Here is a 266,002-nt window from a genome sequence, read left to right on the forward strand (position 1 = left end):
GGTTAGTTACTGTTGGCTTCGTCATCATCCATGGCGATTGAAAGTCTTTTAAAAATCCCTGGATCAATGCTTTCACATGTATTTGCTTTTTAAAATTTCACATGCACATTAAACATGTCCTATGACAGTGAAGTTTATTATTCTAAACACATCACAAGGTATTTGATTAATCATAACCGAGAGATCTTTTTGATCAACCACGTTGTCCTAATTTTATTGTGAGAACAAAAAAAAGATCACTGATTGCCGTGGATATCGAACAGTTGCAGATTTATGGAATCATTTTATAATTTATAACACGCATTCCTGGCTTCGGTTAGATAGATTTTCACACAATACTTGTACATGTTGTATATAAAGGACAAAAAAGAGAGCACAAGGCTAGCACAAGCAGCATTCGCATTTTCTGATCCGCCAATAAAAATCTTTGGAAAATAAAGTCCAGTGCAGACACGGAACACCAGCTGATTTTTAATTCCCAATCTGCATGGCTGTGATACATGTACACATGTGCCAATGAGTAATACAAGAAGCACGGCACTTTTTCGCACATAGAAAGCAAGCAGCATATTGTTCTAAATGTCAGGGTCAATCTCTCCTACCTTTTTATCAAACGAAACTGTTACCTTCAGTTTGTAAATTTTCTCAAGTATATGAAACAGAAAAACAAAATTTTCACTAGGAACATCAGAACAGAAAAGCGCTGTAAACCACCATCACACCTGCAACCACTCACAGGAAATGTCCCTGATACTGCACGACCACATAAATGCGGGAAACATGTGCACAAGTGCGTTGGTCGGGTCATGTTAGGACCAGATCAGTGATACGTACGTCACAGGTTAAAAGGCTCTCATGTACAAATATACCTCCATCAATCGAACAATGGCCACACAATTACATGTATATCCACTCACACGTATTTTGAAGTTTCCGGTTCAAAAACCTCCCACCAAAATGCTTCAAATGGCATTGAAAGTAAAAGAAGTCTATATAAGGTTCAGAGTCATCACTGCCAAGTGCATTTCTTTTCTCAAGGGGACCAGTTGTATGCACATAGCATAAACTAACGCTACTTGAAACTGCAATCCTGGCTTTCAACCTAATACTGAAGCTAACCTGATTGCTAACGCAGGCCCAATTGTAGTCCCCTTCAGGCAGTCCAATCGCTGACACTGCAGCAGCCATGTGACCGCAAAAGGAAAGGTCGTGTTACCACAAAAAGGGGAGCCCAAATAAAAAAAAGACTACATGTATGTGGAGCACTCACGTTGTAAACAAGACTAAGCGGTACAAAACTTTTGCCATACAAAGAAACCACAATAAAGTTGTTTATGTGTATTTTAATATACATGTACCTATATTTAGGATAACTCCATTTCCTGCAGGTTCATGTTGTCGAGATTTTAATGTATAAGAACATGTACATGTACTTCAACAAGTGACATCAGATTGGCCAACTGTATTGTGATCTGTCAACCTTTCCCTTTTTTCGAATGAAACACTTACTGACTTAGGCCTAGATTTGAAATGCTTTTGTGCATACAGAAAACATCCTTCTGGCTTTTTTGTTCAATTCCTCATCCACACTTCCTTCCGCTGAATCACTAAGGAAATTCACATTGTTTTAATTTGAAAGTAATTTTGAAAATGAAGTTTGAATGAAGACTACAGCATATCTCTTGGTATCAAAAACTAAACTGGTTCTCTGACTCCTTGGGTTTATGGAGCACATTCAGTGCTTTGGTTACCAGCCAATAATAAGAGGCCGATCATCTGTAAAATGGAGTGTCAGTACGCCTATTGCTGGTATATTACACAATCTGCTCTCACTTCGTCATCAATCCCGACATGAAGCAATTTTCATTCATATTGTTTAATTTGACAAAAATACTCTTAACTCAAACTGTAAGCACTACCACTTCTGCACGAAGTCATTTAGGCCGACATCTTGGTTTGACCATTTTCATCCTGGCTGCTGCTGTGCCCTGGAAACACCCATTGGGTAGGATGTACGATATGGGCTGTGCTGTGTAGACAGATTGTGGGACTTAAAACCCCCCCCTCCCCCGCCACTGAAAATGGTAGAACCAAGACACAGAGCAAGCGCGGCCATTGGTTGGCTCGACGCTAGCCCCACAAGTAGGGCTGTAGTGGCTCTCTTTTACAATCTGTCCCTTATCTGTCACCACCACAGCCCTACTTCAAGGCATGTCTTAAATGCATGAAATCCAAACTGCAGGATTGTCACATCTAAACTGCTGCCAAAGTTTTGGGAGATTCGTACATGTAGCATCTTATTGCTCAGTCCGTGTATTACATGTCTTGACATGGAGCAGCCGTCGAAACGATGAGGGGTCAAGTGACGTAATGTTCAATGACCTTATTTTAAAGATGGTGACTGAGAGAGCGAGCCTGTTAGATTGATTAGATAAAGGCAGAAAGACTGGAAAATACCTGAATAACGTGAATGAAATCATTCAATAAATGGTTTTCAGAAAGCGGAAAGGTCAAGGATCATGTCCGCGTGCAAAAGAAATTGCGCCCACAATTATAAGTGGGTGCGCCGAAAATGTTCAGTATGCTGACACGAAATTGCGTATACGGATGTGTGGCTAAGGATGGATTGGGAGTGAGAGTCCATGCCACACTAGTGGGGCTAGTTAAGCCTAGGCTAGTATGACGAACTACATGTACCTTACCCCTAAATGCTGGTGAGCTTGGACTTCTCTCCGGTGAAGTTCTATCATGCCTATGATCTGGTGACCGTCTGTGTTTGACTTTATGGCTATCGCTGGTAGAAGTGGCCCATGGCTGAGTCGGTGATGACGCCAATGCTGGACTGGAGCGTCGCCCATTGCTACACCGTGTTGGACTGCTCTGTCTTACTTGTAGTGTAACCGGTAACGTTGCCCGCATTGGCTGAGGTCCCGCTCTTGGGGACGCATTTCGTCTCGGCCTCTGTGGTGGCTGTGAGGACATAATGGCGGAAGAACTTCCACCAAAGATATCCTATTGTTCTCACTTACGCCTGTACCTTGCTCGTTTTAAAAAAGATCGGAAAAAGAGAGAGGTGAAATTGGGCTGATTTAAAAGACAGCTGCGGACAATCTCCTGACTTGACACCTTCCGCCATGATCGCCGAGCTCCGTTAGTTTAGTATCGACTAGTAGTCTTCGGTTTCAAACTTGAGTATCGATATACTTCTTCATACCTTGTTCGCAGGTTTCAGACGGATGCCCGAAACTGCTGTTGGAGAACTAAAAAATAAATTGTTCTTTAGGACGAGGTTGATTTTCCCGGCAATTTTCAATTTAATTTAAGTAAAATGCAAAAGAGCCAAACATTACAGTATTCCAATTTAATTTAAACGCTTCAGGCCCACAATCGGGGATTGGTTTCCTACACGAAGCAGGCCTGAGACGGGACGAAGTTGAGTATTGGAAAACGGCCCAAGACTGGTACTTGGATATCGACAGGACGTACGCGGCGCCCGCCAACTTAACTTGCGCACGCGCTATGGTTTCATCTTAGACATAAATTATGAGGCGCCCTTTATGACCTTATTAGTACGAAAAAAATCAAATGAAAATAATATATGATGAAAGTGAAATAAATTTAAAACGAAACAAATGTGTGAAGGACGAAACAAAAATACGAAAGCAATCTGAGGACAAAAGTATATTTAAAGGACATCATTGTGATTTAGGTCGGACAAAAACTAATAAATATACGACAAAACTCATATATAAACGACGGGACTAATAAATAGAGTCCCTGTTAGGGCAAAGCAATATTTGTAAGACGAAACGAAAAAAATAAAGTAGACGTGCTTATTGTCCAAGGACAATGCAAGCGACTTTTTTGCGTTTACATATTTCAAAAGATTATTTTTGATTCGTTTACGACTACAATTGGACTTTGATTTGAACGATGCTTCTCTAGTTGGCAACAACATGTAACTATTCTCTTTTGTATATTATCAGCTCATCAGCTCTAAATGTCACTTTATTTTTGTTGTATGATATATTATTGATTATTATAGTCATATGCAAAGTTTCAAAACAATGCGACATTTCCTTCAGGAGATATAGGGCTAGAGTGCACCAGTAATATCACATGAATCGTCTCCTGCTGAGGTCATCATCACATCGGATCAGTTTTTGTGTAAAGCCCTCTCCTAAGATGTTTGCAAGGTTTGAACCCAATGACATTTACTTCACGAGATATAGTGCTTTGTAGAGTGCACCTTTAATGTCACGTGACATGATTGTCTGTTGATGTCATCATTGCATGACGTTAATTTTCATCTCTAACACTTCCTTTCCTAAATACTTACCAAGACTCACAACCGGACATGCACTTCAGGAGATATAACGCTTTAAAGGATTCACGTTTAATATCACGTGACTCGCCTACTAATGACATTGTCATCACATGAGGTCTATTTTCGTTTATAAACCTTCCTTTCCTAACTTTCTGCAAGGTTTCTACCCAACTAGACATGTGCAATACAAAATACAATACAAAATATTATTGTTATCATGGAAAGAGCGTTTATTTACTGAATATGATTGTCATTGCGTACGAAACACTGCCGCATTCAGTGGCAACGGACATACTGTCTCCTTTTTAAGGAAAAACAAGACAGCGTATTTAAGTTTTGTAATTGGTTTCTCTATTTTAAATAGATTTTCTTCGTTTTTAGCCATCTTTACTGCAACCGGCCCTCGAGGTGATGATAAAAACCCTTTATAGTAAAAGAAACTTTGGATGATGAATCAGATAGAAACGCATTCTTTTTACTTGACCGAAAACGAGTAGAAGTTTAAATTGAAACACGTCATAAATAACTTAAAAGGTGACAAAGTTGTTAGAGAAAAAACCTACTGTCTGAGGTTGGGTATTTTAACTAACGCTACACAAATTGAGCGGGACACAAACTTAGAAGGCAGACACGCTGGGGCCCGGAGTGAAGCACGCACAAACTTTATGGAATACCCCTGAAAGTCGTATAAAGGTGTTTTCTCGAGGGGAATGGGCCCGGGTTTGATAGACTTCACCGCCAAAGCTCGTCTCAACTGATACCCCAAAACGAAAGAGGAAGCATCGTGGTGTCGCCCAGCTACTACAGAGTGGACTGGTTTGACTTTTTATAAAACTCGATCCCCGGCGTCTCTTTCAAAGTGCACTCAGCGTCTAATAGAGTGACTTTAGCGATCACGAACCCCAACCTCAAGTTACGGCTAAAAAAAGAAGTGTTTTAACTGTTGAACTAACTCCAAGTCAATTTTTACCTAACGTCATTTACGAAGGCAAGTATGACTTAAACCCAGTGAAACTTGCGTTTTTTCATTGTAGTCAGTTAAACAACAACGCCAACGTCTACTACGGACGGTCTTCAGACGTCTTACACGTGGTAAATACCCTGATGCTCAATACCCGATGTGTCTAGAACCATGGTAGAACGCCTAAAACGCTTGAAGACAGGCACATTAACGAGTTGACTTTTTCTGTCGGAAACGAGCGAGGAGAACTCGGAAACAACAAGCACTGAAAATTTGATTGAATTAGAGGTTTTTATAGTTTTAAGTCTCCTTAAGATACTGTAGCGAAAGTGCGACTTGTCTCAAAAGAATAGTCACTTTAGGGGAGTCCCCAAGTGAGTAATGTCACAGGGAGGGTCATGTGGACAGGGCGTGCAGCGTTGTGATTGGTTGCATACTGTCCAGCAGTGCCGACGAAGGAGTGCACGAGCGCTGTAGACGCGTTATGCATATCAAGGTAAGCAGTCTCTGTACTTATTGAGTGCTAATTGTGTATGGTTGACTCAGGATACCTCCACGTGGTATGTGTGTGTATGGTTGACTAGGAGACCGCCATAGTTGCTCTTGGGTTGTGTCATATTAACGGTTAGACTTTTAGAGGCTAATCACCAGCTTATCACTAGCGGCAAGTGCATATTCGGCCCAGTAGCGTTCTCCGTTGGTGCATGTGGGTGCGGGGAGTAAGCGAATTTTGGGGGCTCCGCGTTGGAGTGTGGAATAGAGGTTTACTAGTAAGCTACGTTCTTCGTAGGGGCGACCTAGCCTAGTCAACCACACATGTAGTTAGGATAAGTGGTCCGTTCTTCGTTGGTGCGTGGATCGATATCTTTCGCTCGTGAAGTAGAGGCTTCACAGGTGCTTGCGTCAACCAAAAGTTGGTGAGCGTACCGAGGTGAGCGTACAGTGGTGAACTGGGACCAACCGCAGCTATCTTGCGGCTATGTTCTGTGTGGTTGACTAGAGACACCAGCAGCTGTAGTTAAATCACACAGCCACTCAAGTAAACACATGCATTCGAATAGGCTCTACTGCCTGTAGTACATTGTATAAGTATCGTAGTAAAGCATACAGCTAAGCGGTCAGCCCTTTGCGTAAGTCAACCACACATTGGGAAATAGTCAACATTGCTCTTGTACTAGTCAACCATGCGGCAGGTTTAATAAATCATCCAAGGGTTCCACTTGAGTCCACATTCATTGTCATTTTAGTGCCTTGGTTGTTTGTACAATTAACCAGAACTGCCTTGTGTTTCGAAACTATGTGTCCAGTCGCATTCTTTTTGGTGCCTTATTTAGCAGGTTCAGCAATCAATTCATTCGGCGGTACATTTCTATCCAAACGGGCCTGTATCCCTTTGCCTTGAGGCTGCTTTAATTGTTGGTCTCTTGTCCGGGGAAGAAGCGAGGTTCGGAAGATCTCGCCACAAATGGTGTTAGGAGTGGGTTTGGAATTGATTGAGAAATCTAAGAACCACTAATAAGTAGAGATTCACAGAGTAGTTGGCATTGTTTAGGTTGGTTTTTGTTGGACTCCGTAATCATGAGTCAGCAGCGGGGGGCAGTTGCCTCACCAGCTGGTAATAAGGTACAGGCACTCGGAGAAGAATCGGGTCGCCTGAGAATGGAGCATCAGCTGCTGCAGCTTGATAAGTCTGCAAAAGAGGCTGAATTAGAGAGGTTTTGGTGCAGGGTTGACCCTGAGTTTTGAGTCCCGAGTGATATGAGTCATTTATTATGAGGGCGAAGGTGCCCAGTTTGGACATGTCGCCAGAGCTAGTTTGTAAGGGTAAGTTGGAAGTTGACAGCTAAAGAAAGCACACCCTTCCGGAGACCCACACTCGACACTTCAGTAGAGCTGAAAACCTCACTGACTAGGAAGTCTAGTATGGCAGACGAAGAAAATTTGTGTGTTGGTACGGTACAGTCACCACCAACGAATCCTTTTGTAGAAAGACAAGAGGCTCTGACCCCGGAGAAGTTGCAGGCAAAGCTAATGAGCATTGCTACCCGAATAGGTAGTAGTGAGCAACTGGGAAAAGATTAAGTCATCCCGTTGGTAGATCCCTGGCCACTAAAGAGAGTGCTGAAGGTAGTTAATGAGGGTGGGATGTAGAAGCGGTTGGGGAGGAAGCAGAACCGTCCCAACATCATGCCAACTAATGAATAGATACAGTGGAAAGGTCTTTTGGACAGAGTGCCACTGGCATTTTGAATTTGGTAAGAAGGCTAACGGTTGGGATGATGATGACTCCGCTACTTACCTTGCCGCAAGCTTGCAGGGAAATGCCCTCAGAGTGTTGGGTGGAGAAACTGGAGGTGGAAAAGAGTACAGTTATGCGGAAATGGTACAACTGTTGAAGCAGCGACGTAGCGAAGGCATTTTCTATGGGGGGTGTGCCAGGGTGAATTTGCCGACTGGTCGATGTACATCAATAATTCATGACGTCAATTTCAGTGTCATTTGCCGAGTGACCCTTTATTTGCCGACTGAAAAGAATTATGGGGGTGCAACACCCTCCCCAACCCCCCCCCCGCTTGCTACGCCGCTGTGTTGAAGAGGAGGTTTAATTCCGGCTTACAAGCCGAGAATTACTTAGTTGAATTAAGACACCGTCAGCAGGGCAGTGGCGTAACTACGGGGGGCACGTGCCCCCCACAGAGGCCCGTGCCCCCCGGGTGCCCCCATTTGAAATTTTGAAATGGACATTTACGTCCATTTATGTAGGTAGGCGTTTAGACAGGCACCTCGTTCAATTATTTTCAGTGCCCACTGAAAACAATTGTGTACCCCAGGTGCCCCCCTCAGCTGCAGCACCCTAGTTATGCCACTGCGGCAGGGGCCAAAGGAGTAATTGCAAGAGTTTGGGGGCAAGCCGTGCGCGAGCTTACAGTGAAAGCCTGCCCTGAGTTACAGGAGGACGCACGAGATCAACTTGCCAAGAATCATTTCCGCAACGCCGTAATGAGTCAGACGGTATGTGAGGGGATTCACAGGGCACGGCCAAAGAACATGGACTGGGCCATAATTGCCGCATTGGAGACAGAGAATTATGAGAAAGTCCGAGAGAATTTCTCATAACACCCGCTTCACGCCTTAACTGGAAAGGCAAGAGAGTTTGTTTGGCGTGAAGAGTGCCAATTGAACTTAGGACTAGGCTTCAGTCTGTCCCAGTTTTGCCTTATCCAATTGCGGAGGGCGACTGTATTCTGGACACAGATGCCAGTGGAGACGGCACAGGTGGGGTTTTGTCCCGAATTCAAGGTGGAGAGGAAAAAGTCTTGGCTTACGCCAGCCGTGAGTTCAGCAGGGCAGAGTGCAATTATTGCGTAACGCCACAAGTATTGTTGGCAGTGATAGCGTACTTCAAGAACTTCAGGCAGTATTTATACGGCCGAAAAGTGACACTGAGGACAGACCACGCCGCACTTCGGTGGTTGCTGAACTGCAAGAACCCCGAGGGTCAACTGGCGAGGTGGATTCAGATTATCTCCGAGTACAGTGTAGAGATTAAGCACAGGCCAGGAAAGAAACACAGCAATGCTGACGGACTGTCTCTACGGCCATGTAAACAGTATGGTCGAAATCAGGCTGATCCAGAGAGTAATCAGGTCAGTGTGGAGTCTGTAACCAGGTCGAAACCGAGAAGCAAATGGTTAGGGGCGTAGTAGCCCAGCCGAAATTGACTAGTGAGGTCTGGAGAGAGGCATAGTTGACCAACTAATCCGTGAACTGGCTCATTCGAGCAAAGGAGAGTGGCGAGAGTAGATCCCCTAGGCAGCAGGTGTCCCATGCTCAAGCTGCGACTAAGACAATGTGGTCTTTGTGGGACAGTTGGTCGTGCAAAATAGCCTTCTATATCGGAGATGGGAGTCAAATGACCGGAAGACGATAAGATGGCGATTGGTCATGCCGGAGAAACACTGTGAAGAAGTCATGTCAGAGCTGCATGGGGGGCAGCTAAGTGGCCACCTCGGAGTCAGAAGACTGAGGCCAAGGTGAGGCTGAGATATTATTGGCCAGGTATTGTGACTGATATCAGGTCATTTGTTCGTTGTTGTGATGTGTGCGATAGGCGTATTAGTCGCCAGCCAAAAAGGGAAGAGCACCCCTACAGCAATTCAGAGTCGGTGTTCTCATGGAGAGAGTTGCACTGGACTTGCTCGGGCCACGGCCCAAGAGCGACAGTGGAAACCATTGGATATTTGTTGTCGGTGACTAGTGTACAAAATGAATGGAGGCCTACCAGCTTCCAGATGCCACCGCCACAACAGTAGCGCTAAAATTGGTGAATGAGTTCATTTGTAAGTTTAGGGTTCCTCAGGAGCTGCTTTCGGACAGAGGAAATAACTTAGAGTCTGCAGTTTTCAGTGAGGTGTGTATGTTGTTTGGCATCAGAAAAACCCGTGCAACCGCCTACAATCTGAAATCTGAGTTAGTAGAGCGTTTTAATAAGACGCTGGTCAAACTTGTGTCAGTGTTGACTGACCCTCATATACTGCAACGGGACACGGGTGAGTTCCTCCTGTAATCTTATCCACTATTCCAGACCAGGACACAGCACCAAGTCTGAGATAAGCCACGAGCAGGTAGAAATGCATCATCGTTTGGACCTGCGTGGGACTCTGGAAGGACTCTCTCAGTGATGAAGATGGTGAGAGCATGAAGCTTTGAAGCATGATTCGAGCAAGGATCTTTCCAGCTATATCGAGTAGTGAGATTCCACGGCTATTACCGCATTCTGATCGATCTCCCTTCTTCTTGTAGATCGTGACCGCAGTCGCGTGTTTCCAGGAGACTGGAATGGTGCCTCGTTCCCAGCACAAATTGAACAGATCATGGAGTTTTACAAGAAGTTAGTTGCCACCATACTCGAAGATCTCACTGGGGATATTATCCTGACCCGGAAATTTTCAATTCTTGAGGAGCCCTATGGCTTTCTTCAATTCCTGGATGGAGGGGCGGTTGTCTATTTCTCGAACAGGAGGCAGGTTGGGGAGTTCATCGAGAGCAGATTGGTCGGTGGGATTCACACGATTGAGCAGGTCCCGAAAATTATCAGCCCACCTTGCAAGGATTTGTTGTTTGTCCTTCAAGAGGGTCCCGCCATCCACTGATCTGACAGGTATTACCGCTCGTCTTCTTGGCCCATAGATGCCTTTGATCTCATTGTAGAACACAAACATGTTGGTGTCATCAGCGAATCGCTGAATTTCCTGTGCTTTTCGGAGCCACCAGTCGTCCTTGATCTCTCGAAGCCTTTTCTGAGTGATCGACCGGGCCTCTCCAAATTTCCGGAGCAGGGTTCTCGAAGCTGGGCGGCTGACGTGGGCTTGAAAAGCAGGTCTTTTGGCACCAAGAAGAGGAACAATCTCTGTCAAGCGCTCGTTGAACCAATCAGGATTTCTTCTCGTAGAGTATCAGAGCACTTCTTGAGATGCAGTCATCCTAGCTCTCTTCGGAAGAGTTCAATGTTGGAGCATAGGCACTGATGATGGTCATGTGCTGGTTATGGGGGAGTGGAATTCTGAGTGACATCAGACGAGAGCTGATGCCAACAGGTGACTCAGAGATGTTTGAAAGAGTTTCGTTACGGATAGTTTGTCCAACACCGTGTATTCGCTGCTCCTCAGGGGCCAGGCCCTTCCAGAAGAAGGTGTATCCGGCCTGGGATTAAGTGATGGATCCTTCATCAGCAAGTTTCACTCAGGGCACAGATATCAATGCGATAACGTTTGAGTTCAGAGGCGATCAGAGCAGTTCTGCGAGGAGGTCTATCGGTTCCCATTGAGTCCATCACAGTTTGAATATTCCAACATGCAAGTGTCAGATTTTTACAATTGTTTTACGACCGCAAGGGGGGATAGACCGCAAGCTGCAGTAGCATGGCCGGCCAGATGAGCCAGGTTTTGTTTGGAGCTCATTTTCTCGCTCCGTCTCAATTCAGGGTAGGCAGTGCGATCCCCGAAAAAGGCTGCCTGGTCGCAACAGGAGGACACGAACCTCAGCACTTGTCTCGAGTATGCCAAGGAACACTGCTGCCGCCTAACGTGCAGCTGTCCTACTAAGAACTTCCATCCACATCCGATACTGTTCCCGTCGCAGGACAGCCCATCGCCACAGGACTTTGGAAAGTCGAGGAGATGAAAGAAGGAGGAAGACAGGCTTGCACAAGGAGTTTTTGGTCCCGATGATAGTGAAGGCGCGCAATCCTCACTCGCACCGCTTCACAGTCGCCGGTGATCCCCATGGCAAGCAGAGGAGCAGGACGATGAAGGCCGACGAATGCTGCACCACTGATGATTGACTCCTTGTGGGATGGAGGCTGAACACAAGCAGCATAGTTACAGCTTCCGATAGCGGCTTGGATGTTTAACAGCCGGCCTGACAGCCTTGTAAGGCATCAAACACTAATTAACTCATAGCTGGGGCAGTGGTTGGCTAGGTGCCAGGGCGTGTCCGCACACTGGCGGGCCTGCACACCATGCCTCTGGGGCCCACTGCAGCTCCGAGATCCCTTGCAGTTTAGCCTGGGGTCGCAAGATGCCCAGTTACCGTGTGCTGCCACGAGGAGGCACTGCAAGAGTCTTGATGGTGGAGAGGCTATGTACTGGCAGAGGGAGACTTACGCACTCGGCTCCCCTTTTCGCCCCGGACGCGGGTAGCCAGAAGCAGCAGCTGACGGTTGAAAGCGGAATGTGCAATACTATCTACAACTACACTACTGCACTAGACACATCACACACCCTGTAGGAAACCACACCAGCACACGTAATGTGAGCACTGTTGTCATAACAGACTTTAGCAAAGCTTTTGACTCTCTTGATAATATCATACTCTTCAACAAACTCATTAACCTTGAAGCTTGCCCATTGGTCATCACATGGATGGCCAGCTTCCTGAGAGGAAGAGAGCAGTGTGTCCATTATCGCGGTGAAACCAGTAACTGGAAATTGCTTAGCGGTGGTGTCCCACAGGGAACGCGCATTGGCCACCTCGGTTTCCTTACACTAGTTAATGACTCACTTGAAAATTGCCACTCACCATCCTCAAGTATGTGGATAACTTGACGATGGTGGGGAAAAGTAACAATAAGACTCCATCGGATATGAAAATGCCCCACAACAATTTGGCTGACTGAGCCGTCAACAATCATATGAGACTGAATGTCTATAAATGTGCACCCATGCAGATTACATTTGCTAAAGAAGCCCCAACTGAGCAACCTTAAACAATCAATGGCTCTCCTCTGCTGTCAGTCATTGCAGTTAAGATTTTGGGACTCGAAATAACTAAAGACTTAAGATGGAACACCCATGTTAAATCCATTCTGAAAAAAGGCAAACCGAAAGATTAACAATGAAAGCATTTTAATATACCATTGCAGGACATGGTTGCATTTTATTGAAGTATTCAAGCCCCACTTGGCATTCAGGGCTAAAAAATTAGCATCGAGCAGGCAGTACACAGACTATATATGAACTTGTACTTCTTGCCTGCAACCTCAACACTGTTGCTGAAAAAAGGAGCAGATGTCCATGGAGGTCTTTGAAACCCTTATCGCATCTGTTGGCTACCACGAAGTAGGAAAGCGATGCATCACCCACATCTTAGAAACTCTGACAAGTTCTCCTTGCTTTTCTGTAGAACAAGGCGATACCAAAAAGTCACATAATTTGTATGACTAAGAAGTGGGATGAAAGTCATTGATATGGTGTAATCTAGGTCTGAACTACAACATCATATTTGTCACACAAATATAACTGTTTTATTTGTACTTGCCTCTTTTATTCGATGATATTCCACCGATACTCCTTTTTACCAGTTTTCCCCTCCCTCTCTTCTAATATTTCAAACCCCCAATTCTGTCCATTTGTTTTACTTCCCGGGTTTTCATAATCATCAATATGTAAATTCTAAATGCTTTATATGTTAATGACTTATCAGTTTATGTATTGTTCTTTGTTTACTTTGCACTTTGTCAAAGCTTTAACTTTACGCTACATTTTCAACACCCTGTAAATCTCTTCAATCTCAATATGTGTATGTGTGTCTTTTGTAACTATTCCGCAATTCCCCCGCTTGCGGTGAAGGAATGAAATGATAAACCAATAATAATGTCAGTGTATTTTTCTTGTTTGGTACGTTTCATAGTTTGCTGCAAAAGGTATACGCGAATTTTCGTACTCTCTTCATTTTTTTTCGAAAGCAAATTTATATCAGATTAAAAAGTGTCTAACAAGCTACAACCTGATGCACATGTTTCTATCTGAAGATATAATTTTGTTTTTGAAAAGCAGGGTTTGTGGTTCACTTTTTCAACTAGAATGAGCCTACCTTTCTTCAAAAAAGGCTACGGTGTGTACTTCAGTGGAATATACGGTAAAATTATTAAAAAACAAAAAACTTTTTGGTGAACGTTATCTCATTAGGTACTAGTGAACTGATTAAAAGCATAATATCAAGGGGAATTTTTTTTAAATGTCTGGGTCCTTAACCACTGTGAAATGGTTGTATTTCTGCGCGCGAATTAATACTTCGTGATCCCACGGGATTTATACAATAAGACGGACCATAATCAGGAGACATCGTAGAATTAGATATTATAGATTCCAGTTCGGGGTACTTCTTTCACAAAAATCCCAAAATTGCCGGTCTATTTTGGATGGAGGCAGGCGGCTACTAACCCCCGTGATTTTGAAATGAAAGTGATCTTCTGGCAATAATCTTGAATTTCCAGCGACAAAAACAGAGACCAACCTCTTCACGAGAGTCATCAGGTGGCGCTATCCGATTTTGCACTGTTTTCTGTGGGCACGTTTTAAAATGAATCCTGTAAAGACAGGATGGCGGCACCCATGGCAAAAGACCAAAAGGGCTTTAGTGCTTTTTTATTTACGGGAGCAGAAAATAAGCAGTTTAGTCTTTGGAGGTTGTCGAAACAGTAACGATTATAGCCAAAGATCAGAGGTGTGTATACCGTGTCTCTTTGTCCTATAATAACTGGAAAAGGGCCAGAAATTCCCCATTTATTCTTCCAAAAAAGCTCCCCCAAACGCCGGGAAAGTTAGAAGGGTCCAATCAACAATTCCGTCCGCTAGTAGTAGGAACCCCGCTTTCACCCCGCTTTCACCTTCACCTTTCACTATCACCTTCTTTCCGCCACCCGCCACTCGCGCCGGGGATTCCCACTTCACTGACCTTGACCTTTTGACCCCGGGCGCACTTTTCCTGTAAACAACGCGTGACGTGCACCGACCGCAAAAACAATCACTCTCAAACAAAATAGGGGATTTCCCCTCGCTTGCCCGTTATAAAAACAAAAAAATAAATAAACACTACATAAAAAGAAATGGTAGATCACACTTAAAACGTGATTTGCTATTTTTGCAAAGACACGAGAAATTCGATTGACTTGATAGATTCGTACGATTGCTTTCGTTGTTTAAATTCCAACCGTTTATGCAAATGTACCGATTGTAAAGAATGCCACGATTGTCACGAATGTAACTACTGCACAAGATGTAATGACTGCTGCATCTGCGACGATTGCAGTAGATGTATAAATTGCGTGGCTTGTTTTAATTCATACGACTGCCAAAATTCAAATGCTTTGGACAGTTGCGAGGACTGTCCAAAGCTGCGTAAATTGTGTCGAGTTGGAAGGAATGGATCACCTGGTGCTCGTACACGGTAAACATAAAAAACTGAGGCGCGCGCGAGAGAACGAGCCACTGTCCGATTCAGCGACTAAACTCGACACGGATTTATACAAAATTGGACTAATTATTGAATACGACGTTGACGTCGAACATTTAATTAAAGTAGAAATCCCACCCGAATAAAAATGAAAAAAATTACGCCAAACACGGGGAAATCAGAACCATTTCAACCCAAGTATATATCGTTTCAGACGACCACGAGCGTCTCAATACCGACACTGGCGATCCCAATGTTACCTACGGTCCCTTTGAGCCGAGTAAATTAATCATTTCAAAACCCGTGGTTAAAGAAGGGGCTCAAGTGAGCCAATGCACTTTGCCCATTTTTTACCATCACAACGGCCAAAATAAACGCCTGTTGATTATTACGATAGAACCCATTTACGGTATAAACCTGCTTACAAATACGGCACTCGAGATAAAACGCCCGAAAACGTCTTGGCCGTCAAATTTGCTATCAAATACAACAACCTACGACAAACATACTCGATCACATAAATTTGGCTGTTTATAAATTTATCGAATCTCAAGGGTCTAATCTCCCGTCTAACACCGTAAACGCCTACAAAGCTAGTCGAGATATCGATGACCTTAATAAAATAAAGTACGTAGTTAAACCACCTTATACGGCTAAAAAACAAATGTACGTTAAAAAAGATCCATATGCCTCCCTATTTGATCACCGAAAGCGCTCTATTGAGGCGTCAAATATCGATAAATTTATCAATAAGAGATGCGATGCACAATCATTTATTTGTGCAAAAGACGTATACTACGGTACCCACGGTTCACTGTCGTGCGGCGCCAGCGTTCGGTATGGAGTGACAGCGGAAATGTTGAAAATTAAAAACGACAGACTAATTTCGAGTAAGTCGGCGTTGCAAGCGTTTAACATATCTAGATCTGAATCTGAACCTCCCGTGGAATTAGAAGTCGATTAAATTTGAAGGATTAACTGATTAAATAATTGTTTTCCTACTATTAATTAAAAAATGACAGACGCAGAGATTTATCACCTAACCGGCTCATTACCTAAATGGCCAACCCCACCACCACAACCCCAAAACACGTGCGAGCATCAAATACTTGAAATGGACGAAAGGTATGTCTGTAAACTTTGCGGTCTAATTTTTGGGTGGGTTTCCTCATACACACCTGTAGACATGGGAGATAGATATTACAAGCATCACGTTTGGAAAAAACCGCTGCCACCAAAATCGAGAAAAACTTTAAAAGAGTTAAACGTTCAATTGGAAAACGGCGATGCAGGTGAAATAGAATATAAGTTAAACCGAGTTCTAAACGGCAAGATCTCTAGAGGTAAACCGTTGAAGGCTTTAATCGCGGTATGTTATCAAGAGACAACCGGAGAGGACGATTTAAAAGTAAAAGATCGATTTCAAGTTTTGGATAAGCACTGGGAAAACGCCCTCGACAAATTAAACCTCGCCAAACAAGATTTTTCAAAACGTTTATGATAAAATGGAGACTCACACGTTTTTACTTAACCGAAGCGAGCAGACGGTTAAATTGAAAGATGTCATTAAAAACACCAAAGGCGACAAGGTTGTCCGAGTAAAGAATATTCAGTTTGAAGCTGGATTTTTTAACGTAACAGACGCGACTGAAATTGAGTGGGATACATATTTGGACGGTAGGCCCGCGGGGGTACTTGGCGAACGACCGCCTGGAATACCTTCAGAGGAAAGAACGGACGTATCTCCCAATTCAGAATTAATAAAAACAGCTAAAAACAGATTGATCCAAGCAAATAAAAAAGGCAATTTAGCCGAAGAAATCAGAATCATCGCTGATGAAAATGAGCAGCTAAACCAAGAAATCGCAACTTTGGAAGAGCAGTTAAACCAAAGACAACCATCAGAAACGCGAGCTCATCTAGCTTATGATATCGACGATAAAAAAGTCAAATCAGCTTCACTACTCGGGGGGCAAAGACAAGCCTTGGATGAAATTTACGAAGGGAATCCCCCAACTCAACCTACAACAAACTCCCCCGTACAACCCACGAGACCTAGAAGAGAGTTAACTAAAAGACTTTTTTGACGGGGCTAACGGAACCTATATACGACAGACTTCATTCTCGAAGCGCATCTCAACCATTACCCGAAGGTCAAAGAGGAAGCATCGTGGTATCTCCCGGTTATTATAACATAGACTGGTTTCACTTTTTGTTAAACTTAATCTCGGGTGTTTCTTTTAAGGTTCACTCAGAATCTAAAAGGGTGACTTTGGACATTACGGACCCCAATCTCAAGGTACGACTAAATAAAGAAGTGTCTAAGCTATTGAACTTACCCAAAATAAAACTTTTACCCAACGTTATTTATGAAGGCAAGTACGATTTAAACCCCTTGAAATTCGCGTTTATTCATTGCAAACAATTAAATACATTTAACAATTTTTATAACGGTCAATTTTAGACTTGCTATACGTGATTGCGACCGAGCCTTGCACCTCAACACCCGTGACGTGTAAAACGCCTAAAAATTTAATCGACAGGAACATAGACGATATACCCGGATTTAAGTAAACACCCTGATTTGACTTTAAACTCAAGCGAACTAGCGGAAACCAAAATTTACAGGCTCAGAAAGATCGAAGAAATTAAATCTCACATTCAAAGAGAACGCGACGTGCGCGAAGCTAGCTATAAAAAGATCAAACGACTTTTAACCGCACTCGGTTACGTAGAGTACGGCGTAGAAGCACTGGGCGCGACCTCGGCAGCCGTTGGCATTCCCGCCATTTTGGGCGTTGTTACCAGACCCGTCGGACTTGTGATGGAAGGCATCGCTATCGGTGCGTTTGGCGCTTACGCGATATTAAAATACGCTAACCGTAGACTCACCCACAAAACTAAAAAACACGACCAAATTTGAATGTTGGCAGACGCTAAATTAAACACCATCGAAGAATACGTATCTCACGCGATTGAAGACGGTGATATATCCCAGGAGGAATTTGTACTTATTTTATCCGAGCTGAAAAAGTTTAACAAAATGAAAGAAAAGATTAGGTCTAACACGAGCACCAAATTGGAAGAAACCAAAGAAACCTCTAAAGAAGAATTTGAACGCCACGTAAACGAAAGAGCAGAAGCGCTAGCCAACGAACGGGTGGCGATTTTTAAAAAAGATCTTATGAAAAAACTTGGCGAGTAAGTTTTACAAAGTCAGTTAAATACGAAGACCTACCGCCCGCTTATCAAGCGACCCAACCGACGGCACCTCCTTTAAAATAAAAATAAAGACTTATAAAAAAAATGGGAGCCAACTTTAGTAGCCTAACAATTTTAGTCAACGAAGACAACTGGTTTTCAGCCGAGTTTCCAAATTTAATGCACGCGTATAAATTACCAAAAGTCACCACGTACGAAGCCGTCAATCGCTGGGTGACCGAGCCGATATCGTTTTATCAAAATCAATTTAATTTTCCGGTCTATTGCGCGACGACGGCCTGCGGTGTGGGTTTTGATCTGCTGTCCGACCCCAATCAATACGTGTCGGCTTTATTTAATTTTCACGTATATTACACCGTACGAAAAATATTTTACGACTGCATGATGCCCATTCCTAGTGACGTATTTGACGCGTTACACAATAATTACGATCGTCGGAAGTTTACAGACACGTGCCTTTTATACGGAGTAGACCCAGACAGATCGTATAAACAAACTCGCGATACATTGTCAAACGGATTAGGTACCGCTTATTATTACGACAACGGTTACGTACCTGTCCCGGGTAAAAATATGATGCGCACGATTTACACGTGACCAACGGTAAATATGCGGGATCTACTTACATGGGCTTTGGATGGGCTAAACCACCTAAAGGCTCCGGTCACGCGAGTACCTACACGGTCACCTGGATTTCACAGTCGAACGCGGTCACTTTGGCCTGGTGGGATTTTGTTCCTAAAAAGTCTCGGTTGACAGACATGGGAATCACCAAGGTAAACGGGTCTATCCGCGCTTACGTCTACGCGTTACTCGGGGACACAAGCACAAACCAAGACCAGTGTTTTAGCCACTGGCACGGGATTAGACGCACAAAGGCAATTTATTACGATCGTGGAAACTTTAATCAACTAAGAACCAAATCCATCGACCAATTTCAAGATTCGTTGCAGTATGCGAAAATGACTTTAAACGTTGTAGTCGCCCCGGGGTTATACCTGGTTCCTCAGACATGGACTTACGCATCGGTACTTTTGAGGGTTATAACAATAATTTACAAATGGCGACTGAGGATATGAAGACTGGTTACTTTCCGAGTTTAAATTTGGGAGCGAGCAACCCAGAACTGTTACCAGCGAGCGAAGCGAGTAAGCCTTTAGATGCACAACGAAGAAAAAATGTCCTTAACCGTTGGAGTCGTTGCCGTGGGTTTAATTGGTTTTATGTTGTTTAAAGTTTTGACTTAAACGGTTTGATTTCAGGCAAAAAAAACCTCGACTCAAATTTGAGGTGAGGTTTAATTTTTTGGCCTATTTTAAATCCGTTTACATCTTTTGCACGTACATCAAAATCAAAACACCCACGCCTACAAACAAAGTCCACACGTGATCCGCCACCCATCTCACAGCTTTATTCGCCAAGTTAAAAATCCAACTTAAAACGCTACCGATGATTCCAGGCAAAGCGCCTAAAGCTTTCAACCCGAGTTTCTTCAATACATTGGACAAATTCCACAATTGGAGGAGCTGGCGTTGGTTTTGGTGCTGGTGTCGGTTCAGGTTCAGGCGTTCCGGCAGCTCTGACGCTAGCTACGATACTACCAATGATGGTACTTACGGCTAAACTAATCAATTTGAGGCAAAATAAATTGCAGCTTCAAATAATTTATCACCGCGGGACATTGGCGGCTCTTGTCACTAAGTGGGTCAGTAGTGTTCACTTGCGGTTGCTGGCACGGTGATTTAATGCCTCGAATTAGCGTGACCTTAAAATGGTAGTAGCACTGGAGAGAGTTACTCCCAGTCACTTTTGCTTGAGCAGCCGTGGCGTTTGGTTGGAAAAGAGAAAATCTGTCTGTTTTGCAAAAGCAATTTTGTTAGTTATGCCCCGCGCCAATTCCAAGCGGCAGGCTCCTTCTGGGCTAACGAGTGGAGCGAAGTGTGCTCGGGGGCGGCCTAGCAAGTCTTCCCGTCAAAATGCGTCGGTGGTCGCGGCCCTTGCAGGGTCTAGTGCACCGCAGCTTGCATCGCCCGGTCCGGATACCACTATTATACCGTTGGCTACGGTGGAATGATTCCAGACAGTGCGAGTGTTGAGGCTACCCATGCAACGCCAGCGCCCGCTACCATCAGTCGGCCTGGAGGGAGCTCGGCGCAAACTTTTGAGCCGGGTAAGTCCCCTGTTGCTACTCCTTATGAATTAGCCCCACAACCTTCCACTTTCAGGTGTCAGTAACTTCAGTTCCAATCACATTGTCAATTACCTCCTCTTCCGATTCGAATATGCCATTAACTAGCGTCTGTGACGATCTCGGGGCCGCGATTCCTCAACATCTAAAAGACAAAATTTGGAAGGGGGGAGTACGTAGAATTCGGAACCTTGTTGAAGTCGTCGCGCGGCACGGGCTTGGATAATTCCTTCGACGAGACACTTTTTACAATCGGGTCCAATGAGTCCCCACTTTGGCAGATTTGTCCCCATAAGCAGGCTAGCTACGATAATACCAACGATGGTACTTACGGCTAAACTAAAAGCCGTTAAAATGCTTACGATTGTGACGCCTTGCTCTCTAAATATCGTTCGAATTTTATCACCTAGGGTGTCATCCAACTGTAAAGCGTAATTAATTAAATCTTTAATTTGCGATATTTGGCTTTTGAGTTGACCGTTTAATATGTCTCTTTGAGCTTGTAGTCCTTGGAGTTGATCTTGCAAGTCACGCAAACGACCTGAATCTTCAGAAGTCTCGAGACGACTTATTTCTTCTTCAATTTCTGTAATTTTAGCTTCGTTTAATCGTATCTGTCCTCTAATTTTACGCAATTGTTTGTCTAATCCTAAAAGCTCTCTATAATTTAAACCCTTGGTTTGCGCCGTTTGATTTTCGGTACGCGAGGCCACAATGTCGCTAACTTGGTCTGATTTTTGGGGAAGCATTTCGATGTTTTCAGTTTCAATGGCGTTTAATTTTGATTGTGCTTGTTTAGTTTTTTCTGGTAACCCCAAAAAACCGAGTTCTTCGCGAATAAATTTTGATCCGCTTTTAAATCCATATTTTTTAGCGCGTTTTGATATGGTATATAGCGATACAAATTTTCTCGGGTTACGTTCGTCTGTAAGTAATATCTTCCTGGGTCCCAGTACATTTTTATAATATAGACCTTCTTTTGAGTTTATTAAATTTTTCTGGCTTTTTGTGATATATTCAAAATTTTCGAAAGCGGGCTTTGGTATATTCGATCGACCTTTATCTTTGTAAAAATTGTAAAAAATCGTTTACTCTGGGATTACCGATAAACATCGTTCGACCTTCTTCTAAAATTTCGTCCGTCGTTGCATCTTCTATAAATGACGTTTCTTGTCGATCTGGAAATAAGTTATCGTTGACGAAATCTTGGTCGTTTATTTCTTGATCTTGATCTTCCAAGAGATGTATTTCCTCCGGTTCAAATCCTCCTTTAGCCATTTTACTTCAACTTTAAAATAAAGAAACTTTAAGTGGTGGGCAGGCTTGCGGGCAATATACCTTGCGCCACAAGCCAACCCTGGGTAGCCAATGCACCGCTGGACAGCGTGGTCAATTTTAACGCGTCTTCGATAGATAATTTATTTAAATCGGGTGGTTTAATTTTAAATAGCTTACTCGATAGCATGGCGTAACCTATGGAGATCGCTGAAATTACAGCACCGTGGTAAACCGTATTTGCGATTCCATTTACGTCGATTGATTTAGCGTTACTCATCTTTAATCTAAGGAGTTTTTGAATTTATTCCAATTTAATCCATAACCAAAAATTCAGGTCGTTCGCTTTTTGGTTGAACAGTCGGCTTTGGTTGAGTCGGTTCAACTTTCATAGCCGTCGACTTATTTTTCCAGATTTAATAGACCGCAAGCGCACCAATGGCCAGTCCACCAAATATTAAATTTCTGTTCTCTATGACCGTTTGATAAATTTCCGAAGCCTCGAAAACCCAGCTATCAATACACTCTTCAAGCCTGTTGTCGCAGAGTTCCTCCAACAAATCAATTAAAAACATGTCGAATAGCGACTCTTTTGATTCCATTAGGCATATGTGTTGGGTTTGTCAGGGGTGACCGATTTCACACCCCCCACATCTACGTTGTACGAAATCCCTAAAAATGACGTTAATACAGCTCGCCACGTGAGCAAACATGAGAACCATCATCTCCGCGTATATATCAGCGTCGGCTGCAGCGGGTGGGTCCTGAGGTGCAGGAGCGGGTGCGGGTGCCGGGCTTGGTGGAGCGGGTGCCGGGCTGGGTGGAGCGGGTGCCGGGCTGGGTGGAGCGGATGTCGGGCTTGCCGGCAAAAACACGTGGTCGTCTGCGTACGAAATACAAATCTGTTTTATTTACGTTTTACAATTCATCGCTCACGTTACAGTAACAAAGACGACTAAACACACATAAATACCGTCGTCTGACATGGTCAAATCAATAACTCCGTCTTCGACCAGATCGACGTGTTCAACACCTGCGTGTTACAAGAAAAGAAAAAAAAAACATAAGAAACTGGAAGAAACGTATTCCAAATTGAATTTTAGGACCGTCGTACGAGAGCGTTGTATCGATAACGAACGTTCCTTACCCATTTCCCATTGAGCAGGTCCCCACATGGGGTCTTCGTCAGCCACGCGGCCGTCCAACTGCCGCCACTCCTCGTCGGCGTTAAACTCGGAGCCGAAAAACTGTTGGGCCATGGCGTATAAGATAGATGGTGCTGAGAAAGCAGACGAGAGGTGATGCTGTTGATGAAGCTGGCGGTGCTGTTGAAGCTGATGGCGCTGGTGGTGCTGATGGTGCTGATGGTACTGGTGGTGCTGATGGTGCTGACGGTGGCGTTGAAGCAAGATGAATTTGGAGGCCCAGCTCTGCCCCTTTTTATCCATTTTTCTCTTCTTTGTTCGTAGCAAGGAAATTTCCCGCCAACTTACGATCGAATTTGGTCGAAGGTCGCGTCAATTTCGGGAATCATTGTCTTAAGGCACTCCCACTCCGTCACGGTAAGATTCATCCCTCGACCGGGAACCAATGGAAAGCCCTTCTTTTTGACTTGGTGATAATTCCTTATTTTTACGTAAGGCAACTCACGAAACTTTTCAATTACAACATGGCGTCCCTCCGTCAATTTAAATCTGGCGCTAGACGGTAAATCCGTCTCCATTGACTCGAATACTTTCGGAGTCTTTAGTGGCGCGGTCATTCTTTGTTCAAGCAACGCTCTCTTCCTCGATCCCTCTTCCAAAGGCACTTGAGCCATTTGGGCCTGTTCCATTTCTCGAGGAAATTCAGAGACCGTATTAAGGCTGCTGGCCATATCCCAACTATGCGTGGGTCTACACGACGGCAATGCGTTGCATTGGGAGGACCAAGGGGCTTGTGTTTGATGACCGGCCATCTTTCGCGATTGAACGTCTTCCAGAAAATATCACTTTCTCGTTGTTCCACTCGCTTTTATCTCATTTTCCTGAATGAGATATTGCGCAACAGCCCGTAATATCTCGTGACGTCATTTCTTAAGAGGATGACTCATCATTTTTTAACAAAAGGATTATCGTTTTATTGATATGACGTAGCATGACGTCATTTTCTAAACATAAATCACATAGATTTGGTTTGACTCCCTTAAAACTTTACTCCGGGTATAAAAAATCGTAGGCTCCAATCGAAATATTACATCGTTGACACTCCATGAGAAGTCTTTCGATCGTGGCTTCTTTATAATAACGCAATTCCAATGCACCAAGGCGTAAAAACATTGCCCCCACAAATTAAATGTGTTTTCTTCTTTATGCCTAAATAAATCGGCGCTAGAAAGGCCGAGAGACATCAAAAGTTCTTCCCACGGTTTCGTTCCCTCCTGTTCTTTGACGAAATTACCAGCCAATTCAGCGAGCTGTCGCTCCGTTACTTCGGAGGCCGGGTAGGCCGACAGTTTGGGATTTCGCTCTCCATATTTATCTCTCGATCTGCTACCTTTCGAATCAAATATTCATTTGAACTACGGCGTTAAAATCATTGCCTTAAACGTTTTCTCTCAACCCCGAATTTTATTTTTCGTATTTACCCCACCGACGGGTCGTTACATGTCTCCCCGCGACTCATTAACTTCTTCCCCTTCCCTCATTTTTGGTCATGCCACCCCTTTCATTACGCTTATCCTAATAAACCGACCGTTTTTATTCTAGAATTATAAAATCCGCGAAACAAACAGCCATGGCGACGATTGTAAGAGAAGTGTGTATCATTCGCTTTCATTATCGGCGTGTATCCAATAAAAAAAATACACAAACAGGCTTTTAGCCCCGGCGCCACGAGCCGTCTATTGTCCGAGACCAAACACCCGCGGTCCATTGTATAGGGATTAATGACTCTTATCCTTTAATTCACTTTTGAAGCCTAACGGTCGGCCCACGGTCTATTGTGTAATGTTACTTACGTCTGGACCTCCAGCCGTTCCATGGGTCTATTGTGTTGGGAACATTTTAAGATTTTGGGTCAACGTGTACCATAAAAAGTGTACTATGATTATTATACTATAAACAGTGTACTATAAAAAGTGTACTATAAAAAGTGTACTATAAAAAGTGTACTATAAAAAGTGTACCAAACAGGCCCCCCCCCACTACTCGAGCGCATTTTTCACGTCAGCTTTGGTTGCAACTGTTTTATTTTCGCTCGGAAAGGTGAATACGCCAAATTCATTTTTTCAGGTTTTTCCAATCTAAACTGCACTTTTAAGGCCGTTTGCAATTTGTAAAAACCCACGTCTTTTAACTCGTCCAAAGCTTTCTTCTCTAAAAAAGTCTTGTAAAAATCAAAAAAGTGCGCGAGGTCGTATTGAAAGAAACGGGGTATCAATTCCCAATTGCGGTAGTTACCCTGAGAGCGCCTTACGTTTCTAATGTCGACTTCCGCAATTTCCTCGGGCTGAGCGTAAGCTTTAATCGCTTCAATAAAGTCGTCCTGTTTAACATATCTGTCTTTGTGTGCAAAAGGAATATTATATTTTTGAACCGTTTTCAACAACTGGCGATATGACTGGCGCGGGAGGTACCTAAATTGTTTTTGGTCTGCCCGTATGGCTTCAATGAGCTCTGGTTTAGTGTGAAATTTACGCTTGGGTGCCGGCAATGGGATATTGTATCGCTTGACAAAATCTTCTAAAAACGCCTTCTTAAATCGATTAAAGGTCGATAGTAGAGGTCTGTATTGCGGGTTGCTCATGTTTCTATTTATATATAGGTTTTGAAATTTTTTCTCATTTTTTCTATCGACTTGACATGTTTTTATATATTGTTATTTTTATATATAGGCCATTTATTTAAGGCGGTTGTAAACATAGCGTATTTTGCTTTGAACAGAGCCGCGCTTCAGGTCGGGCAAGTCGAGACTTGTAGCGAGGGGAAATCCCCTTTTTTGTTTGAGAGTGATTGTTTGTGCGGTCGGTGCACGTCACGAGTTGTTTACAGGAAAAGTGCGCCGGAGTCAAAAGGTCAAGGTCAGTGAAGTGGGAATCCCCAGCGCGAGTGGCGGGTGGCGGAGAGAAGGTGAAAGCGGGGTGAAAGGGGGTGAAAGGGGAGGTGGGCCAGAACTCTCTATTTCCTACTACTCTGCTCGTTCTCTTTGTGGTAGTTTTCCTCCTCTGTGCCCCACAGTTTTACAGAAGATGTTTGATTTTTCCCTTTGTTTACTGAATAAGATTATCATTGCGCATGTGGCAGAGCTAGAAATTTGTTATAGTTTTTGTAAGCGTCTTTTCATAGGAGTAGTTCCCATCTAAAAATACAGTTTTTGTTTAGAGTTTCCCTGGATTTTTTGTTAGTGTATCCCCGTTTATTTACTTTGGCCCAAATTGCTTCTACCCACATAACTTGGCCCCATGCTCTGGCTACATTTAGTTTTGAAGAGCAGACCAGCAGAGACACAATCATTATTCCTTTGTTCCTCCTAACTGGAGTCGGTGTTTCTGCTTGAGTCAGGTTTCTGCCTGCTTCTAAGAGTCAGTTATCGAAAGCCAGCTCTCCTCATTTGGTCCATTTTATACACACTGTGTTTGGTCTTGGTTTTGGTTTCGGTTTTTAGTCATTAAATTTTTTAGTCCTTTGGTTTAAAGTCTTTTAAGTCCTTTGGGTTTGTTCGCATTTTTCCAGTACTTTTTATTAATAAATTATTTTCTGTCCCTTTTTAAGTCAAACATTGGTGTCTGGGTCCTTATTAATTCAGTTTCCTGCGACTTTTCCTTCAAAGATCCTTGGTTAAGTTAGAGTTTTTGTTGTTTTGTGAGTTCCCGATAGTGTGTCAGTTTCCCCGTTACACGCACAAAACACTGCTGCATTCAGGGGCAACGGACAACCTGTGTTAGTGATCCTTCTTCAAAAAAACAAGAAAAGCGTATTCAATTTTTGGAATTGGTTTCTTGTATTTGGGATAATTTTTTTTTCATTTTGAGCCATTTTTACTGCGAAACCAGCCCTCGAGGCGATGAAGGATGCATTCCACCAAATCGTTGTATTTCTGCGTGAGAGCTCATTAATATTTTGTGATTCCAAGGGATTTTTAAAATAAGACAGGCCATAATTAGGAGGCATCGTAGAAATATTTCTAGAAATCCGAATTTAGGACCGATATTTTCAAGTCTCGGGTATTTCTTTGACAAAAAGCCCCAAACTGCGGACGTATGTTGGATAGAGGCGGCCGGCTACATTCAGAAATAAGCCCTTAGTTTACCACTATTTTGGGGGTATCTTCGTTTAAAGGCCAAGAAAAAAATTTTTTCACGGCTAACCCCAATGACATTGAAACGAAAAGTGATCTTCTGGCCATAATTTTGAATTTCCAGTGAAAAAACCGAGGCCAACCTCTTCACGAGAGTCAACAGGCGGCGCTATTTCAATGTGATTTTGCACTGTTTTCTGTGGGGGCGTATATATTGGGTGTATTGCAACCACAAGTGCCTTCGGGTGTCGGTCACCTCGCCCCATTTCCACTTCGCCCCATTATTTATCGTTCATTCTGTTCTTCAGTAACAGAGCTAGAGCCTAACTATGCAATAAGTAAATAATAATAATAATCATTTGGTAAGCGTTCTACTAAGAACACAGCGCTTTACAAACGAAAGTATCCTGGGACGCGGTTAGGAATTTTTTTACACGGTCTCTGGACCGGCCTCGCAACACAACACCCCCAACCAAAATAACACCTCAGAGACAGCCGAAAGAGGCCTCTGACAAGTTCCAGACAGCTGTCACTGATAAAAAACATTCCACTGTCTGCCCCAGGCACCATTTTGTAAACAATCCATTAGATTGTACGCAAGGGGCCACTTAGCACACAGTTTTATGGGAGTTGGCTGGAGGCTGGCTGGAGGCCGGCTGGATTGTTTAAAAGTTTTTTCTGGCTAGGGGAGGCCCTGGCTGTAAAGTGACTAAACCAGGTTTTTCAGCATGTACAGGGGTAGGATATGATAAATAGTCGTTGCATTTGGCCAAAAAAAAATTACACGTTAATTAGCTCAAATGGACTCGCCAAAAGAGGCCACTCATTCTTCAACATACAAAAATATAATGAAGTTGAAACAGAAAGTACACCAAATGTGTTAGAATGCCCTCAGTCCGGGAACAAGAACGTTTTGAGGAGGCGTTTGAAGACAGGGGTTGACGCCACTTCCCTGATGTCACACGGCAGCTGGTTCCCTAGTTTTGGAGCAACAACAAAGTAAGAATTATCTCCAGCTTTTCTGGTGGAGCGTGGACATCTAGCCGAGTGACATCTGACGAAGACCGGAGTGTACGACCTTCTTCCGGGCGACCAGTATTGTACAGGTTGAGATGTTCAGATAAATAGCGGCGTGTCTCTTCCATGAACAGACTTGTAAACGTAAAGAAGGATTTTGAACTTGATTCTTTCTTGTATTGTCAGCCAATGAAAAGATCGGAGTAACTGAACTGAGCCTTTTTCTCTGCCACATGCAAACACAAGACGCACCGCTTTATTTTGCAGGCGCTGCAGACGCTGGAGATCAACTTCCTGGGCACCATACAACAACGGGTTGGTGTAGTCAATGCGAGAAAGAACGAAAGTCCGTACAGTGTGAAGAAAAGACTCCTGAGTCAGAAATCGGCAATACGCCACAGATTACGGATATTAAAGTTTACACTCTTGCAAATGGAATTAATATGACTGGTCGTGTACAGTAGCAGGGAGGGGAGATTTAAAGAGCGGCAGGGATTTTCACTCACCCACCTGCGCAGCAGGGACTTCCACCAAACCCTTTGACCCGACTTCCCAAACCAGCAATCGCGGAGCTCTGAACACACAAAAGCGGGACTTTTCCCCGGGACTTTCCACCACCGGTAAAATAGCTCTTGTCTGGAAGCATCGGGGAAAACTAACAAAAATTCTCGACATTTCCTGAAAATCAAATGACTTTAACTTTAGTCACTAAATTTGAATATACTAAATTAGTCGCCGCTCACGCGGCGTGGTTAATCGTCAACGGCTACGAATCGCAACGAGATTTAATTGCGCAGGCAAAGCTGGACGTGCAAAACCAAAGGCACCACGTTTGTTTAGTGAGAAAGACTAAGACTGGCAAAAAAGTTTACAAGCCGAGTGAAATATTTATTCCTGATGATTTATGCGCCGCTTAAAAATGAATAATAAAAAGAAACTTTAGAAAAGGAAATGATAAACCATAAAACAAACGTGAATTGTTATTTTTGCAAAGACACGAGAAATTCAATTGACCTGATAGATTGGTACGATTGTCTGCGCTGTTTAAATTCTGGTTGTTTATTTGAATGCACCTATTGTAAAGAGTTCCACGATTGTCACAAATGCAACGACTGCACCAGATGTAATAATTGCTCTACTTGCGACGAGTGGGGCAGGTGTATTAATTGCTTAAGTTGTTTAAATTCATACGACTGTCAAAATTAAGTGCCTTGGACAGTTGCGAAGACTGTTACGGGTGCAGTAATTGTATAGAGGGTTTTGGTTGCACCGCTTGCACCTGCTGCGTAAATTGTATCGAGTTGGAAGGAATGGATCACGTGGTGCTCGTAAATGGCAGCATAAAAAGCTGCGACACGCGCGAGAAAACGATTCACTGCCCGATTCCGCGACAAAACTCGACGCTGATTTATTTGAAATTGGATTAATAACTGAATACAACGTTGACGTTGAAAATTTAATTAAAGTAGAAATCCCACCCGAGTTAATAGACGCAGCCGAATAAAAAATAAAAAAATTCCGACCAAACCGGAAAATCATAACCATGTCAACTCAAGTATATATCGTTTCAGATGACCACTGACGACTTTTGATCAACAACGTATCCCAACGTCACTTATGGTCCCTTTGATCCGAGTAATTTAATCATTTTAAAACCCGTGATTAAACACGACCAACATTGCAGCTCGCCTATTTTTTATCATCACAACGGTCAAAATAAACGCCTGTTGATTATGACGATAGAACCCTGTTACGGCATAAACCCGCTTTATAAATACGGCACTCGAGATAAAACACCGGAAAATTTAGCAGGGCGTCAAATCTGCTATCAAATACAACAAACTACCGCGGGCATACTCGATGAAATAAATGTAGCTGTTTACCTGTCTATCGCATTGTGAGCTGACACTAGGTCTAATCTCCCGTCTAATACCATAAACGCTTATAAAGCTAATCGCGATATTGATGACCTTAATAAAATATAATACGTAGCTAAACTGCCTTAAACGGACAAGCACCGGATGTTTGTTAAAATAGATCCCTATGCCTCTTTATTTGATCATCGAAAGCGACCCATTGATTCGTCAAATATCGAGAGATTTATTGATAAGAGATGTAACGCACAATCATTTATTTGCCCAAAAGATGTCCTTTACGGAACTCACGGTTCGCTTTCTTGCGACGCCAGTGTTTGTTATAAAGTATCGGCGGCTATGTTGAAAATTAGGAACGACGGACTAATTTCAAATAAGTCGGCATTGCAGGCGTTTAGCAGATTTGGACGTTAGGAATCTAAACCTGAATCTGAATCTGGATCTGAATCTCCCGTGAAATTAAAGGTGGATAAAATTTGAATAATTACCTTATGAATTAATTTTACCTCAGTTATTCCCAGGAATAGCTGAGGTTTTTTACGTCACTTCATAAAAACAGCTGATAATAAAAACCATGACAGACCAAGAGATTTATGAATTAACTGGTATAAAAGGTACTAGAACGCCGCCACCAAAAAACTGCCCGCACGACACCAAAATAATAAGAGATTATAAATTCGCATGCCGCGATTGCGGATTAGTGTTGGCTTAGATTTATTGAAATGAAGTGGAAAACGTGGGCGGTAAATATAACCAACGTTTTGTTTATAAAAAAACCAAAATCAAAGTAGGGTAAGACGTTAAAAGAATTAAACGTTCAATTGACGCGTGATCAAGCGGGCATCATAGAATATAAATTAAACCGAGTTTTAGCGGGTAAGATTTCTCGGGGCAGAACGCTGCGAGCCTTATTCGCCGTGTGTTATCAAAACGTGACGAAAGATCCCGCGAAAGCCGTAAAGATCTATTTCAAGACTCGGATAAACACTGGGAAAACGCCGTTGAAAAGATTTTTAAAACCCGTTTATATTAAAATGGAGACTCATACTTTTTATTTGTGCCAAAATCCACAGACGTTTAAATTAAAAAACGTAATCGATAATTCTAATGGTGATAAGGTAATCTTAGTTAAAAACGTGCTATTTGAAAGAGGCTGTACGTTGGAATCCGGTAACTCGCATATATTTATTGTCCTCAATTAGACACAAACTACAATTTTTACAACGGAAAATAGTTTGATCTGTTACAAGTAATTTCAACAAATCAATATTTCCGTAGCGACTTTGAAACGCCTAAAAAATTGCAGCGAAGAAATATAGGCGAGTTCACTTTTTACGTGAGATCGGAAACTGGCGGGTTCTTACAAAATGAAAACGGCGGATTAATTATCGAGTTAAATATATTAGCCACAAAAATATAAAATTTATATTTTAAGAAGATGGCAACAAACGACGAGTCAAATATTTATCCAGATTTTACTGGGTATCAAAACGCGACAAAAATTTACCGTCTTCAAAAGATCGAAGAAATTAAATTGTAGTCAGTTACTCACCGCACTCGGTTACGTAGAGTACGGCGTAGAAGCGATAGGCGCCACCTCAGCAGCTATAGGAATTCCTGCAATCTTGGGAGCCATTACCGGCCCTATCGGTTTTCGTGATGGAAGGCATTGCTATCGGGGCATTCGGTGCTTACGCGATGTTAAAATACGCCAGCCGTCGACTGGCCCACAAAACCAAAAAAACACGATCAAATCCGCGTGCTTGCCGACGCCAAGCTAAACACGATCGACGGTACGTATCACACGCGATTGAAGACGGCGACATATCCCAAGAAGAATTCGTACTGATTTTATCAGTAGAGGTTTAACGAAATGAAAGAAAAATATTAGGTCAAGTACGTCTACAAAATTGAAAGAAAGTAAAACGGCGAGTAAAGGAGAATTCGAACGGCAAGTCAATAAAAGAACGGGAGCGCTAGCCAATGAAAGAGCGGCAGTTTTTTTAAAAAAAACTTTATTAAAAAACTTTGCGAATAACTTTGCAAATAATAAGAAAAACCACCCGCTTACCAAGACGTGAAACCAACGGCGCCTCCTTTTTAAAAAGCTCTAATTTAAAAAATGGGCGCCAACTTTAGTCATTTATTGATCGTCGTCAATAAGGATAACTGGTTTTCGGCCGAGTTTCCCAATTAAGCGCACACTTATAAATTACCGAGAGTCACCATGGACGATGCGGTCAATCGCTGGACAACTGAACCGATATCGTTTTATCAAAATCAATTTTATTTCGCTGTGTATTGCGCGACGACGGCTTGCGGGATGGGTTTTTAATTTGTTGTCCGATTCTAATCCATATGTCTCGGCTTTATTTAATTTTCACGTGTATTTCACTGTGATAAAAATATTTTACGACTGCGTGATGCCCATTCCGAGAGAGGACATCTTCAAAGCATTGCACAATAATTACGATCATCGGGAATCTACAGGCAAGTGTTTATTATACGGAGTCGATCCGAATAAATCGTATAAACAGACGCGGGACAAGGTATCAAACGGATTAGGAACTGCCTATTATTACGACGACGGTTATATTCAAGTGTCCTGTAAAAATTATGACCAGCACGATTTACACGTAACAAACGGCAATTACGCGGAATCTACTTTCATGGGTTTTGGCTGGGCAGATCAGCCCAAAGGCTCCGGCCACGCGAGTACTTATACGGCCAATGGATTTCACCATCGGCGCCGTCACCCTGGCTTGGTGGGATTTTATTCCTGTGACTTGGGCGTCACAAAAGTAAATGAATCGATCCGAGCTTACGTATACGCAATACTGGGCGCATGAGCTTAGACAAAGACCAGCGTTTTAGCCCCCGGCACCGGATTAGACGAGCAATGACAATTCATTACCATAGTGGAGAATCTAATAAATTCAGCCCCCGATCTCAAACAATCGATTGACCAATTTCAAGATTCATTGCAATACTCGAAACGCCTCTAAATTTCGTAGTTGCACCGGGGTTATATTTAGTACCTTCTGACATGGACTTGAAGTTGATGGATATAATAATCATTTACAAATTGCGATTGCAGATATGATGACAGGCTATGTACCGAGCTTAAATTCCGGTGGAGTCGCCAATTTTGGCGATGAAATACCAGAAAAGAACCAACAATTTTACCGAATCTAAATGTAAAGCCAATTTTACCAGAAAAGAAACCGTTAGACACGCACTACGAAGAAAAGTTATCTTTGACCGTAGGAGCCATTGCTGTTGATGGTCTTGATTCTATGTTGTATAATATATTAACTTAGAAAAATAAAAGCCAAAAAAATACCCCCCCTTCTCAAATTTGAGAAGGGGGAAATTTTTTTGCTTATTATAAACCGTTTACATCTTCTACACGTACGTCAAAAGTAAAACACCCACGCCTACAAACAGAGTCCACACGTGTTCCGCTTAGACTATAAAAGCCCAGCTACAAAAATTTAAATAAATATTAACTACTTACAAATCAGTTGACTCGTAACTCATATTACACTTACGCATTAAATTACATCTCCGGCAGGCCAGGGCACAGCTCCACCTTACGTGCCCAAATTCCGTGTGCAACCGTTCGATCGGTGCTTGATCGTCTCTTTCTTCGAGATATTGTAATTTAACTTTGCAATCTAGATAGTAACAATATTCGTGTTCGCAGACTAATTCTTCTAAAAATTCCCTATTAATAAAATTTTCTGGGTTGAATAAATTATATTTTTATCGTGTTGTTTTGCAGGCGATTCTCTGTTTTTTATGAGGACAAACACGCGTACCACCGCAATCAATGCATTAGTATTTCTGTCTCCCATGTTGCATATCCGAACGCCTACGCATTGAACACACCGATATCAAAGTCTAATTTTTTCTGTATCTCTGTCGTGACATTTATTACATTGCAAATTTATCTCGCCGTTTAATTTAATTCGAAAATTGGAAATTTCTTTTAATTTCTTACACAGGGTAAATATTTTACTATCCATCTCAAATCTTGTCAATTTTTAAAAATAATTTTTAAGTTTTATTCACGTCAAAAAACACGAAACCGGCGGTCGCGTATTTACGACCAATTTACTGAATTTAATATTTCTTAAATGCCGTTTCAATCGATCACGTTCTTCATTTTGCACCACGTCATTTTCATCCAGCATTTGATCAATCGATGACTTATCTTTACAATAAAAAATGGCAATCCACGCCGTATTACTCCTGAAGTCTTTTAAAACGGCATTTTATTTTTGCGTTAAAAGCCAGCATGAATGGTTAAAATGCCAACCGCTGAGGGCCATTCGACTAAGCGCACACGTATTACTATACCTAGATTTTTTCCTATATTTAATAATCTGATCCGAGGCACAATCGTCGATAATAAATAAAGTATTTATTCCACCAAAAAATTTCTGATTCAAATCTATTGCCTCTTTTAATTCTAACTTTTCACGGTTCAGGTCGCATAAATAAACTTTTTCATCGGCATAGATCTACAACTGGTCCAAAATAAGTCTCATTCTTAAATAACGTCGGGCAAATAATTATAATTGCCTCGTATATAAATTTATATTCGGTTTCTAACAAGTCCAAAATCCACTTTGTTTTGCCACTCCCGGTATTGCCTACGATTAGCGCGCAGTGAAGGTTTTTAAACATGTTCCCATTCATTTCAAATTAAACCCCGATTTCATGCCTAATCCGTAGACTCTTGAAATTCCCGTCTTCCAACGTCAACTGCAAATCCATTACAAAAAGACGTACATCATTAACGCACCTGCCGTTTCTGCCACGCGTTCCATCTGATCGATATATCGCCACCGCCACCAAGAGGTCTACCTGACCCGTGAGCCGAATTATCGTTGGAACTCCGGAAATCTAACCAAAGCCCGTATTTATCTTTCAAATATTCGGCCATGTCGACGCCAGTCAAATTTAGGTCTTCTACAACTGCGTGAGCCGATTCAGTTTCCGAGTCACCGAAATACTTAGAAATCTTGTTCCAATCTTGATATTCAAATAGCCCTTGCGAATACACTTGATTTGGTTTGCCCTTTATCGTTACGACTGTTTTAGTTATATGTGGATTGTAAAATTTCTGGGGATTTGAAACCGCAAGATCTTTAAACAATATTAAAACGTCTTTCAAACTCTTAATCGTCTGATCGATATTGATATTCTATAATGTATCTGACTTATTTACCGACTGTTTTTTCTACGAGTGCATCCTGTCAAATAAATAATATACTAGACCTCTATGTTTTTGTTGGTACTCGTTGCCAAATCGCGATTGGTAACGACTTCATATTCTAAAGTCAAATCCGGAATTTAATATTCCGCGGCCATATCTGTCGAATTGACCACTTTATCATGCGATTTAAATGTTAAGTGATACGTCGGAGGCTCTTTAAAACCGGACGGATCTAACGAAATCGCGTATCTGTTTCCAAAAGCGACAACCATTTTTGAGTTATTACTTTTGTCACGCCTTTTGCCTTTTTCAAATTTCCGATCTGTTAAAATCGAATACATTTTCGGGCGTATGCAAATGGCTTCTGAAATTGGTTGGCCGCCAAATTCATCTTTCATCTTGATTTGTTTATGATCTTGGGGATAGTTACTAAAGTCGAACAATTTACGCTTTTTGCGTATAAAGTAAGCTTATTTTATCGTCGAAATCAACTTTTAACGTGTTGTAATAAGAATCGTACATTAAGGTCTTGGACAAGTCGATTATGCTCACTCCATAATAGATTGGGACGGTCGATTTATAGTTTGGTTTAAAAGTTAGCTTCTGATATTTTTTGGCATCTTGTGTCTCTCTCCATAAATGCCCATCCATTCGATAGCGCACGTTTTCCATCGTCTTGCCAAAAACCGAATTATTCATCAATTTAAAGAAATCCTTCTCGAAATCGGACTTGTCCAATTTACGCAACTCGTTGTTTTTATCGATGTAACTCTTCATCCACGGCGCCTGTTTAAAAGACATGACTCGGTGGGACTGTCTTAATTCTAGACCGAATTCTGAATATTTCTGCAACGTTCGATAATGAACCTCATATTTGGTGTTTAAAGTCGATACGAGTTTATCTAACGAGGTAAATTGCTCGCCGTGGGATATCAAGTCTTTTTGGTATTCTGACAGCCACTCATTTGGAATCGATATATTTCCGGTGCCAGTGGGAAATCGTAATGTAAATCGTGAAAATGTCTCGGGTAATCTAACGTCACCTCGAGTATATATCCTTTTGACGCTCTTGGATAAATTTTTGAGATGTACTCGGGGGTAAATTTGGTCACGTCTTGAATCCACCTGAAATGTTTAAACGGCAACGGCTGACTCATGGCCCAGCCTTATAAATTGTTTGCGTCTAAATACATAATAAGAGATGTCGGTTTCTTTAGGTCATAATCTTTTAATTCGGAATTATTTGCTTGGCATAGCGCTTTGCTCCTACGCTAGAAATACCGCCGCATTTTGTTCGTTCAAAAAATAAATGCTTGTCGATGTTTGTCAATAGTTCCAAGTCGATGCCGGAGTGCTTTAGCAATGCATCCCAAGATAATCCAGGCGACGTATAGTAATGCGCCGGGTCGAGGCCGTAATTCTTTTTGCAAACTTCCGGAAATTTTCAAATACGCCCGCTAGTAATAGCACGTCCGTCTCGACAAATAGATCGTGGTAATCGCCGAGATGTTGGCAGTTGAACGTTTGCCATACATTTTTAGCCCGATCATATTCTTCCTCCGTAATGGACGTCTGCTTCAACGAGCTGTAAAAAGCGGATTGAGGTGGCAGTTGTAATTCTTCAAATTTACCAAACAAGTCTATGTATTCGTACGGGTAAATCCCCTTTTCTAAAAGTAAATCGGTGTTATTTGGGAATCTTTCGCGGAGCAAATTACAATCATCTCGAGAACAATTTTTAACTAGCCAATCTGAGATGATCAAAGCTAAACGAAAGATAATTATCGGTATTTTAGCGATGACTTTAATATTTACCGCTGTTAAACGCTTGGGCTCCCTGCATAATTAGATGCGCGTCGTATTTCTCTAAATTGTGCAGAATCACTGGAATGAACGTTTGATTTGGGACGACTCTTAACTTTGAATTACAACTGGCGTGCGCGGGGCCTCGATCTTTACCCGTTACATGACAGTGATCGCGAACTTTTCGAAATTTAATAATAGGCTTTTTGCACGTCATACAGAGCAGTTCCCTAAAACCAGATTCATTGACTGAACTAAAGACGGCCTTTTAGTCCTTTGTTTTCGGCTCATTCGGGTCTTGACACTGGCACAGAGATTCTTTAGTCTACCGATAAGCTTTTTGCAAATCCAGCATCTATGGCAATTATCGTAAATCTTTTGCAATTTGTCAGGCCAAATAATCGGCTTAGGATTTGCAAATGTTTTGTTGATCTTCCCGACTTCTCTGGAAAGCGACTTCACAAATTTAACTGCTGCATCTTGGCCTCTGTAAGTCCGCGACCAGTGCAAATTTCGTCGCATCTGACAACTGCGTAAGAATAGCCGCATGGCTAATGGTTTTGCATTTTGACTGTGTTTAATTCTTTTGGCGGTAAGTGTTCTAAAACAGACTCAAAATCTGCGTAGATTATAAAAGGGGCATCCTGCTTACTTTTATAATTCTCAAACTTGAGAATATTTTCCCTTTAGCAGGCGTTTCGACTTTGCACGCCGCCGCGTCAATTCCTTGGCAATCCTCTTGATGCCTGTTGAGTCGTTCTTCAGTTTGAAAGTGAGACAGGCATTTGAAACACCAATAAGATTTACCGTTATGATTATTAACCTCACCCATAAATCGTGAAGAGTTTTTAATTCAACAATAATGACTTATTTCTTCTTGAGTAAAATAAAGTAAATTAATGGGCTTTTTTCGCGCTTAGTCTTATAAAGCACGTAAGTGCCTTCTTTCTCGGTATAGCCAAATACATTTATGACTAAATTATTTTGTGATTCGATTCGTGGAAGTTGTGAAATTAGCGTTGGAAAATTTACGTTTGTGAAATTTAAGCCGTTGGCTGTCGTGTAAGACGAGATGCGCTAGTTATTTATTTTGTAATTTGGATTCATTTCTAACTGATGTTTGACATTGTCCGAATATAATTTGGAAGCTGCTCGCAACGCCCAGCGAATGCATTCTTGATCTTCTTTAGTTTGGACATTGATAATTGCTTTCTTATCTACCAAATATTTTGGTGGTGGAATATAAGTCGCTCCAACCGGATTATATTTCACCACGTTGATATAAAAGGCGTGTACTTTATCAAACACCCAGCCAGAACCACGCTGCTCGTGAGCTTACACGTGTTGCGCAATCTGCTGATTCAACGCTTCTTTAATTCCTTTTTTTAAAGAAAATACCGCATTATTTTTCCTCGTAAATGTGAAAACGCCGAGTTTAATTTCAGCTCCGGGTTTTTCCATTTTAAACTGAATCTTGATGGCCGTTTGTAATTTGTAACAGCCGATTTCCTTAAACTCGGCAAGTGCTTTGTCTTCAATAAACTTTCTTTAAAAATTAAAAAAAAATGAATCAGACCGTCTTCATAGAAATTCGGTATCAATTCCCAATTTCTATGTTTTTGTATTGGGCTATCTTTAAAAGCTGGTGATATGATTTTCTCGTGAGATTTCCAAATTGCCATTGACTCTCTTGACTCGCCTTTACGAGTTCTGGTTTTGTGTGACTTTTTTTTAGCGGGTGCCGATAATGAGACGTTGTATCGTTTAGCAAAGTCCGCTAGAAACGATGTTTTCAATCGCCTAAAGTCTGATAATACTGGGCGGCGCTGTGATTTTGGCGGAGTCTTCATACCTTTTATATATAGGTTTTTAAAATTAATCTCATTTTCCCCGACGCTTCCGGATAAGAGCTATTTTTTTCCGGCGGTGGAAAATCCCGCGGAAAAGTCCCGCTTTTGTGTGTTCGGAGCTCCGCGATTGCTGGTTGGGGAAGTCGGGTCACGGGGTTTGGGGAAGTCCCTGCTGCGCGGGTGGGTGAGTGAAAATCCCTGCCGCTGTTTAACTCTCCCCTTCCGACTACTTGGACAGCGATGAATCAAACAAAACACCAAGGTTTCTAACAGTAGAGGATGGATCAATGGCTGTCCCCAATTTTAAGCTGAAGAGTAGGTAGGGAGTTCAGGTTCCTGGTGGAAGCAATAATACAGAATTTAGTCTTATCCTGATTCATCTGTAACTTATTTTGCATCATCCACGCATTGATCTTCATAATGCACACGGAGAGGTTAGTGAGGGCTCTATCACAGTCACCTGGAACCTTAGGGTCAAATTCTACATAAAGTTGGGTGTCATCTGCATAAACATAAAAATTTATATTGTGGCCTCTGATTATATACCAACTGGGTGAGTGTACATAATGAAACATTGTGGGCCGATGACAGCGCCTCTTGGCACTGAAAATGTTAAGACATGTTCAACTGACTGAGCATGCCTAACAAACACTCTCGTACGCTGATTATCGAGGTATGATGTAAACCATGCCTTGACTGTTCCTAAAATTCCAAACAATCTTTCAAGCCTGTCAACAAGGATTTGATGGGCAACTGTATCAAAGGCTGCAGACATGTCGAGTAAAACCAAAAAGACAGCGTTGTTACGGTCAAGACACTGGAGAATGTCACTTTTTTACCTTGAGCAAGGCCGTCTCTGTACTGTGATGTGTTTTGTAAGCAGATTGGAATTTCTCCCCAATAACGTTATTATTGACGTGTGCATTCACCTGACCTGCTACAGCCTTCTAAACTATCTTCGCGATACATTTGATATTAGTGATCGGGCGATAACTCTGAAAAACATTGGGATCAAGGGTGTCTGGGAAAACCCCAGATACTAACGAAGCATTGACAATTTTCGAAATGATGGGCAACAGATTAGGTAGATTTTCTTTGATAAGCCATAATGGAATTGTGTCAAGTGCTGTCTGAGGTCCTTTCCTTGGTGCATTTTTTTCTGCCTAAACGTCGCCCCTTCCGTCGCCCGTCGCGTTGTGCTGGCGTGCGTCGCGTGCCCTGAGTCGCAGGCGTTTTTTTTTTTGGGGGGGGGTTGTTTCATCCGTTCATCAAATTGAATTAGTTTTGTCATATTTTATCGGAAAATGAAAACGAGCAAAAAGAAAATTTGCGTATGTAGGTGCTCTCACATAATAAGTGTAAGCCTATAATTCGTCACTTTTTAATTTTTCTTGCTGATCCTTGTTCGAATGTCCGTCCAATTTCTTTTTAAGACCGTTGATGAAGTTTCCATTTGTGGTAGGTTTGTAACCTTATAAATATTTCTTTGTGGTCCATGCCAGCCGTTTCCAAGTAGTTCTCCCACTCCTGCAGACAATTTGTCTGCAATTGTACGACCGCAAGTTTGACCACGGTTTTAGGTAGTTACCATCCAGTCTGCACTATATTATTACCCTCAGAATATTCAGTCTTCACTCTTCCTTCAGTTTAGTCTTCCTCGTTAACTTCATCAGCACCACACTTTCAATGATATTAGTCCGCTGGCGTGTTTCTTAATAAAACACTGTAGATCCTACTACCATTGTGACGGTGTCTTTTCTTTCTCTCTGTTTGGCCTCACGCTTAATTTCTCATCAAATCTGCATGTTACATTTTTGCAAGCACGAAATAATGATTTATGTATTGTATCTTAGAATGAATTGACAATAATTATTAGAAATATCAGAATTAGATCAGGAAAAGCTAAAACATTGTTGTGGCTGACGTTAAAGTTATATATTTCCTGAAGACAATGCTGATAAGTCGCAAAGCTCTTTCTGTTTACATTTGATTTAAACAAAGAAAAAGAGTTTTCTTCAACAACTCACTCTTAATAAAAACACAAAGTTAGAAAGAATCCGTGAAAAATAACAATACAATCAGGGCCTGGTACCTATGACACGTACTGTGCAAGCACGGGCCGGGGGAAGGAAATGAAAGAAAACAGTAAAGGCGCCCTCTATAAACACCATGAAGCAAAGGGCGACAGTACACGACGCGTCGCAACGTGCATCGTGTCGTGCTTCATGCGACGCGATGCACGACACGACGTACGACGCGCGAGAACGCGACGCGATAGGCGACGGAAGGGGCGACGTTTAGGCAGAAAAAATGCAACAAGGAAAGGACTTAAGACAGCACGATGCGACGGGCGACGGCACGACGCGACGCACGACGCGACGTGTCGTGTGTGTACAAAAGTAATGGCAAGAAGGCGACGGTGCGACCCGACAGCACGACGCAAGGGAGCCGTCGTGCCGTCGCGTCGTGTAGTTACGTCGCCTGGAGGGAAGCTAGGGAGAGAGAGAAATGTGTGTCGTAAATAGTACACCACAGTTTCGTTGTCGCTGTGGTAAAAACACGAGCGCAAAGCGCTGGTTCCCACCGCGCCGCACACGTCGATTCATGCCGCGGCGACCGTTCATATACGTGATCCATCACGCATCGAAAAAAGTCGATGTTTGCAAGATTTCTTCACATTCATTCTCAGTATTTTATTATGTGTGTATTTTCTTTGTTCATCAGTTTAGGTTGTTTTGCTCGTACTTGAAGCGAGCATGTTTCCACAAAATTTCCTGCGCGCCAAGCTTTAACCCATTTGCGGCCCGGGTACAGCTGTCTGGACCTGGATGCCTAGACAATCATTACCAGAACGATGTGACCAGAATTGTGTGTGTCGCTTGGAAAATGAGAAATAACCCCGATACTAGTTCAACTATATGTATTAATTCACAATTATAGACTGGATCTGAATCATGTAGTCGGCAAAGCCTCCATCAGGAAACATCACACCAACTTAAGGAGTTGTGAAGAAGGTCCAGTTTGAGAGGCAGGAGGAAACTGAAGTACCCAGAGAAAACCTGCGAATGCGAGTATGGACTGGCAACCAAATGCACTTAACCCTGGGCCAAGCCGGGACTCGAACCCGGGCCTCATCGCTGCAAAGCATGGAAAAAAGTACTACGCTAACCCGCCCCCCTGGACAACGCAGTCGACAATAATTTAATGCTGTAGAGTTTTCTACAATAACTACATGTCGTTTGTGGAACTTCTCCGCTCTCGGCTATTTTTTAGGAGGCTTGTAACACACTCAAAACGGACGGTAAAGTGGGAAATGGGGCGAAGTGGGGATGGGGCGACGCGGAAATGGGGCGAAGTGACTGTAAACCGGAGGGCGAAGCACGGACGTCATATAAAAAATCTGGACTCGCAATGCAGCCCACGTCAAGCGTTGAAGCTACAGGAAGAAGAGCGGCGGCCATCTTACCAAGCCAAACAAGCGCGAAACTCAAAGGCCCAAAATATTGCATAATTGAAGCGTAAAGTGTAGGCTACGTGTTGTTCGTCACTCGTTAGCTGTTGTTTTGTTACAGGCCTAAGCTGCTCTTTGGAATATACAATATCCGAAATACTAAAATTCTCCCAGGCCAGGGTTGTTTCGAATGGGGTCACGAATTTCTTCAAAGATTTACGGAAAGAAAAGGAAAAGGAGGAAAATCATGCCGCAGTGTGCGGCATTTGGAAGCACCAACTCCTCGGGAAAAGGACTGTCCGTTACATTTCAACGGTGATGTATAGTGTTAGGCTTAAATCATGGTTCCAGCCATTTTATGGGGAATTGCGTAAAAGACTTAAATCTAACTGGCGTTGACATGGGCGATTATTTTAATGACAAGTACGGCCTTCGGCTAGATTTCAGAAGCTCAGACGACAAATCGGCACATGGGTCAGGTAGGCCGCTTGGTGGAGGTGGTGACATCTCAGTTCAAATGGAACGTGAAGCAGAAACTGCAGGCCTTTGACAATGTACGTGTTTTTGGTAACGATCGCGCAATTGGCGGTAGAAGACGTTAATTTAAAAGTTTGGTTTATTAAAAGTTTGTTTTATTAAAAGTTTGGTTCATTAAATCGGGTTTAAAATAAATGAATATGTACAAATCACCCCACTGCGCCCTAATTGTGGGCAAAACGGGCTCGGGTAAAACCAAATGGATCTTGGATCTTTTGGAACGGGAATATAAATTTGCATTTGAAGCGATCGTAATAATTTGCCTGACGTTGTTTAAAAATAAAACGTATTTAGAGCGACTATGGATTTATACCGACGAGAATATTCACTTGTGCGATTTAGATCGAGAAAAACTCGAAATTAACGAGGCTATTGACCCGTATCAAAACATTTTTGACGGGATGAACACTTCGTTTATCGTAGACGATTGTGCAGCCGATCAATATGTTAAGTATCGCAAAAAAAGTTGTTGGTTGTTGACTCAAAAATAAAAATCGATGCTCAAAGATTTCCACGAAAACACCGCCTGGATACAATAGATAAAAATTCCTTCGATCAATGTTTAGACGAAAACGACGTTGTACCAGATGAAGAACGAAATCAGTTGAAACGGCATTTGCGAGTACAGTAAACTGGTGTTGTTGACAGAGCCTCCAATTTGTTATAAATTATTTGTTTAACAAATTTTAAACTAGTTATTGAGTTAGCTAATTAACATTGTTATAATTAAATATCAACAACGCTACAATTCATTCAAGTAGTTGTCGAGCTAGTTATTGCAATTAACTTGACGCATTACTCGTTTGAGTACTTCCATGCTAAGCTAGTGTTTAACAAATTTAAAAATCATATAATAAAATGGATGACATTAAAAGTATACTCGCAGATTCAAGAGTCAAAACAGAATCAGTCGAACTCAAGCCCAACGTCAAAGACAGACTCTGTTCAGTAGTAGGCTCTGGCGAAAGAAAATATATTTAGGCCGAGAATATTCTGTAAAAGACATTGAATCTTTAACCCCGGCAGAACCAGAAAAATTGTTTACTCTTTACGAAGTAAAAGTTGGCAGAGAAATTGTTAAAACGTTTGGTAACTCACTTTTGAGCTTGTACGCACGACTTTTAGGTATCACTACACCGATAGGATTTCTGGGATTTAACGTCGATTTAAAATCTGAAGAAAACCTAACGCAGGATTTAAACGACGATCCAATCATATCACAAACCATGGGCATTTCTTTAGCGAGCTTTGTTACAAGTACGGGGTTTATTTATCACCCTTGGTAGCAACCTTAATTACTACTAAACATTTAGTTATCAACAAAAATACGTCTATTATAAAAGAAGACGTCAACAAACGAGGAACAAGTAACACCACCACCGCCAGCCAACAGCCCGGTGAAGGTGGTGACCAGAGTTTAAAATCCCAAATGAGTCGAGCAGGGCAAACGCCTGGCAGAACATAACAAGAAGATGAAACAGCAACTTGCTAAAATGAAACTAAGCAAAAAATCGGAAAACAAAATTTACCAATCTATCGCCGAAAACAGAAACTTGATTCTGGGCGGTTTAGTGATCGGAGGAATCGCTTTTGCGTTGTTTTTGAAAAAGAAAACGGCGCCGGTAAAAAAACCAACCCAAAACAAGTTCAAACGATACCAAATCCGGCGAAAGAAGTTTTAGACATGGAATAAGTTTTAAAAGGAGGTAATTTAAAATTGGTATATAATGAGAATGAGCTACTCAAAAGCGATAGACATAAATGGAATTGCAAATACCATTTATCATGGTGCAGTAGTTTCAGTGATTTCCATGGCATACGCCATGCTTAGTATAAAACTATTAAAAATCAAAGCGCCCGATTTGGATCGACTGTCGGTAGAAGACGCAGCCAAACTGACTGCAATTGCCAGCGGCGCATTGGCCACAGAGGGCTAGCTAGTGGCGCAAGGTATCATACCCGCAAGTTTACCCAGCGCTGAAAAATCAGTTTATTATAAATGGCAGAAGGTGGATTTGACCCAGAGGAAATTCCTCTATCAGATAAAAATAAAGACCCAAATCAAGATTATTTAGAATGGGACGATACCTTTGACACAACGCAACAAGAAACGGCATTAGCAGAAGAACAAAAAGAACTAGAGAGAAGTGTTTGTAAACAAGTACAAACACAGAGCTGGTTCGGGACTATTTTACCAACAAGATAAGTATTGTTGATCAAAGCTCTCAAACTAACCCAAATGCTGGCTTGAAAACGTGTACAAAGTCAAGGGGCTCAAATAGAGTAAATCACATGACGACGTCATCATGACGTCGTTTATTTACAATAATTTCTGTATCAAGATCTTTGTTGGCTGTCACTTTGAAAACGATCAAATATCCGAAAGGGTTCAGAATTGTGCCTTGGAAACGTGTACAAAGTCAACGGGCAAAAAAACTTGTTTGCAGAAACACTCCTCCTTTAAGTTGAAGTCACGTGATATGCACTTAAACTGAACAATTTTTATGATATATTACTTCATATTCGGACTCTTAGGCATATTACAAATAAAATAACAGAGCGTAAAGTACCCGATTTCTCTTTCGTTCTGATAGTAATCTTGCGCCAAAGTTAAAGACTACTTGTTCACTTGTGTTAAGTAGAGAAACATGTACAAAATGTATGGGCAAATATAAAATATTCAAAAATGAATATAAAATAAGGTGATGATGTCATCATGACGTCATCCCTTTGCAATAAATCTTGCATCGGCATCTTTGTTGGCTATCACTTTGGGAACGATCAAAGACTGCAAAGTTACCAAAATTGTCGCTCAAAAACGTGAACAAAGTCAATGGGCTATAAACTTGTTTGCAGAAACACTGCTTCTGTAAGTTCATGTCACGTGATTTGCGCTTAAACTGAACAATTTTTATGAAATATTACTTCATATTCGGACTCTTAGGCATATTTCAAATAAAATAACAGAGCGTAAAGTACCCGATTTCCCTTTTGTTCTTATAGTATTCTTGCGCTGAAGTTAAAGACTACTTGTTCACTTGTGTTAAGTAGAAAAACGTGTACAAAACCTATGGGGAAAAATTAAATATTCAGAAATGAATATAAAATAAGGTGATGATGTCATCATGACGCCATCCCTTTGCAATAAATCTTGCATCGGGGTCTTTGTTGGCTATCACTTTGGGAACGATCAAAGACTGCAAAGTTACCAAAATTGTCGCTCAAAAACGTGTACAAAGTCAATGGGCTAGAAACACGTGTGCAGGAAAACTGCTCCTTTAATTTCATGTCACGTGATTTTTGTCTAAACTGGGAAAAACTTATGAAATATTATTTAATATTTGGACACTTGGGTATATTTGCGATCGAACGGAAGGGAAAATTTAGTCTGATTTCTTCTTCGTTCTGGTAGTAATTCTGGGTCGAAGTTGAGGACTGCTCACGCATTATGCGGGACAATGTGTGTACAAACCTTATGTTGTGCAACAACGCCATACATGGTTCAATATGCGACAGTTTGTTGAAAATTGAAAGCCCAGGCAGGTGTGACCGTAATTCTGCAATAGCGCCCTCATAGCCTGATATAGGACAGTCCGAAAACTGTGTGCAATCTGTGTACAAAGTCTATGGGGGAAAATTAATTCTTCAAAAATCAATAATAAATAAACTACTTAAGTTATCACTGTGAATTTCTTCTAGGACCGTCCTTGGATGATCACACAATTATCCTCCAAGTTTGAAATTGTTCTGATTTTCTTAGGTGCCAAAGTGTAGAGATAGAAAAACTTGGCTGAAGAAGAAGAAAAAAAACAAAAAGGAAAGAAAAAAAACACAGAACGATTACAATACTTGGTTCGGCTGAACTGCCGAACCAGCTAAAAAAAAGGAAAGAAAAAAAAAACAAAACGATTACAATACCTGGTTCGGCTGAACTGCCGAACCAGCTAAAAAAAACAGAACGATTACAATACCTGGTTCGGCTGAACTGCCGAACCAGCTAAAAAAAAAAAAAGGAAAGAAAAAAAAACCAGAACGATTACAATACTGGTTCTGCTGAACTGCCGAACCAGCTAAAAAAAAGGAAAGGAAAAAAACAGAACGATTACAATACCTGGTTCGGCGGAACTGCCGAACCAGCTAAAAAAAAGGAAAGAAAAAAAACCCAGAACGATTACAATACCTGGTTCGGCTGAATTGCCGAACCAGCTAAAAAAAAGGAAAGAAAAAAAAAACCCAGAACGATTACAATACCTGGCTCGGCTGAACTGCCGAACCAGCTAAAAAAAAGGAAAGAAAAAAAGAACCAGAACGACTACAATACCTGGTTCGGCTGAACTGCTGAACCAGCTAAAAATCCATGGCAGAAGTAATGGTAGAACTATTAAATAAGCATGGTGTTTCAGAAGAGCTGCCACCTAACGAGGACAATGATCTTGTAGAAGGCATTTTACCGTTTCAAGTTGATCCAGAAGAGGAAAAAGAAACATATGAAACTATAGATATTGAAAAAAGATGCAATGAATTAATTAAAGATATAGACCCCCTGCGCCAAACAGAACTTGAAAGACAAGTCAAACTAATGGAACTAAGAAGGTTGTTAGTTGAAAGTAAACTGGACGAGTTTTATGACGCTATTGAAAAAGAAACTGGCTATAGGCCAACAACTATAGAATCCCAAATATTTCAACTAGACGGAAAAAATCGCCTATATGTCGTATTTAAAAAAAGAAAGGGTTTTCTTGACTCAACATAATGTAGACACAAGTAGACAAAAAACAAACACAGATTTTGTAAGACGCGTTTCAGGTTTCCAAGACTACGTTATTGGTAAAACAAAACAAGAAGCGACCGAATTGGCTCGTAGAGCTGATGAGCTTCAGCCAGAAAGCACAGAACTTACAGATTGGGGGGCCCTTTTGGGGTTTGGGAATTCCACTGTTGGTTGGGAACCCCTTTTTGGGGAGGGGGTTTGGAGGTTAAAGGTTATGTGGTGGTGGTGGTAGTGGTTTGGGAATTCCACTTTTTGGGTTTGGGAATTCGATTGTTGGTTGGGGAGCCCTTTTTGGGAGGGGGTTTGGAGGTTAAAGGTCGTGTGGTGGTGGTAGTGGTTTGGGAATTCCACTTTTGGTTGGGTGGACTTTTTGGGTTTGGGAATTCCACTTTTGGTTGGGGAGCCCTTTTGGGTTTGGGAATTCCACTTTTGGTTGGGTAGCCCTTTTTGGGGAGGGGGTTCGGAGGTTAAAATCTACAAAAAAGTGGGTCAGGAAAATTAAGCGCCAAAGAAAGTATTGCCTCGGGTTGAAAACTTTCGGAAGGAAAGAATTTTTGTCTGGCGTAAACCTTCTTACATGTCATACGCCAAAGGTTAACATGGTTGAGGGGTCCAAACTAACGCAATGACAAGTCGCATATATATTAGGCCTATGTACCTTTCATAAGCAAGTCATGTATTTCTCTGACATTCTTGTTAGAAATACAACACAAGGGGTAGGCCTAGTATTTGTAAATGAGTATGGAGAATATATTCTTTTATTTTGTTGTAGGCCTACTTACAAAACTAGGGCCAAGGTGATTTAAAAAATTACGCGATAAAACAATACAAGTGTATGAAATAATAACACATCTAATGCAATAATTTAATTTAGCAAAACGGGAACATATTAAGGCATATAACATTAAGCACATATTATAAGTTGAAATATATTTGTAACTTTCCACAGAACGTGAGTTGGATGGGGAGAGGTGTGAACAGGACTTTGAACAAAAGCAAATTCACTACATGTAAGACCTAGTTCAGGATAGACAAAAAAGTTCAATATGATGAGGATCCTCTAGAACAAACTGCAATGCTTACATGTACCTTATGGATTAAAAATTTGATTGTACATGTATATGATAATTGGGGCTCAAATGAATCAAGTACATTTTTGTACTGCATACAGGTTTGCCAAGGACAAAGAGCTGTGCTGCAAATGGACTGTAGCACTGTGATGGCAGTCATTCAGGCCAACACCTGGTGTACCTGTTGTATGCAGTGTTCACTTTATGGAGATTGATTTTGACAGGTCGGGGCAAACAGTGCGCCTGAGGTATAATGCTGTGCCTAGCATTTTTCCAGGCTTCCCAAACCATCTGAAGAAGGTCAGTATTTCTTTTTAGTCTGAAACTGCCAATAATTAGTCACAATTTACAAAGTTGCCTTTAGATGTGTACTGAACACATATCTCAGATACAAGAGGCACATTAAAGTACCTTAGGCCGAAGAAAGAAAATTTGTGGAGATGAAGTGTGACAAGTGGAGATGTGGGTTCAATTCCCACCCTATTTCTTTAAAAAGCAGGTAGTTCAAGGAAGAGCACCACATAACCACACTTCTGAACAGCAAGACAAATGATAGATATTATTCAGTAAAGGAGTAAAATATCGAAAATCACATCAATGTACACGTACCTAGACTGTGTATGTTAAATAGGTCAGTGTGGTTGAATTTCAGATAAAACCTTTTTTACAATTGTGTGTAAATGTTTATTTCACCCAGGTTAATTAAGCAAGAAAATGTTAACTGCTCTTCTTTCAGGTCATTACTATTATACAGAGACATGTATATTTATAAATTAAAAGGACTGTTGTTGCTCGTTTTATTCCTCTTTCCCACTTAAGAGTTCTTATTTCCCTCCCCTTCCCCTTTTAGTTTTCACTCTAGGAACCCAAGCCCCTAAGAAAACCACCAGCACAAAGATTACCCCTGGCTGCTCGCAGTTGAACACAGAATTGTGATGCTAAAACCAACTCCAGTTCTTCTGCAGTCGCACCTTGTACAGCAAGTGATCATCCTTATGCCCTCACGTCCAGCCCAATGACACTCAAAAGGAAGATTACCCATCTGCAGTCAGCTTTGGAGTCTTGTCATAAAAAACTAAAATGCAGCCAACAACAGAGCCGACGCCTGAGGAAAAAGGTTGAATCACTGACATCAGTTGTTGCGGAGTTGAAGGACAAAGGGATGGTGTCTGAAAACTGCGGGCAAATTCTTGATGGCACACTGTCTGGGATACCAAAAGCTGTCATTAGTAGACAGTTAAAGTATCACTGCACAGGTATACATGCCCGAAAGGAGTACATTCCCTTGCTGAAATCATTTGCTCCGACCCTTCACTTTCATTCTGCAAAAGCATATAAGTATGTTCGAGATACCTTTGAACTTGCCTTACCAAGTTCTTCCAGGTTAAGAAAGTGGTACAGTGCAACTGACGGGTCTCCTGGATTTAAGGAAATTGTATTCAAGGCTTTGGGGACCAGATTTCAGGCAGAAAAGGAGGAAGGGAAAGAAACCCTCTGTGCACTAATGCTTGATGAAATGTCACTCATGAAATCGGTGGAAATGTGTGGAGAAAAAATCCTGGGGTATGGGGACACTGGCAATGGAGTAGAAAAAGACAGTCTTCCAATAGCAACTAATGCCTTAGTGTTCATGTTGGTGGCCATTAATGGAAGCTGGAAGGTCCTTGTTGCTCATTTCATGATAAATAGTTTGACAGGCAAAGACCAAGTAAATTTTGTAACTCAATGCTTTATGAAATGACAGGAAATTGGAGTGTCTGTTATTTCCCTGACCTATGATGGACCTTCAGCACATATTACCATGCTGAATGAGGTACATGTAGGTGCAAGCATTTGTCCAGACAACATGGACTCATCATTTACCCATCCTGCAAATCCTGGCCAGAAGGTGTGGGTGATGCTGGATGCTTGCCACATGTTGAAATTGGCAAGGAACTGCATAGGGACCTTGAAAGTGCTGAAGGATGGAGAGAATCCACCAATTGAATGGAAGTACATTCAAAGACTGTATGGTATACAGAACAAGGAGGGGCTGGGAAACAAACTTCGTCGAAAGCATATAGGATGGCAAAAAAAGTGATGAAGGTGGACACAGCTGCACAGACTTTGAGTGCAAGTGTGGCAGATGCGATAAAGAACTGCCGTGAGAGCCTGAAATTGCCAGAGTTTCAAGGAAGTGAGGGAACATGTAACTTCATTGAGATATTGGATCTCTTTTTGATATCCTGAACTCCAGAAACTCACTAGTAAGGAAATACAAGCTACCACTCATATCTGCTCATGAAAGGCTGTTTCTGCCATTCTTAAATTCTACCTACAACTATCTTGCTATGGTTACAAATAGTGATAAGAAGGTTATGACTTCAACGCGCCACAGAACATCATTCACTGGCTTTATGGCATGCATCATGAGTGGGAAAAATCTCTACACAATGTATGTTCAGGCAGCAAATTCGCCACTGAAGTACCTACTGACATACAAGCTAAGTCAGGACCACATTGAATTGTTCTTTGGTGCAATCCGCCTGTCATGTGGCTCTAATAACAACCCAACTGTCCAACAGTTTACATCGGCATACAAACGTCTCCTGATGCGGCATAATGTGAAAGTGAACAAGGGAAACTGTTCAGCTCAGGATGCCACAAGGATTCTTGCAGCAGCATCCTTCAAGAATGTAGTGAAGCAGGCTGTTCCCGAAGAAAGTCACGACATGCTAGTTGCAAGAAGGTATAACCTGGAGCTGCAATCACTAGTGACTGATGATATTGACTATGCTGATATTCCCAATGTTGCTTCCCTATCTGCTTTTGCCAAATCCTGTGTTGGATACATCGCTGGCTACGTTGTCAAGATGGTGAAGCGGACCCTGAAATGTAGAGAATGTTTAGATGCATTAACCATTGACAGCACAGTGAGGATCCATCCCCCTCATATTCCCTCATCAAAACAAAAAAACAGAGGTGGTCTCATCCTCCCCACAAGCAGTGTAGTGAAGATATGTGAGGCAACTGAGCGCTACATCAAAAGGCTTCTGATCGTCACTGAGGGAAAAATGCCCAGACAAACTAGAATAAAGAATGCCATCTCTTGTTCTGTGCTATCTGAAGTGGGTACCACCACATTTGAAAGTCTCTATGAACAAATGCTAGACGTAGAGCCAGATAACAACCACTTTTTCAGGCTAATATGCCACATATCACAATGTTACTGCAAAATCAGACTCCATCATGCCACCAGGATGCAGAATGATGACATAAGAAACAATCCAATAAGGAAAAAGCTGACCAAACTCATATTATTCTCAAGTCAGTAATCTTACCTCAACACCTCCACAGAAGTAATCAGGGCTAGATGTCTCTGAGAAAATCACTAGTCACAATAAGAGACGACACTGGCTTCGACCTTTTTCTGTAAGTAGTCACTATTCTTGTTTGCCTGAATATGATGATTAAAAGATTAAAATGTGCACAATACAAATACACATTACAAATACACAAAACAGTTGATTTCATCTAGAATATCTGTAGGAATGCCAGTTTAAATATGCTTTTAAATTTGAATACGAGTCTAAAAAAAGAGAGAGGTTATCCAGACTCATTATATTTCCCACACAGCACTTGCCGTGAACCTTTACCTGGATGTCCTATTACAGTCCATCAATGAGAGCATCAACACAATACATGTACAACTTTCTGTATGTAGCTTGTTGCCTATAGGGTCAAATACATGTATTTTGCCATTCTTCACTGACTAATTCTGGTAGTCATCGGGAAGCCTATTATCTTGGGATTTCTTAGCTTTAGGACCCAAAGTTCTCTTCTGTATTTTAAACACAAATGACTTATTGAACTTGAGTAATTGTTCTTGTATCCTTAAATCCCTTGCTTGGACAAATTTTGACAGGACGAAATAATACAATTCCCTCACTCGCTTCTGGAAAACTTCAACACCTGCCAGGTTGGTCTGCCACATCATGCCATTCCTATAGTCTGGTCATCAGATCCAGCAACTGCAAGTTTCAATTCAAGAGTTGTCACATGTCAGTAACCTAGACCCTACGAATCGCCTTTTTTAACACAGGGTTCCTGCACCTAAAGGACAGTTAAACTCCACAACTTTTTTACAACCAAATTATGAAAATCCATGACCCAATAACATAATGTTTGGACTATTCAGACTTTTAAAGTTGTGAATAAAATGCACATACATGTATTTCTAATGATAGAAATCATACACAGTGTTATAAAAATTCCATGACTTTTCCAGGCCGCAAGAACTCTGTCAACATTGGGTCTTGAACAGCCTCTCAGAGGCGGTTTAGACTCAAACAAGTTACACAGACTAGGTCAATGCTAGATGATACTTGTCAATTGTGCCCAAATTCATGGGGCTACTAACCACAGAATTCTGCACTTACGATCTCCATTCTGCGCTAACTCCGCTAGCAGAAAACTTCTGCACTAAGCCTTTAAGCACAGAATCCTTCGTTGCCAGGATGTACGCATGCACACATGCCAGAATTCCATGCTAACCCATGAAATACGTTCGCCGTAAGCACAGAATTTTCTGTTATGGTAAGTGCCGATTTTTCACTTTTGGTAAGCAGCACCGTGAAATTGGGCCCCATTCTTGTGCATATCTTCGTTTGCCATGATTCATGCCATTTTACCTAGTTTAACCGATGTCTTCTTCAGATCCTGCATAAACACCTCTACTTGGGCATTGGGCCATCCCTATTGAAAATTAGTCCCGCACATGGGGCTGCACATGGCTCTCTTTTGAAATTTGTCTTTACTTGTCGCTGGTGACAGATAAGAGTAGACATGTCAAAAGAGAGCCACGTACGACTCCAAGTATGTACATGATGTGTGAGGATATAGTTGGAGATGAAAACCCCGACCATGCTGACCCCTTTTCACAAATATAATTTTAAAGAGGAAATCACCATCATCAAATTTAAGTGAGTTGTTTGTAAAACTATAAAAGTGAAATTTGTTTTCTTTGTATATGTACGGCGTCCTAAAACGTTATCGTTCCCATTGCCCTCTTCATGTCTTTGCTCATGTTGCTTGAATTTCATAACATTCATCATGATTCACGAAGTGCTCTTTCATCGATTTCTCTGAGAAAATCTGTTGGAAAGTCTGGTCATGTTATCGTGTTGAATTCCCGTTTAACTAAGCGACAATTTATCATATTCATGGCAAGCGCCAAGCGCAAAGCATGGAGATCGATGGCGGCGGCGACGCACGACGCTTTATCACTAATCAGTAGTGAAATTCATACTCAAATCGGCACTTTTCTCGCAGATCAAACCATGGAGGAAGGAAACAGACACGAGTATCATATACACGTACCTGGTTTTACCTCAACCCTGAGGTATCTAGTGTCCCGAAATTAAGTTTACAGGCCAAAAAAAATCTGAAATTTCGGCGTTGGTTTGTTTACAAACTTTCGGCTCGTTAAAATGGCCGCCAAGCCACTTTCGGTTGCTTCAGCCAATTAGCTGAGTCTAGATTTTTTTATTATGACGTCCGTGGGGCGACAAAGTGGCCGTGGGCCCATTGGGGGAGGTTGTGGGGGGGATGGGGCGAAGTAATAAGGGGCGAAGTGGTTAGGGGCGACGCGAAAATGGGGCGAAGTGACTGTGAAGCAAAGATCATATAGCGCCGAAGGCGCAAGGTGGATAACTCTGCCCAAAGGATGTAATTACCATAGGCGCCATTTGAGCAAGTGATACGCCTGCGCAGTTTACGGTTGTGCTTAGGCGCAGGCTCACCAGGTGCACATGCCTGCCGCGGCGCCTGCGTCTTTGCACTACTGTGCATTGCGCAGGCGTATCATTGCTTTAATGGCGCCCATGCAATAGACCGTATTCACAGCGTCCCCAATTTTAGTCGTATTCCTGAACGTACAGTATAAATTTTAAACCGACGCTGTGAATTATACCCAGCAAGAAATGAGACCGAGGGGTACCCCCCAACATGTCCAATCCCTATACACATTCCAGACTATAGTTACTTAACACATCCCCCCAAGATGTCTGAAAGGAATTCCCCAGATTCCTGCGAGACAATGACCAACAAAAAGCAGGGGGGGTTCTCTCCGTCTCATACCTTGCTGCATATGGGTCGGAATGAAATCGTAGAATATAGTCTGGTTCTTCGAATTTAACATTTCCCAATAAATACACTACGTTGGGGAATATGACTGAAATTGGGGACGCCGTTAATACGGTCAATTACAACGTTTTACGTATTCACTGTGAAGTTCGCCATCTTACGCCGCTCGCGGCGCTATATACGAGTTTTGCTGTAAAGCGTTGACTTTGAAATGTTTCGTCAGACGTACGTGTCAGGGCGCGCGCATTAGACAAATCAGGGTAGTCTCAGCCTCAGATCTGAAGCCCGAGTCCGAGTACTACTAGTAGTAGGCCTACTCGTCAACGTTTCCAGAAGACATGGATCAGGCAGGACAGCCGAAACCTCGAATAAATGGATCGATGTTGTCCAAATACCAAGGAAACGAAGTGTGTTTACTTGGACGTGTTAAAGAAGTAAGCTGTATTTTTAGTCAAACATTTGAACTTGGCCATGTTGGTTACTACTATACTAGAGTAAACAGTGCCCTATGAATACTCCCCAGTCGTATGGGCCCCGTCCCAATTCATTGGGATTTCTTTCGAAAAATTTCTCCGGGATATCTGGGGGCATAGGCCTAACTAAAAACCCGTATCATTTTATGAGCTGAAATTGCACCGGTGTGAAATATCTTGGTGTTGTTCTAAATTACCTGGGATGATGATGTTCATTAGGCCTATGTTACCAAGAAAGTATAGGCCTGTGCCGGGTACCCGCCCGTCGATTTCAAAATCTGGTTCCATTTTTCCGGGCCAAGTACCCGTAAAAAAGTAGATAAATTAGGAACAAACATTCGTGCATAAAATGTCTGTGAAATTTCTTACTGAAGGACAGACTTCATGGAAAACCATCGTGCCGATGAAAACCCGATCCCGCGGTCATACATGAAACTTGAATTCGGAGATCGGCAGCTAATTTTGTTACCCACTCCGCCCATTGTACCGTAAGTCGTTTTCCTAGTTCCGGAATTTCCTAGTTCACAAGAGCGAAAAAACCACTAAAATTTACGAGCGATAGGTCACTCGATACGTGTGATTTTAAATATTTCTTTAAATTAAATAGTCATATAAACCCTTGCATCTAATGTCTGCTTAATCAAAATGACTTTTATAGAGTTTCCGTTTTTGTTAATTTACCGAAAACTGCAAGCTTTTCCCCCACTCTCGGATCACGCGGCGTTACCACGCAAAGTTGTTGCGAACTCAACTACACGGGCGCAGCAGAAATGTATGTGACGTAATGGGTTCCTCGACTGTGTGGCGCGGGGAGGGTAATGTTGATAGCTCACTGTACAGTTGAAAAGTCGAGTCAAACCTTACGCGATTTCTACCTTTTTAATTCATTGGAATTCTTATTTTTCATCTAATTTTTTCAAAATTAAAAGATTCTCTATTAGAAAAGCAACTTTTTATAATGGTTTTGGCTGAAAATGGATTTTTTGTATGGTTACTTTTTATTTGTGAAGACATTTTTGTCTCGATCCTAAACCGATCTAGAACTAGGAAAGGTGTCAATGTCACTTTCGTCGATCGATCCTGTGAGACCAAATATAAAAGCTTAGATTTTGAAAAAAAAAATTGAAGTATATCCAAAACACAAAGTTGACTTCTGACCATATTTCACTCGAATTTGAGGATTTTTTAGCTGCAGTCTTACTGAATAATTTTCGCGATCCGGAACTAGGAAAATGACTGTACCAAACCTATATGAACAAGAGACTGAAGGAGTTTTGTCTTATGAGGGGGAAGCGCTGTTGATGTACACTTGCATGACTGTATTTGTAACTATCAAACCCTGTCGGCCTAAATGACTTTTGTGCGGAATAAGTCATGCTTACTGTTTGAATTAAGAGTATTTTTGTCAAATAAAACAATGTGAATGAAAATTACTTTATGTCGGGATTGATGACGAAGCAAGCGCGGACTGTGTAATATTCCAGCGGTACTGGGACTCCACACGGAGTGCGGTAAGTAGTGATCACGCACAAATTGTGCGGTTGATCGGCCTCTCTTTCAAATAATAATCAAAGCACTAAATGTGCACTACAAACCCAAAGAGTCAGAGAACCAGTTTAGTTAAGTTTTATACCAAGAAATATGCTGTTTCAAAATTATTTTTAAATTAAAGCAACTTGAATTTCCTCAGTGATTCAGCGGAACTGTGGATGAGGAATTGACCAAAAAAGCAGGAATGATGTTTGCTGTATGTACCAAAGCATTTCAAATCCAAGTATTTTTTCATTCGAAAAAAGGAAATGTTGACAGGTGACAGGTTGACAGGTGACTGTTGTCAGGCCAATCAAATGTCACTTGTTGAAGTACTTATACATTAAAATCCCGACAACTGAACCTCAGGGGAATGGAGTTATCCAGAAAAAGTATTTATTAAACTAAACCACTTCATTGTGGTACGTACCTTCGTGTGGCAAAACTTTCGTATCGCTTAGTCATTTCAACAACATGAAGTGCTGCTATTTTTTTCACTTGGGCTTCCCTATGTGTGGTCATATGACCTTTCTTTTTACGGTCACATGGCCGCTGCAGTGTCAGCTATTGGACTGCCTGAAGGGGACTACAATTGGGCCCGCGTTGCAATCAGGTTAGTTTCAGCGTCTTGAAAGCCAGGATTACACAGTTGCAGCTACATGTACGTTGATTTATGCAATGTGCTGGTCCTCGTCAGAAAAGAAATGAACTTGTGGTGACTCCTAACCCTATATAGTCTTCTGATACTTTCAACGCCGTTTGAAGCATTTTGGTGGCGGTTTTTTGAATCAGAAACTTCAAAATAAGTGGATGTAATGGTGTGGGCATTGTTCGAGTTACGGTGATATTTTTGTACATAAAACTTTAAGCCTTTTAACCAGTGATGTACATAGCACTGATCTGGTCCGCACGTGACACGACCAGCGCTCACCATTTGTGCACGCCACATGCGTTCCGCGTGTACGTGGTCATGCAGCATCCGGGACATTTACTTTGAGCGTTTGCAGGTGCGTATATCATGTAGGTGGTTTGCAGCTCTGTTCTCTTTTCTGACGTTCCCCGTGAAATTTGTTTTTCTGTTTCATACACCCACAAAAAATTTGCAAACTGAAGGTAACAATTTCGTTTGATAAAAAGGTAGGAGAGATTAACTCCGACGTTTAGAATAATGTTCTGCTTGCTTCCTATGTACCAAAGAGAACCATGTTTCGGGCACATGATCCACCAGGTCGCGCGCAATGCCATTTATTATTAGGCAATCTCTTTTCCGGGTACCCGGGTACCCGATGTTAACAAAAAACGGGTACCCGGTTCTAAAAATACCCGCAAATGCACATCCCTGGCTCAGTGTTGTTGTTGTTGTTGTTGTTGTAGAGTTAATGGCATGTATGGCATACGCTAGTGCCCTTTATGCCATTAGCAAAAGGTCGCTTAGCCATGTGGTAGTACAGCTAGAAATTCAAATAGCTAAAGGCACTTGATCAGACAGTAAAGAGTGGATATTATAAGAGCCGGAAAGGAAAAGAAAAGGACATCAAAAATTGCTACAACAGAACGGCATTAACATGTGAGCACGAGAAGAGGTAACGCCAATGATCCTGCGAACATGCAGTGTCGCTGGTGCCCTGCAAGGTCGGACCGTGTACCGTGCATTTTAAGGGCCCGGGCCCCGCCGGGTTCTTCGCAGGTCCGCAACACCTTCAGGTGATGAAAGGCGACACTGTGTCCAGCCAACCATTGGCGCCCCCCTCTCCCGCACATGCGCAATAATCTCAAAATCAAGAAGGAATAAACACTCTAAAGGGAGAAGTTAGATATTGACATTACAATTATGGATGTATTTTAGGACTGAATGGGAGAAATGTTTTTGCCCTAATAATTGTGTGAGATTCATTTGAGCGTCAGTTAAACCTAGTGTTTTCTGGAGGGTCTGTCTCCGTGCATTGAACTTATTACACTCAAGCAGGAAATGTTTGACATCATCGATAGTTCCGCAAGAATCGCCAAAATTATTGGAAGTTTTTCCGATGTTGTAGAGGAAAGTATTAAATCCTTTGCAGATGCCCAGGCGAAGTCTGTGTAGCTTAATTTCTTGTGTACGTCCTTTGCCCCATTTTGTAAAGGTAAAGGAAGGGTCAAGCTGTAGGTGCTTAGAAGGGTCAATATTTGGGACGGACTTTTTCCAATTATATATGAGATCCTTTTTAAGACAGTGTTTGGTTTCGGTGTCAGAGAAAGGGATGTGATGGTCAACATTTGGTTTTTTGGTTCCTAGTTTAGCTAATTTGTCAGCTTTTTCATTGCCAGGAATATCACAATGGCCCGGAATCCATTCGAATACAACAACGTTTCCTTGGTGCTGAATATTAATGAGGGTATGTCGAATGTCACAGACGATCTTATTTTGGGGCAGGGGGTTAGCAATAGCTTGGATGGCACTTAAACAGTCACTGAATATACAAGAATGAAGTGGGTTGACGGTTTCTATCCATTCCACGGCTAAGAGGATGGCGAAAAGTTCAGCAGTGAAAATAGAGATACCGTTGTTAAGTCTGACATTTTTGGAGTAGTTAAGTTGGGGAATATGCAAACTGCAGCCAACTGTGTTGAGGTCAGGATTAAAAGATCCATCAGTATAGATCTGAAGTGATTTGTGCCAAACCGTATTAATAACATCTTTGCTGATACTTCCTCGCATGTTTGGGTCGTCCTTGTATAAGATCCGGGAAAAGATTTCTGTAGATATGTTAGGATTGTAATAGTGCCAATATGGAAAGGTGTTAGTCAAAGGGAAGGTAACAATATCATATTTAGTAGTTCTGGCTTCAAAAGGAGTTTTGTGAGGCGTTTGACTCCATTTCTCATTGAAGTAATTTTTTTGCCAGTTATCTTGATCAATATACTGATTTGGGTGGTTTTTGTGAGCCTTTATTTTGAAGCTGTAAATGTCACTCAAGAATTGATGATGGAGGTTCAGTGGAGGGTCGCCACATTCTAATTGAAGCTTGAAGAGAGGAGTACCTTGGAGAGTCCCTGTACAGATTGATTTTAAGAGCTTGATATTGTATGCTGTCTAATTTTTGTTTCATGGTAGTGGAAGCGGAGTCGAAAGCTTCACATCCATATTCAAGAATTGGTTTGATTAAAGCTGAGTATAACTGATAAAGTGTCTTGCAGTCAGTGCCCCACGTGGTTCCGCTAATACAGCGCAGGAGGTTAAGTTTTCTTTTGCATTTCATGACAATATTATCTATATGTAGTTTCCACGTAAGTTTGCTGTCAAAGGTAACGCCCAGGAATTTGGCTGATTGTAAAAATTGGATCGAGCGGTTTTGGATAGAGAGGGAGACGTTAGTTTTCTGTTTGTTGGTGAAAAGAACTGCAACGGTTTTAGGGTAGGATAATTTGAAACCCCATTTTTCACACCAAGTGAGAATGTTATTAAGACTATTTTGGATTATTTTCTCAAGGAAAGAGATGTTCCTGTTAGACTTTCATATGGCTATGTCGTCTGCATATTGGGAAACTTTGATGTTGGGAAGGTGCTGGGAGAGATCGTTCACTGCAATGTTAAAAAGCAAAGGACTGATGACACTGCCTTGGGGAACACCATTTTCCTGGGTTCTTTCAGTAGAGAGAATATTGTTGGCCTTGACCTGGATTTTTCTATCACAGAGAAAATTATCAATCCAGCGGGTTATTCGCCCATATATGCCCATGGCTTGGAGTTTAATTATGATCCCTTTACGCCATAGCATATCGTAGGCCTTCTCAAGGTCAAGAAAGACTGTTAGAGTACTTTCTTTGTTAGCACGGGCTTTGTTGACGGACGACTCAAGGTTGAGAATGTGATCTTTTGTGCTACGTCCTTTACGGAAGCCGCTCTGTTTCTGGCTGAAGAGGTCATGTGCTTCTATATACCACAATAAGTGGGAGTTAACCATGCGTTCCATTAGCTTGCATAGGGTGGAGGTGAGAGCTATTGGGCGGTAAGATGAAGGGTTGGCTGGATCTTTCCCTTGTTTGAGGATAGGAATGAGAATAGTGTCTTTCCACTGCTTAGGGCATTGGGAGGTGTACCAGATCATGTTGAAGATGATGAGTAAGTATTCCCTGATTTTAGTGGGCAAATGTTTGATAACCGCATTGCTGATTTCATCTTTCCCCGGTGTTGTACATTTGGAAGCTTCAATGGCATAATTCAATTCGTCAATGTTGAACGGTTCATTAAGGACTCCATCATTGTTGTCTTGAAACTTGAAAGTGCGTTCTGCCTCTTTTTTGGTGTTGATGAAAGAGGGGTTGTAGTTTTCATTGCTACTGATTTTAGCAAAATTATCAACAAGGGTCTCAACTTTATCTTTATCAGTGACAACGTTTTTACCATCATAATTAATGACCGGAATGTTGGTCTTTTTGTGAGAAGGGTCAATACGTTTAACTTTGTTCCAAATAAGTTTAGTATTAGTTCCTGGCTTAACGTCGTTGCAAAATTGTTCCCAGTCTTTTCTTTTTGCAACTTTGATGGTTTTTTTAGCGATAGCACAGGCTCTTTTGTAGTTTATTAGATCAGATGGGAGACTAGTTTTTCTCAGTTTTTTTAAAGCCTCCTTTTTGTTTTGTATAACTTTCTGACATTCGTCATTCCACCAAGTGGTAGGGGGTTTGTTTATGCAACTGGGTTTGGTTTTAGGTATAGAACTAGCCATTGCGCAATCAAGTTCATGAATTAAGTTGTCGTATGTGGCGTCGATACTGACTGTGCTGTCTGGCTTACCGATTAGACAGTTGCATTCCTTTGCGAATTTGCCCCAATCAGCTTTTTTAAGTGACCACCGAGGTGTAAAGTGGTCAGTGCTTTTATAAATGCGATGATTAATTTCAATAGTGATTGGACAGTGATCGCTCCCCATCATGTTATTTAGAATGGTCCATTTGCATTTGGAGGCTATGCAAGGGGAGGCAAGGGTAATATCTATACATGAAAGGGAACTGCGTGATGAGTTAACTCTGGTACCTTCTCCAGTGTTAAGACAGACCAAGTTGTTGTTAGAGATAATATCATCAATAATTTGTCCATTATGATCAAGTTTAGAGCTACCCCATAGTGGGTTGTGACCATTAAAGTCGCCACAGATTATGCAAGGCTTGTCAGTGTTTCCAATGATTTGGTTAAGTGAGTTGAAGTCTAGTGTGGAGCAAGGGTTGTAAGCATTGATGATGTTAATTTTATTTTTACAGTCATTGTAAATTTCACCTATTTGGAGCTCCAGAGGGATATTGGAACCCGTTTTGTATTTGAAAGCAATTCCATGTTTTACAATAAAAGCACATCCACCACCACTTTTTTTGTTCGAGTTGTTTCGGTCATGGCGGTATACATCGTAGCCACTTAATCTGAAATTTTTATTCTCTTTCAACCAAGTTTCTTGGACGCAAATAATGTCTGGTTTCTTGATCGTAGGCCAGGAGTAAATTATTTCTTTTAGTTCCTTTTGGTGAGCCAGAAGGGATTGTGCATTCCATTGTAAGATAAGTAAACCTGTCATCAAAGTGTAAATATTCATGATGTTGCGTTTCTGTTAGTTTTGGGGGGTTGGCTTGCGTTTGACTGGTCAGATGAGTGTGTTCCTGTTTTTGTTTGATGAGATTTCGACGCATCTGTTTTCTTCGGGCTGGATGGAGTCTGTGGAGTTGATCTGCGTCTGCCAGGTTTTTCTTTGTGTTTTTTGAGTTCTTCAGGTTTCGGAACGAAGATGGTCGATAAGAGATTTAGTTGCAGCTACTCTCTCATCTTTGTTCTTAAAGGTACATGTACATGTATCCATTATTTGCATTACTCCGGTGAGTAGGATATTGGCTGCGCTACAAAGGCGCTGATGCGTGGATTCAGTTTGTGTTGCAGTTGCCTGTTCAGTTTGAGTGGTGGTATCCTTTCTTTGTTTCGAGGGGAGGGTAGTTTTGGGTTGAATAGGTCTGCTGATCTTAGTTTTTGTTCTATTTGGGTTGTCACGACGTGTGGATTTTACCTCAGGGGTCGCCATTGGTTGTGTTGCAGGAGTAGATTGGGTGGATGATGTGTTTGGGTTTATTGAGATGTCTGTTTTGATAGCCTTTGCTGCGTCTGCATATGATATATTGTATGAAACTTTGATGTTCTGGATGCGTCTTTCTTGTTTCATAGTATTGCACCCTGCATATGCTGATGAATGTTGCTCCCCACATCTGCAGCATTTAACTTCATCCTTCTGTGTGCAGTGTTCGTATGAGTGAGAGCCACCACAACGAACACACCTAGTAGCGCTACGACAGTTATTAGCCACATGACCAAGTCGTTGGCAGTTAAAGCAACAGATGACGGGTGGGATGAAAGGCTGGACTCTGAAGTTTTCATATCCTATTTGGAAGGTTTCAGGGAGGGTGGGAGTGTTAAAAGTTAGGCAGACAGACAGACTTTTCTCCAATTTACCATCTTTTCTGCGCATTAGACGCTTGACTTCTAGGATACCTTGTTTCTTGCAATCTTCTAGAATTTCTTTGTCATCAAGTTCAGTGGGGATTCCAGTTATGACACCTTTACTCTGGGTTTCTGATTTTGCAAATTCAGTAGTTATAGTCCATTGATCAAGTTGCGACATGGCTTTGAGTTTTTTGGCCTGGGCTGACGTATGACATCTTACAGTAATGCCCCCTTGATTGTTTTTGGTGACGCTTTTCACAAAGTTGCGATCTAGGATGTTCAAGGCTTTAGCAATTTTAATCGGGCTAACCTTAGCAAGTTTGATATCAGGGGAATTAATGATGACCAGTGTGGGTTGACTCTTGATGTTTGAGTTCTGAATGAGACGGCGTTTAGGTTGGGAGTTTTGTGGAGGGTCACTATCTGAGTCTGTGTAGACGTCACTGTATGTTATGTGCTGTCGTTTACGGCTTTTTGGTTGAGACTGTGTTTCATTTTGGGCTTGACTCATTAATCTATCTAGGGTTGATCGTGATCTGTCATCGTTCTCTTGAAGATTGCCATAAGGCCTTTGATTAGATTGTGATAATTGATCCCATGAGGTGTCTGATTCCATCTCTTCTTCCATCTTGGGGTGGAATCGGCCTAAAGCGGCCTAGAAAGGGGGAAAGCTTAAAGTTTAAAACCTCCTGATAATGAGATATTGCTTACCAGTTGAAGTAGCAACACAAGAATCTTGAAAAATAATCAAGTATGCCAAAACGAAGGCAGTCACTGGCTGGCAGAGATTCAAATTTTCGCGCGCTCTCGAACATCCAATCCTACGTCCGATCACGGCAAAATCTTCGCGGGTCTCCTGGCTCAGTGCACGACTGACCTCTTTTAAATAGGGGCCAGATTTGCATGCAGCGGTGTTGTGTGGCTCATGGCTGCGGTGGTGGAGTGCTTTTGTCCCCGGTGGTAATCTGCTCGCTCTCAATGCCCCAAACCCTGGTATATGGTTTCAAAACAATGCTGGATTATCACCACTTTTGAGAGTGAAAAATGCTGGTAATGCCCAGCAGCCTGGTCTTTTGTTCGGAGTACGGTCTTTTGTTATAGAGCCCTGTTTCCTTTGTCCGAGTTCGGAGACCCCAGCCACACATATAAACCACATGGCTCCGATTTCGGAGTCCCCGGCTGGTAGTGGTTAACTCCAGTTAAGTTGAAAGGTTGACACAGTCATCATTGTTCCAGATATCAGCCATGACTTCCCTCATTACATCAAGCATTGGAAATTAATTTTGGAGGTTCACTGTTATGAATCGCCCGCAATGAAACAAGGTGACAAATTAGATTGAGATATTTTAATTTCAGAAGAGGAAACAGTTTGTTCAGCAGTGTTTTAGAAGCGCATATCTAGATAATTAGGTCAATGAATGACAGAATAGTTTCGCTGGTTCAGCCGGTTTCACCAGGATGTTATCAGTGTGGAAAATAAAATTTGTATCCACTGGGAGTACATGTAATTATGGGTGCCCAAAGTGGATATAGGGAGCAACCCAGAACAACTGGCATTCCATCCAAGGGAAATAAATATGGTACCCTTGTTGTGGTTTAAGCCTGATATGAACACTTACCTAACAACTCAATTTATTGGCTCAGACCAGACTGACGCGTAATGAACACGGGTGGCCTTGAGTGCTGGTGGGTTGTTACAAGGAACACATGTTTTATTTGGTACTGGGAGGAGTTGCATAATGTTGGCATCAATGGAGCTTCATTTCGTCATTACACTTCTGTCATCACTCTTTTTCCATCGCTCTTTCTTCATTTATCATGAGAGATCGATTGATTGATGTAGGGGAACGATTGATCGATATAGAACAACGATCGATGTGTTGCTTCCAAGTTTTTGCCTCTTTGGCGTTCCATACTGGAGACAGGGGATGTAGTAGCTGACAGGTGAGACTTTCTGCTTTGTGGATGCAAGTTGTTGATACTAGAACTTGATAGAAAGGGAAAAATGTTCACGCAGAAGAGAAATGTGACCGACGCTGCAGTATCGAATTCAAGAATCCATGTAGCATACAGAGGCTCATTGGGAGAATCAAAGAATTTAGAATTCTGAAAGGAGATTTTCCTTACTGTGCAGTGACATTTTAGACCATCTTTTGTATGTCTGTGCACTGGTCAGCTTAGGGCATTCTTATTTCTGCATTATGAATGTTTTCCAATCCAGTACTTCAATCCATTTGCCTCAACATGTCCAAGTGTGATCATGGTCTCCCCCTCAGGTTATGCAGGTTTCCATTTCATTACAATTTTGGATTTTTGTTTTTGGTACACAAATCATTGATGATGGAGATGGCATACATGCATTTCTGAGTAAATGGCACAACCAATGACACAACAGCACCTGCCCCTTTTATTTTTCAAAATAATCTTCTACAATGACAATTTTTTCAGGCATCACTTTGACAAAAAAACCAATAGTAAGCTTTAGAGCCCTCAAAGTCAAGTCATGGTCGTGTAATCCTTTTCAAATTTGCAATATGTACATATTAATTAAAATACATACACATGAACGTCATTTTTTATTGAATGTGACTGACTCTTGATGTATTTTGAGATAAATATTGAAATAATTTGTTTTATTTATTTATGTCATACACTTTCTATTAGAAATATTACTAAGTGTTCTATTATTTTAGCTTACTCCAATCGACCACCATTTAGTGCACAACTGTTACACATTTTCTGTCTTACATGTATGAACGCTGTCCAAATGCATCCTAATATCGGTAGTAAATAGGTTAGCCTGGTTTTGAGTGATAATTCTGCACCAACAAGTAAATGTGAATTGAACATGGTCTGAGTTTATCATAACAAGAACAGTACAGTGTTTATTGTAAATACAGGTACCGGTACAGTGTATATAATAATGTCGGGGTAAGGGTAAGACCTGTAATTCATACGTGTACATGTAAAACCGGAGACAGTCTCCTTTACTCAACAATGTGCAACTTGACTGTGTATTAACACATACAAGGAGATTCTACTGGACAACTCGCAAAAGGAAAACACCATAAAATGGACAGGGGTGTTCAAGAAAATGAAAGTAACTTGTAGAACAAAATGGTTGGAAATCCATTATACATATTGACTTCTTTCGACTCCTGACTATTAGGTATTTATCCCCATATTAAGAGAATGGTACAATGATGTCTTCTCTTGTAATGAACAAGTGAACATTACTTTTTGTTTCATCTGAAAGAAATTTCAAGCATGATCCAAAATTAGGTAACATTTAGGGAAAAAATTAAAATTCCTTCAACACCCTTAAAAGTTGTTTTATTTCAGTAAGAAAGGATCATATTTTTCTAATCTAAAAGAAATTTCTAACAATATGATTAATTAATGAATATCATGTATTAAAAGTGATACCAACGATTATGAAATGTGAGGGACGGACAGAAATGTCATTTAAAAATGCAAGTTTTGAAATTCAGGAAGGGCTGGAATCCTGCAATTGTTGTCCATATTAAGAGTACACATACATGTACTATGCTTTCTTGCAAATATGGGGTTAAATTAACTGCCCCGTGGCAGTTAACAGGAGGGTCACTTCAGGGCAAGATTCCTAATATTGTCCGTCCCTCATGAGTTACAATCATCTTTTTTTCTGAAGGCACACCATGAATAAGGGGATTTAAAACATATATATCCTATCTATTGATGATTATCAATCACTACTTGAATACAAACTTATTAGCATCTTGGCTTTTATTGTACATGTATGAAGTTATACTTCTTAATTCACGATAATTAAAATGATAATTCTCAGGCCAGTAGCAATATTCTACATATGCCAACTTTGCAGGGTTTAACCACTTCGGACCGGGGCATTTTTCAACGTTGAGGATGCTGGGCCGGCATGACTATCATTTTTTCCGTTTTCAAAATCCTTCAACAATTCATCATTCCATTTAACAGTCGTTTATAGCCGCACGGAGTAATCTTCAGGCACTACTCTAAGTTGACAGGTGACCTTCATTGACACCCGAATATTTCAGCCAGGCCTGCAGCCTTGTAAACAGAGCCCAGATTGTGAGGTGTTATACAGCTGTCTTTTGTTCACGAACTTGGCTCAGTGCACTGCCGACCTCTTTTCAATAGGGGCCAGATTAGCATGCAGTGGTGCTGTGTGGCTCATCGCTGCGGTGGTGGAGAGCTTTTGTCCCGGTGGTAATCCGCTTGCTCTAAATACCCCAAACCCAGGTGTACGGTTTCAAAATAACGCTGGATTATCACCACTTTTGAGAGCGAAAAATGCCGGTCATGCCCAGCAGCCTGGTCTTTTGTTCGGAGTACGGTCTTTTGTTACAGGGCCTTGTTTCCTTTGTCCGAGTTCGGAGACCCCGGCCACACATATAAACCATACGGCTCCGATCCCGGAGTCCCCGGCTGGTAGTGGTTAATGATGCTGATAAACCAAACATTATGTGTAAGTTGAGTGGAAGGTGCACCTTTCTCCTTCTATCTGTCTATCCCAATTATATCTGGAGATCATCTACATGTACAGTACACACTTGACAAAACAGCAGTAATTTGTTCATAAACAGTGTACAGCGTGGCACTATACTCTTCATCCCATTTTCCAAGACCGCTTTTTGTCCAGCAGCAACTGATATTTTCTGTGCAGTTCACAATTAATACATTCTAAGCTACATGGTATTTATAAAACGTATATCTTTTAATTAAAGCATAAGAATGATACCAGGTCTACTGGGGGGTATTTTGAAGTACTTTGGTGTCAAAGGGATTCTAAGTGGAACAGAGTACATGTACATGTAAATTATATGTACAACATGAATGAGGCAGAACCAACCACTCTCCATTATCAAAATTGTATGTTCTTGCATGGTGGTAATATTGTATGTCAACTACATGTACTTAATAGTCTCATTTACAGAGAAGTGTGATGTACTGTACTCTGACAGTAAAACCCAGTCAATAAAAATGGATAAAAAAGCAATGACCAGTGCACAATAGCAGTCCAAGTATAGGCAAAATCACCTTGTAGAAATCAGGAACCGGAAAAATCTTCAGAAACAAAGAGCAAAACATTGGGAAGCATGTACCAAATCTTTAATCTGTAAACTTTTGGAGTGATGGATACATGATTCAATTCATGTCACAATACACATTTGCATTACTGTGTGAATATCCAAGACATTTGAACATAACCTGGAACTAATTTGAGCCCCATCATAACAAGGGAGTGGTAGATGCCATTGGTGGCACTGTGAAAAGTTCAGTATTCAGAAATGTTATGGCCAAAAAAGTTGTCTCAACATCAGCTTCTGAATTTGCCTCATATGCAGATTTGATACTCCAAAAAACACAAGTACTGTATCTTGACAAAAATAAAGTTGTTAAACTGTCAGAATCTCTGACATCAGAAACTGCAGTACCTGGAATTCTGCAAGTTCACCAAGTTGTACGTACACTGTAAGTGCATTGGTTGTCAAAAATGGCAGCTGTTGTTCTACAGAAATTCATCTTTGACTCTGCCTATAAAGATGATGAAAGTACTTGTATGCAGTCTTTGGAATACAACATGACATGTCACTACTACGATTGTTACTAGGACAGGGTCCCATTATTGTAAGATGGAAAGTTCATTAATCAAGCTTTGCTGATGGTTAACTGTAATGTCCGTCCCTCACACTGGCAATGTCCGTCCCTCACATTTATTTTGAAGGCGCAAAATTCTAATTAAATTAAATCAATTTATAACTCACTGGCTGATTTTCATCAATTAGGATTTAGTCATTTCATTTAGGGTAAAATACTTCATAAAGTTTTGTTTTTCAAAAAGAGTCACATTTCCGTCCATCCCTCACACAGAAATGTGTCCATCCTTCACACTTACAGTAATTCAACCCAAGTCTAAGCTTTTCAGTAAGTGTCAATGATTTAAATCTTGTCAGTTGAAGACTTTCAACATTAATGTTTGGATTTATATCAACTAAAGTTGAGAATGACTCCAAGTTTCAATAACAAATACAAATCTGTGGTCTTACATGTACATGTAGGTAAAGGTAGTCATTTTTATTGATGTCCATTCCTCACTCCCTAAAAATTTCTTTAACAAAAACAACAAAACAAATAAACTGAAAATGATATGTAGCCAACTTGTACTGGTGTCAGGGCTAAACGTGTGTTTTTTAATGAGAATAAGTATTCAAGAAATCTTTGGCAGAGCAATTAATGCATTGATGTCCGTCCCTCACATGAGGGATGGATTTGGATCACACTCTTTCCTAAATGTGCAGTTGAATCAACATACATCTACATGTACATTTTTATTGCTATCTTCGAGGATGATAAAATATTCAGGAAAATAAACCTTAATCTGATCAGAAATGTACCTTATCTGCCTCACCCAGAAATTACCAATCATAACAAATACATGTACCGGTACATGTACATGTAGTGTGGAATCACCCTTAAAAGGGGCAGCGCCTAATGGTGTTGGTTACTTCAGCACTGTCTTACAGTTTCCTTTAAGTGTTCACAGACGAGATGCTACTCGATCAACTAAAGCCCCAAGCTCCTTTAGTTCTTTTTTTTCTGACCAGTGGTAAATGTGATATACTTGTGCCAGGGAATGTTGTGTTTTCCCGCTCTTTAACTTCCTTGGAAATGATGTGTTTGACAAGTACATGTACACTGTATGTGCAATTCTTCAAGAAACTTTCACTTGAAGGGGATGGGCCGTGCTGGGAAGATTTCTTGTAAAACGTGCATTAACACATAAAACAAACAAGAAAACACATCTGAGTAATTTCAAAATGTGCAAAAATATGTTGAAAATTATAGTTTTCACGACCCTATTTCACTCCCTTTTGGGAGCAAAAGCTTAACAACAGCCGTCGGGTACTGAAAGTTGTGTGAAGAAATTCCCAAGAATTGTGACGTCATACATGCATGTAGGATGGAGTCCTTTATACGGTGACTGTTTACTGTTACGCAACGATGCATAGACATACATATGTACATGTACATTCTGTAGAAACGTTAGCTTGTGCAATAATTTTATTTCAGCCTCAAGCACTGATAATCCCAGCGTTAATACTTTTTCCAATCACAGTGATCAGTTGTCATGTTCGTCTTATTCAATTGATGAAGAAAGTGACATTGAAGGAGCTGATAAGGCACAAGAAATATTGCCTTATCAGTTTGAACCAGAATGCACTCAGGAAGAGATTTTGCAACTTGAGACTGTTGGCCAAGGGCATGGCGGCTACCCGGAGGATTGACAACAAAACACTGACTGGTCATGATTTTTTCTGCACCATTTAAAAAATTTGTCTTTCTGAAAAGACGTAATTGTCCTACCATTGGCTTTTTGATAGCTGTATAGAAGTATTTTTTGTCCACGTGCACCAGAGCAATATAGTCCCATTTTACGGGTGTAGGCCTACATGTGCATGTACAGATACATGTACATGTCCATAAGTATGCACTTGTATTTTGAGTCCTCATAAATACATGTATCTGATTGTGTGCTATTCACAAATCTAACCCGCAAACGCTGGAGTGAAAAGTTGCTTGGGAATCTACAAAACTGCTCTCCGGGAAATTGTTTTAATTGCGACAACAGCCACCGACAACACGGTTTATCGGCATTCTTTCGAAATTCACAATTCACTATAGAAATGATTACACGTGTACGACACAATGCAAAACAAAATGAATGCTACGTGTCAAATTAGTTGTCCAATAGCTCTGCCCCGTGTTAAGAGAAGGTCATAGGAAACAAGACCAAATGTGGTTGACTTGACACATGCAAGTTACGTACCCGACTACGCGCCAGAGCAGGGAATGTTATTCTTGCGCGGACTGATCAACTTTCTTGCCAGAGCTATGGATTCTTGTCTGGAAAGTCGAGTCCGTTCAATGGTATCACATTTTTGCCAAGATTTGTCTGCTGCCCTCATCGACCAATTTCGATGAGTTTTTGCAAAGAGCCCATCAGGGACCCTGCTACACGTACATGTATGTAAGGCATGTCTGGATATATACTCACACTTGTCTTAGAAACATGAAATGCCATTGCTCCTTACATGTACTTCCTTGATATAGACTTTCTTAGCTATTTTCTCTCGTCGTTTTCTCCCACTTCAGTGATTTTGAAGTTACTTTTCATCCATACCCCATGACACTACTCAGCACAGAGTTGCTATGTCCACCGACATCAAAATCCTTTATTTTTGATGCACACTCATGAGCTTTGGATGCAGTTATCCTTCCTGTACTCCCACCATTTAGGCGAATTACTCTGTTCCACTGTTTCTTTTGCCACTGCTTCAAATGTTGCTTGCAAATTATCAAGAAAGCACTGTACATGTACATACACATAGTCACAGTCACCCATTTTAAGAATTTTAACTCTGGCCTCATGAACAGTTGGTGCTACACGTATGCTGTCAGACTGGATTTAACAAAATTCTCATCATGTGCAATCTGTTTTCTTGGAGCATGTATGTAACAGTCTCCACCAGTCACTGTACATGTACATGTACTGGTAGCTAGACAATCTAGGTCAAACTCATCATTGCTACACTCGTGCCTGTCATGAACAGCTCTAGGATCAAACGAAGCTCTGTCGAATGGAGTATGATTAGACTTGGCACTCTCTAAATCTAAGTCACCTCTTACTCCCCCTCTATTCAAGTTTTTCATGAAGTCAGGTTCGTGAATCTTGTGCCACTGCTGAGTTTTAGATGCATGTGCTTTGTTTACTCCCATCTGTACTTCATGTGCAACTTGACACAAGAGGGCTACTGTGTGCTTGCAGAACCCTGTAAGTCCACCCTGGCATGAAGATAGTGCTGAGGCAATTGATCCATTGTCATGTTGTCATATACATGTACCACCACTTCTGTAGACACAGATTTAATTGTCCTTGTCCACATCTATGGGAGTGGTAATACTTTCTGAAAATGTATGATTGAAGTCTTCATCATTCCACTCCAAAATTCACCTGTAAAATCATGAATTTCTAACATTACAAGGCGAGCTTTGTCTGCGTCCGTCACAGTGGCCATCTTGAATAGCATTGTAGAATACCCATAATGCAGTACCGCTAACTAGTTTAAGCATGGCCAGACTGCAGTTACGCCTGTTTACTTTAAGGTTATAAAACAGTGGCTCGGTAGCTGCCAGGCATGGTCGGCGATGATCATGGTAGGCCTACCTGTGATGTTTCTGAGTTGAAACTCCTTGGGTCCTTGCTCTGTGCTCAGATGTGCTGATCATGTTGTGTAAAGAGGTAGGATTGTCAGTAAAAGGTCTGGATTTTGCCGCCAAAAAATGTTTACACGGTTCAAAAAACATAGTACATGTGTGTTAAAGAGAGATTATTTGGTTTTGACTGCTTTTCGGGGAAGATGTGATTGAGAATGTGCAGTTTCGACTTCCAATGGATTGTTATTGTTGGGCTGCATTAAAAATGCCATAGCATAATGAACTCATTAAAAGTGAGGAACTAGTAATGCCCCGTAGTGCCTTACAGTTCAGGAAGTTCCCTAGGGCCTATGGCCTACATGTAGGTTCGGACAACTCAACTGTTTGCCAACTTGACTGGGGCAAACTTGACCATTGAGATAACTTGACCGTTTGTGCGTCAAAAGAGAGACAAGTTGACTGTTGAGAAAAGTCATCCATTGAGACAAGCTGTCCGTTGAGACAAGCTGTCTGCTCAGCCAAATCATCTGTTTTGATGTGTGCAATACATTTCTGTCAAATTCAAACTGTTTAGTACTGACTTAATACTAAGCATACATGTTTTTGGAACTTTGTGCAGTGTCATGTCAATTGTTCAAGATGAAAACCCAGCTGGTAGTGGGGCTGAGCCGAAGCAGGCCATTGCCAGAAAGGAGGATGTTGTGCCGTTTGCCCTTGTGAAAGCTGTGCCACCTGCGCTGTCAGAGTAGAGATGTGCAGCATCACATGAAGCACACAATGCCAAATGCATAGAATTGTCAAAATCATAGAGCTACTTACATATTAATATACATGTAGCTCTTTGGATAAAATTCTTGCACTGGAGCACTGACCTGGCCACGTGTTTGAATTTTATGTACATGTAGATATCTCACACGGTTGGGTTGTCTCCGTCAAAGTCAAGTTGTCTTAACAGACGACTCAGTAAATGATTGAGTTATCCCACTGGTCGAGTTGTCTCAACCTTTGAGTCTAGCCCTAGCCAGGCACAGGTCAACCTGTACACATGCCAACTCATACACCTACCAACTTGTATGTGAATTGGGATAAACTTTTAAGCTGACCAATTCTTGTGCTTACTAACTCGTACACCAACCAACTCGTGTCCGCAACATTACACTGCTGTCGGTTTTAGTCTAAACTCTGGAGTCAAATGAAAAAAAATATTTAAAAATTGCTCTTTTCTGAACTACCTGTTAAAAAAAATCTGTTTTCAAAGAATAAAATCAAGATTTAAAATTGAAATACGCAATTACATTTAGAATGTGGTCAAGAAATATAAATGCAAGGAAGAGCCACTTATTTTACTATTTTACGAGTTGACAAGCGTACAACTTGACCAGCATTCCCCTTGTCCCACAATGTGGCTCGTATATCGGTCTACCTCCGTGTAGTGCGCTACACGATACCATTCACTTTATGTATGGAGAGTCCCATTGATAAGGCACATGTACCCTGAAAATGAGATTGGGAATTTTTTCCAAGCTTGAAAGTCCATGCAGCATACATGTATGCACAAAGTTATCGGTTCATATTATGTTGCACCTTTTGCGCTCTGGTTGTTTTGATCTATGGACCAATGGTCACGTATTATCGACAACTGATTTACAAAGTTCGGGCTACGATGAAAGAAAATATGTAATAAAAGCAGTTTTACATGTCTGCTCGTTGAACTACATGTACATGTATATTAACGCAGGGAGCACAGTGCCGTGTGTTGCGTAAATGTGGCACACATGCTGGTACCTTGATGATGCTTCCTCCGGATAATGATGAATTTCCAATGAGGGGATTTGCACAATTGAAGGAACTTCTCAAGTCACTGGTAATTTTGTTAAGGCATATTTAGCACAGGTGACCATGGATGCTTGTCTGGTAACACAAACTCGCGTTGGTAGTCTTGTCATGCTACATGTAGCAGGCGAAGCGTGTGTCATGTGTCCAGGTAGTCATGTGCGCCTTGAGTAAAGGCTAGAAATTTCGTGCCCCTTACTCAATTCATGTACATGTACCATGGGCAAAAACCTGTTATATATAATTAACATCTCCCCAACGCAAAAATACATCTTGAAAATAGTTTGCGGTACCCGCTGCTTCATTTGACTTGGACCGGCCAGCCGACCCCGGCAAGCTCGGTGGTCGAGTGGTTAAGACATCTGCAATAGTAAGCAGGAGGTCGTGGGTTCGAGTCCCACCCGAGTAAGCTTGTGAGGTTTTTTTTTCCGCAAGCTCTCGGACAAGCACTGAGCATACAGTGCTTATTAATATACGTTGGGTAAGGGCAAAAACCTGTTATATATAATTAGAAACGGGTTCAAGATCTTGTACATGTACAAGCCTTTGCTTCTTATGTAGAATCCTCATATCATTTCTGTTGTTTTGATGTTAAATTCATGTAATTATTCCATTTAACAATTTAAGGTATGAAAATTAACAATGGTTCAGTGGTGGTGAACAATGGTTTTGACAGTTAATTTTAATGTTTTTCTGTAAGTACTGTTCACTCGTATGTGTTATCTGGTGCTATTTCTTTTGCTTTAGCTGAATTTCCTTTACATAATTAAGAGGGAAATGTTTTCATTGACATTGTTTGGTTTATTGGGGGCCTCAGACTCATCTAGGTTATGTAAGCATGAGCCTAACAGCAAGCCAGATTTGCTTTTTCTTTAAAGCGTTTATCCCCAAGATAACAATACACAGTCAGACAGTGGTACACCATATATGTACATACCATTACCTTCCAGCATTGTAGTCACATGGTACATAGCAAAAAGGAAATCTCATGCACAAATAGTGCGGCATAAAAATCATATGTTTTGTCGGCACAAGTCATCCCTTATACTTTGTATTATATTAAAGATCATTTCATACATGTACCTCTCCGATCTGTAGCATAGTTTGGTCATTGTTTCCTAGCTGGGTCAGGGCACAGCAACCTAAAATACATCTAAATGTTTTAAACAAAACAACCTACATGTATCTTTAAAAAAGTTTCACATTAAAATGCCAGTACCTCACGTAACATGGCCAAATTTCACATCAATTCAGAACATCGTGCTCCATCTACATGTACTCACCACGCCACCTTAACCGACAGCTGAATACATTTTAAACATGCTCATAAAAAGCTTTTGTTGAACTCCCACTTTTTCACGTGCAAGTCTCGCCGTACAAACTGCACGTGTAATTCTACAAAGGAATGTTGCAATTTGACCTCATTATAGCAGGCGGTGTGGACTGACTGACTGTGTAAATGTATAAAGATGAAAGCCACTGATTTCAAGTGCTTAATCAACCAAGTTCTAAATCTTTCAACAGATTGACCCCAATGGAACATCGTTTGTGCTTGGATTGAGTGATAGTGTTGATGTTCATGTACAGCTACAAGATCCTGTAAGTAATGAGTACATGTACAGTATGGGGGATCCCAATACGATGCTTTTAACATCGATCTGCGCACTTCCACGTTTTAAAACGAGGCTGCATGTGTCAGCTTCAATTCTTAATACGATTAGATGATTGAAAGTAAGGTGTCAAGACACAAAATACATACAGGTATGTTAAATTCAGACTTTTAAGGCTGCAAATTTTTGTGGAAGAGTCTTTCAAGATGACTCGACGCATAAAATCAAAAGAAAAAAACCGACAATTTACCATGAACTAACATACCTGCGATGGTCGTGTATCTGAATGAGTGCAGTGGGCGTGGTTTAAACTGAAACAGCATCACACTCATGAACTGGATACTGCATGTATGTGTCGACTCTGGGGCATACGCGACAAAGTTCAATACACAGAGCCTCAGTTTCGATGTGGATATAAGCAGATGGTGCTAATGTGAAACATTAACCACTTCGCGTTGGGGAGCCCGGTTTCTGAGATGTATGATTAATACACGTGGGCGGGGTCTCCAAAATCGGCCCTTTAACAAAAGACCATACTCCAAATAATTTAAGACCAGGCTGCTGGGCATTACTGACAATTTACACTCTCAAAAGTGGAGATAATCCAGCCTTGTTTTGAAACAGTATACCACGGTTTTGGGCATTTAGAGCAAATGGATTACCATTGCGGATAAAAGTGCTCCACCACTGCAGCGATGAGCCACACAGTATCGCTGCATGCATATCATTAACATTGATAATTAACCCAGACGCAAAGTGGTTAATGAACACTGTTTACTTTTAACCTTTGAAGCACAGCTTGTGTTATTTGTCTCGCAAAAATCCATGGGCCACAGGACATTCCTGATTGCTTGTACAGTGCACAGGTGAGGTCGATCTGCAGACCGATTATAGCCTTCAAAAGTGCATTTTTCATGGCTTCACATACATGTAGTACTAGTCGTTGGTAAATGTACTTTCAGGTTTGTGTTATTTCTTCTTCAACCCTTTGCGTGCATATTTGCGCCCATGCTCCATATTCCCACACTGCAGTAGTCGACTCAATCCACATTAGGTGGGGGGAGATCATGAGATTTATTGGTTTATTGCAGTGGTAGAATTCTTATTGCTTGCAAGTGACAATACATGTAGCATGGAATTTTGTCTGCATGCTTTGCAACCATAAGTTCAGTGACTATACTTGGTGAACTTCAGTAGCTGTTCATGCTTATTGGTTTGTGTTCTTGCTGGACACATAATGTTGCCTTTACATTTCAACTACTGGTATTAATACAAAATCCAGTGACTTGTTCTTAGATGTCATCCCCAAATTGACTACCTGTTCAGACGCAGACATTCTGCCAATTCTGCATGAGCACGCTTGAGCTGTGCCAAACAAAAGAGCCCTTGACAACCCACAATATGTAAGACTCATGTTAATTACCTATCATGAATACGGCCGAGATTCCGTGGATTGTCTGCCGACCTGTGTTGCAGGAGTATCGGTACTTTGAATATGAATGGTTTAATCCCAATGGCGTCTTCAATGGCCGATGTTTTGTAACGAGGCTATATCAACCAGGATATATAGATTGCAGTGATGAAAATAAGAAAAAAAAATTTGCTAATCATAGTGTCATTTGATAAGCATTATGATGAAATTGACTGGCAAAATTTTGTAAATGTGCCTAATTCACTACCATTGTATACAGTTTTAATATCTACTGATGTGTATACTGACTCTAAACACTGAAACAACACAGGTATGGTATAGCATGGTTGTTGGTTATGGCTCTGACCAAAAATTGGGTGTAGAAACAAATTTTTATACAATCAAGGGTAGAGTAAACAAAACCCTGCTAGCAGCTAGTCCCTACAGTTTCTACATTTGACCTAGAATGGTTGGCGACTTAAAAGTCAAATATTTGACAAGAAAAGGGAAATGGAATACATGTACCTCACTGCAAATTACACTGATCAGAAGTCACTGTCAGAGTCGGTGCTTTCATTGAGATCTGACTCGTTCTGCAGAATTTCGAATGGCTCAGATTTTGGCCTCCTGAAAGCTACATACACATGTACAGTACATGTACATGTAACTCATAGTGAATGACGATTCTCTTGTTTCAGCCATGGCATACATGTATCTCTCTGCCATTTTCAACAGTACATTTGGACGGTGCTTTTGGCATTTTTGTTGCGCACTGATCACCACGAAATGACAGAAGTTAACACGTGCATCCATGTACATGTACGTATATACGCACGTACACATACGTACGTACATGGAAGCACGTGTTAACTTCTGTTAAAAATCTTTATTTCCATAGCCGACTACCGTGACTACATGTACCGGTACGGCTCGATCAAGTAGGATGACATTAGGGGAGGATCATTGTCTTTCAATAGGGGCTTGTTGGCATGAAACTTAACTGGACACAGATACATGTACCACCCTTATTTTCATCTTGTATAAAATCTCTTGTTTTAGAAACCGGTGGCTTTGAAAAGAGCTGTTGGGTTTTATGCTTGGATGATTTGCTGCACATGTCCTGGGACTCTTTGTGTTTACTTCTTGTGGACACGCTCTCATGGGTGCAACATCCATCTGTGATCCAGAAATCTATTGTAGATGTAGTTTAATCAAGGTCAGTCTATCTCCCAAACCAAATTCCAAAATGTAGGACATTTGTTTTCTGTGCCTCTTTACAAGTATACATGTACATGTACTTCTAGACATCGTGCGTAATGCGTAATATGTACATGTACAATAGTTAGTGCACATTGAGACATCGGAGAGCTCACTACGATCGTGTACAAAATACATTAATACAACCAATGAATCACCTCCATCCTCACGCGACTTCGATTTCAATAATTTGAACAATTTCTAAACTGTTTATCTAAAGTTTATTTAGGAGTTCCAATTCCACAGAAAGTTACTGTCGCAGGTGTAGCATTTGCCGACTTTGTTTTGGCAACCAAAAGTAGTTGTGTTTATTGACTCTACAAAACGATCATGGGAATGGTAGGATATATGAAAACAGGACAAACAGCGTGCTCAAATGGGAGTTTCCTACTTTATAGCACACACAAGATAAAATTAGATTTTGAGCAAATTGTGTTTTGGTTTTTTCTCACAAAACAGATTCAACTACCAAACTATTTTATTCGATATACAGTACCTGTACGTTCATCTCTTATCTTGCTAAATCATGGCTGGATATACCTTGTACTCCTACAGGTAGATGTGAGAAGCTATTGTATTTGATATACGTGTACGTTCATCTCTTCTATCTTGATAAATCCTGGCTGGATATACTCCTATATGTAGACGCTAGAAGCTATTAGACTGATTATCATGTTCATGTACAATTGTGTGTGTTATTGCAACTGATTTTGTTTTTGCTTTTATCATCAATAATCATCTGAAGGTCAAATTGAAGGTCAAATATTTGAATTGTAAATTATTTGAATTGACTTAGCCTAACCAATGCCAAGTGTTTCAAAATGTCCTGATGCAACACAGATCAATTTAAAAACTCATTCTAAATCAATCACTGATAAAAATCACCTTCATGAGAACCTTGTTCAAGTAGACGTAGTTGAGAGCTTTAAAACTCTCCTTGGTCATAGACCTACATGATCACTCAGAGTAACACCCTGACATACATGTACAATGCATATCTTCTCTCTCTGTTGCGTTAATGCCAGAACTGGTTTCTACAATGTACATGTACATTGTATGTATACATGTACGTGCACAGATACAGATAAACAACTACATTGTACATGTATCAAAGTGGACCAACATGTATACATGTACATGTACGTGGTGGTTTATGTATGTATGAGAGAATTTCATTCTAGGAAACACCAAACCTTGTTTGATTTGGATATATTCATTCACATATGTACATGTACATTGTACATTGAAAGTTGAAAAGAGGCCATTGTTCTAAACAGTACAACTGCCTGAGGTGTGTAGTGTTCTGGAAAACTAGGTGTTTTGAATCAGATTGTTATGTTATCAGATTTCTATGATTTATTCCTCTAATTTTCTTTGAATTGTTCTTTTTCAGCTTCAGGATCTGATTGAAGGCATGACAGAGGTCATAGGTCATGTGTCTCAAAATCCAAATGTCATCAACTGTACCCAATTTGTTAATCTTGGAGAAATGGACTTTGGTAAGGTTATTTTTGTTTGGGGTATGCTTTTCCACATTATTGGGAAAAGGCTTTCTTTGTGTTCAGAATTTGTTTTTCTACTTCTTGTTCTTCTACTGGGGACTTTTTGGCCTCTTTGAAAATGTGTGTTTTTATTAATATTTGCCCAAACAGAGAACTTGTAACATTGACAAGTCAAGAACGGTGATGCCATGATGACATCATCATGAGTCACATGACACCCACAGATTTTCAGGCTCATACAATTATTCAAACTTGGCATGTTGCTGAATTGGGATGTGCTATGGGCAAATTGGAGTTACATAATGTTTACATCATCACAGGATTTTAATCTAAAGTTCCAAGCAGTGATGTCCATGCTGAAAGATTCATATCATGCTTACAGACATTGCAATAACAAAGGAGGTAGGGACCTGTTTGTGTTTGGCTTTGAGTTCATCAGAGGAGACCTGTGGGATTCTGCCATTATCCATTCAACGTACACGTACAGTACATGTCCAAGACAGTGACACCGACATTTCAGGCATACGCAATGTACATGTACATGTGAACACAGTTGGTGTTACTGTCAGGAGCTGCCCTGTAAACAGTGACTATCACATTTACCTTGTTGCTTAGCAAAAGACATTGATTGCTTGTGTGCTTGTGCGTGTATTGGAAGTACATGTACATGTAGTTCTAGCCACTTTCAAAATTATTGTTGTGATTGAGAACATGGGGGGGAGGTTCAAAGCACTACAACGTACAGTACATGTATTTGTTAAATTAGGCCAAACAAAATAATACATGTAGTCGTGATTCCGGTTACCCGCCCCAACCTAGTAAATCACGCCAACCCTAAATCTGTTTTTTGGCTTTATCGCAATTTTGCGAAAAAGCCATTGGAATCATCAGGATTTTTTTTGGGGGGGGGAGGTTCTTCTTCTTTTTGGGCCCAAAGTCCATAGACTTTGCACACGTTTTTTCTGTTGCAGGACTTTTGCCATTAATCTTTGTCGCACAGCATTCAAAGTTGGCATAGGCATAATCATAATTGCATAGATATGTGCCGAAGCATGACGTCATGATGACGTTATCCAGTGATTTATTATTGATTTTTAAATATTTATTTCAGCCCATTCACTTTGTACTCGTTTTCGAGGCACAATTTTGGTACTTTAGTAATCGTTGATCATCGTCAAAGTTACAACAAGCACTAAGTATAAAACAAAGATATTTCTGAAATATTTACGTCATGATGACGTCAACAAGTGATTTATTATTAAATTTTGAATAGTTAAATTTTCCGTTAAATTTATAAAAATTCATACAAAATTAACCGTGGCCTCCCCCAACATTCTGTTTGCAGCAAGTGGCAGGATAAAATGTGGTCTTGAATTCATCTCGTGTGGGTCAAATCACGTGACCCTTTCTTCCGGTCGAAACCGGAAGTGGCCTTATTGTTTAAAAGTGGTAATGGTGCCTCGTTTAAAGTACTATATCTCCTGGTGTGTATATCCAATCTGGTTCAAATCTTGCAGATATCTTGAAAAGAGTAAGCTTTAGAGGAATTTTGACCTCATGTGATCATGACTTCATCAGGAGACAAGTCACGTGACATTAAAGGTGCACTCTTTAAGACCCCATATCTCCTGAAGTACATGTACATGAGCCGATCAGGTTCAAATCTTGCAGATGTCTTGAAAAGGGAGTGCTTTAGAGGTACATGTAGATTGACCTTATGTGATAATGACATCATCAGCAGACAAGTCACCTGACATTAAGGATGCACTCTTTAAAGCCCTATATCTCCTGAAGTACATGTACATGTCCAATCGGGTTCAAATCTTGCAGATATCTTGAAAAGGGAGTGCTTTAGAGGTATATTGGCCTTATGTGATAGTGACGTCATCAGGAGACAAGTCACGTGACATTAAAGATGCACTCATTAAAGCACTATATCTCCTGAAGTACATGTTCTATCAGGTTGAAACTTTGCAGATAACTTGAAAGAGAGGTGTTACATGCGAAAAATGACTTGATGTGATGATGCCTTAGTTATTAAAATATACAAGAGAATGCAAAAAAGCCCTCTGTCATTTGTCTTGTGCATGTTTTTTCTGCCCACAACTTTGGTCACTTAGCAACTTGGGATCTTCATCAAACTTATGTCAGTGAACAACCCTTATGCATAGATGGTCCTAGAGCTACGACGTCATGATGACGTCATCAAGTAATTTATTATTGATTTTTCAATATTTATTTCAACCCATTGACTTTGTACACGTTTTCATGGCACTATTTTGGTAATTTGGCGATCTTCAATTTTAAGCAAAGTTACAGCCAACAAAGACCCTGATGCAAAGATTCGTCCAAATTTATAACGTCATGATGACATCATTAAGTGATTTATTATTGATTTTTCAATATTAATTACAGCCCATTGACTTTGTACATGTTTTCGAGGCACTATTTTTGTACCTTAGTAATCGTTGATTGTGTCGAACTTACAGCAAGCACTAACTATAAAACGAAGATAATTCTGAAATATTTACGTCATGATGACGTCATCACATGATTTATTATTAAATTTTGAATATTTAAATATTCTGTTAAATATACAAATATCCATATAAAATCAACCGTGGCCTCCCGCAACATTCTGTTTGCAGTAAGTGCCAGGATAAAATGCAGTCTTGAATTCGTCTCGTGCAGGTCAAATAATGTGACCCTTCCTTCCAGTCGAAACCGGAAGTAGGCTTATTGTTTAAAAGTGGTAAAAGCCATTAATTTTTCTTCAACGGAATTAGTCTGTCGGTGTTAGTGCTGGGTCGAAACCCTGCTTATATCTTGGAGAGGAAGTGCTTTAGGCAAATATTGAGCTTATTTAGTGCTGACGTCATCAACAATTGCTTTTTTTTATAATGGACATTATTGACATTATCGAAATGTCAAATGTTATTAATTTTGCCTGGATTCTACTTTTTGGTTGATTAAGAAAGGGGCGTGACACTTGATGATCTGCGTGGGGACGTATTAAGTCCTGAACCCCAAACAGGAAGGGTGATGAAGTCAATGATAATACCAGACCCTTAACTTGCAGATGCCATGTGGCATCGTTTGCCAATGAATGTTCGAGTACTTTCAAAGTGTATATCATACAGTACTACTTTTAGTCACAGTTATCGAAAGTGAAATTCATATTTGCGCCAAAATGTCATATATAGTTGTCCTGCAATGTTTTTTCTTAAATTTTGTACACAGAAAATGTGAAATGCACAATCAATTACAGTTATGTAAGATATTATCAAAGAATTTGGTTTTTTAGAGTGACAATGCATATTTATGATCATGGTTTGCAGACTGATGTGAACAGAGAATACACTCTTTGAGGCCCTGTTTCTCCTGAAGTACATGTCCGATTGGGTTCAAATCTTGCAGGTATCTTGAATAGAGAGTGTTTTAGAGGAAAATTGACCTGATGTGATAATGACATCATCAGGAGAAAAGTTACGTGACATTAAATGTGCACTCTTTAAAGCCATATACATGTATCTCCAGAAGTAGCTGTCCGATCGGGTTCTAATCTTGCAGATATCTTGAAAAGGGAATGTTCTAGAGGAATAATGACCTTACATGTATGTGGTGATAACCTCATCAGAAGACAAGTCAAAGACAAAGGTGCACTCCTCAAAGCACTATATCTCGTGAAGTACATACTTGATTGGGTTCAAACCTTGCAGATCTCTTGAAAAGGAAGAGTTTTAGACAATCATTGACCTGATGTGGTAAGGACTTCATCGTGTGACTAGTCACGTGACATTAAAAGTACTTTCTTTGCAAGCCTATATCTTGTGAAATACATGTCTGATCGGGCTGAAATTTGGTAGATAGATTTGGCAAGTGTTATAGACAAGGTTACATTACGTAAAGGGTGCAAACTTTAATTCTTTGTATCGCCTAATGGCCAAGAGGGTGAAATTCAAATGTGGTAGTATCTCAAATGAAGGAATGCCCTTTTCTTAAGAAAAAAAAATGCGAAAAAGCCCTTTGCTCTGTCCTTAACACGGACAAAACCTCTAGTTGTGCTTATTTTTATCATGGAGGAAGGACACAGAAGGCGTTTGAACTGCCTAAGCTATAACATCTGGCCAATTACCGCTTTTTGGCCTGGCCAGTATGCCCATAGCCAGAGCGTAGGGAATGCTTGCACCACCTGTTTCACAACCACAAGCCCCCTTTGTACCCCATGATCATCGCTGCAATTTTTCGCTGGCAATCTGCCCCTCCTAAAAATGTTGTGTACTGCAGTATAGGAAGTTGAACATTCATGCCATTGTTGGCGCTTGATATAATCTGACAACAATATCAAATTCAATGCTTGCGTACATGTAGTTGCTTTTATTAGGCTGTGTGCCCTTAGTGTTTATGTACAGTCATTGCCCGTATAAAACACTTTCTTCTGGACTTAATTAATTTTAGAATAAATTGCCAAGTTGTTTATAAGATTTTGTGTTTTATTTGAATTATTTTGATTATGGAATATACACACAAACGTATTTTATGAGATGTCTTGGTCACTCTGTATGATGAAACAACACATTCAGCTTTTCATGAACTAACTGTTCTGTATTGCTCAACATGTTGTTGGCCAGTCTTAGCCAAATTCGTACAAAGACTTTGAAAACTGATGAGTGACAATTTTTAGAATGTTTACTATAGTTCGTGTGACCAATGATCATCAAGCACTTTGACGTGCTAGAGTTCAAACTCCTATCCACTTCCTCCGTGTTTTTATACACAAAGCTTTGTAATAGATTTTTAACTCTTCTTTCTTTATTTGAAAATTGAAGTTTTGCTCACGTGTTAATTGGTCTCGTGGTAGTCGGTGGTGTAATCGTGATCAAGCACCATGCAAATGCATGCCACATGCATGGATTTTATGCGGGGTCCTATTCAGAGTTTAGTATGATGCCGGTATGTGTTTGTGTATTTCATCTGCATGCCATATGTAAACTGTCATTGATAATTGTAAAAGTAGTCTGGGGCCCAGACTACATGCATAGTGCACGCTTGTACCGGTACGTGTACTGTATGTAATGTCATGGATGTTGTGCTTGAATCTTGCATATTGTGCTTGCACTCGTCATGGCCGTGTTCATCACGCTGCAGGTTGGGGGAGGAGTGTTTGCCTTAGAATTTGGGAAATGCTATCACATTTCAGCAAGTAAAATAATGAGGCTAGTGTCTTTGTTTTTCATTTCATGTGACTAGTAACGTGACATTAAAGGTATATTCTTTACAGCCCTATATCTCGTGAACTTCAAGCCTAATTGGGCTGAAATTTCGTAAATAGCTAGAATGGGAAGTGTTATGGACAAGGTGACATGATGTAAAGGTTGCAAACTTCAAAAGAACCAGGAAATGAATTTTTCTTAGAATCCCTTTTTGTTTATCTCTGTACCTTTCTTCCATGTATGAAAACTCTTTGACATCTTTTTGAGTTGCATGAACTGAGTGGTGCACTTTTTCAAACATTAAAAATTGACCAAGCATTTCTGGACACGTGAGGGTGCATTTGATTTGATGTAAATCCAGGAAGACATGGTTCAGGTTGCATGTTTTCATGTTAAGATTGTGAACAAATTTGCTATTTAAGAACATTTCTGTGAACAGGATTTTTGCTTGATTGTTGCCATATACTTGCACAGTAATAAATTGCTAAAAAAAATAAATAACCCAAAGATGCAATTTCAAGGGTTTTTAGTAAAATTTATAAATATATTTCTATTTCCTGGTTCCTTTAATTCATTTTTATCCAAAGGTCCGAAAGGGTTCGAATATTTTGTAATAGTGAGGTCACCAAAAATAATATTAGAAACTTTAGGAACTCTTGGATAGATGTTCAAATAAGTGAGAAATCCAAATATGGCAGTATCCCAAATAAAGGAATGGCTATTTCCGAAGAAAAAAGGGAAAAGCCTTTTGCTCTGTCCTTACAAACCTTTAGTTTTCTTTCTTTTTTTTTGGCTTTTTAGCAAATTGCAAAAAAGGCATTTTTTCTGTTGTGCTTTTTTTCTTCCAACTTCTTCTCCCCCAAATCCCCTTTGGGGGATTCCATCATTGGTTAACTTTAATCCCTTAGAAACTTTGGATCTTCAGACTTACATGTACACCAATGAAGGATGCCTGTGTATAGATGGTCCTAGAACAAAGACGTCATGATGGTGTCATCAAGTGATTTAATATTGATTTTTTGATATTTAGTTCAGCCCACTGACTTTGTACAGGGTTTTAGGACCATTAGGGTAACTTAACTATTTTTCATCCTCATCAAAGTTAGACAAAGCACAGGCCTTAAGGCAAAGATAATACTAAAATAATTATGTCATGATGATGTCATCAAGTGATTTTAAGTACTTTTTCAAAAAATCTGATTGATTTCATATGGAACCTCCAGATAATCATTAAGGCGTGGTCCTACAACAAAATCAACATGATGATGTCATCACAAGATTTTTGAATTTTGAATGTTTTATTTTTTTTCTCTTATTTTTTGTACATTTTGCACATGTTTTTCAAACTCAGGCACTGTTATCGAACAGAGTTCATATTAGGGGCACACACTACAGACACGCTAGAAAGGTTTCCTGTACAAGTTCTCATAATGAAGTCATCAACTGGCAAGTCATGTGACATTAAAGGAGAACTCTTTAAAGTGCTATAATATCTCATAAAGTTCATGTTCAGTTGGGTTGAAAATTAGCAGAAAGCTAAAAAGGAAAGGGTTCCAGACGGAAATTGATTTCGTCTGTTGGTGGTATCATTATATGATAAGTCATGTGACATACAACTACATCGATATGACATGGATTTGAAATATTCCACTGACCTGTGTGTTTCCTGTATTGTCTGTGCACTTGTCCTTAAATCTTGTGTGTGGTTTGTCAAGAATCTTGTCACTGGTTTTAGATAAATGAAATCAGGGCTGAAGCAGACGTGTTCGTCCACAAACACTCTCATATAAAAATACAATTCTTGTAACTGGTATCACATCCACTCGTGATGACGTCATCAATCTAAGAAGTCGAATATGTTATCTTTAAGTACATGTAAATATTGTAATTTCAAGCAATTCTGCAGAGATGCCACTTTTTTCATTTTAATCAGAAATTCGACTTTTTGGTATTTTTTCCCCCCAAATCTGATTTTTTACATTTCCCCTTCAATGTTTTTAACATTGACAGAATTAAATAAAGAACTAAAGAAATAACCTCATTGCCTCTGTTGACAAAGGCTTACAGACTGATTGTGAACTTATCTGAATTACAATTAGTGTTACTGGTCTTTCCCCAATTTATATTGGGACTTATTATAGACCACCTTCTTCTGATATTGACTATGCCAAGGAGCTTGATAAGTCACTGGCCAAAATTCCATCAAATGCTTGTGTTTGGCTCCTGGGGGACTTCAACTTACCAGATGTTGACTGGGAGTCTGTTGCTTTTAAGCCATGTGGTCAATATCCTGCTATCAGTAAACACATGATCGATACCTTTAATGACCACAACTTGCATCAATTGGTGAGAGAGCCCACACTCAAGATCAGAACATCCTTGATCTGTGCCTTACTAACACACCTGCCGCAGCCGATTATGTTCGTGTATGCATGGGGTTAAGTGATCATGATATGGTCACTGTGGGTGCTATCCTTAAACCAAAGATCACCAGACCTCCGAGACGCAGAGTTTTCCATTACAACAGAGGGAATTTTGCTGGGATAAATGCCGACATGACCAAGTTTAACTCTGACCTGGATGAGAATGTTGTTAGTACCAACTCAATTGATGACCTGTATATCTTATTCAAAATAGCACTCTCAGCGTCTATTGAGAAAAACATCCCTGCCAGATTGACTTCCAGTCATATCTCACATCCATGGATAAATAGCTCCATCAAGAGAGAAGTGAACAGGAAGAAACGCCTCTATAACAGGGCCAAAAGAGTTGGTCCTGCCAACTACTGGTCTAAATTCAAGAAGCTTCGTCGAGACGTCGATAGAAAGATTAGAAGAGCTTATAGGTCTTACATTAGAGATGTTATTGGTGCCAGCTTGAAAACAGATAATTCCAAAACTTTTTGGAAGTTTATTAAGTCTAGAAAGAAAGAAGTTTCTGGTGTGTCACCTTTACAAGTTGGCGGCAAGGTTCTTTCCAGTGCTAAGGAAAAGGCGGAGGCTCTTAACCACCAATTTTGCTCCATCTTTACCAAAGAGAGGCTGACAGACTTCCCTCACCTAGGACATAGCAGTACTCCTGACATCTCCAATTTATGTATCGCTACTGATGGTATAGAGAAACTTCCTGCTGAGCTCAATCCTATCAAGGCTGCTGGCCCAGATGAAATCACAGCGTGTGTTTTGAAGGCTTGCTCAACTAGTATTGCTCCCATACTACAGAAATTATTTCAGAAGTCTGTTTCAACCGGTGCTCTTCCCAGAGATTGGCTGAAGGCCAGTATCACACCTATCTACAAGAAAAGTGACCGTGCCAACCCTGCAAATCACCGTCCGGTTTCATTGACGTCAATCGTCTGCAAGCTGCTTAAACACATCATTCATAGCCACATCATGAGTCATTTTGAGAAGTTTGGGATCTGAGCCGATCAACAGCATGGCTTCCGGAAAGGAAGATCCTGTGACACCCAGCTCTCTGCCCTTGTAAATGATCTTCACAGTATTCTAGACAACCGTGGCCAAGCGGACCTCATTATAATGGATTTTAGCAAGGCGTTTGACACCGTTCCCCACCATAGACTTCTTGCTAAGCTCCTTGGCATTCAGAATAACATCCACTCCTGGATTGAATCCTTCCTCACCAGGCGCCATCAGAGGGTTATTGTGGACGGCAAGGCCTCCATAGAATCTCCAGTTGAGTCCGAAGTCCCCCAGGGTATGGTGTTGGGCCCATTGCTATTCTTGGTCTACATCAACGACCTACCTAACAACATATCATCGAGTGTCAGGTTATTCACCGATGATTGTATAGTATACCGGGAGATCAAGACCAGAAAGGATGCCAGCATCCTCCAGAATGATGTTAATCAGCTTTGCGATTGGGAATCTACCTGGCAGATGGGGTTTAACCATAATAAATTTTTTCCTTGAGAGTCACCCACAAGCGAAATCCTCTCAGGAACCAATATAGTATGGGGAAGAGTCTTCTCGAGGAGGTAAGTCATTATCCATATTTGGGGGTTGAACTCACATCCGATATGACCTGAGCTAAACAAATCAATCAAATCGCTGCTAAAGCAAACAGGACCCTGGAATTACTTAGGAGAAACCTTTCTTGTTGTGACAGAGTCACAAAAGATATTGCTTACAAAGCCTTAGTTCGACCACTCCTGGAATATTGGCAGATGATATGGGATCCACACCAGCAAAGCAACATCGACACTCTTGACAAAGTACAGCGACGTGCTGCTACATGTAGGTTCATTTTCAACGATTACTCACAAACCTCCAGTGTGTCTGACATGATCTCTAAACTGGATTGGGAATCCCTCGATATTAGACGAATGAAAGCCCGACTGTGTACCTTCTATAAGGTGACACATGGCCTCATCCCAAACAATATTTTTCAACTTCTATACCAACCCAACACAAATCGAGTGGCAGGACCTATTACAAGACATCATCATGGTGACCTTATCTACAACCGTATCCGGGCAAACCAAAATAGCTATCTTCACTCATTGTACCCCTGGACGATTCCAGAATGGAATTGTCTACCAAACCACGTCAGATGTTCTGCGACTCTTGGCGCTTTCAAGACCGAGATTGACAGAAATGATCTTGCTGTTCTGTCCCAACAAGTTCATTTTACAAATTAATTCTTTTAGTTGCGGCATCATCTGTACGGGACAGCCAGAATTTTGGCGATTGTAAAGTAGCCAGCAGAAGCAGAAGAAGCAGAAGGCATTAATCAGGCTGATCGCTCATCACCGGCCCATGTCACGTAGTGCCACGCACAGACATGAAATCGCCCTTACAATTCTTTGCGCGCTGTCCCAGTGGTGAAAACACGTGCGCGAAACTCTATGCATTAAACGTAGCTGCTCTGGTTCCCGCTGCGCAGCACCCATGAAAAAGAATGCGTCATGCAAATGTAGCAATCAGTACCAGGCTGTACTGTACGTGTACTGAATGTACTGTACATAACCACTCTTCATCAGCCGTACACGTCAGGCCAGAAAGACATCGATTGCTATGTCGCAAGAAGCTTTCTGCAAGTTTATTCACAGAACTTGGTCTCTTATTTATGTATGTATTTTCTGCGTTCATGAGAAATTTGAGATTGTTCTGCTCACTTTAGCGCCCGCTGGTCTGGATACATCACGCATGCTTACCACGCGATACACGGACATTGTTGTCCAGTTTGCCAATTGCCGTCGTGATTGCCTGAATTTTTCATACTTTTCTTGTGAATTGCCGTATGTAGATATTTTTACATAGATTAAGACAAGTGTTCTTCACTTTTTGAGATACTTTTGAAAGATTTCCTCCCTACTGATGCCTTTTAATCAGCACAAAATTGCCCCCAAACAAAAAAAATGTTCCGACCTACCGATCAAATTGTTGAGAGGCATGCACAGCACAACATTACATGTATTTTTTGGCCTAATAAAAGACTGCACGATGTATGCAGTAGGCCTTAGTTAAATAAATCTTTGGCAAGTGTTGATCCAATTCGATCAAGCAAAATTAAAAACGTACATATCTTTTTGAGTAAAAAAACAGCAGGCTGGTCTACTGGCTGCAACTCATTTCTGTGATCGACCAGCGATGATCAAGAAAGAATTTTTTTGTTTTATAGGTGACTACACGATGAAGATGCAAGTTGTGTACATGTACATGCACGCAGACACCGTGCAAAGCGCTGTGGATATGTTGATTTTCAGATTTTTTTTAGCATAGGCTAGTGGCATCTCTGATTCTGGGAAACTCCACAAAGTGCAAGGCAAACTCTCAACTGTCGGAATGACATCACATGACAAGTCATGTTACATTATCTTCTGAAGTGGACATCCAACTGCATCGGTTGAAATTGATTGTAAATTACCAAGTAACTCTTTCAGGGTACATGTGACGTCCAGAATAGTAAATTGTTCATTTTTATTATCTTAGTTTCTTGATGCCAGGTTTATTCATCATAATTGTGAATACATGTGTACTTATTTTGTTGGTGAAACAGCTCTGTGTTTGTACTTGTTACAAAGCAAGGTTTGAAATTCACGACGGCCACGACAGCCAGTGCCGTCGATACCCTTTTACTTGTCTTGATGCCCCTCAGAAAATTGCATTGTCCATGGCCACTTTTGCTGTGCCTTATGCACACTTTGGCCGTTGTGCCCTTTCCAGTGAGTTGTCAAAATAACTAACAATAAATTCAGCCCAGCGCTAGCGCTCGCCGGCTGCACCGGTCAGTGAGACCATACCACAAGCGATCAAGGCTTGCACAGCCCGCATGGTATATGGCCACATTGCCTTCACTCACGCAAACGCGTATTCACAAAATTTCTTAAGCAGCGAGCTATTACTATAGTTATGCGCATCCCCTGCGTTAGAGGCCAAGCCACGTGTGCGCTACATGGACTGTCCAGAGGGGGTAGCGTTGACTGTTCAACTTCATGTAGCAATGAACATCGTGCGTGCTAGCAAGCACAGACCCGCACCCCTTACGGATTGCTAAGCGCGGTGTCCCATAATTCATTGCTGCATATACCGCTATTGCACACTTTCGCATTGATCCGCTGCACGTGCGCAAGCACAAACCCATACCCTTACGGATACGTCTAGCTAATCGGAGTGTCCCATAATGCATTGTTGCATATACATGTACATGTACCACCAGTGCACTCCGCATTGATCCGTGTCACATATAGTACGTGCTTCAAGGGACGCGGATCAGCCATGTGGAATCGAAGATTTCCTTTTGGTACCGGCCCGCCGTCTATTTGTACAACACGCAACAATGCATCGGAAAGAATGTTAGAAACATTCCTTTCAAAAGGAGCTCTGTAACTCGGCTACAAAATGCAAGAAATTGGATTTTTTTTTATGCATGGGTAAGTGGTGGTGTCACCGTGTGTAGCTCCGAGATTGACGGCACCGTGATTCCCGAAATCTGTGCCGGGTGAAGATGCGGCCACGCCGGCAATGCAGGCGTCCAAATATATCTCCCCCCGCCCGCATTGCTGGCAACAAACAAAAGTAAAGGGTAAAAAAAAGTAAAAGGACAGCAGAACTTGTTAACCCTTATTGCTCTTGTTTTCATGTCAGGGTGGCAAGCCTAAGGGGATGGCAGGGTTCTTGGATACAGTGTGGATTATTTAGCTGGTAACTTTAAAGTCTAAAAGACAAAAGGGATGTCACACATTTTCAAGTGTTAGGAAAAATTTGACGATCATTTATGTGCAACTCATGCCCTGTTCATAGAGTATAACAATTCCTGGTGTTAGATTTTTGTTAGTCTTGGCCCAAGACGTCAGTGATCGATAGTTGTTTTATTTCTGTTGAAGAGCGCCCTCGCACAACTAGTTTTTACTTACTCTCACTAACGTGAGCTGGTGCATAGTCGAACTATGAGTCGTTGGGGGCGCACTATGCACGGTGTCTGCTATCAAGCACTAACGTCTTGAAACCAAGACTAGGTTTTTGTCAACTTTTTTCTACAATAAAGCAAAAGAATGCATTTTAGAGGCTGAACAGATTGTGTTTTGACAAATTTGCCTTTGGGCCCTGATCAATTTTCGCCTCCGTGCCCGTTTAAGTGGCCTTGGTGCCCCTGGAAATTTTGACCTCTCCAAGGCCAAAATGGCCTAGGCCCCTAAAAAACAAATTTTGAACCGTGTAAAGACTTCTGTCTAGTTGAATTTAGTCTTACACATGTATTTAGGTCATCTTCAGCATGAAAATGATCTCAAACATCCACTTTCGAACTTCAGGAATGTTTAAAATTCCTCACCTATTATTCTTAGGAAGGTTTTTATACTTCCCTGTGGCCAAATTTCATTGAAGTTTGCTTCCTAAATGTTGGTAATTCAAGAGGTATAATGTTGTATTTGTTAACTGAACGCTCCATCATATGAATTTTCACTTTACCCTCCTTTTCAGGCTCAGAATGGACTACCTCTTGTGCACAAATTTCTATTCATACCGGTATATAGGAAGAGCTCGATCATAATGGAGTAGTCTCTTTAAACAAAGCTTACATCCAAGTTTTCGTTAAATATCCCAGTTCACATCTTTTTGATATACATGTAACTTGATCATGGTTTATGTCAAAGATCTTGAGTCTTCTTTACACAAACAACTAAAAGACTAAATGTGAGAAATGGCCTGAAGAAAATGTGACTCGTGTGACACAAATGCGTGACTCGCGTGACACAGTAGTTTTTTCACTTTTACATTATGACTGTAATAAGAGTAAAACAAATCAAATTATAATATTACATTAACAAAAATGATGTACATCTACCTGCAAATACATTATGGAAAAGTGTATATCCCTTTACTTTGGCGAATCTTGGGGTGGAATCTATAGGGCATTCAAAATTTACTTTCAACAATTAACTTCATAGTAACTGTAATAATTACTACTTACATTATGCTGAATCTGCTTGGTAGGATGAAACTTTATGAGAGAACTGCCGGCATGTACATGTACATGTATACAGTAAAGCATATACATGTATGTGTATGCATATGGTATTGTTTCAAGCTTTCGCATTTGGATTTAGTGCAGATTTCATCACATATTGGAAGCACAGCCCACCTTCCACATGGTAAAATAATGCTGTGTTCCAGAATTTTCTAGGAGTTTTCCATATAGCAAATGAGGGGAGTAAACTGGGAGGGGTGTCTGAATATATGCTTGCCCATCTTACTAACATACCGGTACATGTACATGTATTGTACATGTGTCCATCATCATACTTACATGTACGTGTACATGTAATTGACAGAGTTTCCAAAGGAAAGAGCTGCAATTAACGATGCAGTTGTACAGGAATGTACATACAGCATGATTTTTTGGGTAAAAATCTTTAATTTCATTAACTGGATTCAATTTCGTGTTTTCACAGTGCTTTCACACTCAATTTCAATTCCTGGCGTGTGACTCACGAGACATACATGTACAGCGCATGCATGACTCGCGTGACACTCTTGAAAGAGTTTTTTCTACAAGGAATGCAAAGCAAATAAGAATATTCATGCTTTTATTGATAGACCCCTACTAGTTGATTTACAAATATCAAACACTAGCTGAATCCCTGTCTAGTTTTTTAGTAATCTAAGTAATGTCACTGGCGTGGCATATTTTGAGGGTGTTTTCACGATGAGAACCTGGGAAAATACAAAAAGCATTTGGAAAAATTTTGGATGTTTATCAAATAGACTGGAATAGCTACCTAATATATGCAGATAAAGTAAAATCATATGAGAGCACAGTGACTTTCTAAGTTTGTGATTTGTACCCCTGCCCCTCCTTTTTGACCACAAATTTCATCCATATTCAGGAGACTGTAACCTAAATAAAAAATTCTTTGATTTAAATGTTCTTTTGAGCTTTAGATGGTTTCAATATTCCTCTTATCACATAAAACTGATAAAATTTATTTCTTTCACTTCAATTTTTAAGTTTGATGATGACCCTTAAACGGAATGGCTGACATGTATGTGCCTCATGGCTATGATAGCAGAAAGCTGACCTAAAATAATTAACTGCAGCCAGGAAAGTGTGGTGAAATATACACATGTATTTATATACCGGTATTTCATCCACTTTTTTGGGGGGAGGCTTTTATTGCTTGCTCAATTTATATGAGCATTTACTGTATTTGTTTGAGTATTGATTGGGTAAGTATCAATTAACAAAGGCCATTTCAAATGAATATCTGATACATGTGCATATAAATTTTAATGCAGGTGACCTTGTGTGCTGGCCAGTTGGTGCCAACATTTGAAAATTACCTTTTTGATAAAAATTAGATCAAGGCTTGAATGCGACAAACAGCTATATGTAGCTGTAAGCCATAATATTGTGCACTAAAATGGTCACATTCACAAGCCAGTGGTTCAGGAAGAATCTGACTTGAAGAAGGTACATGTAGTTTATTGATTCTCACCAATACAGAGATGTTCAGTGTTTGTCAGCTGTTATCATACAGCTGTTTTGCACTATGCCCTTTTGACTTGATCTGGTGACAATCTGCCGTTCAGTTGTAGGGTCAACAGGCTGCCGGTATGTACATGTACAATTTGCTGAATGTACATGCATATATACAGGTGTGCGCGCTATAATTGTCAAATTTTGTAGTTGATCCATCTAAAACCTATACTGTTCATTTTTTGCAGATATGACACTATATGATGAAGCCGTTAAGATCACTCAAGAATTTCCTAATTGCTACTTACAAGGCAGTTCTACCCAGTGATCACTTCAGATATGTAGCTTCACATGCAACTACTACATGTACGGAGTTGATGGCAATCCCATACAGCCCTGCATGCCAGCACCACAGTGCGCTCTGCTTGTCAATTTTCAGCAAGCAGTACTCAACATTTCATTGTTACTTGTACCTACATGATTCAGGTTGTTAAATACCTCAATTTGCTCATCACTACAAAAGTCAGTGAACGTAATTAAGCTTTGCCAAGTTACATGCATTTCCAAAGAATTTTTCCATGGTGTAACAACACCATGGAAAAATTCTTTGGAAATGTCCTAACCCCAAGTGATTATTCAGTAAAAAAATTGTTCACCTACAAACTTTGTTGGGGATGGACATTTAAGTAAAGTGAAAGCATTGTGACCCTTGCATTTGTAAAATCTGTTACCATGGTATAACAAAACTATTGCCTGTTACGGGGTCCATTGGCTCAAGCCTCAAATTTAATATTTTTTTCCCCCACTTACCCATCACTTAACCACGCCTGACTTTCCACTTACTCATTCCTAAGAATGACCTACCAATAAGCCATTTGTTAAATTTGAATAAAATCTGGTGCACTGATGAGTTATCTGACTGCACATAAACATAACAATTTGAATTCCCCAGTCTAAAGACACTGTTGCTATACCTCATGATTCGTGGCAAGCTTTCGCATAGCGACCACCATCTCTGGAATGGACTGGTACCTTCATGCCCTTCTTATCCATTGAGAACAGTGTATTGTTGCAAGGGATCTCTTACGTAACTAAGCAAAAGCTTGCCCCGAATCATGAGGTATAGCAACATTGGTTTTAGTAAGGAGAATTCAAGTTATGTTCACGTGAAGTTAAAGAACTCAGTGTACTACATTTGGGTCAAAGTTAACTCGCAAAAGGCTTATTTGTTCATCATCAGATTAGTCAAAATTAGTCACAATAGTTCCGTCTTCTGAGACTTCTTAACCACCAGAGCCCTGAACCCTCCAAGAGGTATAAAAATACAACCCATAGTACTAAGACAAGCACAAAGCCTCTCAATGTACAACCGAGATTTATGACAGTACTGCCTGAGGTGCTACCACATTGCGCCATGATCTTTCCCTAGCACTATAGAGTTTGTGACAAGATACCAGGAAAGGAAAGCTGCATGGAACCAGCGGAATGATATACATGTACATTATTTTCATGGACATGGCTAAATAGACTAGTATCACATGCATCTGGTACTGGACATGCTGTACAATGTACATGTATGTGATCCAACCTTGTTCCTATGCGCTCTACCTCTCATTGAGGGTTTACAAACGAAGGCTATGGAGTCATGATTGTGTGCGACGCTACTTTGTAAAAAATACTTGAGATTGCAGGATACCAACCCAGATGTCCATAAAACCTGGAGTAAATAAGTTAAAGAAGACAAGTGAAAATAGAAACATTAAACAAGTTTTTTTGTTCAAAAGTGATTTATTCATAGGCTTATTCATCATTCATTTCACTCAAACTCCATCTTGGCTTTAATTCACACCTACATGTACCCAGTAACTTACCCGTTTTTAAATTCACTTACCGCCAGTAAGTGGACAAACGTTAATTTTAAGGCTTGCATGAGTTTTGTACACCATCGGGCAAATAAGACATGGACTCCTACACAGCAGGCAATACTTGTTATGTACACGTCACGATCCATGCAGCTGGCATTCCAAATACTCACTGTTGATCGTACATGGCATTCTTTGACTGACAAAACCCTTGATGGAATTAGATCTCAATGAAACAATACCTTACCAACTTTCAAACTCTTTGTAGTTTGTCTCCATTTTATTGCATAAGTTGAACAAAATTACACTCATAAATGTATATATGTGCAAAACATTTCTCAAAATAAGAAAACACAAGTGACATGGGAACTTATTTTATTTGGCGTGTTTTCATACTGGTATCAATACACCGGTGTATATACTGGTTAATGTATTACATATTTTCAGTAAAACAGAAAAATTTTAAAGTGGCCACATTTGTGGATAACTTTTTAACCATGATTTAACCACTTGGTGCCGGTTGACCCCACATAGGCCACATTCTTCTGATCCACATAGCCAGGCGGCCTCATGTGGGGACCAGAATGACTGCTATGAATCACCATAGGCTGTAATTCTCCTATTGTGAAGTACAATGGCATGAAGTACTGCAGAGCTCCAGACCAGCCTAGCCGACCATTGTTTGTCGTTCCAGGCAGGCTGGGTGGAGGGAGAACAAAGAAGCCATAACATAACAATGGTGTTTTTTGAAAGCGCTTGGCCACGCTTCATTGCCTTCTGACTCATTACATGCATTTCTTGGGTGAATTTTCCCTATAGAAGTATGATGAATACGAACGTCAAAATCATAAAACACTGCCCGGCAGCTTGTAATTCAAGGAAATTTTTTTACCCGGTGTTAAGTGGTTAACACATAACCAAGAAATATGTTTCATTTTTTAATTGATGGACCTTTCTATCAAGCCCCAATGAGTTTGAGATAAAAATGCACTGCCATAAACTAAGGAAAAAGCCAAACTTTGATTTGAAGAAGTTATCTGTCAGCAATGTCAATTAGTTTTCAAGGTTATTATTTTAAATTATGGAACAAAATCATCACTATAAATATAGCAGATTAAATTCCGCAGTGTGCATAATAATTTGAGAAAAAACTGGGACTAACCTCACAAGTCACATATGATTTTACATGTATAAACCCTATGTTGAATGTCTCAATAGCTTCACCATTTGTCAGATTTTAAGTTTAAAACTTTAAAGATAAGCAAAAGTGAAGACAAAGCAAGCTGAAATGATACATTAATACAAAAGTAAAACTGATGAATATTCTGGTTTGTGTGCGTGTTTTTTCCGTCATTCGAGTAAAATGAATATTTACTTTTTGAAAACAGGCAAACTTCAATTATGCCAGAAGGCCACATTTCTCATGTTGTACAGCGTAGAATAATAGCAGTTTGTAATGATTCAAATTGCCCAAGACTAATGCAAATATTAGACATATAACCCAGTATCTTACATCTTTCTGAAGCACTGTTTTCTGTGTTGCGTGTATACATGTATTTGAATGAAGTATTACAATGCAAATCATTCAATTTGAGTGATCTGAAGAATCAAAATAACAAAATCTAAAAACTGATATACTGTGTATCTTGGAAATTTTCCATGTTTAAAGAAGCAATTCATTTACATCCATCTGATACCGTACTCTGATGAGTCTAAAACAAAGCTTACGTGTACATGTAACTGCAATCCTGAACTAAACTTGCCTGATCTCCCTGGTTCAGAGGGCAAATGTAGACATTTATTGTGGTCACATGAGGCATTGTGCAGGGTGTTACATCCACTTTCAGAACAAACAGTCCCGATTCTGAAATCAGGCATGTGGAAAAGCGCACCACTGGATTCTTCAAGGGATGCGATTTTCTCTTCTTTCAAATTTGTGGCCCAAGGTGGTACTGACACATGCTGCACATTTTTCTCTGGATTTGCCTTTGCTAGTGCTACTATAAAAACATAATTAAAGCAAACCTATAAGTTACTATATTTGCATTTGCATGGTATGTTTTGCCAGCAAAGGCTATATCACTGGGAGAATTAATAGTAAGCACATTTGATTTTTGTCATTTCTGAAGTTTCCGTGAAGTATGATTATCCAATATAGGTTTTGGGCATGCAATGGTGTAGGGTGTGACAGCATGCCTCAAATCAGAACGGAAGGTAAATTGTAAGAGATTTCTCATTTCCAACCCAATTTCACCCTTCAGGCTGCTAGAATGCAGATGTTGATATCAGCACACAAAATACAATGTATACCAATCATTTGCAGGTTTTACGGTACACATAGATGTTTTGTACCCTACAATATCTTTTTGGAAAATGTGGAATAAACCGGGTAAGCACTCATTGTCTTGCTACCTGCTTGCAGAAAAAAATGAGTCCCAAAATAAAGGGTTAATCTGGCCAAGTTGTGAGCTGTGTGACTGTATGTGTTTGCTGTATGGTGGGAGTAAAATGCTTTCAAATGATACATTGTACCGATAGTAATTCCTGCAGTCATGTTTCAGTAGGCATCGTTGTTACATGTACATGTATAAAGATGTAATTTCAAAATTCATCTGTGACACTTTGGGTCAATTGCAAAACATTAAGATCACATCCAACAAGGCTAAAGGAAAATTTAACCTTTTGAAATACAAGAAGACGATAGACATATTTAGTTACGAATAACACTCTTTGGATGAAGCTGAACCATGTCGCTAACTGTTGTTAAACATGTGGCTAAGTGGTGTCAACTGTGAATAGGTTTCACCCCTGCACCAGCTTACTGCCCCCAAAATAAATATCTATTACATAATGTGTCCTCAGCAGACTATCAGAAACAGTGTTTTCCAGACCAAGCAAGACAGTCATGACAATAAGCAAACCTTTATACACTTCACACAAATGAATGTTGACATTAAACATTAAAAACATTAAAATTCTATCAAGCCCCGTTTGAATGTAATCAGAATGCCTTGAAATAGCACAAATGAGTTTTGACAATTGTTCAAACAATAGTGCTCGGTGAAGCATGACTGAAGGAAGCCATCATGGTATCTTTTGAAAGCATTTTTGGTCCGACTTTATGAGAAACACAATTGTATTACATGTAAGCAACTTGGTCAAATTAACCCTTTGTTTCAGGTTGAGGTTATAAGGTGGGATGTACTGTACATGTATTGTGAAGCTGTTTTTATGTAGTGCTTGCTGTTGCAGAGAAAATTGTGCCTGCGGAATCCATCAACATACATCGACATGTGCAGCCTGTTACTGGACACTCTGTATGCTCTCTGTAACAAAACAAAATTATCACATTCGTAAATGGCAAAACTCCACAAAAGTTATTTATTAGTTGCAGTACACAGAAATACATACTTTATATTGATGGGGCTGTTGGCCACAAACTTGCTATGAGAGACCACGCTGGAGAAAAATTCTCTTGACACTTGCTGACATTTGACACTGGTAAGGGGGTATTCAAGATCTACAGGTTGTATGCAAAACTATGGTACACATACCGGTAGATGGTGCTGCTTAAGGGCAAGATTAAACGCCTTGCACTCAATCTCTTGAGTTGCACTCAATGCCAAACTTAAATTGAACAGTTTTGTTCAGAAATCTGAAAGGAATTCCAAAGATTCCATCAACACAAAAGAAGTCACAATAGAGGGGGGTCCCCCTGTGCTGTATATCGTGCATTATATGCTTTGGTGGCTACTCTAAGCTGACAGGTGGCCTTCATTGACTCCTGAATATTTCAGGCAGGCCTGCAGCCTTGTCAAGAGCCCAGATTGTGCCATGTTATGTAAGATTCTTTTGTTTCCCAAACCGGAACAGTGCTCCGCTGACCTCTTTTCAACAGGGGCCAGATTAGCCTGCAGCGGTGCTGTGTGGCTCATCGCTGTGGTGGTGGAGCGCTTTTGTCCCCGGTGGTAATCCGCTCGCTCTAAATACCCCAAACCCTGGTATACTGTTTCAAAACAAGGCTGGATTATCTCCACTATTGAGAGTGAAGAAATGTTGGTAATGCCCAGTATCTCAGTCTTTTGTGCCGAGCACGGTCTTTTATTACATGGCCCAATTCTTTTGTCCCGGTTTCAGGCTCCCAGGCTTCATGTATAAAGCCTAGGTTCTTGAAAACGGGTCACCTGGCAGGAAGTGGTTATTAAGAATAACTAAAGGAGAGATGTCACTATATCCCAGAATTACAATTAGTCACTGACTCAAGTCCAATGTCAGTGACCAATTTTTGGCATGTTGACCCAAGCCCTAAAATGTACCTCACTTTAATCATTACAAGTAAATTACTAGATTCAAGTCTTCTAAGGATAATACTCAAGTCCCTTAACTACGAAAGTACAATTGCAGCAAAGTGTGACACAAATGTACTATCCCAATACATGTATTTGTGCGCTTGACACTACTGTTAAATCATGGCTACCCACCACTCACAAGTATTCTACATGTACATCATGGACTCCAGCCTTGTGGTTTTGCACAAACCTATCCCAGAACCAAGCTTAACACACAATTGAAAAATTAAATGGGACTTACCTGAAGGCAAAGTTTGATTACAATGTTAATGAGCTAATAAAATGCCACCTGTCCCTGCCAATCAAATGTTAGTGGGGAAACAGTTACACGCAAGTCACATCTGGAGGTAGTGACAGATATATGAATTTTTCCCATACTATCATCTGTACTGCATTGTTAGTTGTGAGAAGGGTGGAAGGGCATGTACTCCCCTGTATTTCTATATTACAGTAAATCATGAATTATAGTTACAGTAAATTATGAAAAGTGCCTAAAAAATACACATTGACACATGTTTGATTATGCATTTTTACAATCGGCCATTAATGGCCAGGGCAAAATGTCAAGTTTATTCATAAATTGGAAGGAAGGATGGGGTACATCATCCATCTTTAGCGGAGGCCCGTCAGTCCCGATGTGGAGGATGCCAGAACCGTCTTGCCGTGGATACTGTCTGTCTGCAGGCATCAGTCAGGTAGCATGAGGTGAAGGTAGAGGGTGACTTCCAGCATGCTGCCTTGCAAATAATGTCCTAGGGAACGCCTCCGAAATACATATAGGCCCATGAGGTAGAGACTGCTCTGATGTCATGCGCCTGGATGTGGCGAGGGGGGGTATCATTAGATGGGGATGGCTGTTCAGTGTTAGTAAATTTGATGGCAGAGATGGCCCATCTGGCTATAGTGTCTCTTCATGCGGGCCGGTAAGGCTTAACCACTTCCTGCTGGTTGGAGTTCACACATGGAGGACGCATTGCCAGCTGTTTTTCATGATTTTCTGTTCTAAAAATTCTTCGAAAACTTCCTATCGTCATTTACCGGCCACATACAGCCAAATAAATGACTGGTGGCTAGTCGAAACTGCTGACAGGCGACCTCCACTGACATGTATTGCAGCCACGCCTGTCATCCAGTAAAGAGCCCCCATTGTGCAGTGTTGTGTACTTTCCTTTGTTCTGCAAATTGGCCCAGTGCATTGCTGGATGGTGGCACTGTCTTTACTAATGCAGCCAGATTCCATGAGCGTACAGCGGTATTGTATTGCTCATCCCCAGTGTGCTGGAGCACTTTTGTGTCCACTGATAATCTGCAGGTGCTGGCAGCAGCAAACAATAGTACTGTTTCAAAAAATGGACAGATTACATGTACCTCGGCTAATGCCAGCACTCTGTGCTGACAGCATATGAACCTTGACTGGCAAGTCCCAGCAGCTTGGTCTTTTATTACGTGTTTGGTCTTTTGATACAGGGCCCAGTTCCTCAGTTCAGATTTCAGGCACCCTGGCCATGAAATATATGGCCAACGTCTCTGGTACCGGGAGCCCTGGCACTGAGTGGTTAAAGAGGCAGGGCAAAGAAAACCTTGCTTCCCCAATTATAACCTTTAAGCAAGAGGTGACAAGACCATCTTTCAAAATAAAAAATATAACACTTTTCCCACTTATTGCTGAAAAATGTCAAAAAAATGGGCTTCTGCAAGTCATTTTTTCGCTGATTTTAGAAACACTCATTGTGTGCGCCAATGACCCCAAAACCTCATGGGGGAGATACGGTTGTAAACAATGTGTATTAGTCCTTCAGTTTTGAGGAGCATGATCGCGCAGGTGCTCTTACCGCGCTCCTTGAAAAATTGAAGAGGACATTTCAATTTTTGAACAATATTACAGCAAACAGTGGAAATAATCTTCAAAACCATGGACCGTGTGGTTCGCTGTAAAATTTACATTTTGAAGCTTTTTCTTCCGAGTTTGAAATACCCACAACAAAGCTAACCTGACCCCAGTCAGCTGGAGAGTTTTTATTGGCCAGAAGCAAGTTTTCCGATCTACAACAGGGTGCTCAGTGCACAACCGGTGTGCCTTAAGATTTCAGTCTACACGAAAACGTTACGTTGAGTGGTGATAGCGTGCGTACACTACGACTATGGGGCTCCATGAGGCGATTTCGCGCAGGAGATTCTCTCAACGTGTCGGACAATATTCGTGTGCAACACTCTCATGATAACCACGACGGATATGTATTGGCTCAAGTGCATGATGCTCATTTTTTGTTTTGGGTGAATTCAGCTAACTGGAGAAGTGATGCACCAGAACGTGAAATTGAATCTCTTCAAGTTTGCGCCAGTCATTTTGCAAAAACTGTGGAGGCATCAGGCTTCAGTAACGAATTCTGTTCTATTTATTGCCATTAAAGATAATTTGTTGCACTTGTAAGTTGTATTACTGAAAATAAAAAAAAATTGTCAGACGTGAGACTTTATTTTGACAGGGATTTTTTTTTCTGAAAAAAAAAACACTAGTGTGATAAGCATTTCTGTTTGAGCGAAACTGAATATAATATTTCTGACAAACTAGAACTGATTAAAATGAACCATGACAACAGATGTTATCAAAATGGATAGTGAACTGAATATACCCTGTTTTTGTACTTAAACATTAGGCTTATTTTAAGGAGAGCGATTTGCTGTCCTGACTGATTTCAGGAGAGCTCTCCTGGATTTTCTAGAAATGAAGGACTGGTGTATACATCTTTCACACAAGTCTCGTAGTAGAGGCATGCTCAAAATGCAATGTTCTTGCGCGGTTCTTGTCCATCAAGTTTAAGTGCATGATTTTATGTGTTTTTGTCGTAAAATAAAAAATACCTCGGTCTTGTGCAGTTTGTAGTTTTGGACAGGAATCTCGTACACTGAGACTTCATCTTGATGTTTCTGTGCATGCAATACGGTGTTGAATCGATTCTCTGGACAGCGCATTACAGTTAGATTTTAAATATTCCTAATTATCGCAGATAAAAACAATATGCTGCGAACTTCGAGGACTGCTTTGACAAATATCCAGTGTCTGCAAAAGCACCCTGAACTGAGAAAAGCGACGCATAAGCCTCGCTGACTGCTTGTGTTGTGTTGCATCTGCCGGTGTATGGTGCTGTGTTGCTGGAACACTGCCGGGTTTGTTTTTGGGACCGCCACTGCAGCCCTGCAACACTACCAGGTTGCGTGCCTTTGTCATTCATCAGCGAGCAAATGGTTACTTTCATAGGAACTGAATCCACTCACTTTCACGAGAAGAATCCTTTATGTGTTTATCTCTTTTCTTTCGACACACTGGAAACTGTAGGCTCTGCAATAAACAAGCCCACACACTGTCTTTTCTAGTGCATGCATTACAAGGTACATGTAGCCCGCGATTCAGCCCAAGATTTCGGTCTGGGTACTGATTCCTACACTGACGTTAATCTAGGAATTGTCTGTTGCCACACTGCACGTGAACAAGAGTGCACTCCCACATGTATGCCACGAAAAATAAGTTTCAACCTTCAACATCTGGTAGTCCTTCATTTCGCAACAAATCTCACTAGTATTTTGACCAGCTAAGAGACAAGGGAACCAGGGCTGGCTAGACCAGAAGGGTGCAATGAAAATTGGATTAAATGAGGACACGTTAGGGCCGGCGCCCATTTAGACCCAGTTTGAAAAGGGCCCCCCCGGTAAGCCTGCCCTGTTGCAAAAACCCCTTTCATACTGGCCTGGGATACTGGACTGGTTGTTGATCTCGAGCTTCTCCATCCTGGGGTCTTTTGCTTGCAAGTACTGGTACATGTAATCTATCCCAGAAGGAACCTGTTTGTGGTTTTTAATCCTTCAGCGCTATACAATGTTTACACTAATCCGCTTAGACCCCTCTTTATCTGTGGAAGCATGGCTGGGGAAGCCTTCCGTCAGGGACTTTGAAATGCCAACGTGCAGAGAGGCCTGATACTGGCCTGGAGTAGCCTGAATACCGGGCAGGCATTATACAGGGCGGGCTACTGGGAGGCTCTTTTCAAACCAGGTCTAAATGGTTGCCGGCCCTTTGTTCTTGATGGTCAGACGGAAGTAGCAAAGGGCGTTGAACACTGCTTGGAGTTCCAGGATGTTGATGTGACTCCCTAGAAGGGGCAGACCCCAAGTCCCCGATGCATGTAGGTTAAGGCAGAAATGCACCCTATCACCACTAGGAAGTGCTGGTCGTGATGGTGAGTTGCAGAGCAAGTCTCGGAAAGGAGAGGCCTTTGACTGGGGTGGAAGAGTGCCAGCAGATGAAGTTGAATTGGACACATGTAGAGATGGCAGAAGGGAACCAGGAGGTGGAGTTAAGCCCAAGCTGGGGCACAGTGGTGAGGGAGGAAGAGGCGGATGCAGGTAACCAAGTTGGTGACATGATTTGTATGTGGTGTTGCGATGCCCCACCGGAGGTTGAAAATTGTCCCAAGGTAGGGAGTCATCTCAAATTTCGTCCAGGAAAAGTTGAGGATAAGCTGTAGAAAAGTGTTGCAGTGAAATGTTGAAGGCTACTGGAAATTTCCCCACAATCTTCCTGGAATGAAGTTATCAGTATTTATATACATACCCCCACTCTGTGGTTTTGGTCAGGCAGGCCATTCAAGGACACCTGTGGTTTTGATGACAGAAGAGCCACTGGCAAAGGACTGCACTCCTTACACAAAGCTTTTGGAAACTTCTCTTACTATCAGTTGGAATAAATATACGTTGACCCTTTCATAAAATACAAAACTTCTTTAGGTTTTTCTCCTGCTGGGGATGGTCTTACTTCAGGCAAATACAATTTTATTTGTACTTAATCTGATAATGTTATGGCACAAAAGGACATTAACAAGAAGAGATCCTGTACAGGCCCTGTATCTCAAACAATCTTGCTGCAATATCTTTATTATTAACAAAAAATATGGCATAATATACGGAAAGTTAAGCATACTGTTGCTTTGCATTTTTTTATATTTTGATGTGAAATTCTAAAAATCTGTTATGACAATCATGATCAGACAATTCTGGAAAGGGAACCTTTCAAAAATATCAAAGTGAATACTTCCAGTTTTAAATTTAGAACTGAATTGGACATGGAAGTATAACAATGGGAAGAGGTAACACAACTTGTACATTTAACAAGTGAATGAAACAAAGCATACTTGTATATAAGCAGTGCGACTGACAAAGTCTGCATTTTTTCCAAACAACTATTTGATTTAGTCGTCAACTCTGAACACATGACCAAAGAGAAAGTCATAGTGTGTTGAGTGATCCAATGTCAGTCTCTGAAAACCGCAAACCACTTAAAACACTGACCACTTATTATAAGCTCACTGGTAATGTAAACAGTCCTTCACAGTAACTGACTTACATGTACTAATGCAAAATTCCTCCACACCTTCCCCTCAATAAAAGCGCTGCTACTTGCAGGGAAATTGTCAGGAAAGTATGCATTCTCCCCACAATTTTACGGCAACTTGTCCTGGACAAGATTTGAGATGACTCCTAGGACGTTGAGTGGAAGGTCATGACTTGTTGTTTATGAGGAACCCCAGACTTGTGGAGAGGTCGTAAACGAGGTGGGTGGAAGTGGTAACCTCAGTTGCGGACTTGCCAACGAGAACTGCAGAGGTAGAAGCAGTCTTCCCAGAAAGGCCCAGAGGGTAGCTGGAAGACGGGGTGACGAAGAGAGATCAAAAGCCCTGATGGCACAGGAAGCTGGTGGGCTCTGTTGTCCCTGGCATGAGTGGTGGTGTGCCTGCATGGCCCAGTATTGTCTCTGCAGGGACCGCTCCAGAGAGCAGCATTGCATTGTCCCGTGGAGAGTCAGCATCTTTGTCACAGCTGGGTGCCCCCTGCTGAAAGAGCATCTGAAGACAATGGCACAAGGGGCAACTTGGTCGGTGTAGATAGTGCTGGTGGTGTGGGGCAGCTCCGACGCGTGGTCTTATGGGCCATGCCGATGTTGGGTGTTGCCCATGGTAGGTGTTGACAAGAGCTTGTTGATGGCCAGCGTCACCCGTTCAGAATGCTTGGGAACTGTGATGCTTGAGAAGTGTTGCGCCCAGACTAGCGGGAGAAATTTTGACCCTGAGTGCAGTGCCACTCCGCACTATTATTGACTGTGAAGCTTCGGTGCTGTGTTGGGGAACTGAACGTGTAGATATCGCACGCACTGCAGCTCAGACCCTTGAAGTGTGGCATGGGCTAACCCTGAACTGAACCAAAGATGGTATTGCCAGCAGGGATAAGCAGCGGAATCAAAAGTTTAGCAAAATGCTACTTGATCCTCCGCAGTCCGACTCCGGTTGGGGAATGTGGGTTTGCGGAATTCGGAATGCTCGCACTTCCTCGTGAACCCCAACAAACCCAGGGTTGCCCCATTGACCCTATATATACCAAGGAAAGAGGGGGACCGAAGAATTGGATCACTAGCACCGCCTCGTGGAACCCCCAACAATCCCAGGGTCACCCTGTTGACCCTATGTATCACTTGGTAGTATAATAGCGTGGAGTCAACAATCTATAGAATTCACAGACATGAGAAGAAAAAATACCACCAAAACAAAAAAATACTGTACACACATTAACTCAAAATTTTTTATGTACATGTTTAACAATACGTTATGGTTTGATCAAAGTATCAAAAAGGTGTGGAAGCAAAAACGGAAACTCGATAAACTCGAAGAGGTAACAAAAGACATGTCCGTTAAGAATCACGCCAAGGAAAAGAAGTACAAACATTAGGGCCATTCCGCTACGCATCATGGAACTAGAGGCCGCACTACGGTTGATCAGAAGTTACAGTGAATTGAATCAGGTGCAAAGGAATTTGCATATTTAGGAGCTGTTTGGGGTAGGTTGAAAGCAGAAAACTTGAAAAGTCCTTGGTTCAATATTTTAGCTTTTGTTCTTTTGAACAGCTGGTCCTTCTGGCTCAGGAACTCCTGTCGTATTGCAAGTGCTTTATTTAGGGTTGCCTCTTTGTCAGACCCAGAGATGGAGGAGATGTCTGTTCCTATGAGCTGAGTTGAAAGGTGGTAAAGGAACTGGAGTTGTCAGCATCACCACTACCATTGCCCTCACTGTTCTCAAAATCCGAACTGTAATCCTTCCTGAGGTGTTTTGGGATCATTGTTGGTGCAATTTTACTATCGGTGTCTTGGCTGTGTTTCCCTGCCGGAGTCATGACCTTTGATCTATTTTTACATGAGGCAGGTCCATTGGCTTTCCTTTCAGCAAAAATGTGCAAATCTCGTTATCTGTCTTTGTGTTATTAGATAGTGTCCAAAGTCCTCATTTCCTGAGAATGACTTCATCAGAGTCACAAAATTTAGCAATTCATTACTGCTTTAAGGAATGCTAACTTTTAGCTGCATCCCCTCTACATATCCACCCTATTTTGAACTCTTCCTTTTTATTCACGTCCATGCATCCTTGTTATCCACCCCGTGCTTCAAAGCAACAACAGGACGAAGAAAAGTTTCAAAGAGCATATCATGCATTAGAGGCTACCTTCAAGAAAGATATGACCTGTGGGTCAGTGAGAGTATACTCCCACTGTGATTACATGTACATGTATACTCTTCCCACGGATGCATAAAAAAAATGGACTTGCAACGCCTTTGTATGAAGAAGCCAACCAGCGGCCATTTTACCAAGCCGAATACAAATGCATGGGTTGGCTCCCTTCTATTGACATAAGGAAGAACAGAGGCGGGCATTGCCAGGAATCCCAGGATTAAGGGCATTGCTAGTCCAGATTTTATTATACACATCCGTGACTCTTCCACCAAAAAAAAATCATCCCAGCAATCACAAGGATCTCAAGATGGCAGAAAGTATGCATTGTCAGTATAGTTGGAAAAAAATGGTGTTCTGTGGCTTCTGTTTTGCCATGTGTATGAAACTTGTTCACATACTCCATCACACATGCACTTACATGTGGTTAAAATGATTTCAAAATCTTGCAGTCGTTAGCACTTACTACTATAGTTAAGAACTGACGACAAAACAAAATGTCATCTCTTCAGAACCATGCAGCACACAAATCACAAAAATACTCAGTGTAAAGGGTCCATGTGATGCTTTTTTACACCCTCTTGAACTTGTACATCCTCTCCAATACAGGAAAAGTATTCAACAACCAACCTTTCAACCAACCAATTCAAAATTGTCCGTACATTTCCCAACAACAGGGGTGTTGCTTTTGCTATGAAGACACTGTTCAGTTTGCATGTTTTCATGTCCAAATTTGAACCCAACATTTCAGAGAACTTGTCGCTCTCTGGCTTATTGCCATGTACATAAAGAATCGTGAATCACCCAAGACCAGGAATGTAAGACAGCCGAGTATTAATAACTCCAGCAGGTTTTTGTGTACATATCATTGTAATTATGAGGTTTCCTGCCCAGAATGACACCACACTATAGCTAATGAATGTAAAATTATTAGCATTAACACAAATATGGCACCAAAATCCCCCTTTAAGAGGGCAACATCCTCCGTGTTACCACATAGAAACTCCGTGTGTGCCTGCACGTGATAAGTGGTTTGAAAAATGGAATAAATAACTTATTTGAACTAGCAGGAACTTACTTGAACCATTCTGTAAGATGGCAAGCATGACCTCCATGACGACAAGACTGACACCATGTAAACCACTGGCTGAAGTCCGTCTGCTTACTCTGAGCAACTGTGTCTTATTCAAAGCAAAAGCACAGAGATACACTTTGAAATTAGAAAAAATGGACATGCACAAATGACATGAACAAATTGGAAATTCAAATCTCTTCAACTACAGTTAATGCCTGAAAAATCTCAAACAAACCTCAACCAATAATTTGTCAGCTCAGTACCAACATGCCCTTCTCTAAAATAAAAATTTGAGTGGTAAAAACCATAATGTTACAAATCGATTTTAAAATGTACCCAAAAAAAGTTTTATAATTAAATGATGCTGTATGAAGTCGGAATTCATACACGTACACATGAGTGGCAAGAAAACATAAGACTGTTGCAGGGAACAGAACTTCATGTACAAGTACTATGCTTATAAATCATTTGTTACAATGTGTTGAGGTATTAATCATAATTTACAATTAATACCTCAACATGAGGTTCTCACTATAATAAATATGTATGCAAAAACATGTAAAAGTGAAATTTCAGTCCTTAAAAACAGGGATATATTTGGGTTAGGTATGTTATCGAAAGGTTGTGACTGTTTTTCATTTACAGGGGAATATAACACACAGACACATAATCCAGCAAACAGCTGCATGTATGCCCCATGAATTTCAGCTTAAAGACTGATGGAGATAAACTGATAAAGATATTATGCTTAAAATGCCCTCAACAAAACACCCTCTTAACTTCTTAGCTCTCATTTTAATCTTAACAAGCTGCCTTTGGCTGCTCAGTTCCACAGCAAGAGGGATAACTCAAACAAAGTGTCAAAAATTGGAACAGAAGGGCACACTGGATTATTTAGCAATTGGTTACAGATGTAATCAGATTCAATACAGATGCAAAACAATGTTATAGCAATTAATAGCAAAGATCAACAGTTTTTGCCGTAGAACGTGGGTTGTGATTTTGGGCTGTTGCCACACAAAACATTTTAGTATGATATCACCAGAAACCTGTTTTGAGGGACAACTACTAAAGTGCACCAATGACCAGCAAGCAGTCACAACCAAATATCATCAAACCCTGATAGTTTTGGTATGCTTCCTGATTCCTATTCTAAAGTAGAAAGCTACATGTACATGTAGTATAAGGTAGAATATACCTCATACATGTGTATACATGTACATGAACTAATATTCAGTACCCAGTTGTTTACTTGTAAAATAGAGCAGAACTTTATAAAAACTACATGCACAAATACATATCTCTTGTTCTGTCAAAGAGACAAAATTGACCAGCAATTTATAAAACACATAAGTTCTATTTTAATTAGTCTTATAAGTATGAGCAAACAGTCTTGCGTTTTAGATTTGAAGGATGACCAACAGTGGTGCATGGCGGACTCAGTGGAGCTAAATGTTTTTTCTCTTTCTATGTTTTATTGATCATAAAAATGCAAAACATATATTAGAAAGAAAAAACATGAATTATACAGAATTAAGGAGATTGAAGAAACAGGAGATAAAGGGAAAGTATAAAAGAAAAAACTTCAGAAAAAAGTTGGGGGCCATGAAGAGATGTAGAAAGATGGTCACTGTACATCTCCATTTGAAATAATTGCTAGGGTTTACAGAATTAGAATTGAAATTTCCATTTGTTATAATGAAGACTAAGAGTTTGATTTTTAATAGCAATCTTATATTCTATATGATATTGATTTTGTGAAAATAGTCTTAACCCTAGAAAGGAACGCATTTGACTCTGGAATTTACAACTATAATATAAATTTAGTAAAAAAAACAAACATGAAGTCAAAAACTTGTTATGGGGAACTCAAAAAAAGAATTCAATTTTCCCAAACTAAATTGGGTCAGTGAGACTTTGGTTGATAAAAAACATGAGGTCTGACAAGATGGGTGAAACATGATCAAACTCATAAAAAATATGAAACAAAGTTTTGGGACATCAATCACAAAAAGCACAGTTAGGAGAAACCTTTCTTCCAATTTTAAAAAGAAAGTTATTGAAGGCAATAACCCCATGAAACATCTTAAAATATAAAGCTCTTAATCTGGATTCAATTGTACATTTAAAGTTACGTGTATGAATCACCTCAAAATGTTCATCTTCCAAGTTTGTATTTAAAGTACTATTCCAAAAATTCTTTTGTTTTTATGGGGTGGGTTTATCAATCCTTATATTGTAAGTATACAAAGACACTTTCTTCAACATGAGGTTATTTTTTAACACAGTCACTAAATCATCACCCTTCAGTTGCTTATAAAAAAAAAAATCATGAGGAATACAATTGAGCAAAGTGTTATACTTCCGTCTTTTAAAGGAAATATCATGCTCAATTATGAACTTTTCAAATAAAAGAAGATTAGGCTTAGGTTCATTAAACAAGTTCTTAACACAAATTATACCTTTTTCATACCACTCTGGAAAAAAAGGTATAGCTTTGATTTAGAGCGAATATGTCTATTAAACCACAAAATTTCCGAAAAGAAGAAATCAGTTAATTCGAAACCCATATCAATAACAGCCTTTTCCCTAAAAAGGTCCATGTCCTAATAGAGTCCGCAACCTGAGAGTTTTTTATTTTACCGAAAAGATTCTCAGGAGGATTAGATTTCCACAAAATGTCTATATTAGGGTGAAAGTTAAACAAAGAATCAATTTCTGTAGTTTTCCATGAACTGTCATAGGAATCATCTAGCAGTTTCTTAACCCAGGCTGTTTTTTTTTAGCTTGACAGAAAATGAAAGGATCTATAATACGAAGACCCCAAAAGAATAATCTGTGTACATAATTTTCCATTTCACTCTATCATTTCCATTATTCCAGATGAATTTTAAAAATATTTTTTTCCAATTCTTGAAAGAATGAGGTAGGTATTTTGATACACCAGAAAAGAGATAAAGCAACTGTGATAAAAGGAGAGATTTTATGACAGATGTCTAGATCTCAAACTGTTAAGAGTCTGCTCAATGCTTTTTGACTTAATTTTATAGTTTAAATCAAACAACAATTTTAAGTCCAAAGAGAAATTAATACCCAGAGTTCTAAATTGGGTTGACTTCCACACCAAACCAATCTCTTGAAAGGGACGATTACAGCACCCCTTTTAGAACCAACCCAAATAGCTTCAGAATTTAGAAATATTAATTTTACATCCAGAGTAAGTGGCAAATTGATTGAGGGTATCAAAAAGATTATCAAAAGAAGCTTATGAGCCATCCAAAAAACAAGTGGTATCATCTGATAAATTTATAAAGAAACTTTTAGTTCATGGTTATCCACAGGAATACCATGAATATTGTCATTCTGTCTAATTGCAATAGCCAGAATTTCGATTACCAGAAGAAACAAATAGGGAGAAATTGGACAACCTTGCAGAATCCCTCTTTCCATCAAAATTGGCCAAGTCAGAAAGCCATTATTAATAACATAGGTTTTTCTGCAAAAGTAGAGAGACTGAATCCACTGGATAAATTTGTTGCTAAAATTAAACTGTTTTAACACTTCCAAAAGAAAATCATGATTTATATGTACACTGTCAAAAGCTTTCTCAATATTGTTATGATAATGCTCTAGCGCCCTCTCGTGGTAAGACCTTCAGGGTGATTGACCGGGCTGGGGAGGTCACATTGTTGCTAACCGTATGCCGAGTGTGGACGAGCATGGAATAAAGCAGTAGCTCATGTATCCTTAAATTGCCTCTTAAAGCCGAAGCCCCTTTATTAAGCTGCAACACCACAACCCATAACATGGTGTCAGATGCTGAGGATCTTTCTTTGATGCGAGTTGGAGCTCTCCCTTAGTGAAATTCCAACGGATGAACTCACGCAGTTGCCATGTCAGCGACGCCGTTGAACCACGCCGTTGCCTGTGTGTGTGTGCGCGTACGCGATGAACAGAGTGGACATTTCATGACATGTACTGTGGATTTGAACAGACTCTGAACTGTATGGACGGCATCGGCATAATCGGTGTGTTTGCATTCAGACCACAGTGAATAGTAGTAAGAGGTGTTGGCTATGTGTGTGTACATGTATTAAGAGCCATGATTAGATTCTTCTATAATTTTGAATAGGAACACAGTATTCAGTAAAGCTAGACTCGAGTTTGTTTTAAGCAGTTGCACTTAAGTCCTAAGTTTGTGGTGTTCATTGTGTCTATTGTATGCTGGGACACACAACGCTTGAAGCATGCCAAACCCATCCGAAGACACACATATGAGTCGCATTCCTCTCCCTAAGCCTTTGCAGTTGACAGGAAATCTGAAGAAAAATTGGGAGAAATTTTGTTTCGTCTGGAATAGCTATGAGGTCATAACTAACCTTGATAAAAGCCCAGACAGGGTAAAAATTGCCCACTTTATTACAGCCATAGGCCCTGAAGCCTTGGATATACATAATGGATTGCCATTTGAGAGAGAAGATGACAAGAAGTCGTTGAAAGTGATCTTGGATTTGTGGCAGAAATATTGTGTTGGTAAAACAAATGTAACTTACGAGCGGTACAAATTCAAATTCAAAACTGCTCACAACAAGGGGAAACATTTGACAACTTCTATGTTAAGCTACGCACGCTAGCGGCTACATGCGATTTTGGTGAATTAGCAGATGTTCTTATTTGTGACCGCATTGTTTGCTGAATCGCGGATAATGCTACAAGAAAACAGCTGTAGCAGGAGCCTAAGCTGACACTGTCAAAGTGTCTGGACCTGTGTTGAGCCAGTGAACCCTTCAAAGTCCATCTGAATGCTATGTCAAATGATTCCAATGCTGTTGACACTGTAGTGCATGCCTCATGTGCGAAGAAAGGGAAACCACAGAATTACCGTATTGAGTGTCTGTATTGTGGTCGTGAGCACAAATTAGGTAGAGCAAATTGCCCAGCCTATGGAAAGGAGTGTAAAACATGTGGTAAAGCAAACCGCTTTGCTCAGAAATGCAACCAAGGCGCACCACGTGGTACTAGACATGTTAAAACAAAGAAAAAGGGCAAAGTTCATACTATTGAGGAAACTGAATCCTCTGAAGAAGAGTGCATTTGTGTTACACTAGAGGACAATGATGCTTGTGTAGTGAATCAAGTCACTTCGGATTTGAAGAGCAAAATTTATGCGCCCATGGAAGTTAGAGGTGTAACTAAGCCTGTACACATGCAAATTGACTCAGGGGCCACATGTAATGTGATGCCCGCCCGTTTCTTGCCACAAGGTACTGTTGTAGAGAAAGCAAATCACAAGTTATGCATGTACAATAAAGAAACTATGCCAGTTGAAGGAATGTGTAAGCTGCACTTGAGGAACTCAAAGAATAGGAAGAAATACTTGGGGCTAAAACTGCTCAACAGATGAGACTAATCAAAGTAGTGTATGCTAATATTGCTGTGGTCGAGCAGACACACGCTGAACGTGCCGTGTTGGATAACAAGTGAATGGGACTAAGTAAACCTGAGATACTACAGAAATACACGGATGTATTTGATGGTCTTGGCCGCATGCCAGGCCAGGTACATCTGACTGTCGACCAAGATGCGAAACCTGTGGTAATGCCTCCACGCCGTGTGCCAATCGCGATCAAGCCAAAGCTGAAGGCAGAGCTCCAAAGACTGGAGGAACGCGATGTAATCGAAAACGTCACAGGCCTGACAGATTGGGTATTAAGCATGCCCACTGTGGTCAAGCCCAGTGGTAAGCTGCGATTATGCATTGACCCACAACATCTCAACCTCGCATTAAAGCGTGAACAATATCCTCTCCCAGTAATACAGGATGTGCTTCCACAACTCGCGAAGGCCAAAGTCTTCAGTAAAGCAGATCTGAAGGATTTCTCCAGTGTGAACTGGATGACAAATCGGCATGCCTCACTACATTTCAGACACCATGGGGGGGATACCAGTGGCGCCGTTTGGTGTGTCTTCTTTGCCTGAGTTGTTCCAGATGAAACTGGACCAGTGCCTTGAAGGCTTAAGCGGCATACATGTCATAGCAGATGACATCCTCATAACAGGACAAGAAGAGACACTGGAAGAGGCCATTCGCGACCATGATCAGAACATGAGGAATTTCCTCTCCCGATGCAAGGAAAGGAACATCAGACTCAATAAGGATAAGCTTGAGTTCAAAAGTGACAAGGTCACTTTCATTGGTCATCGTTTGACACAGTTCGGAGTTAAGCCTGATCCGAACAAAGTTGAAGCAGTTTGCAACATGGAAGCTCCTACATCTGTAGAGGAAATACAACGTTTTGTCGGCATGGTGAAATATCTGGCAAAGTTCCTGCCTGACTTGTCAGAGATGAGCGAACCACTGCGACGTTTGACACATAAGGATGTCAAATGGACATGGACAAAGGAACAGACGGATGCATTCCAGCGCATTAAATAGTGCGTCACGTCCGCTCCAGTTGTGAGGTACTTTGATCCTGTTGTCGAGGCTGAAGGACAAGGCGATGCATCTGACAAAGGCCTCGGATTTGTATTACTGCAAGAAGGTCAACCAGTCACATACTCGAGTAGAGCCCTCACGCCTGCGGAAACAAGATATTCGCAGATAGAGAAAGAACTGTTGGCCCAAGTGTTTGGTTTGGAGCGGAACCACCAGTACACATACGGACGGACAGTGGTGCTGTGGACAGACCATAAGCCTCTGGTATCCGTAAACCATTAGCAATAGCGCCCAAGCGACTACAGCGTTTGCTCATCCGACTGAAACAGTACGATGTGGACATACGCTATAAGCCAGGCAAGGAAATGTATCGTGCGTATCTAAAGAACACTGAACGTTCACCAGTAGAGGCAGAGACAGAAAGCATCCACAAGATGGACGATCTGTCCATCTCGACAAAAACCCAGGAACTGATCGTGCGTGTTACAGAAGAAGACGCGAGCCTTCAAACAGTCAAAGGCTTCATCGCAACAGGCTGGCCCGACAGCAAAGGCTAGCTGCCAGCCGAGGCACGCCCCTTCTTCAGCATCCGCGAGGAACTGACATACCAAGATGGAGTTATATTCTGCGGTACACGCTGTGTCATCCCAAAGGCAGCAAGACCACGAGTGCACGAGCGTCTACAAAGCGCACATACAGGAGTGCAAAGCACACTAAGAAGAGCACAAGATCTTGTCTATTGGCCGGGAATGACTCATGACTTAACAGACTATATCTCAGCCTCTGAAACTTACAACAAATACCAACCACAGCAGCAGAGCGAATCCCTGATCTCACATAAAACACCAGATCGATCCTGGCAGAAGATTGGCATAGACTTATGCACTGTTGACAACATGGACTACCTGTGCAGTGTTGACTACTTCTCTGAATATTTCGAAGTTGACAGTCTGCCCCACAGCAAAGACGCAAAGGCTATCATTAAAAGACTGAAATGCCACTTTGCTGCACATGGCATACCGGACACAGTATACTCCGATAATGGATCACCATTCAGCTCAAAGGAGTTCGCGGACATCGCCAATGAGTACGAGTTCACCCATGTCACCAGCTCTCCACAGTATCCACAGAGTAATGGCAAAGTTGAGAGCACGGTAAAAATTGCAAAGAGGCTCATTCGCAAAACCAAGGATAGTCATGGGGATATTCACCTCGCTCTGTTAGCCTGGAGGAACACTCCAACAGAAGGCCTAAACAGCTCCCCTGCTCAGCGTTTCTATGGACGCCGTATGAAGACCAATCTGCCTACAAAAGCACAACTGCTGGTGCCATCACAACAACCCCAACAGGCCATCCTTGCCCAAAGGAGCATCAAGCAGGCCAAGCAGAAACGGTAGCCCTACCCCATCTCCAGCCTGGAGACACAGTACGCATACTTCCCAAAGCCAATTCCAAAGTTTGGGAAAAAGCACAAGTACAGGAGCAAGTCAATATTCGTTCGTACAAAGTGATCACAGAGGATGGTCAGGAATTTCGCCATAATCGGAAGCACCTCAGACGCACCGCAGAAAGATACGTCCCGCCCTGCGAGTTGCAGTTTCCATCAGAAGGCCCAGCTTCAGACAATCAGAGCAGCCGGGCTGACCAAACAAACACACACACAGAGCAACAAAATCCACAACGCAGCACATGTGAACGGAAACCACCAAGCTATCTAAAGGACTATGTCACATGAATATTGGACAAGGTGCACCATCAGGAACGGACTTTATGGACTTTATCTAACTACATACCTGTATTGCAAGTTGAAGTACCAAAAAAAAAATGGAGAAAAACAAAAACAAATTAAGGCACACCTCACCATGTAAAAAGGATATACTGGAAAGTTTAAAAAACAAAACAACACAAAACAAAATAGGCTAGTGCCTTAGGAGCATTTAAGAGGGACTATTGTATTGTTAGTTTAAGTAGTTAAAACATCGGTCCTGTATAAGTAATGTAAGTCCTGATATGTCATTATTTTTGTTTGTTTTTAAAGAAGGAAAGGTGTTACGATAATGCTCTAACGCCCTCTTGTGGTAAGACCTTCGGGGTGATTGACCGGGCTGGGGAGGTCACGTTGTTGCTAACCGTATGCCGAGTGTGGACGAGCATGGAATAAGGCAGTAGCTCATGTATCCTTAAATTGCCTCTTAAAGCTGAAACCCCTTTATTAAGCTGCAACACCATTACCCATAACAAATATCTAACAAGAAGATAACACCAAGAAGAGAATGGTAATCAGTATACTCAATTACATCCAAAATTAGCCCGATATTATCATCAATATGTCTACCCTTTAGAAAACCAGATTGAGTGAATAAGGTCATTGAGATAATGCTTTAAATGATCAGCGATTGTCTTAGCAATCAGTTTATAATCAACTGTGAGTAACGAAATTGGTCTAAAGTTTTTTATTCTAAGACAGTCACAGTCTTTCTTTGAAAGTAAAGTAACAATACTGGTTCTTTGAGACTGAGACATACACTCATTTTCAAGGGAAAAATTAAAGTTCATTAACAAATCACTGATATCTTGCCAAAGACAATATAGAATTCAACAGGTAGACCAATTCCAGGAGATTTGTTACGTTTCATTGAAATTAGATTACGGTACAATTCATTTTTAGTGACAGGTTTCTCCAGACAAGCTTGATTGTTAGTGGAAGGTTTACGAATGTCCGAGTTATTAAAGAGGAGATCAAGATTGGTTTGTGCACAATGATTACTGTTAGAATAGAGTTGTTTATATTAGGTGTAGATGTCATCAAGAATTGCATTCTTATCGGAAATAATATCATTCTTGTCATCATACAACCTGTGGATAATTTTCCGTTCACAAGAGCGCTTTTCCAAATTACAAAAGTGTTTGGAGCTCTTTTCCCCATGTTCAGCCCATTTTACTCTAGAAAGAATGATGACTCCATTAGCTTCAAAATCAAGAATCTTATTCAGTTTTGATTCAAGGGATTTAAGTTCTTCCCAAAGCAAAGAGCAGTCATCATATTCATGTAATTCATGACTGAGTTTAGCCTTATCATTATCAATTTGTTTTAATATATGGTCTTTTTCAACTGCTCTCTCACATTCTATACAGTGTCCAGAAATAGTACATTTGAATGTGTCCCAAAGCACTTGTGCATTACAAGAGGCGTTGTTATGAACGAACTTGAAATCATCGATTTTGCCTTTAATGAAGGTGATAAAATCACTATCATATTGTAAATAATGACATTTTAATTTCCAGTATCCTTGGCCTCTTGGCACAGGATTAGTCTTAACCATTTCCTGACGGGTGACCCGTTTTTGAGCGTGTAGGCTTTATACACGAAGCCGGGGAGCCCAAAACCAGACAAAAGAGTTGGGCTTTGTAACAAAAGACCATGCTCGACACAAAAGACCTGGCTGCTGGGAATTACCGACATTTTTCACTCTAAATAGTGGAGATAATCCAGCTTTGTTTTGAAACAGTATACCATGGTTTGGGGCATTTAGAGTGAGTGGATTACCACTGGGGACAAAAGCTCTCCAGCACTGCAGGATGAGCCACACAGCACTGCTGCACGCTTGAAAGAGGTCAGCAGTGCACTGTCCCCGGTTTCAGGAACAAAAGAATCTTAAATAACACCGCATAATCTGGGCTCTTTTTACAAGACTGCAGGCCTGGCTGAAATACTCGGGTGTCATTGAAGGTCAAGTGTCGATTTAGAGTATAGTGCCTAAAGATTACTGCCTGTGGGTATAAACGTCCGTTAAATGAAATGATGAATGATGAAGTATCATTAACATTTATAATTAGCCCGGCGCGAAGTGGTTAAAGGAGAGAGAAACTATTGAATGGTCAGAGGAGACACCAGGGATGATTTTAGAGCTCTCACAATTAGCCAAAAGATTTTCAGAAATCAAAATATAGTCAATCTGGACAAAGCTTTAGGATTTTGTTGATGACGAGTATATTGCCTCAATTTAGGATGATAAAATCTCCAAATTTCCAACAGACTGAATTCATCTGATAATAAATTCAGCATATCGCATAATTTAGAGTTGAAATGGTGGGAGCAGGAGCCTTGATAGTCAAGAGGACCCATAACAGTATTGAAATCTCCACCAATAATCAGTGAAGTACAATCAAAGTAATCAATTTTGGAAAACAGCACAAGGAAAACTCAGGGTCATCGGTATTTGGAGCACACAAGTTAACAGAGTTCCCATCTATTGAGAGAGAAAGGATTAAAAATCGACCATCTGGATCACAATAATGTCTATTTACATGAAATGAGACAGAGTTTCTAATCAATATAGCAACACCTTGACTATTAGAGGAGTAGTTACAAAACCAAGCATGTTCTCCCCATTGAGTTTTCCATAAATGATCATCATTCTTAATACAATGAGTCTCCTGTAAAAGAAGAATATCACTACCTATCTTCTTCAGAAATCCAAAAATATTTTTTCCTTTAAAGAAGTCTCATAACCCCTACAGTTAAAAGAGCAAAGTTTAAGAGTAGTCAATGTATATCAAATAAAAACAACCTTCAGGTGAGCATGTACTCGATGACCAAATTATAAGCATATTCAAAAGCAGACAAAAGGAAATCTTCATGGCTAACAACAAAAAGAAGAAAACGAGAAATCATTAAATTGAAATAAAAAAAAATCACAACTATGAAAATAAGTGTGATTAGTGCAAAGGATACAAAAAGAGCGGCAGTTTTCCTAAGGTGGAGACCAGGATCTCAAATCACTTCCAATTCTGATCATTCAGGAAAGCAAGCTGCCGAAAAGAGATCTATTAAGCATGTTTAATAGAAAGCAACAATACAAAACCTGTAAAGCTTGAAAAACGGGTGGCCAAACAAAAATACGCTTCATTTGCAGCAAGTCACTTAACCGTGATAAGCTGACCTGAACCATCACAGAACTTCAAGGAAGCTGGGTATGCAAAAGACGGTTTCTTGCCTTCTGCACGAAGTCATTTGTATGTCTCAAGTTGGACTTTCCGTCCAGTTAAAACCTGTTTTGCCAAGTCCTCAGCCACAAAGATCCTGACGCCCTTAAAATATCTTACCTGACTGCTGGTCTGTCTTTGAAGAATGCTTGTCTTGTGGTTGAATGGACTTTAATCCTGAGAGGGTACCCATATTCATTAAGCACAAAGCACAGCGAGGCAATGGCTTTCTACACTTGTAGCATGTTGATGCCTGCAAATCAAAAATAAAAAGGGGGCACCTAAATTGCAGATTTAGGGTATAAATACAATTATTTGGAGCCAAGCTACCCTATCATCTCCAGTCATGTCACAAGGAAGAGAGAGAAGTTTTCAACATCGCTTCTGAGACCAACCCTGGTATCTGTTAGAAACTTAAATAAGTCTGTAATATTGTTTATGGGGTGTGCTCATCATTGGACATAGGCTAAATAGCGAGGTATCTCTCTATGCATATTGGACCATGCATATTTTTAGCTTTTATGTGCGATGTGCATACCAATTAGTGGTCACACCTGTGCCCTTTGAAACGAATCCCTCTTCCACAGACTGATGGTACCAGTACGAGGGCTTGTGTGGGTGGACGAGTTGCTCACAAGAGTGATTTGTTAAACCTCCTCCTGTTGATGTGTTGTTCCAGTTAAACCAGGTTGTTAGTCCAACGACAAGAGATGATGTGGCTATGGTAGTCAAGAATGATAGGTTGATCGTTGAATTAGCCAAGCCGGAAGACATGCAACTCGGGCATGATGTAGATTATGGCTACATCCACAACAGGATACATGAATTGGGTCATCTCGTCATACAACTCCGAACACCCATCAACCAAATGTATTACTTGAATCATTTGTGCATCTCCACCACCTTGTTGATATTGTCAAGACAATCAATGATATTACTGGCTTCCAGTTGTATGTTCCATCACTTGCACTAAAGATTGTTTTCTATCAAGAAGTGTGCACTGGTAAAGAAAGGAATTGCCCTCGAGTCTGGCCAAACACACAAAGTGGAACGTGTGGAAGAGTTTCTGCATTCGTGCGAACTGAACTGGCAACTAGACCTTGTGTCCACATGTGCACAGAACACTGTACCAAGAAAAGCATAACAAAGTCACCATCCTCCCGTCATTCCTTCAGGAAACTGGTAACTGGGAAGTAAACTCTTCCAGAGTGCACAGGGCAAACAAATCAGACAGCCTTGGCAGAGATTGAATGAAGTCGCACTGTGCCGCCTCATCATGTTCAACCGAGGAAGGCAGGGGGAGATTTCCACAAGCACAGCATAGCTGAACTAGAGGGGGAATGCCTGTTGACTGATTTAGAATGCCATATGTGCTAGGGTTGAGCCGATTATTCAAAAAAACTATTTGACTGATTATTGAATATTCAATTATTGTTTTTCGAATAACCAAATGCAAAATTCATGAAAAAGACTGGAGTATTTCCTTTTTTTACGAAAAAAATCTCCCTATGGAGGCTTGTTTCAAGTAGATTCCAGACCCCTGAAGGCAGCTGATATGCCCCCCAGTCAAAACACAATATAAAAATCCATCCTAGAATCCATCCTATCTTGTGCCAAGATAGTTTTCTTTGTTTATGATGTATTGATGCAAACGTTTTTGCAATACATTGTAAAATATGATGAGACCTTCATGACAATATTTCAACTTAAAATTGTATGACTGGCGGTCAAGAAGATAGCTGCATCAGACTAAATTGTAAGTAGTCTCTATCTCAGCGATCACAAAATGTGGTGTCACAGACATTTTTATTGCAACAATTTACAGAAATGCCACAGGGTCTACTAAAAAAGAGGAACTTTTTAACTGTGGCAATTAACATTTAAGCACACCACCAAGCCTAGTGAGAAGAGTGCATAACTACCAGAGTTCTCTTGCTACCATATCCAGTTCCACTTATTTTCACCTTTGCAGTACTTGGCACACATGATACTGCTGGATCTCCGGTCATTTTGATGATCAGTAAGGCATTCACGCGCAGGCAGCACATGTCGCATCAGTATAAAGCATTCAGGTGCAGCTAGGCAGCACATGTCACATCAGTAAGGCATTCAGGTGCAGGCAGCGCGTGTCGCATCAGTAAGGCATGCAGGTGCAGGCAGCACGTGTCGCATCAGTATAAGGCATTCAGGTGCAGGCAGCACATGTCGCATCAGTAAGGCATGCAGGTGCAGGCAGCACATGTCGCATCAGTAAAGCATGCAGGTGCAGGCAGCACGTGTCGCATCAGTAAGGCATGCAGGTGCAGGCAGAACGTGTCACATCAGTATAAGGCATTCAGGTGCAGGCAGCACATGTCGCATCAGTAAGGCATGCAGGTGCAGGCAGAACGTGTCACATCAGTATAAGGCATTCAGGTGCAGGCAGCACGTGTCGCATCAGTAAGGCATGCAGGTGCAGGCAGCATGTGTCGCATCAGTATAAGGCATGCAGGTGCAGGCAGCACGTGTCACATCAGTATGAGGCATTCAGGTGCAGGCAGCATGTGTCGCATCAATATAAGGCATTCAGGTGCAGGCAGCATGTGTCACATCAGTAAGGCATGCAGGTGCAGGCAGCATGTGTCACACCAGTATAAGGCATTCAGGCGCAGGCAGCACATGTCGCATCAGTATTTTAAAGGCATGCAGGTGCTGGCAGCACGTGTCGCATCACACGCAAGCTCAGCAGTCTTGCTTTTGTAAGGCAACTAAAGGGACAAAGCTACACATAAATGCAATGCATGACCGTCATTTAACTCGAGACACATACGAGGTTAGAATAAATGTATTCCTGTTTGTGTATTCTTGTCCAGCTTTTCCTTTTTAGCAAGTGGGAAAAAAAGAAAAATGGAATTTCAGGGGATTTGTTTAAAAAAATAAGGAATACGGATAAAACTGGAAAAGTGGCACTTCTGAATTTATTAGATCTTTGCTAACTTGGGCGGGAGATAGTTCTTTAAGTGAAAATCTATCATAGTGATTATAATGTAAGACTGTGTGCGTTTTTGTGAGAGATTTGGCATGGGGTTTGTTCATTAATCGATCGAATTGTACACATGTAGGTTAAATATTTGAATAGTGAATTAATCTGTGCAAGATGTTCCATGTTGTTAAAATAGTTGGCAAGAGGGGCAAAACCATTCCTTGTGCTTCTATGCAATGAGGTGGTAGCATGATTAAAGAATTTTGAAACAGAAAAAATGATAATTATCCCGGCCCAGTATTGCTAACATTTTTAACTAACCCGGCGTGAAGTGGTTAAAAGAACATTAGCTTGAAACTCAGGCAAACTTCGTGAGTACTACCATTTGCCAGATACTGTACAGCGGTTCACCAAACTGGTGAGACTTTTCCAGAGTTAGGAGTGGGGCAACTTGCTTTCCCAGCAGGGAATATTCTTACGCAACGTGCACGTAACATGAGGTAGGAGCATTTTTTACTAAAAACCGTATTTCCTATGTCCAATCGATCCAACGTTTGACTTCAAACTACCACAATAAACCCAAACCCACACTTTTTAGGGCATCTGGCCCCGTTAAAGATTTTGTTGTTTCTTCCTAATCCTCCCCCCGAAAGACAGAAAAATACCAATACCAAACAAGAAGGGGCAATAATGACCCACCAAAATTGCACTAGCTCAAACAAGTTTGATAATGTTCAATTCTGACCAACGACATCCACAACATTCCCCCATCCCAATCCCAAGCAGAGGCTGTCGGATGTATGTGTGCTTTAAATAACCGATGGATTTCAATGATCTGTTTACTCCCAGAAGGTTTCACTTGTGAAGACGGCAGCAGCGACAGTATTTATAATAAGCGCATGTTGATGATGAACATGTACCCCCGGTACCCTATAGTAGCATGCCAATAATGCAAAAAATTTAATGGCAGAGCAACAAAGTGCTGATGTGTGTTGTCGTCAGTGCTATAGTCTGCACTCACATGATTGAAATGTCCTCTAATAGAAGTGCAAGTATGTCCTCTATGTGCAGTCTCTACATGTAAAATCTTTGTACGTGGATTGATCTTGATGTCCTGCAAAGTTGATTTTTGAATCTTCAGTTCAAGGTCATTATGGTTAAAATATTAGAAATGGTTTTCCAGATAAAATTCCAGAAAGATTAGACACACTTCAACATGGAATCTGGGTTGGTACTGGTATCCTCTGGAAGCCCACTGGTTTTGGACTTTTAAGCTTAACGTTGAGTCACTGTAGTTAAAACCAGCACTGGTTTTCTCAATGGAGATGGTTTGTGCAATCAAAAATTTAAGTCATTGATTTAGGCATGGGCTCGGTTGGGCATCTGTGTTTAACTCACCATTTTTGTTTCAGTTACATGTTTTTGTTCCATCCCAAATCCCATCATCTGTGAACATTTTTGTTTTGTTTTGTCATTTTTGGGGCACTCTGTCTAGTTTTAAAGATCAAATTACAATTGAACTAAGCTAAACTATATGCCATATTATAAAGGTGGTCTGCAAAGATTAATGCCATAGTGATGTCAGCTTTTCATGTGAGTAATGTGACATCAAATGAAAGGTCCATTTTTCACTGTCTCATATCTTAAGAACTTAATGACAGCGCTTAAAACTTGAATTCATACAATCAATCAGGCCTGTATAAAAACTGAAGTGACATACTGAACTCATCTCGTGTCAACAAAGCTTTAACAATTTCAGTACTAACATTTCTTTTAAATTATACAGGGAACAACTAATGATACATGTAAAAGGATTACCTTGACTCTCTGGTGCATAGGTCCTCGTAAATGGGGAAGTATTGTATGCAAAGACCGTTGAGCTAAAACAGTGGGAGATATGGCACTTTGACAGAAATGACAGTTGACAAAGACTTGCTGTGGGGAAGGGACCTTCACATTGCCCTGATGGTCATGGTGGTAGTAAACATCAAAACGTGCCCTGTACAAATGATAAAACTGCAACTTACAAAAATTGTGTAACTGTCCACAACAAAGCCTGCCACATCCAAGACCAGAAACAAGACAGAATTCAACTTCTTGTCCAAGTCTGAGTCTGCTTAAAGCCTGATCTAAATCCAAGTCCAAGGCTGCTAAAATGCCTGAAAAAATGTTCTCATATGCACCAAACTGGAATAACTCTTGGCTTTAGACAGCGTGACTTTGTAAAGAACATAAAGTGTACATATGTGCAACACCCAATCTCAACCACCTTTAAGCAATGGCATAACTTTACATACAAGTACACCGCATTTTATTGCTTAAATTCTGCAACAAATTACGACACATTTCATGAAGATTATGCACTGCACATAGTTATGTAAGTCTGTGATATGGTTTGTAAGTTTGTGCTATGCAATCGTTTTTGATGGCATTAAGTAGTACTGAACAAATATCGGAAATAAATTATTTCACTCCCTTATCATGTTCTGTCATTGCTCAACTTAACAAGGTTTAGATGAGAAATGAACAGCATTTTTTTGTGGTAGCAAAAAACATTTATGCCGTGAAAGAATTCCGGTTCCAATAAAGAAAAGATGAAAACTCTCATTTATGAAATCAACCGGCGTACATTGCACAGCTGTGGCACAAATTTTTATCGTAAGGTTTAAGCATGATACAAAGTCACACCAATTTGAAACTGGCTACTTGTCAATCAAACAAATAAATATTCTTCATCAAATTATCCGTCTTGCATATTTCATATTCAAAATACTTTGAGATAAGCTGTAAAATTAAATTCCAAAATGAGAGAAATCTTTGAATAAGTTTATAAACAAAAACAAAAAAATCATGAATGATTGCCTTTTATGAGTGAGATAATGACTTTCCTGAACAGGATTTGTAGTGTTAATTTTAAGCTTTAGCAAATAATCTTTTCAAAAATAATCTGTAGAGAGTAAAAAAAATCTCCATGGGAAGAGGATTGGGGCATTTATTTAGATGTATGGATTGCCTTTGCAAATAAGCTTTAGTAACGAACAATGATGATTTACCTTTGATGCCACAGCCTCCATGTATCCAATAAACCACGGTAGCTCTCGACCCAGTGAGTGACTTGTTTATCTTTACACAGCTCTGGAGGAAGTGCAAGTACAGCAACTAAACTAGCTGTCTGAATATCTGCAGTCTGAAATAATCAACACATATGAAGTAATTCACTACTTGTAACACAAAGAACTGAAATCTATCAGGCATCTTGACTAACAAAATTGAGAATCAGTGAGAGTTGAATGCAGATCAGATTTAACTGGCAGGGGAATAAGGCGAACGTATTTATGAGCTCCATGATACACTATGATAGAATTTAATCAAATACAAATTTGCAATGCACTGACAATTTTGAATGTAGCAGAAAAACAAAGCAATGCATAAAAGTTGTAAGCCCTGATGTGCAATCCTTTTATTTTCTCCAAGCTTGGCACTGTACTTGGAACCAGATTAGTGACCAATAAATGAATAAAGATGGAGTTTGGAACACAATCTAAAGTACATCCTGTGTCTTGCATTATGGTGTGTATCTCTCTGTTGTTAAAGGTTGAGTGATTTTGTTTGACATTGTTTTGGAACAAGTGCGCGTGAGGGTTTGATTGGCCTTAGAGAAGTGATGTGTGGGGATGAAAGGAAAAAGCAAGCTGAGAGGGAGAACGCAAAACGTCGGTAGCGAGCACGCCAACGATCTTCCTGTACTGTGCTAGCAGTGAAATTCTCTTTGAGAAACTCTTAAGCTTGTGAGCTTTTCCAGTTGAAGAACTGGCCCTGCACACTGTACATTGAACTATAATTCTTTGTTTTGTATGAATATATAATTTGAGACATACACGTGTTTGAAGTGAATTTCCATAACTTTGTCTTTGTCATGATGAGACGACACCTGATTTTGAAATTTGAATGATTATTGTCTGGATATATGAGATTCTTACTTTTCAAGAGATCAAAATAATTTGTATTTCACTAATAAAGGCATCAATATTCATTTTAACTTGTGCAGAGGAAGTTTAATTTGATAGTTTGCTCAAATTTCATAAAATTAACTTCGTAGTTCTTAGATAAATGGTTAACAATGACATTTTCAGATGGCTCATAAGTGGGACATCAGGTGTCACTGAGCCACTGACCGGTGCCATTGAGGGTACCGTCGACTGACCAGCTCCTTTAGAGATGTCGGTCACAGACAGTGAAACAACTTTGACTGTGGGGGTTCTCAGCTTCAGCTGAGAATTACTATGAGAATGAAAAACAAATCTTTTTTTTTCTTTAATTACAAATTCACCAAAGAATATAAATATGAAGTAATACTTCATATTTATAAAATAATACTAAAACATTTCGACCTAGACACAAATCATGTAAAACTCATTTAAAGGATCCCTAACAAAAATGTCCCATGAGGGTATCCCATGGGAAAATTTCCAATGCTGATCATAAAAGCCCCATGGTGTTCCCATGCTGATCATTAAAGCCTCATGGTGTTCCATGGTATCCAAACAATGTCCCATGGTGATCACTTCAACCAACATTACTTTTTTGCCAGTCCCATGATGTACACATGGGGTCCCATGGGCAGCCCATGGGATGCCTATGAGATCTGCATGGGACAGCAGTTTATCTGCATTGGGTTTTTAGCCGATTGACTTTGTACACATTTTTGAGGAACTATTTTAGTCTCTCAGCAATCTTCAATCATCATCAAACTTACACCCAGCACAGATCCAAATACAAAAATTTTTCAAAAGTAGTGACGTCATGATGACGGCATCATGTGAATCATTGTGGAATTTCGAATCTTTATTTTCACCATAGACTTTGTACACAGATTTGAAGATGTATTTTCTTCGGCTAGCAACCTTTCATCCGGATCAAAATCATAACAAGCACAGACACTCAGGCAAATATTCTAGCCAAAAAATGACATAATAATGACGTAATCACGTGAATCATTTTGGAATTTTGAATCTTTATTTGTTTCCATAGACTATGTATTCAAATTTGAAGGTATATTTTTTCGGTTAGTGACCTTTCATCTGGATCAAAGTTCTACCAGGCACAGACACTCATGAAAAGATCCTTGCAAATTAATGATGTTGTGATTACATCATCATGAGGCTAGTCACATGACATTAACCCTAATAGTCCTCAATCCTCCAAAAGGTGAACATGGTGAAGGATTGAGGACTGTTAGGGTTAAAGGTGCATCACTTAGAGTCCTAAATCTCCTAAAGCACATGTCCGATTGGCTTGAAATTTTCGACATAGCTAAACAGGTAGGTATTACAGATGAAAATTGACATGATGTTGTGTCAATTAGTAACGTGACATTAAAGGTGCATTGCTTAAAGCGCCCTATCCCAATTGGGTTGAAACCTTGCAGATATCTAGCACAGCAAGGGTAAGAGAAAAAATACCTGATATAAGGACAACTTCATCACATAACAAGTTATTTGATCTTGAAGGTACAATTTTTACAAAACTGTATCAACTAAAGTACATGTGCGATGGAGTTAAAAAAAGGAAAGTGTTATAGACGACACTGATGTCATGTTATGATCAAGTCATCAGCCAACTTGTCATTTGACATTAGATGTGCATCACTTAAAGCCCTATCTGTCCTGAAATACACGTCCGATTGGGTTGAAACCTTGCAGCACGCACATAGGGAAGACTTCTTTCTAAGTTATTAAACTGAGTGTCTTCGACAGTTGTTTGTTTGAAAATCTCAAAATGCAAAAAAAAAGCCCCGCGTTTTGTCCATGAGACAAAGGCACAGAGTTCTAGTTTAGTTTTGTTTTTGGGACCCCAAGTATGACTGCAGTGGCGGCTGGACAACAGGGGAAAATGCTGTCAAGCCGTAAAGGAAGGTCTTCGATAAGCTATGAGCAATTAAAAAGATCAGAGATCGGAAAAAACTCTTTGTGGCCCAGACTTTATCTTTATCGAGCAAGGAGTCATTGCCGGAAGACTAGTTAAGTCGGGTGGAAGTTGTGCCTAGCGACAATGAAAAGCTCAAGCAAATGCAAATGTCGGTGCATCATTGCTGGAGAATGGAAAAAAAGAGTCTAGTTTTGTACACAGAATAGCCGTAGACGTTTCTTTATTGAAGGACTCCAGCTGTTTTTACTGCATGCATGGGGAATTAAAGTCTGAGTGCATGCATCCAGCCAAAGAGAGAAAAAGCTTTATGGAGCGTCCGTGAGAAATAAAGTATTAGTCACCAATGTTAGGTCCTGTCTGACAGGGACAAATTAAACCCCAATTTTTCCACAGTCAGGACCAGCGCAAAAGTGGACATGGAGCTGGTCCCAGATTTTGTGGAAGACTCCTGGAAAATTGGTCGTTCTTCCACCTCCCGGCACATGTTAAAAATCTCCTGGATTGCCAATTTGAGTGTGTAAATTTATATTTACCTGTCTTTTTTAATGCCACAGTCTGAGTTGTAATAAAACTTTGCATGAAAATAATTTGTTGTGAATGCACTGTCATTTCCCTTGTCGAGAACTAGACTCAGTACAAGAGTATTTACCAGTGCCATGCACTTCTCGGATAAGGGAACACTAGGCAAGAAGCAACCCAACAAGTCGAGCAGGCCCGCCTGGTCAAACTCAGTGGTGGGAAGTTTAAGTTCCACGGCCCCCACAAGCGGTGAGGACCTGGCAGCAACCACATGCAAGATACAGCACTGCACTAGGGTGAAGAAGCCGTGAGTAATGGCCGAACAGCATTCTCTCACGCGGCAGATCACCACTGTAATGTGCTGGGACCCATCCCTATTCGTTGACATAAGGGAAGAATCCCTGCGCTACAGCAGCACTGAGGTCTGTTTCCGTGTGCCGAGCTTTGAGCTGCCCGAGCAGCCCAGCAAATGGTAAACTCAGCTATGCTCCCGAAGGCAGTAGAGGAGTATAGGGGCAAGTGATGCTCGAAGTTTGATGAAGGCCCAAAGGGAGAGCTATGCTTATATGTAACACCTGTCAGCACACTGAGGTCTGTTACAGTGCGCCAAGGTTTGAGTCGGCCGCGCAGCCCTCAAGTGGCGGACTCAACTTCGCTCCTGAAGGAGTGGGATCGGACTGGAGATACCGGCTCTCAGAGCCTGCGGGCCCTTGGCATAAGTACCAGATACCACACCAGTACCGCCACAACAAGTTGGCGAATATCACTTGATGCTCGAACTCGCGTGCTCGACAGCACAGTACTGGAGCAAATAAGGGTATTGCATGGCCGTGCCTCGGGCCGGCCAATGGGAGGGAATAGTTAATCACGCACTGTCCTATTCCCTAGCTTAGAAAGAACCAAAACCAATGCACCACTGTCCTTACTATTTAAGCGATCCCTGGCCTGAATATCTCGAAGTGGGGCGAGGACTAACTCGAACTTCCCTTGGGTTTTCAATTATCAAGAATAATGTATAGAGAAATTGGAAAAACAAGAGACGCCGAAATATCCAGCGATTACAAAAAATCGACAAGCAAATATAAGGAATATCAAGAAACCAGAAATGCCAAAATACTGGCGACATGAAAAATCAACAAACGATACATCCGAGTATAATGAGACAACTGCTTCGAAATATAACTGATCAAATTGTAAACAAGAATGCCACAACTGGGGCGAATCATCGAGTATATAAAAGAAAGCAAAATAAAGAAACACACATACTCAACATATTCTGTTGCACAGGAAATAAATTTCCCCCCCCCCAAAAAAAAAACAATATTACCACCCGGCGAACTCTGAAAATAGGTCAATACAAAGGTGTCTGCCACCTGTGCAAGACTGAAAAAGAATGGTAAAATATCAAGAAATATAACGAAAAAGGAACAATCTTACTGTTCACAAGAGTCAGAACAAATAAACAAGGTGATCAAGGAATAATACCGAAACACGCTTTAGTGAAAGAAAATCTCCCAAAAATTCGGAGCCGGAACAATGTTCCGTATTGTAATGACACTAAGAAATAAGAAGAGGAACATGGCCAATGCTGCGAGGGGGGGAGTGAGTTGGGGCGCACTATTGGTAATCGAGAATTTAGCGAATGGAAGTAATGGACTGAGAGACAATGCATAGGTATTGGTAATCTGCATAAGTTGAAGGCAGTAGACTACAATGTTTAAAAGGTGGATAAATGGGATGTACAGACTTTTTGCATTCAAAACCTTTTAAACATGGACAATGTACTTGTACTTGGATTCAAAATATCTTGAGAAAACATAAATATCCTCAAAGTTTGTAAAAAAAATTTGAAAACTCTCTATACATGTATTTCTTGCTATTTTTTGGGCGGATTTTATCATGAATGCCACATAAAACCGAACCATGCATAAAATAAAATGAGTACAAGAGTCTTTCCCCATTTTTAGGCTACTTTCTATCATAAACTTTTATACGTTTTTCTTTTGGCATAATTTTCCTTCACAACTGCATTAATGGCAAGCAATTTCTTACCCTGTCCACATAAGACTGTAACAGCTCCACACAGTCTTTATTCAACCCAGCTAGTAGCATGCCTTCTAGCTTGCCATCTTGCACAGTAATGTTTGTCAATTCCTCAATGAATACTGGCAGCTGCTGATCATTGAGAAACAAGCAGGCAAAGGCGACACGGTCCTCCATATTCAAGCCTGGCTCTTTCTGCAAGAAAAAAATAAAGCCAACAGTCACAATTTGGAAGAAAAATTTCATTAAATTTGCTCAACTATGCTGTATTAGAGTTTTGCTTCAATCCACTCTAAAGCAACATTCCAAACAAGTGAATCTGTAAATGAAGATCACTCTGAGATGAAATGCTTCGGACGCACAAATTGTCAGGGAAACTTAACACATGCCTACTACATAATGATTAAATAAAATTATTGAAGAAATAAGCTGAAGTTGGATTTGAACCTGTGACCTCTGGAATATTAGTACCAGTGTTCTACCGACTAAGCTACCAACAATGGTTCCTCTCAAAGTGCAAATGTCTTTGTTCAGGCATGCAAGTGAGAAGCCTTCAACCATACACTACATAGCAAGAGATCTTGTTTGTATGCAAAAAGCCATATCCTCTCTGAGCAATACCCAGTGTTCTCCAACGTACAGAAGAAGCATGGCAGTCCAAAATTTTGCATGTGTTTCCCCATCACAAAGTCACTGGCCACTGAGTTTAACCCTCAAAGAGCTGGGTTATTTTGGCCCATGTCAAGAACTTAGCTGTGCCAGGCTCAATTCTATTAGTGACTAATAAAGTATGCATGTAGAGACACCTCTTTTCAGTACAAATGTGAAGTTTGAACACAATCCAACATATGGTTTTGTTGCGACTGTCATTTCAAGTTCAAGCCTACAAATGTGCTAGCCTGTGTCTTTAAGCAACTTCTAAAGGCTCAGCTCCAGAAAAAACCCACTGCTGTGATGTCAAAAAAGTTGTTGGTCACCCCCGCGCTCTTTTAGGGTTAAAATCTTGGGTGCTGCCATGGATGTAAATCCTGGGAGATGGAGGGTTTATATCCCCCCCCACTGTTTGACGTGTGGTGAGCAAAAAATTAAAGTCAAATGACTAAAATGCATTCAGTATCACTCAGAAATTGAGATTTTTGTTTAAAAAAGCCATAAATATGCCATTCTGATTCGAATACAGATGTATATGTACATCAATATCATGAGCATAGACCTCCATATAGTCATACAGTGTCACCCCCACATGGTAACCTGACATCCCTGTCAACTTACTGAAACAGTGATATAAAAGTACTAGGCAGAAAAAGTGGCCTTTTATTGGAAGATTTCCAAGCAGCCACAGTAACTCCTTTACATATAGTGCAGCTTCCTACTCTATGTCACCACTACACAGACTGGAATTGGCCTTGTCGAAATGACATTTTCCCCTGTCTCATTTGGTAATTTTGTAGCAATATTACGCAATATTGTAGCAGAACAGTGAATTCGTACTTGTAAAACTTGTTAAAGTTTATGTATAACTGGTGCGCAGGCTCAGGCTTGTGCTGTGCACCAATTGCGTAGAGAGTTAGTATCTGGCTCGGGTATTTAAGCATGTGGCTCGCATGCGGACACGCTGTTCTGTTCCAGCGCTCTGTTTAGTCGCACGCTGATGATTGCTGCGCCTCACTTTCCCACAGTTGCACTCTGTGAATTTGTACCCCACGCTTGCACTGGCACTCTGCAGCCCGTCGAGGTACTAGGACGGGGCTGAGCTGAGCCGTGTACCAGGGTGAGTTGGAACCTTAAATTTAGAGGGAAGAGAGAGATTTTGCCCACTGTTTCGTTGCTAGTGAATGTGTGTGTACCCCTGGTGCCTGGTGGTAGACTGCCACGCAATGAGTCCACTCCCCCAGCCTTCGTATTAGACCAATCACAGGATGGCCAAGGCCCTACTCATCAGGGTACGTCCCCTTCCCAGGTTGCCTGAGGAAAGTCACCTGCTCCAGATGGACAGCAGCCGAAGTGACATCAGGGGAGCAACGTGCCACAATATGAACTCTGATATGAGCAACAGAATGCATGAGATCCAGCACTGGTGATAGCTCTGTGTCTCATCCATTCGCCGCTTGGAACACAGCATATTTAATAAATTTTGTTAGAATTTTAATAAGTTAAATTTCATTTAAAAGTCTGAAAGATAGAGAGATTTAAGGATATTCAGCAAAAAAAAGAGACATATGCACCATGTCACAAAGTGGAGTTAATTTCAAGTAATTTACTGCCTTATTTTTATTTGCCAGTGCATTTTCATATGTTAATTACGCCCCTCCCTCTGTAAGAAATGAGTCTGCCCCAGGAGAAAGGCAGTGATGTAGTCGAGTACTTTTTGAAAACCAAGTTCTCTACCAAATATTTAACTAGTTAGGAGGAAACAAAGCTGAAGTACATTGGCATTTGATGGTACATGCATAAAGGTAAGATTACAAAGCAACATGATGACTTCAGACCATCACTGTTTGATTAAAATTAACTTTTTAGGAGAAAAGTACTCGGAAAGTACTTGGCCGAGTACTTTCCGAGTACTTTTCTCCTTAAAACTGAAATTTTACACAAGTGGGAGTGTCTGAAGTCTTACATTTATTTTGTAATCTTACCTTTGCACACTTACCATCAAATGAGTGTGCACTCTGGCTTTATTTTTATTCCCTCTTACCCAGTTCAGTATTTTGCGGAGAACGTTGGTACTCGGAAAGTACCCGACTACAACACTGGAGAAAGGCAAGATGAGAGACTCCTAGTATGAAAATAACCAGTGTTTTGGTTAAGTGAATTTTTCAATCTCAGATGCCCTGTACATACATGTACCCCAGGCACTGCTTTAACCATATGCTACCAGGTTTAATTTGAAGTTGCATGACGTATACCCAGGGGATTTTCAACATTTTCTGCTTTCAAAATTCTTCAAAAATTTATAACTTCAAAAATAGTAGACGTTTACACCCATGTGAACGACTGTCTGGCGGCTAGTCTATAGTCTGACAGACAGCATCTATTAACGCCCAAGTATTTCAGCCAGGCCTGCTGCCTTGAAAAGAAAGCCCACATTGTGCAGTGTTACATAATTTCTTTTGTTCCCGAAATTGGCCCAATGCACTGCTGGCGCTTTTCAAGTGTGGATCAGATTAGCATGCAGCGCTCATCACTGAAGTGCTTTTGTCCCCGGTGGTAATCTGCTTGTGCTGAATACCACAAACGGTGGTATAATAATTCAAAACAATGATGGATTTCCTCTGCTACTGACAACTGAAAAAATGTTGGCAATTCCCAGAAACTGGAATTTTTATTTCCTTTTATGTAAAGAATAATATTTCAGTAACAGGATTATTGCAAGAGAAGAATCTTTGAATGCATTCCGACAACAAAACAGGAAGTAAATCATACGTATTGAGCAGAGGAGTACTTCCTGAAACCAACATTAGATTTCATTAAAAATGGTAGATAAAGTTGAACTTGGATGATAAACAGAATATTTTGCATGTAATTTCATCCTCCAGAAAATGAATTTTAGTGTTAAACCTTTAAGAGTATGGAGTACATGTACATTTAAATTTCATCAAAAAGTCCCAAGGGAATGAAGTGATTCCACCCTTACGTTACTCAATCCACATTCCAACTCTACCCATATTCCGACTCCACCCACATTCCATTGTGTATTCGACTGGCCTACTTCCCCTGGCCTACTGTTCCTGTCCATAAAGATAGGGGAACATCGGGTGTGGCCCACCACTGCAGGGATGCGACACCATCAAGGTGGCACGCTACCAAACGAACAAGCAAGATGCAGAAGAGCTGGTAGGCCACATTACAATACCTACCTGAGCTGATTGTGTCAGGAACTGACCTACCTATGGCCACCTACCTGAGGTGATCAGATCAAGAACTGTCCAACACGTACCTGTAAGCTTACAAGCCCATCTAGGAATTTCTGAAAGCTTGGCACCAAGAACAGGTGAACTGTTCAAAACCACTTCCCTTGTGGAAGCTTGAACAGTTCAGCGACACATTTGTAATAACATTTTTTTTCTGTCTGGTACCAACAGTTAAAAGCCAGTCACTCCAGCTCTTCCTTAAGCATTTTTTGTAATATCTTTTGTAAATAGTTGTTTTTTTGTGTAATTAAAGAAAACATTATTAGGGATTCAGTTTATGCAATTTGGACATCGTAAATTATCATTTTGTCTCTTCATTTCATTAAGCTTCACTACTGTCCTCCATGGGGAAAACAGACCAACGGTGTGACACACCGTTTCCAATTTTAGTGGAGAATCAATGTAGATTTTTTTCTAAGAGTCTGGGTATTTTATATTGCACTATACATTTACTTAACCATAGTAAATGCCTATTCAATACAATCTTAGCAGGCAAAAACTTACGCCACATCACTATGTCATATTCCACTTTGGTTAAAGGTGGTTTGCACAGTGCCCGTAAAGAGCAAGGGTTGATCCAGAACCAAATTTTTTTTGGGGGGGTTGTAGGGAGGCTAAACTTTTTTCATGTAACCTTTCATGGACTTTCTTAGGGCGAGACTACATATTGAGACTTTTTAAATGCTTTTGGATGGGGAGGAAATTAAACACACTGTATACCAAAAAATTGTGACTTGGATGAATTGGGAGTCATTATGGTACAGTATACTGCAGGTGACCATTTCAGCCAAAATATCACTAGATGTGGCAGGTTTTTAAAATCTAGCAAAATAAAAATTGTCCAGGTTTCAGCAAAATTAAATGAATCAGTAATCCTTGGACAAAGCAATATGCATAAAACAAGCTGAAAAAGTTCAAAACATTTTAAACTATTTAACAGAGAGCACGGACTCAGATTTACAGGTCAGAAAAACTTTGTGATACTCACCAAAACCACATCAAACGTGTCATCAAAAGCCGTCAAGAAGCCAAACATTGCACGTAAGTATGGATGCTTGAGCTTCTCCCTGAGTGTACTACACATCTCACACCATAAAGTATTACGTTGCTGGGTGAATCCAGACAATGCCATTGCCATGCCATGCAGACTTGAATTATCTAGAATACAAGGTCCCAACATTTACCTTTATCAAAAAGTTTTGAAAATCATCAAAGTGAACTCATATATACAGTGTTGTAATACTCGTACTCGGTACTCGTACTTGAGTACTACTCGAGTTCTGTTTTCAGAGTACTCGTACTCGTATTTGTACTCGGATGTCCAAGAACTCGTACTCAAACTACAGTTCTTGTACTCGGGCTACAAAATACTCAGAACTCGACACCCAAAAATTTTACTCGGGCATCAAAGTACTCGTACTCGATTAACAGTACTCGATAAAAAATCCTTTAAGTTAACTTACCAGGGCCGTTAAATTTTTCATACATGTATGTGTTTGTCAAGCAAGAGGCTTAAGTACAAAGTTTTGGGGACTTAATTTGAACTGCTGGTTGACGTAAACACACTGATTTGGGTAAGCTGTTGCAGACAATACATGTATTGTAATAAAAATAAAGTTGCAAATTTTTGTAGCCTTGTAAAACCCCAACAAAACTAATACTAATTATAAGCTTAACAATAATTACTATGCCCATTCTAGGTAGAGTCGACTCGACTGGAGTCACTGTGAGCAAATGACTCGAGTTGCCACATTTGAATGACTCAACCCGAGTCACAACTTTTTACAACTCTGATTCTAGGAGCATTTTGGAAAAGTACAATACAGTCACCAGATTAAGGCTGACTCACTCCAAAATTCTAAATAAGTGATACAACAAGAAAAGACTATACTGGTACCATTCTGAGCAGCATCTGTTGTTGCTCTGTTGAGCACATCAATTGCCTGTCGTAATCTCAGCTGAAATACACAAATGGCTGCAGCTCTTTCATACTCACTTTTTTCAACCAACCTGGAGTCAAACACAACATGAAAATGTACACACAGATGTTTATTCCAACAACTTCAGAAGACACTACGATGGTATCATGCTCAGACATACGGTACTAGCCTTACAATCGCTGCATATTCTTTACACAAACGGTGTGTACACAACTTGCAAAACTGCAGGCACCTTAAATAGTACATGAGCGTGGTGCCAACCTTGCTGCCACTGCAAATGAGAAAAACTAGAAAATGCAGAGTATTTTGAAAAAAAAGCTGGATACAGAATGTCAACATGCATGTACATGTATATAAAGAATACAAAAGCACAAACAAACCCCTCTTCTGCGTATTATGGCATATACTCAAGTTGACACTTGAGCACTGTCATCAAGGAAAGGTCTCAATTACACAACTGGCTTATCACGGTAATGGGAATTTTCTTAACCTCATTTTAGTATGCCATATTTTCTCTAAACATTGTAGTAGATACTCAATCTCTTAAAAGAACATCTATTAGATCTAAATTAGATCTAGCCCTAGCTAACAGTTTTGGATGCAGCCTTAGGCCACCATTCACTAATGTTTTAAAACACAGTAAATAGCCCCCCCAGCACACAAACCCTTAGCACTCCTCTCAGTCTAGCACCTTCATCCTCCAAGTCAGGTGAAGCAGTATCTCCCCCAACACACACAAAATACATCTTGAAAATAGTTTGCGGTACCTGCTGTTTCACCTGACTCAGACCTGCCAGCCAACCCCGAAAAGCTCGACGGTCGACTGGTTAAGATGTCTGCACTAGTAAGCAGGAGGTCGTGGGTTCGAGTCTTACCTAAGTAAGCTTGTGAATTTTTCTCAAGCTCTCGGACAAGCACTAAGCATACAGTGTTTATCAATATATAGACTGGGTAAGGCAAAACCAATTATATAAATTGACATCTCCCAAACGCAAAAAATACATCTTGAAAACAGGACAGGTTGGCTGGAATAATTGACAGACTTACATTGAGGATGGCTCAATTCAACCACCAGCGAAGGTGTGTTTGAGTATGTTGACCCATTGGTACAGGATGAATTAATGGATGTAGTTTTGGCTGGTAGTGGGAGAGATTGGGTTGAATGGGTACATCCTCAATTCTGCACCACAGAACGATGTCAACCAAACTGGTAATGAGCCCCAGAAGTATAAAGGCCTGAATAGTTTTGGCAGTGTTACGCTTTTTATAAGGTTTTGAATTCTTCCCTGTGTGTAGGCACAGCCATGCCCTGCTGAAGATCCAGCTTTGCCCCCAAGTAGATTGATTAAGTGGAAGGTTCCAGCTGAACTTTTTCTCATTGATTAGGAGGCCCAAGTGAACTGCAAGTTCTTGAGCTACTCCCTTCAGGGCCTCGTCTCTAGTGGAGCCCTAAACCATGAAGGTAAACAAAGAACTGAAGGATTCCTTTTCGCAGTATTGATGCAACAGTTTTTTTGCTATTCTAGTGAATACCTTGGTGGCTATCGAGAGACCGAAAAGAAGGCAAGTTGAGTTTGTAAAATTTTCTGTTACACAGAAATTGCAGGAAGTGAACATGGTCCTTCCGATTTGGAACATGCAGGTATACATACTGCAATTCAAGGGAGGCTGCCCAAGCGCGAACTGTCAGAGTATCAAGAACATCATGCAGCATCTCCACCCGGAATCTTTTTGGTCAAATATATCCATTAAGAGCTTCAGATTCAGCATGGGATGCCACTCGTTGGGATTCTTCTTGGGTGTTAGAAAGAATGAGGAATAGAATCCATACCTGGTATATCCCTGCTGGACCAGATGGATTGCTTCCTTCTGAAGTAGGGTATGTGTTTTGTTTTCCAGTACTAAATGTTTTTGTTTTTCTATCGGAATTGGAGTTGGGTGTGGAGTAAAGCTTGATAGAGGTTGGGCTTATGCATTCTAGGGCATACCCCCTACCTTAATTTGTCAAGTGCCCTCTTGTCCTGACAGCAAACAAAAGGGCTCAAGTCTTCGCGAAATTTTGGAGCCAGCCTCCCAGTAAACCATGGTCATTGAGTAGTCAGTGTGGCCAATGTTCCCAGAAGTAGCTGTCACAAGTTGTTTTGGAGTGAGGAGTGTATAAGGGTTGAAAGTTACACTCTAACAAACTGAATATGGATTTACCAGAAGGATGATATCTTGAGCCCGTTTGGTTGAACCAGGGTTGGATACAAAGGCTCAGCCATGCCCATCGAAAGGGCTTCAGAGGCTTACATGGAAACTGCTTGCTACTGGTATGAGTAGGTTGTCTATTTCACTTAATGGCTGCAGTCCTAGTGCATGTAGGCTTTCAAAGATTTATTCTGTCTGTAGCTTCCAAGCATTCAGCCTACACCTCTATGACCTCTTGGAACTTGCCATTAAAAAAAATCTGCTTCCAGGAGGGGAAAATATTCAAGATGTGCCCTTTTCTCCTCAGAGAGGAGAAAAATGACATTGAGAACATTAGTCCTTCAAACTGTGGTAGCAAGCACAGCACTCCGACAAAATGATCATGCAAATGCAGAGGCTGTCATCCAAGCAGTGAAAAGCCAGCATTGTTGTCTTGAGATACTGGAGACATCAGCTTCTTCACATGGGCATACTAGAAACTTGGACAACAGTTGAAGAAAACAGAACACACACAACTCTGCCTAAGCAGCCAAGTCAACTTTCATGAGAGTATCTTCCAGACTTGTATTTGAGTCATGAAACATTGAGTCTGAATGCAAGTCTGAGTCACATCTCTCAAATTCAAGACCCAAGTTATCCACGTCGAATCCAAGTCGGAGTCATGAGTCACAAAGCTCAAAATAAACTCCGAGTCACAAGCCACCTGTTTTATTGTATTGCAAACACATTTTCAGGTTCTGTAAATGTTTCATTTTTTACCACAGCAATTCCCTGATTTAATGAACTGGAAATATATGTATGTCATAAACCATGGAGATAAACTGACTAAAAGTCTTCTGTTCTACATGTGATATGTCAATCAAGCGTGCACTACAGTAGCTGCATCATGCACTGTTTTGCTCTGTGAAAAAAAAGCAACAAAGTTATTTCTGCTGAGTCACAAGTCATGCAGGTCGAGTCAGCAGCCCTGAGTCTGAGTCATTAAAAATGAGAGTCAAGTTTGACTTGAGTCCGAGTCACGAGTCATATAAGGATGGTGTCATCCTTTTTATTTCTGTTGTGGCTGGCGAAAGGGGATTTACGTGACAAGCCACCTGTAGAATCATTCGTGATTTTATTTAAGACAGCAAGAAGATCATCAAAATCAGGCCACAGTACCCAAAATGTATCTTTAGCCATGAATGGACGCCACTTTTTTACAGCCACCAGTATTTAGATTTGCTTGCTGCAACACTAATTAATCACTCACTGACCAGAGTGCCCCCCAATTGGTTTGGGAACAGAAAGAAGCTATTTTGGCTGATAACTCCTGAAAGCCCTCCTGAAAGCCCTGTAAAAATTGTTGATCATGCTTTCAGACCAGGACCAAAGGGAACACAGACGGAACCAGAAGAACAGCTCAAACTAAAGGTGGGTTGCAGCAACTGGTCTTAAAGCAGTCTGTACACTTTAGCCAGTCTTAAAGGGCTTGCTGTTAGTTGGTCTATAAGTTAGACCATTGCAATGAAGTGGTCTAAATGTTAAGCTGGTCTTAAAATAGTTGGCTAGCCTGGGGCTGGCTTAAAATGGTCTCTGTTTGGGATTTTCTTCTGATTTGACTGCTTGTAATATTTGCAGACAGAATGGCTTGTCAGTTATTAGTTACTGAGGATTTCAATCAAAGAGCCTTACACCAACAGATGACTGACTGAATCCTCGAGAAATATAATGACAACGAGCTTTACCACAAGTAAAGATTTCCTTCAGTTTTGCAAGTGTGCACTGCCTTGAGATTCTACGCAACTAGTGTTATTTACAACATATCTAGTGATATATCAGGTAGGGAAAAGGAATTTTCATTTTATGAAGTTAAAACATTATTTTGTAGTTTAAATATGGAGCTACTACATGTAGGTAGTTTAGAGGACTGTGTCAAATTGCATTAACTTGTGCAGTTAGAAACACATCTTTAAAAAGAACACAGAATTTGATTTATTCTGCACTCATTCCACGTGTCATTATGTTGGGATTTACAAGTCTACAGCCTGCATAACAGCACAAAGAGTATCATTGGCTCTGAAGAATAAATTGGATGATTTTGTTGCATTCCCTAACCAAGAAAGGAGTCTTCGGGAGCAGAAGGTGGGGTTCCACAACACGGCAGGGTCTCCTAACGTGATACGGGTTGTAGATGGGACACATCAGAATCCAAAGCCCGAGTGATCAAGAATATCTCTCGGTCAACAGGAAAGGGAACCACAGCCTTAACATTCAAGTAATATGCAACAGCCAAATGAAGCCCACAATTTGTGTAATTCGCTGGCCTGGGTCCACTCATGACTCTCAAAGGTTTTGCAAAAGTGCCATCAAAGGAGTCTTCGACAAAGGTCAAGTTCATGGTTACCTGCTTGGTGAAAAGGGCTATGCTCTGTCTCCAGACATGTATCTTCTCACATCATACATCAATCCTCAATGCCCTGAGCATCACAGATACAATTGCCAACATTCATGAACATGCTCCATTGTAGAGAAACTGTTGGGGCATATGGAAGCAGCTGCCCAGAGCAACGCATAAGATGACAAGAATGCCACTGGATCGACCACATGCAGTGACTGCAGCTGCAATCATTCTGCACAATGTCCCTAGACAGCAACACCTCACTGACTTTGATGACGAAGAGGATATCCTTGAGGACCTGGAAGAGGTTTCTAATAGGCCTTTGGCAGTCGATCATGTCTCGCAATGAATGCGATTTTCAAGATTTTCAGTTTTCAAAATTCTTCAAAAATTCAACATTTCATTTAATGGACATTTACACCAACACAAATGACTGTCTGGTGGCCACGCTAGTCTGACAGCCTAGTAAAAAGAGCCCAGATTTGCGGTGTTATGTCAGTTTCTTTTGTTCCCGAAATTGGCACAGTGCACTGCTGGCTTCTTTTCAATACGGGCCAGATTAGTGTGCAGCAGTATTGTATCACTCATCGCTGGAGCGCTTTTGTCCCCAGTAATGATCTGCTTGCACTGAATGCCATATAGCGGTATAATCTTTCAAAACAAGGATGGATTTCCCCATCAGCTCAGTATTTTGTGCTGAGCACGGTCTTTTGTTACAAGGCCCAGCTCTTTTGTCCAGTTTAGGGCTCCCCGGCTTCGTGTATAAAGCCTATGTGCTCGAAAACAGGTCCCCCGGCAGCAAGTGGTTAAATACTGCTTTATTGCAATTCACCCCTGGACTCTACAGGACTGGAGCTAAGATGCTAAGTGCTTTTGTTGTGATGACATTTATCCTTAGCCACCATATCTCTCTGGCTCCTCTGAGTACCGGATGATCCCATCTGGGTTGGGTCTGTCCCCAGAAATTACCCAGGTTATCTAAGTTGGTACCCATGGCTCCAGTACTGAGGGCTAGGGGCCCGAAAGATGTCTGTTTGTCAGAATGACGCACTTTTCTTTTAACAAACATTGCCGGGGGTAGGGACCGAAGTCCAGAAGAAACTGATGTCCAGGGTACTGAAGGCTAGAGGCCTAGAAGGCATAGCTCCGCAGCCTGAATGGTCCAAACTTTTGCTTCTCTCTCTACCAGGAGTAGTAGATGGAGGCCCTGCTCTATTCCTAGTGGGCCAGAGGCCTGGAAAGTATGTCTTTGGTGTTTGGATTGCTGGGTTTGCTGTAATTTAAAATATGAATGAGGACTGGAGACCCAGAAAGTGCAGGCCCAGGGGCCACAGACCCAGTACGCGACTTCGGTCTGCCTCATTTTACCTTTGACGGATGTGAGAATTAGACAGAGATGGAGACAGAGATTTATACTTCCTGTTCATCATCTCCCCACGTACAACAGATCTTGCAAGTATTTTCAAGCATGGCAACATGAGCACAAATAAGCTGAGTCTAAGTGTGTGCAAGGTTTCATACGGCAACACATGCCACATGTAACAAAACTGGGGAGGAGTAACACCACGTTTACGCTTGTGTGACTCCACCATATTGAACCTACGACGAAACCATTCATTCTTTTCCAGTGATGAAAGCCGGCAAAATACAACGACAAGGGTGATATTAATTGTCTGACAACACACGCTTGGTGCAAACCAAAGGTTAATGATAATATATACAATAACTAGCAATAATGAAGGAAATTACACGCCTTAAGGAGTGTGAAAATTTTACAACTCACCATTTGTGCCCAACAGAAAGGAGCAAAGGGCAAACCAGACTGATGCAAGTTCTAAGGCACTGGGCACTGTTTAAGGTTGTACAAAACACTAGTGAACGCAAGCCTTAGGCTAGAGAAATATGCAAATGTAACATGTAACAGCTAAGAGGGGCCCAGAAATGGACCTAAGATTAACTCAACCATAACTTTGTTCATCTCATTTTGAGCTAACTATAAAAAATTTTTAATAATAACAGGTTTTTGTACAGTGCTTTTAACAAAATCAAAGCGCTTTCTATTGTTATATTTCGGTGGAAGTATTTAGGAACGAATTCAAATATCACTCAGATGTAATAAACTTTGGGGTTATTTATAAGCAAATGAATAAATGAATAAGGCAATAAATATGTGCTTGGCTGGTCTTAAATGTGTGTTTAAGACCGGCTAAGGAGAATGGACGTGACTAATGTTCAAGAAGCACGCCAAGCACATACTCATTCCTGTTCATACCTTTTTAGTCAGAGAGTCAAAAGAAGTCAATAGATGACGGATTTCCAACGATTCTGTTGTGGAATTTTCCTGAACACCCCATTCATTTAATCTTAAAGTTGTCCTAAAGAATCCCCTTATACAGACTTGGCGCACACGTGGCAAGCCACATACACACAGACTCTTGACCAATCTCAGTCAATGAAACTGTCTTGTATCCTTATAAGTAAAAAAATATGTCAAACAGTCTCCATACATGGAAGAAGAGTACAGAGATAAACAAAAAGTGAGTCTAAGAAAAATTCATTTTCTGGTTCCTTTATTAAACAGTCAAATTGCACTTTGTTGAATAGGGAGACTGTCTGAGGTATTTATGAATGACTTTTAATATGTATGGTTTATAGCCTACCTGTTGATAAATGTGCTAAATGCAACTTCATCATGATCAAACTCCCAGCCACACAACATAAGGGCAGCAGACCTATATAGTATTTTAAAAGAATTGAAATAGTTTTTAAATTTTCTCGGTTGCAACTAGTAAACAAATTAAAAAGTGGAATGATGAAACCAATGCTATTTCAAGAAACAGTGATATCTAGCTCCAGGTAAAGAAGAACCAACACGACCACTTGTGGAAGTCAAGAAATCACTCTATAACAAATTCGCATACAAGTATAGAGGCATATAGCCTGGTGGTTGAGGTTTTTTAAATCCCAAACATAGGATTTGGGTTGAATGAGCAGCTGGAACTACATGTTGTGACCTTGGACTCCAATTATTCTCTCTCCACGGAAGCGTACAAAATAGGTACATGTACCTGGTCAGAAATAGTTGTATGATTGTCATTTGTACCTGATATGGCAGTATCAAGATGAAGATTCCTCAGGGAGCTGGGATGGTTTCAGAAGTGTTTGGAGGCTCAGGGAGAAGGGATAATAATGATTTCATGCCTTAAGCACTAGTAATTGGTGGAATTGGTGTAATATTTGCATTTCATCAATACCTGTCATCATTAGTATCAAAAGCAAATTTTAAGTACTTCGAGAAGTAAAGCTTGCCTTCTGAGGTTTGCTTTTAGGGAAATGTGCTTTCCAGTCTATCAAACTGAACAATCATACCATCAGGTGTCCAGAAGGTCGCAAGGTTGAAAAGTGGGTTATACAGTTATATCATTCATTTGGTACATATGTTGATGCAAAGGGTGATGTCATTCTGAGGTAATTAACAAAATGAAGATGGTGGGTGGTTTTTCATTATTTTTGCCTGGAATAAGCACTTACCACTTAATACTAATGAAATAATAATAATAATGCACAATATTATTTAATCATCTACAAAACTTCATCAATCTAGAATTCAGACTTGTATAATTTTTTAATTTACAAATGGGAGCCCCAAAACTTTAAAACTGATTATCTCAAAAAGGAATATTTGCTTGTCTGGGCTGCCAACATCCACCCCTTTAAATATGCAAACGGCAATATTGTTTTCATTGTTTTTTGTTTGTATTGATTGTTTTCAAATCCATTACTGTCATTAACTTATCAAATAATGGCTTACCTCTCAGGACTTCTGAAGACATTAGACTCTGAGTACCAGTCCACTCCTTTCCAGTCCACTGCATCCACACAACTCTTCAATCCAGACTCACTTTTGAGGAGTGACTTGACTCCACAGTATCTTGCACCTCCTTTCACTGATGCAGTCACCTTGTCTTCTTTGTGTAGAGACAGAAACCTTGAGGAATGAGTTAAGAAATCAATCAACGAGGTGAGCAATTATTACATGCCTTTCCATAAAAACCATACCAGTTGAATTGCTAAGTTTGGGCTCCAGCACAATAAATAGGTACCAGTTCTATTTAAAGGTTAAGAACTTCACCGTTTCACACTTGAATCTGCAGGCAGGAAACACTTTCAGATAAATGTGTTAATTCTTCATCATTATCTTTTCAACTGCATATATTACACAGTCACTATCCAGCAAGCAAATTTCAAGATCTATTTTGTAAGCTTCTTTTGACATGCTGTTCAGTTCTGAAATGCTCTTTCTTCCCTTTCCTGTTATTCAGATACCAATAGCATGTCCTAATTGAAGCACATGAACAAGCACCTTTCACACTCAATGACATGTCTCCCTTTTCACTCATTCACCTTTCTATTTGTTTTTCCTGTTGTCTTTGCATAACTCCTGAAAAGCTAAAGTGTATGAAAGACTGCAACATCTGTGATTATGTAACAGCTCTGATCACATACTGTACAACAGAAACAGAGAGATGTTACAACTGATAATGTTACTGTGATGGATAACACTCACAATCTGCTGCCTCGGCATGAAGTGGTTACTGCAAGAAGAACAGCCAGCTTCATTGAGGTGTACAGTGATAACGCCGTACTGAGAGACTCAGAGGGATGACCCACAAGAAGCTCAAGGACATGGGACAGATCCCAGCACGGAATGAGCTGTCTTGGAGGGGGAATGTTTAATGAACATACCATGAAGGAGGTGCCGGAGGGCAGTGTTGCCTGAGGGAGTGGAGCCATCAGGGTAAACCACTGGGAATAGCTGTGACAGCAGAACAGTAGTTGCATATGATTGCTAACTCCATTCCAGTCTTAAATAGGTACAAGAAAGTTTGGCTACTGCATTTATAGATGCCTCAGTTGGAGCCTCACCTTGTCCTTCACACCATGACATAAAAAAGTTGTTTTCTGCTGGTGTAGAGTTGTAGTAACAGCCTGGTCAATTGGGGCACCAGGGCAGGTGAGGCAAGTACGGAACAATGAGAAGAACACGGCAATGTTCCCGTTTGATCTTGACAAAACTGCAGGGATTAGGGATAATGGAAGGAAGGTGCCTATGCAAGTAACCCTTTCCAGGGGGCGTCTGTGGTAAGTTCAACATTTGTCTTCTCAGGAGGCCAAGTGCATGCCTCCTTGGTGATTTATGTATATGATGACTGTCAAGTTGTCTGATTAAATCCGAACAGGTTTGCCTTGATGGTTGTGCAGAAGTTACATGAATGTATCGCACTGATGGCTTGCTGGAGTTCCAAATGTTGAAGTACCCCTGTCCCTGAGACCTGGAGGGTCGAGAAGGGAAGCTCCCATCCAAATTTGGACACATCAGTAGTAATCATCACCTGCAGATCCATCTTTGGGAAGGAGAGGCTGCAATTCAGATTGTTCCTGTATCAGCTGCCAGTTGAAGATGTGGGCAGATGAAGTCTATTATTAGAACTTAGAGGTCAATCAAGTCACATTTGGGCTGGAAGAATGCCGGTGGAGCTGGAAGGGCCTCATATAAAGATGGCAAAGAGGTACCAGGTCCACCAGGTGAGTTATCAGGCCGAGGATGTGTTGTATTGATGTGATGGAGCCCTGGCAGAGGTGGAGACCTACACCCAAGTAAAGCACCTTCCCCAAATTGACCTCCATTCTGTCACAGCTTGTTGGCTGTTTTCCTGTGCAGTCAACCATTGTCAAGGACAGCAGAAATCTGCAGACTTCCTCAAGTGGGTACTTTGGCATTTAACGAGCAAGGCTCCCGTATACCTTTGTTGTCTTGACAATTGGGGTAATGAATAAAAAGCAGTAGCTAGATATCTCACGAATGCAAGCAGACTAAACACAAACAGAAGCACTCTTGCGAGCCAGCATAGCTTAAGCATCTCTCTCAAATAGAGGGATGTTATATCAGGCGGCTGAAAGTCTTTTAAAAGCAACTGGTCGCGAGCAGCGCACACCATTTTTATCCCTTGAATCACGCTGGAATGAGGCTTTCTTTTCGATCGGATTCTTTAGGCAATTATTATTACTAGTCCCTTGTCATCCACACAGTGGGGTAGCTAGGACTTTACCAGTGGGGGAGGGGGGAAAGGGGGACACCAGCATCTTATGAGGGGCACCAACTTTCAGTGGTGTGGTTTTTTGAGGGAAGCTTTTGTTAGCCTTGTTCAATCTCCGTTCACCATTTTGTTTTGTTTGGGTTTTTTAAGTGGGGGGCATGGGGGGGCACCGGGTATTATTTGTGTGGGGGGGGGACACATGCCCCCCAGGCCCCCCTGTGGCTACACCACTGCATTCCCAAATTATGCGTTGATGAGTCGCTGTCTCGGACTGGAGTCACTCTCTTTTTTTGACTTTAGACTAGTGCTACAGCCTAACCACCGAACCAAACCAAAAGTCATCGAACACGGCTCTTTCCAAGTGAACCAAACCATTTTCCTCGGATGTTCAGCTTTAATATGGCACAGCATTGATAGCAAACAGAGAGCACGCGAGAAAACTTGATGAAAATGCAAATACAACAAAAAATGGAAAACAACATTTATGTGTGAATACATGAACACATTCACAGTACAACATACAGTACAGTAAACTTACGATGGCCCTGCATCACACAATGGTTGTAAAATGTACATGGTGGGAATTCAATAGCAACCAACCTAGAACATGTAAGGTACAGCACGCCCACTGCAAATAAAGCTAAATTTTCACTATGTCCAATTGTGCTTATGTTTATTCTGACAGACATTTCGTATACCAATCTCTAATAACCATGCCCCTACGCTACATATTCAGCCAATGACGTTTAAATGGCAGTGCAAAACAAATTTTGATTGGATGCTGATCGTAGTCAGACTCGTGCTGATCGAAGGCAACCCTGGTGAAAAAAAATTTTGCCAGGCAGAGCAGAGCTCTCTATATATGTTGTAACAGAATTTTGCCAAATCTGTGAGTTGTTTGTAAATGTCAAATAACTACATGCCAATATCTGTTCAAAAAAGACTGATGGAAAATTGCCCCTTAATTGGCCACGTCGCCGTGGGCACTGTAATTGGAAAGAATGCTGACTGAGACCAAGGTTCTTTGAATATATCCAATACAACTGTTTGGTAGTTGAATCTGTTTTGTGAAAAACAACCAAAACACAATTCACAGGAAATCCAATTTATCTTGTGTGCTGTAAAGTAGGAAACTCCCATTTGAACATTCTGTTTGTCTTGTTTTCATGTATCCCACCATTCCCATGATCATTTTGTTGAGTTAAACGTGGTCCAAGCATTACCGCTTTTAGTTGGAAAAACACAGTTGGCAAATGTCATACCAGGAAAATTCCATGGAATTGGAACTCCTAAATAAACTTCAAGGAAACAGTTTAGAAGTTGTTCAAATTCTAGAAATTGAAGTAAGGTGAGGATGTCTCAATGTGCACTGACCTTTGTGCATGTACATGTACATACACACATTACGCACAATATCTGCAAGTACATGTACACTTGTGAGGCACAGAAAAAAAATTATCCTACATTTTGGAATTTAGTTTGGGAGATAGACTGACCTTGATCAAAATACATCTACAATAGATTCCTAGATTACAGATGGATGTTGCACCCATGAGAGCGTGTCCACAAGTGGTAAACACAAAGAGTCCCACAGCATGTGCAGCAAATCATCCAAGCATAAAACCCAACAACTCTTTTCACAGTCACCATAGTTTCAAGAAAGTAAGCAAGTAAGTAAGTAAAATGAAAATAAAGATGGTACCCATGTCCAGTTTATTTTTATTTCAATATCCCTGCCAACAAGCCTCTATTAATAAGAAAGTGTTTACGTCATCCAACATGCCCGAGAAGGTACATGTAGTCTTGGTTGTTGGCTACAGAAAAAAAGACATTTTTTTTCATAATTACGAAAAAAAAAGATAATAAATAAATCCTGTTGCTCTTTTTATCTTCACAAAACACCTCTGAACAATTTCAATAATGTTAAAATGCTTGGTTTTTATTGTTTTAGTTCATAAATTTGCGACTTTTGAAAAGAAACTTGTTATTTTCAATAATTCCATTTGCCTTTTGCTGTTACTTTGGTGAAGATGTGTGCAAAACTCAAAGCATTACAGGAATACTGCGCTGGTTCCCATTGTGCCGCGCCCATGCAAAAGAGCATGCAATGGAAATGTGGTAGCCAATCTACACATCCTGGTTGATATAGCCTTGTTACACAACATTGGCCATAGAAGAGGCTGTCAGGGTTAAATCGTCTGTCCATCTGAGTTCCCACTACACTGACACGCTGGCCCCTATGTAGATAAAAAACTGCTGTACATTTGTCTCCTTTTTGTGTTTGTCAGTCAATGAAACACCCTTATCATTGCCTCGTTGCAGTCGGAATCTGATCACAGAATAGTGATTTCTTTTACACTTCACTTGCAGTTTTAGAAGTTACTGCCCAGATGGTGGGCATCTGCAACTCTTTCATTCACATTCAAATTATTGATACTACTGCAACGTGGCCAGTGGATAATCTGTAGAATATTGGCAGTATTCAGGAGTTGCTAATTTACAAGAGCCTTACATACTGTGCACTGTACACAGACTGGCCGGGTTGTCAAGGGCTCTTGTTTGGCACAGATGAACATGCTCGTGCAGAATCTGAAAAATGTCTGTGTCTTTGAACAGGTAGTCAGTTTAGGGATGACGCCTATGTCAGAATCTGGGTAGGGAGGTGTCTCGATTTTTCATGATTGACGAAGAACCCCAGATGGCTGATAAGCTTGTAAGTAAGCCTCATCTGCCGTTCTGCCGATGATGAGCCAGTCATCAAGATATTTGAATGTCATAATGAATAACTGGCAAAGGCGTGTGGCAGCAATTATCACCATTCAGGTGAAGACTATTGGGGATGTCAAAAGACCAATTGAAAGGGCCAAAACTCAAAGGTTCTTCCGTTGTCGATGAATAAGAGGAACATGCAGTCCCGTGGGTGGACTGAAATGTGAAGGTGGGTGGTTTTCAGATCCACTGAAAATGCCCAGGCTGGGATCACCATGGGTTGAGTTACTGTTCAGGAAGTCTCCATGCACAACTTTCTGGCATGGATGAACATTTGGTTTAAATTTTTAAAGATGATTTTTGTCTTCAATAATTGCCATTTGATCTAATCAGAGGGGTTTGGAGTTGGATGAAGAATTGGGTCGGATGGAGGGGCACCCTTGAATTCAAGGGAATAGCTGAAAGAAACAGTTGCCAGTACCCATGTGTCCGACGTGATGTCCGCCAGGACCTTGCATAGAACTGTAGTTTCAGGAACAGTGGCCATATACGAAGTGGGGAAGTCATCAGCGCATGCCCTAAATGGACGGGAGTAGCATTGGGTGCTCCCTATGTCTGCATCACTTCTACATTATCTGAATCTGTACATCATCTGTACAAAATATACAGCTCTTACTGCTATGGCTCTCAACCCCTACAGGTCATGTTGCTGGCATCAGCAGCATAAGGCAATTTGTTTTAATTATTGGTACATCGTGTATATGCAAAATAACAAGCCCAAAGTCTTGGACAATGGATGCGATACTTATTCTATTTTTGGATGAGCAATTTCAGACTATATCTGCTCCAATTGATTTTTGTGTGTGTTTTTCAATGAGTTAAAGGTTTTTTCATAAAAACTACCAGTCTGATTATGCTATCAATCTTATTTTTTGGCACAAACACTACAGGCAGAGAGGTCATTATATCTACCAATTTTCAAGTAATTCAGGCAAACTTCGCCACAACCATCTGTTCAAAATAGATTTTTGAAAGTTTGTAACCTTTCAGTAGAGAGCACTCAAGTGTTGCATGACGTCACCAGTAGATGTTTTGATGAAAACTATTGTGTCAGAGACTAACACTGTTAGCAGTAGGTTCATATCTATTATCAATTTTTGATTACAAAGCACTTCCCGTTTGGACCAGAAGTAAAGGTCAAGCAATTTTTACCAAATGAGAACAAATGATGAACGGTGATCACTCTATCACTAGGTGCAAAATAGAAGCTGGGGGAAGTTATGGTTCATTTTATGAGGATTTTTTAAAGATTTTGTATTTTAAGCACTTGTAATATGACACCTGAGGACAACATCATGACAACATTTTTCTTGTCAATTTTTTTATATCTAAGGCATTGTGTTGTGAAACTTCGATGAAGTTGCCAAGTGGTACAAAAGGGCTTTCAAAACGTGGGGAAAATTAAATATTTTCAAAAGTCTATCATAAATCAGATAATGACATCATGAAGAGGTCATGATTCGGCATACATCTTCAGATGATAGCCTAACGATGTGCCAGGTTTGAAGGGGATGGGCCCCAGGGAAGTGGCAAAAGTCGTGTAGGACGACCCCGTGCTACGTCTATGGGAGAAAAGTGGAAAAAGAAAAAAAAAAGACAAACGCATTTGTCACAGGACAAACGCTGAGATGTTTTGGGGAATGTTCCAATTCGATAAAAAAAGGAGTTAGAATTGGCAGGAACAAGTTGCTGTTTTTAAGTCCATAGTTCAAAATTTCACACACAGTAAACATGCATGGCCCGATCGAACATGCATTTTTACTTTTACTGGCACGCAACCGGCTGGAATCAAATTTGGGTCTGTGGGGCCGTTACCCTCCTTGCTATAGTGCTACAGCAGTAACACGGCATGCTGATTCCATGCCAGGGAATGCTCACAGGCTTTCCCTCCCAGTGGTTGGAAAGTTGCCAGGCCTCGAAACAGTATCATTCCATTATATGCTTTATGTGTACAAAGCCTGAGGCTCTTATACCGCAATGTCTAATACCCCTACGGGTCAAGTTGCTGGAATTTTCAGCAGATGGCACTTTTTCCATTAGCTGCTCACAGTGTTTATGAACAATAAAAAGACAATGGATTCAGAGGCAAAAGTCGCATGTAGAACGACCCCATAGTATGTATATAGGGAAAAATGAAAGGAGGAAAAATTTTAAGAAAAACAAAAGATGTTTCGGCCAGTCTCCATCCATACCAGGGCATGGCAGTCTTTGCAGCTCGCTCACACAGTAGCCGATCACATACGTCCCCTTGGATGGTCTCAGTAGGCCTGCATACAGGCCACTCAGTTGACAAAGGTGACAAGTACCACGTGGCCAACTAAATTTAAAGGATCCAGGAAATGAATTTTTCTTGGAATCACTTTTTGTGTATCTCTGTACTCTTCTTTCATGTATGAAGACTATTTGACATCTTTTTTGAGTTGCGTGAACTGAACGGTTCACTTTTTCAAACATCAAAAATTGACCAAGCATTTCTGGACAAGTGAGGGCGCTTTTGCTTTGATGTAAATTCCTCTCCCCTTATTAAGTGTCGGTCAGGTCTCCTAATGATACTTACCCTGCCCAGCCTACATGTGCAAATTTCCCATATGCTTATTACAATTCGCTAAAAAGACTTGATTATGCCTACTACTCTTTGACCCTCCACAATGCACTGCGGTGCCATGTTCATCCTTCTTTTCGAAGCGACCATCTGTTGGGCAAGTGTCCTTTGACACCAAGTGAACGGGTTTTGTTGTTGTGATGAAGAGCTGAGAACTAGATTCTCAGCAATGCTTGATCCTGGCAAGATCCCACTTGCGAGTCCAAACCGGACACCATCCCCTGTCAGCCTGAGAGTCATTTCCAGAAAGTGAGGCTATGTTGGGAACGAATATGTCGGGAGACCAGAAAGTTGACGTCTGGTTTTTCATCAGAAACCCCATGGTTGGGACAAGACAAACCCTGTGTGACTCCCAGCGGATGTATCCATGGGCAAACGAGAGGGCATATAGCTTGCTACCTTCAAAGGAGTTCAAAGAAGCTTCGGTTGGAAACAAAGTGGTCGTCGCACCCTCTAGTAAAATATAGGTGGCTGATGTAAATCTTGTGACTGGACAGGTGTTGACCCTGAGCCGAACTAGACGCAGCATCTGCAGAAGAACCCGATGCCCTGAAAGGTCGTTGGACAATGTCCAGAACGTCAAGTGAAGATGCTCCAGTGATGGGTGGAGGATCTCTGACTTGGGCTGACAGAGGATGTCCTCTCTGACCAGAAGGACCAACAGCCGTCATTCCAGGAGTCTCGTCAGTCTTTGAAACCTCAGTTGGCAAGGCCAGAACAGGGCGATAAGGAGGGTCTGACGTAGCTTTGTTCTATCGTGGGCAGGACCCGGGGGACGAGGGAGACATGAGGAAGGCATATACCAGAGGGCCCGACCAGTCGATCTGTAGGGCGTCTGTCACCCACGCCCATGGGTAAGGGAACCTGGAGCAGAACACTGGAAGGTGGGCACTGTTGGCAAGAGCGAAGAGGTAGAATTGAGGACACTCAATCTCTGAAAATCTGGCTCATAGAGTCCACTCTGTTGGTCGGATAGCGCCCGAGAGAATGCATCTGCTGTTCTATTGCTAGTTTCCGCTATGTGGACAGCTTGAAAGCTGATACCCTGATGGATCATCCACATGAAAGGCTGTCACATAAGGGTGCAGGAGTTTAGGACGGTGAATGCCGCCCTGACAATTGATGTGTGCCATCATCGTTGAGGCATCGCTCTGGACTCAATCGGAACAGCCTACTAAGTGCTGTTGGAACTTGAACACCGCTTGAAGTTCTAACACATTGATATGTTTGCCTAGAGAGGCAGTGTCCTAGACCCCAGAGGCATTGAGTGGAGAGAAGCTCCCCATCCATAAAGCGATGCATCCGTCATCACGGTCACATCTGGACTTGGAGGCACAAAAATAAGGCCGGGCCACATGCAAAAAGAGGCTGAAATATTTGCTAAGAAATGAATAATGAGCCTTGTTACATTGTACTTTGTTCAAAGTGGCCGTTTGTATCCTTGTGTTTGAGGAGTATGGCCATGTCATTACACGCATGGGAAATACAGTCATTCCTCATGCATTGCAAAAATAGAAACACCTGCAGGTAAGGACGGTCCAAAGATGGAAGTCCCTCCATGATCTAAGAATCCAGATAACCTATTTCATCCAGCATCCAAGTATTATAATATTCCCAATTAGTCACTGGCACAAAGAACATGAGTGGATGAAATGGTGATACTGACAGAACCTTGCCGAGTACGCCACTTTGTTTCAATTGCGAGGGGCACAGTCAGGAAAGACAACTATTGCAAGCCTATAACAAAAGCTGACAGTAGCCACACTTTTGCCAGACCTCATAACATTCACAGTATGCACACTCTGGACATGCCCGCTACAAAGGAACTCGTGTCTGGATATTATGTGGGGCGTGGCCAGGTTGAACAGAAGTATATATGGAGATCCCAGAATTTATTAGATGAAAGGAGCGGGTAGAAGTTGCGACAATGTGAAGTTCAGATGCCTGAGGCATGGAAGCTGAATTGAATGGGGTGATAAACAGTCAGAGATAGAGGGGAGCATGTCCAGAGATCATGGCTGATAGTTAGCATGCTTGAATGCCCTGATGACAAAGTTCCATACGTCGGAGGGCTTGACAGGGCATTGGGTCTGTGGGTAGGGCATTGACATCTAATGCAGGCATAAATGACCAAAAAAATGAAGGGGAGAATAAAACAGACACGGTAGGCTGATCATATTGCATTTTATTCACCGGGATTACTCCAGAGAGTGGTAGAGATATGCCCAAATAGCAGATTTCTCTGTTCCCCTCCTAGCTGACCCCTGGCACGAGAGTCTCCGGCACTAGTCAGTGGTCTGATGTGTCGTGTAGCGGTAAGCCCATGAGCTATTGTTTGAGTCACGGTCAGGGTTAAACATGCGTGATTCAGATTTGCATTTACTAGTACACATGTTTAGGGGCCGTATGAGCAAATGACGTAAGGTGGCCCGGTAGAGTATACATATGTACATGAACCTCCCGCATGCCTGGATGCCCCCAAAGTGGACAGATCAAGGCAGTGGCATACACCTGGATAAGAAACATCACCACAGTGTAAAGAAAAAAGAATTAGTCAAACAGTTTTGGGCATTCATTATTTGCCCAACCTTAGTTAAAATTGCCACATTATTGGTTAATTTCAATCACTGTGGGTCAACCATTGACTAACGATTGGGAAGAATTTGCACAAGGTTAGAAAGTTGATATTTTGATATTTACACCAACATTGGGTAAAATATCAACCAAAAGTTGACCAAAATTTTCACAGTGCAGTTGTACCCAGATAAGTTGAAGAATTATTATTAAATGAATTTATTAAATGCAAATTCAATTAAAAAAATAAAATGAATAAGTGTGCCATAGCAGTGTTAAAAAAATCTAGAAATTCTGTGCACAAATCAGTTTAACATTGAGATTCGGTGCCTTGGATGACATCATAGTTCTGCTCATGAATATGCAAATAGAATTAGCATAAAAATCCAAAAGGCATAAAAACATGGGTTAAAAATGCAAAACAAAAAATGAAAATCAGTTTAATTGAAACCCAAAGATGCAATTCCAAGGGTTTTTAGTAAAATTTATGAAAATATTTCTATTTCCTGACTCCTTTAAAGAAATAAGCAAAACCTTCCAAGTATGGCTTCCTTACTTCAAACCAGAAGAAAACAGGGCATATTAATGGTCAGTGTATGCATTAATCTAAATATTAGCTGATTTATCTTCAACCTACACAACTTAAACTTTTTACTCTGTTTAAACTCTAACCACCCTGATGTCATCACTGCACAAGCACAAATACAGCAATACCGCAAAAGGTGTGCCCAAGGAGGCTCTCACAGCACCATCTATATGGTGTGTAAAACAGACTGCAGAAGGTAGGGTTGGAGAAGAAGATAATGCAGATTGAGGTTACACATGATGGAAAGCAGCATGGAGAGGCATGGAGGATGGGTCAGTGGAAGGAAGAAGGCCAAGTGAGGCCAGGTCAATAGTGTCACACTAATAGAGTAGGTGACCAGTTGGTGTAAACACTTAAGGTAGGAAAGCCACCATCTGTCACTGCTGAAGAGGCTGTTATTGAGCCAGTACTAAAAAATGTAGAACTTGATGACGGACTTTTCTCTATAAATTACCGTGACTTGTGGTGAGTCACATATCATGCTTTAAATGGTGAGTCCAGAACATGAAGCGCCAATCCTTAGCATTTATGGGTCAAGAGGAATAAAGCTATACTGACTGCAATTTTTCAAAATATTGAGTTTGATTTCTGATTGAACTAAGAAGGAATATAACTACCTGTAATGAATCAATTTGCAGGTTGGCATTTGCCTGACATTATACAGCAACAGTTGGATAATCACAAACTGGGATTTCAAAAAGGGCAAACAGTACAACTTTAAATGAACCAAAGTCTGAACTTCAAGAGCCTGACCCACCACTGAGGCAAGTTTAATGTCTGGTACCCATCCCCTCCCAATGGGAGATTGAAACACTTGAGTTGCCAATAATGCACACATCTTCTGAGAGGATGCATTATTAGTAAGTTTTTGGTTATTATATACTATCTGTTGACAGGTGACATATTATTGGTTAAAAAGTATTCTGCACTATTGATCAATTTGTGAAACATTTTCTGTCGGTGATATGGTATGGGTCAATTTGTGCTACATTCCTGGTAGGTGATACAATATCTTTTTGGTTACTACATTTTAAGTTTTAAACAAAGGATGCATCTTTTAATGATATATAACTGGTAGCACGTCTGTTAATCTTAAACCATATACAAGCAGTTAATACACTGACTGCCTGTCAAATGCACTGTACAAGCATTTTAATGACTACATAGAAAAAAAAAGATATTTACTGAAGAGAGGAATCAAAGAAATTCCATTTGCACAACTACACAAAATATACTTTTATAAAGGATATGATCAAGCCATGTCCAAAATTTCTTCAGATTAACTTCTTCCACGGAATCCCCAAGGAGATCACTGTTTTGACTTAACAAGTTCTGTAAAGAGAAAAAGAAAAACAAACATATCTGTTCCAGTCATATCTTAGTCACAGTTGAGAACAAAATAAAGATGCCTTTACATAAAACTCTTCCACCAGATATACAGTCAACTCTTTTCTAACAAGTTGGTGGGACCAGCCTTATTACCTTGTTATTACATGCATGTACATGTTGTTTAATCAATGTCAACAATATAATGTTTTTGTGGGTAAAGTGTGACCAAAAATGATATTTGTTGGAAATAAAACTGGTATTGCAACTGTATTAAAATAACAGACTTATTTCAAACAATTGACTTCAGTCACTGATTTAAATCCTTCAAAAAATTATCAAAAACAGAAACCTTTTCTTTGATATTGAAGGACAAATTGGATGAATAACTAGTGCTTTTAAAACATTTAAACACAACCAGACTTAGCTTATCCAGAGAATAATTAAACTTTCTTTTTATTTAAGTGAATTCTATAAAAGCAAATTAAGGTATACAACTCTTCATTACACCACGGTTTTCTTATAAAAAGAGGGGGGGAGAAAATATATGGATTAAAGAAATCAAGATATTAGTATTCAGATATTAGTATTTTGCAACAACGGTGTTCTTATTAACAAGATTTAACTGTACTCTAATTTGCATATGAATAGGCATTGAATGATACTTCAATATCTCAGAGAGTTCTCATCAGCCATTATAGCAATTACCAAAACAGCTCATTTTAACTTCTTTTTTGGTAAGTGACCTTTATTTTGCTTTTCTGCAATGTGTAGAAAAACCTTTATTTTGGCTGTGATTTTTAGATTCGTTCTTTTTCCTGTTCTCCTCAAACACCATTCACTTTGTAAATAGTCTTTTCTAGGGGCCACTTCAGTCACTTTGCAATCTTCATCAAAGTTATACCAAAGAAAGACCTCAATGCATAGATGGTCTTAGAATAATGACATCATGATGGTGCAATTAGTACTTGTCATGTGACACATCATCTACCGGCAGGTCGAAAAATGTACCAAAAATGTATTTTCAGTTGATATCTGTGGCAAGATTTGCTGTACTCACTTGAGGATTGGTAGATATTATGACCTTCATGCAGACAATTTATTAATAAGCTATAATAAAAGTAAGCTTTAAAAATCTGAAACAGCCCTACAAATGACAAAATAAATATTGCCATCAATCAAAGTTGGGCTTGTCTTATTGTTAATGCAGTCAACAAGGCTGATGATAAAAAGACAAAAAAATGCCATTTAGTGGTCCATTGTTGTGCATCCAATACCCATAATGTTGTAACCAGCTAAGTCATGATGTGTGTACTGTGTGGTTATAACTGGTGAGGGGCCTTTATCAGCAACATGCCTCCTCACTGGTAATAAGTAACAAGTTCATACACACTCCTCCAAACTTTTATTCCTTTAATAATGCCAAACTGAACACGTGTTAATAAAACATTACTCGATGGCTTCATCATTAGTTTAACATACAATCATCTGAAAACAAAAAGCGACCTGAAGTACATTTAACACACAAATTATGGTATGCACACAATCACTGGACATGACCCGGACAATGTCTACAAGCGAAAGATTCCTGTTAAGGTTGTTTTTTTTCTGTAGTCTGTGTTTTATGTATGACCGTGAATACCAACATGCATTCTGTTGTTGATGGAACTGCAGATTATATCTCTCTGGATTGATTTTGTCAGAAGTTTTGAAAAATGAAGGGCTTGCTGTATTCATGAAGGTATAAATTATCATCTACCTATAATAATAATAATAAGCATTTAATGAGCGCTCAACTAAGAACACAACGCTTTACAAACGAAAGTCATAAATTAATTAAACAATTAACATTCAACCATATAATGAAGTTGAAACAGTCTGAATGCCCTCAGTACGGGAACAAGAACATTTTGAAGAGGTGTTTGAAGACAGAGGTTGACGCCACTTCCCTGATGTCACACGGCAGCTGGTTCCATAGTTTTGGAGCAACAACAAAGTAAGAATTATCTCCAGCTTTTCTGGTGGAGCGTGGGATAACTAGCCGAGTGACATCAGACGAAGACCGGAGTCTACGACCTTCTTCCGGGTGACCAGTATTGTACAGGTTGAGATGTGCAGATAAATAGCTGGGTGCCTCTCCATGAGTAGACTTGTAAACGTAAAGAAGGATTTTGAACTTAATTCTTTCTCGCATTGTCAACCAATGAAGAGATCGAAGTAACTGAACTGAGCTGTTTTCTCTGCCACATGCAAACACAAGACGCGCCACTTTATTTGCAGGTGCTGCAGACACTGGAGATCAACTTCCCGGGCACCATACAACAATGAGTTGGCGTAGTCAATGCGAGAAAGAACGAAAGTCCGTACAGTGTGAAGAAAAGACTCCTGAGTCAGAAATTGCCGAATACGCCACAGATTACGGATATGAAATTTACACTCTTGCAAATGGAATTAACATGATTATATTACATTATTTTACAAGCAATTACAGCAAACGTCAACACAGGCATCAGCTGAAAATGCATTTTTATATTTGTTAATCTACAACCAGAGGGCACATAAGCATTTCATGACCAGTTCCAGTTTTGAAAAATAGTACCAGAGACTAACACCACTGAAAGCAAGTTCATATCGTTTGATTAACGTAAGTCACTTTCAGTCACCACTGGCAACAACTGTCTGGTAATTTTATGACCACAACAAAAAAATCAAGAAAGAAAATTACTTAATCACTTATAGCTGAAAGCAAGATGAAGATCTTCTGGTTGATTTTATATGGCTTTTTAAAGATAAAAACTATATCAAAGTGTAATTTCTTGTCATGTGACACCTAACAATGTCACGAATCTCCTCCTAAACCTTTCTGGCAGGTAGTCTAAGATGATTTCAACCAAATTTGAAGTCGATCAGATTTAATAAGCTACCAAAGTAAATAATCTATGCCACATGATTAATTTATTGTGAGCCGAACGGCATACTTGTTTTATAATTTACCATTCACTTCGGCAGCTTTCCATGGTATGTATACATACATGTAGTTGAATGCACCTTGTGAGAAAAGAACGTTTCAACTTATGTGACATACCTGCAAGCCATAACCATTGATGGCTCTTTGTTTCATCTGAACAGAGATATCTTGAACTTGATGATTATCTGCTGCAGTGACGAGAAGCAGGTTCTTACCAGATGCCAACATGCAGGTAGACTGGGGTGATAGTGTCTAAACAACATCCAACCATTCAGACCACAACATAAATTTGCATTAGGTAGCTTACGACAAAAATACAATGAGGATTTATCATCATTACATCATTCAAATGCATGAGTAATTTTTCTTTCAGAAGAGCCACATGCCAAATTGAACGGTAATGACTGAATCTATTTACAAATTCCTTGCTAACTATAAAAACAATCTACGTAATCTGTGAGCTTGGTGAGGGAAGATCTAGTAAGTTACATGTAACTGCTTATTTTGATTTCATGCACCTGTACATTTGGATTAGAAGTCCAAGGTCATGACAGATTTATTGGACAACAGATAATCGATGGTTGAGGTTTGTAAGGTGCATTTTTATCCAACTAGGAACTGATCTGCTGCATTAAATATGAGAAATATTGGTAGTTAGAATTAACAATCTGATCCGCCTGAAAAAAGTATGACCATGCTAGCCAATACATATTTCAGTGAGTAAACGATTCCTTTGCAGACATCAAGATAGGTGTTGTTCAGCTAGAAGTCATGTGGATTTGATGTGCCGTGTGCTAAAGAACGGCTTATTTTACTTTTATAAATATAGTGTACATATAAAATGGAAACGTTTCATTCCAAAATTTTTAAAGCTTAATTTAGTATTTGATTTAATATTTTCACCACTAGATTTCATTTAGTTTGCAGTTTAATTCATAATTACAATGTTTTAACTCACGGTTTGGTCCTTAATTTTCAATGACAAATTCAAATATGTCAGAAATTTATAAGCAATGTGTATGACCTTTATTTTTTTACATTTAGAAAAACCATGTTTTAATATTTTTTACTAATCTCTTGGTTAGAAAACAAGGTAATTTAAATATAGTAACATTCTTTCATGTTCTTTACATTACTCAAAATAACGATGAAAAACGTGTAGGAGTTTTTCTGGCATTTCATATATGTTTTCTAGTCTGAATGTCATCTGTAGTTTAACATATATGTGTATGTGTATGTGAGCGTACAAATGTTATGCAGCCCTACATATTAACTAAATTTCACTAAGAAACACTGACATCATTTTGAGCAGAAATCTGGTAACACCTTGCGATCAGTTGATAAGTGTCAGCTGACAATACTATGTCAGCTAACCATATCAACTAACAACCTTTAGGGAGCTCCTGCAGAAAGCATATCTGTACGTACAGCGGTGTGCAAAATAATTAAACATGGGTAGTTCCCTGTGATGAAATGGCAATCAGTACAGTGTATTTATCCATATAATATTCTTATTCCAAATTATTCCAATAATTGACATATCTGAGGAAACTGATATTTTTAATGCCTAACAATGCCTGGTGTCTAGTTTTCAACAGTATCAAATAAAGTAATTGTGACCATAGCTCACATTAGTATTGGTATACTGGTACTTCCCCACTGTGCTTTACAGTTCAATGGTTAAATGGCATTCGTTCTTGTTCCCTTGACCCTTCTGTCTACATCTGCATATTCTGTGTTCCAGACTGTTTAAATTTACATTCATCGTATGCCCATAGGACTTTAGACCAATCCTACTTTGTCAAATGCTTGTGTTTTGCAAAAGTCAGACGTTTCACCCTATTGTTCTCCCTCAATGATGGCTTCCTAGCTGCTTCTCTGTCAATAAGTCCTATCACCTTCAGTGCACAGTTGAACAAACTGTCGCACAACCAGTCAGAATGCTGTTGATGTTGTCTCAAAGCTCCCTTGAGCTTCTTGTCTGGTCTCCAAGACTTCATTAGAAGTGATTCACATGTCTCTCAGAAAGTTTCTTCTTCCTTCCTCTCCCTCTAAGATGTCGCCACGAATTGGTGTCCATATACCTGTCCACAGAGCTATAGGGCTGCAATTATGCCCGTGGTTATAAATTGGTAGCTCCATTCAGTATCAGAAAAGGGCCTTTTTTACTGCCTTTTGCTCAGTTTCAGTTCCTGCTTTGCCAGTCTTCTGATAACAGACAGCGAATACTGTCCGAAACATTGAGTACTCTCAATTCTTCTCAGAACCACAGACACTCACTACAGGGATATTTTGCATGGTGCTACAACAAACTTATTACCTTTACTTGCTACCTTCACCAGAAAAATTTCAATCTCAACTAATGTATGAAAAGAGCATTGCAATCAAACAAAAACAACAGAATGAGCAAGAAGTGCATGAACAGCTGGTTACTAGGGTTGTCTGATAATACATCCATAAATTTGAAAACATTAGATAACCAGTTTATTTCACTAGAAGCGACTTCAGGTTCAAAAGTGCTAAGGCTTCAAAAAATTTTGGCCACCACTTTAATTCAGACCAAAGATTATGCTTTCCTTTTGTAACATGAGTTAACAATACTGTGTAGAGCCCTCTGTATTTGGCATCATTCTTGTAGATACAGTCTAGCAGCTAACTGTGACTAGACAAAGGAATTGGAGCACATGTTTAACATGTAACAGGACATTGATTAAGCCCGGAAATGATTTTGAGTGATTAACTACCCTGACCAAAACCCATTACACCTTTAGTTCTAAAGACCACAAATATGAACCAATTTCAACTCAACCACATGGACATGTTCCTGCAGAGGCCATGCGCCATATCTTTTTTTTTTTTATTGAAGGTGCCCGCATAAATTTTATTGAAGGTCACCGGAGAATGGAATCTGTCATACATCATTAATTGTTATAAGGGCAAGGGTGATCCCCTTCTCAGAAACAATTACAGGGGCCTCAAACTAATTGACCAGATGCTCAAGCTCACTGAGACAATCATAGAGACCATCATTCACTCCAAGGTGGACACACACTCCATGCAGTTTGGCTTAATGCCTGGCCTTGGCACTACTAACACGATTTTCATACTACGTCAGATGCAGGAGAAACACCTTACCAAGCACAAGAGCCTCTACTTTGCATTTGTAGACCTCGAGAAGGCCTTTGACGATGTTCCGAGAGTTGTACTTTGGTGGGCCATGAGACAACTAGGCATTGAAGAATGAATAATGAAAGTGATTCAGGCCATGTATGAGCATGCTTGTTCTGCAGTGAGAGTTAACAACATGTACAGCCAAGAGTTTGATGTCAAAGTAGGAGTTCATCAAGGCTCAGTCTTGAGCCCACTCCTATTCATCTGCCTGATGGAGGCACTATCCAGAGAATTCCGGCAGGGCTGCCTGTGGGAGCTCCTCTAAGCAGATGACCTCGTGGTCATGGCTGACACTGTAGAAGAGGTCATGGATCGGTAGTCAGTTTGTAAAACAAGCCTGGAGTTAAAAGGACTGAAAGTCAACATTGGAAAGACCAAGGTACTGATCAGCTCCCACGATGCAAGAAGCCAGCCCCTGCCGGTGAAGTGGCCATGTGGAGTCTGCTCAAAAGGAGTTGGTGCTAACTCCACCTACTGCCAGCACTGTGGCCTCTGGGTTCATCAGCGCTGCTTGGGAGTGAAGGGAAGGATTAAGCCAGATCCAGACTTCAAGTGCCAGACCTGCTGTGGACCTGCTAATGTAGTGGTAACACCAGACAGCATAGAGGAGGTCATGCTTAAAGACCAACCTTTAGAGTTTGTTAAGACCTTCTGCTATCTTGGGGACATGGTTGGGCAATCTGGAGGCTGTCTGATGCCATAAGTGCTAGGGTGAGGTCAGCATGGGGAAAGTTTCGTGACCTGCTACCCATCCTCACCAACCGTGGCATTGCACCAAGGACTTGAGGATTTGTGTAGAACGCAGCCGTGCACAGCGTCTTGCTATATGGCAGCGCGACCCGGCCCTAGACCGCAGAGGACACAACTAGACTCATCAGAAACGACAATAGTATGGTCTGATGGATCTGTTCAGCCAGGCTCGCAGACAGACGGCCTACTAAGGAGCTCCAAGACCTGCTTAGAATACCAGGGATCCCAGAAGTCTGTTGAGGAAACCAGCTGCTCTGGTATGGTCACATGCAATAAATGGAGGCTGTACACTGGCCCAGGAGGGTCCTAGACTGTGTGGTAACTGGCTAATTCCCCCGTAGACGCCCTAAGAAACGATGGAAAGATAACATCCAGGATGACTTGAGGGCCCTGAGGTTAAGGCCTGAAATGGCGCTGGACAGAGAGAGGTGGAGACATGCAGTAAGACCCCCCTCGGCAAGTGAAGCCAACTATAGGGAGGACCCGTCCAACCCCTGCTTCCAGGGAAAGGACGTAAAACCGAAGATGATCAGCTTTTTTTCAGCTCGGTGTCTTCGATTTGATATATTATAAATCCAATTATTTTTATGCCATTAGCTTGTCATTATTTGTCTCTTCATGAGTTTTGATGTTTGTGATACTTTGATGATTGACTTCCGTGTTTCATTGAATATATGTACGCGACCTACATCTGTGACATTCATCATGGCTGTCAGCTTGGAGAGCGGTATCAATTGCTGCTTTTTGTGGACAATTATCAGCATATCGGTGTTCGGCATTTGTGAATCCAAAGGAACCCTCCATACCTTATTCACCATTCTGTGCACAAAATGCATTTCCACCTGGGCTCTGTAGTTTGACCTTTTTCAGTTACACATGTAAACTCAATCTATGTTTACAAGGTTAAAAGCCAACTTCTGTGTCGTTTATGAAATGGACCAAGCATGGTGCTGTTCCCTAGCAATACCAGGACATCATCCATCATTGCAGGTAACTATTTTTATGGATATTCCCGCAAATCATGGACCCTTGGTCAGTAGGGATTGGACAAATCTAAACAACTCAATCCCGAGTACATGCCTGGAATCACAAATAAGGTCTATCCAGAAGAGTCCAGCTGATGTTACCAATGCTGCTTCTTCAGTCTTGGACGCTAAAATATTAACAGCTTCACAGACTTAGGACAGGGAATATTCATGTTTCAACTGCTTTATTTGATATTCTCATGGATGTTCTGGGACAGAGGTAAATGTGCAGGAAAATGCCATACAACTCATTGCTATCAAGCCTATGATCATGCGTGTGATTCCAGTTCAAGTTACAGCACGCATTGGGAATAACAAGTCATCCAGACGTATTTGTCATACTGATAAATCTTATTCTGGAAAGTTAGCCTGATCCAGGTTCCTCTAACTGCTGCACCCCATTGAGTTACAAAGCCATATCTTCCTATTATTCCTCTCACCAATGCACGTGCAATGATGAACAAATTGGATGAGGCTAAGGCAATATTCCATCATAAGGTTCAGGTAGCTGCTATTACAGATTCGTGGTTTCCATGTAGCACTCTAAACAACTTCAAATCTATCAATGGCTATAAAGTATTTTCCAGAGTCCGAGACATAGTAGAGGCGGTGGCGTAGCATTATACATCAAAGAAGGAATCCCCATAAGATCTTTGGACTTCATTGAAGTGCCTTTAAACTGGAATTGATTAGACCACACCGACTCCCAAGAGAGATAACTATTGCCATGTGTGTAGTTCATATCACTACTTATTCACCTAATCATTTCTGAGGGATTACTGAATTCGTACTGTTGATATTTTAAAACTTCAGTACCCTGATGGAGGCATCGTTATTCTCAATCGGATGAATATCAGATAAGACTTGAAAGTTTTCATGGCGAAAGAAACTAGATGAGTAAAACGACTGCGGTGACACCATGTATCAATCTTTTTCTTGAGTATGTGTGGTTATGAGAAGAACCAGGGAAAAACTTGACATTTCGAACAGTGTTTTCTGTCCGTCTTCAGGAGACTGCAGGATTCTGACTGGGAGTGGAGCTTATATGGTGTAGAGAGGGATCCAGAAGTAGGGATTAGCTTGGTGAAGCTTTGAGGTGGGAAGAGTGAAGGCGGGCACAATGGATGCTGCACTGGATCCTGGTTCTGCATGGCCTGAGTGTGTGCTTACTCAAGTGTTTCAGTTGGATCTAAGACTTACCAACAAGAGATTAGAACATTTGTACAGTTCTCTGGAACCTCTCTCACCTATTGGGAGAAGTAATCACATTTGTGTTCTATGGAAGCCGGCCAAGCATTGTCCGTGTAATGATTATAGATTAAAAACTTTTCATCCTTTCAATTATACCTCTGTTTATGCTTTTGGAACTTGGATACAAAATCAGACCCGGTGTGAAGTTTTTGATTAACAAAATACTTGGAGTAAGGCTGATGCTTTGTACAAATTGGATGATGCTCTAATGACGCATCTTCCTTTAAAGACGATCAGGATTCAGTCAGTGATATACCTTGGCTGACTACTAAACTTAAAAAATATATGCACGATCACCAGAAAGCTTACATCTCTAAAGATTTCACTAAATGGCATAAACTTAGAAATATCATTAAGAGAGAAGTTCAGAAAACCAAAACTGAATATTATGCCGATCAAGTTAGCAATTTAAGACATTCTGATCCCTGTCAATGGCAGACAAATTGGGTCAGTGACTGAAACAAATGTTCCCGAGTTGAATATTATTTATCCAGGTATTATTAATCCTTGTCAGAATGAGAATCTTGTCATAGCCAATGACTACGTAGCTAGGTTGGTTGGCGTTTCTTATGCTCTTCATCCTTTGGATATTTGTAAACTACATACTTACCTTCCAGCTACAAAACTTCCTATGTTATTACCATGGGATGTTCATAAGAAATTGAAGTTTCTGAAATCGGGCAAATCAGCTGGCCCTGATCAAGTTCCTCCTAAAATTATTAAAGAGTTTGCTGTTGAGTTTAGTATCCTAAACTCATTTAGGGAAGGTGTTCCTGCTCAGTGGAAGGTTGCTTGTGTGGTACCTGTTCCTACATGTAAGCAACATCCCCCTACAACAAATCAACTTCGACCAATTTAATTCAAATCTGTTTGGATTTTGAAAGATAATCAATCCAAAAGTGATCTCCGTCAATTTGGTAATATTACTGAGGTCTCCACTTCACTCTGGGTTGGCAACCTTGATGGCTGAAACTGGCCTTTTGGCTATAGTGTTTCTGGTCGCACCTTGGTGAGGTTTTATATTGGTGACGAAAAGCTGTTTTTTGGGGGGGCTTTGGCCAAGTACCATTTAAGATTCTGTACTGGGCACCATGGTTTGTCATCTGAACCCCCAGTGTGTTTGGTAATGACTGGTACAAAAATGTCAGGAGGATGGATGGAAACTGACTGGTTCTTGGTGAGAAACCAAAGCATTGGGATGAGACAAACACCATGGGTTCCCATCGGATGTGGCATTCTGAGATGGACAATGCCTTCAGCTCGCTGCCACGCCATGAGGTAGTAGCTGCCAGCAGGAATGCCAGTTTCACTGATAAGTTGATCAACGTCACTGAGAGGCTCAAAGGAAGACCAGCAGGCAGTTGGAGGACAGCTACGTGCACAAGTGGCTAGAACGGAGATCCAAACGAACTGCTCAAAAATAGGGTTGACATTCTCATTGAGCGCTCGAAGTGCAACGGCTACCTGGTCCGAACTGGTGAACCTTCATCACACGCTCGGGCAAAATACCGTGGAGGTGCAGTGTTGTGTTGTCCCATGGAACGTCAGCGTCTTTGTCACGGCCGGGTGCCCCGGTTGAAAGGGTGTCTGAAGACAATGGCACCAGGGGTGATGCGGCCGGTGTAGCTAGCGTTGGCAGTGTAAGGCCGCTCCGGCGCGTAGACTTGTGAGCCATGCCGATGTCGGGTGTTGCCCACTGCAGCTCAGGCCCTTGAAGCATGGCATGGGCTAACCCTGAACTGAACCAAAGATGGTACTGCCAGCAGGTATTACCCACGGGATCACAAGTTTAGCAAGGTGCCACTCGATCCTCCTCAGACTGACTCCTGTTGGTTTATAAGGGAATGTGGGGTCACAGAATTCGAAATGCTCACACTTCCTCGCAAACCCCAACAAACCCTGGGTCGCCCCGCTGACCCTATAAATATACCAAGGAAAGAGGGGGACCACGGTATCTGATCGCTTGCACCACCTCATGGAACCCCGAACAATCCCAGGTTGCCCCATTGACCCTATGTATCGCTTGGTAGTAACAGCGTAGAGTCAACGATCTATTAAATGCACACACACGAAAAGAGAAAATATACCACCAAAACAAGAAAATATACACATAAACTCAGAAATATAGAATGTATGTTTATTAAAATACATTACAGTTTGATCAGAATGTCACAAAGGTGTGTAGTGAAACAGAAACTCGATAAACTTGAAGATGTCAAAAAGACACATCCGTTTAGAATCACGCTAAGGAAAAGGACAAACACGGCGGCCATTCCGCTATGCGTCATGGGACTAGAGGGCACGCTACAGTTGATCAGAAGATTTAGCAAACTGAATCAGACGCAAAGGAATTTGCATGTTTAGCGACTGTTTGGGGTAGGTTGAAAGCAGAAGACCAAATAATTTGTATGTATACAAAACATTTAATGGGTATATTGATTACCATTTTATCGCAAGTAACTTAAGTACCTAATGCCAAGTGTTCAAATAATTTTGCACACCACTGTAATAGCTACAATTTACAAAATCAGCGACATCAAAACAAAATTGGTTTGTTTCTTTGATTCCACTCTGACCACACCAAGTGACAGTGCCACAAATCCGAATAAATTACACTGCATACAAGGAAATGCAACATCACTAATTTGAAATTAAATTCTACATACGTACATGTACAAGCAATACATTTTGGACAAAAATCATGTTTTCAATCAAATATGCATGTTACATAAGGGTTACATCAAATGAGGAAACAATAGAATAAGAAATTAGCTGTCACCTTGGACATTAGCTTAAACATCTGCAGAATAACAGGTGACACTGGAATGAGTTAAAGTGAACTTACCAGGGATACAGGATCATGAATGGCAACATCTCTGAATACCCCAGAATGTGTGATGGTTAGGATACGATTCTCACAAGTAGGATGCCAAGCAAAGGTGGACACTTGTGCACCTCCAACAGCTACAAGTATTTAACAATGCAACATCAAACCATTCGAAAATACAATAACAAATCATACTTGGATTCCCAGCATTTTTTCAACACAAAAATGTTCAGACACTTGCCCAACACAATGAAAGCACCAATGGACCAATCTCGTACATGCAAACGTATTTCGTGTTTTCATGAGATTCACAAAATGCCAGGAAAGAAGTTCTAGATCACATTATATAATAGCATCACAGATTACGCAAATTCTCGAGATACATGTAAGTAAAATTTGTTGCCCGTCGTTGTTGGACTACTCCCCTTTTTGAAGGTCTTCCTGGTTCTGCATGATTTGACTCACATTTGAGCCATGTCACACTGAACAAATACAGCAGCACATACAACCTGCTTACACAATTTATTGTCCTCTAAAGTGACTGCAGCTAATAATTCACAGGAAACTGTATTGGTGTGTGGTAAGCAATTGTAACTTTTCACAAAGCCCAGTATCATTCGTGCCCACAAGTACCACAATTTTTGGAATATAGACCATGGCAGCTTAAACACTGGGCAACTTATACGGTAACATTTCAAGAATAAATTAGTCACAGAAGCGGCACCACAGCCTGGGTCATGCATAAAGGTTGTGCTCTGGGCAATGCAATCATGTTTTCTTTGGTCATGTTGGTTGCTGTTTACATTCGCTCTACTCACATGTTGGAAATAAAGGAAACCAATCCAGAGGGACTCAATAGACTCACAAATGTACCGTAAATACCACTCATACCTCACAATTTGAGTGGTACACCTGTTGGTGTTTGTCTGTTTTATCATGTAGTCTATGTTGATTATTATTTCACCGGTCAGTTGGTAACTGTTGACATGTTTTTAAATCACAGTACCATTTAGAAAGAACCACCCAACTACAATTATTCTGAAAATATGACTTTTTTAGACAACTTACTTTAAAAAAGGACAGATATTACAAAAAGGACAAGATGAAAAGATCAAAAGGACCAAGAAAAGTGAAATCTGAATGATAGGGAATTCTTTATTCCATTTTATTTTAAAAGGGACAACTCTTGAAAATGTGTGGCTCTGAAAAGATCCATGTGTATTGTTGGTGTTCACAACCCCCAATGCCTGCCCTGTCAAAAAAAAGAACTGCCATGTGGCCCATCCAGCCATGACATTCATCCTGCCCACCGTAATTGGTAATTTTGAGGACTTACGAAAGTTTTTTGTAATAGTGACACTCTATCGTTCATGTACTCTACACTTTTAGGATTGTATGCGCAGTGGAACCATTTTCATACCAGCACTTCAGCATACAGCATGATGGCTTGTGGTTGGACAAGGTCGGTGCTGTGGTGCAGCCTATACACTGGTGTAACTAATTCACTGACTTCATATCTGAATTTGCAAATTTTTGTGTGCTGCAGCTTACATACCACATGCCCCATAATCCAATAATTACCGTACATATCGATATTAAACTGGAACAAGAGTAACAAGAGTAAAACCTGTCCAATGTTTTACTTGCACCCATTATTATGCAAGGAGTCCAAATCTGCTTTAAGGACTAACATGTGCATGTATGCACCTGCTTACAAATTAATTAAGCATGCACAGATTGTTTTGGGCTCGATGTTAAAATCTTGAGAATAGAGTACTTACGTTGAAGGAGGCGTTCAGTGTATTCCACCTCGCTACCTATTCAGAACAAAAGAGCAAATGATACGAAACAACCAACAATAAAACAGTGTTTCATTCACTTTTTACTTCAGACTTTCTCTTCTTTCACAAAACAACTACCAAACAGAAAGGTTTGTTACAGTATAGTTACATAGAGTATTATAGATTGTGATTTGCCAAAAGCAAGCATGGGTACAAGGTTGTCGCTACACTAGTAAATATGTAAATTTATATATGTTCCTGCAAGATGTACCCTGCAATGTTTCTGCTACGATGGCCATTCTTGTTGACATTGATTGTAACTGTTGTGTTCATCGGTTTTTTGTTTTTTAATTGTGCCAATTTCACCATAATGTTGAATAATGCAAAAGGTCACCTCCAAACAAGAGTACACCTGTTGTGATCACTACATTTCTTACCAGAAAATTTTCCGACTAAAACAACTTACAAACATGCTGCACATTGTATAGCTTCACCACCGAACTATCCCTTGACAGTGAGGCTAGCAGGCCATAGCGAGATGGACTCCAAGCCAGTTTGTTAATTTGACGGGCTTCGTTGATGGTTAACACTTAAATTATTTTGATCAAGGAATAATAAAAACTGACAGTATGATGTATGGAAAGTAATATGAGAGCAGTGAACCTGCTTTGAATGGCTGCTGGAAGAAAAGTTGTTTATACTCTAGTTTTACTGTAACCTTTTCACATAAACATGTAAAATAAACAACACAAAAAGAAAATCATATACTTTGAATGGCTGCTGGAAGAAAAGTTGTTTATACTCGAGTTTTACTGTAACCTTTTCACATAAACATGTAAAATAAACAACACAAAAAGAAAATCATATGCAAAGAACATGCACCAAAAAACAAAATATATATATTATACAAGTAATGCATGTTTATGAGTGCAATGGTGAGAATAGTTGACGAAATGTTCCATTCAACGAAGGAAATGAAATTCTTACCATCAGACCATTGTACGAATGTGAAACGTTCATTATTTGCTTTATACAATGCCTGCATACATCTTCATTTCCTCTTCTGTTAGGAGAAAAACTTTCCTCACTTATTCAGCATATTAACGTCCACCATTTTATGAAATAGATTCATGTGTGCACGAAGCGTGATCATCGCCCACATGCACGCTACTAGTACCTTGCAATATTAGACTGGTTCCCATCTCAACATTCGTTTCCTCTCTCTAACTGGGAATGAAATATATAAAATAGGTGCAGGGACCAGTCAAGTGACACAAGGACTTATGCAAGTATTACTATTGCAAAGGGGACTATTGCGAAGCTGGTGATTATGATGCAAATTCGGTCTTTTCATTTCTGGGCTACACACAAAGGCCAATCACCATATATACAAGAGCCAGGGTCTGCCTTCTTTCACTGTGTTTGCTCGAGCGAGGGCCGAGAATACCAGCTGAAAAGCGGGCCGAGGATCTCAATTTTTACGGCGGCTCTTACCGTCTCCCGGCACGAAGGGGTTAAAGCAAGCCTATCTGGAGTTGGGGGAGATGTCCTGCTTGAAACAATCTTCCTCTTAAAATGACAGCTGCAACTGAGACATCATCTGGTAGGACCAATATAATGACATGCGAGTTCTTCAAACCATTTCTTCACTTTCAGTAACAGGCACTGCATTGGTGTAGGTGTAACGGGGGTCTAGGGAAGCTTCAGCTCCAAATTTCTGAAAATTAGGTGAGCTTTTTCTATTTTGACCATGACTTTCCATAATTTCACGTGCCCCCATCACATTGGGTCAAAGGTGTCATTTTGATGGTCTGCACTGTTAACCACTCCCTGCCGGGTGCCCCGTTTTCGAGTACATAGGTTTTATATGCAGAGCCAGGGAGCCCGGAACTGGGACAAAAGAGTTGGGCCTTATAACAAAAGACCGTGCTCAGCACAAAAGACTGAGCTGCTGGTCATTACCAACATTTTTTCGCTCTCAATAGTTTCGCTCTCAATCCAGCCTTGTTTTGAAACAGTATACCACGGTTTGAGGCATGTAGAGCAAGCAGATTACCAGCGGGGACAACGGCTCTCCACCACCGCAGCGATGAGCCACACAGCACCGCTGCACGCTAATCTGGCCCCTATTGAAAAGAGGTCAGCAGTGCACTGTGCCGGTTTCGGGAACAAAAGAAATCTTACGTAAGACTGCACAATCTGGGCTATTTTTCCAAGGCTGCAGGCCTGGCTGAAATATTCAGGAGTTAATGAATTTTACCTGTCAGTTTTAGAGTAGTGCCCAAACAGTCCTTCATTTTGGTATTAAATGGCCATTAAATGAAATGGTGAATTTTTGAAGAATTTTAAAAACGGAAAATCTTGAAAATGAGCCGGCATCTTGTCTTGCTCAAGAAAAATCCATCCAGCAGCAAGTGGTTAACCAAAGACGGATATTTTTACTAGTCATGCAAATTTTTGACTATTAAATGTATATCTAAAGTTCCTTGATAATGGGACTACCGTCATCAAAACTTAATATATGTATGAAAATCTCTTTAACTCTAACCTCCTAGGGTGTATGAAATTGGAGTTAGAGAGTGTTACAGCTATAAAGAGAAAATCATTCTCCAGATTTGCAGAACTGGGTGACAAAAAATATGTCTTTTTATTTCACAAAATAATGAATTTTGAATACTGTCATTGTTGCTGATATATGACTACCATATCTCCACACTGTATTGACTAAAATGTTTTTATTTTTATGGAATATTTGTGTTCAAAACCAATTGTTCCCCCAAATTTTGGAGTCCTAGGAAGCCATCCAATCAATGCAGGCATATATGCATACGGCTCTTTTTTGATCCTAATAAAATTACCAAGAGAAAGGTTTTCCATTACACAGCCTCAAATTCAGGCAAACATTCTGATGTTTCTGAACACTGCATTTGCATAGAGAGAGTAAACAGTCAAATTGTGCCAGTAAATTATAGTTAAAATTGTACCTAGTTGTATTTAGCAACTGGCTCCTCCTCTACTGGGTTTCATTTATGCCAGCACTGTGTCAATGTAGGTTTGTAGGGGGCGATCGGTACATCTGCACCATTGCTCAATCACGTTGTGCTATAATAGCCATCCAGCGGAAAGAGTAGTGTCCATATACACATGACATGTGAAATTCTTTCCGACATGATGTACGGACCTACCCTGAATGACGCTGAAATTTCTCGTTTCCGTTGGCTTGATGGCCACCAAATGAACTTTTGCGTTTGACCCATGAGAAACTGGCACCTTTCTGAAGGCTTTATATACAGTGCTTTCCGACACACCAAATTTGATACCGTGGTCCCAAATAGTTATTTGGTTGGCAAGGTACATTGTACCACAGGAAGTTAATGACTTGTTTCACCGGGAAAACTCCTTCTAACGGACCTCCAGGGGCTTTGGGGAATAATGAATTGTGGATGATCTGCAGAATATATTCAAAGGTCCCGATGGATAGATGAAAAGGGAAACGAATTCAGATTCCTACATGACCAGAATTACCTCTTCGGAAAACCCATGGATAATTAGTTCTTGCTTTGTTTTATCAGTAAGTACTGACATGGATGTTGTCTATAAATGTAATTTTAACTGTAAATGTGTTTTTATACCCAGTCTGAAATTGTAACCGATATAATTCTGTTTTATTATAAATTATACTGTTTAACTTATTTACTCTGAAAAGTACTGGGCATCAGTGTAAAACAGCAATAGCTGAACTTATTTAACCCAGGTAATCAAGAATAAATAAACAAGTGCAAAATCAGAGATTTGTCAGCCATTTTGGACTGGTTTGTCTCGCCGCTTTGTCTTTTTACACTCTGCCCATTCGTCACAACCTGCTCGAGAACACTGTTCTCTTGTCATACCAGTGTTGTAAAAAAACAGGGATTCAAAAATGATCTTGAAGTCGAAATCTGTGCCAGTGGTTTAAGGGAGAAGGGGCTTGCAACTTAATTACCTTCATCCCAATTCAAGTATGCAAAAAACAGCTCTGTATTGTTTAAACTATGATCAACCTGTGAAGTGTTCCTCTCCAGAAATTGAAGCCTAAACATTCATCTCAAATAATGAGTGACCCCTACACATGTGACCCAGCAAAGCTATCGGTGGGTTTCACACAAATGTTTACATGTATCCAATGCTACACAGATTACTTGTGCAATTAAGTGGCATGTAATTGCTTCTGATTATGTCCACATTTCAACTTCTTGGACAGTAACACCAGCCTCTGGATGTGATTGGTGAGCCTCTGGCCTTAGCCAGTTGATGTCGAATTTTCTTACCCGAAGAAGCTGCTAGGGGCATGTTTTTTACCCACAAATTTTTCGACCTTGCAATTGTGCTTTGACCCACCAAGCATGATGCATTGATATGTCAACCACGGAAATGAGTGTACACATCCTCTGTGGAACAAATAAGGAAAACTATGTGTGTTTACACGTCATCCCGCATCAAATGATTAATGGTGATGTTCAGAATGTTCCCTGAAGGCAAAACTGTGTGATTCAATGTGCCATTCAAAGACGGTGGTATTTCTGTAGTTTAGATGACAAACCATTATAGACCTCTCTCTGAAAACACCATCTTTGCAGGGAAATTACACCTGGGTATTTAACTTCATCCTGTGTGTGTGCAAAAGCTCTATATAAGTGCGCATATTGATAAAAATATCTTTGAAATATGGTGAAGCAGATGTGTGTCATGAAAATTGGACATCAAAATGCCATTGCTAAAGGAAATCGGTGGGAAGTTATGTCATTTGAGAGACCTGTATGGAAAAATATACTAACAATGAAACAGAGCAAAATACAACAAACAAAAGCACATTAGGACAGATCTGACAGCAGCCAAACATTCGTTAGATAAACTCTAGGGAAAAAAACAGACAGTAAACATCTTAATTCTATAGAGGGTATAAAACTGCACCAAACACAAGGAAGTCATCTAAAAAAGAAGATGAAATTCCAAACTGAGCAAGACTTTTGAACAGCGGAGCTTTTTCAAATAACATTGAAATAAATAAGGAAATCAGTAAATATAAGGAAATGCTGAATTCCTGGCATTAGTTTTTGGCTCTTCAATAATTATATATAACGGTTTGCCCGTACCCAACGTATATTAATAAGCACTGTATGCTCAGTGCTTGTCCGAGAGCTTGCGAAAAAAACCTCACAAGCTTACTCGGGTGGGACTCGAACCCGCGACCTTCTGCTTACTAGTGCAGATGTCTCTCGTACCCAACGTTGGGTACGGGCAAACCCTTATATATAATTAACATCTTCCCAACGCAAAAATACATCTTGAAAATCGTTCGCGGTACCCGCTGCTTCATTTGACTCGGACCGGCAAACCGACCCCAGCAAACTCGGTGGTCGAGTGGTTAAGACATCTGCACTAGTAAGCAGGAGGTCGTGGGTTCGAGTCCCACCCGAGTAAGCTTGTGAGGTTTTTTTGGCAAGCTCTCGGACAAGCACTGAGCATACAGTGCTTAGTAATATACGTTGGGTACGGGCAAACCGTTATATATAATTAACATCTTCCCAACGCAAAAATACATCTTGAAAACCCTTCAATAATGCTGACAGGTCATGCATTACTCAATTTAATGTAAAAGGCTGGTTCATCCTTGGCCCAAAAGCGAACACGAATGTAAACTTGGGAAGTCATTTACCTAGGGAAGTCACAAAACTTGAAAAAATATCAACTCAAGTGAAACTTTACTACAAATCTTTCGTGCCATCAAATTCATTTCACTTTCATGTTCACCTTTACATGTACTGTAGCCAAATTTAAAATTTGAAATTTTGCCAATGAAAAACATTTTTGCAAAACATTATGTATGCACAGAGTCCATATTTAACAAATGTTAGTAACTGAAAAGGATATTGGTTTATCAAAGTGTCTATGGTCCCAAATATTGACCTGTCCTTCATGGTAAGAAGATAGCCGATAATCCACCTGAGGGTCTGCAGATACACCATAGACTGACTTGGTAGCTGTAGCAATCTTATACCCTGCTGTATCTAAAAAGCAATCAATGAAAGTGGGAGCAATTATATAAATCACTGGGATTACTGATAAACATTGAAGTACTTTTAGAGTTGAAAGTTTTTACAAGCTTGATGGAAGTTAAAGTGGTAACATAAATCTTTCCCCAATTATAACATGGGCTCCTGCGAGACCCTTTTTTGCAAGTATCAGAAACAGTCATTATGAATTTTTTTAATTATTATTTATATGGCCTTGCACATACATGTATAGTAAACAATATGGAGAACATTACAATATGAAAATAATGAACAATTGGAAAAATAAACAGGGAAAGAGTGGGAATACAGAGTGGCAGGGCAGGCAATGGGTAGGAAAGAGGTGTCAGGGGAGTGGGTGGGGAAAGGGGGGCTGGGGTTGGGATGTAAGGAGGAAGGGGAAGTAGTACACAAACCAAGAACAGTCCAACCAAGGGTGGCCAGGACGAACAAAAGTGAAAGGCACTGCGACTTGAAAGTCTGTTCATTCAGCCCAAGATTTGACGATTGACAAATAGATAATTTGGAATTAAGTAAAATATGCTTTAAAAATTTAAACTGGATTGCACATCAAAATTAATTGATTTATATAAATCCAAGAAAAGGAAAATTAAAAATTACCACATAAACAAATAAAGTAGGATGTACTAGACTAAAATTAGTTGAACAATGGTTGAGAACATCTAAACAGCAATGACATCTAGACATTAAAAAGTGAAAGTGTATTTTGCGGTTTAAACATAGGAATAATTCGAGTAGCAAAGAGTCCTTCATGTGGGTTGGCAACTGACTCCATATGTGAGGGAAAACATGAACAGGGGAGTTTTTGAGACTTTAGGTTCTAGCATAATCATCATCATGGTGACGCCAGTGCACCAGCAGCGCACGGGCGTTGCTCAGTGGCTAACATAATAAGTTAATTGTCCGTTTCCATTGTTCGGCGTTCAGAGTGGCTTGTTGTAACTGATTGAGGCTGATTCCAACAATCCTGATATCATCAGAAAGTATTTGGTAGGTTCGCATAAGTGTGCCGCCTCTACGGTATGGTGCTGTTGGTTGGTTGTTTCTGTCCAGGAATGATATGATACAGTTTAGCATTGGTGATGCGATCGGGGTATCTGATATTCAGTGCGTAGCGTAACAAGGCTCGGTGTGATGCATCCATTGTTTTCTCGAGTGTTTCTGTCAGCATTCAGCTAGCCCCACTGTAGAAGAGCTCTGACTCGATGCACACGGTAAATAGTTTGACCTTCAGGTGATCACTTGCTGAACACCTCCAAACCACGTCGAGTCTTGGGCAATCGACCCATGACAGATGTCGTCGGCGTTTGAAAGCCGAGTGGCTATTACTAACGTTGCATCCCAAACAGCAGAATTCCGTGCACATGGGTAGCGGATCCCCTGATCGTGTATGGATTGGTGTAGTTGAATCAACACCAACGTACATGACCTCAGTTTTCTGTGGATTTACACACAGACCCTCTTATAGTGAAGTTCGTTCAAACGGTGGAATTGACACTGTGCTGCTTCGACTGTGTCACTCATCGGTACAACATCATCAGTGAAAGCAAGGCCAGGCAACTTAAAGCCAATTTGCATGATGACAACCGTCGACGAATCATGTATCCATCTTTATCTTCGCATAACGAAATGCGGAGAACATAGTCCAGCACAATGATGAACTATGGGGCTAAAGTGTCACCTTGCAACACGCCAGATGTAGTTGCAAACTGACCAGTGTCAGTCAGTAGTAGACAGTAACATTATACCTTGAACTTAAAACTGTAGAAACTTTTCCGGCAAACACCTAAATTGAGGAGTAACATCTCCAATTTAAACTAGAACATGTATGTGCTGTAGTAATGTGACAATCTATCAATGAGCCGAGTTGTTCTGGATGAGATGTACTATAAAGAACTATACATATGCTTACGTTTGTGGTGGAGCTTGGGATTAGGTTATATTGTGTGATCTATTTCGAAGCACATATAACTGTTTATGAAAGGCTTAGATTGGAGCGTTAAAGTCCAGTTCACAAGTCCATGCGGGTAGGTGGCTTGACAATTCGTCCACTTCGGGTGACATAGGGTGGCTTTGTGGGGCTGACGTCTTGAGGTGCTGGTTGTGGACTCAGGTCAGGTTTATGGGTCTGGTGAGGGGTACGTGTAGTCATCTTGGGTTTTGGAAAAGGTTCGAGCTCAGGGTCTGTTATGACTGCCGGTGGTGGTTGTTGGTTTGCCACGTGGGTGGAGAGACGGAGATGTCGTCGATTGCGTCGGTATTTACCCCCTTGGTACTCCACTATGTATGATCGTGGGGATTCGTGATGATCTACCACAGTGGCTGGAACCCACTGCTTGGCACCTGGAAATGGTGCAATCCTCACGGCATCTCCAGACATCAGTGGCGGTAAGTCATGTGCCTTTTGGTTCAAGTAGTGTTCCTGTTTGCCCATGTCTTGTGCAAGGAGGCGTTGTATGTCTGATGTCTTGTGTGTCTTAGAACGAAGTAGGGAGCGTGCAACAGGTAGCTTGTTTCGAGGTCTGCGACTCATAAGGAGTTGAGCAGGTGAGAGATCACAGCTTGCAAGTGGGGTCGTACGGTAGTCAAGCATCGTTAGATGTCTGTCACTAGTTTTCTTCCATAAGCGCTTGACCATCTAAATGGCACACTCAGGGAGATCAGGTACCTTTGTGGGTTTGAGTGTCTCGGAGGGCTGCTGATTCTGGTGATGGCTGTAAACTCTGCAATCTGCAACAATGTCCTCTATCAGGTGAGTCATTCCAGGCCAGAACATGGCTTCACAGGCTCTATGCTTGCATTTGACCATACTCATATTTGATACATGGATCAGGGCAAGCATGTCCTTCCTCATGCTTGGTGGGACAACAATTCTCATGCCCTTGTAGATGACTCCATCTGAGAATGCGAGCTCATCTCTGGTGTTCCAGTACTCGCGAACGGCATGTGGTTGTCTTCTGTTTGGTATCGGGCCAGCCTTTCCGGATCATTGTGTGTAGCTCATTCAGTTTGTCTGCACTTTTTTGCTGGAACTCACTATAGCGTGTTGGTGTTACTGAGATGTAGTCTACCATGTTGACGATGACTGGCTTGATGTCAGGTTCTGTGTCAGGCAAGTTAGCTCTGCTGAGCAGGTCTCCGAGCGGGCTCTCTTTTCCGGGCTTGTATGTGACGATCAAGTCATATGGTTGTAGTTTAAGGAGCATGGACTGCAACCTCATTGGAGCTGACAGAAGAGATTTGGAAAAGATCGCTTGAAGTGGTTTGTGGTCACTCTCAACCGTAACGATCTTGCCAATGATGGAATTTCTTGCAGGAGTGGACAATTGCAAGAATCTCCTTCTCTATCTGAGCATATTTCATTTCTGTTGGTGTCATGGCTCTGGAAGTGTAGGCTATTGGCTTGCCTTCTTGGAGTAGAACTCCACCAAAAGCATAGCTACTGGCGTCACATGGTATTGTCGTCTCTTTGTGGACGTTGTAGTAAGCCAGAACTGGAGTTGCACTGCAAAGCTATTTGAGTTTGGCAAAGCTTTGCTGCTGTGGTTTGTCCCAGTGGAACTTCACGTCTTTCTTCATCATTTGACGAAATGGCTGATCAACCTCACTGAGGTTTGGGATGAACTGTGCGAAGTACTGGATGCAGCCAAGAAACCTTCGGACACCCTCTTTTGTCTGGGGCTCGGGTATCTCTCTCATTGCTTTGACCTTATCAGGATCAGGCTTCAATCTGCTGGCAGTGACAAGGTGACCAACGTACTTGACTTGTGTCTGTCTGACATGATCTGATTGTGGTGTTTTCGATTCTTGCCTGCGATCAGGATGTCATCCATAATGGCACGTGCACCGTCTACACCCTCCAGCATGGTGTCCATGGCTCGTTGGAAGTTTTCCAGTGCAGTCTTTATGTCAAACGGAAGACGTAGCCATCTGAAACGGCTGATGGGCATATTAAATGTTGTCAGAAGGCTTAACACGTAACCAAGCTTAATCTGCAGGAAGCCGGACTTGGCGTCTATAACTGAGAAAACTTTTGCATCTGGCAAAGATGCCAGTACTTCTTCGACTGATGGGATTGGGTAGTGTTCCTGACGGATTGCTTTATTGAGATTCCTTGGGTCGGAACAGATTCTCACCTTCCCATTTTCAACCATGACGACCATGGAGCTCACCCAGTCTGTTGGTTCCGTGACTTTCATGACACGCTGTTGTCACGCTGAATTTCCTGTAGCTTGCTGACTATCTTTGGCATGAGGGCCTGTGGCTGGCGTCTCGGGCCATGCACTACTGGCTTAACTGACGGGTCAATCTTCAAGGAATATTTTCCTGGAAGGGTACCAGTGGTCGTCTTAAGCTCAGGGTATTGCTCCAGCCCATAGACTCTGTCTATGAGTCTAAGTTGCTTGCTGGCATCTCCACTGATGAGTAGTGGTTTGCTTTCTGCCTGTACAACGTAGTATGGCACATCAATGCACACATTTTTGTGGCATGTAGGCAGCGTGATGCACCCTTTCAGCTTGTTGCTGGTGTATGACTCCAACTTGCGGTCACTTGGGCTCAGCTCTTTTGTGCCTTCAAGTGTTTGGTAGATGTGGAGTGGCATAATGGACTGCGCTGCTCCAGTGTCAATCTGCACCTCTAATTTTCTGTTGTTGATCCAGACTTTTTCGTACCACTCGTTTGAGTCCGATTCATCATCTAATGCATTGATGAGGTGAGTGTATTCTTCCTTTGAAGAAAACACATCACTTTCTGTTGTGCCTTGGGCTGCGGCACCTTCCATACTGTGTGCTGCAAGGCGTTTTCGGCACACTGATGCAAAGTGATTAGGCCTGTTGCAAATGTCACAGGTTTGGATTTTTGTGGGGCACTTTCAGTGGTCTGCTTAATATCCGACTTTGTTGGTTTTGCACTCTCTTTGTGATGGCTAGGCCTTTGCTGTGGGTGTGATTTAGCACGACTAATTTTTTTGGAGCAATTCCCTGACTTTGTCACATTGACTTTGCGATCTTCTTCTTTGTTGATTTCCTTCAGGCTCTCTTGTGAAGTTTCGTAGTTTGACCAATCTTGATGGCCATGGCAAGTGTCAGCTCATCTCCTTTCTCCAGGCATTTCTCTTGCAATGCATGATTTAGCGCCTGCAGGACTATGGCATCTCGAATCATGCGTTCTTCATCGTCGTAACCACAGTCTTTCACTAGCACTCGCAGGTCAGTGACAAAGCTGTCAAATTTTCCCCCTTCAAAATACTTGTGCCTGTTGAAATTTATAGTGGCATGAATTTGATGTTTTTTTTATGGGGCCACATATTTCTCAAACTTGGCACAAACTGCCTCTAGCTTGTCACACTCATCTGAAGTTTCCCACTGGAAGGTTGTGTAGACTTCCCTTCCTTTGTCTCCGACGTAGGTCATGAGGTAATTGACCTTTTTCTATCTCTGACTTTTGGGCTAGGGGACCTTTGAATGTGAATCTGCTATGTTGTTTGAATCTCTTCAATTCCTTGGGCAGATCAGGCACCGACCAGTTCATGCACAGTTTTTCTGTCGATTTTGACATGTCCATTATCGGCCTCCATAGTTTTGTTGATGAACGCAGGGCAAGTGCAGCTCTTTGGGGGGGGAACACCAATTCTGATCACTTTAACAGCAATTCTCCTTACAACAGTGTTTTTATCAGCTTCAGAGGTTCTTGGTGACAGTTTCTTTGTGTGTCGAAACATGTCTTACGAGAGTTCGTTGCACTATAACGATGTGTGATATTTTATCACAAAACTGATTCGGTCCTTCAGCAACGTACGCATTGCCATGTCATTGGTGTGCAAAATTCAGCCTTTTTATTTATGAGTTTGAGCGACCATAGTCTGAGGTACTCACTTATTCACCGACTTCTGGGACGCTGCTTTCTTGCTGCTAAATGAGTTCTAGTCGATTGCCTTTCCCGTTTTGCTCAGTTTGGGACTCCAAACTTCTGACACCATGTAATGTACTCGTGTACTCAGGCGTATGTTCAGAGGCAGTGCTTTATTGTGTGTTCCACACATGGCATGTTAACACATGTACGGGAGCCTCAAAATGCCATATATGACAGGAGTACCGTTCGATAATTTTCATCCCTTGGGGAGAGTACCTTGTGCAAGTGAGGAGTTCATCACACTGTAAGTGAGGAGACTCTGAAACATCAGGGGAGCTGCCACTGTAAACAATGTATGTGTAGGGTGCATGTTTATAGGCGAGTCTCATGGTAGATGAACGCTCAAAACACAATGTTCTTGCATGGTTCTTGTCCACATACTGCGTTGATTTTTCAATCCATCAAGTTTAAATGCATGATTTGTTGCACTTTTTACATACATTTCAACATACATGTACAGTACATGTATGTTTTATGTAATGGGGTATATGATGTCCTCCAGTCTTGTGCAGTTTGTAGGTTGGGACAGGAATCTCATAAACTGTTCTCCAGGTTTCCGTGTAATAATGTGTTAAATCAACGCTAAACTCAATAAGTAATATGCCAAGGAGTTTTGGAGGACTGCTCAGACAAACATCCAGCATTTTGTGTTGTAGTACAACTGCCAACACAGCCAAATTGCTATGCTGCAGGGCCACTGCCAGGTTTAGGACCACCACCCCAGGTTCTGTGCCATTATCCTCATCCATCGATGAGTAAACTTTAGTTTTTGTTGTTGTAAGTTTGCCAACACCTCAGCCTACCTGGCTATGAAGAGATCAATGGTAAAGAGGGCAGCCCCCAGACCCTTGCTAGGAAGATAACATGCAACCTGACTAGGGAAGAGATTGAGGACATGGAAGACCAGGGCATGTCTATCTTCATCAAGCTGAAAGAATTCAGAGACCAGGATTCCAGATGCAAAATTGCGTCCACTATCAGAGCATTTCGGATTGGATGAATTAAATCTTAGGGCAGCCAACGGATGCCCAATTCGCTTTTATGGATGCCTGGACGTCTCCTTCAGACTAACTTTGGGACAGAAGCATCCGATTACGGTTCCAGTACTAGTGACACGAGCAGTCACAGGAGCCCCAATAATTGCGTACAATGTGATTGAGGAGGTAGTGAAAGGAGGTACATGTACACTACCCAGTCAAGTAAAGACTGTGGAAGCAGCATTCCCATCGATGACCTAGAGAGAAGTAAGGGCCCTTGTTCATCTTATCCAGGAAGACACCCTAGACCAAGTCAGTGACGTAAGAGTTGAAGGAGGGAATGTAATTATTCCAAAGAGTAGTGTCATTGCAGTTGCCATGTCGTGCCCGCCAAGGTCACCATACTTCCGGTGCAGCAGTCCTCTTCGAACCAGACGAAGATGCCCACTGGGCGGATGACCTCCAGCCACAATCTGCAGTGATAGGGCTTGGAAACAAGCCAACCTCCAACATTTCAATCATCATTTCCAACTCCACTAATCCTTTTCAAGATGTATTTTTGCGTTGGGGAGATGTTAATTTATATAACAGGTTTTTGCTCTTACCCAACGTATATAGATAAACACTGTATGCTCAGTGCTTGTCCAAGAGCTTCACAATTCACAAGCTTACTTGGGTGTGACTCAAATCCACGACCTCCTGCTTACTAGTGCAGACGTCTGACCACTGACACTGAGACAAGACCACTGAGCTTGCTGGGGCCGGCTGGCCGGTCCAAGTCAGGTGAAGCAGCGGGTACCACAAACTATTTTCAAGATGTATTTTTGTAGATGAAGGATGATTGTCCTGCATAGAAGTCCTACATGGCAGTTCCACCACCATTGTACCGAGATGTGAAGTTATACCTTCGAGATATTGTGAAGCTTGGAGGAATCAAAAAGTCAGAGTCGCCTTCCTCCTCCCAGCGTCTCTTCATCTTTGCATTGATTATCAGGAGTTAAATCAGAAACGATCCAAGCTATCTGGGACACATCATTTCCGGTGAAGAACACATGATGGATCCATCTGATATTGCAGTGGTCAATTCAGTATGGGACAGGAAACCCGGAACCGTGGGTGAGCTACGCAACTTACTTGGCCTCTTGGGGTACTACCGCCAGTACAAGTCAAGAGCCTATATGAACTGCTGAAGAACCCCACCAACAATGAGGCCGTATCGACCAGAAGGCCCGACGAGTCAATCTGTAGGGCACCTGTCGCCCGTGCCTGTAGGTGAGGCAACCTGGAGCAGAACTTTGGGATATGGCAGAAGCGAAGAGATCGATATGGGGACTCGCGATCTCCGCAAAAATCTGGCTGACCACGTTCGGGTGAAGAATCCACCCTGTTGGTCAGACAGTGCCCTGAGAGCGTGCATCTACTATGCTGTTGCTGGTTCTCGCTATGTGGACGGCTTGGAGGGTGATTCCTTGATTGTTCATCCACATGAAGAGCTGCCACAGAAAGGCACAGAGTTGAGGAGAGCAAGTGCCACCCTGGCAGTTGATTTATGCCAATGCAGTGGATTTGTCTCTCTGGACTGGAACGGAACCACCTGGTAGGTGTTGTCAGAAGTGGCGAAGAACGTTGAACACCGCTTGGAAGCTCTAACCTATTGATGTGTTTGTCTTGAAAGGTGGTGTCCCAGACCCCGGAGGCATAGAGTGGAGGAAGAGAGGCCCCCCATCCAAGCAGCGACACATCCATCGTCACAGTTACATCTGGACCTAGGGGTAAGAAAGGAAGGCTGGACGATAGGTGCTTGGTGATGGTCCACCACCAGAGGTGATTGCGTAGGAAGGCTGGCCCAGATGTAAAAAGAGGCTGAAGTACTCATTATAAGAAATGAATAACCACTTCGGACCGGGGCATTTTTCAACGTTGAGGATGCTGGGCCGGCATGACTATCATTTTTTCTGTTTTCAAAATCCTTCAACAATTCATCATTCCATTTAACAGTCGTTTATAGCCGCACGGAGTAATCTTCAGGCACTACTCTAAGTTGACAGGTGACCTTCATTGACACTCGAATATTTCAGCCAGGCCTGCAGCCTTGTAAACAGAGCCCAGATTGTGCGGTGTCACACAGCTGTCTTTTGTTCACGAACCTGGCTCAGTGCACTGCTGACCTCTTTTCAATAGGGGCCAGATTAGCATGCAGCGGTGCTGTGTGGCTCATCGCTGCGGTGGTGGAGAGCTTTTGTCCCCGGTGGTAATCCGCTTGCTCTAAATACCCCAAACCCTGGTATACGGTTTCAAAATAATGCTGGATTATCACCACTTTTGAGAGTGAAAAATGCCGGTCATGCCCAGCAGCCTGGTCTTTTGTTCGGAGTACGGTCTTTTGTTACAGGGCCCTGTTTCCTTTGTCCGAGTTCAGAGACCCCGGCCACACATATAAACCATACGGCTCCGATCCCGGAGTCCCCGGCTGGTAGTGGATAATGAGCCCTCTTGTAATGAGCCCTAATTGTACATTACTATGTTCAAAGTGGCCATTTGTATCTTTAAGTTGGAGGACTACGGCCATATCCATCACATGCATGGGAAATTAAGGTCATTCCACACGCATTGCAAGAATAGAAAATGGCAGGTAAGGAGTGTCTGAAGATGGAAAATCACTCCATGACTTAAGCATTCAAATATCCTATTTCATCCTACATCCAAGCAATATTCATGTAGCAATTTCCATTTTCTCACTGGAACAGAGAACATGAACGGATAAATGGTGAAAATGACAAATACTTGCTAAGTCTGCCTTTTCATTGCAATAAACGCAGCTTACAGTTGGATACGCAATCATGGCAAACCATTAACAAAATTGAGCAAGGACAGTAGCACACTTTTGTCAGACCTCATAACAGTTACAGTATCTACACCCTGGACACGCCCACTACAGAAGAACTCATGTCCAGAAAGCAATGTGGGGTGTGGCCAGGCCGAATGGAAGAATGCATCGAGGGTCAGGAATTATTAGATGAAGGGAGCGTGTAGAATTCACTATGACGTGAAGTTCGGTGAATTAGGATGCCCGAGACGTGGGTACTATTGGCGTGATCACCAGTCAGAGATAGAAGGGAGCCTGTCCAGAGTTCACATTTGATTGTTACATGCCTGAGTGCTCGATGGGTTTGCAGGTGGGGCGATGACATCTACCGCAGGCATTAATGACCAGAAGACCCATGGTCAGAATAAAACACACAGGGTAAGCTGATCGTATTGCGTTTTATTCACCAGGGCAGCTCCATAAAAAGGTGGAGCTATGCCCGGAGAGCAGATTTCTCTGTTTCCTGCCTAGCTGGCCCCAAGCATGGAGTCTCGGGTGCTAACCAGCGGTTTGAAGCATAGTGTAGCAACAGGCCTATGAGCATTTTTTGGAGCTGTGGTCAGGGTTTAGAATGCGCGACTCAGACTCACAATCACCAGGAGCTGCATGAGTAAATGACATAAGGCAGCCCAGTATAGTGTACATGTAGTTCCTGCACGCCTGGATGCCCTGAAAACTGGACAGATCAAGGCAGAGGCCTAAATGGGAAACCTCACTAGCTGTACATAACACGGAAAGGGGACACCAACAGGTGTAGCATGTTCACAGGGTGGAGCTAGATGTGAGTCTTAAGTGAACCCGGACAAGTTGAAGAATTATTAGTATTATTATTGAATGAATTTACATGTAGTAAGCGCAAATTCAATTAAAAAAAATACATGTGTAAAACGAACGGGCACCGTCATGTATTGGACAGACCGATGGAGAGAGATATGAAGCCGGAGATGGAACCGGATGTGAAGTAGAAGCGCAGTAAGCAACAAATCCAAGTGAGGATCTGGAAGGAGATCCTTGCACAGGGCATCCAGGGCCAGAGCAGTTGCCAGGGAGAGGAGATTGACTCAAAGCGGCCGCTTAAGTGGAAAGCATCTCCGAGAGAGCGGACCACTGTCATCAAACCCGATTAAGAAATATCTTGCCTAGGTGTAGAGCAAGATTTCTTGCATTTGGACCACGCAGAAGACGATGAGTGTTTAAGCGTCTTACCTAAAAATGCCTGGAATACAGGTCGTGATAGGTCAAAGCATGCTGAGCCGCATGTATGTATGAATGGTCAGTCATATTCTATGACGAGCGTCCTAGGTCACGGTCGGTGGCCTGATAGCGGGAGGCCGTCGGCAGACCGGACCTGCAGATGGGGAGTGGCAGACAAAAGCCCTGGCGAACAGGAGCCGGTGAGGGACCCAGGGCAGACGGCAGACCATCACAACGCAAGCCCCGCTGGACCAACAGTCGGTAGGATTGCTCGGGGATGTGGCAGGTAGTGACGACCAGTACCTGCAGCATAGAGAAAGGAACAGCTCTTTATGCTCCAGTCAACTGTGGTCAAGGGTACTGTTATGGTATAACACGCTCAACCCGATCTGTAAATACGTGGAGTGGGTGTCGATGACCATGGGTAGTGTGCGGCACAACACGCTCAGCCCGGTTGGCAGGTGTATCGTGTAGTCATTATTTATCAAGGGTAGTGTTGCGGCAACTGCTGCCTCAACCCGATCAATTCCAGCCGTGGTCATGTGTGATCAAGGGTAGTGTTTAGGCAACTGCTTGCTCAACCCGATCAATGCAGATAAGGATCCAGGGTACTGTTGCAGTAACTGCTCGCTCAGCCCCGGCCCATTAATTCCATTAGGTCTCTCCCTAACGTGGCCCTTAATCTCGGATAATGCAAAACAGCACCACAAAGGAGCAGGCCAGCCCGCCAAGCCCCACTCCAGGGCCTGACCCATCCAGTGTTGGGCCGTTATTATTCGAACACACGGACCACACTGAGGACAAAGGGCTGCAGAAAGAACAACAAAAATAGAAAATAAAAAAAAAACACTCTTACCAAAAGATTAGACATCACTCTTTATTCGTAATCAGGAATCAAGTCAATTCACAAACGTGAAAGGTTACAGAAAGTCAATTCACAAACGTGAAAGGTTACAGAACTCAAAACTCTGAAAATGCCATAAAGACACATCAGTAAATGATATAAGCACTGAGAAAAGAAGGACGATCAAGGCGGTGGGATTGCAGTGCATGATTAAGTCTTTTCAGCGAATTGTAATAGGAACATGGGAAATTTGCATATGAAGGCTGGGCATGGGTATATACAATATACATGTATGTGAATGCAGGAGACTCCTCATTTAACTGCATTTGGGGTGCAACGATACCAGCTTACAAGTACATGTACATGTATCTCCATGCATGCCTGCCGTACACATCCCCCATTACGTCATCAATGCAACACAAACAAAAAATTTGACATCACACGTTTCTGAAATCGGCCCAGTTGGTGCCTCTTAGTTCTGTTGTCTTGATTTTTGGCCAATGAATTCGTAGTGTATTGGTTTTTGGGAGGCAAATCTATTTCCAAAATGTTAGATCTCAAAATATTTAGCCTTTTGAGAACCTGTTTATGCCTTTTTATAAACTGGAATGCAGAGGCTGTCATGGTTTACTGCTACACATTGTTTTAAATCACTAAACATTAAACACATGACAATTTATCATTTTTTCTATCTGTTACTAGCATACACTAATAAGTATAAGTGTAATATAAAATTTTAACACCTGGGGTTCAAATTCCTTTTTCATATGCAAATTACACATCAAATTTTGGAACTGATAAAAACGCATTAATACCCACAAGCTACAAACTTGTTCATCATTTTTAAAGAAGATGGCAAGCAGCCACTATGAATGGAAGAAATTGGTATTAAAATACGTACATGTACCATGGGCTCAGCATTTATGTCCTAGAAATCCAAACGGATGTCATATTTTTACAATGAACAGACAACAATCACTGTGGATGTCAATTACAGATATAAATATTAGCCCTCTACATTCTTCAAGAAACTTTTCATACATATAGGAACACAAGTTCCTTACATTACCTCTGACATCAAAGATCCGAAGGTTCTTATTAGCAACCCCCGCAACAATGCAGTGTGGTTGATGGGGAAGCCATGCCATGGAATTCAGTACCTCTGCCTGGACTGTAATCAAATCAAAATGGTTGAATTACCCAATTTCTATTCTCTGAATATGTATCCTGCACATAATTGATTTTCATCCCTTAAAATGTTTATGTACTCATGCATTACCAAGCAAAACACCCCTTGGACAGAAACCAGTGCTACAATTAGTCATTGAAAATTTGTGTCAAGCTGAGTAAAGTCACAGAGTACAAAAGTGAAGTCAAACAAATCACAAATTGTGCTCAAGTCAAATTTGAGTCATTGATTTTTCAACATCACCTGATAAATCAGAGGTGGTGGTTGTGACAGCAACAACCACAGAGCTGTTTCGGATTTCAAGTTGGGGAAAAATACACCAAAATACAATTTACAAAACTCACAAGATGACGACATCATGATGTCATCAATCTGGCATAATTCTTATTTCAGGGTCTTCGTTGGCTGTAACTTTGATAATGATGGTACATTGCAAGTTATCAAAATGGTGACTTGAAAACATGAAAAAAGTCAATGGGCTAAAATAAATATTGAAAAATCAGCAATGAATCAGATGATAATGTCATCATGATGTCCTCAACAATTTCCAACAATTGTTATATTAGGGTCTTTGTTGGGTACCACTTTGAGAGCGATCAAACATCACGAAGTTACTATAATGGTGGCCTGAACACATGTACAAAGTCAATGGGCTAAAAACACATGTGTAGAAAAACTGTTCCTTTTAACCACTTCATGCCGGGGCATTTTTCAATGTTGATGATGCTGGGCCGGCATAATTATCATCGTTTCCGTTTTCAAAATTCTTCAAAAATTCATCATTTCATTTAACGGACGTTTATAGCCGCACGAAGTAATCTTTAGGCACTACTCTAAGTTGACAGGTGACCTTCATTGACACCCGAGTATTTCAGCCAGGCCTGCAGCCTTGTAAAAAGAGCCCAGATTGTGTGGTGTTATGTAACTTTCTTTTGTTCACGAACCTGGCTCAGTGCACTGCTGACCTCTTTTCAATAGGGGCCAGATTAGCGTGCAGCGGAGCTGTGTGGCTCATCGCTGCGGTGGTGGAGCACTTTTATCCCCTGTGGTAATCCGCTTGCTATAAATGCCCCAAACCCTGGTATACGGTTTCAAAACAAGGTTGGATGGATTATCACCACTTTTGAGAGTGAAAAATGTCGATAATGCCCAGCAGCCTGGTCTTTTGTTCGGAGTACGGTCTTTTGTTACAGGGCCCTGTTTCCTTTGTCCGATTCCGGAGTCCCCGGCAAGAAGTGGTTAATAGGTTGATGTCAAGTGATTTGCATTTAAACTCAAAAATTTTTAGAAAATGTTACATGTAGTTGATACACTGTATTTTGACTATTGGGTATATTTGCAATCAAAAGAAAGGGAAAATTTAGTCTGGTTTTTCTTTCGTTCTGTTGTAATTCTTGGTCAAAGTTGAGGACTACTCAAGCATTAAGTTTGATAATAGTGTGTAGTAGAAAAATGTGTAAAAACCCTATGGCAAAATCTTAGATATTCAAAATTCAACAAATCATGTAATGGAGTCATCATGATGAATTTGGATAAATGTGACTTTTGGGACAAACATTAACAACTACATTTATGTAAAATAGTGGGTGGAACCAAACACTGTAATTTTTGGACTATAAGCTGTAGCTTTACACACTGACTCTCAAGCTGAAAAATGTGTCTATGGCTTATATGCCGGGTGGCTTATCCGGCAAACTTTGAAGCATAACATCAGTCAAAAAGTCACGACCGGGCCACGCGTACCACATGCCGGTGGTCCAGTAATGTTTTTTGCTCATTGCCATTTACATCTGAAAACTTATCTCTTGGAAAATAAATTAAAATTGAGTTGTACGGATTTCATATTATTAACGTAATTCCCCGAGTCATGGAGCCAAAATACATACACTCAAGGAAAAAAGAAATGCACCACACACAAATTCTCACATTTTTAGGGAGTACATATCGGACCGGCATTGTAAAAATGGTGCATGTTCTCTATTTTGAGCATTTTAGAGAATGTCAATGTGTATTTGTCACATTCTGGTTGAGTGATTTGGACTGTTTCTGCATTTTATGTTAATGATTACACATGAGTGATGCCCAGATATGCATTTGACAATTCCTGTCCTGAATACAACCCCTACCTACATGTATAAAAAGACACCAAATGACGCCAAAATAACTTGTATCCATGATGCCACGAGTGTCACAACGTGAGAGAGACTGAGCCATTAGCATGCTCTAAGCTGGAACAGACGGGCAGTGGTCAGGCTGTTCGGGGTCCACCACTCGACAATTGTGTGACTTAAACAGCACTACAACACTACCGGCACTTCCACAGATCATCCCTGAGCTGGCAGGCCACAGGTCATGACCACCTGCCTGTGCCACCTCAATGACAGGCTCCAGCACGCTATACGCACTGCCGCTGAGACCATATAGGGACACAACATAGGCAAGTGAGTGCAAGAACCATTAGGAATCATCTCCGGGCTGACAAGATCAGACCACATTGACTGTATGTGGGCTCAGTGCTGACACGCCGATATCGCCAGACTGGGGTCCAGCGGTGCACAGCACACCGACGCTGGATATTGCAGAGATGGTCACAGGTGGTCTTCAGAGACGAGAAGAGGTTCCAATGCTTCAGGGCCAATGGCAGGGAGCAGGTGTACATGAAACGCCACGGTACACCGATGCTTGTATTTGTCAAGTCAACTGCTTGGATGGCTGAAGTGTGATGGTTTGGGCAGGCATATTTGCCAATCAACGCAGTGACTTTGTTTTCATCGAAGGAAATTTCAATAATGCCCTCTACTACCACAACGAGATCCTGGACCCAATTGTACTGCCCTTACTGGAGCGCGTTGGGGTTGGTGCTGTGTTCCAGCAGGACAATGCCTGTTCCCCATGTGGCTCAGGTGTGCGTCAACTTTCTGGAGGAGAACGATGTTGAGGTGTTGCCATGGCTAGCTCTCAGTCAGGATTTGAACCCCATCGAGAATGTGCGGGACTTATTCGGTTGTCACATCCAACAATGAGATCATCCCCAAGTGACACAACAGCAGCTGGGGGTGGCACTGGAGGAAGAGTAGGCTGCTATCCCACAGGACTAGCTGCAGCATTACTGTTGATCCATCAGGTGAATTACAGCTGTTATTGACGCGAATGGAGATCATGTTAATTATTGAACTGTAAATGCCACTTCTGTGAGAGGTGGTGCTAACTTGTTTTGTTTTTGTTATTCAAAAAAAATTATAAAATTATACAAAGATTAGACGACTGGGCAAAAATGTGAAGGACTTATATGTGGGATTCTAACATATACATTTGATTTCATAAATTTCAGGCTAAAACTTAAAAAAAAAATCACAGGTGCATTTCTTTTTTCCTTGAGTGTACATGAAATGTGTATGTACTTGCTCTGCTGTGGCAACATTTTTGGTGATTTCCTTCCCCCTTTTTATTCAATCTCACAGTGCATTTTTTTGCAGACCAAAAATAATTTTACTAAAATTTTCTTATTGTTGAAACCTAAAGATTTCCTTCTACCATAAAATAAAAATAAAAATCAACTACAGTACTTCAACAAAGTAACTTCATGTGGCAGATTTGTTGACTTTTCACCAATCCTGTTCAGTGTAACAAGCCACAGAATTTCAGGGTTTTTCACTTTAGGGGTTTGCATTTCCGGGTATTTTTAGAACCATGTAACCTGCACCTGCAACCGCTCAAAGGAAATGACCCGGATGCTGCATGACCACGTACATGCGGACGCACGTGGCGTGCACAAATGGTGAGCGCTGGTCGTGTTATGTACGTCACAGGTTAAAAGGATTAAAGTTTTATGTACTAATATACCTCCGTAACTCAAACAATGCCTACACCATTATATCCACTTATTTTGAAGTTTCTGATTCAACAACAACCCACCACCAAAATGCTTTAAATGGCATTGAAAGTATCAGAAGGCTATATAGGGTTAGGAGTCATCGCAAGGGCATTTCTTTTCTCACGAGGACCAGTTGTATGCACGTTGCATAAATCAACGTTACCTGCAACTGCAATCCTGGCTTTTAAGACACTGAAGCTAACCTGGGCCCAATTGTAGTCCCCTTCAGGCAGTCTAATCACTGACACTGACACTGCAAAGGTCATGTGACCACACATGGGGAAGGCCAAGTGAAAGCAATAGCAGTGCTTCACCTTGTAAAAAGACTATAAGCGATATGAAAGTTTTGCAACACGAAGGTGCCACAATGAAGTTGTTTAGTAATCCTGTAGAATAACTCTATTCCCCTGAGGTTTGAAATGTCAAGATGATTTTGATGTATAAGTACTTTGACAAGTGACAATTCATTGGCCGTCTGTATTATGACTTGCACCTGCCAACATTTCCCTTTTTTTTCCTTCCTGCTTTTTTGTTCAATTCCTCATCAGTTTAGTTCCGCCGAATCACTGAGGAATTCATGTTGCTTGAATGTAAAAATAATCTTGAAATTTAAGTTTGACGATGACGATATTTCTTGGTATAAAAACTAAACTGGTTCTCTGACTCTTTGGGTTTGTAGAGCACATTTAGTGCTTTGGTTACCAGTGATCAACCGCACAATTTGTGCATGATCGCTACTTACTGCATGCCATGTGGAGTCTCAGTACCGCTGGAATATTACACAGTCTGCTCACGCTTCGCCGGCAATCCCGACATAAAATAATCTTCATTCATATTGTTTTATTTGACAAAAATACTCTTAACTCAAAGAGTAAGCACTACTTCTTCCGCACAAAAGTCATTTAGGCCAACAGAGTTTGAAAGTTACAAATACAGTCGTGCAAGTGTACATCAACAGCGCTTCCACCTCAGAAGACAAAATTCCTTCGGTCTCTTGTTCAAATAGGTTTTGATAAAGTCCTAGTTCTAGATCACGAAAATTATTCAGTATCATGACTGCAGCTAAAAATCCACAAATTCAAGTGAAATATGGTCAGAAGTCAACTTTATGATTTGGATATACTTCAATTTTTTTCAAAATCTAAGCTTTTATATTTGGACTCAAAGGATTGATCGATGAAAGTGATGACAACACCTTTCCTAGTTCTGGATCGGTTTAGGATCGAGACAAAAACGTCTTCATGAATAAAAAATAACCATGCAAAAATTAAAAATTAATTTTCAGCCAGAACCATTGTAAACAGTTGCTTTTCTAATAAAGAATTTTTTAATTTTGAGAAAATTATATGAAAAATAAGAATTCCAATAAATTAAAAAGTAGACATTGCGTAAAGTTTGACTCAACTTTTCAACTGTACAGTGAGCTATCAACGGTACCCTCCCTCCCTGCACTGCACAGTTGACGAACCCATTACGTCACATTCATTTCTGCTGCACCCATGTAGTTGAGTTTGCAACGAATTTGCTTGGTAATGCTGCGCGATCCAAAAGTGGGAGGAAAAGCTTTCAGTTTTTGGTAAGTTAACAAAAATGGAAACTCTAAAGAAGTCATTTTGATTAAGAAGACATTAGATGCAAAGGTTTATATGACTATTCTATCTAAAGAAATCAACGGGCGGGTACCCGGCACAGGCCTATTTCACTTTGGTTTACTGATGACAACACATTTTCTTTGGTCGTGCGGTTATAGAAACTTGTCCATGAAAGAGTCTGCAGTCAGGATAGCCTGAAAATAGGGTTTGCACGATCGTGGTGGTGCGCGCAGTGCACAATGTGCCATGCCATGAGCAGCACGCATGCAAGCGTTTCCAGTGTTTATGACTCAAACCGAGGTCTTGTGGCAGATTTTTCATTTTTGAAGTGATTTGGCAGTGTTTTTGATCGGTGTCACAAAAACCTCAAGATAACTGGATCTGGTATCGCGGGCAGTTACAGAGTTACATGTATTTTTTAGGTATTATAGTTGGCCTCTCAGATAAAACCATCTTTCAACTTAATTGACTTTGAGTTACCAAGATTTTGTTGTATGTCCCCGACCAGATAACTTTTGCTGGCTGCTGGAAAAAGGGACAAGAGCTGATGCACAGTCCACATTGGACCACCATCCAGCCCGCAAAAACTATTAAATTTAAGAACATAAAATTGACTATTTTGGTAACACAATCACCAAAAAAACCGGGAGCGAGACCAAATGGGAGATGGAATATATTCATTGGCCTGTTCAGCAGAATATTTTCTTTTTCCAAAAAAGATGAAATTTTTGGTGGAAGAAGTTGTTTAAAAATTTTGAGGCCTGGAAATGTCTACACCGTATGCGCTATTTTCCGTAAATTAAGTCAAGGAGAATGGACGAGGAACTGTAGATTCAGTAGGTAAGAATGGGCGAGGCAAAGCCAACTCCATTCTTCCACGAATCTAGAAATCCAAGTCTAGTCTCTGACTTAAACTATTTCCCATTGTTACACGAACATGGAGTCTGGAGCATGATGCCCTGTACCCTATGCCTGAGTGCACATCTTTGCTCCATTTACATGCACAGGTTTGGGCTAAGTCAAACATCGACAGTATTGGTGCAATCAACACCGTCAGTGCTGGATGCTTTCTCACTTCTCTTCCTTTTGCACCTTGGATTCATTATTATATGCATGTCATTGCAGCCAAACCTATCGGACTAACCACCACTGTGGACTCTATGAAATTGAGGAATTCCATAATTCATGGGAGTATTTGTGCAGTCGACACTCAGTGCTGGATTGATACGTGCACCTGTATTCTCTTCATCTTGCACCTTGGATTCATTATTATACGTGTGTCATTGCAGCAAAACCTTCCGGACTAAAACCACCACAAGACTTTATGAAATTGAGGAATGCTACATCAACCACATGAAAGTAATTCTGCCTCAGATTCCACCAATATCTCGGCTGACCACGCTAATACTACCTCTGGGTAACTTGTGTCTTCATCAAAGGATGGGGATACAATTAATATCACTGTTAGTGTCAACATGACAAAGAAGAAGTAAATCGGTTTTCTGTTTAATTTGACAAAAGAAGAGTACGCTGTTGTATTTCAGCCCAAATCTAAATTGCCAAAAAAGCTGCTGTATGATGGTTCACATTTCACACATGAACAATGATTTTTTTTAATTGTTAAATTCTAACTTTTGACCAGATTTGAAGAAAAGGGGACTAAACACTAAAATGCAACATTCTCCATGAAACTAATTGTTGATCATCCTTTATATAGTAAATTTTGACTGCAGAGAATTAAATTTCATGGGTCCATAAAACTGCTGGTCATTATTCATAGGAGGACGGCCATGTCTGATGATTCAATCCAGGGTAACAAAATGCATGTCAGTGAGCTTTGAAGAATGGCAACCACGTAATAGACCTTGTGAATTAAACGTCATGTAAAAAGGTATTTCCTTCTTCCTCTGGGACCTATTTCGGTAAACCATTTTGCATCATTGTAAATAAATTAAAATAACAAATAAAAAGACCCCTGACTCTGCCTTAACACATAAGGTCTGTAAGGCCGGGGTGTGGGCGTCCCCGGTATCTCTAAACTTTGTTAACTGTGGCTATTACGAGGCCCAGTAAAATCAGTCTCACGGCAGCACAGTTTTATGTTACTCTTACCCAACCCAACGGTCACTCTTTGAATGATCAAAATGAGGAGAGGAGTGGACTTGAGCCTACCCCCTCGTCGACACGAATCTACTGGAACTGTAGATTTGCAAGGCATTAACTGTAGATTCGTAGCAAATCTACAGTTATTGTCTTACGAATCAACAGTTGCTGTTACAAAACAATAACTGTAGGTTTGTAACTTAAGAATCTACAGTTTGCTGTAGATTCGTAAAACTAATCTACACCTTGAACAAAGTAGTGATGTCACAGAAATAGTTTAATGTCAAGATAAGGAGATGAAAGACCATTATTAATTTATCCAGGGCTGTACAACAAACTGGTAATCTGCTCACTGCAAAAAAAGTGAGGCTCCTGGGCCGTCTCCAGGCAGCGTGCTGGAGACGGCCCAGGATTTTCCATGGTAATACTGTTTCTTAGCAACAGTGGCATAACTGTGGAACTGCGCAAGTGTAACAATCCTACCAATGCTGCTTTGCTTGCAAAGAATCAATTTATTAATCGCTGAGAATTTACGATTAAAAAAATCTGCCCAGCAAGTCTTCCTAGAGATAGTGGCATCTTCAAAGATATGTGATCCAGACCCAAATATTTCAAAAGATACACTGTGTCTAACGGAACAATAGAGGTGCCAATCACTCCTGGGCGGGAGATTTCTTTTTCTGCAGAGCTAGAATGGATTTATACTAGATTTTTTTTTTTAATCTGGACTTGCTGAGCCACTAGAAAATAATCATTTCTTGGTGTATTAGTGTCTAAAATAATGATATTAAGTATTAAAAGAGCTGATATTTTTGTTCAATGTTTAGACAAATAAAACCTTAGGCACCCGATCCTTCGTCTTACATCTGATGAACGTCTACTTTTTCTGCTTGACAACAACTAAATAGAGTCTGTTTACGCTTTAGTCTGTCCACAACAAAGGATAAAGCGGGAATTAATGCAATTCGATATGATGCACGTACCAGCTGAATACACCAGAACAAAACGCCAGAAAGCAAATTTTAACCTTTTTTATTCAGGTGAGATTTGGCTACGCAAAAGGCACACTTGCAGCACCGCAGCATGGACGCATCTCACTTAGTGCTGTAAAGGGTTGTGATTGGACAGTCACCATGTGAGCGGGGCATCTGTGCTGAAGTCGAGCAGGCGGCGGCACTAAGGCTATAGCCGTGGCACACACAAACTTTCCTCCATCCAGTGTGGTCACCACATCGCTACCACAGAGAATCAGCAATTCATTCAGCGGTAATGAGGAATGTATTTGAGATATAAAGAGGAGTCTTGAGTTTGTGCACTTTGAGTTATCAAAAGTTCCTTTGACTTGACCAGGTGCTGAAGTGTTTTGAAATTTAAAGACACTTTTGCAGGATCGTTTGAAAAGAAAAAGTAACCCAGATTGCGTCAATTAAACTTTGTGCAACCTCCAACAATTAGTTCCGTTTAAACATTTAGGAAAATCTCTAAATGGATAACTAATTTTTTTTCGTTTTATAAACGATTAAACGTTTAAACAACAGACCCTTAATTAGAACAAAAAAAATGAACAAGGTGATCGAGAAATAAAACTGAAAGACATGCTACCGATGGAAAAACTGAAGAAAATATTCAAAGCAGGACAAACATGTGTGGGCGTAATGGCACTAAGAAAAAGAAGAACATGGCTGACACCTTTGCGGGGGTCGAGTGAATGGGGGCGCACTACGGGTGAAATAATACATATGTACAGTAATCTGCATAGGTTGCAAGCAGTAAACTAAGATTAATTAAAACAAAACAGCAAATTTTCTCATTGAATTGCATGGACCTTTTCATGGTTTCCACGCCCCATTCAAGTTGACCTCATCAGTGTTACATTGAAAGGCAGCTTCAAAGATGAGAAAAAGAGAGAACACGGAGAAGGGCCTTACACGCTTACTTCAGATTATTTAAAAAGCGGCTACAACTTACCCATTTCTGTAACAGGTCGAAACCCTGACTGTGGAGCATTATGAGAGCTTACATATCGTGACTTCTCTGGGGTCACATTCAATTCTGTTACATCTGTCATGTAAAGATACGATAAACAAAAAAAAGCCCATAAAACAAATTTCTTTGGGACCTACATGTACATGTATGAACTCACTTAAAGACAGGACTCAACAGTGAATAAGTAAGACTGAACTGAATTTCACACTTCAGAGAATTGGCTTTTATCGTTTAAAATATCTAATAACATTTTGGTCATGAGTATAATAAAAAGATTGCTATGATGCTTAGACTGAGCAGTACATTCAAGATGAAGTTGCCTACAAGCAAGCCAGACATACATACATTGTCTCATGTGTGAGAAGGGACTTGGTTGTTTGATATCCTCTGTTTTTAAATATTTAATATGTCCTTAAAAAGGAGAGAAAATTTCTTGTCAATCATCAGGCATTGCGAAGTTTTAAGAAATTATGCCAGTCTTTCAGGGCTACTGAAACAGTAATGCCACATGTACATATCCCCATCAACATGTTCCTCTACTCAGACACACACGTACATGTACATGTATATGTATGGCCATTCCTGTAGATGCGTACCCTACATGCTAGTGACAAAGGGATTTCAAAACTTCTGTTTTTCCTTAGTATTTTTTCTCTTTCTCGCTTTGAGGATAACTGATGGAACAAACAGAAAGTGCCCTGCTATCCCTTCCTGGCAACCTTTGCATCAGTTTGGATGACCACTACATTACTACAAATCCCCCACACGGCAGAAAACACTTTGAGTAGTCAAATTGGATCCACAAGCTTACAGATGGGCAGGCCTTTGGAACTATCAACCTGTCCATGGGGGTGCTATCTTTTGGCTTTAAACCTCAATTTCAAGATAATACCAGTTCCAGATGTGTTTCTTTCAAACAGATAAAGGAAACAGTATACATGTAGGTAGATGTATAAAAGAATTACTTTAATATTTTATTTATTTCATTGCTAAAATCACAGCTCGGGGCCTGGAAGCCAAATTGCATTCAATCTTTATAGAGAGTGTTACATGTAAATGTAAACATAAAATAAAGTAGTATACACACAGAGTTGAATATAATGAAATGAAATAAAAGATACAGAAGAGCAGAACACTAAATCACACAAAAAGGTGAAAACACAAGTAATAAAAAGAGATCTTATCATTAAAAATGACAAGGTTCCAAGGTTTGTCATTGCCAGGGGTGGCTTTTCGGGATGAGCTCCCACTGTCTATGAAATGTTCCTATATGGCATCTCAAAAACAGCCTCTGATAACCAAGTCCAGCTCCTGGCCTGCACGTGTGGCTTAGTCCCTAAGCCAGGCAGAACTGGCTTTACTGACAGGGGAAGGGGCGAAGGCAGATATCAGGTGCCTAAAAACCAGTTGCTCCGGGTAAGTGGGGCTTGAACGCAAACACAAACCCTGATTTCAAACCTCCACTGCCTTGCAGCATACGGGAAAGGCTTCGGGAGTAAACCCTAAGCAAAACTCCAGAGCTAGAGTCCCGAAGGGGGTTTGCAGCAACAGCTGGTTCTCCATACACTACTGCCCAGGCGCATGCCCTAGAGAGGATACTCCAGCATCGCTTCACAGCGTCGACACAACACGGGAAGCAAAAGTTACCAGAGCAAATGGCATAGAGTGAGGTGCCAGGGGTTGCTTCCAATGGTGGGAGAAATCCTTGGATTTCACTTGACAGCTACTGCCCGCCTCAAGCTGGGTAACCCCAGCCAATGAGGTGTTATCCCGCCATGGTCTGTCTGCTCCACTGGGTAAGTGGGGTTTAGGCATCAAACATGCACCAGGCAAGAGAAAATGAAAACAATGCAGCCCAGTGCTTAGACTGGGCACATGGAACATCAGGACCATGACACCTGGCCTCTCAGAGAATCTGCAGGCAGTGAGTGATGCTCACAAGACTGTCGTGATCAATAACCAACTGAGCAGGCCCAACATGGACATTGTCACCCTTCAGGAAACACATCTGCCCTCACCAGGAGGCATTAGGGAGAGGGACTTTACCTTCTTTTGGCAGGGCAAAGCCCCCAAAGAGACCAGGGAGTACAGCGTTGCCTTCACCATCAGGAACAGACCGCTAGGTTCCATCGTACTGCCCACAGAGGGGTCTGAACGGATTTTTGAACTCCAACTCCAACACAGCAGCAGGAATGGTCAGCTTCATCAGCGCCTACATGCCAACACTGACCTCCTCTGCAGATGCTGAGGATAAGTTTTACAATGATCTCAACTCCGTTCTTAGCGACATACCCTAACAAGAGCCAGACTTTCTTCTAAGGGACTTCAATGCCAGAGTCGGTGCCAACAAAAGCTCTTGGCCATCCTGCTTGGGCCAATTTGGAGTTGGGAAGATGAACGACAATGGGCAGTGCCTCCTGGAGTTCTGTTGTCAACATGATATGTGCATCACCAGCACCTTCTTTGACACCAAGCTCCAGCATAAGGTCTCATGGAGACACCCTAGGTCCAACCACTGGCACCAACTCTGGTGCTCACGAGGTGTGGTATTATGGGAAGCGTCAAACTGACCCACAGCTTCCAGAATGCAGGCTGTCACACGACCACTCCCTTGTAGTCTACAAAGCGAAGTTCGAGCCCCGGAAAATCCACAGAGCAAATAAGGGGGTTGACTCGTGATCCCAACAAGGTAGAAGAGCTTGTTGAGGTGCTGGAAAATGCCCTTCCTGAACCACGCTGTAATAGTGCCAGCAAGAGATGGTCACTTTTTGTCCACTTTTGGCGAGAGGCAAAACAAGTCAGCTGACTGCTTTGAGGCAAATGCCAAACAACTGCTATCCCGTATCAAAGAAAAGTGACAAACCCTGTAAGCCTATGAGAACCTCCCTTCAGAGAGGAATTTGCAGGCCATCCGTACCACCTACAGCTAGATTCTTCAAGGTCTTGGCAAAGATTGGCTGCCCTCCTACCCTACTCAGTCGGATCAAATATTTTCTCAAGGGAATGTGCGGTACCATCAAGTACGAGGCTACATCATCTGAGCTATTTAACATCAACAGCACAGTAAGCAGGGCTGTGTCCTTGCTCCCACTTTGTTCAGAAGCCTCTTTTCCGTCCTGCTCAAGCATCCCTTTGAAACAGCCACAGAGGGCATGTATCTCTGCACAACACTTGATGGAAACTTCTTTAGTCTGGCCAGACCCAAGACAAAAGTGCGGATAAGACTCCTCGGGGATTCCTTTTGCTGATGATGCAGCGATAACTACACACACAAAGCAAAAGACCTGAAGCAGGTCCTAAACTGCTTTTCCCCTACCTGCAATGCCTTCAGCCTGACAATCAACCTAGAGAACTCAGGTAATGGGACAGTATGCTCAGTGCCTTCCACATGCGATGCCTAAAGGCACATCTTCAGCACCTCGTGTCTCGTGGAGAGACTGTGTCACCAACACCACAGTGCTCAAAAGGGTACAGGTCTTCTCAATGTTCACCCTCCTGAAGCAGGGGCACATGCATTGGTTGGGACATGTCACGTGCATGGAGGATGGTTGTATTCCAAAGGACCTCCTCACTGGCGTCAGGGATGCAGCCAATTGGGTGAGGCGTGAAAAATATTTTAAGTGTTCGCCTATGTGCGAATGGCAGGAACATAACTATCATCGTTAATCTGCCTGTCCCCCCATATGTGAATGGCCCCAGTTCTGCCCACGTTCCTTTAAACGTGTTCAGGGAGCCAGGGGGATTATGCGTACACAAAGGATGCCAGCCGAACTACTGTGGAGGGCTACCATACGACAGTAAGTATCCGATCTATCAGCTGATTACCCAGTTTTCGCTGTTCGCGGTTCTCTACAGTAGACAGCTTGCATTGTGAGCGACTATGTGGTCGTCATTCCCTGGCTGGGATTCTTCAAAAACTCTGCTGTTGGAAATAATCAATCACTTCTCCAATATAGGCGATCTGTACATTTCAAATATATATATTTTTAATACAAAAATGACTCTAAGATTTTTACAAGTTTCGCAAACATGTTGTATAATATGGCAAATTGCGTGCAGTCAGTCTGCACTGCAGTGGCGGCATTGTGTGGTTGTGAAATATATATTTACATGTATTCAGATTTCTCAGCAGGGTAATTCTTTTTCGTCAAAGATTGATCAGAAATACTGTGGAAGAAGTTATAAAAAAATTGCAGGCCTGGTATATATCTACATTGCACATCTTTAATTTCAGGAAAAGGATACAAAAGAGCATTATGTAGTTTATCCCAGGCTGTACATCGGCCAAGTAACTCTGCACACTTCTAAAAAAAAAGTCTGGTTTGTAGCAAGGAAGCTGGCCTGAGCAGGCCCAGGATTTTCCTTGGTAATACTGTTTCTAGGCAACATATTATAACTCTGACTTGCCCCGAGTATTGAAAGTCCACCAACGACTGCTTTGCTTGCAAAGAATCAACTTAATAATTGCTAAAGCTGTCCAGCAATTAAGTCTTCCTAGAACTGGCAGCATCTTCAAATTAATGTGGCCCAGACCAAAATACTTTTACGATCAGCATTGCGTCTACCGGGACAATAGAGCTGTCAATCACTCCTGGGAGAGTCTTTTCTGCAGGGATGGTGTGCATTTACTCTGGTATTATTTTTATCAGGGAGTGCGGAGTCGCTCAAACAAAAAAAAAGATCAATTCTGCCTCTATTACTTATTACTTTGGTGTATGGGTGTCAGAGTCAGACAATAATTATTGGCCCTAGAGAGGTTGAGAGAGACCCATACAAAGGTTTTCAGTGTGCTTTAGCCTTGTTGTCACCGAGCATTTAATGAAAACATCAGCCATCTGGAATGACAATCAAAAGATGCAGTAATTATAACCAGTGTATAAATTGGGGCCCCAAGAAGATTAACCACTTCTTGCCGGGGACTCCGGAATCGGAGACGTATGGTTTATATGCGTGGCCGGGGTCTCCGAACTCCGACAAAAGAAACAGGGCCCTGTAACAAAAGACCGTACTCCGAACAAAAGACCAGGCTGCGGGACATTACCAACATTTTTCACTCTCAAAAGTGGTGATAATCCAGCCTTGTTTTGAACCCGTATACCAGGGTTTGGGGCATTGAGAGCGAGCGGATTACCACCGGGGACAATAGCGCTCCACCACAGCAGCGATAAGCCACACAGCACCGCTGCACGCTAATCTGGCCCCTATTGAAAAGAGGTCAGCAGTGCACTGAGCCAGGTTCCTGAACAAAAGACAGTTATATAACATCGCACAATCTGGGCTCTGTTTACAAGGCTGCAGGCCTGGCTGAAATACTCGGGCGTCAATGAAGGTCACCTGTCAACATAGAGTATTGCCTAAAGATTACTTCATGATGAATTTTTGAAGGATTTTGAAAATGGAAAAAATGATAGTCATGCCGGCCCAGCATCATTAACATTGAAAAATGCCCCGGCATGAAGTGGTTAACTTGTACATGTGGTATGAAAACTTCCATCAGAACATGTTACAAACGAGGCACTGTATAAAAACATAAACAGCTAGCATAAAGACATGGCAGGTATGAGTGTGGCTACTCAGTGAATTGGTACCCAATTACTAAATGGCCAAGACTAACCAGACCAAACATGTTAACAATTTCCCATAAGCCTAATGAGGGAACAATTCTGTGCAACACAAAGATGAATTAGAGTTGTTTGGAGAATTGAAGCTGGAATAACGATAGCCCCCCTTTCCAATAGGTTGATTTAGCTGGACTAATAATTGCTGTATGAGTGAGAATACCCCCCAACACATGCAGGCCACGCCCTACATACACTGATACCTGGCCCCCCAAGATATGGGAGGCACTACTAGGGAAGGGGATCACCAAGGGCTTGGAGTTTTTTAGGAGTTTCCTGCTGTCGGTGTAACAAAAATTGATGTGACTACAACACAACACATGAAGCACCCACAGCACCCCTAGGCCTGAACTGAAATGAACACTGCGTCAGCTAAAGTTAATGAGACTATGGGTGACTAGTGCCCCACAACTGGCAGAGTTCCAAGGGACTCGTAGAGTGAGCAACACCTGAATGCGTCAGCTTCAATGGACAGAGTCGCATAACCATGGAGGACATGCGCTGTGTAATGCAGTTTTGTTTATGACTGACGCTGACGGGTAGGACACGCTAGAGTGTCCAATCAATGGACAGAGTGTACTCCACCATATGCCAAAACTAATACTGCCATGGTTAACCACTACCAGCCGGGGACTCCGAAATCGGAGCCGTATGGTTTATATGTGTGGCCGGGGTCTCCGAACTCGGACAAAGGAAACAGGGCCCTGTAACAAAAGACCGTACTCCGAACAAAAGACTAGGCTGCTGGGCATTACCAGCATTTTTCACTCTCAAAAGTGGTGATAATCCAGCGTTATTTTGAAACCGTATACCAGGGTTTGGGGTATTTAGAGCAAAATTACCACCGGGGACAAAAGCTCTCCACCAATCTGGCCCCTATTGAGAAGAGGTCAGCAGTGCACTGAGCCAGGTTCGTGAACAAAAGACAGTTGTATAACATCACACAATCTGGGCTCTGTTTACAAGGCTGCAGGCCTGGCTGAAATATTCGGGTGTCAATGAAGGTCACCTGTCAACTTAAAGCAGTGCCTAAAGATTACTCCGTGCGGCTATAAACGACTGTTAAATGGAATGATGAATTGTTGAAGGCTTTTGAAAACGGAAAAAATGATAGTCATGCCAGCCCAGAATCCTCAACGTTGAAAATTGCCCCGGCACGAAGTGGTTAAGGACATACAACCATGCTCATCCACACCGTCATAAGCAAGACTGGTTTAAAACAGTGGGTAACGGGCAAGAAAACACCGGATATATCCAAGAAACGGACAATAATAGAACCACTATCACTGGCCAACGAATCAGATCCACAGGTCAAGGTCATACGACCATGTGCAATCTGCCACACAGCTGTGCCTACAGGCAAGACATGCCGGGAAATCCAAGCAACGGACTGTGGTGTATGCCACTTCAGCCTGGGGAGAGGAGCTGCAGATAACGAGCAGGGAAATGAGAAAACTCCAAATCCAAGAGGAAGAAACGTGTGTTAACACATGGATATGTACAGTGGTATATGGGAGGTGGGTAGGTTTTTCAAGACGTCACAAGTATGCTCGGCGACAAAAGGAGAAGTGTGACTGAGCCCGCAAAATTTGCCATAACGTCAAGAGAGACCAGGCTACTAATTGGATACTAGGGCAGAGAGAACCAATCATTGGCCAATCCAAGAGCAGGATACATGAATTTCCACTGATGTAAAAAACTGACTCTCACCCACGGGGCCAACGGGGGCTGCCCGGAGACAAGCACCGCGAAACCGTATTGTAATAATAAATCTGCCCAATTACTTGTTAGATTATATTGTATTTGTTAAAAATGACTGGATTCTTGTTTTTTAACGGCCAATGGGGATCGCCCCTATGACAGTTATTTATTCTAATCACATTCAGCCTTTAATAGCATAAACAGAAAATTGTGATGTCAGCAGGAGAGTCGGGTCTTCATAAAATTGTACTGTGTTTTAATTGCAATGATTTTCATTTACAATACGAAATATCTAAAAAAAATATATACGAATCACCTAAAATGCTAATATAACCAGTAGGTGATCAACTGATAATATTCAGATAACTCAATATTATGCAGACTCCATAAAGACTAATGAAAGCCATGTTTGATTCAATATTTCGTTCTTAAAGCTGTCAAAGGAGGAGGAATCCATCCTGCTTTTTGGACTTAAACACGGGTTGGCAACTTCACCGAAGGAATCTGATGTCATCGTTCAGGCCGAATGCATGTGGGAACAACTCATGAGCAAGAATGTTTTACCACCGTCCTTCATCAAGCGCCAAAAGATCAAGAACGCTATCCGAGCGATGGCCTGCAATATTTTGGACTTCGACAGCCGCCAGCTTGCTACTGATGCTAAGCGTGTCCACATTCTTAAGGAACTGAGAAAAAGATTTGCTATTTTAAAACCTGACAAAGGATGTGGTGTTGTCCTAATGAAATCCAGTGACTACATTGATGCTCTGTGCCATTTATTCTCGGACCCTAGGAAGTTCAAGAAGTATAACGGTTCAATAACTACCCAGCTTCAGACTCTACAGACATACCTACGAACTCTTCACAACAGGAAAGAAATCAGCGATGAGGAATACAAAGCCCTTCGACTCGTCTCAACTATGCCAGCACGAGCCCACGGACTTCCTAAAACCCACAAAGACTTTGAGGACATCCCGCCACTAAGACCAATTATTGACACTAATGGTACTGCATATTATTCTGTTGCCAAATTTCTAGCCAACCTTCTTAATCCACTCACTACCAATGATTATGTGTTGAAAGATTCCTTCGATGCTGCTCAGCGTATTAGGAACATCCCTTCTCACTTGCATACTGATGGATTTAAATTTGTTTCCTTTGATGTTGTTTCATTGTTCACAAATGTACCTATCACTAAGGCTACAGACATAATCCTTCATCGAGTCTATGACAAAAACCTGATATCCACTGATTTAAAGAAGAACACCCTCCGCAAGCTACTGAGGGACACTTGCACCCAAACCGTATTCTCATGTAATAATGAATTGTACCAACAGACTGATGGCATTTCCATGGGATCACCACTAGGACCAGTCTTAGCCAATATATTTATGACCTAACTAGAGGAAACAATTATCCCTAAGCTTGAAGATGGAGGTATTATCAAGTTTTACACACGCTTTGTTGATGACACACTTATCCTTGCTAAGCATGTAAACTTTGACAGAATCCTGAAAGCACTGAATTCATTTCATCGGAATTTACAATTTACATTTGAATCATTTGAAGGAACTAGCACTGTTCATTTTCTTGATCTTGAATTTAACTCCTGTGAAATCGGCATTTATCGTAAGAAAACACACACTGGGCAGTATGTTCACTTTGATAGCTTCACCCCCTGGAAGCAAAAAATCTCCTGGATACGTAGTTTATTTTCTAGAGCCCATAAGATTTGCACTCCTGGACCTCGTCTTCAACATGAACTGAACACACTTAAACGATACATGTCCTGGAATGGGTTTCCGCTGCATACAGTCAACCGCATCTTTAGGAAACTACACCAAAACCTGTCTAAAGCCGATTCACCCCAAATAAATGAGGATGCGGACATAGCCAAAATCTGGTTATGGCTACCTTTCACTGGAAAGGTAGGCCAAAACATAGTCCATAGATACATCAACAAGATTAATCGACACCTCACTAAGAATGTCAAAATCCTAATTATTTGGAAATCTAAGAAAGTGATGAATATGCTGCCAACTAAGGACCTGACTCCCAAAGAGTACCGTAGTTCTGTTGTATATCACTTTAAATGTCCAGGTTGCAACAACGATTACATTGGTAAAACTGACAGATGTCTAACCAACAGAATCAAGGAACACTCAACTGGGCCCAACAGTGTAATTTTTGACCATATATCATCATGTGAAGGCTTTCACCACATCCTGGGGCTACTTAATCTTCCTATTCTTCTGGATACGGGCAAACAAGACAATTTTCAATTTTCCACCTACCAGTCATTGATACTTAGCAACACTAGGGTTATTGATTATTCTACACATTGGCTGGAATTGTTATTTAAGGAAGCTTTAGCCATCAGTCGCTACAAGCCATATCTAAACACTGGATTAAGGGCCTCCAAAGAGCTTGCTTTTTTTGGCTAACTCTGTTTATGGGATGATTCAACACCTCACTTCTCCTTTGTTACATGTACCTCACTCAGGGTTCTGCCCAGGATGGTTTTAGTGCCGGCAGGACTATCTAAGCGGAGCGCCACCATCGGTTGGCGCGGAGCGTACCAGAAAATTTTTGGAATCTAAAAGCCGGATGGCCGGAAACAGCACTTTCTGGGTGTTTTCAGCTGTGTATACACAGCCTAGAATTAGGGATCTCATGTCTGAAATTTCTGAAATTTAATAAAAAAAATTGAAAATTTGTAATTTTGGTCAACTAGGATGAGGTGATAAGTTTAGACGGGCAATTGAATTAGAAAAAAAAAGAGTAGAAATAAATATTGATTTTATTCTGTAAATCCCTTAAATATTGAATTAATTTCTATCTCTATGATGCCCATAATTTTTCATTGCTATTCAAATCATTTTTCATTTTTTTTTGTGTGTGTTGAAAATAAGGCGAAACATGCAAAATCTTGGCCGAATATTTTCCTTATTTTCTTTGTACAAAAGTTTGTACAGTATGCATATGGGATAACGACATTCATAAATGTGTGCAGGGGTTTTCTGAACAGTCATTTTAAAGTCTACATGAACATAATGTAGATTGGCCATTTGCTTTTCAGACACATTTGGCCATGTGTCACATGCATACTGAGCGCGTGTATCTTGCCATACGGAACTCGTTTACGGAAAAGGCAAAATCATGCTGTTACTTTTGAATAAAAAAATTGCGGAGTTAATATTTTCACCGTGGGATAAACAACAATTAACGAATGCGGTGCGATCGTTGATTTAAAAAACGATCGCAGTGATCGTTTTATGCAACATCGAGCAGAAAATACATGCACCGAATGTTGCTAACCGTGGTCGGCGCGGCGAAAAACAGTCACGGTCGATTGTCAGTTTTGCAAGTACATGTGAAATTGTTTTTCTGCCAGATTTTTAAGTGTTTAAACGAAGTGTGAATGGGGTCATTTGCAATTTTGTCTTTCTGAAAGTTAAGCCAAATTTTCTTTTCAAGTTGTGGAACTGGGTAAAATGCGGAACTGGACAAACAACGCTGTACATCATGGAGAGGGGATTTTCCGATCTTCGCGCACTGAGAGCGTTGCATATGCAAGCCTATGTGTGGCCTTCCAACCAATGGAAAGATTCGTTACGCACTATGTACACGTGCATTGCGCGTAACAAAGCCTCCTATTGGTTCATGTTAATATTTGGTCCAGATATGTTGCATATGCACGTACGTTGGTGCGCAGACGATATGCATGGCAGTGCAAAGTGAAATTTACGAAGAAATTTTACGGTTTCTTCACGATCTTCATATCTTCACGATCGATCCCTCGACCAAGATGCTATTTTATTTGGGTTCTTGTCGGGAATACGTGCCGGTCGGAAAAGTTGATTTGGCAGATTGTGGCGGTCGGCAATTCTGCGTGCCGGTCGGGCCCGACCAGCAGCGGCAGATCCCTGCTCACTGCTGGCCTCCTAACACCTTGTTACCACTGGTTTATAAGATGATGCTGTACGTGAGCCATTCAATTCTTTGTTTACTGTTTAGACTCTCTGATTGGCCAATTACTCCCCCTCTGACTCATGTTATAAGGTTACAACAGCATGGCTTATCTCATTCCTGAAGATGTTCTGAATAAAGAACGAAATATTGAATCAAACATGGCTTTCATTAGTCTTTATGGAGTCTGCATAATATTGAGTTATGCTAACATAAATCATGACAAAAACCCGTTTAGATCAGATCTGCACGGGTAAGAACACCAGACATAAAATAACAAAGTGAGAAAATTACAATTTATTTGTTCCAATAGACCTCTTGTGGCTGGAACTGGTCAATGTATTATATGACAGGGAATAATTTCGCAACCTGTATAGCTTTGTTAGTACAGTAAACTTTTATTTGGTCTGTTTTGATTTATATTTACAGAAAATGCTCGATAGTTATGACGACGACATCCCATTGGCTGTTCTGACGAAGAAAATGGTCGCTAAGCCCAACCCAGTTACCATGCCCAATCCAGTCGCTACCCCGAACCTGGACGTCAACAAGGCCCAACTCACCCGTGACCATCACATCCTATCGAGTCACCACGGCTGACCCCGATGTCACAACCACCCGGCCCACAAGGCCTGATCCGGACTTCTCAACCATCCCGCCCACCATGCCTGACCCAGACACCACTGCCACCCAGGCCACCATGCCTGATTAAGTCACCACGCCCGACCTGGAATTCACCTTGGTCCAGCCCGCCCAGGTCACCACGCAAGGTAGTAAGCAAGTAAACTTGCTAGGCCTGGTCCCAGACATCATCAACACCAGTCGGCCTAGCCCAGTTTCTACTGCGCCTGAAGACAGCTCGTTGCTTCTTGATTTCTTTGTTGGCTGTGGTGAAAGTCACAACATTCTGAACCAAATCCTGGTACAGAATAACATTCTGTTGGAGTGGGTCAGTGACCCGACTGAGGAGGTCGTAAGCCTGCGCTCCGAAGTTCATTAACTTTGGAGTCATAAAAAACTGTCGAATGAAGCCACCCCAAAGAATGTTCATATCGTTCACTTAGAAGAGGGGAAGACTCTCATATGTTCCACTGACCACAATTTGATAATGAAAGGCGACAACTTCGACGAGGAGTACAGAAAATTGTCAAATGCAAAGGACTTTGTAATCAAACTAGTAGGCAAGGTGTTTCCTACAGAGGAACTGGCAAGATCAAATTTCCACAGAGGGAGCGTCTTCAATGGAAAGACTTGGGTAGAGAAAGAATGCCCAAGGAAAAATCTGAACTTTAAGGCTGCAATGGCCCAAGCCGCCATAAGAGTTCCCTGGAGAAATGAAAGACAAATCTACAAAGAAACAAATAAGAGATGGTGTGAATGGAAATTCAGAAAGGCAGCATCCCTGCTTTAAACCTCAGTCTTAGATTATTTACAAGGGTAAGAGGTTCTGTCACAATGCATGTATTCTGACGGAACCCGTTATAATTGGTAGAACACGGATCTGTTGCTTTGCATGGTTTGAAGAATTTTACTGTATTAGATATAAGCACATAGTCCTATGTGCACTGCCCTAGATAGCTGACACACTCCCTGACAGATGTTATACATTTTGCACTCAGCCCAACTCTTTATGCATAAAGTGGGATCACAACCATGTGTATGTAGCTTTTCATGGTTAGAGGAAGAATGCTGTAAAATCTGCACTGCCTTGCATGTATATACATGGTTCCAGAAAGATGCCACAGATCCCCACAAATCTGCACCAGTTTACATTCAATTGCCCCCCTTTTCTTGCAGTTACATGTATGTCAGTCAGAAAATTGAAGTTTTCACAAAAGATGGATTCTGAAGAGAATTCTAGCACTAATTCTTCACAAATTAAGCCAATCAGAGTTATCGTGCACTAACTAGTAGCCAATCACAGTCCATTGTTTTGGCCAATCAAGCAAGGGGTCAGATTACTTCTGTCAGGCAATGCTAGTTTAGAAGGGAAATTCTCATTGTGAGGATCATTCTGTCACAGCTTGTTGGGCAAGCAGGGTCAATTTGCCCACCACCACCCCAGCACCTGCCTTTTTGAGGGTTATTTGGTTTTAGTTTTTTTAACAGGATTCGGGGATAGCCACTTCGTAATACATACATGTACAAGATGTGACATGTATCTTTACTGTTATGATACATTGTACCAATGGAATTATTGTTGACATTGATGTTTGCCATAACACACTGTAATTTGTGAAGGGTCAGCCACACCCACGTATGTACCCAAGGGGGTGGGGTGCTGTATGTTCCATAGCACAACCAGCGTTGACCCTACAAGGTTGGATGGGTCATTCTATTATTTCATGATTATTCCTGGGTCCTGGGGGCCCATTCGTTAATGATTGGCCTGTAAGCCGTACATGTTCATCGGACCTGGGAGTCCTTTGTTTGTTTGATGTATGTTTTGGGGCCTAACAGCCCATATGACTGATGCCAGCTTGGCTTCGGTGATGTAGTCAGCCTTGTTCATTACCACAGTTGCTCACCCTTTGTCTGCCGGCTTGATGACGATACTCGGGTTGGTTTTGAGGCTCTGTATGGCATGACGCTCTGCCACTACCACATAGTGGTAGACAAGAGGTGATGAGTCACTGCTGTAGTGTGACAGAAAGCCACAGTCCCTGTTAAGCCCTCCATTGATGCAGTCCAGTTTATTGATGATCTTTTGTTCAGTTGCTTCTCTCAGCATCCTGTCCTTGAATGCCCTTTGTTGTAGTACTGCAACTGTTAATTGGCTAACTTAGTGGCCTGGGAGGTTGAAGTGTTCAGCAACAGGTTTTTCTGTTCCTGATATCAAACTTGTGGCTATTTATGTGTTGCCTTAGGGATTGTCCAGTTTGTCCAGTGTAGACGGCAGTGGGGCAAAGTTTGCAGGTTATAGCATAGATAATATTGGTAGACGCGCAGTCAAATGATCCCTTGATGGAGAATGTGGCACTGTGGGCCCAATGATATCCATGTTGGTACTTATGTGGGGCAAAGTTGACATCTGGGGCTGTTGCGAGGGGTGGTACCATTGTTGGCTGGTGGGGTGAGGGAACTGCTGACCAGATGGGCTTGAAGATTGGGAGGTTGTTTGTAGGCAACGATTGGTTTATTCTTGAAGATTTGCTACAGGGTGTCATCTTGAAGTATGGGGTTCAGTTCATTAATTATGCGTAGCAGGGGTTTGAGTGCAGGGCTGTACGTGGCAACAAGGGGGATCCTGTCTGGGCTGTTACATGGTTTGTACTGGAGTAGCTCATCTCGGGGTTTGGATTTGGCTTTGGTGATTTGTTCTGCAACTGCTCTGGGGCTGTAATTCAAATCCAAGAACGATTTTTGCAGTTGTGCTAGGTGGTTATCTCTATCCGTTGGGTCAGAGCAAATCCGGTTGTATCGCAGGGCCTGGCTGTAAACTATAGATCTGGTGGTATGAGGTGGGTGAAAACTCCAGGCATGTAGGTAGCTATTACAATCCGTGGGTTTTCTGTAGACAGTGGATTCGAGGTGGTTGCCATTGAACTTGATGACGGTGACCAGAAAATGGACCTGCTTGTCAGAGTGATCCAAAGTGAGTTTGATGGTTGGGTGGAGTTTGTTTCTGCATTCAATTGGGGACCCTATTAAAACAATAGAGGACAATAAGGTCCCCGATTGACAGAGGGTCCCGATTGACAACCGTGTACAAAACATATGGGTGGTCTTCTAAAAAAGTTAAAGTACAAACAAAAGAGGAACAATAGGGGGTCCCCGGTTGCAGGCAAATACACACTTGTGTGCGTGCATTGAGGTTTTGATGGAACTGTTCCAGTGATTCTTTTCCGTGTGTCCAGATCATAAAAATGTCATCAATGTAGCGTACATACAGTAGGGGTTGTAGGGTTTGACTTTGGAGAAATTGCTGCTGGGGGTCTGCCATGAATAGGTTAGCATATTGAGGGGCCATTCGTGTTCCCATGGCAGTACCGCTGGTTTGAAGCTTGCATGTGGTAAATTTGGGATTTGCATTGGAAGTACAGGCACTATTGGAGTTGGGATGAACTTTAGGAGATCATTTTCCTTTTTTTATTTTGGTTATTGTGATTACGTTGATGTATTTTAAGAATGTTCTTTGTATTTGAAGAATTTTGTTATTTGTATTTGACTCTTGCATGTACCTATGGTGAGCTGGTGCTTTTCAATCTTTGATTGCCACATCTTGTCTTAAGAATAAACCATTTATCTATACATCTGTCTGTCTATCTTCTTCAACTGACGTGCTCAATTTACCTCTGCTTACGTTAGATAGCATTTCATATCAAGTTGGTCAGTATTGTTGCAATGCCAGTTGGTATTGATATCTGTTTTTAACAAAATATAGCAGCTACCTGTACTCAGCATCACCGAAAAACTGCCAACCCGGGGATGGAAAAATCCCCAAATCCACAAATCGTGGAAATGCAACAATGAAGAGAGCTGGACCTTTTCAAACACTATGAGATAATATTTATTAAAATGCAATACAGTCAGCACGCAGCAACCACAAAAGCCCTTCCATTCATTTGCCCCGTATAAGCTACATAGGTAGTGAAATTTTAGAAATTGTGTATTACCTTGTTTTGCTTTAAGAAATGTACTTTTTTAATAAATGGGAAACTAAGATCTCATGTTTTTGTAGATGTAGTACATGTATGTCATGAAATGTTAGAAATAAGAATTGGGTCTTTTTATTTGAAAAATTGGCCACATGAAAAACAGGTTTTCAATGATCAAAATCTGGACCAGCAGAACTTTATTTAAATCAGTGATATAGGTAAATTACATCTTCGTCCCAAAATCAAGTTTTGGATTTTTCTACTGATGCAAATGGTCAGGGTGCACTAAAAATATTTTGCTTTTGCACATTCATACTTTGTAAAATCAACCATAAATATTGCCTTTTATTTCATCAAAGACTCTCCATGATTGGTTGATTAGCACATTATCTCTCCTTAATTTAACAGCTAATCAAACGCAACAAGAGAAATATGCAATTGACGGGACCTCCATCAGAAACCCAGCCTCTGTGTACAGAAACAGGATGTCTGTCGTCAGCTTCCAGAACCAGACCAGCTATCCATCTTACCATGCATGAAGGAAGATCATACATGTAGGATGGTTTAAAAGAAATAGACAAAGCCTTCATCTTTTTTTTGGTTGAAATAAAAATGTTCAACTGCCATGATCAAAAGCGTGATTTCTCATTGTGCGTGTGAACAAATCTGCATGTAAACTAGCTGTAGGCTGACATCACACTTTTGCAAAATCTACTTGTGACGGTTGGAAATTTGTTCAAGGTTTGATAAGAGAAAAAAACCACACCGATTACCCAGGCAGGAAACAGTTTGATATCAAATGAAGTTTAATCTTTTCCATGAACAATTGTATATTATATTTATATTTTATTGTATATTTTTTGCGAAACAGTCAGGTACACTGAATAAAACAAGGCCTTCTGATTCTTGTACAAAACATGAAGTGTTGCTCTCAATCATCAAAAATCATCCCAAATTGCCTCAATTTCACTTCATTGGGAGTTTGACTCATCCAGATTCTACTCACCACGCCTTTTTGGCCCATGAAAGAAGCAACCAGTTTCCTGTCTCTTTGAAGAGGAACTTGTAATCTCGTTTTAACTTGCAAAATCACATGCATTTGCGAGAGCATTGTCCCATGCAAATGGAATTGCCAATAAGGCTCATTAGCAGGCAGGCATGTTGTAGAGTTGCATTTTAGCCCTCCTTCTGGCTATTATGATATTGGCATTATTACAAAATTGATTTACATTTCAATTCTTGACTCGGGTCTCTCATTGTTCTTTCTCCCATTATCCCCAATTAAAAAGGGGAGGACAGTTTGTTCCCCCCCCCACAAAAATCTACACCCTCGACAAAATCATGCCCTAAATTAATCTGTTTGACTGCACAAAACAGGGGTGAAACTTTTCTAATATAGCAAAATACTCACTTGTTTGGCTATTAACATCATACACTGCCATGCAGTAATCAGTTCGATATCTGTCAAAACCAGCAGCTAGCTGTAAATGAAAATATTTTAAAGCAGAAAAATTCTTGAAAAGTATTTATTTTCAATAAAAGCTTCAAGTGCAACAGTTTATTTGGCATGTGAATTAAACTGTATACTTATCAACAACTTTACTAAAATGTATACCAGACACATCACTATAACACCCTTTTGGCTAACCTTTCAAATGACTATTCTCAATGTTTGGTGAGCATAGACACACAACAAACACGTGAACAGTACCTCTGCACTGACTATACTCAAATGATTTAGCTCCATGTACATGTAACTATGAAGTGGGGCAAAGCCGATTACAACTCGAGTCCCAAATTTACTATCAGATTTCCAGGTTTCTAACCCCCCTCTTCTCCCATTTCCAAGATCAAATACCATGTTGTGGATGTGCATGAATTCTGCATTAGTAACCACTTGGAGATGGTTTTATTCCAGACCAAACCCAACTATTATTGGTTTAAAATACTTTTTAAAATGACAAAGAAAAGAGTTCCATATACAATGTACGGACAACACTTGATGCCCTGTGCACAAACCTACAAGACTTGTCTGAAGAAACCTAAATCCTTTTCAACCCTTCATATCACCAAATGCTACAAACTACTACTTAGGAGTAAAATGAAGGACACATTAAAATGATATACTGTAACGAAAGTATTCTTTGGCACTCCATAGTTCTGTTTGACTTGGTGGGCCATACATCTTGTGGTGCGTGCTATTTATAGAAACTTGTTTATACATGTAAAGCATGCACACCGAGAGTTGGGCGACTAAACTTCAGTACACTTCAACTGGGGCAAGCTGAAGCCACAGACATGTTAGTGTCTAGCTCGTATTTTAAATTGCTATTGAGATTGTTTAAGTACTGGTTAATTTTGTTAAGCTTGTTTTGTTATTTCTTCAAGTATAGAACAATTCAGATCCTTCATTACTCTCTGATCAAGACTCGTATGTCTTATCTACAATTGCGATTTGAAGACTTAGCGTCGAATGTCAACATAGGCTGGTTATTGTTCATTTGGAACTTACCCAAAGACTCTTAGTACATGTATAAGGATATTTGTAGGATTCCCTGACTATTAAGCCTGCCAAATCTGTTAGTCAAGTTGTGTTTGGAGAAAATATGGTTACAGAGTAGGTTTTGTTGACATTTCGTCATCTTCGGAATTCCCTTCCCCTAAGGAATCTAATCCCCTTAAGGAATTCAATTCCCTTAAGGAATTCCCTTTCCTTGAACCCCTTTCCAACTTATCACCCTTAATCCTGAGGACTGACAACTCCCTACTGGTCAGGAGGGCCCAACTCTTAGGAAGATCTATATATGCCTTCAGGAGAACCAAGGAGGGTTGTCGCAGGAATTCAATTCCTTTAAGTTATTCCCTTCCCTTGAGGAATCCGATCCCCTTAGGAGTCCCTTTATCCCTTGAAACCCTGTCTAACTCATTATTCCTTAAATCCTGAGGACTGACAACTGCTTCACTGGTCGGGAGGGTGGAGCTCTAAGGAGGATTGATATCTGCCTTCAGGAGAACCAACGAGGGTCATCTATTCCCCTTCCCTTAACCACTTCCTGTCGGGGATTCCAGATCGGGAGACGTATGCTTTATATGTGTGGCTGGGGTCTCCGAACTCGGACAAAGGGATCAGGGCCCTGTAACAACCATACTTTGAACAAAAGACCGGGCTGCTGGGCATTACTGACATTTTTCACTCAAAAGTGGAGATAATCTAGCCTTGTTTTGAAACAGTGTACCACGGTTTGGGGCCTTTAGAGCGAGTGGATTACCACCGGGGACAAAAGCGTTCCACCACCAGCGATAAGCCACACAGCACCGCTGCACGCTTTCTTGAACAAAAGAAAGTTAGATAACACTGCACAATCTGGGCTCTTTTTACAAGGTTGCAGGCCTGGCTGAAATACTCAGGCGTCAATAGATTTTGTCTGTCATGCTAGAGTGGAGACCAGACAGGTCTTTGCGTGGGTGTACATGTAAGTGTCCAGTAAATGAAGATAGGAATTTTTAAAGAATTTTGAAAACAGAAAAAAATGATAAATTTCCCCGACCAGCATCATCAACATTGATACCTGCACCCGGCAGCAAGCGGTTAAGGAATTCCCTTTCCTTAACCCCTTTATGCCGGGATTCTTTTGACCGCGACTGCTGATCTGCAGTATGCCTAGTATGCAAAGCTCTGTCCAGCAGCATGCCCTATTGAAACCACAGCTGCATGATTCACTACTCCTCACACAAAGCCGCGGCAGGCGACAGTTCCCAGTATGAAGGCATAAAGGAACCTCTTTCCCTTGGGAAATCCATTTTGTTTTAGGAACTCCTTTCCATTTGCTCTTCAGCCCTAATAGATCATTAATTAAGGTCAACCAAGTCTAATTAAAAAGGAATAAAAGAGATTTACTCAGAAGAGTAGGTGTGCCTGTTATTTATGTAGTACATGTAGTTGTCAGTCCATGTCTATCCTGTACATTGTCCGTTTTGGAAACAGTGTTACGTGCGGCAACAGACAGTCTCCAAACGAATTATCGCCCTAGGACCCTCTGGACTGCCGAACATATTCTTACAGATTGTCACGGTCTTCAAAACAGAGCCCGGGTTTTGTCACAATACCATAAAGCCATGAAATACAATAGATAACACAATGTACCACACAGTTCCGTAGCACTATGAATGCATGACTTCATTGTTCTCTGTATGAGTAAACAATGGAAGTGACCCAGCCACAAGTAGTAATTTGTAGCACTAGGTCCTTCAGGTTCAGACTAGTACAGTACGTAGTCTTTTGTAGTCCTGTACTGAGTCCTGTACCCCAGGTTATATGCCAAGGGGTAAGGTTAACCCCTTCACAGCGGGATTATTTTGACCGCGACTGCTGGGCTGTGGTATGCCCTGAATGGAGGGCTTTGTCCAGCAGCAGGTCCTATTGAACCAGCAGCTGCATGGTGAATAGACTCTATGTGTGGTATGTACTAATTCTCACACAACGGTGCGGTAGTAGCAGTCCACCGTAGCGAAGGGGTTAAGCAAATGCTCCAGAATTTTCTTAGCTAAATATCATGAAGTTGGACTTTATAAATGTTAACCATCATTTTATCCAAGATTTGTGCAATTATCTGCTTCATTTTCCATCGCGCTGTCATTTTTCACACTTTGGTCACTTTTGAGCGATACATATGGTACATTATATTTGCTATAATGCCCGGCCATGACTATGGACAAGTCAGGGCACGAATGCAGACTAGTTCAAGGCTCTAAAGCAAATCGATTAACTGAAACGTGAAGATGAGTATTCATGCCATTCGAGAGCAATAACCACCCATCTTTATATTTCAAATTCTCAACTTGATCAGGTTGCGAATGTTAAGTTGGGCAGTACCTTTCAAGATAATCTGAAGTAGAACTTGCACTTTGCTAAATTAAGATGAAAGATAAAGCAAATAGAGGCTTATTTAATGTTCATGCTCCGAAAATTGAAAGAAATTGGTTTCAGTCAGAGCTTGTTGCTGCCTACACAGGTGACATGTTTGTAATACAGGGACATCAGTCCTCGAAACTACAATGCCACTTTGGCCTTCAAGTACACTTCAACCGAACAAACTGAATTAATCCAAAACAAGTTTGCCATATTATTCTAGGAAGCCAATACAATAATAACAAACATCTATTTACGTCAAAATGTCTCTCTCTGCAACCTTCTCTTTCAATTCTTTAAAATCAGGCAACTTTGATGACTGGTCCGATTGTTACTCCCATTGGTTCAGTTGGGGGAAGGCATTTTTAGTGGGAAAGTGACAAGCACAACTTCAGTTTTTGCTAGATATACATGTACATGTACTATCGCAATGGCCAGTACAGTTATTTCAATTATCTTAGAGTTAGTACATTGCCAGAAATGTTTGTTTAACAGGCACAACAATGGCACCCTGGAGGCTCACCAGGGGCCTTTCCTTCCTATAGGTAGCTCTTAGTATTAAGCAGGGGAACTCTTTCTGTCTCAATGTTTAACAGTTCAGTGTTGTTTTTTCATTACAGGTTCCTTAATTGCTTTTACAATGAAATTTCAAATATCAGAGGGTCTGTGCCCTGGTTTTGCCAATTTAGGTGATTGAGGTATACTCCAGCATGGGTATCATTGTAGAGACCTATATGACAAGGTCTTGTGTAAACCCCCAATTCATAGTCTGGTATGCCCTGGGAGCATGCACGATGGGCCTGGTGTGTCCTATTTCACGGTTTGGTGTGCATGTGCACACATAATAGTGGGTCTGGTGTGCCCGACATGTACCGGTATATCATGGCTGGGACTGGTGAGCAAAGGGGATGGACCCAATGAGAATGCATTTTGCCAGTTTGCCCTCATACACACTAGTACATGTATCTGGCAATATTTTTAACCCTAACAGTCCCAAATCCTCCAATTCAATGTGATTTTACATACACCCTTGGGGGTTAGGGTTAAACAATAAAGCAACAGCTGAGGCAAGAGTTATGAACTTAACTTTTTGTCTCTCTGTACACTCATTTGAGTCTGAGAATAATTAAGTGATATCATGTTTATTATTTTACATGCAATTATGCGCGCACATTGATATTGAAGTATACATGCTTGCATTTTATGCCTATTTTCCATTTTTGCAAAACAGTACCCAACTACTGTACATGTAACTTGAAATGAAGCAGACATGGATTATAATGTAAATAAGATATTCTTTGTTTACATTTGTATATTTTATGCATGAAATCTGCATATAATCATACACTCTATCATGTCTATATGCATTATGTTTTTCATTGCTTTTCATTCCTTTACATTTTATCGTTTGACTTTTTCATAAGCTGTTAAATCTGATGGACTAGGCTAAATTTCATGGCACTACTTAACATGATTTCACGCTAACAGACACTCCACATACCTATTTCATGGAGACCGTAAGCAGTAAGCACAACCAAAGACATGCAAACGTTGGAGGAAAAATTTGCTTCAATTTAGTGCCATAACAATAAAAATCTCTGTGCGTGCAACCGTTAAAACAACCACGTCACGCACCACCATGAAATAGTGCTTAAGGTTGGCAAAGTTTTCTGCTAAAGTTAGCACAATTTTCTGCTAACTGTTCAGCAGCTCAGTGAAATTGGGCCCTGATACTCACAATAAGGAAGACATATAACCTGATAGAAAAAGAATGTATCTCAACAAACTTGCACGATACATTCATTCATACACAAGTGCATGAAAAAATTTAGTTTTAGGATGATGACCCTTGGCCCTTAATTGCCATTTGACATGAAAATGCTTTGTACAACTTTTGCAAATTTGGTATTTAAGTTGTGCAAGACTTCAACTCACGAAAGGACAACTTGATATTTGAAGCAGTTTGAGAGAAGCGGGCAGACTTTCCATGGGAGGTCAAATTGCCCTCCCCCAAGTCAAGTAGGGTAACAAGTAACACAGTTAGCATCTGTGTACTGAAAGTTTGCATAGTGTTGGCAACATCTGGAAAGATTTCATCTCAGTTACAACTGTGTCTTTAAAAGAACCTATTATACCAACATTTGGCAAAGGTTTCAATGCTGGAAAGCATGTCACATAAAAACATATTCATCCACACAAAAGCTTCATAATTTTACCCAAGGCAAAACAGCATTAATGCCGACATTGAGAAGGCAGCTCAAATGCGCCTTGGGTATGGACAAAGAATTTTTCTCAGTAGGTTCTTCTAAGGCTTCTGTAGATTGTAGAGTACAGCCAAGCATACATCATGTACTAGCCATAAGCTGCTTAAATACCTACCCATTTAGATTCTACTGTATTCCAAGCCAGACAGGTGCACATCTTAGTGTGTTTGAGAGGAAATTCCTTTCCTACTAACCCAGCCTGAGTCACACTGGAATCTACACAGAAGCCTGACAGAATGACTTTGCCACTTGACAGACCCAATGCAATAACATCATCAGATGACTGCTTGGGGTACCATGCAAAACACTGCAATAAAAGAAAAATAACTTCCCACAGCATGTTGGTACGAAAAGGTTCTTGTTCAATAACAAGATTTCAAATGAACTGAATTAACCACTTCCTGCCAGGCGACGCGTTTTCGAGTACCTAGGCTTTATACATGAAGCCGGGAGCCCCGAAACTGGGACAAAAGAGTTGGGCCTTGTAACAAAAGACTGTGCTCGGCACAAAAGACTGAGAATTTTGAAAACTGAAAATCTTGAAAAATGCTCGGTATGTGTGCACTTCATTTTTATAAGCACCCGGCAGCAAGTGGTTAATGCATTTCCGCTTTAAAATATTTAAATGACTGCTAGCATTTATTATGTAAGTATGTAAATGTACATATATGTACATGTTAACAAATCTATTTGAAAAAAAATTAAACTTGAGCAGTATAAATGCACCGCATTACACCTACATACTGTGTACAGGCAATCAAAAAACTCTCATACAAAAATGGACTAAAATCTTATTAAGAAAACCATGTGAATGTCACAAGGAAAAGAGAAAAAGTGGTGTACAAAATAAGCGGGGCAACCTGAGGAAAAGAAACACAATTTCAACAGTTCCATTTTATGGTACATGTACCGGTATGTAGCAGTAGCACATAAACTTTACACAAGAAGGGAGAGGATTTACAGCCCCATGTACAATGTTTATTTTCCTTGAGTGCTGGGGGCAGAATCCGGCCCTTCAATATTCCTCCCGATACCACTGCAGTGCTTTTTTTTTTCAGAAGTTGAGCCTCTAAGAGTTTTTCGAGTACCTTTTTGCAGTCACTTTGACACCAATTTTGTGAAAATTGGACGTACGTTGTACCATTTTTATGCAACACCCAGGTGACCAAAAAATGTATACTTTTTCCACTGCGGAAGTCAATGTTCACAGGCCGGCACACATATAGCCTTAAACTTCAAATGACCATATGTGTGACTGAGTTCAAACATTAGTATTCATATTCATGAGGAACGTACATGGCATGCCACAACTGAGTTGGGGGGGGACAGAATCCTCGACTGTAGGGTACACCAAAAAGCCCAACTTTTTGAGGATTAACTGGGAAAAAGTCATGTACATGTACTTGTACTAAGTCTTCATCATACATGTACATGCACACCCCTAGGTCCTGAATTTACTGGCTACAAAGTTGAGATTGCTGATTGAAAACTGAAGTTCAAACCAAGAACCTGGGATCTTTCTGGCCAAAAAAATGGGTATTGTTAAAAACAATTACATGCACATGTAATTCCAAAGTTCCAAACTACTGTCGTCTACAAGTGTTGAGTGCAATACAAGCATGACGCACAGTAATACCGCCGCATGTCTTCTCTTTTTTTGTTTCCATTGATATTTACTGTACTTGGCAATCTTGGTCCCTCTAAAGGCTCTGGTCTTGAAACTTCTGGTCTCGGTCTAGGTCTCGGTCTCAGTCTAAAAACTTCTGGTCTCAGTCCAGGGGTGGCAGCAAGTCATATTTACAAGTCCAAGTCAAGTCACAAGTCAATATATGCAAGTCAAAGTAAAGTCACAAGTCATTTGGACACAGGGCAAGTCAAGTCAAGTCACAAGTCATTAGGTCCAGCCATAAGTCAAGTCACACATCATTTGGTCATGAAGCAAGTCAAGTCACAAGTCATTTGGTCTAAACACATGTCAACTCACAAGTCTCTTTGTCCAAGTACAAGTCAAGCTGCGCATTATTTTGTCCAGCTGGCGTCAACTTACGAAGTTACGAGTTATAAAAATATATGGGGCCGGTTGAGTAGCGTCCGACTTGGGTTGGCAACAAGTCAACTTTTTGCAAGTCCAAGTCAAGTCACAAGTCAAAGCTAGTACATGCACATTTATCTTCAACTTACAAGTCAAGTCACAAAAATAGTGACTCGAGTCTGACTCGAGTCCAAGTCACATGACTCAAGTCAGCAATTCTGTCTCGCTTTGGTCTCAAAACTTCTAGTCTTTATCTCTGACTGACCATCTGTAAAGTTACAGTTCACATGGATACACAGTTTTGATGACACACTCACTTTTTAATCTATTATTTCAGCTTCATGGCCTGAAGTGTGTCGGTTAGTGTAAATTAAGCATGTCAGTGGGAAAAGTGTAAATATTTGGTACAGCTGTACTGGAAGAAAGGGATCATTTGAAAGAGCGGTATGTCCAATTTTCACAAAATTAATTTGAAAAGGACTGCAAGACATTCTGAAAAGAAAATCCTGAAGGTCTGGCATAAAAAATTACAGTGTCAATATAAAGCAATTACCCCCCCCCCCATTTTTTTACCGGTAGGATGAAAGGCTTTTACGCTGAAAGAAACCCAATTTAGCCGCGCAAAGATGCAAAAAAGTGGTTCTTGCAACAAAAACTACAGAGGAGTGTGATTTTTTCCTTTTCTTTCAGGGGCCAATGTCTCTATTGGTGATACATGTACATGTATCAAAATGAAGAAATCTCACATACATGTATGCAAAATGTACTTTCATGCATGTGTACCTGTACACTTTACATGTGTAAGGTTTCTTTGGTGGATTCTGCTCAGTCTTCCACAAGCAAGATAAAGTCTTACCCTTATAAGCTGTAGGTCTCCTTTAGACCTGACATGTAAGTCTGCCTTAGAGGCTTGTAATCTTGCATAAAAGTGACTGTCTTGACTGATTTGTTGACACTGAGCTCCTGATGATGGTATTTCAGATTCCACTGCATACAGATTTAAATCGTAACGATCTGAACTAAATGCCAGAAAGACATCCGGATCTGAGGGGGACCACTCTAGTTCCCACTTGCCAGCTGTAGGAAAACAAAGCAACATTTCAAACATTAAAAAACAATCATGATCCTTTTTATAACAAAACAAATACATTTCTTTGAGAAATTCTAAGCCAATCAGCAATGCTCAATTCCCATTTCAATGTAACACTAGTAACACACTGCATACATACATGTACATGACATGTATGTACATGTACCATATACACTAAGACTCCACATTAGTGCTCCAAGTAGGTGTCACGGTTCAGTTCGGACACGGTTCGGAATTTTTTTGCCAAACTTTGGTTCAGTTCGGGTTCGGACATGTACATTAGGCTTGGTGAGCTCAGTGGCACCAGCGTGATGCGTGCTTCATGGCAGTGACAGATTTTTAATGTGTTTTATTAAACCTTGTGTTTTTTTCTTTATATCTTTGGGAGCCGGTTCTAACTCGGAATCGTGGTCCTTAGCTGGAGCCGGAACCAGCTCTGAGAATTCTGGAATCGCCCTACACTAATGTACATAATGCGCATTGAGACGTTGAAGAGCACAGTTCAAACAAATGTGCCGTTTATATTACTTCCATGTGTAAAATACATGTACATTAATTCAAGCAATGAATCTCCTCTTCATTCCTATCCACGAGCAAATTCAATGTGAACACTAGAGGTGGTGTTTGTGAACAAACACATAGCTGTTCCCAAATGTTTTTATTGTCTTTTGTTGACTGTCAACGAGTATCATAAGTTTGCAATCAATTGAATTACAAATAATTGCAACAGTGGCATGTACATGTATAAGTAAAAACAAATTATCACTGCAATTGAACCTATAGTGCATGAGATATGACGATTTGTGTGTTAAATACAACTTCCGATCAAACCAGAAGTAGAGGATACATGAGGTCAAGATATCAATTTCCATCTATAACACGTCCCTGAGTATGTGCATACCAAATTTGAGTTAAATCAGTCAAATAGTTTACTAGTTACTACAATGTATAAAATAAACTTTTGAATTGAGGTCACATGAGCCCTGATAACGTCACAATCACAAAAATGTTTCAAGACACATCTTCTGATGATGCTTAATTACTATACCAAGTCTGAATCATGAGTTGATTGTAAAATCACCAAATTTGGAGTTTTTGTCATACTTTTTCTGGTCGGGGCAGCTCTTTAATTGGAAGTAGGCCTGTATTAAACAACAATCAATATAGTTAAATTTACTAGCATTTTAATCAATGATTTCAAAGTTTGTAGCCGTTGGACAGACGGTATTGTGAGCGCTGAGGTTTTGATGTGGCAAAGGACGAGTGAACCACCTGTCGAATCACTGATCTATGTGTCATATTGATGTTCACTCGTGTGAGGGTGTTGGGCGACAAGCGGAATAATTATGTACATTACGCCCTCTACCTGCAACAAGTGTATTGGCCTCAAATAGTATGGTTCTGCTGCAGGCTGGTGAAATAGCATCTGCTTTACATGTGAAGGTTTGGGAGCAAGATGTATGCAAATACTGTACATGTATTAATGTAATATAAACGGGGAAGGTACATACGTGTACATGGGGGCAGGTGGAAATATTACTGTGAAAAAATGTTTGTCTGGTTGTACTTTTTGGGGGGCATAATAATGAAGCAGTAAAGTATTGAAAATGTGTTGGTAGTATTGAGAGAGTAATTTGAGCTTTGTTGAGGTATAGGGTCGATCAGGGCTGTCCGTGTAGGCCTACACACGGGATTACAAATGTAAACGATTAAGGGTCTATACGTTAGTAGACTATGCATAGGGCTGACATCAGTCTGAGTAACTCGGACCTTAATATCGCTGTTTGTGTGTAACATCTGGACGCGGTTGGGCAATAGGATACAAGGTACATGTACCTGTCATTGCCAACCGTATCATTTGCTATAAGCAAGCCAAAATCCTCAGAATTCACATCCGAAACTATCTCAAAATTATCTCATGAACCATAGCTAAGGTCTCACATATGCTGATAATGAAAAGTTTTTTACTTTGTGAAAAAGCGAGACATTTCGGCAGACCTCCTGTCCAAGAGTTGTAAGCCCTTACTTAGGTTAACGTTAGTTTATTTCAATTTTGGCCATAAATAGCAATTACATATGCTTGCCAACTATAGTCCAGTTCCTGGATGAAAGATTTTGACTATCTCTGATATTGGAGGTTTGGGAACCAGACTATACTCAGCAAGACAGTTAAATTTATTTACATGCTGAAATTCTACTTTTTGGTAGCATTGTGAATAAAATATGCCAAATAGTTTTAAATACAAAGTCAGGGTGATTCCACTGTTGTGTGTGTGTTGGGTATTTACATTTTGGTCCATGCAATGTATTAAAAATAATCTTTGTGAAGGTTTACAAACTAATATTCAGCTTTGGTTTGCATAAACTAGAACATCAATATTGCTGGTTTTTAGAAAATTGGTTAGGCTGTTGAATTTTTCTTTTTTAAGGGGGGGTGATGAAGAATGTGAAATGTTCAGACAAAATTAGTTACTGAATTGAAGTGTTTATGCCACTTTTATAACATTGTAATCAGGAGGAAGGATCTAAGGAGACAGTGAAATAGGTTGAATACAAGGTATTGTGCGGTACCTTGTCTGAGTAGGGCATTTTTGTTTGTAAGTGCAATTTGTTGACAACAAGTGGGCAGATGACGGCAGTGTAGCTGTTGGGTATCATGTTTTTTTTTCTTTGCTAATGTAAAAAGCAAAAGCAAGAAAAAGCTAACCAGCAAAAGACATGGTGGACAAGATGTGAAAATTAATGTAAAAGACAGCTGTGGAATGAAAACAGCAAATGTGATGGAGACAATTGTGGATAAGAAAATCAAAATACAAAGCCAAAAGAGTGAAATGTATGTCAAGAAGTGCAATGAGTGATCCGTCAAAGGCAAACAATATAATGAAGAGTGTTGGATGTGTGATCATAATATTGATTTGTTGGAAAGGAAAGTGCAATGCGATGGTTGTAATATTTGGTACCATGTTAGGTGTATGAATTTCAGGAAGATGGAACAGTTGGTAGCTAATAGGGCAGTGGTATGGTTGTGTCGTAAATGTGGTAAGAGTACTTATTCTCAATCTCTTTTATTTGATATTGGTATTCCAACAGATGACAATGTTTTTGATATGGCTGTTCAGCAGATGTGTACACTGAAGCAGAGCTTTGTTGGAATATGTTCAGAGGACAAAAAAATAAATGGAGTTGGACATTATGTAGATGTAAGTGTACAAAATAAGACGCATTCAGTAGACGTTGATCAAAGAACATATACAGAAGGATTGAAGAGTAAACACACACTAGTGGTACGTAACAGGTGGTAGTTACTCACTAAGAAAGAGGAAGAGCCAGTGTTCAAATTCACAGATTGTAGATGCTAGGAAAAATGAAATTGCAAAATCTGGGGAAAAGGGAGGAAAAACTTAGTTTAGAGGTACTGGTACAGGTAAAGATGTTGCAGACATGGTTGGTGAAGGTGCTAGTTGGACGGTAGCAGCCATGTCAAGTGGTGACAAAGAGACATTGAAGAGAAAACGAAGTAAAACATTCAGAATGAGGCAGAGAAAACGGCAGTTGTCTCCCAATAACAGCCATGAAGTCAACTGTAAAAGGAAAATGATTAATATAGATGAGGGGAAAATGCCGCATAGTCAGAACTACATGGAATTAAGCAAAGTTCAGAAGAATGAATGGAGAAAGTTGTTTTAAAGGGAAGTTTTCACCAAGGCCATGATAGGTTTGGTGTGAACTCGGGTAAACAATGTGTTGCAAATAGTCTGTGTGCAGTATTGAAGAGTAAAAGAAAGCACTAAAGGACTGGTATTATCAAGATATGGATAGTACACTGAATACTGGAAATGAATTATATAGCTACCTGTCTCGAAATTCTACAGTTCATCATGATTATTTGCTTGTCAATGATTACCAACCGAGTTGGACTTGCTGAATCATCATTTTAGTGTGGAGTTCCACAATCCTGTATGTGGTGCATTGGGAGATGAGTTCAATTTGCCCGAATTTAATATGATACCATTGAAACATGCACTGGAACAGAGTCTCCAGCAGTACTATGCCTGTTTTATTTACTTCCATGGAAACACATTTGTTGTGATTGCTCAAGATGGCATGTATTATGTGTTTGATTCCCATTCTAGAGATGAACAATGATGTATGACTAGTGAAGGGAGAAGTTTGCTGAAGCATGTTGCATCATGTCAAGAAGTTGAAAGGTATTGTCTGGATTTGGCAAGATCTATGCATTTGTCAAATAATGAGCAGTTTAAAATTACAGGTGTGTCTGTATTTATTGATAACGACGAGCACGATATCATTAGTTTATGTGACAGAAGTACTCTAGAAAATGGAAAAGTTGACAACATTGGTCAGAGTGAGGCTAAAAAGATTGGAAGTGCATGTACACGGATTGATGAGGGAACCACTGATTGTGTTGCTGTCATGTCTACCAGTGATTTGTTGAAAAGTATAAAGGCAGCAATGTTGCACAAAGTGTTGAGGGTAGTGATACTAGTGATGTTGAAATGAAAGAAGTGATCTAACTGCACAGTTATCATTTTCATCCATTGACACCCGCAAAGAAGGAGGAGCTTTGTAATGAGCATGGGTTGATCAATGTTTCATTGAATACTAACGAAGTTGTCGATAGTTGTGATGACATGGGACCACTTGATAGTGTACAGAAAATCAAGGGTGATGGAAACTGTTTTTTAAGGCTGTGTCATTTTGTTTGTTGGGGACTGAAGATAATCATTTGAAGTTACGGTTGGCGACTGTGAATTGCTTGCTGTAAAATGGACAAAATTCAATTGTACTTTGCATGAAAAATTTGTGGAAGACTACAATGTATGTCACAAGGCAGCAAATGTTTCTGGAACATGGCCTACAGAAGTGGAGATAATTGTAATGGCATAAATGCTACATACAAATATTTATACTTTTGATGATGTAAACAGGTGGTATGCCTTTTCTTGGAATGTCATTGAGAAAGAGGCTTCAAGGTCAGAGCAAGAAATCTATTTGTATCAGCAAGAAAGAGTTCATTACGATGTTGTTTTGTCGATGTGTGGAACTTCAACAAAATCTCTATGCAATGTAAATGATCAAGTTTAAAAGCATCTCAATCAGTATCAGCAAATGAGAAAACAGAAATGAAGAGAATAACAAATATGACATGCAAGAAAAGTCAGGAATTTGTACATGTAAATAGTGCAAAGTGTAGAACCTTGAAGAAACGTGCCAATGTGAAACTGAATAAAAAAATTGCGAGAGAAAAAGCTAGGCAGAAATACCAAAACAAAAAGAATAATCTAGCAGAAAGTGTCAAAGAAACCAAATGTAACAAGGATGACTGTAAGCAGAGAAAAACATTAAAAAAGACATTAAGAAAATGCAGAGAAGAAATCACTTAATACGAAGTATCAGCAGAACACCGAGTATAAAAGGAGATGTCTCAACACTGAAAAGTAAAAGTATCAATCAGATGCTGCATATAAAGAGATGAAAATAAAGTGTAGTAAATCTAAATACCATGATGACCCTGAATATAGAGAAAAGTTAATTCTGCATGAAAAGATAAAGTATCGTGATAATCAGCAGTATAAGGAAAAGCTAATTAAGTCTGGAATAGCAAAATATCGTGACAATTGTGAATAGAGAGGCTACTTAATTCTGGAATAGCAAAATATCGTGACAATTGTGAATAGAGAGGCTACTTAATTCTGGAATAGCAAAATATCGTGACAATTGTGAATAGAGAGGCTACTTAATTCTGGAATAGCAAAATATCGTGACAATTGTGAATAGAGAGGCTACTTAATTCTGGAATAGCAAAATATCGTGACAATTGTGAATAGAGAGGCTACTTAATTCTGGAAAAGCAAAGTATCGAGATGATTGTGATTATAGAGATAGAAAAATTAAATCTGGAAAAGCAAAGTATAGTGAAGATAGTAAATATACATGTAGTACGGTCGGAGTACGGTCTTCTGTTACAGGGCCCTGTTTCCTTTGTCCGAGTTCGGATACCCCGGCCATGCATAGAAACCATACGGCTCCGATTTCAGAGTCCCCGGCAGGTAGTGGTTAATGAAATTAATTGCATTGCCAAAAGGTGGCCAGCATTGTGTAAAAGGTCCAGTTGTATGTGTACCATCAAATGTAACAGACACTGTGAATGTATTACCAAGACCAGAAAATGATAATCAATTGATTCAAGTCAAATTGAAGAGGAAATTGACTTATAAAGGATACTAACCGTATCAGTTTGTAAATAAGGAGTATGTTGAGAGTACCTTGAAGTACCTTGAGGTGAATAATAAATGGCATAGTGACATTGAAATAAATACTGAATGGGAGAATGCATTGTCTGAAGATACTGATGAAACGGCCGAGCCTGTTGATGATGTAAAGCAAGAAGTTAACAGTGAAAGTGACAGCAATGATATGGACAGTGATGATGAGGAAACAGATGATGATCAATTACGGGGTATTAGATACTTGTATTCAGCCAAGCGATGTAGGGCAGGAAATATTGGATCGGTATTTTGATGAAGTCATCTGTTGCACGATGTGAAGGCAATAGTCTTTTGTGAGTGTTAAATTTTAGGCTACTTTGTCTCAAAAATAGAGCGGCTAACTTAGCCTTCGAAAATAATTGGATGGCTACTTCGCCTTAGAAAATAAATTAAAAAGTCTCTTTTTTGTGTGTGTTTTTTTTTCTTATGCAGTTTTCTTCTTTTCCAAAATAAAGTAAACAAATTTTTATATCAAAAAGAAAATAAATAGACCACCTGGGTAACAAATAAAATATGAAATGAAATGCCGTTGTTGTAGCTCAGCAGAATATATTAGCGACCATCAGCAAATCAGGAAAGAAATAAGAGAGGGACATGTGGCAGTAGGGGCTATTTAAAAGGAAATTGGTGACGCGCTTCACCGCTCATGTTACGTAATAAACGAAAAGGCAAATTGACTCGGGGCTACTACATCAACCTCCCTCTAAACTGCTGGAGGCAGGAAAAAGAATTGTAAATATTTACAATGTACATTTAATCTCTAATAACCTGAACATATCGTTGTGGCCAATGAACCTTCCGACCTGAGCGAGTGATTCGAACATCTTTAGATGCGGAGCCATCTTGGTGCTGCATCACTCTGGGTGTTACAGACTCCTTAAGTGCTTCTCCATCTTTGGTCAACTCATCCTCCACATATGCCACTTTAAGTCCATCAATGCTAACAGTGTCGTGTTTGCCATGAACATCTAGAATAAAGTATTTCTCTGCACATTCTAAAATTTTAAAAGGCCCTTTGTATGGAGGTTGTAGGGGTTTACGCATGGAATCAACTCTCGCCCAAACATGGCTACATTTGTTTAGATCTCTGTCTATAATATAGCATTTGGTTTTTGCTGGTCTTGTCAGCGCTGGTTGAAGTCTAGCCATTCTCTTTTTAGTTTGTCAACAAAACTACTTGAGTCTGATATTTTGTCTTCTGGTGAAGAAATAATCAATTCACCTGGTAACGTAACTGTCATACCAAATACCATTTCAGCAGCAGAGCATTTTAAATCACTCTTTAATGTAGTGCGTATACCAAACAAGATCAATGGTAAACTACATGTATCTGCCCAGTCGTTTAGATTGTTAGTGGCTTTGATAGCTGCTTTTAACTGTCGAAGAAATCTTTCAACCAAACCATTATCAATGGGGAGATATGCAGTGGTTCTTATTCGCTCAGCACCCAGGAGTTGTGCAAGTTGGTTGCATAATTGTGATTCAAATTGAGAACCTCTGTCCGTAGTTATGAATGCAAGGACACAGAATGTAGCAATCCATCGACTAAGAAAAGCTTTAGCAACCGTTTCAGCTGTGATGTTGGGAATTGGAATAGCTTCTGTCCAACGAGTGAACCTATCGATGATAGTCAACATGTAGACACTACCATTTGAAGGAGGTAATGGTCCGACAATATTGATGTGGATGTGAATAAAGCGTGAATCAGGGTTAGCAAAAGTAGCCATAGGTGCTGTATTATGCCGGTGAATTTTAGTTTTTAGACATGCCAAACATGTTCTAGTCCAATTTCTGACATCTCGATTTACACAAGGCTAAACAAATCTTTTTGTGATTGACAGCTGTGTCGCTCGAATGCCCGGATGTGACAGTGAATGCAAGGATTGGAACACAGTCTTTCTGAATTTGTGCGGTACGTAAGGTTGAGCTACATGTATGCCGGTCGAAATAACACAAGTGATCGGTTTTTTTGAAGTCTGAGAAGACACATCGATAAATCGTAGGGATGATGATTTGCGAAGTTTTTTAAGTCTTCGTCACCTTATTGTTCATCGGCTATTTGATCTACATGTAAGTCAATGTTACTGGAAGGTTCTGCAATCAGTGTCTCCACAACACAACGCGAGAGTGCGTCTGCAACTAGATTTTCTTTTCCCTTAATGTGGCAGAAATTTGTTGTAAATTGGGATATGTAGTCCAGATGTCTGATCTCGCGTGGGGAGTATTTGTCAAGATTTGCACTGAAAGCATGAGTAAGCGGTTTGTGATCTGTGTACACACAGAAATCCCGACCTTCCAACATGTGTCAAAAATGTCGCACACCAAGGTATTATGCCAACAATTCTCTACCAAAAGTGCTATATCTTGCTTCTGTGGGTTGCAACCGTTTTGAGAAAAAACCGATTGGCTGCCACATAGAGTCCACTAACTGGTGCAAAACTCCGCCCATGGCTACAGTATATTTGATGTCAGTCAAATTAACTAGTTGTCAAACTAAGAATAGCATTTTGGACAGGATGGCACAACAATGTAGCTTCAGCTAATGCCGCTTTACTAGCGTTAAAAGCTTCGATTTCAGCAGGTGTTAAGTGGATATTCCTATTTTGCTTTTTGCCTTGAAGAATATCCGTAAGTGGCTGAACAATGTGAGCACATGATGGAATGAATCTTCGGTAAAAATTCATTAATCCCAAATATCTTCGCAATTGACGAATTGAGGTTGGAACTGGAAAATCGACGATGGCGGTTACTTTCTCTGGTATTGGAGAAAAACCTTTGGCACTGACACTATGCCCTAGAAACTCGACACTATTAACTCTGAATATGCACTTGTCTGGGTTGACAACCAAACTCGTCAAGTCTTTGGAAGAGTTATTTTAAATGAGAATAGTGTTCCTCATCAGAACTACTGGCAACAAGCAAATCATCAACATAAGCAAATACAAAGGGTAGTCCACGTAAAACTTGGTCAATGAAGCGTTGGAAGGTTTGGGCTGCATTTCATAGAGCAAAAGGCATTCTAGTAAATTCGAACAAACCAAATGGTGTTGATATGGCCGTTCTGTGAATATCGCTAGGTTCAAGTGGTATTTGGTGATACACTCTTGCTAAATCTATCTTGGAAAAAATGACTTTACCGTGTAAAGATGCAGTGAAGTCGTGAATGTGCAGGATTGGATAGCAATCAGGAATAGTTACACTGTAAAGAGTGCGATAATCACTGCAAGGGCGCCAATCTCCAGTTTTTTTGGAGCCATGTGCAGTGCAGTAGCCCAACTGCTTTGCGATGGTCGAGTGATGCCTAATTGTAGCATGTGGTCAAATTCTTGCTTCGCAATAATGCAACGGTTAGGTGCCAAACGACGTGGAAAAGCCTTGACCGGTGGCCCTTTTGTACGAATGTGATGAGTTACGTCGTGCTTAACATCGTCTGGACTGCATCGAGGTTTTTTATCATGTTTTCTTATCAATGCCATGCCATATTAAAGCCGAACGTGTGAACCAACCAGTTTAGTACGGTTCGGTTCGAAAGTGCCATGTTTAACAATTTTTGGTTCGGTTCAGCTGCAGCACTACTGTACATTTGTCTTCCAACCACAGCTCCAAAATTAGACTGTACATCTTATTTACAAATACATTATTCGCATAGCTTATTTTCAGTTGTGTTATTACTTTTTCCTTTTATGTCCAATTAGTTCCATATCGATTGACAATTTAGCTCTTCTTTATTGTATGTACAATTTTAACTTAAAATAGCTGATATTTCTTAACAAATGGGATATTGTATTGCTAACCTATATGAGATGATGAAGCTAAGATCTTCATGGCTTAAAATTTAGGAAGGCAAATTTGTGTCTTTGTGCTAGCAGACATTGCATGTTGCAAGAAACCAATATAAAAATGAACTTCGAGTAAAGACGTGTATGGCTTTGATGCCAAATGATGACAGAAATCAAACTTTGACAAAGAGTGAAGACTGTTTAACACATTAACAGCCGACTACAAGAATTGTAGTAATGAGTGAACTAGAATTAGCCACTACGAATGCAAGTGTAAATAAATGTATGTAAATAAATGAATTTTGAATTACAAGAAAGCATTGAAAATGATGCAGACCCCTGGCAAATTGGGAAATAATATTTTTTGTCATGGTTGTATTCAATTTCTCACAGATTAGTTTTACTGTTAAAATAAAATCAGCAGTAATGCGAAGGCAGAAATATACTATCATCAACATATGAACTTATAAAATAACTAATAAAAAATTGCACCATTGCCAAGGCATGAGTTACATGTATTTCTTAGTAATTTTGGATGATGTACATGTACATCTAACCAAAGATCAAGTCTATACCACTGCCAAGGTTCCACTTTAATAGTAAAAATAACCTAATAAACATAAGCCCATTCAAACTTCACTTGCCAAAGAGGGCATATTTCAATCGGTTGCGCCCATTGTTAGACGTGGATGACATCACGCACATTACGTCACGCACATTACACATGATGCGTAAAATACATCTTCATATATTATACACCTGCTGCAACATACTCCGTTCTTTATTCCACTTGAGCTCACCAAGGCACCCGACACATGTATTGCCAAATCAAAAATGATACAAATGCAGTTCAAAATAAAAAATAAAGGTATACTAAAAGCAATGTGAAAAACCTCTACATGTATGTACAAAACTTTAGTAACTCTAACTCCAATGCTCATGACATTGAAGAAAAACATGACTGCACATTTCCATCAGTCATGAGCATCAGATTAGGTTAATGAAATTAGATTTTTTCTCATCAGCGCTCACATGTGATTTTGGCCCCGCATCAAAAAATTTCATCATTTTAGAAGGTCACATCCAACTCCCAACATCAAAAGTTACGTTCCGGCATTTCTGGTCATCAGAACACAAAAAAATCTGCCTGAATGCCCATGGACACCTTGTCAGCCCAACGGGGTACCCAATAGTCAATAAAAGTCAAACCATGCCAGAACGGGCACCAAACAATTCAAGCCATGTCTGAACCATGCATGTCCGTCCAGCCGTAATCCCTGGTCTAACACCATGACTTTACTTCAGCAGAATCAACAACCACACTGGCTGCAATGTGAAAAGGGTGCTATTTTTCCATGATAAAAAATAATGAATAATGAAAAAAAAACACATCTAAATTGGAAAAACCCCGATGAGAAACAAATCAAATTTCATTGGCCTTAGTAGGCCTGGAGTTACTCAGTCTACCATGTGCTATGGAGATAGGGGTTATAGTGAAAACCATACCTGAAGAACTCATGATGGAACGTCACAATGGATCAGATTTCTGAAGAATACAATAGAAGTAAACAAAAATAATTCAGTCATGAACACCATAAAAACATGTTTAGTTTTGTACACGTACCTCATGAGGTGAGGTGGGAATCAGTAATTGCAAACTTTTAAATAATGAAGTGGCTGTAATTACAGCAACCGTAACATGACTTCCAAACTCTACAGTTATGCCATTGCACAAATCATTGCCAATCTATCCACCTATCCTTGTGATATGCAATAGCCCTATCGTTACGCATGCTAATCTGCAATCTCAGTGTCTTGGGTTTGACTCCATTCTGTATGCCTTTTTCCCTCTGCTTCCCCCTTTCTTTTCTTAATCAGATCGTATTAATTTTTTCAATATATTTTTTCTTTTTTTCACTAGATTAATATCCCTGGGGGATTCCTTTAACGGAAATAAAGTCAGAGATCAATTTGTTGTTGATTGGTCTGGTTACTGCTTCCAATGCACCAGACTGGTCACTAGCGCAACAAAAGTACATGTAGACAGCAACCTGTCCAAACTTCCATAACTATGGCCACTGTGATTAATTAAACCACTACAAATCCAACAAGATTCCATATGATTTACAAAGTTGGAACGGCTACAGGGTAAAGGTAAAATTAGCTTTAAGTCATTGCCAAATTTACATGTACATGTACTAGTGAAAATATTGAAGTTTTCATTTAAAAAACACAATTTTCAGAGTCCCATTAGTTCTGTGCACAGGGTGTCAAGTGGCATCCATATATTTTGAATATGTTAAACTAAATAAGCAGTGTGGTCCAACTACAGGTAGTCTGATCCCAATCTGATGCACCATGGAGAACATGTGTACGTCATCTATGCAACACAAATACAATGACACAAAAACGGGATCATACGACTACAGGGTTCATCGTGTCTTGCTTCCATGTGGAAACACTGTGTGACGATTCCTAGGGCATAAACTAAACACATGTATCTAGGGGTAGTAAAAGGGATGAATCATGTAAGCAATGTTTCCCTAATAGTTGAACATTTCTGCAAGCATGGCAAGTGTTTCAATACCCAAAAACATTTTACACTTATGAATATGCATGCAGGCTGTAATTTGATTGAGCGAAACAACAGACATGACAGTGCACTAAATGTTCTTACATAAGTCAACTAATTTCTAAAAATCCCCTGGTCCAAATCGAGTAAGAGCAAATCGCAGCCTTCTTTCAGCTTTGAAACTTTGTCTCACACTCAGTCATACACCCAGAACTGTGGGCATGGTGGGGTTTGTAGGACAATTAACAAACCCTACAGCACAGTTCTGGGGGTAGGCCTAACCCAGCTCACAGATAACAGCCCTCATAGGGCCTGAGTCTACATATAATACTGTTAACACTTGCCCCATAAATGGGACCCAGGTACTGGAATGTCTGTGTACATTGGACCTCCCCCCCCCCATATTGAGTGCAAATAAAATGACACAAACACGGTAAAAGGGTACCCTACAACTACGGCATTTGTCATGTCTTGTGAACAGTTACATTGAGTGTGGAGGTCCTGAATACGCAGGAAGTCCAGTACAAAGAATAAGTACTGTACATACATGTACATCAAATGACTTATGTGCAGTAACCAGAATGGTCAACTCGTACCCATTAGTCAACACCCAAGTCATTCGTACTCAAGCCATCTTCAATCTGCGTCAACTCGTACCCAGGTCAACTTGTGCTTACGTCAATTCGTACCCTACATAATAACCCAATCTTATCAGCAGTGTGAAGTTACATGTAGTTACTTATTCCTTGTTTGACGTTTGACATTCAATGTTGAACAAGTAACTGTTTGAAATTACACATCGAATAAGAAACGGTTTGAAATTTGGCAGCTGCTCAGGACGCACATCCCTAGAAACAAAAAAGGGGAAAAGGAACAAAAAAACCAACTGTTCCACCTGCATTTCAGGGATTGTTTGACTCCCTAAAACCCCACGCCCCAGGTTGCAAGGAGTCGTCACTGACTGAAAACAATGACATCATATTTGACGTGATCTCCAGGCGGTGCATGGGTTTCACAAATACTGCATGGGTGATTTTGTACAATGGTACAAAAGGCAAAGTGGGAAGGAAAATGGAGCAATGTTTGCTCCTTTTTCCTTCCGACAATGCCTTTCTACCATTGTGTAAAATCACCCATGCAGTATTTGCAATAAGGCTTATGTCCATGGATGTGCATGGTGGCATAGTTTGTTTTTTTCCGTCCCTTTTGCAGTCTGGGAGTCAGGTTAGTGTAGTGGTTCTTCCTCACCTTCCACCCCTGTGGTTCAGGATCTATTCCCTGTTCAGTCCACACGTGGATTGGGATTTCAGTCCCTACCTAATTCCATGGGGTTTACCCAGAATATTCCTCTGGGGTTTCCCTCCCACCTCTAAAACTGTAAAGTGCTCTCACTCACTTTTCTCCGCAGGTTTCTTCAGGCTTGTGAGCTACCGTACCTACAGTGCTTTTGAGGAATCCCTGGTGTCATTACCAGAAATACATAATACATGTAGTACATATAATAATAACTCCATCATTTTTAGGAGTGTGCACTGTGAATGTCAAACGATTGATTACGATTCAACATTGGAATATCAAACAGATACTTGTTCAAAAATGAATGTTGCACAAGGTTCACATAGGTAATCTTTTCAGGTTCACTATTATATTAATGACATATTAAGAAAGTTCTGTAACTTTTCATTTGTACATTTCCATTAATGTATAAATTACATGTATACTTTTCATCTTTTTGGAGGGGCCACTGATGTACTGCTAACTAGGCCTAATGATGATTCCATAGTACTGCCATGACTGCCAACTTCTATCAAACTGAAAAATAGAGTCATTGTTTTTAACAGGTTTTTAAGTTGTCTCACCCAGTTGTAATATTTTGTTAGCAACTTTGACAGGGAATTTATTGACCTAGGCACGAGTAGACTCGGTTACGACTTGACTTGGGCACAAGATGACTCGGGGGATGTCAAACAACTCAACCATTTGCCAACTCAACTTTGGACAATTTGACTGTTGAGACAACTCGACTGGAGGGACAACTTTACCGTTTGCCAAGTCATCCATGAAGATTTTCAAATTAGGCCTAGAGACAACTTGACCGTGTGAGATGTCCAATCCAATACGTTGCTAGGTCAGCGCAGGTGCAAGGCATTGTAACCCGTTTGAAGGGTTTGGCATTGTGTGCGTATGTTGCATAACATTGCAACTCTACTCAGACATAGCGTGGTGGATAAGGTTTCACAGGGACAGACGGTGCTGCAGAGCAGCACAGCATCCTCCCCTCCATGGCATTGATCATGCTGATAGTGATCACTCGGCCCAACATCATTCATTCATTCTTTATTTCCACCCAATTTCCGAATGCCAGCTTGGTAAATACCACGGCAATGCACGGCCAAACCTACTTCGAGAACTTAAGTCACTACTCCGTGTGACTTTTCAAAAACACGGTTTACACGGTGTCGTAACGCTATGGGGTGTTGAAAAGTGCTCTGCCAGTGCCACTGCCAAAGTGCAAAGTACACCACGGGTACACCTAGTTGTACCAAAGAAAACCTCCGTTTGCGCTTTCTGGAGCAAATCTATCCCTTAATGAACTTCTACCTATATCGAACATCCGGGTTCGTTTGTATTTTGTAGCGTTTAACCTACATTATTGTCCAAAAATAAGTTTTTTTCCTACCATCCTCACCTCTCACCCCTAGAGTATAGACGCTCCGTATTTTACTGATCTGCATGCTCTTCGTTGCACTGCGGTATACACCATGTATGCGCCCGTAGGAAACAGTGCAGAATTAATCAGACCGAAACAGCGCCGCCTGTTGACTCTCGTAAAGAGGTTGGCCTCCGCGTTTTTACTGGAAATTCAACATTAATAGCGCCCTGTCGCGCTTCGCGCGGCACCCGCTTGATCATGGGTTAAGCTGAGGCGTCAATGTCGTAATGTTTTTATTACACCACAATATCCGGATTTGGACAATTTTCAGAATTGATATGCTCAAAGAGTGGCCCAGTGAAGTGTAGACAAAAAGAGCATTTGAAAAATAGGAAGCCGCATGACAACAACTCATGCCTTTTTAGGAATATTTCAGCTGCAGTGTGCCAGGCCACTCAAGATTAACAGGAGTAAATTCTACTGGGTGCTCTTTTCTAGTCTACTTAGCGTTCTTGAGCTGAATATAAATAGAACGCAACCGCGTTTTCGACATATTTTTGTGTCCCCTTTTTAATGGTAAAAGCAAGACTCTGTGCACAGAAGTCCATTCCAGTGTAATTTTATTGACATCAGATTAGACGTTTTTGTTTGCATCACCAAAGTACAAAAGTGTTTTATTTCTATTGGTACAATTACGAATATAGAAAAGACATATAGATAAAACAGAACTTGTTAAACGTATACAAAAAAGACAAAAATACGCTCAGTTCAAATTACGTATAGACTGTAACAGAGGCTTCAAGTGTGTAACGATGTTTTAAGCTACAGCTGGCACATCTCCGAGTACGTTTTAGATGTAGACCTACCGACATTAGCCTCAGGATGTGGAAAGCCCATTAGCGTTTTGTGGTTTTAGAAAAGTTGTGTACCAAAATGGTGTTCCGAAGGATATTTAGTATGGTGTACTATTTACGACACACATTTCTCTCTCTCTTTAGCCTCCCTCCAGGCGACGCAACTACACGACGCGACGGCACGATTGCTCCCTTGTCGTACGTCGTGTCGTACGTCACCTATTACGTCGCCAGAAGCACGACGCGACGCACGACACGACGCACGACGCGGCGCGTCGGGTGCTGTCGCCCTTTGTATCTTGGTGTTTATAGAGGGCGCCTTTACTGTTTTCTTTCATTCCCGGTACTTGAATAGTAGGGTACAGTCCACTAATTTAAGCCCCATTTAAAACAGTGTAAAATCGGCACTGTTCAGGGCCCAATAACATGCTTACCAACATCCTTGAGATTGCTGAAACACAAATAAAATTATTTTCTGGTCCCTAATCTTTCGATTTCTTTTCAATTTATTGTGGGCTAACCAATTACATTTTTAATTATTCCCAAAACAAAACAAAATCACCCCCGAAAAGTGAGTTTTCCGACGTCTGATTGCAGCCATTTTCAAGTGGCAACCCTCAACCTTCTTGGGCACTTAGGACCATTTTTCAGGTGTAGTTTTTAGCCATGCTGCTCTCATAGGATAGCTCAAAGACCCAGGCAGTTGATCCTGGCAACGATTTACACAATCTCACCATTTCGGGGCCAAACAATCTCCTTTTTTCAGAAAATGCTGGGCTGCTACTTCTTATGCTAATGAGCTGAGCAGAAATTCTTACTTGAATAGTGGACTGCATGCACCCAGTACATGGTATTCACTATTAATACGCTGCCGCCATGGGCATGCAGAGCCTTGAACTGACATTGTTTGAAGTATTCTCCAATCGTACTGTCGTATTATCCGGCCGGGCTGCCGGATAGGTTTCTGCGCCGTAAGCGCAAGGTTCTCACTGATACGACCGCGATTAACAGACGACGACACTGTCTCTGTTGTTTACTCTACAACTGACGAAATCTTTATTGAAGCTCTCCTCAATAAAATAGGGTTATCAGACTGATTGGATGGTATATGGGTCGACAGGCCGACGGACGGACGGACGGACCCCTGTAATATTAGGAAAATAACACAATTACATACATGTACAGTAGATAATACAGCACTTACTACACACAACCTGCACGGTGCAAATACTGTGCACACACAATGGTAGTAAAAAGTCATGGGTGTACAGTAGATAATACAGCACAGTGGTTGGAGTGTATAGCCTTGAGTTCTTGTTATAACCAAAACACAGCTGTTAAACCGTTTGGACCACTGAAGGAATGCGACCAATTACACAACACTTTCTTTGGGTAGTTTTCACACAACACATCATAAAATGACTTAGCGCACAAGTAGAACCTCTTAATCTGTGTTGGTGAGCACACATTAACTTTCCAATCTGACATACAAAATCATGTAAAAACAGTTGCAAAAGTCAGAGTGTGAAACTGCTTGGAATATAAATATACAATATAATTCCGGAGCTAACCTGGATATGCTAACTTGGCTTCTCTCCTACTACTGGTTACATCTGCCTCAACACAATTCAACACAGATGCCACTTGAGCTATATAATAGAACAGAAATTTATCCTTACAAGGTGTACAATCATCCTTAATTACAAACTAGGACATCGTTGAATCGAGTGTGCCAAACAAGGGGATAATCAGAACAAACGGAGAAAAGAGTACACTGTAAAATAACTTCATGTGAATGCCATGATTGTGATTGATCATAAAAACAAGCTAACAATACAAGTCCATCAACATCAGAAGTAACACAGTCTATAATACTAAGTAATCAAAATAAATTTAAAAATGAAGTTACACACAGGTAGATTACTAAGGACAGCAACTCACCCCATATGGCTACTGTGTAGACTCGAGTGTCGGGCTGTTGACCAGTGGTCTGCTGGGTGGTGGTGCAGACTGAATTCTCACCCCGAAATAGGCCCTTAAATGCCTGTTATAGTCTCTTGATGGACATTTCCATCAAGACTATGATTGGTCACTTGCAAGTTTGACCAACCCTTCCTCAAAGTTTGATTTGCATATAAGCTTCCCCATTGGTCAAATCTTTAAAGGTTCATTGTGTAACTCTGCCAATCAGCAGGATCAGCAGATTTTCTCCCAGGGTCCAACAACCTGCAACCTCCAATTTGATGAATCTCCCAAAGAATGAAAACCGGCATTCTGTTTCTAAAAAATACTTGGTCAGGACTGTGGGAAAGTTCCCCTAAAACAATGGACTGGGTTAGGAAGTGAGGTAAACATCATGACCTCCACCATTGCATACCACAGATAGTTCCGTTTGGGTTGTATAAGGTTGGAAAGTATCCCGGGAACGAGGGGAGCAGAATAAGAAATGTAAGATATTAAACCCACACAAATTATACACTTTTCCATTTCCTGACAGTACAGTATAGGTGGTAGAGAAGAACTAACGCAGCATCATGCCCAAAATTACTTACCAACATACACGGAAAAAGCTGCCAGATCGAGGCTCTGCATGCCTATGGCGGTAGCGTACAAAGAGCGAATGGGTAGCAGGTCTTGTTTTTGTTATTGTTCTTTTTAAAGGTAACTTTCTGTTTTCGTTAAGAGTGAGTTGTTGAAGAAAACGTTTGTTTTTTTAATCAAATGTAACTAGCAAGAGCGTCACGACCAACTATCAGCCTTGTCTCCAGGAAATAAATGACATGAGCCACAACGAATTAATTCTCACCGGTTAGCTGATAATAAAAGGCGTAAACTAGTAAACAAATAACAAGAACAAATCAACACCAAAGAGTAAATAGCATGTACTTTACAAGCACAGAGGACGGAAATGAAAGAAAACAGTAACTGCGCCCTCTATGAACACTATAAAGCAAAGGGCGACAGCACACGACGCGTCGTGCGTCGCGTCGTGCTTCAGGCGACATAATAGGCGACGCGATACACGACACGACGGCACGACGCGACGCGTCGTGTGTGTACAAACGTAATGGCAAGAAGGCGACGGTTCGACCCGACGGCACGACGCAAGGGAGCCGTCGTGCCATCGCGTCGTCTGGTTGCGTCGTCCGGGGAGGCAAGAGAGAGAGAGAAATGTTTGTCCTAAATAGTACCCAATAATCTAGCTAGCCCTGGCCGTGTTGAAGTGAGGAACTTTGAGAAAGTGTGCTGGGGAACACACTTTGTATTATGACAACCTTATGATGTGTAGAAATCTCAAGCTTAATTTTCACGTTGCGTGGCAGTTCCGTTGGGTGGTCAGTGCACCCTTGGCTCGCCGGGCCACTCTGCCCTGTCGCGGCGCCACTCGCGCGTACTATTGGCCAGGGCCTGGATCCGTTTGGGTGGAAATTTACCGCCCGTTACACCGAGGACAAGGGACGCTGAAGGGAATGGTACACCCGGCAAAGATATTTGTGGTTCTACCTATTTCTAGCTGGTTTATTCGCCTCCACTCATTTCCTTAACGCGCGAGGTACCCTAATGAACACTAATGCCAAACATTTTTTGGCAAGGAGGGGGCATGATGATCCATCGCGCACCCCCTCGCCCTGCCAAGTTATACTGTCACAAACTTAAACAAAGGAACAGTACTGGTTCATGTACTCACATGAATTAGTAAAAAAGTCCCGTCAGTACCCAATCCTTATGCAAAATCCAAGATAAAACTAACGGTTCAGTAAGAGTCGTATACACATTAACTAATTCCTTGTATAAAAGCTGTATCAGTCAATCCAATGTGAACTTTTCGGCTGCTTGGCTCAGACTGACTAATTTTCTCAATTCTAAGATGATTAAATTTCTTCCCCAGCCCTGTTTTTCACAGTCCTGAAAACACCATCTTATCACAAAAATGCAAGAATAATGGTCCACAAAACCATTTCAACCCGGCTTTCTTTTAGTTACTAGTTTTTATCACTACTCCGGATAATGTCCAACTCTCCCCTTTTTTCCAATCACGGCAATCTCATTAGTTGCAGTTTCCCACTTTTCAGGAAAAAATTTACTCACTGAAACACGCTGTCAAACTCCTGACAGTTACACCAATACCCCTTTGTTCCATATCCCCGGGTGGAGACACTTGACGGTCCCGGGTTTCCTAACTCCTGGACCAAAGCCGAAACCTTATTAAGTGCATCACCGGTCAACCCCATGCACTGCCATTCCTCTGGAGTTTAAAAAGTCACCAGACATTCGCGTTACAGTTGTTTAATATACTTGGTCAGCGCTGTGGATTTCCGAGTTTTTAATATCGTTAGTGATTTGCTTAGTTACTTTGAGCAAGGAAATGTCTTGTTACTCCGTGCACAGAAAAAGGTCATTCCAGTGTAGTTTCTTTGACATTAGATTTAACATTTTTTGCGCATCACAAACATACCGAAATTACAATATGACGGCAAATCATGCCTTCGTTTGGGAATATTTCAGCTGTGCGGGGCTACTCATGTTTGATGGGAGTAAACTCTGCTGGGTATCCTGTTTGACTCAGGATACGAACGATGAACTGAGCTGAGTACAAATAGAACCCAACGCTTCAACATATTTGCGTCCGGCGCTCCCCCTTTTCAATAGCAAAAGCAGGACGGCATGCACAAACGTTGAGTTCAGTGTTATGTCACAGTGACTAATTAGATTGGATCAGAGATTTACTGTCCGCATCATAAAAAATCAGATGTTTTATTTCTATTGGCATGGTTAAGAACATGCCAATAATTCCAATGGGGCTGAACACATTAACCAAAATCAAGTCTGTTTAACGCGAAAAAGGATTAGGTAACCGTTCAGGAATTGAATCATCAAAGGCTCAAAACGCGAGGGGTAGCAGAGGTCGGCAACGAACGTATGAAGTTTCTGACTGTGGGTTTTCGAGTTCGTCCTGATCAATCGTTGATTTAAACATTTACTGTGTGTTATCACTTGTACATGAAAAATGTAAGTTACAATGAGTACTCACATTGACGTTTATCGTTTGGGGTGTAATAATATTCATTATTCTTATTTTCTTGAGATGAAAGTGAAATTGTGGTCTAGCCGATACTTGTGTTGGGGCATAACAGTTACCCAGGCCTTAGATCTGAAGAGCAGGGCCCTGTGTTCTGTTTTTGTTACATCGAAGTGTTTGTCTTTCACTATTCATTACTATTTACTACTCGAGCTAGGCTTAGTTTCGAAGTCAAGAGAAACTGGTTCTAAGGTAAAAACATCATCCGATACACTGTTGGTATAATGAGTTTTAAAATCGTTAAGTGATAACCAGGTCGAGCTTTCGTATTCCTTACTCTTACCAAAGATCGTTTAGCGCCGCGTAGCGGCGCAAGATGGGGAACTTCACCATGAATACGCCTAAAACGTTGTTATCACATGGGTGCCATTCTGGTTGGACTACGCCTGCGCAGAGCTTGTTAATGCGCAGGCGCGTAGCGGCGCGACAGACACACATTAACGTTCACACTCAAATGGCGCCCATGGTGATAACACCTTTATGGTCGAATTACCCATCTTGCGCCGCCACGCGGCGCTATGTAATCTTTGACTCTTACCCGACACTAGTCTTGGTTTCAAGGTGTTAGTGCTTGATAGCAGACACCGTGCATAGTGCGCCCCCTAACGACTCAAAATTAGACTGTGCGCCAGCTCGCACTAACGTCTTGGGAATCTTGCAGCAGCGTTTTAACTTGTTCTTTATTTTTTACTCGGCTTTCCAAGGGAACCAATCAGCACTCGCTAAATTGCATGCATAATAAATTTTGATGACCTCAATAGTACGCCATGGTATGGTCACATGCATCATGTCTGTCTGCAGTCCCGTCAACACAGACGTTCGTACGGAGTTAGCATGGAGTAGAACGGGTGATACTCAGACAAGGTTGGCTTAGGATATGACAGAGGATGCTGTTCTTGGTGACCCATAATCATGTACAGTCAGTATGCCCTCCCCAGCTAACTAAAGCGTCCTTAGAGACCATGTACACCTTAACCTTCGAGGACGGAGTACCCGTTGTCGTTGTTGGTTGTCGTTTTCTTGCTGCAGGTGTAGGTTTATTTGCCGCTTGTGTGAGTAATTTGGTCCCAGGCAGCATGCGCATTGTAAGTTGCAAAAAACGAGAACGTATTTATTGTGTGATATCAGACAACGATTTCACTTTCCCAATTGTTCTGCCACAAACATCGCAAACTTGATGCGATGCAGCACAACTGTAGTCCCCAACGATATCTTTTAGAAGAGTGACAATTTCATGTCTAGTATGGAGTGGAAAATATGTCTTACATGTCACTAATCCCTTCCCACAAACCAGACACTATCGACATCGTACTTGCTCGCGTGAAGCCGCCATGTTGTTTGAACGTCGAAGTACATGTACATAACTATAATACCAAGGCTATAAATATTTAAGAAGATCGGACATTTGCATACAACTGCCATACCCCCATTCCTGCAAGATTCCCAAGACGTTAGTGAGAGTAAGTAAAATCTAGGTGTGCGAGGGCGCTCTTCAACAGAGTGAAAACAACTATCGATCACTGACGTCTTCGGCCAAGACTAAACCGACACCAGTTTATGCCCACAAGAAATGAGACCGAGGGGTGCCCCCCCATGTCCAATTCCTATACACATTCCAGACTATTGTTACTTAACACATCCCCAAGATGTCTGAAAGGAATTCCCCAGATTCCTGCCAGACAATGACCAACACAAAGCAGGGGGGTTCTCTCCGTCTCATACCTTGCTGCATATGCACCAGTTCCTGCTTATTTTTCTTCTGTTCTTAATCACGCTCCACCTTTCTGTACGTGTACGCTGTAGTGCATGTACTGTGCGCAGCGGCGTTTCTTTCCTCGATCGCTTGCACGCAAATATTTATAGCGCCCTCCAGCGATACACAAAACTTTTTTATCACTGCGCGCGTCTCCGAAATTTACGAATATCGTTCTTTTGTTTAAATTCAATACCGGGCATTCTATGTCAGCTGCGTACCGCGCATTCATGGGCGTCGTTGAGTTAACTTGTAAAGTAACGCAGTAGCAAAGATTGTATAGCGCGGCGCTATACAATCTTTGGTAGCAGAAGGCTGATTTCGATCCAGCTACAACAGCTACCGCACGTCGACCTGTTTGCTCGTGCATCTACACAGATTTTGTGCAGCACTTGCGATCATTTCTGCCGCACATGAATCATAAAGGCATGAACGGCCAGTCCGGGTGATAAGTAGGACCTTTGAATAAAATACTTGCACATAACTTTTTTATGCCGTTTCTAATGCCATAGCTTAGTTTTATGCATTTGCCTTTTCAACTTGTGACTATGGAATGGCTTAACATGTCCACTCTAAAATAATGTCAAGTTTTCTTAAATTCCAGGAGACTGGTATTGATAGCATTCTCATTAATTTGTCTCTTGAAATGGGTAAACTCTTGTGGCTATATGCTCTTCTTCAGAAACCCTTTTCTTTAAAGAAATTACTGGCTTAAATTAACTAGTAAATTTAATTGGCTATTGGATAGCATAATTTATTGGTTATTTTATTTTCTGTATTAATTCTCTGTATTTTGTCCAGGTGATGGCCGGCTACCACACGACTGTCGTTTTTTTTATATCTTGTAACTATACTCTTCGTACGTGGAATAAAATACAGTACATACGAGACAGAAAACTCAAAAAAAAAACTTCACCCAGAGTTTTATTACTGGAGCCACCCGGTCACAGATACCTCTGCACAAATTTTGGCAACGGATGAGACAAAATGCAGATTGAAAGCTTCAGCTGTCACAGGTGGCGATGACCAATCCTCACCATTAATCTTTACATTAGTGGGCGATGTGTTCTTTGAATCTGAAACGATTTGTTTAATGTAATTCCAGACTTTTTTTTACTATCCTTGGAACACTCACGAATAATTCCACGATAATACTCCGACTTTAACCTTTTCATCATACGATTGACCTTATTACGGAGTGCTTTATACCCGTCCCACACGCAATCATCATTAAGGTCAATAGCAGCTTTATGAACATAATCTCGTCTCCTCATCACTTCAATTACATCTTGAGTGATCCAAGTTTGAGGATTTTTACGGATTCTTTTCTTATGAAGCGGCACATTATTACCAACAACTGTCATAAAAAAAGTTGCCCAGGTCTCAAATGGCAAATTGACATCTTCAATATCATTAATAGCCTCCCAAGGAACCCCATTCAGGTCATCTTTAAATTTTTGCTCATCGAGAAGCTTAATAGGGTGGTACTCGATACACTTTTCACTGACGTTAGTAGTCTCATTAAAATCTCTTACAGCATAAATAAAAAGTGATCACTATTATATTAAAAAAAAAGGTAGGATTATTAGCAAAAATCAAATCAATAACAGTTCTTCTGTGATTTGTGGCCCTGGTAGGGGACGTAATTAGCTGGCTAAAACCACTTAAGGATGTCTGAAAAAGTAGATTACGACTGTGAGTATCAGACACTGGAGACGACATATCATGGTTAAAAATCACCAAGAATGATGCATTCTCTAAATCCTCTTATTCCATGTCATATCTACGCTTGCTGTTAAATTTGTCTGAAGCAACTCCTCCGCCTTGCCTATTTCTACCTTTCCTATAAATGTTAAAACCATCAACTGCTATTTCGGAATCGGAAACAGAGATATCACACAGTGTCTCATTAAAGGATATCACATCAAAGGTCTTATTTTTCAATAATACACGCAATAAATCAGTTTTCCCAACAATGCTGTGAATATTAAGATGTTCAAACAATTCAAACTATATTTTTTACGCTCCTTCACTGCGCTCATCCGCGTGAAAAGTAGTTTGACTCTAATGCCCAACATAACACAAATGAAGCAAGAGGAGAGCAAATATTGATTCTTTTTATTTGAATTTATTGAAAAGCACGGGAAGAGCCAGTGCAACATGAACTATGGAAAAAGAGACTTATGAGCAGGACCGTGGTAGAAGTATTGGTATCTTTTCCAAATTCATGTGGGGACTCTCGACGTTTTCGTTTTGGTCCTTTAGAGCAGATTCTTCTGCTGCCTTGACCCGTTTCTACTGCTCGAGTGATGAGAGCTCCGAAGATGAGTCTTTTTCGAAGTGTGACACAGTCAGCCAGCCTGCCTTGCTATTGTTGGCGATCTTTTTTTTGCTTTCTCGACTTCTTTTGCTCCTTCAATAGATTCGATAGCTCGGTCTACGTCCCCTTTCTTGATGAGAGCTACCTTGATTTTTCAAGTATGAGTTCCAGCTGTCCGCAGAATTGATATTGCTCGATATTACCAGGTATGACGAGATCTTTAGCTTCAAGTTTGATTTGTAGTTCCTTTAACTGAACATTGTCTTTAGTATCAGGAATAGACAGATTATTGAATTTGTGGTCGAAGTAATCTTTGAATTTCTTGGACAGAATATGTGGATCAAATTGAAGGTTCTTGTCACTCTCAGAATCCATCGTTCCGTGTAATATACTACTGTACGGTGTACTATTTACGACACACATTTCTCTCTCTCTTTAGCCTCCCTCCAAGCGACGCAACTGCACGACGCGACGGCAGGACGGCTCCCTCGCGTCGTGCCGTCGGTCGCACCGTCGCCTTGTTGCCATTACGTTTGTCACGTCTCGCGTCGTGCTGTCTAAGGTCCTTTCCAATGTTGCCTAAATGTCGCCCCTTACGTCGCCCGTCGCGTCGTACCGTCGCGCGTCGCGTCTTACGTCGTGTAGTGCATCACGTCGCCTATTATGTCGCCTGAAGCACGACGCGACGTATGACACGACGCACGACGCGACGCGTCGTGTGCTGTCGCCCTTTGCTTAATAGTGTTTATAGAGGGCGCCGTTACTGTTTTCTTTCATTTCCGTCCTCCGTGCTTGTAAAGTATATGCTATTTACTCTTTGGTGTTGATTTGTTCTTGTTTTTATCCCATCCATTCCTCGATTAGGATTAATTTCTCTCATATTTTATTGCTAAAATGAAACAGAGCTCAAAGAAAATTGGCATATGTAGGAAGTGCTCTCTCATAAGAAGTGGAAGCCAAGAATTTGTTGCTCTTTATACCCAGCCAATGCTTTCTTTTTAATACCATCGATGAAGTTTCCATTTGTGGTAGATTTGTCATCTTACAGTTACAGGTATTTCTCTGCAGTCCATCCTGGTAATATCTAAGTAGCACTCCCAGTTCTTCAGACAATTTGTACGGCCGCATGTTTAGCCACGGGTTTATGAAGTTACCACCGAGCCTGCTCTACATTACCCTCAGAGTATTCCATCTTGTCGTCCTTGAGGTTAGTGTTCCTGACATCAGCACCACACTTTCATTAGTCCGTGTTTTTGAATAAAACATTATACAGACGCTGTTATTGTGGGCGTGCCTTATCTTCAACTGTTTGGCGACACGCATATATAATTTCTCCTCAGATTCGCATCTACATTAGCAAGCACGTTATAATGATTGATGTATAGTATCTTAGAATGGATTGAGAAATATTGTAGCAGGCATAATATGAGAATCATGGCACCTGCTTACATTAATTATCTTTTTACTAGTTTACGCCTTTTATTATCAGCCAACCATTGAGAATTAATTCGTTTCCGGCTAAGATATTGAAAAGTTTTTGCACGGTGTACGAAAATACAAATATCCTAACGTAGAGAAAGCATGTATTTAATAATGAGGAAAAAACAGTGATTTTATTTCGCATAAATAATAGTATGAATTAACAATGAAAATAAATAAAGAGCCTAGCTTGAAGGCGACCTATTGTTGAAGTTGGGGACGACTTGACCTGGCTTGTCTTGATGATTTGGCAAGTAGCTGTAGAACTTGCAGTAGAAAGGTTTGCAGTAAAAGAACTTGAATGGATGGCAAAGATGTGTTGGGCTAAGTGCAGATGAAGTTCAGGGTTCAAATGCACAGTCTCTTCTTCCCTTTGACCAAATCAGGCATTGGAACGGAATTCATGTGGCTCTGGTCCAGGCCACACATGTAGTAGGAACGGGGAATATATACCAGTCCAGCCCTCTGGTCTGGAACGGAATTTCCCTATCCACGGAATGACCTTTGACCCCTTTTACGCTATCTCCGGTCTTAAAAGGGATTTCCCCTTTCTCACGTGATTTCCGGTTTAAAGGGATTTCCGCAAAACTCACGCGATATCTGGTCTAAAAAGGAATTTTCCCGATCAAGGAACTTTTCGCCCCACGACGAGATTTCAAAAAAGGGCTCCGAGCCGAAAAAACAGAAAATTTCTCAACATTTCTCTACAAGTCAAATGACTCGAACTTTTGCCACCAAATTTGAATACGCTAAATTAGCTGCCGTTCACGCGGTGCAGCTAATTGTCAAACGGTTACGAAACGAAACGCGATTTAATCGAGCAGTCAAAGCTGGACGTGCAAAACCAAAGGCATCGCATTTGTTAGGTTAGAACTACCAAAGACGGAAAACAAGTTTATAAACCAAAGGAACTATTTTCCCCCTGATTTACTCGTCGCTTAAAATTGAAAAAATATTGAATTTGTTAATAGAAACCAGACAAAAAGATTAGGCACGCGCGAGAGGACGAACCACCGCCAAATCCCGGATCTATACTGGATTCCAATTTATAGGAAATTGGGTTTATATCGAATATGACGTTGAAGTTAAAGATTTAATTAAAGAAGATATTCCACCGCAAGATTTGATAGACGCAGCCGATTAAGCCAAGAACCCCCCCCCCAGAAAACCGAGAAAAAATTCTGATTAAGCTACAAAATTAGAATCATGTTAACCCAAATTTATCGTAACTGACGAGCACGAGCGTCTCAATGCCGAAAATAGCAATTATGCAACTCAATTTTGCTCCCCTATTTATTATACTGACAAAGGCCGAGAAAAGCGCCTGCTGATTTAAAAAAAAACCACCCTGTTATTATAAATGGAGACTCACATATTTTACTTGTCTCAGACTCCTCAGACATATAAATTGAAAAATGTCGTCGACAATTCAAAGGGGGACAAAGTCGTTTTAGTTAGAAACATTTTATTTGAAGTGGGTCATACACAATGGAATCGGATAAGCTTGCTTACATATATTGCCCACAGTTGGACACCAATGTAAACTTTTACACAAGGCAATCATTTGATTTAATGCAAGTGATTTCGACAAATAGATATTTCCGCAGCGATTTTGACACACCTAGAAAATAAAAACCCATAAATATAGACGAATTAACCTTTTATGACAGGAGAGAAAGTGGAGGGATTTTACAAAAAACGACGGATTTATTATCGAACAAAACATTTTAACCGCGCAATTATAAAACTTATATTTTAAACAGCTGGCAATAAACGTCGAGTCAAATATGTATCCAGGCTTTACTGGATATGAAGCCGAAACAAACACGACAAAATTTATCGCCCTCAAAAGATCGAAGAAATTCACGCTCAAAATTTAAGGGAACCCGAGGCACGCAAGACTTCTTACAAAAAAAGATTAAAAGGCTATTAACCGCGCTCAATTACGTAGAGTACGGAGTAGAGGCCATCGGCGCCACTTCGGCAGACATTGGCATTTCTGCCATTATCGGCGTAATTACTGGCCCCGCAGGACTTTTAATGGAAAGTCTCGCTATAGGCACATTTGACGCGTACGCGATTTTAAAGTACGCCTCTCGCAGGTTGGCCATAAAATTGAAAAGCACGATCAAGCCGCGAGCTCGCAGATGCCAAATTAAACACCATAGACGAATATGTCTCACACGCAATTGAAGACGGCGATGTATCTCAAGAAGAATTTGTCTTGGTTTTGTCAGAGCTTAAAAAGTTTAACGAAATGAAAGTAAAGATTCGATCAAACACGACGACAAAGTTGCAAGAAAATAAATTGACGAGTAAAGAGGAATTTGATCGTCAAGTGCAAGCAAAGGCAAAAACTTTAGCAAACGAAAAGGCGGCAGTTTTAAAAAAAGACCTTATGAAAAAACTTGGCGAGTAAGTTTAACAAAGTCTGTCAAATACAAAGATAGACCACCCTCTTACCAAGAAGTAAAACCCATGGCACCCTCCTTTTTTAAAAAAGTTTTATTTGAAAGACGGGACACAACTTTAGTCATTTGGCAATCGTGGTCAATAAAGACAATTCTTTTGCAGCCAAATTTCCAAATTTAACCGTGGCTGGCAAGTTACCGAGAGTTAAAACTGGCGAGGCTGTCAATCGTTGGGTACCGACCCAATCTCGTTTTACCAGAACCAATTTAATTTCGCGGTGTATTGCGCGACTACGGCATGCAGGGTGGGTTCCAACCTATTATCCGATCCCAATCCATACGTATCGACCCTATTTAACTTTTACGTGTATTACACGGTACGAAAAATATTTTACGACTGCGTGATGCTCATACCTAGCGACGACATTTTTGACGCGCTGCACAATAGTTACGATCATCGCAAATTTACCGACACTTGCCTATTGTACAACGTCGATCAAAATCAATCATTCAAACAGACGCGAGACACTTTCCAGCAAAAACTACGACGCACACAATTTACACGTAATCAAATATGCGGGCTCCACCTTTATGGGCTTTGGTTGGTAACTTAGATTGCGCAATCGGGTGCCGTTACTTTGGCTTGGTGGGATTTTGTACCGAAAAAATCGAGCTTGACAGACGTGGGAATTACAAAAGTAAACGACTCAATCAGAGCCTACTCAATCAAAAGTGAATGACTCATTCAGAGCCTACGTGTACGCGCTGTTGGGAGCTGAGGCACAGACAAAGACGAGCGTATATGGCTCCCGGCACAGGATTAGACGCTCAACGGCAGTTTATCACCACATTGGAGTCCTTGATCGACTCTGTGCCAGATTTGGATTTGAAGTATCGACCAATTTCAAGATTCTTTACAGTACGCGAAAACGCCTTTAAATTTCGTAGGCGCACCGGCTTTGTATTACGTACCCTCGGACATGGATTTAAGAATCGGCACGTTTGAGGGATATAACAACAATTTACAAATTGCAACTGCCGACATGCGGACCGGTTATGTGCCGAGTTTAAGCCTGGGCGGCGTTTCAGAGACCACCGATTTTGACGAAAAAGTAACCGAAAAGGAACTCTGTCACAAACCGGGTCCAAAATATATAGATTGATCACTTTTTCCTTATCTCCACTCACTGACAACAAAGCCACAAAAAAAGAAACTTTCAGGAACTGGTAGTAATATATACAACAAAAAAGTAAAAAAGAAATTTATTATTATTTACAATCTCCACAAAATCTTTTATAGAGCTTGTGAGTTTTTCAAGAGTTTACCCAAACTAAAAATACATTAATCACATCATTACAAATTCATTATATTACTATCCCCCACATGGGTACTCATGCATGTCCTCCAGCGTGTCGTCGCTCCACCAGCTGAACGCTCTGGGGATCTCCGCCGATTTGACAAGGTAATGTGGTCGCAAGTCCCCCTTTCTAGGTCTTTCGTTCCCTCCTGGTTCTCTTCGGGGTAACCGGGAAGCCTCTCCCTCAAAGAGGAAGATTCTATGATTGAAATTCCACTAAAGGGAGTCCTGTGGAATTTATAATTACAACGTAGAAGGCGATTGCCGTATTTACAATAAAGCTCCAAAATATGCAGAGATAATACCCAAAATCGATGAGTTTTCTACACAACACCGTGTTGGGGTAAATCTACAAAGGTTGGGCTATGCATGTGTACACAACAGTCACTATGAATAATGCAAGCCGCATGGGCGTTGCCGTTGTGCAAACATGAATTCAAGCAGTTTGCACGGGATTTCCACACGAACACGGACTATTTCTTATAAGAGGTAATCTTGACATTTCGAATTTATCTTGAATACAATGATGAAAGCAAAATGACTGAAAATTATACAAAATAGCTTTCTACAACAAAATACTCAACTTACAATTTTAAGACGAGCGATCAGTCTTAAAGTCTGACTCCCTGGCTTGAAACAACGATCGGTTTCCTTAATTTAGCTTTCCAAGAAGTGGATTTCACTTCTTAAGCACTTAAGTTAAGCTAACGCTTTCCAATGAAGAAAATATACGATTTGGGCTATCGCCACAAACTATCTCTGTTTCTCAAATTCTCATAGAGCTATCGCTCAATCGACGAAATCAAAATGTGCTATCACACGATGACCGACCAGGAGTCTCTCTATGTCAAGATCTGTCCACTGCCTCTCCAATGCTTCACTGCGATTTTAACCCCGCAGAGAGATCATAATAACTAATCTAAATGTCATGCACATTTCGAAATTCCACACGTTTTCAAATTTTTCCCGCCTCCAACATATTTGGTCATATTAGTCAAACAATTTACATACTCCCCGTGTTACTATACGTAGGAAGGTGAGTCCTGAAATATGCTGAATATTCATTATATATGTACCAAGGTTTTACGCCCTCTTGTGACACTCGAAAAGAAATCGTTAGACGCTCACAACGAAGAAAAATTGTCGTTGACCATGGGAACGATTGCAGTTACGGGAGTCGTATTTATGTTGTACAATTTATTAACTTACCCAAAGAATAAAAGGCAAAAATAAATTTCACTCTTTTTCTCGAAATCGAGAAAGTGGGTTTTTTTGCCCCGTTAAAATACTTACATCTTTTACACGTTGGTCAAAATTAAACCTCCCACGCCCAAAAACAAAGTCCACACGTGATCGGCAATCCAACCGACTGCCTTACTCGCCACGTTTAATTACCAACGTTTTACCCCCGGCATGCCGCGAGCGATTTCAGACCCCGTTTCTTTAAAATATTTGCCAAGTTCCACAATTGCCTTTTGATCCAATCGACTATACCACCTTTTGAAGGCGGTGCCGGGGTGGTTCCCGGTGCGGCTTCCGGTGTGGGCCCGGGTTCCGGTACTGGCGCCGGAGAGCCTGCAGCCCTCGCAGCTGCAACCACGCTGGCTACTATGGTACTTATTGCTAAACTAAAAGCCGTTAAAATGCTTGCCATCGTAATGCCTTGTTCCCTAAAAAGCACCTTCATATTCTCGCCCAATATCAAGTCTATTATCCATTACAGCTTCGATGGTATATTTTAGCGATGATTTGACTTCGAATTTATCCGCATTTCTATTGATGATTTCTAATCTGCCGCGTCTTTCTACCTGTAAATCATCAAGTTTTCTAAAAGTTCCGCTCGCTCCGCATCGGTTGCAGCTTCTTCCAATTCGTTTTGACTTGTTGAATCTTTTCGTCTAATTGGCCCAACTTACCCTGGTTTAAAATTAACTCGGCTTTGATAGTGTCTAGAGACTTGTTTATAGCTTCCAATTCTCGACAGAGTAATCCTTCGGTTTGCACTTGCTTATCTTACGTGATGTCTTGTACAATATCGCTCACTTGGTCTGCAGAGCTGGGTAATTCTTCCATTTCGACTATTTCGGGCCTAATGGTTTTTAAACTGTGGTCGGACTGTGCAATTTTTATTCCGTAATCTTTAAAGCCCAAAACATTTCTAACGAAGCTCGATTCCAAATAGCCGGCAGCCCTGGCATTTTTGGCGATTGTGTCTAAAGTAACAAACGAATTTGGGCTCCTTTTGCCGGTTAAAAGCACTTCTCTGGAATATCTACCCTCTGTGCTCTTGAAAAATAAACTTCGATTTGGTCGATATTCAAAAATTTCGTACTGGCGAGATTTTGGCACGTCGGTTCTCCTTATTGTTGCTTCATTTTCTATTGTGCTCGGCTAATCTCTTGCCCTGTTCGACGCGTTTGGGATTTTTGATTTTGGTGAGAGTTTGTATTTGGCTCTTTATCAGGTTTGTTGCAGGAGTCGCTGCTTGTGATGCTTGTTGTTCTTGTTCCATCTTCTTTTAAAATAATAGGATTCTTATTGATGGTCAAATGTTTTGTCGTTACTAAGGTTGTTATCGAAGGCAAGAGATACACCCCATATTTATACCTAAACTCGCTCAAGAAGTGGCCCATTGTTTGACTGACGATGGAATCGCTATTTGAATGTTGTGTTAAATTTTTTCCAGATTTATATCGATGTTCAAACCAAGAAATTCTACGGGAGTGGCAATGCCTAAAATTTGCACATATAAACTTAAAATTGAAATACCAAGAGTATTTACGATTTTTTTTTGCTGAAGCTCACCTCGTATAAATTGAATAATTTTTCTTCGTCTGCCAGTGTTAAAGATTCAATGTCTTTTACAGAATATTCTTTGCCGAGGTACTTTCTCGATTCACCTGAAGCTACTTTTGACGTTGGGTTTATTTTCGACGGATTGTGCAGTTTCGCTTTTTTCCGCTGAGGATTGATTTAATGTCGGCCATTTTAATAATATATATTTTAAATTGTTGAACGCGTATTTGGCAGATAAATATTCAAATGTGTAAAACGTTAAATTAACTGCAATAATTAGCTCAATAACTATTTGAATTAATTGTAACATTGCTGTTGTTTAATCAATTTGAGGCAAAATGAATTGCAGCTTCAAATAATTTATCACCGCCGGACAATAAAGGCCCTTGTCACTAAGTGTTCACTTGCGGTTGCTGGCACGGTGCTTTAATGCCTCGAACTAGTTACTGGCGTGACCTTAAAATGTTAGTAGCTCTGGAGAGACTTACTCCCGGTCACTTTTGCTTGAGCAGCCGTGGCGTTTAGTTGGAAAAGAGAAAATCTGTCTGTTTTGCAAAAGCAATCTTCCTCCACCCGTTCAGTGCCACCACCTGTCAGCCGTAGCTTACTTTGATACCTTTTTTGTTGCCTTGCAAAAAATGTTGATGCGCATTCCGTTGGTAGTCCACTTTGCCGATTCTAGAGTAATTGACAGCGATGCAGTAAATCCTGTAATCGGTTGCCAGTTTTACAGAGCCAGAAGGGAATTTCTCCCCTTTTTCCTTAATGGTTTTAGGTTTTTTTTCGCCCTTCTTAGAATTGGCAAAGTCACCGACTTAGGTGGTTGTTTGGCGTGAATTTCATTCAGGGTCCGCAAATTGACCTCGATTTTAAGGCACTGTATTCTTATTTACGACACTTATGGGAATGTTCCGAAAGGAAAGGCCTGACCCCCTCCTTTGTCTGGGGAGGCACTGGATTATTAAGGGCCAAATTAAGAAAAGCCATTTCGTACTCACTAATTTCTGTCGTTTGACATAAATAGCTGTAAGTGGTTGTTGAAAATACTCATTAGTTGCCCGTTATTCCAACCCAGTGTAAGCCCAAGTTGGGCCGCACATCGTGGAAATTGCTGTCTGATCCCAGCGTTTGATGGTTGGCCCAAAGTTATTGTATGGTGGAGTAAATCCTTGTTAATTTGTTCATGAAAGTTGGGTAATTTTGCATTCTGCCTGATGTAATTTCTGTTTGAATTTGCAAATCGAAGGCTTTGTACCGCGCAGGTACATTCCAAAATGAATTTACCGCTCCATGTGCTTTGGGCGGAAACAAATGCTGATATGAGTTGCTGTTCCGCGTCACCAGGCTCGGGCGGGAACAATCTTTGTATTTTTTGCTGAATAGCTACACTTTGCCTGAACACAATGTAAGATATTCTTGCAGTTCCGCGTCACTAGCTTCGGGCGGGAACAACCTGAACTGTGTCAAGTTCAATAAACGACTGCTCAGTTGTTTAACCCCTTAATAGTGCACATGTCATATTTTCTCTCCAAAAACTGCATCTTTACCTTACAGTCTTCATAAAGGCAATATGCATAATCTTCGATTAAACCACGGCAAAAATAAGTGTCTGTGAAATGGTTAGGATCAAATCTATTATATATTTTGTCGCTTTGACGGCGAGTATAGATCCAACCGCAAGTTGTGACTTCTATAGGGTCAATGCACAATTTGCATTTGTGTCTTTGTTTGCCATGCTCACAAATTGAAGCGCCATTAAGAAGCGTATTCATTTCTTCGTCTCCCATCTCCCTCTTGTTTTTGTGCATACTTTCTATAATTTTTCATATATTAACTCGTCATGTTTTATAATAGACGGTTTTTATTTTTAAAATCTTAAACAAAGTTTTTACTTCCAAATTACAACAGAAATGTTTCGTGTCTCATTTCTGCCAACACGTCTTGAATCTCTCCCTGGCGATCAACGTCGGCACGCATGTCGCCAAGCATGCCCGCAATGTTTGTTTGATCTGTTTGAATCTCAATCAACTTGTCTTTAATTTCTTGATCCATGTTTAAAATACATATTTTGAAATGGTGAGCGCTTTAATTATGGTAGGAGGGGCCAAAGTCAATGCTTTGGCGTTTAAGGGCTCCATATTTTTATTTATTAACTGCCTGTCTAAAAATAAAGTAGACGAAGATTTAGCCTTGGAACAACGGTCGCAGGAAAAAACAAACTTGGGAAAAAATCGAGTGCACCTGTCAGACTTTTTAAACGAGCGCATGAGGCAAGAGCGCACCAGTCAGCAGACTTTTGTAAACTTGGACGAGGCATTGTGCGCCTACGCTGAATTGACGGGAAAAGAGGTCACGCCCTTGCCACTGGAGCCTTAAGTTATCTGATTTCTACGTATCTTCAGAAGATCAAAAAGGTACAGAAACAATTTGCGTTTTGGGAGGAACTGCCCTAGTCGGGTTTTTAGCCTACCGTTTTGCTATTTTGCAAAACTTATTTTAAATGTATAAATCAAATGACAAAGAATTTCAAAATTTTTTTACAGCCCCCCCCCGGTTACTGAAAGGGCGAGAGCGCCATAGATCACCTGCATCAAAAGACGGGTGCAGACAAGTCGGTTGTGAGATCCTGGCTAAAGAAACAAGCAATTCGGCAAAATTATTTGCAATTATGTGCCGAAGCCTACAATGTTGCAATCTGAGTTTGTAGTGCCTAATGAGGCGCACCAGTTGGACGTTTTATATTTGCCCTGGGATCGAGTAAATCGTACAACTTTTAAATATGTTTTAACCGTAGTCGACGTGGGTTCCAGATTTAAAGAGGCCGAGCCGTTGACGAGTAAAAGGGCCTAGAAAACTTCTGAAGCCGTTGTTGGCAAAGCGCGAGGTAGAAATGCAAGTGGGCGAACCGGGTGTTCATAGAACGCAGGGAATCGTCGAACGGTTTAATAAGGCTTTAGCCGAAAGGTTTTTGCCCATCAATACGTGCAAGAAATGTTTAACGTACGCGAACGAAACATGGAATGGGTAAAACGTTTATCCCGAGCAATAAAATCGCTTAACGAAGAAAAGACTCAATTGGTTGGGAAAGAGCCCGCAGCAGCCGCCAAGTGAGGCAAACACCGAGCACGCCAGTTCCCAAAAGAAGAGAATTTGAGCTTTATTCGAATGTTTTGTTTAGGTATCTCTATTACCCGGGTGAACAAGAGGGCGGCACAGTCAAAAGGGCAACCGATGCAACTTGGCCGGTGGACGTGTATCAGGTGGAAAAACGCACGAGATTTAAACAGTTGGGGGCAACCGGGTGAAAACGGGGCCCACTTTATATTATTTTTGAGATGGGCCAAAGCGGAGATTTTTTTAAGAGAAGAACTTCAGGTAATACCGGAAGACAACGAATTACCGCCTTCTAAAACAGTTTTATAATTTCCGTACGCTAACGTATCGACGCCGTTTGGCAATAGGTAACGCTTCGTCTCCAAAAGTGAAAGACTCAGTTTATTTTGCAAGATTGTGAATAACAAATGTTTATCAGATCTGAACAGCTGCTGTTAATTAAAATGCTGCGTTTTTTCAAACAGGGAATTTTTACAGGCTTCGTGTGAAAACCTTTTTTGAATTACTACTTTTGTAACTCCCTTTGCCTTTTTCAAATTTTGTTGCTCGGTTCAAATCGAGTACATGTTTGGTCGATTACAAACGACTTCTGAAATCGCTCGACCGCCAAATTCGTCTTTCATTTTGCCAATGACTTATTTATCAACGATGACTTTATTTTTCAAATAACTTGCGCCTTTGAAGCAGGTATTTGGTTAAATTGTCTGTTTGAATCTCGACTAATAGACTATTGGTATTGGATACGAAAGACAGATGTTTGAGTCAAAGTCGGCTTTCGATTCGTTGTAATAAAAGTCGTACATTAACGTTTTGGACAAGTCGAGCACGCTTACGCCGCAATATACGGGCTTCTTCAGCTTCATTTTTATGCGATACATTTCGACAAATGAGAGCTCGTTATTTTTAAACGGAGTAGTGGTCTTATAATTTGATTTAAAAATTAATTTCTTGTATTTATCGGCGTCTTGAAAATCTCTCAGTTTGGGCAGTTTGGGCTCTGGCGGCAACGGCGTCACGCTTTTACCGGGCAACGCCTCGTCAATGTTGACAAATGTCTGTTGACTGATGCGCTCTTACCTCATTTGCTCGTTTAAAAAGTCCAACATGTGAACTCGCAGAGTTTCCCATATCTTGTTTCGCTCCAGAGCCTCTTTCTTTCCTCGTCTACTCGTTTTTGATTTATGCTGTTAAATAAAAAAATAGAGCCTGTAAACGCCAACGCGTTAACTATGGCCGACCATCATTAAAGCACTCGCCATTTTAAAATATATATTTTAAAACATGGATCAAGAAATCAAAGATCAATTGGCAGAAATTCAAGCTGATCAAATAAACATCGAATCTATGCTTGGCGACATGACAACCGATGTAGATCAAAGACAAAGCAATCGCCGACGCTTATAAAACAAATACGCGATTTGCGTTAGACGTACCACTATTGACCAATAACGGGCCGTTTTACCCATCGGGTTTTAAAGAATCTCTGACGTATCAGTTGACGTTTAACAACTACGAAAAGGTGGTCAAAAGTACAGACACTGCAGCAGAATACAGCATCTCGGACTTGACCTTAGAGTACAAGGTCGTCACTAATCGCGATTTGGCAAAAACATGAAGGTCCCGTCTATTACTTATTTGACCGGATTCACTCGTGGAATAAACAGGTTGGTTGTTGGTCGTTGGTTGTTCTCACCAAGCAAATGTGATGCTTTTGGTTTTGCAAGTCTAGTTT

At 41.0% G+C, this 266,002-nt stretch overlaps 2 protein-coding genes and 1 long non-coding RNA gene across 10 annotated transcripts; 1 reads left to right on the forward strand and 2 right to left on the reverse strand.

The window, feature by feature from the left end:
- Positions 1 to 48,240: 48,240 nt before the first annotated feature.
- LOC147796323 (uncharacterized) lies at positions 48,241 to 54,726 on the reverse strand. Of its 4 annotated transcripts, none has more exons than XR_015428146.1 (5): positions 54,499 to 54,726; positions 53,253 to 53,384; positions 52,511 to 52,592; positions 51,903 to 52,018; positions 48,241 to 51,449 (listed from the first exon to the last, which is right to left on the reverse strand). It is a non-coding gene; the product is annotated as an uncharacterized LOC147796323 (long non-coding RNA). The 4 variants fall into 4 exon arrangements; XR_015428148.1 differs by having other exon boundaries at positions 54,605 to 54,717; XR_015428147.1 differs by lacking the exon at positions 53,253 to 53,384 and having other exon boundaries at positions 54,297 to 54,694.
- Positions 54,727 to 54,870: 144 nt separating this feature from the next.
- rpa3 (replication protein A3) lies at positions 54,871 to 98,350 on the forward strand. The gene is made up of 4 exons (XM_087147895.1): positions 54,871 to 55,139; positions 75,763 to 75,837; positions 79,910 to 80,015; positions 95,416 to 98,350. Exons 1-4 carry the CDS (start codon positions 55,044 to 55,046, stop codon positions 95,493 to 95,495), a joined length of 357 nt encoding a protein of 118 aa, XP_087004021.1. The 5' UTR covers positions 54,871 to 55,043; the 3' UTR covers positions 95,496 to 98,350.
- LOC110988453 (GATOR2 complex protein MIOS-like) lies at positions 95,760 to 243,260 on the reverse strand. Of its 5 annotated transcripts, none has more exons than XM_022251952.2 (23): positions 243,142 to 243,259; positions 239,387 to 239,426; positions 227,578 to 227,798; positions 224,805 to 224,996; positions 218,928 to 218,997; positions 201,613 to 201,705; positions 191,956 to 192,057; positions 178,932 to 179,068; positions 173,488 to 173,611; positions 173,022 to 173,057; positions 171,259 to 171,377; positions 162,334 to 162,468; positions 159,173 to 159,254; positions 147,105 to 147,282; positions 145,954 to 146,025; positions 138,684 to 138,796; positions 137,775 to 137,944; positions 132,885 to 133,070; positions 127,439 to 127,572; positions 126,204 to 126,384; positions 121,544 to 121,676; positions 110,005 to 110,101; positions 95,760 to 100,355 (listed from the first exon to the last, which is right to left on the reverse strand). In XM_022251952.2, the coding sequence occupies exons 2-23, from the start codon at positions 239,397 to 239,399 to the stop codon at positions 100,259 to 100,261; spliced, it is 2,685 nt and encodes an 894-aa protein (XP_022107644.2). In that variant the 5' UTR covers positions 239,400 to 239,426; positions 243,142 to 243,259; the 3' UTR covers positions 95,760 to 100,258. The 5 variants fall into 5 exon arrangements, with proteins under 5 accessions (XP_022107644.2, XP_022107642.2, XP_022107643.2 ...); XM_022251950.2 differs by having other exon boundaries at positions 110,005 to 110,107; XM_022251951.2 differs by having other exon boundaries at positions 110,005 to 110,107; positions 243,133 to 243,210.
- Between the last annotated feature and the right edge of the window lie 22,742 nt (positions 243,261 to 266,002).

Source organism: Acanthaster planci, linkage group LG17, assembly GCF_054643075.1.
Source record: "Acanthaster planci isolate LZ-2023a linkage group LG17, COTS_SCS, whole genome shotgun sequence".
Lineage (NCBI taxonomy): Eukaryota > Metazoa > Echinodermata > Asteroidea > Valvatida > Acanthasteridae > Acanthaster > Acanthaster planci.

What these genes read in the sequence shown, in the direction of transcription:
- rpa3 (XM_087147895.1), top strand. Translation starts at nt 55,044, where the DNA reads ATGGATCAGGCAGGACAGCCGAAACCTCGAATAAATGGATCGATGTTG. An exon ending in ATGTACAGCTACAAGATCCT is followed by an intron (nt 75,838 to 79,909) that starts GTAAGTAATGAG and finishes GTTCTTTTTCAG; the next exon opens with CTTCAGGATCTGATTGAAGG. An exon ending in TCTTGGAGAAATGGACTTTG is followed by an intron (nt 80,016 to 95,415) that starts GTAAGGTTATTT and finishes CATTTTTTGCAG; the next exon opens with ATATGACACTATATGATGAA.
- LOC110988453 (XM_022251950.2), bottom strand. An exon ending in TCGGATCTTTGATGTCAGAG is followed by an intron (nt 179,069 to 191,955) that starts GTAATGTAAGGA and finishes ATTGCTTTTTAG; the next exon opens with ATACAGCAGGGTATAAGATT. An exon ending in GTCTTCAGAAGTCCTGAGAG is followed by an intron (nt 146,026 to 147,104) that starts GTAAGCCATTAT and finishes AATACTATATAG; the next exon opens with GTCTGCTGCCCTTATGTTGT.